This window comes from Callorhinchus milii, unplaced genomic scaffold (genome assembly GCF_018977255.1).
Source record: "Callorhinchus milii isolate IMCB2004 unplaced genomic scaffold, IMCB_Cmil_1.0 Scaffold4, whole genome shotgun sequence".
NCBI lineage: Eukaryota > Metazoa > Chordata > Chondrichthyes > Chimaeriformes > Callorhinchidae > Callorhinchus > Callorhinchus milii.
Window position 1 is genome coordinate 35,712,624 of NW_024704745.1, and position 288,358 is coordinate 36,000,981.

At 39.5% G+C, this 288,358-nt stretch overlaps 2 protein-coding genes and 1 non-coding gene across 3 annotated transcripts; all 3 read right to left on the bottom strand.

Moving 5' to 3' along the window:
• Positions 1 to 991: 991 nt before the first annotated feature.
• Positions 992 to 135,951, bottom strand: gpc5a (glypican 5a). Its single transcript, XM_042334104.1, has 6 exons — positions 135,921 to 135,951; positions 134,291 to 134,985; positions 108,401 to 108,534; positions 105,601 to 105,726; positions 34,568 to 34,688; positions 992 to 1,237 (listed from the first exon to the last, which is right to left on the bottom strand). Exons 1-6 carry the CDS (start codon positions 135,949 to 135,951, stop codon positions 992 to 994), a joined length of 1,353 nt encoding a protein of 450 aa, XP_042190038.1.
• trnav-uac lies at positions 41,922 to 41,993 on the bottom strand. Its single transcript has one exon. It is a non-coding gene; the product is annotated as a tRNA-Val (tRNA).
• Positions 135,952 to 256,444: 120,493 nt separating the features above from the next.
• On the bottom strand, positions 256,445 to 264,321 carry LOC121848875 (glypican-5-like). The gene is made up of 3 exons (XM_042334105.1): positions 264,153 to 264,321; positions 257,815 to 257,976; positions 256,445 to 256,572 (listed from the first exon to the last, which is right to left on the bottom strand). The coding sequence occupies exons 1-3, from the start codon at positions 264,319 to 264,321 to the stop codon at positions 256,445 to 256,447; spliced, it is 459 nt and encodes a 152-aa protein (XP_042190039.1).
• Between the last annotated feature and the right edge of the window lie 24,037 nt (positions 264,322 to 288,358).

The window sequence follows — 288,358 nt, forward strand, 5'->3', positions numbered from 1 at the left end:
GCTTGTTTTCCCAGCGCTTTGGGACATCCTCCCGACCTGAAAGGCGCTATACAAATGTAATCTTGTTGTTGTTTTTGAAGCGCATCATAGTTCCTTCCACATGCCACACCACTACTCAGTTTCATTTACAGAAAGCAGGCTACGTACTGAACATGATACACTGTAGGACTGTTCAACCAGAAATAAAAAGAAGTATATTAACTCAGATTTCGGAATTACTTCCTACACAAAAAAAATCCAAAAGTTGAACATATTCTCATTGGACTTTTACACTATATATATAATAATATGTATATTTAAATCATAGAATGAGAGATATAATAGAGGCAATGTGATGGTTTGTACTTAGTGATGATTGCTGTTAATTTTATCAAGAAGAAGTCTGTCCCATGTTTTCTAACAGTCTTGTATATAATTAACTGATCTTGCAATTGGAATCCTGAAGTTCTGCAATGCATGAATAATCCTTGCAGAATTAAAGCTGTACATGTTTTGTAGTGATACAGGTTTTTATTAACCTGTACCCATTCATAGGAACATACACATTATTCACAAGTAACAAATAAAGGTTTATAATGAAAATTAATTATGTATACGCAACAAAATAAAATCTTAAAAGTGACTGGTGAATACATTCATTAATAAATTAGTAGGTTAATGAAGCGTTATCCACATTTTTGTGGGGTTGTGCATTCAGAGAACATACATATTTGTACACAGTTTGCTACTGCCAGCTATCTCATCCTTAATAGTGATGGTTTATTCTTTAAAAACCTGATAGTATTAGTTAACTCGGTTCATAAATGCATTCAAAACAATTCATGGGGTTAAGATCTAAGGGCATTGTTTTTTTAAACTTTGAGGCTAGCTAGATGAAATGTAAGTACCCTTTTGGTTCTCTGCAGTTGCATGCTCCAAACAGTCAATTAAAAAAGTAATTATACAATGAATGGCTTCTGGCAGCTCATACTGTAATAACACATTAAAGATTTTACTGCCAACATGCTTTCAAAGTGTGAATGAGTGTGTGCGACCAAATGGGTAGTTCGAGCACCATGCAAGACTCACGTTCAGAGGCTTTGGAAGATTTTTTCTCTTCTCCATTTCCCGACCCAAGGCAACCATCCTCATCATCACAGTCTCCGCTGATTTGCACATCACTGTCATCCATTTCCCCGCTACCCTTTTCTGCTGAGTGCCACGTCTCATACTTGGGGATCGACTTGCCCTGTAAAAGCTGCAAAGACCAATCACTGAATGAGTGCTTCATATCTTTACAAAGTATTGTTTCAGATTCAAATACCTTATTACTTTTACCCTGTATTTTTAAATATTGTGCCCTGTCTCTTATGTGAGACAGTAAATCTAAGAATTGTAAGCGATACCAAAGACATTTAAAGGAGGGAGGAAAAGGCAAGGAAGTATTATGAGTCAAAGATTTTACCAATGTAAGCTTAGGCTAGAAATGATCAGCAAAAATTAAGTTAAATAATTGTTACAGGTTTCCATTGAAGAATCCATGATGCGGGGCATCTCCACCATCTACCCAGTGGGCCAGTTCTGTGCCCTTTCAAGATACCAGCTCAAAAAGATATCAGCTCTGTATCACAGGAGCAGGTCACCTACCCATTTGTTCATTTAAAAGCACGTAGCCTAACAAGACCAGAAAAAATAGTTATGGAGAAAATAAGTGTAAAAGAGACAGTGTATGTTCTGATCTCTCTTCCTCCCTGATATAAGTTCTACTATAACTTTTAGTCACACTATTTTCTTCAATTTAAAATTAATTTTAATATGCACTAAATAAAACTTGCATTGATTAAATATTTGGCTGCATCAGCTTTGCAACAGATGCATTGAAGAAGGAACAAAAAGTGGTAATACAGTAGATATAGATACTCATGTCCTAGTTACAGTACAGGAAATGTGAGACAACTCCTGTAGTGGAATGGTCAGTGGAAGCAGAAAGATCAGAGTTACACTTCCTGATTACAATCTATTCTTGGGAATGCCACATATGAACTGGACCTCATTAAGATCACTTAGAGATAATAGAAGGCACATATTACTGGTTTCAGGGATAATGCATAGGATTCTTCACGAGGCTGGTAGAGAACAGCGAAGGGTCATGAGGTTCTGGAATTGATGTTGATCGTGTTGTGGATGCAGGCTCTTTACCTTTATGAATCTGAAACAATGTACTCTACAATCATAATCTTTGCATTTTATTTAGTGTCTATAACATTGCAGTGTCTCAAAGTGCTTTACATTATTTGTTATTATGTATAATCATCCGCATTTACAGACAAACATGGCAGCCAATGACATACAAGCTACCAGGAGGTGACTGGTATATTGATCTGGAGGATTCTTGGTCTGGACATCAGTAGAAACTTCTCTTTTCAAATAATTTCATTAGAAATTTATCATTTACCAGAAAAAAACAGGCAGACAAGATTTGGATTTAATGGTGTATCTTAATGACTGTAATTCCCTGGTTCTGTGTTTTAGAGTATCAACCTAGAGACTATAAACTCAATATCTACAGATTTCTGACCCAACAGACTGATTCCAAATGAATCTACTGATCTAAAAACCATAGAATCAGGAGATTAAGATCCTGTTCATTTAATATTCAGGACTTTTTAACTATGAAAGCTTCTGGGTTAGAAGGTTGTGAGTTTAAGCCCCGCGCCAGGGGCTTTGAGCTCATAAGTCTATGCTGACACTCTAATGCAGTGCTGAGGAGCTCTGCATTTATAGAGGTGTTGTCCTGCAGAGGGAACATGAAACCAAGCTCCTGTTTGCCTGTTTGGTTGAAATGGTAAAGAATCCTTGGCACTCTTTGAAAAAGACAGTTTCTCCTGTGTGCTGCAGTTGACTATTCAACACCAAAACTGCTATATTTTTGGCATAATTTACATAATTTTGTATTTTGCCAAAGTTTGGATTATCTGTCATTTTAGATTCTTCTGCATGAGGTTTATGTCCAAAATTTTGATTGCAAAAATTGCTCTCTTTAATTGAGAAGTTTAATTATGTGTTGCAGCTCAGAAAATGTGTGAACAGAAGCCCAAATCACTTTCGGGCTTTCACATTCCCCTTCAAGCTTATTTTTCTCCCCAATATACATCCTTTACTTTGAGTGATATTACAAACTCAGTCTTTCTTAAAGACAACTTTAACACTTTTGACATTCAGTGGCTCACTTTCTATTTTCTGTTTATATCACTGTTTATATCACTTATCAAACAAAGAATATCAACTAACTGAAACATGAGCAATTTGGTTAATGGTATTCATCCTTAGAAGGAATGATAAATAAGTCATGAATAAACACAGTCTGTTTCAGGTCAACCATATGCTATGCACAGCTCTTGGACCTCACAGGAATCTCCCACTAACAGCTGCTATTTTTCTTACTTTCTGTAAAAATCAGATAATACTTTACAGTACTAATGCAGCCATACGGAAACAAAGAGGTCTGTGGCCCAAAATTCCATCAGTTTTTAGGTTTAAGACTATTATGCAGATTTCAGATTACCCAGAATTTTGGCAAGTAATCTGAATTTTAAAAGCCAGTTCTTTTTAAGAACTATAGAAATCCCAAATTGGTACTAAATTTAATAATTTGCCAAAATTCTGCAGGATTTAAAATCTGAAAAACAGAAGTCACAGGGCTAAAACCAGGTGAATCTAAAATTACAGATCTAAAATGTCAGGTCTCAGATAAACTCAAAAGATTTCACTATTTTGTTTCAATCCAGATAGAAATACTGCAATTGAGTATGGCTGCTCAGATAAATATAATTAAATCTCAAATATAATTCCAATTGGGAGGTTAATATTAATGAAGTTACAGATGAATGAACCAAAAAATATTAAAATGTTATTCAAGTCCAATCCTTCCTCACTATGCAATATTAAACCTCCTGTGTGCACAAGCAATACATTGTCATGTTGTACGTTTGGAAGTTCCATCATACACCAGAGGTACTTTCCTATACACAAAGAAAGCCCAAATATAGAATTACTAACACTGATTTCAAAGAGCAAGCAAATCCTTTAACAAAACTTGAGAATCAATGAAAGAAGATCGCATTGAAGAATTCAAGATCCTAAAGGAAATAGTCAAACATATTTAACATGATCAAAAAAGGGGACACAGACTAAAGCTCAGAAGGGGGAAAATAGACCAAAGAATCATATTCCGTTTTTCTAGACAGAAAATGTATACGTGGTAAACTCCCCAGGGAGCCAGTGGAGGCAGACTGTGTTGGTAAATTTAAGAGGGAATTAGATAACTACTTAGCAAGTATTTCAGTTGAAAGATAATAAAAGCTTGAATTGTGTAATATTCTTATTATTTTTTTTGCAACTGGCTGTATGGAACAAGTGCAGCAACATCAGCGTACCTACTGGACCATCAAGGGAGCTCAATCATTTGGAGATATAGACTTTTATCAATGCCGCTGTGCACTGGCTATGGTTCAATGTAACATGCTATTTATTGTATAAATTCCTAGTCCATTCAACCAATCTCAAGGGTCCCATTGTTCGTGAAAGGCTGGTGCTTCAACTGATGCTTTTCAAAAATTAAAAATTAATTGACATCTGGTTGCAGATTTAGTGGAAGGTAGACTGGACATGAATCCATATGTTCAAGACTCTATTTTAGTTACATTCACCCGAGGAGGGCTTTCCTCAGCTAATGAAAGTAAGGAGGAGAAGTGAGTGAAAACCTTTTAAGTGTGGAGATTCCCAGGGCACAGCAAGCACTTTGTGGCCTCTTCTTTAAAAGCATTTTACATCTTGCACTCATTTAAAGCAGTATAATGAGTCTATCCACAACATAGCAATTTATGTTATGTTATGTTACACACAAACATGTGTGAATTTGTAAATGTATCAGTCCAGCATTACCACAAGACTTGAAGACTTCAGTCTGTATGAAATCTCTCTCTTATAGTAAATATCTAGTTCAAGTACATGATGCTGGCCATGATTTGCATGGCAGTGTTCATCATAAAACCTGAAAGAAATGCAGATAATATGATGCTAGAAAAATAGAAAATGCAAATATAAATGATATTAAATTAGTTGATAGTTGAATATAACTTTCCCAGTTGCAGTAAGTGATGCTATTTAGTCAAGAGTTATACAATTGTAAACAAATTGTAAACTACCTCAAATGTTGTATATTCCACCCAGCTTATCCTATGCTGTGCATTGGCTTTTGACTGATCTATGATCATGTCCTGCCTGTTGGGCACCTCTCACTCTTCAGCTGCACAACCTGTTGTTGACCCAACACAATTTCCTTTTTTGAGTGTGTAAGTGTGCGAGTGTGTGTATGTCTCTCTCTCTCTCATCCCATTCCTTTCTTGTTTATGGAAAGTGACATGAGAAGCAGTTTGCACCAATGCATCTTCTAGTATTATCATACAGGATTGGATGATCCAAATAAAGCTGTAACATTATAACATTATCTCAACTGTTATACAGAAAGTAGATTATCACATTTATGAGATGATGTTATGTATATATGAGATTCCCCTTTTTCAGTACAAAACTATCTGGATCAGTGAAGGTCAAGCACAACACAGACCTGGAAGCACACAAGGAAAGTCGAGTACAACAACAACTTGTGCCATTCATGCAGGCAGTGTCTCAGAGCCTAACTTCTTGAATCACCTGAGAACTGATGAAAACCAACATCAAACATCCATCCTGCTCTTGGTGTGTATACATGTCAGCTATCTCTTTACTTTAACTTAAAACCTTGGTACTGTGAAAAATGTCTTTGAACCGTTTCATAACCCAATCATTTATCTCCACTATGATATCAATCGGCCATAATATAAATCAACTAAATTTGACATTGTGTGCTGGATGGGACTTTTTTTTTAAGTCACTTAATCTGTGCTTAATTTATGACAAATGATATTACTTTTCTGATTTGTGAAATAAATCCTGACTGAAAAACACGTCTTTGAGCTATGTAGTAATGGAGCTACACTCCTGAATCTGTCTCTGTTCATTACAAGGTCTGCATGTGAATGAGCTTTGCTTGTTCCTATTAAATTGCTTCATATTTCAACACTTGTTGCAAAGCTAGATTCAGCTGAAATTATTTGTTCCACTTTTCTGATAGAGCAGTAAATAAAGGTTAAATGCATCAAGCATATTGAATATAATAAAACAGATTTTATTGGGCGTTTCACCCATAAAATACAGTCAATCCACTTTACAATATATTCTATGAAGACCTTTGAGATATCTAAACTACATGATAAGGTGCTATATCAAATGTAAGGATTATTATGGATTAATATATATTCTCCACAAAATACATAATCAATCCACTTTACAGTATATCTTGTAAAGTACTTTGAGGCGCCTTAAGAGAGTGATAAGGCACTACACCAAACGCAATGATTATCATTATTATTATTATTTTAATAATGCGAACTGAAACCCATGGTCAGCCATGGTGCAACTATTATTTATAGCTTTATTTAGCTCTGTGTCTCATCACTAATGTTTGGTATAATAAACAACGATCAAACCTCAAAATTGGTGATATTTAATAACCTGAAGAGTTGACATGTCCTGGCATTTTTAAGTTGATTTACCTTACTTTCATATAGCCTATTAAACATAACCTCCTATTTGCAATAGATCTGAAGGATGAAGGATCAGTTTACAGGAACAATATGTATAATGTTCTTCTGCAGTTTACATAACCTGCTCAAATTAATTTATAAATGAAAGAACATTAATGTAGTGAAGTGTTGTCCAATAGAAATCGCTGACCAGGTGCAGCTGTAATGACACCATTTTAGCCATATGCACTAATTTTAATTTTAGTAGAAAACGCCTTACGTACACTCACATAATTAAAGCAATATACTTCACATGTACTTTTACATGTATATTTACTTAAACATCTATTACCACTTAATGAAAATCTAGCGCAAGACTGGCAGTCTTCGCCAGTCCTGCCCCTGCTCTCCATCCAGAACATAGTTGGATGCTGCTTGCCCTTTGCCATGACATTCCCTGTTGGAGTTGTTTGTTATTGACTGGGCTTGCTTTCTTCTGCTGGCCTGGAATAGTTATCGACAGCTCCCCTCTCCATACAATATACCTGTTTTTCCCATGGTACTGAAATCCAGTATTTTCACCTCATTTTAGCAGATGACCCATAAACAGTAGCCAAGGAGGTAAAGCACACACAATGATTAAAACACTGTGTGTTTGCTGCTTTTGTCTTACCATTTTATCAACAAACATCAAAAAGGTCAATGTACATATGTATATGCCATGCAAATTCTAGTATTGAGATCACATGCCTAACGACAGTGCCTATTATTCATTGTTTTAATTACTAATCAAAAATCAATTTTGGCACATCTGGATTCCCGATTCATCATACGTGGTGAGTGGCTAATGTATTGGACAAGCCTGATATAGTGTCTCCTTTAATATTTGGGAATAGAAACGCTCTATTGGTTAGAAAACACAAAGGGACCTGGTTCCGGGGCCTTATGAAAACTCACTTTAAATTTCAAACCAAGCAGATACAAGTACCAAGCTTTCTAATCCATATTTAATCCAAAATCCAGTATAACTGGCTTCTCATCTCATTGTTGTTTATGGGACATTGCTGGGTCACAGATTAACCGCATTTACATTTCTAATACAATATATTTTCTAAAGCTTTGAGATGGTTGTCCGTGCTTGAAAGGTGCTGTATACATATATTATAAAGTTATTTATTGATGTTATTATAATTTAAGGTTTTAGCACCTATTCCTTTATAATTATTCCTCATGGAGCAATGGGATCCACATGCAAATTGTGCAAACTTGTGAAAACAAAAGCCATCGGAAATCATGCGAGGTTTGTAAACTATGTATTCTGTAATCCTTCTCATGGGCTGCTACTTACATAATTCACCACTCCTGCAATTCCTTCATGTTTTTATACAACCTGCATTGTACATAGGGTTTTCACAATTTACACAATAGGCCCCATTATTTAGACTTTTGATTGAAGAATGATTCTAGACCAGTGCAGGTGGTTGGTAGGACTTTGTTTGAATTACTTGATTGAAGCAGTTGTGCATAAGTAAATATTGACTTAATAGATTTTATTTTGATTCTAATAGGGAACAATTCATAGTGGATAGCTCCTTTACTTGTGCATTTGTAAGATAACATTAAAAAAAACATGTTCCATCCCATTATACAAACGATTAATGTGGTTACATCTTATCTGGTACAAAATAATAAGGTACTATCTTTTAAATTAATCTTCATTAAATAATTTTACTATAATGATGTTAGAGTAATCTGTAGCACTCATAAGGTTTTAGTCCATTACATAGAAAAGCACAATAAGATCAGAATGTATTCAGAGTAAAGAATGTAATTGGAAGGCCATGTGCATTGGAAAGATTATAGAGTACTAATAGCTTGTTAATGATTGTCTTCCTGAGAGTTTGAAATAATGTTGAACTCTGACTTTCCTATCGAGGAAACTATCAATGCTGATGGTGCATGTTAAGGATCAAATGGGATGGCAGAATTATCAATCATTACTCCCGACAGTCTTTTTCCTCATTTGAAGAATAAGAAGTAGTTTTGACATGTAATCAGGAGGCCTTACATGAGCCTGTAAATGGTGAGGTAAATATTTTCTTGACACTGGGAATGTCCTGAGAAAATATTTTTAGGCGGTTACGTTTTATTTCATATTTAAAAACCTTCTTTGCTCTGTTGTAACTTCAGAAGAGTGTTTTCTGCCACACCACTCTGACATTTTACATTTCTCATCTGACGTTCAATCACATCTCAGTTGGGTCAGCCTGATACTCTGTCACATTTCTAACAGAGATTACTGAATCGTGTTAATTGGTGCTAAATTAGTTTGGTTTGTAAGAACTCAACTGACTGGCCAAACCTAATTTGGGCTCAATTTGACCCCAGACACAAAAGGATTATCTACTATACAAGCCATTTCTCAGCCACTCATATTTTTATATGTAACTATTAGCCTGGCTCAGTTGGTAGACTCTTGCCACTGAATCGGAGGTTGTGAGTTCTAGCTTCAAGACAGGGTTTGAATTCACAAAGTCTCGGCTGACACTCCAGTTCAGTCCTGACAGTGCAATGCGTTGTTGGAGATGCAGTCTTTCAAATGAGACGTTAAACTCTTCTGCCAATTTAGGTGGATGTTAAAGATCCCATGGCACTATTTGATAAGAGAAAGAAGTTTCTCCTGGTGACTTGGTCACCAATCCTCCTCCCCTTCCAATTAAAAAAAAAGCTTCTGATGTTAGTGGGACATTGTTGTGGGAAATTGGCTGTCAAGATAGCCTACACAATCACTACACTTCATAGTAAAATCCTGTGATGTGAGACGTCTTGATAACAAGATAAGGCGCTGTATCAAATAGTGAAAAAAATGTGTTAATATTCTTCTCAGCATCACACAGCAAAACTAGTTTGCAGTCAAGATGCCTCCAATGTAAATTTCTTCACATCCACTGCTCCCACTGGAATCAATCCACAATCATCCACACCAAATAGTTCCATAGCAAGCAGATAATTAAACACTTCTTTTTCACAATTTGTCTACTAGAATTACAAAAATATAAATAGAATACATTAGGAAGTACCAATATAGGCTTATTATTCCATTCTTAATGTTCTCTATACCCGCTCTCCACTTCATTGCTCCCATTATCTTGTTAGCCTACTTGTAGGATTCAATTCATATCAAACAGGCTTTCGTGCTAGCTCATCTAGTCCATTCAGAGATCTTGTCACTTCTAGAACTGCGGAATCTTCTTATATAGTATCTGAATAATGTAGTTATAAACGTAGTTCCGCACGAGGCTATCTCCTCCATCCTCACCTAGCTCCACTAGCTCCCATCCCCCTGAGGATTCAGTTCAAGATCATCATACTCCCTTTTAAATCCCTCCAAAGACTTGCTCCATCCTACCTCTGTGACCTTTTTAAACTCTACCAATCCGCCTGCTCCCTCCGCTCAGCAGACACTGGCCTGGTTCATGTCCCCCCCCACTTCCCTGTTCTACCTTCAGCAGTAAGCTTTCATCCTTTCTGCCCCCACTCTCAGGAAATCCATCCCGTAGTCTCTTTGCCTTGCAGCTTCCTTCAAGACCTTCCTCTTTGACCACACCATTGGTCTTCCCTCACCCCCATTGGCCACCATAGTTCAATACGTAGATTTGTCAGAACTCTACTTTAAATCTTTCCTTTTGCAGGACCACATTTGAAAAGATTCATAACTGCTTTATGGTTGGCACATTTACTTTCCAAGCTATTCTAAACAGATCCTTATATTTCCCTGGCATAAAAGGAGCTATATAAATTTGTATTGTATTGTTTACACAACCTTGTATTTACTGAATTTTCTTGATGAATTTAGTGATACCAATTTTTGGCATATACCTCTCTGTTCCTGGTCTGGCCATGGGCACTGGCTGCCCTCTAATACCATAACCTAATGGCCACTATTCATGTGTGAGCTCTGGCTATGAGCATTGGCAGGTCACTCCACTGGAGAGGAATCACAGTTGAACCTAACCTCTCACCACCTGGATGCCACACACATGCACAACCAGGAGAGGTTCCTGTGGAAGGAACAGGAAACCTGGTTGGTTTTCTCCTCCCTCACTCTGGGAAGGCCAAAACCAATTTAACTTCCAGTCCAGCCTCTGCTAAGATCTGCAAACTCAGCACATCCTGGGATTCGGACCAGTGAGCTCTTGGTCTCTTAGATGCAGCTCTAACCATTACACCATCGGGGGCTGCCAAACCTACTGGATATTCATTAATATCGCGTTAGAAGTTGTAAAATGGCATTATCATAAATTCAACAGAGTGAACACTTTTTAAATCGCAAACATTAAAAGCCTATTAAAGTGTGTCAATGTACAAGTCCCTGACAATGTGGGATCAATTTGGGTGATCTGCAAATAAATCAACTACCCTAGACTTTACAATTTAAATGAACTAGGAACAGGGAAGCTGAAGGATTTTATTGAACATCTGCCAGGTCAGATCCCTCCAAATCCAGCCTCTATGTTCTGTTCTTGATGAATAGCTGTACTATGTCATCCCGTAGGTGACAACACTAAAATGTGTCAGAGTCAGGTATGGACTTTTCAAAGATCAGGCACATGTGCAAACACAGGAACAACAGACAATTACTGCATGTTTTCGTGGGAAACCCTTATCTAATTCCCTGTCACAAACAATGCTCTCTAATATCTCCTTCACCGTTAACTTGCAATAATTCGGGATTGGAATTAGCTGAAACAAAATAATTGGTGAGTTTCCTGACTGAAGTAAACAACATGCAACAAATAATTTGTTATATTACAATCTCCATACTTGGGTAATTGGGTGAAGCAAAGACATCCATATTTAATCCAAACCATATCTAAATTAGTTAAAATTGTATTCCCTTCTCCAACTCAACAGCAAAATGAAAACTTTGCTCAACTTCTTCCAGATTTCTACTACATCATCAGGGCAAAAAGATCCAAATTTATCCAATCCCTAATTTCAAACCTATCATCATGGTTTTGCTTTAGTTCTTCTGAACTCAACTGTTGAGGTAATTATATTTATGTTCAATGTAATTTTACAAATTCTTCCAAACACGGCTTGGCTTCTCAGTAACTGTTTAATAGTGAATTTCAGAAAGCATTTCAATACATCTTCATATCCTCATAGTGGCTGCATGATCTTAAATTGTTACGCATGATTCATTTTAAAACGAACTAGAACAGTCCAACAGAACATTAGCACAAGTCAGTGAAGTGTAACTAATATCATATTTATATTACTTTTTTGTGTCAAATTGTTGCTTAAAAAGCGCAATGTAAATTTTGTTTGTGTTTCACGATCTTGCAGTAAATCATGCTGAAGGCTGCTTGCTGAAGCTACTTTGAAGAGGTAAGGGTTAGGGTTAGCAGCAAATTATACACAGATGATACAAATCAATCTTGTCTCACTCTAGAAATCCCCTAAAATTTTACTGAGTGGTCCATTGGATCATGTTGAAGCATTTTCATATAAAACAGCTAGTCAAGAGACTAACTGTGTTTGGCATTGGTTAGTATTAATCTACACATTTGTTTAACTGTGTATCTTTGCAGAGCTGTCCTCAGCCTTCCAGCTGAAATGAAACTAGTATCAACAAGGCTAATTGCATATGTAATACATCTAAATGACATTTCAATATAATTTGAGAGAAGTCTTCATAAGCCTGTTTCCATCACGAATGGTGCCATATTTACATATTGTCCCTCTTTAGGGACACTACCATCAAAGGGAAATTGATGGGACACAATCTAGCATAAAGTGATGTAGTTATTTTCATGATTTGAAAGTTATTATTTTATATATATAAACTGAATATACATCATAAAAACTTAGGATTTTCAGGCACTTACCAGGGCTGCTCGACACTGCATGTTTTGACTGCAATATTCAAGAAGTAAAAATAATCATCCTTGCATTTGATATAGCTCCTTATCACGCTGTTGAGACATCTCAAAGTGCTTCAGGATGTACTATAAAGTAGATTGACTGTATATTTTATGGGTGAAATAATAAGATTTGTCGGCTATTTGCACAGATATTAGTGTTGTGTCAATACTGATCTTGATTTACAAACTAGTATTTTCTGGTGTAATTGTTTTCTCTATAATGCACTATAGCTATATGCCACTGTTTATTCAAGATACCATGTCAATCCTACTGGTATTGGTACCTGATTCAGAATTCTGACTAAACAACTAAAACTTGCACTTATATAGTGCCCTCCACTCAGGGTAGCGTCTCAGAGTGCTTAACAATAGCGGCGCCTGAGCCGGGGTGGGGTCGTAAGCATGATCGAAGAGGAAGGTATTCAGCTGGACTTGAAAAAGGGGAGAGAGGGGGCAAGGCGGAGGGATTGAGCGAGAGTGTTCCACAGTTTGGGGGAGTACTAGCTGAAAGCACGATCTCCAATGGTGGGGCGGAGGGTGTGAGGGACAAGCAGGAGGCCGGTGCCAGTCGAGTAGAGGCGCCGGGGGGGGGGGGGGTGGATTGGGGAGTGATGAGGTTGGGAAGGTAGGGAGGTGCCAGGAAGTGAATGGATTTGAACACGAATGTGAGGATCTTGAAGTCAATCCATTCGGTGATGGGGAGCCAGTGGAGCCTGGCCAGAACTGGTGAGATGTGGGTACGGAGTTTGTATGTAGGTGGCAAAGTTCTGAATTAGCTGGATGTTTTGAATAGTTGAGCTGGGGAGACCGGTGAACATGCGTTTGAGTAATAAAGCGTGAGGTGACAAACGCATGTACGAGGCTGCATTTGGGGTAAGGTATGGTCAGAGACGGGCAATGTGGCAGAGGTGGAAAAAGGCGGTGCTGGTCAGGGACCGGATGTGGGGGAGGAAGGACATCTGGTGTTCGAACTGGACGCCTAGGTTGACACTGGTTCGGTAAGACTGAGGGAGAGCCCAGGGAGGTTGAGGAGTTTAGATCCGCAGAAGTGAAGATGTTAATGGGACCAAAGAAGTATGGCTTCTATCTTGACCACATTCAGCTGCAGGAAGTTTGCACTCATCCAGGCCCTGATATTTTTCTCTTTGACCGAGACTTCGGCTCCCCTCTCGACTCTCTACCCACTCCTCGCTCCCTCCCTTCCCTCCCCTCACCCTGACCATTTCCCGCCTGCTCGGGTCCTGACCCAACTGTACAGCACCTTGGGACGTCCTCCTGATGTGGAAGGCGCTCTATAAATGGAATGTTGTTGTTGTTGTTGATATCTGCCAGACAAGCAACAGAGTGACAAGTAAACAATCTGTAGAGTACATGCTCATGAGAGACTTTGATGAATTTGCTTTTGGAATCATGACAGATCAACATTTTAGGATATACAAAGAAGTAGAACAAGGGGACACAGATTTAGAATTGTGAAGGGGAATTTCAGGACACATACCAGGAAGTTTTTCTTTACGAGGAGGGTAATCAATGACTGGAGCAGATTGCCATGAAAAATGGTAGAGGCCAGGACACTAGGCTCATTTAAAAAGTGCAGTGATGGTGGGAGGGTGTTGTGGAGGGATGAGATTGGATGGATTGAAGTAAGCAAATTCTTTGTTCATGATGCTGACAGCATCAGCATCCAAGGCTGCACTCTCCACCTCTCAAAGCCAGTCAGGAACCTCGGGGTTCTGTTCGACCCTGAGCTGTCCTTTCTCCCCCATATCCGCACCACAACTGGCACCGCCTTCCATCACCTCCGGAATGTCGCCAGACTACGGCACTACCTCACCCCTCACGCTGCTGAAACTCTGGTCCACGCCTTTATCACCTCAAGGCTGGACTATGGGAACTCTCTCCTCGCCGACCTTCCCGGCACCTCCCTCCACAAGCTGCAGGTCATTCAGAACTCTGCAGCTCGTGTACTGTCCCGCACCAGGCTTCGGGACCACATCACTCCCACCCTCGCTCGCCTCCACTGGCTCCCCATCCCCCAGAGGATTGATTTCAAGATCCTCATCCTCACCTACAAGGCCATTCACGGCCTTGCTCCCTCCTACCTCTCCAACCTACTATCCCCCTACCTACCCGCCCGTACCCTCCGTTCCTCTGGCTCCGGTCTGCTCCACATCCACGCCCCAACCGCCCTACTATCGGTGGCCGGGCTTTCAGCCTCTCAGCCCCTAGGCTCTGGAACTCTATCCCCCAGTGCCTTCGCCTTACCTCCTCCCTTTCCTCCTTCAAGGCCGATCTCAAGACCTTTCTCTTTGACCGTGCCTTCAGCTCCCCTCTCGACTCTCTACCCCCTCCTCACTCCCTCCCTTCCCTCCCCTCACCCTGACCATTTCCCCCTTCCTCACTCCCTCCCTTCCCTCCCCTCACCCTGACCATTTCCCCCTGCTCGGGTCCTGACCCAACTGTACAGCGCCTTGGGACGTCCTCCCGACGTGAAAGGCGCTCAATAAATGGAATCTTGTTGCTGTTGTTGTTGTTGTTGTTGCTTTTTCTCATGATCTCATTTCAGTCATCAGAGTCAATCGTCTGTTGATCCCTTTTTTCATCCTTCCACTTGAACACTTTGTGTTCCATGGAAAACTAAAAAAAATCCTGCCTTCTAGGGAATAATATTGAAAGATCATGTCTACTTCTTTATCCAGCCCAATCTTGTGATCTCTACCAGCAAATTCATAGCTGAGGCCTGGGAACAGGCACCAGTCTCTTCTGATGGCTTCTATCAGTGTTCAATATGAGAGACCATGAAATGGGAAAAGAAAATAGATGGAGTTGGATCTTTACATAATAGCTAAAAAAAAGTTTTACAAACTAAAACGTAAAAAAAAATCAAATCAGACAAGAGGCACTACAGAATAAAATAATAGTATTTGTTTGAAAACATAATTGACCCTGGTCTTAAATGAACTGCATTAACACCTCTTTGTTCATGATGCTTTTTCTCATGATCTCATTTCAGTCATCAGAGTCAATCGTCTGTTTATCCCTTTTTTCATCCTTCCACTTGAACACTTTGTGTTCCATGGAAAACTAAAAAAAATCCTGCCTTCTGGGGAATAATATTGAAAGATCATGTCTACTTTTAATGGAATCATTAAAAAAACTCCTGATACAGATTTTATTGAATTGAATCCACTTGATGCATATTTCATTTCCAGAGTGCCTTAAGGACACAAAATTCTATTGATTACAAAAAGGTGATAACAGTTCTATTCTAAATAAAGCTTCATAGATATGCCACAGACATTCATTTAAATATCTGTGCAGGCTCAGACTAGCTAAAGGTTTAAAGAACTTAATCTGACATTTTCTTTCAATCCTATTGCTCGTCAAGCCCCTGAAGTGTGTTAACATTTGAACAGATGCTCCAGGTTGTTGAGTAGACCATGAGATTTTTTTTCACATAGATTGTTGTTGGTACTTGGAATGCCCTATCTGGAACTGCAGCTGAGGCAGAGATCCATATCAGCTTTTAAGATGTAATTAGATAAACAGCTGAAAGCAGAAATATAAAAGGGTATGGGGCAAAAGGGAGGATAATGTGACTAAATAAAGGATAATTGCTCTTTCTGTGAGCCAGCATAAGCACAACAGGCTGGAAGGCCTCCTTCTGTGCTGTAATTGTCTATGGTTCTTTGACTGTCCAAAAGTTCTGAATATATAAAGGGGAAAATGTTTCCTACAATTTGAATTTATTTGCCCAATTAGTTATTATTTTCATTATTCATTTATTTCTTTAGCAGGAGCATCATCACACACCATTTGTTCAGTTATTCAATCCACGACTGTTTGTGGGATATTGCTGTGCACAATTGGCTGCCAGATTTTGCCCACAAAATATACAGTCAACTCACTTTACAGTACATTATGTGGAGCTCTTTGAGACATCTCGAAGACATAAGGTGCAAAATCAAATGCAAGGATTGTTATTTGTATTAAAATTAAAAAACGTCCATCAAAATATCGAAAACGAATACTCTTAAAAGAAAAGTGCAGTGGTTTTAAAGTGACAAATCGTAAATTGTAGTTGGGGTGACAGTTATAAATCAGCGTGTTTCATGACTGTGGTTTACACAGTAAAATTTAAACTCTCGATTAAGAACATTTAAACTCTCGATTAAGCAGCTAGTGACAACTGACAGCAAGCTTTCCATCAATAGCCCACAATGATGGCCATAAAAGGGCAGTTCATGTCTTGTTGCATCATTGCAGCATTACATGTTTGTATTTAATTTCACAATTAATTGGTTATAACTACATGCTCATGTACATGTGACCATATTTCAACAACATTTTCTTTTCTTTACCTGCCTATACCTACCCTTCACCCAAAGGATAGGAAAAAAGGTTTGTGGCTGCTCTATCACCAGCAAAGCTGCATCTAACAACAGTCAGCTGTCACTGTGTCCGCCTGAGATGGAAATCTCCATCGAGCCAACTAAACTATGTTTTTTCCTGTTCTTGAGCCTATGCAGGTGCCAGTTACTTTATTGGTACAAATCAACTAGAGTAAAACCCCATTATAAAACATTTCATGTATTCACTTAAAAAGAAACCAATTACCATGTTAACAGGACTCAAACCAGACAGTGATCCCCATTTGTATGACAATATAACATTACATATTTATCATTTATAATGTCCGTCTTTTCTCTCAGTACTATATTTCGCCCACAAAATATACAGTCAATTCACTTTACACTGTATTCTGTGAAGCACCTTGAGATGTCTAGAAGACGTGATAATGCACTATATCAAATGCAAGGATTATTATTATGCTAATCAATAAAGTCTTCCATTTTATATCAGGACACTTTGGATTGTTTACTAAGTGCAGAACTATCCGATCTTACATGATTGAAGCTTTTAAACCTAATAATGTGTCTCCAGGCCATAAGTGAGCCCACATTCTGTCAGATTACTTGTATTTCTTTGGTACTGCACAAATCTGGATATATAATGAGGTGCACCATTAACTGCTTGTTGAGATATTTAAGTTGTATGAAAATTCCATTCCTACAGGTTACCTGTCATTGGGCCTTTCAATGACAATTGATTTCGTGGCATTGCACTTTACGATTCAGCTATGTGAAAACTCATTGCAGGCATCAAAAACATCGACAAAGCACAACTATATTCACTCATTGCATGCATAGATTTACATAGATTGTACAACTCAAAAATAGACCAACTCGTCCGTGCCAGTGTTTATACACCTGGTGGGTCTCCACCCAATCCATGCTCCCGCACCTTTTTACAGGGTCCCCTTTTTTTTCCTCATGTGTATATCTAGCTTCCTGTTAAATGTTTTTATAGATGCATCCGTATAAATGCATCAATGCAGACCCATGAAATTTACCCCTCCTTCCTCTCTCCCCCCCACCCTCTGGTGCCTTCATTATTTTAAAATAATCTCTTATGAGATGATATATCAACATGAACTGCATTCCTTTAAAAGAATGACAAATGTTCCAGCCCAGAAATAAGCGATTCAGACTAGTAAGTCTGCGCGAGTGTTTTCTCTGTGTACAAAAGAGCCATCTAATCTAATTCCATGTTCCTCCTCGCTTTCCACTCCCTTTACTATTCCTCTTTTTCAAGCATCTAATCCTTTTCAAACAAATGTATACTCTTTTGCAGATACATTTTTGGCTGAGTATCCAATCATTGTGGCACCCGCACATTCTGACTTCCTAAACTAAATCAATTTAATCAGTCAAGCATGACCTGCCCTGTGCAATGAGTGCTGACTCTCCCAGATCAATCCGTGCCTTTCTAAATGTTCACAAATTACATCCTGTATTATGGTCTGTAAAGGTTCATCCACAACTGAGGTTAGACTAATTGGCTTATAATTCTCATCCCTTTCCCTTTTCTGAAAATATTTCCTATCCTACATTCACTTGGCATTATTCTCATTTCCAAAGAGGTTTTGAAGACTGTGGACAGTGGGTTCACAATCTCCCACTCAACGTTTTCTGATATTCTACAGTGAGTACCACTCAGGTCTGGTGACTTCTACACAAACCTTTTTAAAACTGTATTGATAAAACATGAAAGCAACAATGGTATTACCGTTTCACCACCAGATAAAGCCCCTTACGACGTCAACTGCATCTTCAACAGTGTGCATCATGATAATTCGTGGGGCACTGCTGTGCTTAATTAGCTGCCGTGCTTTGCCCACAAAACATAGTCAATTGACTTTACAGTATATTCTGTGAAGTGCTTTGAGACGTCTCGAAGACGTGATAAGGCGCTATATCAAATGCAAGGATTATTATTATTATTTATTCACCAATAGCAAATCAGACTCTGGGATCCTTGGTGTACTCCAATTTAGAATATGGCACCTCTGCTGTGTAGCACAAGTTATTATAAACTTGTTCACAGCTTGTTGCAGGTTGTTGCCTCCACCTGAATTCTATTTGTATTGAGTGTATTATCTGAACAAGTAAATCTAAATTCACACACAAACAAGGAAGAACATGCGACTGATCTAAAATCAAAAGCCATATCCTGAACCTGTTTATACTGAGTATATTCCCAGTAGAGACTTGGCACTGCATCTCTACTGTGAAAATGAATAGTGTTTCATGCTTGCTGTATAGCAGGTGGTGCTGTTAAAGCTGTCTTCTCCGAAAGTACATGTCCTGCTTTATGATTTATGTTTTCACATTAACTGATGCCCAAGCGAGATAATTCCTTTCTGGATATAAATCACAATCAGTTCCACTATTTTCTATGTTTCACACTTAAACTCCTATCATCCAGTTTTATCACAGATTACAAACATTTAGAAATACATTCAAAAACTCAACTCTGCACAAACAGCAAATGCTGGTAAGCAGTCCCAACACAATGTGTAGACAAGCTGGGCATCAGAGATAATGTGACAAATACACAACAGCTGCCAGACTATAACCAAACTTTTTGTCTTTGATGTCTGTTTTTAATGAATGTTCAACATTTTGAGAAAGAAAAGCCTTTTGAAATTTGTAAAATTCTGAAACTTGATATTGCAGGAAACTTTCAGAATCAAATTTCAGAATAAGTCTATCTACTACACCCTTGGGTAAAAATGAGAAGCTTAAAATCCTGCAATTTTTCTCCTTTTCCTGCCTTACTCTCTCTCACTACATCAGATCCCATGTCCCCTGCCACTCCCACACTCAGACACACACACACACACAATTAAAAATTCTGAAAATTCAGACTGGGCAAACAGCAAGCTCTCTGACCTTTTTTTCATGCACTTTGGGATGTCAAACATGAAAGGCACTATATAAATGTAATTTTGTTGTTGTTGTTTTGGCTCCCATGTTAGCCAGCAATTAGAAGCTCCCCAACAGCAGCTTGGGTTGAGTTTCTGCTGGAAGGTAGATGGTTTCTGCTGAGTATCTACCTTGAAGACATGGTTAACACCACTATGTGTGAGAATCACAAGGATAAAACCATACCCTACTGTTCACAGCACCAAGTGCTTATCCTCCATCATGCTGCCATCAAATGGTGCACTGTTGGACATTGAGCAAAAATGTTACTGCCAACAGCCGCTGACAAATGCATTAACAAAAAACATCGGTATTAAAAATAAAATAAAATAATAACCACACTATCTGAAGATGTGCAAAGATAGAAATGAACACATAATGTTAACCTAATTACCATTGTGGGTGTGTTGTCCATTTCCAACCACAGTGAAGCTTTCACCATCTTCTAATCAACACAGAGCAAGATTATTTAATACAGTTTATAATTTCCTTAGCAATGATTCTTTGGAGACTTTTTTTCACTTTGCTAATGTTATCATTTGGCTCATTTTACAAATATGTGCAGTGCAGTAATCTATGCCACTCACTGTCTTGTTTCCGTTCACAGAAATGACTGGGCATGAAAAGGTCAAACAAGTTTTGACTGAACTCCTGATAACTCTGTCATAAACATTGCTATTGAGATCCAGCAACTTTTAACATCAAAGCTGATAGTTTGTTTCCCTGCTGACTAACTCACTCCAGCTCAGTATTGATCAAACATCAATGAATACATGTGGTCTCCACATCCTGAAATAGATATCAGAATAAACTATAGTTCAGGGTAAACATGCACAGGCTAGTATTGGAAATGGAAAAGCTTTGTATGTTTGTCTTGGTCCTCAGACAAAAATGATGTGCTAATCCAGGATTTATAAAATGTTACTATTGAAAGAAAATCTGTTTCAGTCATACCGTACACAATCAATTTGTAATAGAACCTTTTGGGGCCCCTACAGCATCTGAATGACCGTCCCAACTAGTATTTGCTTTAATATACAGTCAAGTTTGCTTAATGTTAAACTCTGTCAGACTGGACACAATTATAACAATATACATTGTATAACAAACAGGCAACTTCCCTTGAAGAGACTGTTCTGCAGGCATTTACAATTTCAGGAAAAAGAAAAAAATGTAAAAAGCCAACATTTTAGTTTAATTTTACTGTAATAAGATTTTTTNAAAAATATATATGTAGTCAGTTATTTTTGACTGTTCCCCCTCCTCCCCAGCTCAGCGCCGTGCTCTGCCACTGTCACGCGCTCTGAGACGATACCCTTCATGAGGAGTGCCACATAAATGAAATTTGTTGTTGTCATTGGATCATCTGCCTTCAATCAACCCACACCAAGCACCTTTTGGGCCATCGTCTATCAATCCAATCCTGCTATCTCATTGGTCTATCCACCTGTCTTTTCGTTCCAGATTTCAGGTGCCAGAGCAATAACAACAAGAAAATTACATTTGTATAGCACCTTTCACATCAGGGGAACTTCTCAAGGTGCTGGACAATCAGTATTTCGGACCTGAGCTGGGGGTCAGGATTGGGGAGTATGGAGGGCAGTGGGGGAAGGAGGGTCACCAAAGGCACGGTCGAAGAGGAGGGTCTTGAGAAGGGTCTTGAAGAAGGTAAGAGAGGGGACAAGGTAGAGGGACCGTGGGATGGAGTTCCAGAGGGTGGGGCAGAGTGGCTGAAGGCCCGCCCACCAATGGTGGGGCTGACAAGGCTGAGGACGTGAAGCAGGCCGGAGCCCACTGAGCGAATGGAGCAGGTTGGTAGAGGGTTAGGAAGACACAGAGGTAATAATAATGATAATAATAATAATAATCCTTGCATTTGATATAGCGCTTTTCACGTCAGGAGGACGTCCCAAAGCGCTTCACAGAACACACTATAAAGTGAATTGACTGTATATTTGTGGGTGAACGCGGCAGCCAATTGCGCACAGCAATGTCCCACAAACAGTCGTAGATTGAAAATGACCAATTTATTATTGTTTTTGGTTTTGGAGGGATTATTATTAGGCTCTGTGTGGAGTAAGGAAACTTGCCCAAGGTTTCGCCCTGCCTGGAATTGAACTCCGGTCTCTCACTTGCAAAGCGAGTGCTCTACCACTGAGCTACAGGACTCCACAGGTAGGGGGGAGCAAGGCCATTGAGGGCTTTGAAGGTGAGGACCAGGATCTTGAACTGTATCCTCTGTGTGAAGTCGGGTGAGGAAGGGGTTGATAGGGTCACAGAGCCTGGTGCGGGAGAAGACACAGGTTGTAGAGTTCTGGATGATCTGCAGCCTATGGAAGAGGAGTTGGGGAGCTGACAAGCAGGGAATTTGCATCGTCAAGCTTGGATGTAACAAAAGCATGTATGAAGGCTTCGGCAGCCTGCGGTGTGAGACAGTGGCGGAGCTGGGTGATGTTGTGAGGTGGGAGGCAGAGTGGGGCATGGCACGGATGTGGGGTAGAAGGAATAGTTGCCAAGCTTCTGGACTGACTCATTGAGGTGGAGTGTCATCCTTGGATGGTGATGCTGTCAGTGCCTAAGGTGTGGAGGCCATAATGGGAGCCAATCAGGAGGCCCTCAGTCTTGTTGACGTTCAACTGAAGAAAGTTGGCTCTCATCCAGGGCTTGATGTCCGACAGACATTCTGTTAGGACAGCAGTGGTCCTGGATTCAAGGGTAGAAGCAGCGACATACAGTTGAGTGTCATCCGCATACATGTGGAAGTTGACCCCATGTCTGCGGATGATGTCACCAAGAGGGAGCATATAGATATTGAAATAGGAGACCAAGGAAAGAGTCCTGAGGAACGCAGCACAAGATGGTGCATTGTCTAGAGGAGAAGCCGTTTGTGGTGATGAAGTGGAGACGGTGTGTGTGGTAGGATCTGAACTATTCAAGGACATAACTATGAAGGTTGAGATGAGAGGTGAGGTGGTGGAGGAGGATAGAGTGGTCGACGGCATCGAAGGCAGCAGAGAGACCAAGAAAGACAATGAGGCAGAGGAAACCCTGGTCGCAGATGGACAAAATGTAATTTGTCACAGCAACACTCCCCAGCACTATACCACTGGGTATAACATTATTCCATCTTTTGTTAATTGGGATTGCAAATATGCATAACAATAGACAAATTATAACATTAAACAGTTATAGCAATACAGTAACGCAAATGTGTACCAAGCATTGCCGGGACTGACCGCCAGTATAGCAATATGCGGATTATAATAATAAGCAATTTAATATATGTGAACTTGACTGTGTGTGTATACAAATACAATTTGCATTTATGTAGCACCTTTCACAGTGCTGGGTGAGCATCCGGTTTGGGGGTGGGAGCTGAGAGAGTGGGAAGGTAAAGATAACTGAAAGTGAGGTCCAAAAGGTACTTTTTGAGACATCTCTTGAAAGAGGGAATAGAAGGAGTTGGAGGGACACAGAATGGAATTTAAGACATATAATTTTTGCCAAAAAGAGTCTTTTTTAAAAAAATTCAATTTGTAAGTACACACACACATAGTTATATTTCTTTAAGTTGATAGAATACAACATAAATATGGAACAAATTACACCACTGGTTGGATATGTCATGATGTTGAACTGTAGACATATTGTTTGATTGTCTCTTGGAGCTGTTGATGAGCAAGCACTCAAGTGATTCACGCTGAAAAACACATCACAAAGGTCAAACTGACCAGGTCCTTAATCGGACTGTCTTGATCCTCAAAATGTTGAACAACAAATGTTTCTCAAAAGACAATAGTTTTAATCTTAAGAAAAAAAAGTTAGCTCCCTCCCCTCAAAATGAATTGGTGCTCCTGGCGCTCGGGGATGCATATGTGGGACTGAAAGTTCCTCATTTTGATTTCAATTCCACAGCTCAATTTTGGTTATAGGAATATACAGAACCAACAAAGATCAATTCAGTCCATCTGGTCAGTCTCAAGTATTCTTTTTGAAAAAAATTATGCATTGTTCTCTCATACGAAATTTAATTCTTTCACAACTAGCTCTAGCTACTTAACAGACGACCCCAGTATAATGGGGTTGCACTGTACATATAACCTCTCCCTTTTGCTGCCTCCATATTTGTTTTGTTTGCTTCATGCTAACAATTCACTCTCCTGAGGTTTCAGAGACCCCTCCCATCCCCAGCTACACTCCCTGAATCCCTCCCTGTTTCATGTCTTGGAGATTAATATTGTTTAATCTTATATTCCCACTGTTCATTTACCTTTCCCAATCTTACCATTCTGCATTTTCCACATCGAATGAAATGCATTAATAATATTTTTCCATCAACTACACCATTCTCAATTAGCAAATGTTTGGAACAAAATACTGTATTCGCAACCTATTGTTGGGGCAGGTCGTTTATCGTGTTGTAGATTTTTTAAGCAGTATGATTATTATGCAGTTAATTTTACAATTCATCATCATAATTTAATGGAGCATTGAGTTACTGTGAATAAATCTTGCAATACACCAGTTTTGAACATGGTAAAATTGTTACCAATATTACCCAAACCTACACATTGATTTTCAGAGTGATATTGTGCAGTGCACACTCACATTATTTTAGCTCATTTGAAATTATTTTATTTATTGCAGCAATTTACCCAAGGTTCAGCTGCTTATCTATAATAAAACATTGTGTTTTCAACTGTAGTCAGGAAATGTTTGCAGTCGTTTAGCTTGAAAGAGTTTTTGATACTTTGATATCGATTTTATTCTATCCAGTTTAAAGTTATTAAGCATTGTATTGGATTTAAAGTATAAAGCCACATTATTCATATATTCATTTATTCACTAGCAGTTCATGCCAACTATTCACATGTTCATTTATCAGCATCAGGCTGAAATGTAGAAGTGGACTCTGGGTTGGAAGATATTGACAAAAAAAAGTTGCAAACATGATTACTGGAACCTAGAGCGTAGGGTTACAGAGACTGGAAAGAGTTAGAGGAAGAGGAAGAGAAAGACTCGGGTAGAGGAAAGGAGAGAGGAGAGGGAGATAGAAAGAGAGAGAGAGAGATAAAGAGAACAAAAGAAAGAAAAAGTCAGAGGGAGGAGAGAGTAAGAAAATGACAGAGAGAAACCCTGGCACTACTAGGATTACTGTATAATGACAGTATAACTCCTGATTAACATTTTTTGGTTAGCACTCTAACCAATTTGTATTTTGCATGATGACCAATTATCCACATTATTTCCTTAGCCAAAGTGGGCCTGTCCCAATTACAGTGGATAATTGGCTGTCTTCTGTACATTTTACACCTGTATGTCCCCAGGTTTCTGTTGTTGAAGTCCTAATATATAACGGCATATTATTTTCAACAACTTTCGTCAAATTTCAGATATTCAATTTATTTATTTTACTTTTTCTATCTATTTGTTTTTCCTACTTTGAAAAAATATTCATGGAACCCGAGTGGGATGATTTATTCAGCCTGACAGTATGAGGGATCTGCATCCAAAGCAGTATAGACACAGTTATTGACTTCAATAAGCTTACTTGTCTTTTCAAATGGATATGTTAATTCAGCTGCCTCATACAATCCAAGCTTGATATCAACTGCTCAGTTCTTCCAACGATGTCATTAGCACTGTTTTGTTTAAGCATTCAAAGAAATAAACTGGTTAAGAATAGACCCCAAATCAAAATGTTGTTATAAATTCCTCTTTCCCAGGAACATTTGTGAACGTAGCAAAAGCAAACAATTTGCACATTTGCAAACAAAACAATGATCAAGTAAATCTACAATAATGTCATTAATGCAGCAATGCAAGAGATAATGCACATAATTAGTGGCCTTCTGCCAAATGTCAACAGGAGCTTAACCTGTTATTAATGATCCAAATTCAAGTGGTAAAAGGAAAGCTTAGGATTCTAATGAGAGGTCCAGCAAAAATCTTGATGCATATATGTGTAACTCTGGAGTGATTAATGTTCCATCTGAACACTACACACCCAGATGTCCAACAGATTTATAGATGGTGTTGTTCTGGAAATGTGCCATATCTAACACATTAATGTTTAAATGTCAGCTTTTCACCTGAAGTATGTGCCAAACAGTTAAGCCTAAACTTCCTGTTTTTCTTCAACACTTTTTTAAAAAATTGTCATTTGTTTTTTTTCTGGATTTCCACAAGGCATATTGAAATATGTGCCATTTAATAAATAGTGCCACTTTCCATGAGCAAGTTTTGAACAATAACCAACTGCAAACTACAGAGAATTGGCTATAGGCAGAAACTTTATACTGATGTAAATCAATCTAACCTGTTCTCGATTAGACCTGCGGCCAAAGCTACACAAACTGTATTTTTGTGAGAGGAGAGGTGGTGAGGGTAGAAGAGAAGGAGGAATATCTTGTTAAAATAGCAATACAATATCTCTAGTGGTAAGTAGATTTACAGTATATACAGAAGTAAATTTACAAAGCAGTCTACTGATCAATGAGGTCCACAGGGAGCCTCGACACGGCTGTTTTCTCCCTTGCAAAATATTTATATACAGTAGATTGCTGTGTATCAATGCACTGACTATCCACATTAGGCTGCAGAAGTCATTGGCCTGTGATGATGGGATTTATTTTTAAAGTTGCAGATGAGACCGTCTGGAGCATAATTTTAATGGAGCAGCACTGAACCGGCACAGCATATTAGAGTTTTCCATTCTAGTCTGACACAAGATTAGAGAGAGAGTGTCTCACACTCATACTGCCGTTGATTCACATATGAAAAATGTATAACCTGCACTAGTGTCAGAGCAGGTAACAATAAAAGCTTGTTAGAGGAAAAAAGAGGACATTTATTTTAATGCAATAATTAGTAAGAATAATTAGTAATTAATATTTGCTCACAGCTGACTTTTATCTTATAGTTCTGCCTACGTTTCAGTAATGCTCTGTCTTGCCAGTCTCTGGGTATCGGGAATTCGTACCGAACCCGAACAGACCCGAAACAGAAACATTTAAAATAAATTTCCGTGGATCCGCGTGCGTGTAGACTCCTGCTGGCCCACTTAGTGCATTGAATGGCCTCGGCACACTCACTGCCCTTCAGGGTCCAGGGATATCGACTTTCCTCAGTTAGAAACCTACAAGCAGAAAATAGCTTATTCGCTATCATTTGCTCGCAGGATTCAAACAATTATAATGCCCGTACCGACAATTTATCGGCACTAAAAAATGTCAGCACAGAAAAAAGCTGGTAAGTGCCGATATCTGCACTTACGCTTAGCTGGAAATTCCGGCTCATCAGACTGGATCTCCCACACCGCATCGCTCCCCCCCCCCCTCCCCCCACCGATTGGTCCAGCTCACTGGGGTATCAGTGTATAACTTCAAGATCATATTTGATTGCTCAGTGTACAACTTCTGTCCCCTAAGTTGATTGTGTGCTGATAATCTACTTAACAATTAGCGTTGATCCCCAGTGCAATTTTATTCTCAATTTGATGTGGAAAATTACATTGAGTCATGGCTGAAAATGCTATCTTGAATAGGTTAACAATTAAAATTGAAATGAAAGTGAAATTCCTGCCTTGAAAAACAGCCTGAAGAACCTTTATTTATGTTTTTTCTGTAAATGTGGCATGCACCCAACAACGAATCTAGACGTAACTCAACATACTTCAGAATGGAGGCTTACAAGCGATCTTTGGAACCTATTGAAATTGTTTGGTCTAAATTGACAGTATAAATAAACCCACCACAGGGATTAAGATTGTTGGTGGTGGGAGGGGAAGGAATACAGATAGAATTTTGATTAATTTGCTACTTTTCAACACTCGTAATTGCACTATTTAACCTGTTTCAGGAACAGGAACTATTGTCCCATTGCTCCGTCTGTTCCTGAAACGACCACAAATTCGCTGTCCTGAAAACTTAATTTTAATATTGTCATCTGATCAGTTTAAACATATATCTTTGAGTAATTGGATATAATAAAATAGCAACAGAATAAATAGAATAAATTAACAGCACAGACTCCTGGTATACATCATTGGTTGTAGGAAATAAGAAACAGCAACTCCTCCAGAAATCAGACTTGCCTGGAGCTGACCCTCAGAAACTTCCCTCTGATCTACTTCTGCATTCCTCATGAATAAGGTTTTCATTATGGTTTTCAAGAGAGAAGTAGACAAGGAGAAGGATAGAGTCTTAAAAGGGAATGAGGATAAGGCAGGGCAGTGGAATTGAATGAACACCTCACTCTGAAAGATGGTGCAAAGTCGATGGACAAATGGCCTCTTTCTATGCTGCAAATGTCTATGTTTCTAAGGCAAAAATACGACATTCTGTTCAATGCCCTTCATAGAAAATATGCACTGTAAAGGACAACAATTCAGCTCAAACCACTTTTTTTGCTTGTGTGCATTACCCCATCCACATCTAACTGTACAGACACAGGACATGTCAGTTGAAGCATGTGGAGATTTTCTTTTAGCAGCAACAACATTTGTTTCTTGTCAGTCTCGCACATTATCTTTGGACCCCCGGGTCTTTGATGCAATACATAGTGGCCGAGTTAATGTGGCATGGACGAGTTTGCCTCATTTAACTACAAGAATTTTACTTTGCACTGCACATTTACACTTAGATATAACACAGAGACAATAATTGCACTGCACCATGTACCTGAAACATTTATCATCACTGAAGCAACATTAGTATAGTGGCATAAATATGAGGTATTACATGGTGATTTTACATTTCATCATTTCTTATGCCATGTCAACTTGCATCATTTTACTTATTCAGAGCTATTCTCCAATGCTATAATCTTCCAGAAAATATTCCACCCGCACACTGCATCAGTTCCCTCATCTGATCATAATATGCCAACATGAAATTAAGTTTTCATATCGAGTTAGGTCATTCTAAAATGTTGATCTCCCAAAAGCACATGATATGAAAGTGGTTTTAAAAATGTATACAGTAGACTTTTTTTTCAATACAGCAGAGTTGACACTTTTGATTATTTTTTGTTGCACAAGAATTCAAATTAATTTCTGTATAGTACATTAAAACCCACACTGCCACCGGCTATAAGTCTTTGTTGCATTGGAATTGAGACTCTTTAACTAAGGACTGATTATTTTGACAAGTTCAGCTGCTTAATATCACACTTGGCTGGCTTTATATGGTTGATTTTCTTCTATGTGAACTGATAGATTTAAATGAATTAAAAACCAATTCAGTTAAGCTTCTATAAATCTGGATAAAAAAAATCATCTCCTAACTTTTGTTTATATTTTCGTGCACAGAAAGAATTGTGTGATAATTTTCTTCCTGTATAATAATCATCCTTGCATTTGATATAGCACTTCATCATGTCTTCGAGACTTCTCAATGCCCTTCACGGAATATACTGTAAAGTGAATTGCCTGCATATTTTGTGGGCGAAATCCAGCAGACAATTGCGCATGGCAGTGTCCCACAAACAGTCATGGACCAAATTATTATTTATTTTTAAGTACTTATTACTTCCGGAAAACGATCCGCCAATTGACTAACAACCGGGTTTCTACTCACTGCTAGGTAAACAAAGACACATGGAGTAAGGAGACTTGCCCAACATTTCGCCCTGCCGGGAATCTTATCCGGGTTTCTCGCTTGCATGGCAACTGCTCTAACCACAGGACTTTGATGTATTTATTTATTATTAAGCAAGCAGCTTCAGAAGTCAAGCTGCCTTCTGCCTCTTACCAAAGTCGATGGCTGGGTTTCTGTATTCACAGAATGTTGGTTTACTTAGGCAAAACACACATGTGCTGAACATTATACTGCTCACATCTATTGTGTGAGTTACAAAACAATTACTATATTTCAATAACATTTACCTTTCAGATTATGTCTCTATTTGTTTGCAAATGGATACGTAACTCAATGAGGTAAGAAAGGGGAGGAAAGGCTGACTTGGCAAATTATTTGTTCTTCCAGTGAAAACTGAACAACTTTCCTTTTTCAAATTTGATTAAGACCTCTCTTTTCTACCACACCCTCCCCACTCCCCCAAACTCAGACTCCCAATCCATTGCATAAAGTGCTTTGAGACATCCTCCCAATGTGAAGGGCACAATATAAATGCAAATTATTGTTGGTGTCTATCCTTACTTTAATGCTGTTTTTTTTTGAGGTGTGCATGAATATTGATTGTTGCAGTTCTTGATATGAATACTGTATGTATAACCTTAAAGAGTGAGGTGTTATTGCCTCCTGTATTCTCATTTCTAAAAGTGAAGAATATCAATAACAATTAATATAAAAAAAAGATATTACCCAAATGCACCAGTTTCTGAAAAAGACACTTCAATCATACATCATAAAAAAAATTGCTAAAAAATTTTACAGAGCAAGTTGTAGAATAAACTAGTATTCTTAAAGGGGAAATTGCTTAACTGAAAAAAGTGCGGAAAAAAGGCTTTGATTCCTCAGACCAGGTACTTTCCATATAACATTATTTTTTCTTAACTCGTTGTTTACATCTTCTAGGGGAAGCTTCTGAAAACATTTCCACAGTCTCCCAAATATAATGGAGTGGAATTTCCAACGTACTCCTCGCCGGACTCCCCAGCTCCACCATTCACAATTGAAAACAATAAATACCCTCAAGCAAAATGCACTATATGACAATTACAACAAATCCCAAGAGATTTAACAACACTGAAATGAGCAAGACCTCTGAAATCAAAGAAAATCTCCAACATGGATATAAATATTGCATGCCATAATTTATTAAAAAATCCATAACAAAATCTTGTTTGCTGACTATCCCTGCCTAGTTGGGTTTAGAACAGTGTTTGTGTCTTGCCTTAAAATATAAACTGAAATCCTCTTTTGGATTGTGTCCAACAGCATTCTGGCAACAGACTTGGCTTGAAAATAACAAAAGATGAACCGTATGAGGGTGATGGATACAATCTGTGACAAAAGATCATCATGCGTGGAAAAAAATCTTCTTGAAACAACAGTGACCTCCCCAATTTAGTCTGTTGACTCATTAAATGGCTCTAAATTCTGTAAGATCCAGGAAATCCAAAACTCAGCCGCCTGCCTCCTCACTTGCATCAAAATGCACGCTCATTTCCCTAGTCCTCTCCAGGCTCCATTGGCTCCCAACAGACTACTTAAAATACCTCACCTACAAATCTCTTCACAGGCTATCATCTGCCTATCTATTTGATCTTCACCAACTTCACTCCTCCATTCACCTTCTCTATCATTAATCAGCAAACTCAGGCATAATAAGCGACAGTACCCTTTCAGCTTTCAGCTACCATGGCCCTAACCTGTGGAGATCCCTCCCTCCATCACTCTGTCTTGCAGGTCATTAAATGTTCAAATGTTAACTTATATTCCACTCCAATGATCCTCATTGAGCCAGAAGCCGTGTGAAGCCTGATCTCATCCCCTTTACTGCAGGAACATAATCCCAATGCTGCCCATCAGTGGAGTCCTGTAGCTCAGTGGTTAAATCACTCGCTTTGCAAGTGAGAGACCGGAGTTCAATTCCAGGCAGGGCGAAACCTTGGGCAAGTTTACTTATTCCACACGCCTAATAATAATCCCTCCAAAACCAAAAACAATAATAAATTGGTCATTTTCAATCTACGACTGTTTGTGGGACATTGCTGTGCGCAATTAGCTGCCGCGTTCGCCCAAAAATATACAATCAATTCACTTTACAGTGTGTTCTGTGAAGTGCTTTGGGACGTCCTCCTGCCGTGAAAAGCGCTATATCAAATGCAAGGATTATTATTATTATTGTTATTATTATCACCAGTTTGGCCTCAGACATGCTATGGTCTCAGCTGACCCAACTCCAAGGTCCAAGGATTCCAAAAGGAATTCTCAAGGAGTAACATGATCTTCCTATTCGCCATGCACCCACTCCTGACCTTGGCCAGCCTGATACTCTCCATTGTGTAACCCAAGCACATAACAAAACTACACTATACTGTTGTATGTGGTAAGCAGACAAGTGAGATTTAAATCAGAAATGTATGTACCACAAACCGAGAATGAATCCTATAAAGTCACCGCATCTTGCACACTGAACATAATAAATGCTTATCATTCATCGATCATAACCTTTCAAATAGGCATCACCAATTTAATAACTGAACAATATGAAAGCTGGTGATCCATAGTGTGACACGATTTTAAATCAGCGCTTGCAGATTAATTGCATTTGTATGTGTAAAGCCAAACTCAAGTCGCGTAAATCAATCTAAAGCCTATTAATTTCATCCTTGTAAGGGTTCTTTAGAGATCAATAAAATTCCGGTCTATTTTTTAAAACATTACCAATAAATAAATCTAGATTATGCTACGATAATGGTTTTCCACGTAGGTTTCCGTGTAACACTATGCCTATTATTTGCACTACTCTTTCATGCTTCTTGATTCAGACCTACTTGAATTTATAACAAAGCACCAACATCAATAAGAGTAAATACTATAGTAATAAAAAACAGTGGATAGATTTTAAAGTGGCTAAATGCAAGGTGATTTATATTGGTACTGGAAATATGAAATGTGTGCCCAGGGTAAACGATTGATATATCAGAAGTATATTGGATTATAACCTGAAGCAAGTAAACTTAAAACTGAGTTGCTGTCGATCCTGTTTGTCTGGTTGAAGTTCTGAAAAATATCCATTATATTCGGTTCTTAATATATGAACAACAGTAAATTCTGTCAACGTCTCAAACCTATTCTGAAAATTGATCTCAAGAAAACAACTATAAAAAATACATTCAATGGTTAAAACAAATGCATATTGAAAACATTGTGAAAAACTGATGGTAAAAATATGGATACATTTAACAAATATCTTTGGACGATTTGTTATCCATATCTGTAATTACTTTACATGAACTGGAATTCTTATATTTACCAAGTGAACACATATGGGACATTGCTGAGCGCAAATTGGCTGCCACAATTGCTGCAAAAACACACTCCAAATTTTTTGTGTATCATTTGAAGTGCTACGAGACGTCCTCCTGATGTAAATAAATTCTACAATTTTATATTACAGATCATCGCATGTCGCCTCACAGAATTTGCACATCTCTTCTGAAATGGTGTTGTCTACTCCTGGAGAACAGTAGCCTGCTCAGATGTCTTAGGGTTTCATTTGTTTGCATCCCCTTTTTTCGGGGGGGGGTGGGGGGGGGGGTGGTGGGATGCAGTGGTGGGAGTCAGATGAGTGTCTGACACATGTAGAAACCCATCACCATGCTTGAGTATCCAAACCAAACTGAGAATTCCATGCACGTGAGCTCAGCTACACATGCAAATTCCAGGGATAGATTGTTGGAATGGAATGTGCACTCTCTCCCTGGAGGAATGCATCCTGGTTACCCAATTCCGGAAAGTATAAGGCACAGGATGGCAAGAGCCAAGGTTTGGGGACCCCAGAATGCATTGGGGGTACTGCTAGAGTCTAAACAGCTAAAGCCACACAGCTTGCCATTGACAGCATCTGTCTGGCAAGCTTTCCTGATACTTGTCCAGCTGGGGCTACCCTACCCGTTCGTGCTTGGCTTGCAGGATTAACAAGAACTGAGCAAGAAGATTCCTAGTGACTGGTCTGCCCTTCCAAGTCCTGCCAATGAGCCAGTCTGTGCTTTCATCAGTAGTGCCCTGGAATACTGCGAACCTGCCTGGCTCAGGAACCAGACTACCGAGACCACCACATAGCTGGCTCAATTTCAATATTCTACTGCCACACATATTCACCTTGAAGCCAGTTCAACTCGAAGGAGACCCGCTGACCTCCCCCACTAAGTAGGATATCACGGGTTGGTCGTTTGACATCCGACAAGTGTGGGTTTAAGAACTCATTTGATGCATGGTAGATACCAGGAACTCCCTACGAGCTTCTTGGTGGGCCATACAGCTCAGCATGAAATGTGCGAGTGCATTGTCACCATCTTCCTGTCCATTATTATTATTATTATTATCCAATCCCCTTTTGAAAGTTGAATCTGTTTCCACACCTCTTTCGGGCATCACCCTTCCAGACTGCAACAACTCTCTGTGTAAAAAAAACTCTTCACCTCCACTCTGGTTGTTTTGACAATTATCTTGAATCTATGTCCCTTGGTTACCAGCCCACATGCCAGTGGAAACCTATCTACGCTATTAAAACCCCTCATAATTTTGAACACCTCTATTCAATCATCCCTCAACCTCCTCTGCTCTAAGGAGAACAATCCCAGCTTCTCCAGTCTCCACAGAACTAAAGTCCCTCATCCCTGTTATCATTCTGGTAAATCTCCTCTGCACCCTCTTCAAGGCCTTGATATCCTTCCAAAAGTGTGGTGCCCAGAATTTAGCAGAACCAGGCTTAGTAGAACTTGCTTGCTTTTGTAATGCCTCTATTTATAAAGCCATGGATCTGATGTGCTTTTTTTTAAAAACAGCTCTATCAAACTATCCTGCCATCTTCAAAGAACTGTGTAGGTGAAAGCCCAGGTCTTATATTTCACATTTTTTTCAATACAATGGAACATAAAATATGATTTAAAATGCATTTTCTCTTTATTTTGCCTGTTCTGCAATTCTTTTGTAGAAATTGAGCAATTGTAAATGCAAATGTGAGCTCTGGAAGACTGCAGTGCAATACATCACATTGAGACAGTCTTTCTTACCTGATTGATGTGCTTCAGTTTATCAATGATCTGATTTATGACTGGGTCAGTTCCTTTCACCTTCACTTCTGGGTTGCTTGACTGAGCTTTGATGCCATTGCCAACTACTCGATGAGTGTAACTGGAATCAATAAAAGAAACCTTCAGTTGAAAACTCAACAAACCATTATTAGAACCATGGCTGTAAAGATGCACAACAGTTTCAGATTTGTTATGCTATTTTGAAATCTGTTATTGAATGTTGCATGTATTTATTGAACTGAATTAGATTTAATGTGACAATTTGTGTAAAACACAGTCATTGCAATAAATGAAGAAAACTCATAGACAACTGATCAATAAATCTCTAAATTGTTAATGTATATCATGCTCAGTTAACCCTTCACCTTTGTTTGGTAGCGGTTTCCAAAAATACTGCAGAAAACTCTGTGGTATTTAGCTTGGCAAGGTTAAAAGGTGAACTAACTATTGCCTACATCTTGAAAAACATAACATGGATCTTTGTTTCATCTCTCTAATGTTTGATAAGGTAATAGCTTTTCTTTTAGAATTTTATTTTAACTCAAAAGTTGAATACTCCCGATGGAGTCAGGAAAAGGTTCAAAGGGTTACTGACATGTCCTTGGAGGTTTATAGGATCTGGATAACTACAGAAGGTGGAGATGAACAGTTAAAACAGGCTCCAAGACGTCTGTCACACACTGATATGTATAACTGAATGATTGGACAGAAAAAGGAGGCTTAAAAAAAGGATGCATCTGTTACTGGCCATCTGTTGTTGTGAGAAAATATAACCTAGCAATGTAAACCCAAATGCTTCAGATCTTTTTTAAGAATATGAGGGGACAATATTGTATTATACAAGTATAATACAGTATTATACTCTACAGTATAATATTGTTAACAACATCCAGCATTGTCCATCGCCATGAGACATCTTCCTGAAATGAAAGGTGCTATATAATAATAATCCCGTCAAAAAAAGTAATAATAATAATTTGGTCACTCAATCCATGACTTTATGGGAAACTGCTGTGTACAATTGGTTCTCCTCAAAATATGCAGTCAATTCTTTACATACTCGACAGTATATTTTGTGAAGCGCTTTGAGATGTCTGAGCAATGTGATAAGGCGCTATATACCAAATGCAAGGTATATTATTATTATAATATAAATGTAAATTGTATCATTTTTGTCAGTTCTCCAGGAAATAACTGGCATTTTCAAAATTCAAATTAACACTACTGACAATAGTAAAATCAATATTAACAGACTTGATTGAATGACTTTTTATGTAAATTCTACTGCTTAAGAAGGTTTAAATATTCATCTTGTTAAAGGTTCAATTATTAAATAAATCCTTGCATTTGATATAGTGTCTCTCATATTAGGAGGACATCTCAAAGCACCTCACAGGATTTCCTGCAAAGTGCAATTAGTCACTGTGTATACTGCAGGTACACAGAAATAATGCTGTATTTTAATTACACATTGGAATGCATTAAACAAACTTCTCCTTTGATATTCAAAGGTGAATACTCCTGTACAAAAACAACAATTAACAATTGAAGGGCAAGTGGATTTACCTTCTGAAACAGAAAAGTATTTTAATTTTGTTTCAGGAATTTCCTAAACATAATTCTGTAATTCAGCAGACAAGGTGTATTGCAAGAGGGTAAGAGAAGGGATGCTGGTGTCTCAGGATAGGCTTAGATTCTCATCTAGCCCTAGCCACCTGACACCTATATTGACCAGAAAACACTGCAAGCTCTGAAAACTATTTTAACTCTTAGTGTACCATGGATGAGTTGCATACAAGGGTACAGAGAGGTATGAGAGAGGGTACTGGGGGGAGCGAGAGGCTCTTGTGGGGTACAGTAAACATTAGCATGGGCTGTTGGGCTGTTTCCACCCTACAATAGTTTATGGAAATCTATATGATGATCACACTCAAAACTCAATTGAATCACCAGACTGAAAACTAAACAAATCTCCATACATTTAAAATGGGTTTGCTCTCCTTGTTTGGCAGGAATATGGCATCTGATGCTCAGCCGATATAGCTTGATGTGAAAAAGCTTTCAGAGATCAGGTTCATTCACTGGTCTTTACAGTTCAACTCAGCCATTGTGGTAATAGGGGTGCTACAATTAGCCTCACTGTTTGTGAAGGAGAGCAGAAGATGAGAAAAATATCATTCAGGCTTTGTGTACTTGACTGCTACCCAGTGTCCTCCACTGGAAAGTATACAATTCAAAATCCAGGCAAAGATATTATCAACTTATTATCAACTATCCATATGTATTTTGTTTCCAACACACTCATAGCTATTGCAGAGACCTGTGCATAACAAATTATCACTTGTGCAACTGTAACTAATGATGCCACCAGGAGATGACAGAATCATAGAAATGTAAAGGACGGAAGAAGGCCATTCAGCCCATTATGTTTGTACTGGGTTGTACTGAGTAGGAAAAATTAGCCAAATACAATTATGCTCGACTGAGAATCTATCAATTAATGGATTATCAGGAACACTGTCAAAATGTGATATCTGCAATTTATGCAGTACCAATTGAAAATACTTGTGGAAACATTCTTAAATTGCTCTCAACTTGCCATCTGGTACCTAGCTAGCTGGAGTGAACCTCGTTTCCTGAAGGCCTCTCTTCAGAATTACAAGATGTTCCCCACATTGCTTCAGTTCTATAAGGGTCTATAATTTTCTATTGATTTTCAAGCAAACATTTCCATTATACGCTATTGAAAAGTCATTAATCATTTTTGTGTATTGTTAATGCAATCCATACAGAGCTTGTTGAATGTAACCATCCTCAGTGCAGCTGCTTCACAGGCAAAGCAACAATTGAAGAAAGAATGGAACTCCAGCTTTTATTTGAGTCTCAAATGATGAATTTTCTTTTAAAGAAATAACACATTTGCCATCTGTGCTTGCTTTTCCCATGTAAATGTAATAATGTACCACAGGGGTGTAATGTTAAGATTGAGGCTAGAACCTGTTTCCATTTCTATCATTGTGTGTGTAAAGGGCTGTCAAAGTCATTTTAACCTTAACAAAAAAAGGACATTATGACATTGGATGGGTGCAGCCAAGGGTAACAAGACTGATAGCTGAAATTAGATACCAGAGTTGTGAGGAAAGGCTTGAGCACCAGGCATAACCTAGTGGAGTCCTGTCGCTCAGTGGTTAGAGCACTCGCTTTGTAAGCGAGAGACCTGAGTTCAATTCCAGGCAGGGCGAAACCTTGGGCAAGTTTCCTTACTCCACACGCCTAATAATAATCCCTTCAAAACCAAAAACAATAATAAATTGGTCATTTTCAATCTACGACTGTTTGTGGGACATTGCTGTGCGCAATTGGCTGCCGCGTTCGCCCACAAATATACAGTCAATTCACTTTACAATGTGTTCTGTGAAGCGCTTTGGGACGTCCTCCCGACGTGAAAAGCGTTATATCAAATGCAAGGATTATTAGTGTGTACACATTATATTTATCTATGAATAGGTAACTGGTTGACTGGAAGAACCCAGGTGGTACAGGGAATGTCATCAGACTGGGAAATTGTTACCAGTGAGTCCCACAAGGGTGTGTTTTGGGACCTCTTTTGTTTAATATTTTTATAAATTATCTGGAACTAGGAATCGCAAGCACATCTGCTAGGTTTGCAGATGACACCAAGCTTATGAAGGTGGTAGATTGCAAAGCTGAACAAGATACATTACAGGAGGATTTGAACACACTTCGGAATTGGGCAGACTGGTGGCAGATGAGATTCAATGTAGAGAAATGTAAAGTACTTCACATGAGGACAAAAAATCCAGGAAGGGACTATTCTTTGAACGGAAGGAAAATAATACATATGGAAAATGAAAAGGACCTGGGGGTTGTGATTGATGCATCAAAAGATCAATAGTAAGCCAAAATAGAGGGGTAATCCTGCCAGGGGTAATAAAACATTGGTGAGACCATATTTGGAGTACGCTGTACAGTTCTGGTCACTGCATTGGAGTCCTGTAGCTCAGTGGTTAGAGCACTCGCTTTGCAAGTGAGAGACCTGAGTTCAATTCCAGGCAGGGCGAAACCTTGGGCAAGTTTCCTTATTCCACACGCCTAATAATAATCCCTCCAAAACCAAACACAATAATAAAATTGGTCATTTTCAATCTACGACTGTTTGTGGGACATTGCTGTGCGCAATTGGCTGCCGGTTTGCCCACAAATATACAGTCAATTCACTTTACAGTGTGCTCTGTGAAGCGCTTTGAAGTGCATTGGCCACTGACTCCAACTCGGAATCACAGTGCTGAGACAAATTAGGGTTCCCAGAGTATGAACACTGAAAATAGTATTTTCTTGTAGCAAGAAGTGATCACAAAGAACCGAATCATCCTTGGGAATGAATTACCAAGGAATGAAATACATTTTCCACTGTATCTTAATGGGGGCACTTCTGCCTTAAAAAATTTGAAATGTACAGTACAAACGGTATTTCAACACTTCATTCAGACATACAGAATTTTACTTTAAACCATAGCAGCTGGCGCAGGCTTCCAAAATAGCCCCTTTAATGCAAGAATTTGGTTATTTTCAGAAAATTACTGCCAGTTGGCCCACTTATATTGTATGTAGAACAGGTAATGATACTTGGGTAGAGTTAAACCATGCAATACGGACACTGATAAGTTCAAGGTCCACCACATTGTGACCGTTCTTGCACTTTTTGAAGATGCACAAATATTACGCCACAAAATCTATGCATTATGTAGCAACTATTTGAAACAGTTACTTTTTTTTAAATGCTTATTTTACTTATTTTATTATATTATTTTATTTTATTTTATTGAAGACAAGTGTTGCCTTGTGCCATAATCACCTCACAGGCACACAGGGAAGTTCAAGCCTCAGTTAAATGAGGCTTGCATGTATTAAATGCCAGTACTAATAGCATCACTCGACCTCCAGAATTGATGTAATTAATTACAGGAGTGAACACATTTTCAGGTACCCTGGTGCATTTCCTAACTTTGTTCATTAGCTGGGGATAAAACTATTTCATGTCATTAGCAACATTAACAGCAGGAAAAGGCACTACATTTTCTCACACTAAGACTTTGGTGGCTCAGAAACTTCAAAGCAAAGACAAATCTGGACAGTCTACAAATAATTATGCTTTCCTTGGCCAGTAAGTATTCCCCATATGATTAACTTTACTTCACTCACTATCTTCACTTGAAATCTTTACAAGGTCTCTCCGCTCTGTACCTGGTGCATCTAGTTTCACACCTGTGCTCACCACTCTTCCAACTCTAGTCTATTCTGCCAGTACCTCACTCCAAAAGCCGCTGAAACCCTAGTCCATGCCTTTGTCACCTCTCGGCTGGACTACTCTTACACCCTCCTCGCCAGTCTCCCATCCACCACCATCCATAAAATCCAAATCATTCGAAACTCTGCCGCCCGCATTCTCACCCACACGAAACTCCGCTCCCTGATCACCCCAGTCCGTGCCAGACTGCACTGGCTGCCTATCCCAGAGAGGATCGATTTCAAGATCCTTATCCTTCTATTCAAGTCCCTGCACTCCTCCGCACCCTCCAACCACTCTGACCTCCTCTCTCCTCAAAACAGTACCCGTTGCCTTCGTTCCTCCAGGTCTGGCCTCCTCCTCATCCCCCAAGTCCTCCGCTCTACTCTTGGTGGCTGTGCCTTCAGCCATTATGCCCCGAGGCTCTGGAACTCCCTTCCTTACTCCCTTCGTCTTGCTCCCTCCCTTCCCATTTTCAGGTCTCTACTGAAGACCTTTCTTTTTGACCGTGCCTTTGGTCACCTTCTTCCCTCTCCCCCTGGCTCGGTCCCGGGATCCGTTACTGTAAAGCGCACTGAGACGCCGTCCGGCGTGGAGGGCGCTATATAAATCCAAGTTGTTGTTGCTTGTTTCTCACCCCCACATTCTCACCTTCAGTCTCCGAAAACCCTTTTATCTCTGTTGATAAGATGCTTAAACGCTCCTTTCGCTTATTGTTTGGTCCATCCTATCGTCCTTGTGAAACACTTTGAAACTGTCCTCCTACATCATAGGTGCTATACAAATGGAAACTGTGTTCACTTCCTGGTAACACAGACACAATCCTCTCTTCGATTGAAGGAATTAGACAGCTATTTGGCAAACTCAGTTGAGGTGTGATATATTGTATACATAAGCAGGATTATTTCCATTTGCTTTAAAATCAACCAGATGTACAATAGTGGTCTTTCTTGGTCCTGTACATTCCCGAATTTACAATAAACAGTCAGGGATCATACCTCAAGAGAGTAAAACAGATTCCTACCATCAGAAACTGTCAGGGAACCTGGATTCACATTTTATTTGGATACTGAAGCAGAAAATGTAGGTTGATTATCCTGAGAACATTGAGCTCTGCATTCAACTTGGATTCTTACTAAGTAGTTAGAAACCTGATGTCCACAACAGACACAAATAGCCATAAATTAAGAATATATATTCCTGGGTTTAAATTCTCTCTATTAAAAAGCAAAAACATTTTGAAAAGAAATTGTGTCAGAATGTCTTTCTGACAATTTACCTAGTTACCTAAGTGTTCCACCCTCTCCAGATGGGAAACAGTTGTATGCATGGGATATTGCAGTTTTAATGTCATTTAGACTGCATCACCACTTAAATAAACCATTTCCAATTGCACAATCATCATTAAACATTCATCTTGCATCAACATCACACTCGAATTTAGCCCCATCCTTCACATTTTAAAAAGTCTCAAACACAAGTGCAACCTATACTCCCTAACTTCCTCTCCCTGCTCATATACACTTGAATGACCAGAATCAATTTTTGGACAGCTTTAGACATACCTAGATCATCGTCATGAAATGTAACTCTGTAAGAGCCCATACCACATGAAAAACAACTTGAATTAGTTATGTGCATCAAAATTACATGAAATGGAAACTAATTTATTAACTGCCGACATTTTTTACATAGCACAGCCAGAATCCTGCTGTAACAAACAATTCCTATATTGGTTGTTTGCAATGCAGATGTTGTATTTGCATAAAAGAAACTGTCCTCCTTTCAAGGTCCAAATAATAATAATAATAATCCTTGCATTTGATATAGCGCTTTTCACGTCGGGAGGACGTCCCAAAGCGCTTCACAGAACACACTGTAAAGTGAATTGACTGTATATTTGTGGGCGAACGCGCACAGCAATATCCCACAAATAGTTGTAGATTGAAAATGACCAATTTATTATTGTTTTGTTTTGGAGGGATTATTATTAGGTGTGTGGAGTAAGGAAACTTGCCCAAGGTTTCGCCCTGCCTGGAATTGAACCCAGGTGTCTCGCTTGTAAAGCGAGTGCTCTAACCACTGAGCTACAGGACTCCACAAATGGAATCTGTGTAACATTTATTATAGTAAACTATCACTTTCTCCTATCCAACAAGGTCAGTTTGTAAAACAATTGAAACTATCATCCTGGCAACTACATGTAGATAAGAGTTAAATATAATTATACTCAAATTAAAAAGCCTAGGTTCACCAAACATTTCCCAAAACACTTCTAAAAGAAACTTTTATATAATGTTTATGTAACTTTTTAAAAATGTATAACAAATGAAACACTATTTATTACATTTCCACATGCTATTCACAGTGCAGTTTCATGATAAAGTGACAATTGAGATCCCTAAAATCCCAACATGAGTCCCAATCAGTGACCATTGCTTCCACATTCATTGTGCATGTACACCAAGGTCAGTTTGCCTCAAAATGCCCCTCAGTGTCTCATGCAAAAACATGGCCAACTGCTGAATCATCAGATTGCTGCAAGTATTACTTCCTATGAATTGTGAACGGCCAGGACGGGACACGATGGTGCATGATGATCTTGAAGGTCACCATTTTGTTTTAGCATAGAGAACCTAGCCAGCATTTTGAAGATGCACTACATAAACATAGATTGTGTTGTATTAAAACTATCCACATAAACCTCCTTAAATAATAACCTTTATACATCTGTAAAGTCTTTAAAATTGATTATTTCAAAACTTAAATTGGCTGCTGTCTGGAAGTAAAGTTCAAATATGTTTTCAATCCAGCATTCACATGGGTATTTTACTAATAGTTCAAAGGTAGGCCTTGTATTGTGTCCATCATTAATGCTTAGTATTCAACTGATGCTCATGAACAAATTGAACTTGGAAGCAAGTAAATAATGAATTTGTCTTTAGTTTCAAATGCTGGTGGTAAAATCAAGACATCATTTATGACAGAATTTGTAACTGGAAAGCTAGATGCTGTTGAAACATTTAACATCTTGAAGATACTGATCAAATGTCCGAGAACTGAGGCAAAAAAATGATTACAGTCAGAAACCTGTTGTTATTTTCATTTCTCCACCAGTATTAAAAATGCATCAAAAGGAATGAAATTGAAGAGATCTCAATTAGGAGACATTTCTCTATCCTTTAGCTGTATTTGAGCATCCTCAGAGACTGAAACTGATCTCACAATACAGTTTTAGATAACTTACCATAGGTATGGTCTATCTCATTTGTTGAACACAGTTCAACCTTCGCATAGTCTACTGCAACAATATAAATTCAATATTAGCTAACTGCAGGTAAGTGAGGTACACTGGTGTACTGTGCGTCCTGTTTTAATAATTATACAGTCTATCATCCAAATATTGAAAAAGGCACTGGGACATTGAGAAAAAAGTTTATTAGGAAAAGAGGAGAATGAAAGGTGCCTCGACACTACACAGTGCACCTTAATATTTACGCAATGACATTAAGCCTCCATGTTGGGGCAGGATGTCACTGGGATGACCCGCTCCAAATCTTCCACTTTACAATAACTAATTCCGATCTCTGTAATAAGGCAACAACTGGAGATGTGACTCGGCACTGGGCTATGCCTTTCAGTAGCCAGCAAAACTCCCCAATTTACATTATTTGTTGTTTTTGAGGACAAAGTACTAATGTAAACTAGCATCAGTCAGGTCTGATGTGTTATAAAACAAACACGATGCATATGTAATAATCCCTGCATTTGATATAACGCTTTCAAGTAAGAATGACATCTCAAAACAACTCACAAGGATTACTGTAAAGTGTAGTAACTGCATTTTGTTGGCAAATGTGGCAACAGATTTGCACACAACAATGTCCTACGAACAGCCATGAAGTGGATGACAAATTTTATCTGGAGTATTATTGGCCAGGATGCTGGCAGAAACTCCTTTCTCTTCTTCAAGTAGTGTAACAGGATCTTTAACATCCACCGAAACACGCAGATGGGACGCAATATGAACACATGTACAATTGCCCCAACTTTTCAGTTATCATTCTCTAACAAATAACCACTACTTTTGTGCACGGAGTATGTAATATAATCCAACAATATAGCTGTGATGCTATAAATGGCTTTATTAACATCTATGATTTTCAACGATGTACTTATCTATTCAAACCCGTACTTGTTTCACAACTATCCTGTTTGGGGGGGAGGTAAGTGGGGTCTATTTGGAGTTGAACTGGCTCCAGGTGACATGTCTTGAGCGGAATGTAGGAACCAAGACAACCCTCTGTGCCAGTCTCGGTAGTCGGGTTCCTGGCCAGGTGGATCCGCAGTCCTCCAGGGTGCTGCTGATGACAGCACAGCCAGCCTGGCTCATTGGCAGGACTTGGAAAGGCAGACCAGTCACTGGAGCAGGGAATCATCCCACTCAACTCCTGTCAACCTGGCAAGTCAAAGTCCTATCAGGTAAAGTGGAGTCCTGTAGCTCAGTAGTTAGAGCACTCGCTTTGCAAGTGAGAGACCGGAGTTCAATTCCACGCAGGGCGAAACCTTGGGCAAGTTTCCTTACTCCACACGCCTAATAATAATCCCTCCAAAACCCAAAACAATAATAAATTGGCCATTGTCAATCTACGACTGTTTGTGGGACATTGCTGTGCGCAATTGGCTGCCGCGTTCGCCCACAAATATACAGTCCATTCACTTTACAGTGTGTTCTGTGAAGCGCTTTGGGATGTCCTCCTGATATGAAAAGCGCTATGTCAAATGCAAGGATTGTTATTATTATTATTATTATGAGGTGGTCCTAGCTGGACAAGCATCGAAAAAGCTTGCCAGACAGTGATACAAACAGCAAGCTATATGGTAATAACTGGATAGACTCCAGCAGCACCCCAACACAGACTCTGAGGTCCCCAAACCTTTGCTCCTGCCAACCTGTGCCTTAGTCTTTCCAAAATTAAGTAAGCAGCATGCATCCCTCCAGAGAGTGCGCATTTCATTCCAACAATCTATCTCTGGAAGTTTCATGTGTAGGTGGGATGCATGGAATTCTTAGTTTGGTTTGGACACTCTTAAGCACGGTGATAGGTTTCTGCACGGGTCAGACACCCAACTGACCCCCCAAATCTCCTTATCTAGTTTTCAAAGAATGATTTGCAAATAGGTCTAGCCTAAAAAAAAGGGAAGCCAGTGATTCATGTTGAAACTTTATAGAATATCCTTGTTAAGAAGCACAACAGCTTTAAAAATTCTTAGCCCTCATATTCTGGATGATTGAGCAGCAGCTGTGATCCATAAACAGTGTGCTGCAGCACAAGCTGTGCTGTTAGACCTCTGCATGCAACTAATTCAACATGTATCATTAATATACAATTTACAGGCAAATTAGAACCAGGAGTCAATTACAGAAAAAAATGAAACAAACACACTTTGCATCTTAATTCAAATGACTACTTGTATACTATAGTCACGGCCTGCTTGCTGGGTCCATAATCTATCAGGTAATCACAGAAAAAACAGATGATAAAAATGATTATATTATGCAGGTTTCACAGAACATTTAACTTAGAAGATTGTAAAGTTGTGTCATTATCATCAATCACTGTTTTAATCTAAATTTGAAGCAATAATTATATGATAGTTTTTATTTGTGTGGTGCATTCAAGACAAATTGATCAATGTAGGAAAAAATTACAGACGAAAATGATTAAGGCGATCAAAATGTTATATTCATATTATGTTGCTAGTTAAACGTTTTACTTCTCAGTTTCAGTTTTTAACAGGCATCACTGTATCCTATAACACCCCAACCAAACAACTAAGATTGGTGCTTCCTACTTGAGCATTTATGTCATTTACATGGTTTTGAACTTAAATGGAAACTATTCACTCAGGACACTAGAGCCTTGTAATTTGGCTCCAATTTCTCGGGAGTACTTTCATTCATCTTATTCTTTTGTGGATCCTACAGGTTTGGGGCACACTGAGGCACACATTAACAAATACTGAATTTGAGATTATTTCTTCATGGCTCATTACCCTTGCAATTCATGAAAGTGGCCAGTCACCTTGAAACCTTTCCAAAGAGAGGGAAGATGATCTACAGGGAGTTTGACATGATGCATGTTTCGGGAAAGGGGATACACCACTCACTGCAGCATTGACAAATAGAGTAAGATTTGAGTACATCACCAGGGAACTGCAAAAGATCTCAAAAAATCAGAACTGTGCAGTCATCCCTGAATATATTTTAAGTTAAAATATATTTGGGAGCTGTGATTCAGATTGTCACCTTTGCTTTTTTTCCCCACTCAAACTCCTGCACATGAGTGACATTATTCAATTTATGGGGTTTGGTAAACTGGGAGCCTATCTGATGCAAGGAAAGCACCTTCCCATTAATTATGTTACAGGAACAACCCTGGAAAAGGAGAGGCAGGACCAGAATTATAGAAAACAGGTGATTTTTTGTTGCAAGTAAATAATATCTTCACAAATATCATTTTTCTTTCATACATATGGTGAGTTTTCATGCCAATTCATTATCTACTAAGATTAGATTACGCATCTGTGGAAAACGCAGAAATCCAAACCTCTCTGCAGCCTTAGCCTTTTACGGCCTTAAACCTTGATATTTAAGATTGTGTAAACTTTAGCAAATTCCAAAACTTATTCTTAAATTGGATGCCAGAAAAACATTTCCAAATTTATTCAGAATTTTTAATTAACAATTTTAGGATCTTAATTTTTTTTAAATGGTCTTACAATCATGAGAAATGTTGGCCTCTAGGTGAGGATGGAGATAGATGAGTACAGATTCATTCATATTGCCCCTCCACTGTTCATACTCATAATGGAAGACTCAATCATTTGTTAAGATTAGAGTTGTAATTGAGTGAAGAAACAGACAACTGCTGGTTGTTATTTCTTCACAATGAGCATGAGTCAGGGTGACTCACCCCTTTTCATTATATAAATGCATCCCTTTTCAATAGGTTTTACAAGAAACAAAATCAGAACCACTGAACCTCATACATATAATGTATGTGTATAGGTGTCAGTCCTGCAATACAATGATGCTGTTCTTTGTGCGCAAAGACTGAGGATGAGCACTGAACGCCAAAGACGGTACATCTCTATGTGTCATTGTTTAGCAACTTCAAAGGACTGAAACTCTGGAGGAGGATGGGATTACTTAGCACTGGTGTATATCTCCAATGGTTGGACGTGGGAGGAGTGTTAATCTTTATAATGTAATTTTTTAAAAAGTGCAATTTTCATGACATAAATAATCTTGAATGATAACAACAAGAGACTGGTTTTTGGATTTTTCTGCCCACCTTGTGCATTCCTACAACATTTTGCAGTAATAGAATCCATATTTTCAGCAACTTTTATGAAATAAATGATGCAGGTAAATGGGGCTCATTAACTGGATGCTGAGAAAATTTCTCTGGTTGTTGGAAATTAATAAAATTAATTTCTTAAAATAACCAGTTTAACAAATAAAAAAAACTAGATTTATACTATATCTGAACAACAAACAATTAAAGCTCCTGTAACAGGATTTATTCAGCAAACAGCTGAGACCGGAAACGTGCCGAATTAGCTGAGCCAGGCAGGATACACTGTGAGAGTTACAACTGGTCCCATTAGCTCCAAGTTGGATTCTGCCATGGTGCTCCCAATTGCTTCTGGATGTCACTGGTGTGTGGGTTTGAAATATTGATGTATGATATGGCTTGATTGCAACACTCCTCCAACCCTGACCTCCACGATCAAATAATGTGCCAACACTGTTAAGCAAAACACTTAAATAATAGCTATGTTTGCACGACAGAATAACAACAATTTGCATTTATATAGTACCCCTCATGCAGGTTAGCATCCCAGAGCGCTTGACAGTGGCGGAGCAGGATGCTGAGCCGGGGGAGAGGACCTTAGGCGCAGTCGAACAGGAAGGTCTTCAGACATGATCTGAAGATGGGCAAGGAAGGGGCAAGGCAGAGGGATAGAGGAAGAGTGCTCCAGAGTTTGGGGATATAGTGGTTGAAAGCGCTAGTGGAACGGGGGACACGAGGGACACACAGGAGGTTGGAGGGAGTCCAACGGAGGCATCGGGTAATGAGTTGGGGAATAAGCAGGTTGGAGAGGTAAGGAGGTGCCAGGGCATGAGAGGATTTGAAGACGAGTGTGAAGATCTTCAAATTGATCCGTTCGTGAAAGAGAACCAGTGAAGTCTGACAAGAACTGGTATGACAGGAGTATGGAGTTTAGTGTGCATGAGTTTGTGGGCAGCGGAGGTTTGGATCAGCTGGATTTTGTGGGTAGTGGACCTGAGGAGACCGTCAAGGAGGCCATTTAAATAGTCAAGGCGGGCAGTGACAAACACATAGACAAATGTTTTGGCTGCATCTGGTGTGAGGTATAGTCGGAGGCGGGCAATGTGGGATAGGAACGACATTTGAAGGTTGAACCTGATGCTTAGGTTGCGCACCGGATCGGTGAGTCTGACGGATAGGCCGGGGAGATCAGAACTCCAGGACAGAAGAGGTTGATGGTAGCTAAGGACTATGGCTTCCATATTGTCAACATTTAGCTTCAAGAAGGTTGCGCCCACTCTGATGTCTGCCAAACAAGAACGTTCCTAGCATCCATGAAACCAAGGTTTAATAGAAGATAAAATAAGGTCAATCCCTTCGGAAGAGGAGAGACATGGTATACATTAACTTGGTAAATTAAATCCTGTAATAATTAGCTCCTTTGAATGTAGCAAATTCATTTATTTTAATATAAGAATATTATAGAACCAAAACTCTTTTGTAACCACAGAGATGGTTCCAACAATTGCCTTTGAGATTGGATCATCACTGCAATTTTCAGTGAGATGGACCAAATCTTTGAAACTCACTAAAGCTCAGAGTAGATTATCACTTGTCACAAGGAAAGCTAGCAAAACAATAGGTCTTCCACTCCCATTGCCATATTTAAACCTGCCAGGCCCACTCCGACTAGACTTCTCAAGCGCACAAAGTCAGTCCTCTTGAAATTTGGTGTTTTGTTTGGGATTTTCTTCTCACCAACTCTTGTGATCTCAAATGTGAATGCATTGTAATCATTGTAGCTTAATGCTTCTCCCACCTTTATTCCATCCCCCAATCACTCCGCCTCGCCCCCTCCTTAGCCTCCTTCAAGTCCCGCCTCCTTTTCGACCATGCCATCGGTCACCCCCCTTCCCTATCTAACCAGTAGACATGTTATTATCCCAATCAATTTCGGGTAAGTTAAAACCACTATGATTGATCCCTTACTCTTGGCCTTCCTTATCTCATCCCACAGTTCCAGATTGAGGCTTTCACCCTGGCTTGGGAGACTATAGCAGATCCCAAGTAACAGCTTACCTCTGTTACCATCTTTTAATTCTACCCAAAGCAATTCTGTGTCTGTTCTTTCCTTTTTTATATCCTCTCTCACTTGTGTCAATAATAGATCTTATATATAGTGCCACACCACCTCCTCTTATCCCAATACGGTCCCTCCTAAACAGTTTATAACCTTCCAGATGTGTATCCCATTGATTGGATTCCCAAGACCTATCCCCAGTGTCTTCGCCTTGCTTCCTCCCTTTCCTCCTTCAAGGCCGGTCTCAAGACCTTTCTCTTTGACCATGCCTTCAGCTCCCCTCTCGACTCTCTACCCCCTCCTCGCTCCCTCCCTTCCCTCCCCTCACCCTGACCATTTCCCCCCTGCTCAGGTCCTGACCCAACTGTACAGCGCCTTGGGACGTCCTCCCGACGTGAAAGGCGCTCTATAAATGGAATCTTGTTGTTGTTGTTGTTGTTGTTGTGGATTCATTCCACCATGTCCCTGTTATGCTAATGATGTCCAATCTATCACCCCTTACAAGACCTTCCAGATCACACATCTTGTTTGTCAGACTTCTTGCATTAATGCAAGTACAGCTCCATTGTTATTTTAGCCTTTCCCATTTACTTTATAAGGATGTTTTGTTTCTTTTTCAACAACCTTTGGAGTTAGACTCATAACACTGGTACGCCTTAAGGTTTTCCCTAATCGGTTTGGGAGCTCTCTTACACCTACTGCAACCACCCCTGTGCCTAGTTTAAACACTGCCTAACTAAATTATCTATCCTGTCTGCCAACACTTCCACCCCCTTTTTGTTTAGGTGGAGCCCATCCGGTCTGTATAGATGCTCCTTATTCAAAAAGGTGCCCCATTGTTTGAGGAAATGAAAGCCTGGCTTCCTATACCAATGCCTTAGCCATGCATTGGTCTGCCTAATTACCCTCTGTCTTTCCTCACTAGTACGTGATACAGGTAGTATTTTGGTAAATACTATACTTGAAGTCTTTCCCTTCAGCTTCCTTCCTATTGCTCTAAATTTAGCATGAAGGACCTCTGGTCGACTTCTATCTATGTTATTTCTTCCCACATGAACAACTGCAATTAGTTCCTCATCTGCTCCCTGTAGAAGTTCATCAACCTGAGGCGTCAGATCCTTCACCCGTGCACCTGGTAGGCAACTTACCATTCTATTTTCTGGGTGTGGTTTGCACAGAATGAGATCTGTGAACCAAATAGTCGAATGCCCCAATATCACAACTTTTCTGCTACTCTTTGTCTTCTTCCCTCCTTTCCTGGCAGGCTGCTGGATTGCCTCGATGCATGGCACTCCCTTGCCTGTCTCAGCCATCACTTGGGTTTCCATATTATCTCTCTGCGATTTGTTTTTCACCCTCAGCTGAGCAATCTGACATGTAAATAGGATTTTAAATACAGAACTGAACCCACATTTTGCAAATGTTCTTTTTTTGGCCTTGGAGAATCTGGTTTACACCCCTCATAGATAAATAATCTTCAGAAAATTAGTATTAAGCAGAAAAATATAAGCTGATGTAGGAGCTACATTTACAAATTAGGAATGCTTGTCTCGGGGTCCAAGATAATGGCAGCACTTGTTTCCTAATTGGAATAAACTGTATCTGCCGAATGGCATCACATAATGGTGTTATTAAAAGCATTCCTAAAAAACATCAGGAATCCTGCAAATTATGTTCATAGATAGGAAAGAAAAGGTAAAATGGTAAGTCAATAGCAAACGCAACAAAACCTCGGTATTGAAAGAGTAATTGAATACGGAGAAATTAGAGCAAGCAAGATACTCCTTTCATAAGAACATAAGAATCTCCTAGGCAAAAGAAGACCAAGGTCCATCCAATTCGCCTTCCACCATCCTTGTAGTCGCTTGACATGTTGTGTCCCAAACTATATATTGCATCTCGAGATATTATTTTCCAACAGAAATCTATCTAATTTGTTCTTAAAACAAACAACACTTTCTGCTTCCACCGTCTCCCAAGAGAGCCTGTTCGATACGTTTACTACTTGTTCACTGAAGTAGTGTTACAGCAGATTGGTTCTGAATTTACCCCTTTTCAATCACAGCCCATGTCCTCTGGTTATATTGTTCAGTACAAGATAAAACATCTTATCATGGTCTACATTATCTAATCCCTTCAGAATCTTAAAGACTATAAGCATGTCGCCCCTCAACCTTCTCTTCTCCAGCATGAACATGTCCAGTCTATCTAATCGCTCCTCATAGTCCTGTCCCTCCATCCCCTCAATCATTTTGGTTGCCCTCCTCTGTTTTTCTTGGTTATAATCAGATAGAAACATTAAAGATTTCTCTATATACACAACTAACTAATGGTATTAAAGTAGTGTGACTCAAACATTTTCAAATTCAGATTTTTTTGTATAATTTCTGGTTTCCCACAATCGGCAACTTGAATTTGGTTTTGTGATTTGTGGGTTTTCTGGCAAGATGTGCAAAATGAATCTTGAATCGTAAAGACCAATAAATAGCCAGCGAACAATCAAATCTTCTTAAATCAGGTGTCACAATTCTTTGAACGCCTGGGCAATAATGAATCAGAACATTATTTTATAGTGGTATAGAGTGTTGGCCTAGTTTAGTTAATAGCACTCTCGACTTTTGAGTCAGAACTTTGTGGTTTTAAGCCTCATGTCGAGATTTTGAACTCACAGTCTACTACAACAACCGCAAAATTACATTTGTATAGCATCTTTCACGTCGGGAGGACGTCCCAAGGCACTGGACAATCAGTGTTTCGGACCCATGCTGGGGGCCGGGATAGGGGAGGGTGCAGGGCAGGGGGGTAAGGAGAGTGACCAAAGGCACAGTCGAAGAGGGGGGTCTTGAGACGAGTCTAAGATGACACACCAGTACAGTGCTAGGGAAGAGCACAGCATTTTTCTTTGGCCGAGACATTAAAAATTAAAAAGGTTGGATCTTCCTTTTCAGGTGAACATTAAGTATCCCATGACATTATTCGAAAAGTGAAGGGAATTTCTCATGGTGTCCTGTCTAACAATTCCCTAGACAAAATTACTTTGTGGATGGATGTTTGAAGGGCATCACTGTGAGCAAATTTGCTGTCACCCACTTTCACCCACAAATTCATGGTCACTTCTCTTGCTAGTAAATCCCGTGAAGCATTTTGAGACATCTTGATGAAGTGCTTTGGTGTAATATCAAATGCAAGGATGATTTATATTATGGGCATTGCCTTAACCAAAATTAGTTGCTGAATGCTTAAAACATAGTATGCGCACCTTTAACATTATTACAACCAATATATTACATTTTTATATATATCTTTCTGTTTTGATCTGTAATCTTCTGGAGTTTTGACACAGAATGATGAATGATTCTAGTGCCATGTAGAACAGATGCATTAAATATTACAGTGTTTTTCAGATAATCAAAAGCTTCCATTGGTTCTATCCACACTTTAAATTTGTTTCCATATCAGTTGTCAGGATCTCAGCTCTGTTATGGAATTAAATATTATTACATCACATTGCATAGGATTTTCCATAGACACTAATTAGCCAGCAGCTCTCACTTCTCTATGGTACAGCAGTCGAATCACAGATATGGTCACATTTCCTCTGTTAATTCAAATAAAAGTTTAAAGAAAATGAAGAAGCTATTCTGTCGATAAAATAAGTTAATTACCGATTGTTTTACAGCTGTAATGTTAGCTATAATTTGTCTCTAGTATGGAGAGCAGCATGTGTTTAAATGCAAAGGGCACTGTAGTGATGTGGATACATTAATAAAAATCCACTGATTAGCCTGATGTGGTGTGGGGGATAAATCTAGAAAATCAATTGTTATGACAATAATATTTTAAGGTGTTCACTTTGAAAATAACAAAGCAACACACTAGACCGATGTGTTCAACATTTGATAATAATATTCTAGTTTTGCAATCCATGAGATAGAAGGCCCCAAGAAAGCACAGACAATTGTTTTCCTCATCATAAACACATGTTCTTAAGATAGCTATGGAATACCCAGACTGAACAAATATGCCAAGCAACAAGTATTCATGCTTTACATGGATATAAATATAATTAACTAAAGTATGTGTAGAAATGAAAATGCAGTCACAAAAGCCAATACCTCGCAATGGACAAACACATTTGTAACGGCAACACCTGTAGTACATAGTATATTTTTTTGCATACCCCTCTCCCTCCCAAATGCCTGTCAAACTGGAACCTAATGATTTGTTATCTAACCAGTGAAGAGAGCTTTCAGAATCTCTACTACCATTAAGCTTGAATATTAGACTTCAATGATTCACCATCCAGTAATCAGTCAAATATTCCAAGTTTAATGTTGAAGACTTCCAGAAAATTTGGCACCAGAACAATTAATGTACACTGACACTGCAGTGATATGTGGGAGTCAACAAAGAGTAGAAAGAACCCAATGCTAAACTTAGACAATTTTAGGCAAACTAATCGGACTTCAGCAGTTTTGAAAAAAAAACTTTGGAAGTTTGGTTGTGCTCTTTTATTATCAGATATGATCAAATGTAATTCATCATTAAATCGCAAGAGGTTACACCAATGATGTAAATTTGAGCTGAAACAAGGTGGAAGGTAGACACGATGTGTATCTGCATGTTGCTAACTCCAGACCGTTTTGGTATGGACAGAGGAAAGCATTAGGCATATTACAATCTACAGAAACTTTGGTGTGCTGATGTATAAAGTGAAATTTATTGGGATCAATTCTTCAGCTTTACAAATATCAAACTTCATTCCCACTGAATCTAATTTCAGAAGCTGTGCAACGTATAGTGCGGTCTCATTACAATGCAGTAAATTAGGATCCATAAAAAGCAGCATTATAAACTGGGCAAGTTATACCTTGTATGTCAGAAGACATAGTTCTGTAAAGTTACATTAATTAAGTCATGCTGCATAGAACACCAGCACACAAAGAGAGACAGTTGTAACACCTTTCCTTCCTCAGCAGCAATGGCAGTATCTTGTGGAGTCTTGCAGCTTAGTGGTTAGAGCACTCGCCTCGCAAGTGAAATGTTGGGCACGTTTCATTACTTCACACGCCTCTGTTCACCTAGCAGTAAGTAGGAACCCGGTTGTTAGTCGATTGGTGGAATCGCTTTTCCAGGGATAATAATCCCTTCAAACAAAATAGTATAAAAAATAATAATTTGGTCACTCAATCCATGACTGTTTGTGGGACATTGCTGTGCCAATTGGCTGCTGCGTTTCGCCCACAAAATATACAGTCAATTCACTTTACAGTATATTCTGTGAAGCACTTAAGAGACATCTCGAAGACATGATAAGGTCTATATCAAATGCAAGGATTATTATCTCCATTTTATTAGTCTCCAGTTTCTCTACTGTAGCGTATTTATAGATGGTCTTCAGATTCTATGCACTCTGCTTACATTCAATGATCATTTACCTAGCTGCTGTGACCGCTTTCCTGCTTTTTACCAGTGGAGAACTATGTGTATTGGTATTGCTAAATGTCGATTTGTTTCATTCCATTAAAACACAAAAGAAGTCAAGGTATTAGTGTTCTTTTCACTAATCATTTTATAGAATATTAGTTCGCACTTCTAAAGTTTTACCACATTCTATCTAAACCCACATTAAAATAAGGCTACAGTGTAGCATGTAACAGACCAATATAGTCAGACTTGCAGAAAATTCGAATAAGACAAGTTCAATGACCTTGCCAGCCAAATGCTTCTGCTCCATTTGGAGTCCGAAAAAATGTTACAGATCCCCTGGATTCACAACTAACTGCTTCAATTGGCAAATAGTGATGGCTGAATAGCTGAACGTAAGGAACGTGGAACTCGCCAATCTGAAACTTCCATCAGAGAAACATTCCCACGGTCAGTGGGACATGCTGCTGTCAGTCAATTTGAAAGTAAATTTTGAAGCCAATATCAATGTGAGCAAATCCTGGTAGGATAAAAGTGTATATTGAATAGCAAGTACACTCCATTTTTATTTGTTTTAAGAATACAACAACAACAATATTACATTTGTATAGCACCTTTCATGTCGGGAGGACATCCCAAGACACTGGACAGTGCACAGTATTTCAAACCCGAGCTGGGGTCAGTGGGGGAGAAAAGAGGGGAGGGGAAAGGGGGGTGACCGAAGAGGAGGGTTTTGAGGTGGGTCTTGAAGGAGGCTAAGAGGGCGAGGCAGAGTGATTGAGGGATGGAATTCCAGAGGTTGGGGGCAAAGTGGCTGAATGCTCTCCCACCAATGGTGGGGCGGGTGGGTCAGGAGACGTGGAGCAGGCCGGAGGCGGCTGAGCGGAGGGAACGGGCGGATTGGTAGGGGGTTAGGAGGTCGCAGAGGTAGGGTGGGGTGAGGCCATGGAGGGCTTTGTAGGTGAGGACCAAGATCTTGAACTGAATCCTCTGAAGGATAGGGAGCCAATGGAGTCGGGCGAGAATGGGGGAGATGGGGTCACGGAGTTTGGTGCGGGAGAGGACATGGGCTGCAGAGTTCTGGATTATCTGCAGCCTGTGGAGGGAGGAGTTGGGAAGGCCGACAGGCAGGGCGTTTGCTTAGTCGAGCCTGGAGGTGATGAAAGCATGAACAAGAGTTTCAGTGGCCTGAGGGGTGAGGTAGTGGTGGAGTCAGGCGATGTTACGGAGATGAGGGAAGGCAGAGCGGGTCATGATTTGGATGTGGGAAAGAATAGTACATATCTAGCAATTTTAATTGTAAATGAGAGAAAATATTGCTTATTTAGAGATGAAGGTGACCCACAACATTCTAAAAAAAACTTAATTTACTTCTTCAGCCTTTCGTAAAAACATATTTTTGCAAGGTACTAATCTATATCAGCACTAGGCTATATGAGCACCAGGCTACATAAATTAGGATAAATAGTATACAATAAAGTCTGGACCAATTCAGCTGGCAAAGAGCCAGATGCTTTTAGCTGCAGATAAATGTAAGGTAATGGATATTAGAACATGAAACATAAGCCTAGTCACAATGATGGGATTTTGATTGGACAAGAAAAGAGCATTTGTGTTTGTTCACTGATCATTCACTGAAGATTTCCAGTCAATGAGATTAAAAAAAACTCGAAAAAAATCATAAGGCAAATGATGCCTGCAAAAGGTCTCTGGACAGAAAGTACATCTCAAGATGCTTTTTTCTCTGATGTGTGATGCCATTTACACTGTCTAGTTTGTCCAATTAAAAGAAATGATCAGAATGTATAATATTATCCACCAGTGAAATTATGGTTCATATTACTGAATATAGTTACATGCTACACTGTAGCCTTATTATACTGTGGTTTAGATAGAATTTGGTAAAACTTTAGCAACTCGACACAGCGAGTCTTTGTGAGAAAGACATGTTGGAAGAATTGCAAATGAAGAATTCAGCTGTTCAATTAAAGCTCAGGCAGGGATTTTTTTTCCCCCAATCTTAATTTTGCGAAAGGTAGGTTTGTCAAGAGCCACATGAGTGAAATTAGTAAATAATAATTAAGAATATTTTACCCATGAAAGACTGAGGACAAATAATTCATAATTATTAAAGGATGGGGTTGTTTAGGCTTTGTGCCAAAAAAAATTAGTAAGCAAATTACTAGAAATTTCAATCAGCATGGAAAAGTGCATTTTAAGTACCTAGAATTCTTCACATTAGATTAGCAGAATAACATTACTGATGGATTAATTTTTATTTTGTCTGTAAGAGAGGGTTAAACAATAGAACACGAGTTGTCAGCGCTTGATTCAGTTGTGTTGACATTCACAATTACTTTTAACAACTATACTCAAATTGAAATATGAAAAGCTGCAGTACTGCTGAATGGATGCTGGCACTTGGTTTACATGGGTCATCATTGCTGTCAGCTAAATGTGAATATTAACACTTTCAAGGTAACTTATTCCAGTCAATATGAATTTTGACAAAAGCAGGAGTGTTAATCACTGGGAAAGGGTAAATAATAATAAACTTTACATTTGAAATTGCACCTTCCACGTTGGGAGGACTTCTCAATGTTCGTCACAAGATATACTCTGAGTCTAAAGTATATTCTGAATCAGGTTGTGGGTTCAAGCCTTACATCTTCAGACTGACTTTTCAATTCAGTGATGGGGGAACTCTGTATTTTCTGGATGCTGCTCTTTGGAGTAAGATAGCTCCCAAATCTATCTGTCAGGTGGATGTTAAATAACCCATGGCACTGTTCATAAAAACTGATTTTCTTCTTGTGTCCTGACCAACAATCCACCAGATAAAATTGAATATTCATTTCTTGGTTTGTAGAACAATGTTGCTTTCAAATTGTTTGCTGAGTTTTGCTTACAAATACAATCACTACAGTTGTTAGAAAAGCTCCATGAAGCTCTTTTCACATGCTAAGGTGCTATATCCACAAAAATATACAGTTAATTAACTTTACAGTTTATTGTGTGAAGCGCTTTGAGACTACTCGAAGACGGGGTAACAATCTATATCAAGCATAAGGATTAATATCATTATTATTATTATTGAGGATTGTTATTTTGTTTCTCCAACATTTCCTTTCCAAAGAACACCCAATTGAATACAGCATGGTGCTGGCATGTTCAATGCTGGCAAGATCTTAGCTGTTTAAATTGTGATAATGAATCATCACTGAAACAATATTATGTGCATGTGATATAAAGACATACTATGCGCATGTGATATTGAGTAATCACAACAACAACAACAACCACAAAATTACATTTATAGAACGCCTTTCATGTTGGGAGGATGTCCCAAGGCACTAGACAGTCAGGGGTCAGGACACGAGCATGGGGGTGGGGTGGTGTAGGGGTGAGGGAAAGCAGAGAGGTGGGAGCGAGACCAAAGGCACGATCGAAGAGGAGGGTCTTCAGACCAGCCTTGAAGGAGGCAAGGGAGTAAGCGAGGTGAAGGGAATGTGGGATGGAGTTCCAGAGTGTGGGGGCAGAGAGGCTGAAAGCCCGGCCACTGATGGTAGGGCGAGTGGGGCAGGAGACATGGAGCAGGCTGGAGCCCACTGAACGGAGGGAGCAGGCAGGTTGGTAGGCAGTCATCAGGTCAGAGAGGTAGGAAGGGGCAAGGCTATGGATGGGCTTAAAGATAAGGACGAGGATCTTGAACTCGATCATCTGAGGGATGGGGAGCCAGTGGAGTCGGGCGAGGGTGGGAGTGATGGGATCACGGAGCCTGGTGTGCGAGAGTACATGAGCTGCAGAGTTTTGGATGATCTGCAGCTTGCGAAGGGAAGAGTTGGGAAGGCCGATGAGGAGGGAGTTCCCGTAATGAAGCCTTGAGGTGACGAACGCATGGGTGAGGGTTTCGGCAGCCTGAGGGGTGAGGCAGTGGCAGAGTCTGGCAATGTTGCGGAGGTGGTGGTAGGCAGTGCCGGTCACGGCGCGGATGTGGGGGAGAAAGGACAGTTCAGGGTCAAACAAGACACCCAGGTTCCTGACTGGCTTAGTGAGGTTGAGTGTGCAGCCATGGAGGCTGATGCTGCCAGCGCCCGAGGTGCGGAGGTGCTGACGCGAGCCAATCAAGAGGGCCTCGGTCTTGCTGAAGTTCAGTTGGAAAGGTCAGGAATCACAAGGGAGCTGGACATCGGCTGGATAAGTCCACTATTTATCGGTTATAGAAATCATAATCAGACTGTACTCAAATCTAACTATTATTTTGACTCTTTTTATTGAGATTTGTGGTCCAATCTAATTTATAAATAAATTTTAAAAATATTGATTTCAAAAAAGGCTTGAGTATTTTGAGTGTGTTTTGTCCCATTGAACATGGCTCCGTGAAAGCCCAGTTGGTGAGTGTGTGAATAGATGCATCATTAAAATGAAGCACATAAAGAATAAAAATCATTGAAAGCCCCGAGCCCACTCCACTCACAACCATGTAAAATCTGCCATGAAACAGACCACTTCATGTCCTGAGATAGAGAAGCAAGGACCTGATGCCCAAACAAAATGAAGCAAAACCTCTTTATTATTCTTCCATCCTCATGACTTCACTGTTCATGGACAGCTTCCTGCTCTCCACAGAAATATTTTCTCTCCCCTCGCCAAACAGCCTTGAAATCATACTATCCCATTGGGTGTTTTACCTCAGTCTGCCCATATTATATCCTCCAATACTGTTCTCAACCAGAGAACAGCCCATATTCCACATATTAATTACTCTGTGCTGGGAAAACAAACTTTCTAATCCCTTGTCCCATTTGAGGCATTTTAAATTTTAATCCAAGACCTCTACTGCTGTTCTGCTTACAGCTATACTTCTAAGATTAAAGACTTGGAAAATTTTTCCCCCCAATCCCCACCCCATGTCTAATGAACACAAAAGTTCTACAAGTCTCTTATCATGGCTTAGAATGTCAAATCTAAGCCATGATTTCGCCCAAAAATATACAGTCAATTCACTGTACAATATATTCTGTGAAGCGCTTTGAGACATCTAGAACACATGAAAAGCGCTGTATCAAATGCAAGGATTATTATTATTATTATTAATTCTCATAGTCCTAATGGGTAATCATCTTCAATCCCTCTCCAATGTCCTTTGGAAAGGAACGTGCCAGCAATGATAGTGCTTTTTCCATTTTGCAGTTAAATGCCTTCAAGGAAACGTTCTTCGAACGTTGCTCTTGGAAACATTCAATGAATATAAGTGCTTCAAAAAAAATTTTCTCCATTCCAGCATTAGACACCTCTTAATTTTGTACACAATATTATTCCAGCACAAATTACCTTACATTGAGCTCAATTATCATCAAACCCATCTGCCACCGATTAGCCCATCTGCTGAGTTTCCAGATTTCCACATACTGTGTACTATTTCGATTCCTCATAATGTCTACCTGTCTTTCATGTCAGCAGCAAAATATATGTTACAAGATGTCATATTAGCCCATACACATCAGGAGCTCAGGTTTGTAATCTGGTCTGTGCTGCAAATTCTGTACACTCTAAGATGCTGTGTTAATGGAGTATAGACCCAGGTGGAATTTTACCAATGCACTTTTCCAGAGGATGGCAGCTTGCACATGTTATTCTCAACAGTTAAATGTTTAGGATATACACCAACATCACTCACTAGAAATGACCCTGGCCAAGATCAGAAGGTGACACATTAATTCGTAAACTGAACTTTTGTTCTGCTGGTACCATTTAATACTTCAATATAAGGTTATGTATGTATACCCCACCTCTTATATTTGCAACTGTAAATTATTTGTAGGAAAATGGTCACAACAGCTCAGCAGCAAAGTGCTGAATCCTATCCAAATTCTAGGTCAAGCCAGCCACCATGCATCTAAGAGCTTCAGTTATTTTATAGTATACTGTGTGGGTTTTTTGCAATATACCTGCTGCTTATTGTAGATGGTACATTATTAAAACAAAGGAGATAGAATGTATGAGCTAAAACACAGCAAAAAACAAAGTGAATGAAATAAATAATAATAATTTGATATAGCACCTTATCACGTCTTCAAGACGTCTCAAAGCGCTTCACAGAATATAGTGTAAAGTGAATTGACTATATTTTGTGGGCGAAATAGAAACAAATAAACAGATAGAAACTATTGCATATGAGGCTTATATTAAAGATATTTTCAGGTTATTTTTTAAGGAGTTTTCTGAGCCAATTTTGCATTTAAAAAATTAGAGATAATTGTGGGGCGGGGGGAAACTGACGTAAAACACATGCAGAGTTTACCTGTGAATATGCAATATATGCAACACTATGATGTGCATGCATTGTGAAAGTTGAAAACAAGCCAAAAAAAATAGTTTCTGGAAGAAAAAGAGGAAAATTTTACCACACGTATTTACGATGTGGGGAGTCGGTAGGGAGAGAAATGTTTGGTAAAAACTGACTTGAAAATGTTCCTCGTTCTCCTTACTGGTGATGTAGCTGCTTGTAGATTGTCTAATAGGAATGTTAAAGGAAGACCAATGTTAAATGTTTCACTTTTATTGATCCACTTATTTCCCTGTACAAAGTCAGCCATTTGAAAATCAAAAGGGTAAACAGGCACTGAATACAAGTTAAAAGCATGTGGTTTCTCATAGGGACCTCCATCCATCTAAGACCCAGTGACAAATATAAATAATGAGGCTCTCCTAATTGTGGTCGGCAAACACAACAGGTTGACAATTAGATACGTTCTGTGTACACTTCCCTGCTGAATTATAGCCATCCATCTTTGCTGTCAGGTAAAGGGCAGAGCTGTGGAAAGTGAATGTTCCTGGATGGGTCAACTGTGTCACCATGACGATAGATGTCATTGGGTGAAGTTCATGATGAATGGTGCAGAAATGACGCATGCAGGCCTGGCTGTTTTCCGCTCTTCTCCTTAAACAATAACCTTTATGAGGATAGTGCTTTTACATTAATATTTTCACCAGGATACAATTTAAGCATGGAATGAAACATTTGGTAGTCTTAGCAAACAGTGAGTGCAGACCTGCATTTTGTTCTTTTAATTATACTTTGAAAGTGAAGCAATTGATGCTGTATATTTTTGCTTTTTCTTGAGATTTTTGGTAACACTGCATTGCACAATCACTGGGATCCAATTTGCATATCTTGTATATCTTGTGACTGGCATGGTCACTGTTTGTATGGGTAATAAATAATAATAATTGCTACATTTGGTACAACACTTTCCATGTCCAGATGATGTCTCAAAATACTTCACAGGATGCACTGTAAAGTGTAGAAACTGTAGTAATTTGTAGATGAATGCAACAACCAAAATATCACTGTTCTAATCCTTTAAAATTGTACAAAAGTTTGGAAAATTCTTAAATTTACACTCAATTTGGAAGCTTTCAGGATACACAATCAAGGACTGGACCACAACATAACATTTTCTTTTTAAACATAAAAGAGTCTGTTTTCACACAAATAATACAATAATTCCAGTTTTATTTCATTATTGAATAAACCAAAATAAAAGAATAAGATATTTTCTTTAAACACAATTACCATCTCCCTCATCTCCTTCCCCAGCCCCCACCCAATTCCCTGAGGTATGTATTGAGCTTTAAGAGCTTTAGACAAAGTCTTTGGCCTTTGCTTTGTAACAAATCTCAATGGAGCAGCAGTGGAAGGACACAAATCACCCACAGATCTCAGGGGTTAGGGAAAGGAAGGTTGGCCTTGGCTGCTCTTCCAAATAGCTTTCTATTTGTCTATTTGGGAATTCCAGAGATAGATTGCTGGAATGGAATGTGCATTTTCTCCCTCGAGGGACCCATCCTGCTTGCATAACTCCAGAAAGTTTGAATTTTATTCATTAGCTGATCGATTATGCCTGTCTTGGCTAAATGTAACAGAGACAACCAGTATAAAAACTTAGATTGTTAACATAAACATTACATTCCACATTGAACTTTGTCTGCAATCCGTATTGTCTACAATCCTCATCCCCCCATTGGCCCATTCCCCCCAATCCTTGATGGCTCCACTGACTCTCTGGCTCCCAACAGACCAACTTCAATGTCCTCTCCCTTACTCTTTATGCCCTTGCGTCTCCGCATCTCTGATCTTCTCCTTGCCCAGACTTCTGCTCTACCCCTTTGCTCAGTATATTCAGGCCTGCTATACATCCCCACTGCTTCCGCCCTATTATCGTTGGCTGAACCTTCAGAAACTACTCTCCCAAACTTTTGGAACTCTTTCCTTCTCTCACTTCATCTTTAAATTTTGTCTAAAAATCTGCCTCTCCAAACGTGTCCATGGCAACAGTCATGAGGTCCAGAAGTAAGACCTTCTCTTTGTGAACCCTGATCTAGGAAGTTCTTGCAAACCTGAATTCCACAAAATGTCTTCCTGAATCTGTGTTTCAGTTAGTTGTGTTTACTGTTTTGCCCAGTACTGAGCCCAGTACTGAACAGACATCCAACAAAGATCGCCAAACTGCTTGCAGTGTTTGATTATGCAAATCAATTTGCATATATTCAATTTTGTAGATTAAGCAAAATTGAGGGTTACCTCATATGCATTTACATAGTAATTATTTATTGCTTGGCTTTAACAATTCAATCAATAATTCATCTGACAATAACAGCCAAACAGCTCCACATAGTGGTTACAACTGGTAATGTGACCACACATTGACTCTTACCCTTACCCCACCCATAATCTTTACCAAAAACGAACATAAAACATCACTGAGACAAAATATAATGGTGAAGGTAATATAAACAAGCATCAATACAGTTTCTGTATATACTGTACAGCAAAATAAGCATTCATTAGTGGGGATGTGGATATCCTTCAACATGTTAATGTTAAACGATGATAAAGATTATCAATGAAAAGTATTTACTAGGTGCTTTATTAAATTACAGCATAGTAGATCCTACCAATGAGCTGGATCAACAGAAAAGAGTGGAAATACTTGCCCAAAATTGTGGGGAAATTAGAAAATCCCCAGGAAATTGCAGGGGAATGTGACACATTTTGCAGACAAATGCAGGGGACTATATGGATTGGACCTATTGACCAGTGTCCCTGTGGGGCTACAGGAGCTCACTACCTCTGTGGTCTGGCACCGCACACAAACACAGAGCCCCAGAGAGAGACACACATACAGACCTAGAGAGAGACACACATACAGACACAGAGAGAGAGACACATGTACAGACCCAGAGAGAGACACATGTACAGACCCAGAGAGAGACACACACACACACACAGAGATACACACGCTCATAGACAGAGAGAGACACATATTCTCAGGGGGAGACACACACACTCATAATAATAATAATAATCCTTGCATTTGATATAGCGCTTTTCACGTCGGGAGGACGTCCCAAAGCGCTTCACAGAACACACTGTAAAGTGAATTGACTGTATATTTGTGGGCAAACGCGGCAGTCAATTGGGCACAGCAGTGTCCCACAAACAGTCATAGATTGAAAATGACCAATTTATTATTGTTTTTGGTTTTTGGAGGTAGACACAAAGACACATTGACACATACAAAGGAGAGAGACACAGACACACATTCACGTAGAAGAGAGACATACAGACACATACATACAGAGGAAAGAGGTACACTCACATAAAAATTCAAAAACACACACGCTCATACGGAGATAAAGACATGCAGACACAATCACACAAACACTCACAAACAAATACGGAGGAGAGACACACTCGCACAGACACTCAATAACACACAGATAGACAACAACAACAACAACAAGATTACATTTGTATAGCGCCTTTCACGTCGGGAGGACGTCCCAAGGCGCTGGATAGTGTACAGCATTTCAAACCCGAACTGGGGTCGGGGGGGGAGAAGGGAGGGGAGGGGAAGGGGATGACCAATGGCATGGTCGAAGAGGAGGGTTTTCAGGCGGGACTTGAAGGAGGCTAAGGAGGGGGCGAGGTGAAGTGACTGGGGAATGGAATTCCAGAGGTTGGGGGCCGAGAGGCTGAAGGTTCGCCCGCAAATGGTGGGGCAGGTGGGTTGGGGGATGTGGAGCAGGCCGGAGCCGGCTGAGTGGAGGGAGCGGGCGGGTTGGTAGGGGGTTAGGAGGTCGCAGAGGTAGGGTGGGGTGAGGCCATGGAGGGCTTTGTAGGTGAGGACCAGGATCTTGAACTGGATCCTCTGAAGGATAGGGAGCCAATGGAGTCGGGCGAGAATGGAGGAGATGGGGTCACAGATTTTGGTGCGGGAGAGGACACAGGCTGCAGAGTTCTGGATTATCTGCAGCCTGTGGAGGGAGGAGTTGGGAAGGTGGACAAGCAGGGCATTTGTCATAGTTGAGCCTGGAGGTGATGAAGGCATGAATAAGAGTTTCAGCAGCCTGAGGGTTAGTGAAGTAGTGGTGGAGTCGGGCTATGTTACGGAGGTGAGGGAAGGCAGAGCGGGTCATGGCTTGGATGTGGGGAAGAAAAGACAGTTGAGGGTCGAACAAAACACCTCTGTTCCTGACTGGCTTGGTGAGTTGAAGTGTGTAACCATGGAGGTTGATGCTGCCAGAGCCTGAGGTGCAGAGGCGCTGGCGCGAGCCAATCAGGTGAGCCTCAGCCTTGTTCACATTCAACTGTAGCAAATTTGCCCTCATCCAGGACTGGTGTTCGACAGACAGTCTGCAGGACAGCAGTGGTCCTGGAGTTGAGGGTGGAGGCAGAAAGATAGAGTTGGGTGTCATCTGCATACATATGGAAGTTGACCCCATGTCTGCGGATGATGTCACCAAGGGGGAGCATGTAGATATTAAAGAGGAGAGGGCCAAGGACAGAGCCCTGGGGGACCCCAGATGTGATAGTGCGGGGGCTGGAGGAGAAACCGTTAGAGGCAACAAAGTGGAGACGGTGAGAGAGACAGGATTCGATCCCAGCAAGGGCAGGTCCGTGAAGATTAAGTAAGGAGGAGAGGCGGTGTATGAGGATGGAGTGGTTGACAGTGTCGAAGACGGCAGAGAGGTTGAGGAGGACAAGGAGGCAGAGGGAGCCCTGATCACAGATGTTCAGAATGTCATTAGTGACTTTGACCAGGGCTGTTTCCATGCTGTGGGCAGCGTGGAAGCCGGATTGGAGGGGTTTAAAGAAGGAATGGTGAGAAAGAAAGGAGAGGAGGTGGGACGCGAAGACTCATTCCAGGACCTTGGAGAGGAATGGGAGGTTAGAGATGGGGTGATAACTGGAGAGGAGGGATGGGTCCAGGGAAGGATTTTTCAGAAAGGGGATGATGACGGCTGTTTTTAGGGGGGTGGGAACTGAACCGGTGGACAAGGAGCGTTGATGACATCGGACAGGACAGGGGCCTGACGGTGGAGCTGGAAGATGAGGTGAGAGGTGGGGATGGGATCGAGGGAGCAAGGTGGTGGGTTTGAGTTAGAGAGAGAGAGATACGCACACAAACTCATACAGATACACTCACACAGAGACACTCACAAACACATAAAAAGAGAAAGACACACAGACAATTTCAACAGCGGGACCTTCGAGTGGAGCGAGGCCCATTTTCCACTTGGGCCAGACTGACCATGCGCATCCGGTGCCCACAATTACATTGGATAAATGGCGCAAGAGGCCTTGGCCAGAAACTTCCGTTTTTAGGAGGTTTATAGCAGAGGGCACTGTTTATAGCAGAATCGGCAGAATAATTATGGCCACACTTTTCTATTGGCCTGGCCAATGAGCAAGACTGGCTGGGCTATCATTAGCAATGTCCTGGAATACTGTGGAACCACCTAGTTCAGAAACTGGACTACTGAGAGGTACATAGGGGTTGACTCAATTCCAACATCACCTACGTCAATCCGCTGAGATGGTCTCAGTATTCCGGTTCCTGAATCAGATGACGACCATCACAGCAATGCTGATGACAGACCAGCCAGCCTGACTCACCAGCAGGACACAGAGGGCAAGTTTTCTTCCCACTCAGCTCTTGTTAACCCTTTACTCCAAAGCTCTAAAGATTAGGGTGGTCCTGGATGGGCAAGCAGAGGGGAGCTTGCCAGACAGTGCTCCCAATGACAAGCCATCTGGTTAAGCTCCAGCAATACCCCAACCCATTCTCTGGGGTCCCCACCACTTGTCTTTTGCTAACGTTTGCCTACACTCTCCAGAATTAATCAAGCAAGGTGCTACCCTCCTGGGAGAAAATGTGTGTCTAGATATGAAAATTCCCATGTATAGGTGAGGTGGCACGCCGATGTGGAACTCTCAGTCTGATCCAGATACTGTTAAATATTGTGATGCGTTAGACACTTGGCTAACCAAATAAACATTTCAGTGATGAAAGCAACTGCTGAATCTTTCAGCACTTTGACCATAAGAAGTCTGCACTGGTGCTGTGATTCACCCACCATACAATGTGAACTAGATCAGCAATGCTGAAAAATTACAGAAATGTTACAGTCTGGAAAGAAGGTGTTTAAGAGACGATCGCATTGAAGTGCACAAGATATTTATGGTATAGATACAATGAATACAGATAATTACTTCAAAGCAAGCCACAAAAGTGGGACCAGAGGGCATACATAGATATTGTTAAAATAAACTTAAATCAGTTATCAGAAAAATGCAACTAAAAGAGTTAGGAATGTTTTTGAATAATCCACTGAACTAACAGGTGTGCCCACAAGGGGGGAGACAGAAGAGTAAATCTGGTGTCATGATGCAATGAAAGCATGAAACGATTGCATGACAGGTTATATATACATTAATTTAGTTCTACAGACACTGGTGGGCAAGGTGGTGGGAGGGAGGGGAGTGGGGGGAGAGGGCGGAAGGAGCTCAAAAGAGGGAGAGCTCTTCCAAGATCTGGGGAATATGGGCACCAATGTAATTTGGATGGTATAGGCAACAAAAAGATTAGGTTATTCAAGCAACAAAGAGATGATATCCTAGGACTTTGGGGGAGCTAGAGGAGTGAGCTATGAGCAGGAATTAGAATGAGAGAAGCTCGGACTCTTCAGTCATGAAGATGCCTCAGGAGGGACCTCATAGAGGTGTATACAATTTTAAATGGGATTCAAAAGTAAGCCCAAAATAATATGTTAAGATGTACCAAGCAGCAGAACAAAAGGTTGCAAGTTTAGAGTTGAAAGGGCAATTTCAGGGAAGATACCAGGGAGTTTTTCTTTATTCTGAGGGTAATTTGAGATGAAAGGCACTATATGAATGTAAATTGCATTGTAATTAATGACTGGAACAGGTTGATGGCAAGGGTGGTTCAGGCCAGGACACTGGAGTCATTTAAAGCAGCTTGATGCTGTGATGGGGAGATCAAATGGACTCTTCATTCAAAACAAATTTGTGATCTTGTGAGTACTGAAGAATATGTCTGAGCTGTTGTGTGCATTTATTCCTGGATGTAGTTTATTCCTACTTGTTTATTCCTGGATTAGAACTCATCTTATTTTCTGGTCTCAACACTGGATGATGAAACTCACAGCTACAGACAATGTCCTACTGAGGACACCTTTCTGACACTGTTGGATGTCAGAGGTGACCTATTGAAAAGGTCCCTGTGCTGCTGCTGTATGATTTCATCTCCTGCCACCAAAAGCATCATTATACAAGAGCAAAAATAAAAGTTGTTTCCTGTACTCTTCCCTCAGTCCCAAATATAGTTTCCTAACACTTGTGGTGGAGGGAGTAAGAAATCAGAATTGTGGTGGGCATCTTAAAGAGTGAAACTGCTCCCTATTACGACTTGCTCATTAATTCATTTTTCTAGTTGCTTCAACATTCACTGCTTACAACTAACTATTTTAACACACACAATTTCACAACCATTAATGACATTTAACAAAAAACTAAGATTCAGTGTTCCTGTTTTTAACTGTTTAACATAAAAACACAACATACTACAAATGGCAAATACTAACTTAGCATTTCTAGTTCACAGGATTCTTAAGATTCCTCTTTCTTTGATTTCAATAAAGAGAATAACAAATGCTTAGACTTACTCTTTGTTAAACAGTATTTCTAAATACCGCATACACCATGAACCTGGAGTTCAGGTTCAAATGACCTATTGACCTAATATAAGGCCATTGAGTTAACCATCCACTTAAATACAGTAGCTGCTTCTTCCTCAATATTATTGCACATATAATTTCCAGTGTAGGCACTCTTATCGGTTAAGGCAATAGACTTTACAGAAACTCCAGGAGGAGAGTTCTCTTTCTTTCTCTTTTATGCTTAATAGCAATGAATCTGGTAAGCATATGCCTAACAATGGAGATGTGGAATGCTCCAGGACTAATATTTCAGGGATAAAGTGGGAGATTATTTGCTTAGTTCCAATAAAGATTAGTCAACTGCAACCACCCACGAGAGAGCCATTTAAGGATCTTATACTGGATACATTTCCCACAACAATCATTGGAATAGCTCTAACTCAAATTTGTGTTGCAGCCCACAGAGGAATTGGCAGTCTTTGCTAAAAAAAACATAGATTCAAAAGAATGGGGAACAACCAAGAAAACAGTATGTTTATTTAATTCACATACAGATTATTATTTAAAACTGTCAAATTGAGTATATCTTGATAAAGGCAGGAAGGGAGGCAATGCATTAAAAAGGAAAATTTAATCCACTTAATTAAAGCCATTAAAAAATTCCAGAAGTTATCAGGTCCTTTTCATTATGTGACCACAATCATTTTACATATTCAGCTTGAATACGATGCAGCCTTTCACTGGCTGCCAAACTTGTACCCAACTTTCAATTCTGTGGCAAAGGATGTTTGGTAAAACACCTATGGAAAGTGCTCCAGTGGTGTCATCACACACCAGCACAAGCGCACACAATGTAAATATCATTTTTTGCAGGAAATCCCTTGATTTTGGCAAGATTTCGGCTCCAATAAGACCTAGTGCAAGCCTTATCATTCTATTTGCACTGTAGCCACTTTTGTCAGAGCCAGGCGGGGGTGGGGAGGTGTGGGGGTGTTGCCAAAGAATTTTTTAGGCACAATTACCAAGGGCTTCTTTGCACTGTACAATATTGACACTCTCCAAGACACTCTCATAAGTGTGTAGCAGTATCTTTCCTCCTCCCTTTTCAGCAAACATATTATATTGCTGGGTTTATTGTTCAGTGTGTGTGGAAGCTATTTGTTGCTCTCGTAACTAGCCAAATCCCAAAGTATAATGTTCCTACAAACGTACTTATGACTTACTTTTGTTATGACTTGAGATCATTTAAAACAGCTGTATGCACAGAAATGACCAGATGCACAAGGGTGATAAGTAAACATTGGGAGCAATTAGGAATAGGGCAATTTAAGTTTTTGCATCTGCAAGTGCATTGGTCAGTCAAATAGATAAACATCACGGAAAGCTGCTCACTACTTTGATTTTTAATATTTTAAAGCTGACAAAAACGTACAATGTTGTGAAAAAATTACAAACAAGAACTTATATTTTTATATACTTTTGTCACATCAAAACTTCTCAAAAGCATTTCACAGATAATTACTTTCAAGTGAATTGTAGGCAAACGTGGCAGCTATTTTGTTCACAGCAAGGCTCCATAAACAGCCTTGAGGTGATTGACCAATTAATCTGGAGGACTGTTGCCCAGGACACAGAAAGAATTTCCCTTTCCTTTTCAAATAGTATCATGGGATCTTTAACTTTCACTTGAACAGACAGAAGGGGCCTCGATTTCGCACCTCATCCAAAAACAGCCTCTCCAACAATGCAGCATTCTCTGACCACTGCAGGTCAGTTAAGATTATAACTGCACCAATATTTATGAAGCAAGTTACCATGGGAGATGTAGAGTGTGCAGATTCATTCTCAGCTTGTTGTTGATTACTGCCAGAGCTGAAGCTATCAGTATTGTAATATCTGATCCACCATGTAGAAAACTTTCTTTAAAGAAAAATCAGCTATTTATTTCTGCCTTCCTCTTCCAACTCTCCCCCAACAGTTTATTAAGTAGCCTCTGATCGAACACGAGGATTGATTCTACTGGGATTTGTGTAACAGCTTCTGCACCTCTTTAAATGCATGTTTTGATCTAGGGTGGACCGTTCTCTCTGACGTAGAAAAGCAGACCAGCTGCAATCATTGCCCATTTCTTCATTAGCTGAGGGATAGCATTTGAAATCTCTAACTTATATGTGTACCAAGTAACCTAAAGGCTTAAACAGCTATATTATAGGAAGTTATGGAGTCAGGATTGCAAAACCCCAGCCTCAAATAAAATCTTTTCGGTGAGGCCTCTAAAATTAAATTTTTTCCCTTATTTTAAATTTACACTTGATCCTGATTTTTCTTTTGGGTTCAATTGTGATTTAGTTGAAGTGACCAACATTTAAGATTTGTTTGCAGAATATGATGCAAACAAAGTTCAGGTGAAATATTCCAAAAATTCTGTAGCAGTAAATGTAATAATTTTCACACCAAATGTTGCAGTCATCTAATTTTAATCTTTCTTTCCATTTGACGTGATATTTGTTTCCTGTAACTTCCTTAATTTAAACATCTTGAGTAAAGGATATAAATACTGTAGTAAAATTCACAATATATTCTGTGAAGCGCTTTGAGACGTCTCAAAGATCTGACAAGGTGCTGTATCAAATGCAAGGATTATTATTATTATTATTCCAGCCCTCCACTAAAAAGTGCACTGTTCTTATTGAAATGCATATGGGTTAAAAGCATGTCGGTTAAAGCGGTTTTGCTGAAGATCCTAAGCAATGTTACACAATTACTCAAGACATGCTGAAAGGTGCCACGCCAACAGAAAGCATGATTGTTCTTTGAATACAATGCAATACAAAATTACATTTCTAAAGCGCCTTTCATGTTGGGAGGATATCCCTAGGCACTGAACAGTTATGGATTAGGAACCGAGCAGGTGGGGGGGGGTGGGGTGTTGGGATCAGGGAGGGTGGAGGGCTGGGAGGGTGTTGGTAGGAGGGTGGCCGAAGGCAAGGTCAAAAAGGAGGGTCTTGAGGCGTGCCTCGAAGGAGGCAAGGGAGGGAGTAAGGTTAAGGGAATGTGGGGTGTATCGAAGCTCTCTGAGATGCCGTTCGGCGTGGAGGGCACTATATAAATCCAAGTTGTTGTTGTTGTTGATGGAGTTCCAAAGGGTGGGGACAGAGAGGCTGAACGGATGTGGTAGGGGCCGGAGTGTAAGGGAGAGATGGGGAGAGGTGGCGGTTGGGAGGGCAGAGGTGGTTGAACGGATCCCCTTGATTTTGGCCCTGTCCTTGAATGGTTTAGGTTGTACCTCTCCCACCGTCTTCATTTGGTTTCCACAAATGGCTTTTCCTCCAGCCCCCGCACTGTCTCATGCAGTGTCCCTCAGGGCTCTGTCCTCGGTTCCCTCCTCTTCACCCTCTATATGCTCCCCCTTGGTGACATCATCCGCAGACATGGGGTTAACTTCCACATGTATGCGGATGACACCCAACTCTACCTTTCCTCCTCTACCCTCAACTCCACGACCACCGATGTCCTGACAGCTGCCTGTCCGACATCGAGTCCTGGACGAGAGACAACTTTCTTCAGCTCAACGTGCGTAAAACTGAGGCCCTGATTGGCTCACGTCAGCGCCTCTGCACCTCAGGCGCTGACACCATCACCATCCAAAGCTGCACTCTCCACCTCTCAAAGCCGGTCAGGAACCTCGGGGTTCTGTTCGACCCTGAGCTGTCCTTTCTTCCTCGTATCCGCTCCACAACTGGCACTGCCTTCCATCACCTCCAAAACATCACCAGACTACGGCACTACCTCACCCCTCACGCTGCTGAAACTCTGGTCCACGCCTTTATCACCTCAAGGCTGGACTATAGGAACTCTCTCCTCGCCGGCCTTCCCGGCACCTCCCTCCACAAGCTGCAGGTCATTCAGAACTCTGCAGCTCGTGTACTGTCCTGCACCAGGCTTCGGGACCACATCACTCCCACCCTCGCTCACCTCCTCTGGCTCCCCATCCCCCAGAGGATCGAATTCAAGATCCTCATCCTCACCTACAAGGCCATTCACGTCCTTGCTACCTGCCCGTACCCTCCGTTCCTCTGGCTCCGGTCTGCTCCACATCCCCCGCCCCAACTGCCCTACCATCGGTGGTCGGGCCTTCAGCCTCTCAGCCCCGAGGCTCTGGAACTCCATCCCCCAGTGCCTTCGCCTTGCCTCCTCCCTTTCCTCCTTCAAGGCCGGTCTCAAGACCTTTCTCTTTGACCGAGCCTTCAGCTCCCCTCTCGACTCTCTACCCCCTCCTCGCTCCCTCCCTTCCCTCCCCTCACCCTGGCCATTTCCCCCCTGCTCGGGTCCTGACCCAACTGTACAGCGCCTTGGGACGTCCTCCCGACGTGAAAGGCGTTCAATAAATGGAATCTTGTTGTTGTTGTCTCGAGGAAATCCAGCATCTCCTCACAGTTGGAGTTAATGAATAGTTCATTGTAATTTAAAAAAAGATAGACAGCACTGCGAGATGTATTGCACAAGATTAGAAATACCTTAAGGCCTTGGTTCCTTTTAACGCACTTACTTTGTCAATAGTGATTTGGGATAAGGTTTAATTTTTTGAAGGAGTTACAGTCGTAACAATAGTAATGTGCAGATAATCCTGATCTCATGAGCTGCTTAATATACAAACTCAATTGAAAATCTGCCCAATAAGCACTACCATGCCCTTTCCCATTTTACCTAGGATGCTCCATGGGATCCAATCAATATGCCAACGTTTTTTCTATCAATAAAGGTTCAAAATTGAAGAGTGCATTGTGTAAGTGAAACAGATCAGGAGTCCTATGTGGACTAATACATTGTTTTCAGAATATACTCAGACACTCTTCCTCAGTGTAACAAGTTGATTTTCTGCCAATATTTGATGTTGAGTTTTGTGGAATGGAATGATTAATTGAATCAAGTATTTCTGAAATCATAATTCATGCAATAACTTTTTAAAAATCAAAACAGTCATTTATACATTTTTGTTTCTGATACTGAAATTTGACCTTAGTCCTCAAAAGGTTACATATGGATAATATTAAATATCGATGATGAACCAAAGGCCTAAATAAGTGTGCAGATTGTGATGAGACTTTATACTTTGGGGACAGCAACACACAGTCTTGAACACTTCCATGCTGTGATATCACTGATCTCATGACCCTTTGTGCATGTGTACAGAAAGCCGACTGGCACATGCATCCAGAAAACCACCTTAAATATACAACCTCATCTTCTTGCACTAATACGTTTGCTTGGTTATTGTCACAATATGCAACCAAACCTACTACTGTGATGAAATAAATTTGTGCATTGATGTGATGGACATCCAAACTTGTGCATTGCCACAATGGACATGTAGGAAGCTAGACACGGATCCACAAAGAAACCTACTCATAAGCAAACAAGCACAATAACAAAGCACATTATAACAAGACTGTACTGCTCTGTACAATTGTTCTTTATTGAATCTCACCTGGCCAAGCTACAATAATGTTATCCACTCAGGTAGGTATTTAGTCTAAATCCTTTTAATTGTGATACTTTTAAGTATCACACAGAAATAGTCCATGCTTCCTTTTTAAAATGACTAATTTACGATCCAGAAAGTAACTAGTAGCTGACCTTTTGAAACTACCTTTTTGAATACTCACAACAAAAGCATAATTAACAGAGTAATTTCTCAACACAGGGAGATCTTCACATGCAAGTAGATTTTATGGTTCTTTAAACATAGAGCATAAAGATCAAGGCTCTGTTTCAGTTTCACAGGTAAATTAAGCAATTGGTCTGTAAGGTGTTTGCAAGAATCAATCCAGGAGTTCCAGTAATGGACAACGAGGTGTGACAATGAGCAAGAACTATTCTTTCAACTCTGAAATCTGAGCGATTCTACATAATTAAACTACTAACATGACAGCACAAATTGGTGTGTCCTTGGAATTAGTGTAAAGGAGATGCATTAAAATAATGCTCTGCTCAACAGCAATTCAAACCAATGACCCATTCTTAGCTGATTACCTCCTAACCCCCACCATCCTTCCCGTTCCCTCCTCTCAGCGGGTTCCGGCCTGCTTCAATCCCCCACCTCGCTTGCCCCGTCATTGGCGGGCAGGCCTTCTGCCATTCTGCCCCCACCCTCTAGAACTCCATTCTGCAGTCCCTTCACGTCGCCCCCTCCCTTGTCTCCTTCAATACCCATCTCAAGACCCTCCTCTTTGACTGTGCTTTCGATCACCCTGCTTCCCCCCTTGCCATGTAATTTTGTTGTTTTTCTTGTTGCTGAATACCTGAAGACAGCACCACTTTGGGGCTGTTTCCAAATCTGATTATAATGTTCTCTCCATCCCCCCACCACCCACCCCACACACACACAGCCTTATCCCAATATTGTAGTAGAACAGTGGTTTCTAGCTAAAAAATCACCAATATCACCTATATAGGGAAATATTGCACAGAAAGGACGCAATGTTGCTTTGCATTCTAAAGAATTCCTTTCAAACCAAATTCATTTATGGAAATGGTGTATATTTCATGATTTAACTAAATGCAAGTTCCTACTGGAAAAAGTATCAGAAGTTTTTAACAGTTGAGATTAAGTAGGAACTGAGTAGAAATTATTTTATTCCTAACACTATGAGAAAGCAAGAAAAGTGCTGGCTATGGCATATTCATTGATGAAATGTTAGCAAACTACTTCTACCAGCAATTTCACTAAGTTGCTTAAACGGTGCATGAAATTAACTTAGTATATAGTTCCTCATATTGCAAATAATTTTAGCTATCTGGGTCCTCAATCAGCAAGATACTTAAGAATATCACTGCAATAGAAAGGAGGATCTTGGGAGGAGGGAAACACATTATTTAAAACAAACAGATAAAGAAAACTTTTGGTCTAAATATTAAGTATTGGTTTCAAGTGATTTCAGTAACAATATAATAATAATCTTTACATTTGATATAGGGCCTTATCATGCTGTCAAGCTCAGCAGTCAACTTCTGCATTGCAATGACCTACAACCAGCCACACATTGAATGACTAATTTCATTCTGGAGGTGGAGTGGGGGCTAAGCAAATTGGATAGGCGGGGAGGTGCAAGGGCATGAATGGATTTGAAAATGAATGAAAATTCTGTAAATTGAAAATTACAATTTTGAAAATTGAAAATCAATGAATATGCCATGGAGTTTGGTAACATTTCATGATTTCATCAATGAATACACCATGAACTTGATCCATTCTGTAAATGGGAGCTAGTGGAGCATGGCAGCGACTGGTATGATGGGGATACAGAGATTTGTGCAGATAGTAGTGAGTATCTGGGCGGCGGAGTGTTGAATCCATTAAATTTTGTGTATAGTGGAGCTGGGGAGACTAGTGAGGAGGGCATTGAAATAGGCCAGTTGGGAAATGACGAAGGCATGGACAAGGGTTTCGGAGGCAGGCAATGTGACAGAGGTGGAAAAAAGCGTTCCTGGTCAGGGAACCGATGTAGAAAGGAACGGTAGAAAGGAAAGCTGGGGATCGAACCTGACGCCTAAGTTGCACACAGGTTTGGAGAGTCTGCGGGAGAATCTGGGGAGGTTGAGGAGTTCAGATCTGCAGGAGAGAAGATGTTGACGGGAGCCAAAAAGTATGGTTCCCGTCTTGCCGATATTCAGCTGCAGGAAATTTGCGCTCATCCAGGCCTTAATGTCGGTCAAACAAGCTGACAGGAGTTGCACACTGGGAGTCGCAGCCGGAGGAGGAGAAATAGATTTGGGTGTCATCTGCGTATAAGTGGAAGTTGACCCCATGTCTGCAGATGATATTGCATGTAGATAAAGAAAGGAAGATAATGGCAGATATTTCAATCTCAATACCCAACTTTCTCTACCCTGCTTAATATTCTGAGTTCCCAAATATGTCTGCCTGTCAGTCTATCTCACTTTTATGTATTCTAAACATTCCGATGAACTGCTTCGTCATGCTTCTGGGCCAGTACATAGCACATTTTTTCAGCCCTATGTGTGAAAGAATTTGTTTTTATCTCGTTTCTGACTTTCCTAGGTCTAATTTTAAGATCATGTTTCTTTGGTCAGTTCATTTAACAATTAATAAGCATGATGGTTCTATAATGATTTCCAATTTCAATCCAACAGATTTCATCTTGATCACATCGATGTGTGGTAAAACTGCAGTGGTAAAAGTGACTGATCAAGACTGTCTTGTGCAGACTGATCATGTGTCCCAGTAAAACAATACAGCAACGTTAAGGTGCACCTGCAATAAGATATTTTTGAAGGTAAGGGCAGGAATTTACGTTTTTGGCAAAGAGCATTACATTTTGATGGGTTTTCTTTTAAATTAGATATCTTTATCTTCTTCACTTATAGACCTAAGACCACTTCTTACATTGTGGCACTCAAAAGTGAATTAGCAAGAGACTAACTGCTTGGAAGCGTAGCTATTAATTCAGAGAACTGAACAGAAATTATCCCTAACCAAGGTACTGACAGTTAAATTTTTTATTTGTATTACCATTAATTAAATATTCATCACAAGCCTCAAATCAATAAAGAGAAGTTATGTAAGCTAACACTGAAAATCTAGTATTTAGGAGAAATAAAATCATTCTGAAAAAGACAGAAGATGAGTACAATTTATATTCCACATGTCTGCTGGCTTTTATCTCTTGTGAGTTATGGTCGGCAACAAAACAGTATTGATTACCTCCATCAATGCAGCATTTCCCCAGTATTTCACTGGAGATTACTTCCTTTCTAAGGTGCTGGAAGGAGTTGTCCCCTCCTAGCTTTATTCTATCTTGTCCCATCACTCCAATTTAATTGCCCCAGCTCAGCAAAACCAGCCTGTTTCACATCTCCGATTCCCCCCAACCTTCAGTGAGAGAGTTTTCAGACATGCTGTCCCATTCTGTGAAACTCAATTCCAGAGTCCTACTGTCTTGCCCTCGCCCTCTCATCATTCAGCACCTATCTCTTCAACCATACTTTCGGCTACCTTACCCCTCCCCTCTTCAGCTACCAACCCCCCACCCCCTTCCAAATTACTGCTGAGCAATCAGAAACTGGTTGCACCCAGAGACTATAAATAGGAGATACCTGCGAGACCCTCATTCGAGCAGAGAGCCCAGAGTGAGCTACGTCCAGAGTGAGGCGAGGCCAGAGTGTGAGGGAATTTGGTGAGAGTGGGAATTAGGTGCAGAGGGGGAAGTAGGTGCAGGTTATATATCTAAGGGGAAGTAAGAGGAGATAGATAATGGCCTGGCAGGTGATGTGCGAGGAATGTGGTATGTGGGAGTTGATGGAGGGCAACCTGAGTCCAGGTGACTTCATCTGCAGCAAATGTCTGCAACTGAGCAAGCTCCAACTCAGAATAGTTGAGCTGGAGTCTCAGGTGCAGACATTGCGCTCCATCAGGGACAGTGAGAGGTTCCTGGACAGCATGGTGGAGGAGACCCTTACTCCCCTAGGACTCAGTTATAGCAGCCCATCACTGTATAGGAGCCATGAGAGAGGGGTACTGGAGCTATCGGGAGGTCAGAGTTCAAGAAAAGGACCACTCCCAGAGGAGCCCAACACACAGCCACCCTTCATTCATGCTAAAAGTGATTGGGTGACAGTGCGACGGGGCAAGAAGAGGGCTTGTTCAAGGCAGAGCACCCCCAACAGAGTACCAGTCTCTAATCGGTCCTCAACATTTGCTATCGAGAGCGTGGAAGCCTCTCGTGAGGACAGCATTCTGTCCAACAGGACAAGGGCATGGTTCGCAAGGGCAATACATTTGTGATAGGGGATTCAACAGTAAGAGGCACTGACAGGATCTTCTGTAATCAGAATCGTGAGGCTAGGATGGTTTGCTGCCTTCCTGGTTCAAGGGTAGTGGACTTGCACAGGGACAAGATTTTTCGGGGGGAAGGAGAATGTCCAGAAGTCGTGGTCCATGTGGGGACCCACGATATTGGTAAGAAGAGGGCTGAGATGCTCCAGGGCGAGTATCAAAAGCTGGGGAGCAAACTCAAGTCCAGAACATCCAAGGTGGTGATCTCTGGGTTACTCCCGGTACCTCGGGTAACAAGGCACCATAATGAAAGGATCAGGCGCATGAACGATTGGCTGGAGAAATGGTCCAGAAAAGAAGGTTTCCGTTTTCTGGACAATTGGGACCACTACTGGGGGAGGTGGGATCTTTACCTTGAGGATGGGTGGCACTTAAGCAAGGCAGGGGTGAGCTTCCTTGCCAAGAGATTATCAAATGCTGTAGGGGCGGATTTAAACCAGTGTCGAGGGGGGATGGGTATCCAAGGATAAACAATGGATTAGAGATTAGAGGAAAAAGACAAGTGGGAAGTGTAGAGCAGGTACAAGCGGACAATTTTCTCAAATGCATGTACCTAAATGCACGTAATTTAGGGAATAAAGTTGATGAGCTGCAGGTTCAACTGGCCGTAGGGGGTTATGATGTGGTGGCAGTAACCGAGACATGGCTCAAGCCAGGACAAGAATGGGAGTTAAATATTCCAGGATATAATGTGTTCAGGAAGGACAGAGAAGGAAGAAAAGGAGGAGGGGTGGCAATATTAGTTAAAGATACAATTATAGCTGTAGAAAGGAACGAGGCTCTGGAGGGCCCAACAACAGAATCCATCTGGTTAGAGATAAGAAATAAGAAAGGAGTGATTACACTGATAGGGATTTACTATAGACCACCAGACAGTGGGAAGGAGATAGAGGAGCAGATCTGCAACCAGATCGTGGATAGATGTAAGGCGAACAGAGTTGTGATAATGGGGGATTTCAATTATCCCAATATAGACTGGCAAAATAGCAGCGCTAAGGGCAAGGCAGGAGAAAGATTCATAGACTGTGTACAGGAAAATTTTCTTGAGTAGTATGTCTCCAGTCCTACGAGGAAGGAAGCATTGCTAGATCTAGTCTTGGGGAATGAAATAGGTCAGGTTGAACAGGTTTCAGTAGGGGAGCATCTAGGTGACAGTGACCATAATATTATTAGATTGAGATTACTCATGAACAGGGACAAAGTACAGTCAAGGGTAAAAATGCTTGACTGGAAAAGGGCTCATTTTGATGGGCTAAAAAGGGATCTAGAGTTGGTGGACTGGCAAGTAAGACTAGCAGGTAAAACAACTCATGAGCAATGGGAGATCTTCAAAGATATGATAGCTCAAGGTCGAAATAGATATATTCCCACAAAAGCTAAATGTGCGACAACCAAGCCAGCCTGGATGACCAGGGATATTCTGTCTAGGATGAAAAAGAAGAAGACAGCGTATGACAATTGGAAGACGCAAGATACTGAGGATAGCAAAGCGCATTAACTTCGGTAATAGGAAAACTACTGGAGACCATAATCCGGGACAGAATAAATCTCTATTTAGAGGAACATGAGATAATTAGAGACAGCTAACATGGATCTGTTAAAGGCAAATCTTGCTTAACAAATCTAGTAGAATTTTTTGAAGAGGTGACTGTGAGGGTTGATGAGGGAAATGCGGTGGACGTTATTTACATGGATTTCAAAAAGGCTTTTGACACAGTACCGCATAAGAGATTAATACAAAAATTAGAGGCCCACAGTATGAAGGGGACAGTGGCAGTTTGGATTAAGAACTGGCTGAGTGACAGAAAGCAGAGGGTGGTGGTTAATGGGTGTTTCTCGCAATGGAAAGAGGTGTGCAGCGGTGTCCCCCAGGGATCGGTATTGGGACCACTGCTCTTTCTAATATATATTAATGATCTGGACTTGGGCAGAGAGCACTATTTCCAAGTTCGCAGATGATACAAAGTTAGGTAGGGTAGTAAATAGTGAGGAGGACCGTAACCAATTGCAAGCAGACATACACAGAATGGTGGAATGGGCTGACATGTGGCAGATGGATTTCAATGTGGATAAGTGTGAGGTGATACACTTAGGTAGGAAAAATGATAGGAGGCAATATAGATTTGGTAGCTCAATCTTAAGGGGGTGAATGTACAGAGAGAACTGGGTGTTCAAGTAAGCGAATCATTAAAGGTAGCGGGGCAGGTAGATAAGGCAGTAAAAAAGGCATTTGGTGTACTGAGCTTTATTAGTAGGGGCATAGAGTATAAGATTAGGGAAGTTATGGTTAATCTATATAAAACAGTAGTTAGGCCTCAGCTGGAGTACTGTATTCAGTTCTGGGCACCTTACTTCAGGGAGGACATTAAGGCACTGGAAAGGGTGCAGAGGAGATTCACCAGAATGATACCAGGAATGGGGAACCTTAGCTATGAAGACAGGCTGGAGAAGTTAGGACTTTTCCCATTAGAGCAGAGAAGGTTACGCAGGGACCTGATAGAGGTCTTCAAGATCATTAAAGGTTTCGATAGGCTAGATAGGGAAAAGCTGTTTCCGCTGGTAGGTGTGTCTGTGATCCGTGGTCACGGTTTTAAGATATCTACCAAAAGAAGCAGAGTGGAGGTTAGAAGAAATTTTTTCACTCAGCGAGTTGTTCGAATTTGGAATGATCTGCCTGAAAGGGCAGTGAAGTCCGATTTGATAACAGCTTTTAAGAGAGAACTGGATAGGTATCTGGGGAAGATGGGTTTGCAGGGTTATGGGGAGAAAGCTGGTGATTGGGGTTAGTGAAAGTGACTTGCTCTGTCAAAGAGCCGGCACAGACTTGATGGGCCGAATGGCCTCCTTCTGTGCCATAACATTCTATGAATCTATGAAAAATCTATGAACCTCAGGTGCCCATTCAATTGTGTGAAGCACTTTTGAGACTTCCTCCTGACATGAAATGTGCTGTATAAATGTAAATTCCTGTTTTTGGAGCCTGGTCTGTCCCTTTTAAGTCCTAATGTTGAGGTTGAATCCCTAACCTTTGAATGCAAGTGAGAGACCTGGGTTTGATTCCCGGCAGGGCAAAACCTTGGGCAAGTTTCCTTACTCCACATGCCTGATAATAATCCCTCAATAAAAAAAATAATAATCTGGTCACTTCAGTCCATGACTGTTTGTGGGACACTGCTGTGTGCAATTGGCTGCCACGTTTCGCCCACAAAATATACAGTCAATTCACTTTACAGTATATTCTGTGAAGTGCTTTGAGACGTCTAGAAAACGTGTAAAGCACTATATCAAATGCAAGGATTATTATTATTAAACATAATTGGGATCAATAAAGCTGTCAAAGCATTAAAATACTGCACTTCAATTGGAAATAAACTGCAACTTAAAATTCACCGTTAATAATACACTAGTCTCCTCAAGTGTACATATGATCAGAATAAATTCCAAGTGGAAGTAATATTTTTCACCGACATTTTAGGCAACAAAATTGCTAACTTTTTTTGGAGAGGAGAGGGAACAAATGTTAAAATCTACTGTTTTCATAATTAATTTAACAGATGGAAATGTCAATATATGAATATATCAACTTCTTGCTGATGACAGATAATTTTGATTGTGCTTGGATAGCCACAAGGAGAAAATTAAGTTGTTAATGGTTTTTTACAACCTTTTATTATTGCTATTAAATAGCTGCCAGCAATGTTAAGTCTCGATAAACATTGGGTACTCAAATAACTACTTTACTGCATACAATGCATATACGACAGGCAAAGCAATGACAAATGAGTGTACATTAAATGAACATGAATTGTCCTTTGCTGCTCCAAAATATGCATTAATTGTAACTGATATCAACTTTATAGTGAGCCAGGCTGGAGCCAGCCGAGCGGAGGCAGTGGGTGATGGGGTGGGTGGGTAAGCAAATCAGATAGGTAGGAAGGTACGAGGGTACAAAGGAATTTGAAAACGAGTGAGAGGATCTTGAAATCAATCCGTTCAATAATTGGGAGCCAGTGGAACCTGGCAGGGACTAGTGTGATGGGGGTACGGAGTTTTGTGCAGGTGAGAATCCAGGCAGCGGAGTTCTGAATGAATTAATTTTTGTATAGTGGAGCTGAAGAGATCAGCGAGGAGGGTATTGGAATATTCCAGCCGGTAAGTGATGAAGGCATGGACGAGGGTTATGGCTGCTTTTGTTGTGAGGTACGGACAAAGGCGGGCAATATGACGAAGGTGGAAAAAAGTGGTGCTGTCAGGGAACAGATATGTGGTTGGAAGGAAAGCTAGGAATCGAACCTGATGCAGAGTTGCGCGCGAGTTCAGTGAGTCTGAGGGAGAGCCCAGGGAGGTTGAGGAGTTCAGACCCGCAGAAGAGAAGACAATGGGGGAGCCAGGGCTTACCTGGGAACTCTAGTAATAAGCATTAGTAATTAATAGGACACAGTAGAAATGATGAAGTAAGAGGATGCTGCACCTGAAGCACTATATTACTATTAAAAAAGCTATGCTTTAGGTTCATATATAGCTGCGCATTAGCAGGGTTTCCTCAAGAGTGTTATAACAACAACAGTAATGTCATGCTAACATTGTTACAATCCATTTTTAATAGATAGTACAATTAAATAAAAAGCTTAGATAATACATTTATTAGAGAACATTCCTTGTCAGACGAGACAAAAAATTGATAGCCCTCATGGATGATGTGGTCTGGTAGATCTGCTGTCATTGTATTAATAACTCAATCACAATATGTCTATCAATAAGAGCAGCTTAACATGATGTAACCAGAATTGAAATCAGATCCACAGTGAACAGAAATAATTTGGATGAATTTGCTGAATATCGAAATTTGGACAATGCTCTAAGCTGCCCTTTAAAACATTTTTTAAAAAATTGGTCACTCCTGTTTGTGGGACACTGCTGTGCGCAATTGGCCGTCGAGTTTCACCCACAAAATGTACAGTCAATTCACTTTACAGTATATTCTGTGAAGCATTTTGAAACGTCTCGAAGATGTGATAAGGCGCTATATAAAATGCAAGGAGTATTATTATATTATTAATATAAGGATGTGGTATGCTGGACATCTTACATTCACATGTTACACATGTGCATAATATATGTAAACATTTTCCACTTGTGTGAAGCTAACATGCAAGTTTCTCCAATATAAAGAAGGCAATGAAGAAATGGTATCTGTGGGTACAACCCTAGCATCAAAGGGATATCTGTACGACACTAAATACAATAAAACTAAATAAAATAACACTTAACAATTCTGTAAAATGTTATTTATCTCCATTGGAAATTCGCTCAGCTGGTGTAAGCAGTTCCCTCCTCAGATGTACAGCAGTTAGTGCAGGTTACTACAGGCTCTGGATTAAAAATATTACTAAATGTAAGTGACTTGTTAACCACAGCACAATTCCACAGGGAGAGTGCAATTTAGTGCAAAAATATAAGCAGTTCAGATTGATAAATCGTAAATTACAACAAGATTACATTTGTATAGCGCCTAAATAATAAACTATTGAGAACCATTGATGAAAAAATACTCAACTCAATATAATGAAACTGAATCCCTACAACATAGGATTTCCAGTTTGTTGGAAATTGTGTATATTTAGTTACACAGGGAGCAATTCTTTTTTTAAAAAATCCATAGATGCAAACTTCTAAGTGCTAAAATATGACAATAGTTTTTTATAATGAAGAAAAGCTGCTATTTTCAGCACGTATACATACATTTGGAAAATAGTTTGATAGGGTACAAGATTATCACAAGATTTCAATGCAGTGATATAATGTAAATTACCACCCACCACCAATAAGCTTCATGGTGAATCATGCACTGTGATTAAATATCTTTGTGGTGCAAGCTGTTGGTCTCACTTTCAAGAAAAAGTGCATCCAAACCATAGTGATGGGTTTCCACATGTCAGACATATGAATGACAAAAAAACTTGATTACAGCATCTTGCAACACAGAAGTATTTATTCACTGCACTCTGAACTGTTCGATGTAGAAATCTTAAAAACGGGTAGCATATCACAGACATTTTTGTACTGGTCTGATACACCAGTGCTCAAACCTCTGAAAAATGAAATTCTACATTTGATAAACTGTGCATTAACAGATGTTGCATCATATAAGGATTAAAGCGCTATGTGAACCATTTAGCATTGTTGTCATGGTTATGCTATCATCCTAATCCGAACACACTGCTACACATAATTTATTCTTCATATCCTGTCATTATGCAGAGCGTGATCCTATTCTCATCTGAAATTCATGCACTTTCAGCAATTTGTGTAAGCAATATCTTCATAAGAGAGATGGAGTCCTCCAATCCTCATTTATCTTTCTTCACAGTCAGGTGCAATATCAAATGCAATTATTTTATTAGAACTGTATTTTATATAACACATTATCATACTTTCAAAACATCTCAAAGCACTTCACAAAGTGTCATAGTTGTAGGCAAACACAGCAACCAATTTGCACAAAGCAATGTCCCACAAACAGCTGCGATGGGAATGCCCAATTTTATCTGGAGGATTGTTGGCCAAGACCCCATTTCAAACTTTGCCATTTTGATGGTATGGCAGACTGAATTGCACAGCATATGCCAAATGTGGTGTCACCAGTGATTAAAATTAGGACAAATAAGTTTCTTCAAAAAGCCAAATATCTAAATACATGATTCCAAGGCCTTTTAATTTGTTTACAATTGCTTGTCATTGACTGGATATTTTGAATTAATTGTTTGCAATTTCCAAATAAATATAGTGATTTAAAGTAGGCTGACCATAATAATATAATAATTCTTGCATTTGATATAGCGTCTTTGAGATGTCTCAAAGCGCTTCACAGAATACACTGTAATCGAATGTATATTTTGTGGGCGAAAATTTGGATGGTTTCAAGTCACAAAAAGAAATTAATGGAAGTGGACATGTTTATCGGTTTCCATTGGACCACTAGAATTCTTGGTTGGTGAAACTATGCAATCCTCGGCAAGCCTCAGAGAACCTCCACACGCCATGGCGAACCCGTGCAAACCTCAGCTACCTCTGAAAACCTTGAAAAGCCTCTCAAACATAAAATCCCAAATTCAAAAATCATCTTTGCTTCATATTCTGGAACAAACTACCTGAAGACATGTTTATTTATGTGTATATATTACTCAACATGAAAGGCACTATATAAATGTAAATCGTATTGTACTGTGCACCGAGCCTCTAACATTCAGCACTACTTTCCTCTGCCAAGCCAATTTTTAACTCAGAATAAGTTTGTCACAGGTCACACAGGTCTTTCTCATATTCAAACATCTCAACCATGAAACCTGCATGAAATGAAATGAATTTTGAAAATCCAGATAAATTACACTCACAGGGTAGCTCTCACCTACCAAGATAGCTTCCTCATAAAGTAATTCCTGCAAAATAATGAATAATAATCCTTAGATTTGATAATGCATTAAGCATTAACTACACATAATGATTACTGCAGAAGATTGGATCACTCTTCCAAATGGAGAAGATGTTTGGGAGTGAAGAGCAGTTTTTTTTTGGTGGGGGGGTTTCGTTAAAAGTTATGGTAAAGGATGGTGTAAAAGTCATACCTATGATTTTCACTCTGGCTGGCAAAGCCTCAATCATATTGGAAGGCAAGTTGAACCTTCTGCTTGGCATGTAATTGGACAAAAATGCAATTTACATAAAAGTACAATTGAATACAATTGAAATTTTCATAGCCATAATACGTAGGTGTGTGTGTGTATTTGCCCATGCGTATTAGATACAATGGAGTTTATAAATCAAAGAAATCACAGGTAGTACATTTAATAAATACACCTCCAGATTCAAGAGTTCTTCTGAACAAAGAGAAAATGGATCTTTAGTCCAATGCTATTTTCACTCTAGCTGCAAAACTGTTGACAATATTTGGCCAATTCCATACTAACATTTTACACTTCAAACACTTCTCTCACACACAAACTATACTTTAACCAGCAAATGTAGTTTCAGCATATCCATTTTGAAATTAAAAAACAACTTCTCTACATTTAGCAAAGTGTGCATATCTGAAATGGTAAAGTTACAATGTTCTGAATTAATGTTTGAAATTGATCTTGTTTTACATGAATTCTGTTTTCTCTGAAGGCTACACTCTTCATCTTGGTCTGTGCAGAAATGGATTCAATGAGACATAACATTCCTTGATTGATGAATAAAATATCTCATCTGAGAAGATTTTCGGGAGCTACAAGATAAAATGCAGCAGCCCTTTGTGAGTAAAATAAGATGTGAAAAAAGCTAATAATGTAATAATCTTCAACACCTTAACTATTCAGCCAGAGAAAAACAAACAAAAAGCAACAAAATGAAACACTGTACTGATAGTAAACTATTTTAGCGTGTTGGTAATTCAAAAATAACATTTTTATACAGTGCTCCAAGACCCTACCTGTGTGAAGGGCACTGTATAAATACAAGTTATTTATGTTATTCTACAAATCCTACATGTACATAATATAAAACCAACTGGATTTGGCGTTACAGATTTTGAAATAGCTTTGAAAGTTGTTCAGCTTTTTTTGTAATTTTAATGTGGCCAATTATTTTTCTCATTATCTCTCATTGGCATACTGTCCCTGCTCCTGGTCTCCAACTTCCTTATGCTTGATGCTGTTATTGGGGACATCAATTTCCCTCCAACATCTCACCTAAGTGACCACAGTTTATGTGTGAGACTTCAGGCCAAGTCAGACCTCTCCTCACCCAGCTGCCAGATACATGTACAATCAGTAGAGGGGCCAGGGCCGGGATGTCTTGCTGGTTTCCTCCTCCCAAGCCCCCAAACCTGGCAATTCCAGGGATAATGTAGCCTCCAACATTCAGCCTTGACTGAGACTGGCAAATATAACAGGATTTAAACTAGCGAGTTCCTAGTCCGTAAATTGCAGCATTCACCAACTTGAACAAAGTTAGTTGAGATTCGTATTTCAGGTTTAAGACTATATAACTTGAATTCTTGTTCTTTAGGCGAGTGGATATATGCATTTTGTGAGGATATTTCTAAATTAATAGATAAGTTAAGCAGAAATATAGTTCTCACACAGCACTCGCGCTTCAACAAGCTATTCACTTCATGGCTATTGGATATTGCCTTGTGCAAACGGTCTGCCATGTTCACCTACAATATACACAGTCACTACACTTTGCAGTAAATCCTGTGAAGCAATTTGAGATGTTTTGACACAATGAGATGCGATATCAATTGCAAGGTATATTTATTCAAATTTAAATTTTACAGTTTAAACAACAACCACTTGGTGGCAGAATAGACACTAGCTTCTGAGTTTGAGGTTTAAACTGGTAGGGAGAAAAGCTGAAAAGGGAGAAGTCTTTTCACAGGCAGAAGCCTAAAATAACTCTGTGCTACTGTATAATACCCCACAGCCATTCTGCTACGCACAGGTATTGGTGAGAATAGTAACATGCTAATGATTACATGAATTGATGAATCTTGGTGACATGTTAGGACATTTACTATCATTCAGACTCTTTTCAATTTTACCTTTTTGGGATTTAATATACAAATACTTCCAATGTGAGTTAAAGTGTTCCATGAATTAATGTGCACATTTCTGTTTGTTCACTTTTTATGTTTATATTCAGTTTTTATGAAAAAAACTAACAAAGTTATGTTCAAGTCAGATATTATATGACTAACACATAACAATTACAGTACACAAGTAATTTACTGGCTGGTGATATTAAAGCAAGGTTTCTGTAGTATGTTTAACCCATGCATACTAAAGCTGAGGGTAGCCCATTATTTCCATATACAGTACTACACAGTACTGTACCTCATGTGCAGAAAACATGTGCTGGCACACTGGCAATGAATGGTACAACCAAACAGGTTTCAAAACAGAGCTGTTTTATTAGAATATAAACTCTAACCAAGGTTGGTTCATATGAGCAGGTGGTCCAACTGTTTAGCTGCTGAGGGCCGGATGCTCTGTTTGAGAACAGGCTGATGCTTTCCTTCTCTCTGCTCTCTCTCACTTGCTGTTTCTCTCTGTTCTACTCTCTTTCATGCTCTCTCTCTATGACGAAATTATATCACAATCACAATATGGCACACACATATATATTATATTTTATATATATATATATAATTGTACAGACATAAAGGTTAGATATCTTTTGTGGTCTGTCATTGCATGAGCAGTCCTTAGGAAGGAACGGTTCTTATCAGCTATCCCTGCGGTCTCCATTAGTAGCTGGGGAAGAGGGGAAACAGCAGACAGATTTGTTTAAGTGTATTTTGACTGACTATTAAAGCAGCTTAGAAATTGTTCAAACTGATTAGTTTAGCTATTTAACAAGTAATTTTTCACATTGTTTAGCTTTATTCTTTAATCTAAGTGGAGAATATTTGAATAAGTTTCCTAGAATCCTTCATTGTTCCTGTATACAAGACCAATTACAGCTATCATTTGCAGCATCTCAGTGCAACTAGGTCATTTTTCACATGAGGGGAGCTAATGTATTATATTGCATAATCGACGTGGCAGTGGCGTAGCTCTCATCTCCCGGTCCCCTCTCGGCCTTTCCCTTTACTCCTCCGGAACCTTCCCCTCCTTTGAACCTTACCCTCTATCACCCCTTCAGGCTTTCCCTCAAAATCCTCCTTGTTTACCGTCCCCCCAAGCCTTCCCCCACCTTCGTCTCCCTTCACATCCACTCCCCCACCCACAACCGTGGCCACCCCCTTGATCTGGTGATCACCCGGGGCCTCACCGTCTCGGATATAACAATCATCAACAAAGCCATTTCGGACCAACACTTCATCTCCCTCAACACCCATTCCCCTTTCTCAACCCTCTACCATCACATACTGTCTGTGGAAAAAAATGTCCTCCCTCTCCCTCTCCACTGCCCTGGAGTCATCTGAACTCCTACACCTCTGGCCCTCACTGACTGATCTCCCCTCCTCCCTCTCTTTTCTCCACAACTTCCTCTTCTCCATTCTGGACTCACTTATCCCCCTCACCTCCCGTAAATCCCCCTGGTACACCAGCCACCTCCGTTCCCTCAAAGCACAAGTGCAAGCTGCTGAACGCACCTGGACCAAATCCAAACTAACGGTCCATCAGCAGATTTGGCTTCACCACACCAAGACCTACTGCTGCGCTCTTGCCTCCGCCAAATCCTCCTTCTACTCCAAGGTTATCTTGGAGACAAAGGACGACCACAGGCTTCTCTTTTCCACCACAAACTGTCTCCAACATCCACCTTCCCATACCTCGCCCATCCTCTCCTCAAACTCCATCTGTGAAGAGATGCTGGACTTCCTCGAATCCAAAATCGAGGGGATACGTTCAGCCACCTCTGACCCGTCCACCACTACTCTCACCACTCTCGCCAGCCACCCCGGACACAGACCCGGGGAGCCAACCTCTCCTCCCTTATCCCCATCTCCCCCACCCCTGCTTCACAACCTGGACCACCCTCCCCTCCCACACACCCTTCTGTCAACCGCTCCCTCCACATCGGACTGCAAAACGTCCGCTCCCTCTGCAACAAGGCCCTGGTCATCAACGATCTCATCCTTGATGAGAACGTTGACATCATGGCCTTAACAGAAACCTGGCTCACCCCAGGCGACACCTTCCCCCTCACGGAGGCCACGCCACCCGGCTACACCTCCCACCACATCCCCCGCCCCAACCGCCGTGGCGGTGGTGTAGCCCTTATCTCAAGGACACCACTTGCCCTAACCCCTTACTCCACTGGCTCTTTCCCCTCCTTTGAGCACCTCACCCTCTCCCACCCCTCATTCCTCTCCCTTAAAATCCTCCTCCTCTACCAGTCCCCTAAAACCTCTCCCACCTTCATCTCTGATATTTCAACACTCCTCACATCTCTTTGCCTCTGCTCTGATCGCCTCATCATCCTAGGCGACTTTAACCTGCACTTCACCCCCTCCTGCTCCATCTCCTCAGACTTCTCTTCCCTGCTCTCCTCACTCAACCTCTCCTTACACATAAACTCCCCCACTCACAGTCACGGCCACCCACTCGATTTGGTGATCACCCGGGGCCTCAGTGTCTCGGATGTCACTATTACCGACAAGGCCATCTCTGACCACTACTTTATCTCCTTCACCACCTCCACCCCCCTCCCCACCTCCACCAGACCCACCACCATCTTCTACCGCCCTTGGAAGAAGTTACCCCCACAATCCCTAACCGATGCCTTGGAGTCCTCTGAACTCCTCTCTCTCTGGCCTTCAACCCTCACCGACCCCTCTTCTCCTCTCTCCCTCCTCCACAATACCCTCTCCTCCACACTCGATACTCTTGCCCCCATCACTTCCCGCACTGTCTCCTACTCCCGCTCCTCCCCCTGGTACACCACCCACCTCCACTCACTGGAGAGCCAGGTGCGGGCTACTGAACACACCTGTGTCAAATCTGGCCCCCCGCACTGTCTCATGTGGTGTCCCTCAGGGCTCTGTCCTTGGTCCCCTCCTCTTCACCCTCTATATGCTCCCCCTTGGTGACATCATCTGCAGACATGGAGTTAACTTCCACATGTATGCGGATGACACCCAACTCTACCTTTCCTCCTCTACTCTCAACTCCACGACCACCGATGTCCTGACAGCTGCCTGTCTGACATCGAGTCTTGGACGAGAGACAACTTTCTTCAGCTCAACGTGCGAAAAACCGAGGCCCTCCTGATTGGCTCACGTCAGCGCCTCCGCACCTCAGGCGCCGACACCATCAGCATCCAAGGCTGCACTCTCCACCTCTCAAAGCCAGTCAGGAACCTCGGCGTTTTGTTCGACCCTGAGCTGTCCTTTCTCCCTCACATCCGCAACACAACTGGCACCGCCTTCCATCACCTCCGGAACATCGCCAGACTACGGCACTACCTCACCCCTCACGCTGCTGAAACCCTGGTCCACGCCTTTGTCACCTCAAGGCTGGACTATGGGAACTCTCTTCTCGCCGGCCTTCCCGCCACCTCCCTCCACAAGCTGCAGGTCATTCAGAACTCTGCAGCTCGTATACTGTCCCGCACCAGGCTTCGGGACCACATCACTCCCACCCTCGCTCGCCTCCACTGGCTCCCCATCCCCCAGAGGATTGATTTCAAGATCCTCATCCTCACCTATAAGGCCATCCACTGCCTTGCCCCCTCCTACCTCTCTGACCTACTATCCCCCTACCTACCTGCCCGTACCCTCCGTTCCTCCGGCTCCGGTCTGCTCCACATCCCCCGCCCCAATCGCCCTACCATCGGTGGTCAGGCCTTCAGCCTCTCAGCCCCGAGGCTCTGGAACTCCATCCCCCAGTGCCTTCGCCGCCTCCTCCCTCTCCTCCTTCAAGGCCGGTCTCAAAACCTTTCTCTTTGACCGAGCCTTCAGCTCCCCTCTCGACTCTCTTCCCCCTCCTCGCTCCCTCCCTTCCCTCCCCTCACCCTGACCATTTCCCCCCTCCTCGCTCTCTCCCTTCCCTCCCCTCACGCTGACCATTTCCCCCCTGCTCGGGTCCTGACCCAACTGTGCAGCGCCTTGGGACATCCTCCTGACGTGAAAGGCACTTTATAAATGGAATCTTGTTGTTGTTGTTGTACTCCCACATCACCTCTCCCTCATGACCCAAACCCCATCCATCCCCCCCTATACTCCTTTGACCCTATCTCTCCCTCTTCCCTCACCGCCATCGTTCGCAAACTCAAACCCACCACCTGCTCCCTCGAACCTATTCCCACCTCTCCCCTCGTCTTCCAGCTCCACCTTCTGGCCCTTCTTCTGTCCGACGTCATCAACCTTTCCTTGGCCATCGGTTCAGTTCCCACCTTCCTTAAAACAGCCGTTTTCATCCCCATCTTGAAAAAACCTTCCCTGGACCCATCCCTCCTCTCCAGCTACTGCCCCATCTCTAACCTCCCATTCCTCTCCAAGGTCTTGGAACAAGTCGTCGCGTCCCAGCTCCGCTCCTTTCTTTCTCTCCATTCCCTCTTTAAACCCCTCCAATCCGGCTTCCACGCTGCCCACAGCAAGGAAACAGCCCTGGTCAAAGTCACTAATGACATTCTGAACATCTGTGATCAGGGCTCCCTCTGCCTCCTTGTCCTCCTCAACCTCTCTGCCGTCTTCGACACTGTCGACCACTCCATCCTCATTCACCGCCTCTCCTCTTTACTTAATCTTCGCGGACCTACCCTTGCCGGGATCGAATTCCATCTCTCTCACCGTCTCCACTTTGTTGCCTCTAACGGTTTCTCCTCCAGCCCCCGCACTGTCACGTCTGGCATACCCCAGGGCTCTGTCCTTGGCCCTCTCCTCTTTAATATCTACATGCTCCCCCTTGGTCAGTCCCCTTCCCCTCCCCTTTCCCCCCCTGACCCCAGCTCGGATCTGAAATGCCGTACACTGTCTAGCGCCTTGGGATGTCCTCCTAATGTGAAAGGCGCTATACAAATGTAATCTTGTTGTTGTTGTTGTAGTCATTCTCATCCTTATTATTAACTCAAAATGCACAATATTGCCGAGCACTTAGGTTCAATGTAGTTTGAATGATTGAATTCCGGAATGGAGAGAACAAGATTGATGTCCTTGCAGCTAATCTCTAAACATTTTAAAACAAAATTGCAATATAAAGAACACCAGAAATTAAGAATGAATCAAAATTAAACCAACAACATGATGCTGCTACATTTTATTCACAGTAAGTTAAGTTGCCACAGAAACCTTTATCAAAAAAAGAGTGAAAGTTATCAAAATCAGCAAGTGAGAAAGTAGCAGAATTAAGTTCTAATTTTGGTCCTTGCTTTTATAGGGGTTTTCTTCTCGATTTATTGCTTTGTTCACACCTGACAAAAGTAACCAAATGTAAAATTTAAGAAAAGCACAGCATGGTGAATGTGCTAAACGTTTTAATCTATTGAATCAATGACAGATGACAATTTGCACGATTATGTGTTGTTTCTTGCATTATGTGTACATGGACTGCGACATGTTACAGACAACGGTGCACTGGCATTATTCCAAGTTCCATCAATGAGTTCAGTTCCACCTTCGAGTTCCGCCACAAGAGGACAAGGACAGAATTTCAATGGCCTTTCACACTGCAGCTGCTGATGCCATCAATGACAACATTAAAAGGAGTACAGAGGAAATGAACACCAGATTTCACGTAAGCAGTAACAATTTGTTCACAGCTTGTTGACATAAAATGTCCATGTTTAACACTGTGCATTCTAATTTTCTTGGTGATCATAGACACAACTTTGAACAAAGTTCGTGGGGGAAAAAATTCAAAAGAGCAGAAGTTGCTTGACAGCTCAAACATTTCAGTGTAATTAGTTGAAAGGAAATGTTTTCATTAAATGGCAAACAGGAATTGATTAGCGTAACGTAAATTCTCAATTTTAGAACTTTGAACATGACTATTTGACGTTAAAACTAATCTTGGTAAACAGATTCCTTATTATTTTAAATAAGAACAACAGCTTATATGTGTGAAACCATCAAAATACAATTGAATTTGCAAAGGTTAGAATTACTATGTAACTATGTTTGTCAGATAAAGGAACTATGTAGAAAACACAATCTGATTGACTTTAAAGTGCTTGCACTCTTAATGCTGTTAATATTGACAAATGTTCTTTACAGTGCCCTCTGAGGAATATTCTTTGCTATGATCATTTGTCTGCATTTGAAAGAACTGCGGTGTATGATTTTAATAGGAATTCGGCTGCATTTTGAAATATAGAATTTAAAGGAAGAAGTTATAATAATAGCAGTTTGATGTGGTTTTAGGCTTTAACATTTATTTAATTTTACTTACAAACCCAGATATGTTGGCACAAGTGAAACAAATGGGTTATAGACATATATTATTAACTGTTTCTCCAAATACATTTAACAATGTTGAATCCTAAATAATCACTGAATTTGATACAGCGTCAAAGCGTATAAAGGTAATTGCTGTCAACAGTTGTGACTGTTTATGCAGGCAGATGTGGCAGCCAATTTGCAAGCAATGAGTCACACAAACAGCCATGAAGTGAATGACAATTTATCAGGAGTAAGTAGATTTAATTAGTTTCCACAGAAAATGACAAATATATGGAATGCACTCTTCAAAAGGACATTGGAAGAGGTTTAAAACAACAAATCAAGAGGTAACTAGATAGCTGTTTGGTAAATAAATAAATAATTTGAGGGGTGTGAGAGGCAGAGTAACGTGAAATTATTTATTTTATTACTTTACCTTTGCAAACACAAAGTATTTCCCAGTCTTGTAAGAGAATGGAGCTCATGTGGAGCATAAACTAGTATGGACTAGTTGGGACAAATGGTCTGTTTCCGTGCTGTAAAGCTCTACGTAATTCTACACATGTTCCTATGTTTGATAATGGGTTTGAATTGGATCATACAGGTCTATCACCCAGTTGAAGGGGCGGTATTTGAAATAAGGTCAATGAAGAGTGAGAAAGGATGATTCCTGGGCCACAAAGTTAGGAGGAGAGACCAACAGAACTGAAATAATCTAGGTCTATGAAAGAGAAAGGATAATTGTGTGGGAATCTAAAGATTTGGAGATATAAAAAAATTGCAGGAAACTGCAAACTAAAACAGTCCATATGCTTGAATGAAGTGCACTTACGTTGCCTAGTTTTCTAAGATTTAGATCGTACCACTCTGCTTTCACAGTTTCATTTGTACCATAATAATCTGGATCTGCTAGAAGTCAATAATAAACACACATGCTTCAGTTCAGCATTGTTTAAAATATCAGCAATACATTTTCAATAGTTGCCATTTTTACACAATAACTTCCCAGACAAATGCTTTTTGGAACAGCTACATGGCTTAAAATAGTTTAACCTGGTTAAGCAACCACAAGAATCAGTGTTCTCTCTCATCCATTAATGTGCCTATGATTTATAAATCATCAGCAATAAACACCCAATTGTGTATAAATTGCATTTTTTACATTTTGTTTATATTAGTGGTTTAGATTGTGGGCCAGCAATGTATGTCAGTTAGTGCACTTGCTGTGGTTCTGCGAACCTTGATTTTGAGCCTCCTGTTTTATAGTGCTTGAGGGACATAAGTTCAAAGGCTTTGCAGAGAACAGAAACTTCAACAATTTTATAGCAACGAACCAGACGATTAATCATCCATTTATCCAACCTCAGAATGTGCCTCCTGATATCAAAGCATCAAATTTTAAACTCATAAAAATGTCACAGTGGTTCTCTTTCACTACTTTGAAGTCAGAATTCACTCACAACAATTTATTTTATGCCTGTGTAGCAAATACGTAGCCTATCTGGAAAATATTTACCTAGATCAATTCGCAATTCACTTCAGTCAATCTACACTTCAGCTTCTAAACTGTGCATTACTACTTTATTTCATTCCAAAATCACAACAATATCAGAAGTAAGCCTTTAAAATAAAGAGTTAGGTTGAAAAAACTTGAAATACAGAATGTAAGCACCAGAAATAGCGCCCAAACACAAACCATGTATTCCTCAAGGAATTCACAGTGGGTAACCAGCCCTTGAGATCTCAGCTCTGAGGAGATATTTAATCAGTCAAAGTCCCATGAGTTAACACTACATAATTTGCTTTTTCTGAAAAAAAATTCAGTTCACATCATTAGAGAGATTTGTAAACCCCAATGTTTAATTCAATTTAAAAAGAATTGAAAACCCAAGGAACCACCAGCATTCCTTGGTTTGCTAATCTCTATGAAGATGATAGGGCTGGAATGTGGGGAACGTACATGGGGAGATAAATTGCTCTGGTCTAGTGGGACTCTGGGCATTTCTCCTCATCTGAAATGGAAGTAAACAAAATGCGAACAAAAGCACAATTTACATTTTTATGGTCTTTAAAGAAGATTGTGTGCAGTATCGCTAGCTTACAAATCAAAATTTTATGTAGAATATTTCATCTCAGGAGGACACCTTAAAGTGCTTAACAGAGCCAACTGGGAGCCTGAACTGGGGTTGGAGGGAAATTGAGGAAGGAGGGGGAAAGGAGTGAACCAAGACACAGTTGAAAAGAAAGGTCTTAAGGCTGTCTTTAAAGGTGGGGAGGTAGGGGCAAAAACAAATCAAAATGCAAGTTGGCCAGGTGCAGATTAGATCTACATAAAGAACTAAAGAATGTCAAATTATCCTCTTCACTTATTTAAAAAACACAAGGAACAGAGTAACTTGATCAACAGATCATAATTTTCTGCTACTCATACAGAGGGCCGGTCAGTACAAGTTACACAATCTTAATCAAGTTACAAGATATTTGTTCCTGGTGTTTAGACACAATCTGCACTCTTTTTAAAAAATGAATCTGCATGTTGCAAATATTTTACAATTATCAGCAATATAACACTAACTTGTTTTTATATGGAGCCCTTGTGTAAAATAAAAATTCCAAAGCACTTCACAAAATATAATTCATGAGAAATGAAAGTGAATGTTTTACAGTCAACCAAGACTAACTATCAATGCCAGCAACAGCACATAAATAATGAAATGAGCTGCCAATTAATTTAAATTCAGGGGTAAATTTGGGTGATGTATAACATTGGTAACTATCTTTAGGAGGTTCTATCTGACTAGAATTCAATACATAAAAGAATGTGTATATACATTCAGTGTACAAAGATGCCTCCATGTAAATTTCTTGCAATGCAACATGCTCAAATTGAGCCAATTGACCTTTCATCGTGCTGTTTCCTCGATCTGCCCCTTTTATTAGTCCAGACGATCAATTCTAGATAGAAAGTGCCCAAACTCTTTTTGGAGTAGCAGATGCCCTGTGTCTCTAAGAAACCTGGAGACAAGCCTCCAGCAGAACATAAAGATGACTTACCTGTGGTTTACATGGCTAGTACAAACAATAAATGCAATCCTAGCTTTAATTTTTGTGTTTTTGATGAGCAAACGGATGAGAGGAGACTAAGGTAACATACGCAGAAAAGTCTTCTGTCAATAAAGGTCAAAGAAGGACGAGGCTGATGCTACAATCTCTCTCAAATACCTGCTACCCTGATAGGCAGATAGATCAATTTCTAAAGGTCCAATTTATGGGACGCCATATCTGACTTGTCCAGATGGAGAGCTCTCAAAAGGCAATATCATACTAGCACTCTAGAAGTTTACAAGTGTTCCCATCAGGACAGAAAAGTGATGGAGAGGACTGTTGAGGGTTCAGAGAAAGCACTTTGGCAAAAGAGCAAAAAAGCGCAACTGCTGAAAAGGTAGTAAGATGACATTTAACTCTTTGTTTCAATAAAAAAATTTGCAGCTTCAACAGTGAACTTGATGACATGCAAAGATACAGCTGTCTAACATCACCTCTAATATGCCAAAACAATCGGAAATTTTACTAGAGCAATAGAATGGCAGGTTTCAATGAACCAAACTGATGGTCAGAGAAGAGCAACGTATGAAGCCTCTAATAATAGTTAGACCAACAATAGTTATTTCACTGGTACAATTGGAAGGATCACAGGTCTTGAAAGCAGCATTTAGATGAGGGAAAATAATATGGTTTAGGCAAATGTGTCAGTCAATTTTGCACACAGGAACATCTCACAAACAGACTTTAACTCAATGACCATTTTTTGCAGTGAAATGTTCCTTAGAATGTACAACTTCCTGGAGGCGTGATCCCTCACCTCTGACAATGTTGCTCTATCGTCAGTAAGTAGAAACTAACTGAGAACATCTTATTTTTTCCCTCTTAAACTCCTTCTCTCACCGTTCCATCCAGTTAGATTGCTCTGCATAAAACATAATGGAGGTGGAAACATTGCTGTGTGTTTGATTGCAGTCTCTGACACTTCATGATGGTATCTATTCCAAGTTTCAGAATATTTAATTGCGCAGTAAAACCAGTGAATGGATGGTAGATTGTATTCCTTGCATATATCAGCTGTCAACTTTAGGATCTAATTAAACATGAGCAGAATCTAGCAAAATTAAATATGTATAATTTCTTAATTGAAAATGTATAATTTGTAGACCAAGCAGACATATATCCTTTAACTGAGTCAAAAATGTGTTAAACACATTGCTGATGCTTAATAATTCAGACAGTCTGATTAACCTTAATTAATATTCCAGTTACAGTATTGTGTTGCTCTGATTCATCTCCTCCTTTGCATACATAATATATTTAGATTGGCTGGCTGACATAATAATTGAGTTCCACATATATCAGTTCTTCATTACTTCCAGGAGTAAAAATGCAAATTGCATATTTATGTGAATTTTCTTTCCATCTGCTGATCAACATGAAAGAGAAAAATATGGATAAAGATCTATTTCACAAATTGGTGATTCTTTACTGTGTTAAAGACACAAGTAGTACTCTAATAGCTCGGTAGCTTAGCGATTACAGCACTCGCCTCGCAAGTGAGAGGACCTGGATTTGTTTTCTGGCAGGGTGAAACGTTGGGCAAAAGGTTTCCTTACTCCACACGCCTCTGTTTGATGAGCAGTAAGTAATAACTCGGTTGGTAGTTGATTGGCGGATGGCTTTTCTGGGGGTAATAATCACTTCCAAAAAATAAATAAATAATAAATTGGTCATTTCAATCCACAACTGTTTGTGGGACATTGCTGTGCGCAAATGGTTGCTGTATTTCACCCACAATATATACAGTCAATTCATTTTACAGTATATTCTGTGAAGTGCTTTGAGACATCTCGAAGACGTGATAAGGGGCTATATCAAATGCAAGAATATTATTATTATTATCTTGGATTTTTATAACCTTACAAAAACCTTCCTTCCAATCTGTTCCACTACTTTGACAAATGCAAACTATCAAATTATCCAACATCTTCAATGTCCTAAACTATAATCTCTGGTATGTTTGTAGCATGGCTTTTAATTACCTTATCCACTTCACTCTTGAAAAGGTAGGTGCCAACAAGACTTTTCAAAGCTTTTCAAAAGATCTAGAACTGCACAATTCTAAGGAAGTTAGCTTCATATGATCATCCACTGTGTAGTTTCTTCTCAAATTGCTCTCTATGGGGATAGTTCATGCTTCAAATCTTTTCCCATCATTTTAGGGATTTGAGGACACTCGTTTTCTCTCCCATTTTATCCACTCTTCTATCAAAGCTCCCACTCATATAATGGTATGCCAGTCTTCCATGAAGTAGAGAGCCTACAGTGATGACAATCTTATACTTGCAGTGTGAACAAATTGTGGTGTTGTCAAAAGGTTATGGGTATAAACTAACTCATCACATGGTATAAATATGTTAAGGCAGTGCAGTCATCTCTAGGATGTTATTCTGTTGGCCGGGGGGGTGGGAATATCACATATTTAGTTCTACAAATTGATACAAATACCATAGCAATCACTCAGTTAATATCAGTTGCCACCCAGTGCAATGTACACTGCACCAAATGCTTACTCAGCCACAAGAATATTTACCCTAAAGTGCACTATCTTTCTCTACGCAGAAAATAGTATTTATATATGTTTGGGAGGATCATAATGAAAAAAAGCTTTATCAGAACTACACTGAAATAATTACATAGATAACTTCAATATGGATAAGAATGTAAATTTTGGTTAGAAAAATCATTGTGGATGAGCTTCGGACAGACCAACAACAATAAAAACTACATTTGTAAAGCACCTTTCACGTCGGGAGGACGTCCCAAAAGGCACTGGACAGACAGAGTTTCGGACCCAAGCTGGGGGTTGGAATCGGTGGGGGGGGTGGAGTGCGGGGGAGAAGCAGGGAGATCGAAAACACGGTCGAAGAGGAGGGTCTTGAGATGAAGATAGAAGTGAACTAACATACTTAGTTGATAAGATCACTGAAACGCTCTGGGCTTATGATGTATCTTAATCAACATGTTAATCTCAATAACATTTCAAAAAAACTTGCTTCAATAATATCGAAGAAAAATTAAAACCACAAACAAAAGGGTATTAAAGTTGAAAAGAATTACGATTTATTGTTTCAATTTTAAAATGAATACCGATGCTGACACTTCTTTGAAGCTGAAAAGAATTGTAAAGTGTCCAACAAAACACTCAACCATACAAGAAAGACCCTTTAATCCTGTGTTTTCCATTGTGGGAGTTATTCATTAATCCATAGACACGATATGAGCAGCCCTAGGAGAATGCTGACTCCAAGAAAATCTATTCAATATGTGCCAGATACTGTAATGGTAAATCCTGGAAATAAAAGTATTACAACTCTTGTATGAATGTTATCCCTGCAGTATGTCATTGTGTCTCTATTGATATTCTGTACTAGATCCACCATCCAGCTCATTCAAAACTCCACCATTCTTAGCAGCACTAAACTCCACACTCCCATCAGTTCAGTCTTCTCCAGGCTCCACTGACTCCATATCCTAAAAGATCCTCACCTGTAAATCCCTTCACACTCTGCTACCACACCATCTATGTGATCTGCTACCCCACTCTTTTGATTGCCCCCTCCACTTGGCAAACTTAGGTCTGCAGTGCATCCCCGCCTCTTCCACACCATCTTGAGAGCGTTCAGCAACCATAATAATAATGATCCTTGCATTTGATATAGCGCCTAGTCACGTCATTGAGACGTCTCAAAGAGCATCACAGGATATACTGTGAAGTGGATTGATTGTGTATTTTGTAGGTGAAATGCAGCAGTCAATTGCGCACAACAATGTTGCACAAACAGCCATGGAGTGAGTGACCAATTTTATTTTAGGGGGATTGTTGGCCAGGACACCGGGAGAAACTCCCTTCTCTTTTCGAATAGTGAAATGAGATCTTTAATATCCACCTGAACAGGCCAATGGGACTTTGGTTTAATGGCACTTCCAACAATGCCACACAACTCCAGCACTGCATTGGAGTGTGATTCCATGTCCCGATGTGGGCTTGAACCAGAGGCTAGAGTGCTACAACTATGCCAGGCTGACACACCATGCTCATCGTCCAGAACTCCCCACTCTACTCACCGCCTCCTCTCTATCAGTCTTTATATCCAATTGAGAAACCTCTTCAACCAAACCTAAGTAAGCTCTGCTCCCGAAACCCCCCACTCCTCTATTGCTTAGGAAAATTGTACCGTATTCACCAGGAAGAAAGGAGGATTCATAGAAAAATAGAAACATAGAAACAGGAATAGAGTATTCAGGCCCTCGAGCCTGTTCCACCATTTTATAAGATCATGGTTGATCTGTACCTCAAGTCCAGTTACCTGCACTTGCTCCGTATTCCTTAATACCCTGACCTAACAAATATATAAACTGTAAATCCCTTCACACCCTGCGACCACACCATCTCTATGATGGTGATTTACAAGCACAGTTACTTGCATCAAACAGTTGTATTATTATAAATGGATGAGCAAGAGATATTTTTGAGTGGTAACCAAATCTATTTGTATCATCGGCAATGACTTTATATTGCAACCATGGTTTTAGTATGCAGGTTGCAGCACAATTTACTTCAACATCAGAAACCATTAATCAATTCATTGCAGCACAGAATAAAAGGTGGATTAATAGGTGAAATTTACTTTTTAAAAACTAAACGATCAACTGCAACTTTAAATAAAAGCAGTCAAAGAGAGTTAAACAAGTCATGTTGATATTGTTTGGGGAACTGGCTTGAAGGAGTCAGTTCCAAGTCAACAATGTAAGGCAGCACTGTCGAAACTATAGAGCCACAAATCACTTGTGGCTCATGAAGGGTCAGGTGTGGAAAATTCACAGTCACCTCAGCTTCAGCAGAAAGCATGTGTCTCAGACAATTTCCACTCCTAATTTGCTTTGCTTACAGTGACGTGAGCATAGCGATTTGGAAAGGGGGCTCAAAGAAAATCCAATTTCACTGATTTACTTACTCTAAAAATAGAGTGAAAATCGGTTGAAAGTGACTAAAGAATCCTAACCATATGCCACACTAACTAGTCAACAGAGTGCAGTAAGAAAGAAATGGAGCCACACTTCAATCCCAGTATTGTGCACTTAAAATACACACCAGATCATTATCCCTGAATTATAATAATAATAATACTTGCATTTGATATAGCACTTTTCATGTCTTCTAGACGTCTCAAAGCACTTCACAGAATATACTGTAAAGTGAATTGACTGTATATTTGTGGGCGAACGCGGCAGCCAATTGTACACAGCAGTGTCCCACAAAAAGTCGTAGATTGAAAATGACTAATTTATTATTGTTTTTTTTGGTTTTGGAGGGATTATTATCAGGCGTGTGGAGTAAGGAAACTTGCCCAAGGTTTCGCCCGCCTGGAATTGAACTCAGGTCTCTCGCTTTCAAAGCGAGTGCTCTAACCACTGAGCTACAGGATTCCACATTAACAGCAAAATAATTTGGCACGATCACGGTTTCACTAAAGAATAAGTGGTCATTATTAATATTAGGGTATTATGCTGTGAACTTTCATTTTTATCACAAATCCCAAAGGATTACCATAGGAAAATTGTTTTGTGTTCACAGTGGAGCAGAGCTGGGAGATCTTCCCTTTTGCTTTTTAATTTTCTACTAAATCTTTGACAGTTTTTATTTCACCACATGCTTTTTAAACTATCCTCAGTGGGGGTGGGGTGGGGGGGCTGGCACTGTCAAGCTGAGGGATTTATTTTGCAGGCAAACATAGCAGCTACTTTACACACAGCAATTTTTGGGGTCAGCCACACATGTGGAAATCCACCACCACGCTTAAGATCATTCAAACCTCGCTGAAGAGCATGCAAACCTAACAGAGTTCCATTAATCTCACCTGTACATTGAAATTCCTGAGATGTTATTGTTTATTGGATTAGAATGTGCACTCTCTCTCTGGAGGGTCAAATGACACTTACCAAAATCCAGAAAGTATTAAGCACTAGCTGGCGAGAATCATTGCTTGGGAACCTTAAGAGTATGCATTGAGGTACTACTGGAAACTAAGCACTAAACCCACATGGCTTCCCATTGATATCGCTGTCTGGCAAGCTTTCCCATTGCTTGTCTGGCTGGGACCATCCTACCAGTTAGGACTTTGGCTTGCAGGGTTAATGGAAGCTGAATGGGAAGAGTCCTTGCACCCAATGACTGGTCTGCCATTTCAAGTCCTGCCAATGAGTCTGTTGTGTCATCAGCAATGCCCTGGAGTACTGCAGACTCACCTGGCTCAGGAACTGGATTACCAAAATCACCATTCGTTGCCAAATATGTCACCTTGGAGTCAGTTCAGCTTGTGTCAGCAGTTCATCTCGTGTCAGTCGAGTAAAGGCGCTGGGTGGTAGATTGGGGAGTGAGGATGTCGGAGAGGTAGGGAGGCGCCAGAGGGTGAAGGGATACTATATCTGGGATGCACACTGACAAGACAATAGAAAGGTCTGAAAAACTTCCCTAATAATATTCTGCGCTACTTGTTTCCCCTCCTATTATCCTTCATGCAAGACCAACTGCAATAGACAAGTGCAAATATTCAGTTCACAAATGCTTGTCAAATCATATTTTCCAGCTGTGCACATCTGCTGTCCGTCCCTGCCCACTATTAAACTCTCACAGATAAGACAAAAACAAAAGTCAAAAATAGTGAAAAGAAAAAAAAGTGTTTTACTTAAAGAAACATCAATACTATTAGGCAGTAACAAATCCCAATATTGAGATAATGAGTCCTACAACACAGTATTTCTTAACGTCAATGCACAGGAACTCAAGTTCTGAAGTTGGGTTCGTGGGAAGGAACAGGAATCGCCATTTGTTTTGAGGCACTCATTTGTGATATCAAGTTAAGGAATCCTGCTAAGAAATATTGCAATGTGACCCTGGTGTTGGTAAACTGGTGGAGTGTCACTCTCCTGGTCTATGGTACCATCTTAATTCTTCAATGTATTATCACTTTGTGACAGGGGGCAGAAAGTGAATTATCCTGCACAAAATAACAATTACCACAGATGGAGATGACTTAATATGATTATTACAGCTGCAACATCATCATCAGAATATGGCTAAAAATAGTTCAGATAAAAATCATATTAGTTTAGATGAAAAGTTCCTTCTTTTCAAATCTTGCCATTTAATCTTGACATTTTGTTGAGATTCATGCATCGGAAAGAAAATAAAAGCCCAACTCGAAGCAAGCAAGCTCAAAGCACAAGCAAGCCAAGAACAAATGCTTTAGACTTAATCTCACCGAATATTTACAGTACTTTTGTAGACAACCTGCGTAGCAGGATTTGTACAAAAAGGAAACATAAAATCACCAATTATTAAAAGTAATCAAATTAAAAAAAAATAAAACCATGATTAAATAATAGTTTAATTCTGATCTGATATATTTTGTAAAGTATTTGATTATATTGTTGAAAAACGCTGCTAGGAATTAAAAAATAAATTTGAAATGTAATTAGTAAATGAACAGCAGTGACAGTTTAATGGTTTTAAATACTAACAAGCTGCTCATTTTTGAAAATAAAAACATGATCCAGAAATAGTCTTAATTAAAACACAGGTGTAAATATGCAAGTTTGACTTCAGTAATATTATGCCTGGCATCGCTTTATAAATCTGCAGAATCCAGCAAATTTCATGAAACTGCACAATTGATACTCCAGTACCCGACCATTATCACATCTGTTTGCCAATTAAGCACTGACTTTCAGAAACACAATGAAATCTAATTACAGGTTCAGTGCCAGCTTTTACTCAAAACAGTATATTTGATACTTCTGGGATGTGCATTTTGTATTTTTTGTGCTGTCATCAGCATTGATTGTTAAAAAAAATAAACCATTTAACAATCATAAATTAATGAACAAATTTGAAGTTTGAAACAGACAGAAACAGAGAAGTAGGACAAGAATACCGACTTATTAGATTTCAAAATCTTTGGCCTCTTACACAAATTGAATTGCCCCTCCCCTCTCACCTTTTCACAACGTCTTCTCCATTCCAGCACACCAATCCATCGGCAGCTGCCAAGTCACTGGCACATAACTGATCAGCCAATCCGCCATACAAAGTCCGATATAACCGAAGACTGTTGATAAATTCTCTGAAATACACACCAAAGCAATAATATCTTTTAGGAAAAAATGTACAAGGAATGTAGTGAGAAGATTATTTTCAGCAAGTGCACATAGAGCAAATCTCTGAAATGGAAATATAAAAGTTATTAGCTGAAGGGCTCAAGTAGCTGAATTTACCATTGCTTGCAATGTTTTTACAAGGTGCTGATATGCATTTGCAATATAATAAAAAAAAGTAATGCCTTGCAAGAGGCCCTCACACATCTGGAACAACTCATTTGAATGTGGTCCATTTGACTGGACCAGGCAAATAAGCTTAGAGTTTCCTGGAATTTGTGCTATTTTGGGCAACAAACTAACCTTTCCCACCAACAAAAAGCTGGATCTGCTGGAACAATAACATAAGGCTAGTGTTTCAGTCTCAGGGGAGACTGGGGGTCAGCTTGTTATATCTGTAACTCCATATGGAGTTAGCCTGAGTGAAATGCAGACTTGTCTCTCTCCTTCAATATGCAATGAATGTATGAGCCCATCTGTGTCGGGGCCTTTTCTTTAAAAACTAACAATTAGCACAGTGCTTGCTGGTTCAAGTCTATGATCTCGAGGCTTGAATTGTAAAAACACAGCTTGCAGAAAATCTCAGATCATATAAAATGAACTGCTAAAATCTGTCAAACCGACATTCAGTTTGGCTCACAGACACCTGGGATGCAAGGGAAATGTTAACAGGTGCTGCTTATAATATATATTTTAAAAAAAGCAAATTGAAATTCTTCAAGAGAGCTTTTAATGAACAGCATCATCATATGCAGCAGTTCTCCTGTGTTGTCTCCAGTCGGGCCTTAATGACAAAAAACTACCCTGGAAATTAAAGAGGATAAAAGCAGCAAAATTGTTGATGCTTCAGAGCCTTGGACAGACAGACAGACCTACATTGGGAATGCAATAGGCAGTAACTGGCAGCTAAGCTTTTGCTTCAACCCTCAGGGAGACCCGTCAATCAAACTCTTGCAAGCCTTGATCTGGCAAATTTCATCAATTGCCAGCCAGACAGATCTTTCCATGGGGCACCAATTGAGGTGTTCTGTGTGAGGGGGATTTACTTCACAAACCCACTTCCTACTGGTTGATAGCGAAGTGACACAGATAGAGGTCACAGAGAAGTCCTCAGCACAGACAGTCTCAACCCTCCGAGTTTAACTAAGTTGGGAACGAGTGGAAAGAATAGTTGCCCTTGTCTCTGCTTTAATCCATCCCTATTGATGAGGAGGCAAGCATCGTAACTGGGATTACTGGTAACTTGCTCAGGTTGGCCTAGAGTTTCTAACTTTTTTCACATCCTTTCATGGCTTCTTGCTTCTTTATGGGATGACCCATCCTGTTATGAGATTGAGAAGTTCAAAGATAAATCTGAGGTCAGTGTGGGTCTGGTCTGGGCATGGGCGCAAACCTTACTGCAGACTAACTGACAGCGTGTTTTTACATATGTAGTGTGGTGGGTTTTGTCTGTGTAAACATCATAACATGATGTGGAGTCCTGTAACTCAGGGATTAGAGCACTCGCCTTGCAAGCGAGACACCTGGGTTCAGTTCCAGGCAGGACGAAACCTTGGGCAAGTTTCCTTACTCCACACGTCTAATAATAATCCCTCCAAAACAAAACAATAATAAATTGGTCATTTTCAATCCACGACTGTTTGTGGGACATTGCTGTACGCAATTGGCTGCCGCGTTTCGCCCAGAAATATACAGTCAATTCACTTTACAGCATATTCTGTGAAGCGCTTTGAGAAGTTGAGAACACGTGAAAAGCGCTACATCAAATGCAAGGATTATTATTATTATGTTATTTTTATTTCACATAATGGAATACAGTGTTTTATTTACGTAATAGAAACCATTCTAGTTTTTGTACCACTTTCTAAAATCTAACTTCCCAGCACCTCAGGTTTATTCAGCAAGTAACTGAGCCACATAAGATACACCTAAAATACACTTATTTCAGCTACAAAAGTTACTACACTTTAAAGTACATCATGTAAAGTGCTTCAAAATGTTCTCTGCGTGAAAGGTGCTAAACCAAATGTGAGGATTATTATACAGACTGGACATGTTCGATTCCCCCGATTTGAATGTAGCTGAACAACTTCTACTTGAGATGGATGCATTCGTCACCTCCCGCCTCAATTATTCAAATGCCCTCTTCGCCGATCTCCCCAGTTTCACAATCCACAAAATCCAGCTGAATTCAAAAATCTGCCACTCGCATACTCACCCATACTAATCTCCGTACCCCCTATCACACCAGTTCTAGCCAGGCTTCACTGGCTCCCTATCGCCAAATGGATACATTTCAAGATTCTCACACTCGTTTTCAAATCCCTTCACGCTTTGGCACCTCCTACCTCTCCGACCTGCTTGCTCCCAACCCACTATTCACTGCCTCCGCTCGACTGGCTACATAAATGCAAGTTGTTTTTATTGTTGTTGAGTGCTCAGCGAGAGAACACGACTGGTTCTGCCCCCTCTCCCCCATTGACCAGCAGGCTGCCGATGATCACTGTCAAAGCTCACATATGAATAATTGCACTCTCCAGGCCCCAAATATATTTTTTAATAAATGTAACAAATTATTTAAGCTATTACTACACACACATCCTACAGAATACAATAAATATAAATGAAAGTACTGGATCTTACTTTCTTCTGCTGGACAACGTCTCCTCATTCTCTTTCTGTATGATTTTCAGCCCATGCTTCTCACTGTACACATCCGGCTGGTAACCTGAAGACTCTGCAGGTTTTCTAATAGGATGTCCACACGCTTTATTTACCTGCAAACAAGGAAAGGCACCCATTTAGGATAACAATTTACAAAAATGGCTCAGATGAAAAGGTACCTTTGGTCCTTTCATAAGTTTTAAAATGACCACCTCCATCTGCTGCCTTTTCCACTAAAACCTGAATCTTTCTTAAATGCTTTGAGTCCTGGCCTTAACCACCCCTCCTGTTAACCAGCTGTTAATTATGTTCTGTGTTAATAAATACTTCTCAGTCTTTCCTAAACTTGTCCTTGATCACTCTTATCATTGACTTGTGGTTGGTCCTGTTACCTTAAGATATCTGAAAATATTTTTACTTTATTTTCTCTACCCTATTTAGCATTTTATATACCTCAAAATACTCTGAGATATCTCTTTTCAAGGCTGAAGAGCTTGAGTTTATCTAGCTGATCCTCATAGTTCATTCCTCTAACACTGTGGATCAGCCTTGATATACTCTCCTTCACTGCCCTGGGCAAGTCAGTCCTGGTCCTGAGCAGACAACAACCACTAATATACACATTACTCGACGTGCAAACTGACCAGAACACTGCAGTAAAATTCACATCAGTCGTACAGTCGGGACCAAAACACTGAATATGACTTACATGAAGTCCAAGTTGCAGGCAAATTGCACAAATCATATAAAATCAGATTTAATCAATAATCTGCACTGCACATGCATAATTGATAGCAGTCGGTAAGTGTGCATGTGTTGGTTCACTACTGAAGCTGGTAAGTGTGCAAGCATGCAATGAATCACAGGAAATGTTGTTCTGATCCGTCGCTACATAAGCACTTACCTGCAAGCATTGGAATTGCATTGAATCGAAGCAAATTAAGTTCTTAAATTCAACAGATCAAGATTATGTTTCCCGTGATTCAATGCACTTGGCCGGTAAGTGCACATGCGTCGACTGGTCTGTACATTATTTCCCACAATTCAATACAGTCAGTAATTGCAGGAATAATGGAGGATAGAGGAGTAGTGTTATGAGTGATTAACCAGCATAGTACAAAGAAATCTAAGTGGTTTTGATAGGAAACTGAATGGGACTCAGGTGAATGTACAATTTAGGAGATTATATGATTTATAAAGATAAGACTTATACAACAACAACAAGATTCCATTTAGAGAGCGCCTTTCACGTCGGGAGGACGTCCCAAGGCGCTGAGGTTTGCTGTATGTGTGTGCTTGAGTCACAGTTGGGGATCTGAACTCAACTGGTTTAGAAATGTAGCCCAGTATCCTGTTTGCCATGTTGCATGGGTATACAGTGTGATGATATCTAACAGTACACAAGACCGTATCAGCCAGCTTGGCTTGAAATATTAGTGCGTGATCCCAAAATGCAAACTATGCATAGAAAATAATTAAATATTGGGTCTTGAAGTCGTTGGGATATTGTAAATCAAAACTAAAAGCTGTTTCAACTTAAGATGGTTCTTACCAGTAGATTCTTTCAAGCAATTTAAGATGGGTTTATTGGAATTTATGCTAAGTAACTCCAACCAGATGGCACAGACATTGCTCCAGGCTCATTTAATACAAAAAAAACAACTAATCAGGGTTGGTTCAGACCATATGTTTACAATGTTTAGAAATGGTCTGCTTTTTATAATTCTTCTGAAACTCCTGAGGGAAATAAAGGAAAGAGGGATTGGAGACCACTGCACAGTGTCATAGTACATCAGGAAAAATTGATTATTTGAAACAACGTTTGTCCTCCTCCCAAACTGGACCTGGACCACAGTTTCTCTGCCATACAAGTCAGGTTGAGAGATCATCAGAGTTCTTTGTTTTGCTGCTGTAAATGTGCAGGCTTCTCATGAAATGGTTTGGGAACATTATAACTGAAAGGTGAGTGACAATACAGTAATGATTTCCGCAACTAGTTCACAAACAGGAATGCTTCAGGTTTGCATCTAAGTATCTTAATTGTGTTCTATTATGTCCATCAATCAGCCTTCCACACAGACCTGAATAATGCTTTAGTTTGGTCTCTTTCCCTGAAAAGATTATCCTTGAATAGTAAATAATACAGTTCTATTCCATTTAAAAATCTAGCAACTTCTATCCAAAGTCACTCTCGGGGAAATGAGTCGGCCCTCAACATTGCGATGGGAGATCTCAACTCCTCAGATGTGTAAAATGAGAGGAACAAAAATGTCTTCAATTGCGCTACACTCATTGGAGAAGCATTAGTTATGCGCATTAGGTGGCCAGAAAGCATTCAGTATACACAGGAGGAAAAGTAATAGTGAGTCTGAATTGGAATTAAAATATATAAATAATCCTTGCTTTTGATAGTGAGAGAAGTCTGAAAGCACCTCATAGGAATCAACGTAAAATGTACTGATTATATAGTCTGTAGTCAAAAATGGCAGCCAATTTAGCACAACAATGTCCCACAACAACAATGATGTGAATCACCAACTTTAGCTAAGGGACTGTTGGCCAGGACAGCAGGACATTTTCATTTCTCTTTTATAGGGCCAAGAGATCTTTAGCATCCACTTGAACAGGCAGACATGTAAATTAGTTTGATGACTTATCTAAAGGATGTCAGCTCAAACAATAAGAACTCCCCCAGCACTAAAATTAAGTCCTCAGCCTAGACTGAGTTCAAAGTTCCAACGTGGTCCTAATCCAAACTTGAATCCTGAAACCACATAAGTGCTCTGGAACACTACCCTGTGTGAAGGGTGCTATATAAATGCAAGTTGTTGTTGAAACTTCCGACTCAAGAGGCAAGAATGCAACTAATTGAGCCAGACTGACACACAAGAAGCAAGATCAGAAGACACTTCACACAAAAGGTTGTGAAATGTGGAAAACACTTACCGCAGACACAAAACATCTGTCCTGACCAACAGTCCTCTAAATAAAATTGGTTGCCACGTTCATCTAAACATACTGTCAATATACTTTATTGAAACTTTGCGAAGCAATAAAACATTTTGAGTATGATAGGCACAATATCAAATGCAAGGATTACAGCATCTTACATTTATATAGCATTTTTTACATAGGATAGCATCTTGAAGCACTGTCCAAAGATTATTAATATTACTAGAATAAACACTAGTCTTGAGATTCCCACAGCACAATTAGTTGTTCCTTATGGTAACAGCGACCTAAATAGTTTCTTTTCAGACATGTTCTGCTAGAATTGCTGCTCACCCCAGAAAAAGCAACAGGCTTGAAATTCCGTCTCATCTTGCCCCATAAGACCAAGGTTTGATAACGGAATGTCAGAATCAAACCAGCTCTCTGTGGTGGTCTCGGTAGTCCAGTTCCTGATCCAGGCAGGTCCACAGTATTCCAGAGCACTGCTGATAACAGCACAGTCAGCCTGGCTCATCGGCAGGACTTGGAAGGGCAGACCAGTCACTGGGGGCAGAGAATCCTCCCACTCAGCTCTTGTTCACCTGCAAACCGAAACCCAAAGAGGCAGGATGGTCCTAGCTGAACAAACAGTTCAGTTTTGATTTCCGCATGTATCAGACACCCGGCTAATCCCAAAAAAATCCTATCCTTCCAGATCACCCACCCTACTAACTTCCCAGCACTGCATCAAACATGTTTTTTAAAATTGAGTCCAGTGGCCTGGCAACCTGTTCCAGTCAATTATCCTCTGGGTAAGAAAAGCTTCTTGGTATTTGTCCTAAATTGCCCTTTGCATTCCTAAACCTATGACCGCTTTTTCTACAGTCTTCATGCATCCTAAAAATATTGTTCTCAGTTTACTTTTTCAATCCCATTTAAAATGTTATACACCTCTATAGGATCCCCACTGAGTTGCCTTCTGTAAAGACTAAAGAGTCTGTTTATTGGCAATGATCGTCTCAAAAAAATTATCAAGAGATCTTCTTAATAAATAATAGGGCAGCAACTGAAAAGCCAGAACATTACATAATAAAATAAAGGTGGATGATTTATAATGCAAGCCTTTCAAAGTTAATAAGTGACCAAAGTCAGTGTAAAACATGATCGTTTGAAAAACCTTAAAAAAACATACAAAATAAATTTTATAAAAACCAAATCCACATTTTAACGCAATTTGTAATATATTTTATTTGCTTTTGATACTTGAACTTTCTTTTATTTACTGTTAAAAGGAAGTTTAGTTCCCTCTCAGGCTTGCAGTCAGGTTTGTGAACTGCATTGCGATGTCCTCCTATTGTAAAAGTTGCTATAAAAATTTAAATTGTCAGTAGACTTGAATCAAGAAAATAGTTCCAATCATAGTTGTGCAAAGCTCATACCTAACTCATTTTTACTCTTCTCTCATAACATAACATAACATAACATAACATAACATAACATAACATAACATAACATAACATAACATAACATAACATGTTGGAGCAGGAGTAGGTCATTCAGCCCTTCGAGCCTGCCCTGCCATTCAATCATGGCTGATCTTCTAATCTAACTCCAGCTAATAACATAACCCTGCCTTATCCCTATATCCCTTAATCCCTTTTGCAATAAGAAATCTATCTATCTCAGTCTTGAATATGTTCAAGTACTGAGCGTCAACAGCCCTTTGGGGTGACGAGTTCCATACATTCACCACCCTTTGAGTGAAGAAGTTCTTCCTCAACTCAGTGCGAAAGGCCTGGCCTCTGATTTTAAGGTTGTGACCCCTGGTTTTAGTTTCTCCAACCAGGGAAACAATCTCCCACTATCTACTCTATCATGCCCTTTGATGATCTTATAGGTTTCTATAAGATCCCCTCTAATTCTTCTATATTCTAGAGAATATAGGCACAAATTGGTCAGCCTATCCTCGTAACTCATCCCCTTCATCCCTGGCACTAACCTAGTAAATCTACGCTGCACCCCCTCCAAGGCAAGTACATCCTTCCTTAAATAAGGAGACCAAAACTGCACACAGTATTCCAGGTGTGGTCTCACCAGGGCCCTATACAGTTGCAGCAAGACTTCCCTACTCTTATACTCTAATCCTTTCATAATGAATGCTAACATACCGTTCGCCTTCCTAATTGTTTGCTGCACCTGCAGACTAACTTTCTGTGATTGGTGTACAAGGACACCCGAGTCCCTCTGGACGCTAACACATTCCAATCTCTCCCCTTCTAAAAAATAACCCGCTCTACTGTTTTTGCTATCTAGGTGGATGACTTTGCACTTCCCTACATTATACTTCATCTGCCACCTACCTGCCCAATCACCTAACCTATCTATGTTGCGCTGCATTTTTTTAATCTCATCCTCTGTGTTGACACTTCCTCATAGTTTTGTGTCATCCATGAATTTAGGTATATTAACTTCGATGTCTTCATCTAGATCATTGATGTAGATGGTAAATAGCTGAGGCCCAAGGACTGATCCTCGTGGCACTCCACTAGTCACATCCCGCCAATCTGAAAAGGACCCGTTTATCCCTACTCTTTGTTTCCTACCCATTAACCATTCCCCAATCCACGTTAATATGCTCCCCCCAATTCCATGGGCCCTTATCTTTTGGACTAACCTTTTGTGTGGCACTTTATCGAATGCCTTCTGGAAGTCCAAATGGACCACATCCACTGATTCACCCTTATCGAGTTTACTCGAAATATCCTCAAGAAATTCTATGAGATTTGTCAAACATGACTTCCCTTTTGTAAAGCCATGTTGACTTGGCCTAATTATATTGTGCTCCCCTAAATACCGCACTACCACATCCTTAATCAACAATTCTAACATTTTTCCTATCACTGATGTGAGACTAACTGGCCTATAGTTCCCCATCTTTTCCTTTCCACCTTTTTTAAATAGTGGTGTGACATTTGCGATCTTCCAATCCAAAGCTGAATGTTCGATACACAGAATACTCAGAAGAATACTCAGCCCACACTATTAGTTGTAGATCCAAACATGAATGAGAGTTCTCATGCACTGAAGAATATTTGGTCGTTACCATTTCCTGGACCACCCTTAGATCTAATGACCTTTCAAAATGATTTAAGCAATTCAGTGCAGTCAGTTAAATAGTATGCACAGTTACAGTTTAGCCACCAGCTGTTTATATGAAGCAACTGGATCAAAGAATAGAGATCGTGTAAGATGCCCACTTAGAATTGGCCTCTGACAAGGTTTCTTTTTTACCTGCTCTTTCAAGTATTTCAGTGCTGCATACATGGATCTCCACTCTAACCCACTAATGAGTTGCTGCAGTTGTTGTACACAGCATACACTGACCACAGATGGATAGATAATTCACATAGCTCCCCACCCGGTCTTTGAGGTATGTGTAAATAAAACCAGCTGGGCAAATTTGTATGCCAAGGCAATTCCAATGAGCTCAGTGTGGTTATAACCAGGATTTTGAGGTCCGATAGAACACATTACAGACAAAGGTCCATTGTTGAGACTTTGTTCAGTGTTGCATTCATGACTTTGGAAATTGTGGCAGCTGAAATACACAAAGTAGTCAGAAATACCAGAAACACCGAAACAGTAAAATTGGGATTTCTACCCTCTAATCAAAACATTTATTTTACTTGATATTTAATAATAAAAAACTGATTTTGATCATGTGAGACCTTTCTAGAAAAAAGATTTTACTGTCACAGTGTTTATGGCAAGTACTCCGCATTGCAATGATGTTACTGATTACATGTATAGTGTAGTTGTGATACACATGGAGTCCTCTAGCTTATTGGTTAGAGCACTCGGCTCGCAAGCGAGAGACCTGGGTTTGATTCCCAGCAGGATGAAATGTTTGGCAAGTTTCCTTACTCCATGCGCCTCTGTTTACCGAGCAGTAAGTAGGAACCCCACTGTTAGTTGATTGGTAGATCACTTTTCTGGGGACAAAAATTTCTTAAAATAAAATTAGTCATTCCTTTTTGTGGCACACTGCTGTGCACTTGGCTGCCGCGTTTCGCCCACAAAATATACTGTCAATTCACTTTACAGTATACTCTGTGAAGTGCTTTGAGACGTCTCGAAGACGTGATAAGGTGTTATATCAACTGCAAGAATTATTATTATTATCCATCTGGAACTCTGAAAATATGTTTCCAATTACCAGTTACTGCAGGTTCTCTGTACTATAAACACTAGAATATGTGATACGTAACAAGCTGTAAATTATCAATAAATATCCATAATAATAATCATAATCCTTTTATTTGATATCCACCAGAATATCAAAACACATCAGGAGGAGGTATCAAAGGGTTTCACAGGATATACTCTAAAGTCTAGCGACTGTATTTTCCAGTTGAATGTGGCAACAAATTTGTACATAGGAATGTCCCAAAAAACAGCAATCTGCCTCTTTTGAATATTCTGCAACAAGAAGAGGGAATTGAAGCAATGCTGCATCTCTTGAGTACAGGAATGCTAAGGAATGACATGGAGGGAACAGACTTCGAAAAGTAAAAAACAATTTTCTGTATTGAGTTATGAAGCATTCATGAAATCATTTACTTGTGTTTATTATTTATTAGGCATCATCAAATTGCAATTTTTATATCAAGTCATTTGAATAATGATGCCTATTGTACAGTATTCATATCCACATTACACACCTGCAATATTTAAGACTATTTAATTTCTAAAAAAGAAACTGGTAAAATTACTTAAATGAATGAAAAATTAAGAAATAGTAGTTCTCATGGTTGAAATGACTGCTTTTCACCAACTCCTCTGGAATCACATTCTTTGATAATCCCACATATATTCTGTTGCAAATGTATTGTCAATTTAAAATTACTTTTATTCTAGCGATCAATGTTAACTTTTCATCGACAAAATAAATTTAAGTGAAAGAAATATGACTTTTAAGCGAGGCATAAGAGTCCAGGATATATATTGCGGAAAACTCTAAAATGGTTAACTTCTCAAGACTTTTCTATCTGACAGCATGATGACTTAAGTGGTTGTGACAAGTTAAGCCAGGGTTAAGTTATGAGGAGTTCACTGTATATCTGCTGAAACATGATTGTCAGCTCTATTGCACAGATATATGCTGTCTTGACATCAGAAATAGGTGAGAAATTAAGTTGTCAGCCAAGCCAGTTTAAATAGAATAGCTCATTGAACCAAAGCATTAGAATCAATTGTCTCCACTCTGCATTTGTCAGAATGGATTAGTTCATAGTGCAAACAGATTTGTTTTCTTTAAAAATTATGTTAAATGCCTTAAAGAACAGTTATTCCAAAAAAGTGTAAGACATATGTATTACTAAGATATACATCACAGTTTTACTGCCATTGCATTACTTGTAAAAAACTTAAGTCTTATTTTTGGAAGTTTTCCAAAATGACACTGGGTTCAAATGCAAGATATTCACAACAAGAATTGTAAATATTGAATGCTGGCAGAAATTGGATGTGTGTCAGGCTGATCCATGGGACCACCACTCCAAAATATCCACTCCAGCGCATGCTGGAGATGATCCATTAGAGAGATGCTCCTGTCAGTCATTGCGACACTCATTATTTACAACTCCTGCTGCAAATACAGTGAAACTCGCAGAAGTCTTATCTGTACCCATCGTGTATTCGCCTATGTTATATATGCACTGAGTCCCATTCAATTTCCTGTCAAATTCCCTTAAATTTATCTGGACCAGTCGTATTAACCACCGCATAACTCAGAATGCCACTTCTGCACTTCCTCAACCACCTGCCTCAAATGGAACACCCCACACGGGCACCCCAACGCTCTCCATGCCATCCCTCGCGGGAGCAAAACATCAATGTCATCACACACTGAGAGAGGACAGAGCGTCATCTGATCTTGTGGTGAGAAAGGGGGAAGGGATTGCCCGATCATGTAGAGAGCGAAGAGGACCCATTAATGCACACGTACTTACTGGCCTTGAACAGCATGCACAGTGTTCCATGTGAAACAATTGTAGGAATCTATTTCCCGAACTATCACCATATGCACACTTACCAACTGCAATACGCAGTACAGAATAGTGAACAAGTACAGAAAGTGAGGTTTTGACCAGTTATTATGGCATCAGGCAATGCATATATCCCAACTAAATACAAATTAGATTTATATTCTATTAAAACAGTTCTATTTTGAAACGTGTTTGGTTGTGCTATTTACTGTACAGTACTTGGTTTGTGCACATGAGGTACAGTACTGTGCAGTAGTGTATATGGAAGGAATGGGCTTCAATATGCATGGGTTAAAGATGGTACAGAAACCTTGCCAGTACAGTAGTTGTGTATTTGTTATGTGTTAGTCATATAAAATCTGACTTATACATAACTTTGCAGCAGTCATATATGATACAGCTTATGCAAGTTTGCCGTTACTATACTTTGCACAACTCATATTAAATGTCATGGTCCCAACTGATACGGCATATATGCACTTTACCAAATAGTGCTTGCCCCCCATATGGGATTAATGTATTGAAAAAAGCTGCAGATTACATGTGAAGAATGTCCAGTTTACATCCCAAACTCAGGGAACTGTACACTAATACAGCCTAAATTCTTCAGTTAGCTGATCAACAAGAAAATTATTCAAAAATATTTAAATGCTATGGAAACTGCAGTGAAATGTTACCATCTGGGGCATAAATGCAATGCTAATAGAATTCAACCAATGGCAGGCATAACTGTCATAATAATCAGCATGTCTACTTCAGTTATTACAAGCTATTAGATATGAATCCAGCATCTGATGAACTCACTCAAATGACTCCCTCCATCTCGATTTTGACTGAGTATATTGGTTATATAGTTTGCCTTCATTCACATTTTTGTGTGAATTCTTTCAGTGTTGTTTTGTGTTCATCGCGCTTATCTCAGAATTAATTACACATCTCATATATTGGGGATCAGTGAATCTATGAATCTACAAGTGTTAGAATCTTTGTACTATACCCAACAGCCACAAAAAACACATAATAATAATAATAATAATAATCCTTGCATTTGATATAGCGCTTTTCACGTCGGGAGGACGTCCCAAAGCGCTTCACAGAATAGACTGTAAAGTGAATTGACTGTATATTTGTGGGCAAACGCGGCAGCCAATTGCGCACAGCAATGTCCCACAAACAGTCGTAGATTGAAAATGACCAATTTATTATTGTTTTGTTTTGGAGGGATTATTATTAGGCGTGTGGAGTAAGGAAACTTGCCCAAGGTTTCGCCCTGACTGGAATTGAACTCAGGTCTCTCACTTGCAAAGCGAGTGCTCTAACCACTGAGCTACAGGACTCCACATCAAATGAACTCTAAATTAAATATAAATGTTAACTATGCAGTGGCAGCAAATAGCAGCTGAAATGGTGACAAATTCTATAAAATTCTTATCCAGATATTGCTGAAGAACAAATTGGTCAAATTCAGAAAGTGATTGTTCAAAAGGTCTTAGGCCCAAAATTTGATGTCGTCTCAGCCTTTAAGTTTTAAAATTTAAGAATTGTGGAAAATTCAATTCAATCTTTATTTTGTAGGCTGGTTCTTCTTGAGAACGGTGGAAGACCGAACACCAAAAGGAAACTGAAGTTAAAAATCTTTCAAACAAAATGCCAGAAGTCACTCTCTACTCATACACGGAATCCTCTCAAGATAATATTCAGCTACTAGTTATGCTGACTATTCATGCATAAGATATTAGAGCAACATAACATGGGTGTCAGTGCTATTACACAGATGCTCTGCCATCAGGACTCGGTGAGAAATTAATTGGCAATGAAATCAGTTTAAACAGAATTATTTGTTCAACCAAAGCAACTTTAACCAATATTTGTTGTTTAATCTAATCAGTCTTGGATTTAACTCATGCTGTACATTTTTATTCACTTACTGTTAATACTTATAATCCAAGACATACACTGTAGCCAGGAATTTAATGATACAAGCAACTGGAACTATTCTAAAGCCCAAATACTTCACAACAACAACAAATTACACTTGTATAGCGCCCTTCACGTTGGAAAGACATCCCAGGGCGCTGGACAATCAGGGAATTTGGACCGAAGCTGGGAATTGGGGTCAAAAGGGCTGGAGGGCAGACGGGACTTGAAGGAGGCAAGAGAGGGGGTAAGGCAAAGGGATTGCGGGATAGAGTTCCAAAGTCTGGGGGCAGAGATGCTGAATGCCCGACCGCCAATGGTGGGGTGGGAAGTGCGGAGTACCTGAAGCAGTCCAGTGTCCACTGAGTGGAGGGAGTGGACAGGCTGATATGGGGTTATGAGGTCAGAGAGGTAGGCAGGAGCAAGACCATGGAGGGCCTTGAAGGTAAGACAAGGGTTTTGTACTCGATTCTCGGAGGAATGGGGAGCCAGTGAAGCCGAGCAAGAATGGGAGTGATAGATTCCCAGAGTCTGATGAAGAATTCTGAATAATCTGTATCTTATAGAGGGAAGAGATTGGAAAGTCCAGTGAGGTGAAGAGTGCAGCCATGAATAGCGATAGTGTCTGTGGCTGAGGTGAGGAGGCGCTGCCAGGACACAAGCAGGAGGCCCTCTGTCTTGCCAATGTTGAGCTGGAGGAAGTTGGCTCTTGTCCGGTACTTGATGTCAGACAGAAGATTAGCCAGTACATCAACAGTCCTGGAGTTGAGGGTGGAGGCGTCGAGATAGAGTTGGGCATTATCTGCATACGTGTGGAAATTTACCCCATGCCTGCGGATGACATCACCGAGCTGGTGCATGTATAGATCGAAGAGGAGGGGACCGAGGACAGAGCCCTGAGGGACACCACACATGATAGTGCAGGGGCTAGAGGAGAAGCCGTTGGTGACCGCAATATACAGGGCAGGCAAGAACAGAACCATTCAAGTGTAGGTGAGGGGAGGTGGTGAAGAATAGAGGTGTCAATAGTATCGAAAGCAGCCAAGAGGTCGAGAAGCCGAGAAGACAGAGAGAGCCCTGGTCGCAGGTGGACAGAATGTCATTTGCCATTTTGACCAGTGCTGTTTCTGTGCTGTGACCGGCACGAAACCCAGATTCAAGGGGTTCATGGAGGGAATGCTGGGAGAGGAAAGAACGATGCTGGGAAGTGACGACTCGTTCCATGACATTTGATACAAAAGGAAGGTTTGAATTGGAGAGGAAAGATGGGTCAAGGGAAGGCTTTTTGAGGGTAGGGGTGATGACAGCTGTCTTTAGGGGGATGGGTACACTACCAGTGGACAGGGAGAGGTTAACAAGATCTGTTAGTAGGGGGGCAAGGAGGTGTAGCTGGAAGGTGAGGAGAGGGGTAGGGATGGGGTCAAAGGAGCAGGTGGTGGGTTTCATACAGGAAATAATGGAGGTGAGCGAAGAGAGGGAGACTGGGTCAAATGTGTGGAGGGAAGGATGGGGGGGGGGGTGGTGGTGCTGGAAGGAGAGTGGGAGGTGGGGGTGAGGTTCAGGACTTCCTTTTCTTTGTCCACTTTTTAGACCACTCTTTCCTGAGAGATCTCCAGCTGCAGCTAAACATCCTATCCTGCTGGAAAACAGAACTGTAAAAAATTGTAAAACATTTAAAACAAATTCTGAACACAGGCTAAAATAAATGAAAAGTAATTGAACCAAAAAGTAATTAAAGTTTTTCCAACCTGTGTAATCCTCATCCAAAACAACAAGGTAAATTCCTGGCTTGTTATCAAATACAAAACCTCAAGCTCTGCGCCCAGAATCAAATCATTGAAACTTCTAAAACTCACCGTACCAGAACTTCGCAATCTATTAAATTTCATCGCACATATTACAGAGTGGCTAGATGTTTCCACATTCAGTTTCTGGATTCACAAACAAACAAGATGTCAAAGTTTTAAAATTACAACTCGTATACAGTCCAAATCCCAGTTAGGATCTATCAATGCAAGTGTAATCTTTAGTTTTCCCTAAGTAAGGCATCTTCAATTAAGATAAACCAGAATCTGACCTTTTACTCCACACCTACCATTCTGTTATTTATTGCGGTTCCAATGTTTCAATGAAGCCTTATAATTTCTCTTAACACAAGGTCAGTAAATCATGGTTGTTTTAAAAAGATATTTTTACGATATTATCTATTGCACATTGTGTTGAGACAACTGAATGACTACAATTGACTGGAAATATAAATTACCCATCTTAATAAATAAAGGATGATTTCAAGTCCGATATAACTATTTTAAAATACAAATAATTTATATATTTTATCATTTTTGTTTGTTATGGTCTAACAAAATATTAACCTAATAGTGCAACAAGAAAAACAACAACAGGATTACATTTATATAGCGCCTTTCACCTCGGGAGGACATTCCAAGGTGCTGGACAGTGTACAGCATTTCAGACCCGAGCTGGGGTCAGGTGGGGAGAAGGGAGGGGAGGGGAAGGGGGGTGGTCGATGGCATGGTCGAAGAGGAGGGTCTTGAAGCGGGATATCAAATGCAAGGATTATTATTATTATTAATTAATATGAGTGTTTTCACACTCAAATTGCTTTTTCACAGTTGTAATGCATATCATCACTTGTATTATTCAAAGTATATAAAATATATGCCACAAGTAGCTAGAGGCAAGGACCATTTAAAAGGTAATTGGCTAAATATTTTTGAGGAATATAAAAGGCAATTGTATCAAAGCAAAGAACTGGAATTAGAATTGTTGGCTGCAGTTGAGTTAGATAGGCTCCATGGCTTCCTTTGTATTGTAATGTCTACAAATCCATATGCAGTCATGTTATGTGTTCCTGATAATGAATTCTGCAAATTTAATTTTCATCTTTAAATTTGCACATTGTTACAAAAAAGGGAACTTCACTCAAAAATGAAAGTGCAACATGTTTTTCACACAATACATTGTATTTTATAAGGATGTTAATTATCCTGTGAATATTTCACTGAGCAAAAAAAATCATCACAGCTTGAGTCAACAGAATTAGAAACCGATATCAATCCTTGCTATTCTGGAATGCAGTGGTCCATATAAGCGTTTGCTATATTCCCTACAGCCTTTTTTAAACATTTACAGTACACCACACTCTGCTTGGTGTTTTCAAAATTATTAGTAAAATGTGCTAATTAATGTCAATGTAGATTGAGCACTCCGAGAAACTATCCTGCATGAAATTCAAATTGATGTTATAGTAGATGTTCCAGATGTTTCACTCATCCAGAAAATCTAACTCCCAATCTAGTTTTGTTTGCAAATTTAACGACCTCTCACTGGGTCTGTGAATCCAGGTTATTAATATACACAAAGAACAGGAGGGGTCCCAGAACAGACCTTTAAAAATAGTCTGCTTAATACCGCTCCCCAGCCCCCATTTTGACCCAGAACTCCTAACCGTGACCCCGGTTTCTTTTGCCAATTTTAAATCTATGTCCATGTCTTACCATTGTTTGAGAAGGAGTCTCTCATATGGAACTTTGTGATACGTCTTTTGAAAGGCCGAGTTCTCTGTCAAATAACTTCCCACAGTTAATTTGTAACTTCACTGCTGAAAGTCAATGAGGTTGGTCAAAATTTGAACCCATGAGCTCATGTGGGCTATCATTTATTAGATTTTTATAATCTCCCCAAACCATTATTTTTATAATCCTGTAAAATGTCATCTAGCCACTTGTGCAATTGCTTTTCACGTAAGAACTGTTCCTCATCTCTTCTTAACAGATTCAGTGTTCTGAAATGACCTTACCAAATCTGCAGTAGTATTTCATTTTTGAACACTTATTACTATAACTGAACTTGCCAACAACTAGTCAGGATTAATATTAGCTTGAAAAAAAGATTATAATCAGACCAAGCTGCTTGGTATCCTCCAACACAGCACTGTTTGCAATGAATTCAACACATGTATTCACTGGATACTCACTGAATCAAAACAAGGCTGCCACAACTGCTTGCCAACCTTTTCTTACAAGCTCTAAATTGAAACATATTCAGCAAGAAGTAGAATTTTACACACTCGTGAGACATTCTCATACTATAATGCTGTAAAAGCAATCTCTCCTGCAATAGATTTAGTTTTGCTAGAAATCCACAAAATTTAATTTATCAGACTAGAAAATGCCAGAGCTGGGAACTGGGGTTTAATATTTCATGTACTCACTGCCTGAGATTTCATGCAAAATTCATTTTACCAGAAAACATCAGCTACTCAGGGTGCATGCAAAATATTAATTAGACATCAATTTTTATTTGACCAAAATTATCGTGCAATGTCTTTGCCTGATGCAAACCAAGCATTTCTTAAAAATCTATTACAAATTAATTCTCCTTTGAATAAACTCTAATCTTCTTTATTAATCCAGATGTGTGCTATACATTGCTATGCATCAAGAGCTAAGAATTTTGCCTACAACTTTTTCTGAAGCATGTTTGTTTCACTATCAGGGGTTGGGTTGTCAGCACTTGGAATGCAACAGGTTTTCATTCTGGCACCCAGTGTCACCATTGAGTACTCACATAGAATGGTTAAACACGAGTGAACATTGTGCCTTAATCTCAATATCAGAAGTGATTTCCCACTCCAACGTCAGGAGTTTAAAGTATGGGATTGGTAAAGGAATGTGTAAATTGAATTCTAGTACTAACCAGATGGGTAACACATCAACTCAACTGCAAAGCAATCTTCTTCTGACAAGGTTGTATGCTAACCTTCTGTTATCAGTTTAGTGGTTTTTCCATTCTTCCATTTCATATTCAGCCGATAATGTCAAATCATCTTGAGGCGCTTCAGTTAATTACTGTCAAGTACAGTGACTGTATTTTTGTCAGGCATCATTTTGAGCAGAACAGCCATGAAATAAATACCCAATTTATCTGGAGCATCATTAGCCAGGACACAGGGAGAAACAACATTCTCATTTCAAACAGCGTCAGTGTATCATAATCGAACAGTCCAAGCTCTGTTCAACATTTCGTCTAAAAGACCTCAGTCTATCATCTCATCTGAAAAAACACTACAGTGCCAACCAAAACTATGAGCTCATGTCCCGACATGGAGCTTGAAACCACAAGCAGCTTTTAAATCAGAAGTTAAGTCACTTGCATTTTATAATTTCATCAGTGCATTATTCATAATATTTATTTTACAAGCCTCCAATTTTATATTCATTTGGGTGTCCTTGACTCTTGTTCTTCACTTTCCTGGCAAGAATGATGCCTTTATGTACAAATAACTCAATTATTTTACATCTCAAAAGTTGAATTAATCATTGAAGAGTAAAGTCAAGCTGAGAGGAGCTCCTGCTTTTCTTTTTTGCTTTCATGGAATTCTGTTGGAAATGTTAGAGATGGAATGATAATAGCGCTCGGGATTGGATTTCTCACTATACTGACAGGATAGGAGTTTGCTATTTCAAAGGGAGGATTTATAATTTATTTCTAACAATCGCGGTAGAACTTTTGAGGAATTTAACTAGATTTTCCTTCTCTAAGCCCACAGGGATTCCATAAGCATGCTAGTTATCTCCCTATATTGTTTCTTGCATCTAACATTTTCTTCCATTTGTATTGACCAGTGTTGCACGTTTGCTCTCAAGTATTGCAACATGGCCAATTTATTTGATTTGATAAAACATATCCATTGTATTTCAAACTGGGCCAGTGATTAACCAATGTACATATTTTGAGATTCACAAGAATAAGGCTCTGCAATTTAGTGATTTAGTGATTCAAGGGTATGTTACTAAATTGTACTGAATGATCATTAAAAGTGGTCACAGGCTGAAAACTGAAATTTATCACCATAATAATAATGATAATAATCCTTGCATTTGATAGAATACCTTAGTGATGTCCTCCTGATGTGAAAGGTGCTATACAAATGTAATTTGTTGTTGTTATATCGTTGAGACATCTCAAAGTACTTCACAGGATATACAGTAAAGTGGTTTCATTGTGTGCTTTGTGCAGGAAACGCAGCAGCCAGTTTGCTCACAGCAGTTTCCCACCAACTGGAGAGAATGAAAAAAAAATTATTCGGGGATTGTTGACCAGGACACCAGAGAAACTCCCTTCTCTCCCTTCGAGTAGCACCATGGGATCTTTAATGTCCACCTGAACAGTCAGATACGACCTTGGTTTAACGTCTCATCCAAAGGATGACACCTCCGACACTGCAACACTCCTCCAGCACGGCACTGAAGTGCCAGTTTAGGCAATGTGATTCCAAATCCCGTCTGAACCCACAACCTTCTGACTCAGAGTTAAGAGCGCTACTGCTGCACCAGGTTGACACACGGCCATAATAAATGTGCTAGCTTTAGAACTATCAAATGTGCCCTAAAACCACAATGCAGTGTGAACTCATTTAAAAATTACAAATAGAAACATTAACTGACATAACATCAACATAAAATAACAACTTTACACACAGATGCAAAGCTGTACTCTTTGTTGCTGTAAACAAATTATGAAATTTATGTATTATGCATATCGTGCCTGGCTTACTTGAAGATTACAAAGATCTGACATTTCATCAGTTAAGACTTGCTCATGAAGAAAGAGCCTTATTCAGTGATAGCCACGGACAGATTATAAATATTCTGTTTCAGATTCTCTCCTGATAGCTGTTGAATTAGGCAGCATAGGGGCCTGGAAACATTATCTACATCATCAGATAACAGAAAATAAAAACAAAAGGTGTGAAAGACCTTCTCTACCAAGTAATGCAAACATGCAAATAAGTTCCACAAACTATAGATTTGTCCACGAGATAGCATCATGCAGAAGTCAAACTTGTAGGCATACTGCAACCATTCTATTCATCCTTTACATGCAAACAGACAAAATATTGATGTGGGAAGCAAGAAAGGCAATGGGCAGCCTTGTATTCCTTGGAGACCCAGCCCCATACCTATTGGAATAGCCCACAATGTGCAGCCAAATACTAAGCTGTGGGTGGTTACACCCCATCCAGTTCCCCCAACAATTGCAGAAGGATGATCTCTGTATGCAGGTGTGTGTGTGTGCAAAGCATCATATTCACACATTCTATTGTCAATTAGTATGTATAGATGCAATATTACAAATAGCAACTTAAGTCCAACACTGAAATGCAATTATATAATCTATTGATATTCTGGTCATAAACTTTGCAATATATGGACGTTAAAACTGAGTTTGATTCCTAAATGTGGAATGTACTTCTTTATTAATATATAAGAGTATAACAAGTCCAGGAGGTGAGATTGTTGGATGCCAGTCTGACTTACTTGGCAACACTCTAACCTCTGGATCAGAAGATTTCGGGATTTAAGCTCCACACTATGATTGCAACTGAAGCTAGTCTCCCGCTCCTTTCCAAGGTCTTCGAACGAGTTGTTGCTTCCCAACTTCGCTATTTCCTCTCCCGCCATTCCCTTCACGAACCCCTCCAATCGGGTTTCTGTGCCATCCACAGCACAGGAACAGCTCTGGTCAAAGTGATAAATGACATTTTGTTCATCTGTCCATCTCGTCCAGGGCTCCCTTTGTCTCCTTGTCCTCCTTGATCTCTCGGCTGCCTTCAATACCATTGACCACTCTGTCCTCCTCCACCGTCTCTCCTCTCAACTCAACCTTCATGGTTCTGTCCTTGAATGGTTCCGATCCTACCTCTCACACCGTCTCCACTTCATCACCAAAAGTGGTTTCTCCTCTAGCCCCCACACCGTCTCGTGCGGAGTTCCTCAGGGTTCTGTCCTTGGTTCCCTCCTTTTCAATATCTACATGCTCCCTCTTGGTGACATCATCCGCCAACATGGGGCCAACTTCCATATGTATGTGGATGGCAGCCAGCTATATCTCTCTGCTTCCACCCTCTGGAACTCCATCCCGTAGTCCCTCCACTTCACCCCTTCCCTTGCCTCCTTCAAGACTCGTCTCAAGACCCTCCTCTTCGACTGTGCCTTTGATCACCCTCCTTCCCCCCCTACCCTCCACTTTTCCTGATCCCAACCCTCAGCTCGGATCCGAAACACTGATTGCCCAGCACCTTGGGATGTCCTCCCGATGTGAAGGCACTATACAAATGCAATTTTGTTGTTGTTGTTATTGTAGTCTGACACTCCACTTCAGTACCGAGGGAATTCTGCATTAGTGGACTTGCTGTCCTTGCAAAGATTGATTCGCCAAAGCATTATATAAAACGGTTATAATAACACTCCACATATCTAGGAAAATTATGTTTTCCGAACGTGCAAATCTGTTTTGAATCATGTGTTCAGACCTATAATTTAAAGATTACTAAACGTTTGCTGTGGGACAGTAGAAATCTAAGGGTGGAATATTTCCCAAATTGAAACATTAAAAATGTAAGAGAAGTTTAGCAGATTATTGTTATTTCCCATTTGCATAGACCATCTTGCACTTAAAATAATAACTTACATTTGATATAGCACGTCAGGATATCTCAAAGTACTTCACATGTTGTACTGTAAAATATAATGATTGGATTTTTGTAGGCAAATGCGGCAGCCAATTTTGCACCCAGCAATGGCTCACATGAAGTTAATGTCTATTTTATCTGGAGGCCAGGATATTGGGAGAAACTCCCCTCTCTTTGCAAATTTTGCCATGCATCTTTAACATCCCTCTGAACAGGCAGATGGGACTCTGGTTTGACAGCTCATGTGAAGGACAGCATCTCCAACCATGTAGTACATCCCCCGCACTGCATTGGAGTGTTAGACTATGAGTTCCAAGTCCCAATGTGAGGCTTGAATCCACAAACATTTGACTCAGAGGCGTGATTTCTGTCAACTGAGCCAAGTCTGACAATAAAAGTATAATTTTACTACACCAGGCTCTCCACTAAAATGTTCCTAAAAAATCCAAATTTACAACTGGAAGTATGAGCTTGAGGCATCTTAGTACTAGCAGCAATGCACATATGTTGCTCCCCCCACAATTGACTTATTTGTAATTCCTTTAAAACTCCAGTAAATAAAGCTTAATATTTCCTCTATGTTGGCATAATGTCACAGCAGCCATTCCTTGCCCACTGTACCTCTTGATCATTAACTCAATGATTTAAACATTGTGACTGGTCACATTGAAGATATGTTGATGGCATTACAACTTCCAAAACAACCAAAGTGCAGAATGCTAGCTTTCAAAGTGACCTAGTGATTGAGTCCTGAAGCTCAGTGGTGAGAGCACTCGCTTTGCAAGCGAGAGACCTGAGTTCAATTCCAGGCAGGGCAAAACCTTGGGCAAGTTTCCTTACTCCACATGCCAAATAATAATCCTTCCAAAACAAAAAACAAAAATAAATTGTTCATTTTCAATCCACGACTGTTTTGTGGGACATTGCTCTGCGCAATTGGCTGCCGCGTTCGCCCACAAATATACAGTCAATTCACTTTACAGTATATTCCGTGAAGCGCTTTGGGACGTCCTCCCGACGTGAAAAGCGCTATATCAAATGCAAGGATTATTATTATTATTGCAGGATTAACAGGAGCAGAGTGGGAAGAATCCCTGCTCCCAGTGACTGGTCTGCACTTCTAAGTCCTACTGATGAACAAGGCTGGCTGAGCTGTCATCGGCAATGCCCTGGATTTACAGACTTGCACCATCATAGAGGATTGACTCAATTATGACATTCCATTCTCAGGCACATGGACTTTGGAGCCAGTTAAGATCCATGGAGACTCTGTTTACCTACAAAGATGATAGTTTAAGATACATATTAAACGCAACTGAAGAATATTTAAATTAAATTTTTCAAAATAACTGGCGATATGGATGAGGAGTCACTAAAACAGATAACATTTGTGCCACAACTGCATGCCCATTCTTTTAATGTTACTGCTGATTTTGCTACTTTGCCACCTGGACACATTTCAATTGGCCCAGAACCAGTTATACCAAAATACAAGGATGTTTTTCTGCCTTAGAATTAAGGCTCTTAGCACTGTTATTTGTCATGAAATACCTTCAGCTAGCCGTGTTGATGTTGACCGATAGGAACTGCACCCAAATAATGCCCTTTCGACATAATCACAGGTCAGCACCTTAGCAAACGGAATAAGGCTCACGACTCTTGACAAACATACCAGGTCAGCACCAATTCCGCTGTGCAACATAATGTGTAAAACTGTAACAGAATGACGTAGCAAGCATGAAATGGGCTTTTCATGTAGAAGGCAGCAGAATCGATCTGCACCTGCCTCGCTACATGCCAGGAAACAGGCCTGGGAGGCAATAACAGGACAGCAGAGTGCAGTACCTACCAGCAGAAAGACTTGGCAGGATGTCTGAGAAAGTTTACATTACATGAAGTTGACATTTAAAAAAAGTATTCTAAAAAAATTTAGGAGGAACTACTTCATGCACAGCGTAATGAGAATGTGGACCTCGCTGCCTAAAGTGGTGGTTGAATCAAATAGTGTAGATGCATTGAAAGAGAGCTAGAATAACCCATGAGAGAGAAGAGAATAGAAATGCACTCTTTCAGTTTACGTTCTATTATTTACCGGGGCTTGTGTGATGTGGGTTTCACTAGCACTGTACTGTTCATGCACAGCACCATTTCTACTTTTAAAATTGGCTCTGTGTAGTGCAGATCATTGTCAAAATTAGATTGCGAATGTTGACCCCTAAATTGCTTGCAGATGCATTTGGTTCAAGCACACATCACTTGTAACATGAATAACTTCTTTAATTCAGAAAAAAATTAATACGCAAAATTATGACAAATTTCTCAGAGAACCGCCACCGTTGGGCTTTTCACCGTAACTGCCACTGCCTTGATTCTGTAACATGAAATGCAAGATGTTGACTTACTGGTGCCCATCTGTTTCAGCAAGACAACTTCAGAGGCAGTATTATACTAATTATACTGCCTGGGTTCCCCCAGTATTTGAAATTGATTAAGGCTATTGGAAAGAATCTTAAGTCTTTATTAACAAGCCAACTATAATTATAACTAGCATCCAACAATTTGCATGAATTGTTCTGGCTGTAAACTATTGCATGTAAGCAGTTCCATATGTAAGGCACACATTAATCAGAAACTGTCTTCCTGCTTAATGCTACCATTCATTTCAATGCATCAGATTTACATTTCCAATATGCCAGACTTTCTTCCAAGTAGTAAATGCATCCACAAAATTAAGTAACAGCCAAGTACGCATTTAATGCTGGTAATAAGTAGTCAACTACTGTACTGAAATGATTGATGTATCTCCTTTTGTCTGCTGCACTATATTTCACATAATTAGGCTAAAAGCCAGGTTTTCAAGTGTAAAATTCTAAAGGAGAACTGCAACCATCTATTATTAATGATGATAAGCCTTGATTTGATAAAGCACCTATCAACCTTAAAATGTCCCAAAGAGCTTCACAAGTAAATGCTGTAAAATGTAGTGACTGTTTATTTGTAGACAAAAGTGGCAAAACGAATTTGTCTTTCATCCATTTGATGAACAATTACTCACAGTTAAGGCTGATCCCACAGTCGTTTAACTCAAGTCTATACTGGCACTCCAATACAATGTTGGAGGAGATGCCCTTTTTTAGATGAGACGTTAAACTGAGGACCAGTCTACCTGTTCAGGAAGACGTTAAAGATCTCAAGGCACTATTTGATAAGAGAAGAGAGTTTCACCTGGTCTCCTGGCCACCAATCCCCCAGATAAAATTGTTTTTTTACTTCATGACTGTTTATGGACATTGCTGTGCGCAAATTGGCTACAAATACACAATAACTACACTTCATGATAAAATCACGTGAAGCGCTTTAAGGCAACACCAACAACTTGCATATATATAGCACCCTCCATGCCAGGCAGCACTCAGAGCTGTGATGATGGAGCCTGATGCTGAACCAGGGGAAGGGGAAGGTGACCACAGGCACGGTTGAAGAGGAAGGTCTTCAGGCGCAACCTGAAAATGGGCAAAGAAGGGACAAGGTGAAGGGATTGATGGATGGAGGGAGTTCCATAGCTTCAGGGCATAGTGGCTGAAGGAACGGCCGCCAATGATGGAGGGGAGGATTTGAGGGACAAAGAAGAGGCTGGAGCCAGTAGAGTGGAGGCAGCAGGTAGTGCTGTGAGGAGAGAGGTTGGAGAGATAGGGGGGTGCCAAGACGTGGAGGGATTTAAACACTAGAGATGTCCTTTGACATGATAAGACAACAACAGCAACAACAACTTGCATTTATATAGCACACTTCACAGGAGTTAGTCCATGGAGTGCTTATATCAAAGGTGTTATAACACAAGCAAGTATTATCAATTTAACTAAACTGTATCAACACAAATATTTTGACTGAGGTAAGTTTATATTAATGTTTTGATCACTGCACAAGACAATGTAATAGTTTCCAATAATAGTGTTTTACTGAAAGTGGAGATATTGGGCATGTGAATATTTAAGTGCTGAGCAAGAATGGCAATTTATTCATGCGCAGGGCAGATCAGTCACAGAGGTTGGGGATTCTTCCCGCTTGGCTCCAGTTAACCCTCTAAACTAAAAATGTAATGGGTTGAGTGGTCCTGACTGGGCAAGCAGTGGGCAGACCTCCAGAGAGTGTTTTCAATGTTAAGCTACATTAACCTCGCCAGTACCATAACACACACTCTGGGGCCAGAAACCAGGTACTGCACTTTCAACGAGCTTGGAATCCACAGTGGATCCACGATCTGAAGGAACCTATGCTCTACCAAGGAAGTTCTAATGGGGTTGTCCTGTACATTTCTAGATGAGATGAACAGAGAAGATCCCTCCAGAGTAAGCACTCAGTCCCCCAAAAATATAATTTCTCATACTTATATGGAACTCTTAGTAGTTTGGTTTAGATACTCTTTAAGTGTGCATGGCGATGGGCTTACATGCGTGTCACCCAAATAAAAACACACTTTAGAATAAACTGCAAGAACTCTGGTTCCCAACTGTTGTGCTGAGCTAAAGTGTGATGAACAAGTCTGACCTCCTTATCTGATAATAATGTTAAAATCTTCATACAGCCATGCAACAAGCTCATCTGCCATCAATGCAAAATAAATTGATAAAACCTGCAATAGCTGAGAACAGAAACACAAAACTTGGTTATTTTTTCTGTTCAGTGAATCACAAATGTCTTGAAGAACATACCATAGTTTACACATTTGCTGAATGCTGAAATTAATCTGCTACCATACTGAACAAACAATATTCAAGCCTTTTCTTCATCTACTTGGCTACCAATAAAACAAAAGGCATAATAGAAGGTTCGAGAAAAATAGGCATTCTATGTGCAGTCTTCTGAAAAGCCTCAATATAAAGATATCACTGTCCCTTTCTGCTGAAAGAAAAAGAACAACTTTGAAGATAAATCCAAAATGGATTGCTGTTAGATGACAGTTTCAAATTGAATTATATTAATGAGAACCTTGAAACAGAAATATTGGAGTTGAATAAGGTGACTTCAGGAATAATAACCTCGCAAAAATCTGGTAATTGCCATCATTTTAAAAGGAGATTGTGAAATGAATTTTCTCACATGTCTATTTCTCCAGCTCAATTTTGCTTAAAAAATGATTATGTGGGTTATCCACATTGAATTTCACCAAGTTCCATTAACTTCCACACCTTAAGCAACCAGTTAACAGAGAAGTATATGCTACTGAACTGCCCTCACATATAAATCAGCCATGATCTTATCGAATGGCGGGGCAGGCTCGAGGGGCCGAACTGCTCCTAATTCTTAAGTTCTTATGTTCTTGTAAAATATGCTTTGATCTTGTAGGAATTCTGGTTGGAACCTTTCCTCCTAACATTGTGGCTGAGGTAATATATCCAGAATCCATTCTCCCCATTCGTGATCTTCTCTACAAAACTAGGATGCTATAATCTTTATCTTGCTGAGTCTAATTAGACACATCAAATTATAGTAATTATATTCATTGGAAAAAAGTTTTCCATATATCTTAAAAATAACAAGCATGGTCGTTTGAAGGTCAAACTGATGCAGTATTATTAACATAACATTAAACTGAGACAGTCGAAAATTAATCAATAAAAGTAAATAAAACTAACAATATACTTTGCTTGATAGCTCCTAAATCTGCACATATTAACTTTAGAAAAGAACATCTGCTTTATTGGGATGGCAGGAATGTTAACTCATTGGTGACTTTTACTCAAATTTTAGCAGTAAAAATATTAAGAGATGTAGGGAAAAAACTAGAATGTGAAATGGGGATAATAATGCAGGTAGTAGGCAACTGAGATGATGAGCTAGGTGATCTCCTTCTGTGTGAAAAAGTCTACTGTTATGAATGATTTGAGACAATTCAATTTGATTTATGATGTACATTAGGTTACTGCTAAAACAGATATCTTTAGAACTCTGAAACGTTTAATCTTATCTTTTATTTTGTCTGCTTAACAGGCTAAAACATAGGAGGAAGAAGTGGTGTAAATATTAGCAATGTTATTTTACTGTGAAAATGTCTAAGCTTCAAACAATAATCTATGTGTTGAATTACATGGATTGATCCTCTTTGTTCAAGCACTCCAGGATGCTACCCTGTTTGAGGGGCGCTATATAATGCAAGTTGTTGTCGTTATTCTCCTAACGTTAGTGTTCACAGGCAGATGGAAAATTGGACAGCAGAGCAACAAATGTGTCCATCAACTATTCCACAGAATGCTTAGACTGTATCACAAAGAAATGTTTAACAATAATAAATATTAAAGTGACATATGCAAACATAGTTTAACACAGTTTGGAGAGGGGGCGTTTCTCTAATCTCTAAGGTCCCTCAAAACATAATTCTAAATTATTCTAACTTAGTGTTAATACGAGATTTATTATGAATCGCCACACATTAGCATCTTTAGCACATTAAACTGGAAACAAATTGTAAGAACTTACCATTGCTGACAACTTCGGCCCGTTGATTTGTGCATTCATAATAGCATCATTCACCAGTGAATGGAGATTGAACAAAACTTGCTCTATGTCATAAGCTCCATGTATTCCATTTGACAATTCCTCCAATGACCGAATGTACTCCCGCCAGTGTAGATCAATTTCTGCCATGTTAGCCAGGCACCCTCTCATCACATTCAGGCAATACCCCATACATGGTTTCCTGTTAGTCAGACCTTGGCAGTGGGAACAATACTGCATCTTCAATAACCCCCTGCTGCATTCTTTGGTATATTGCAAATGATCAGTCGTGTTAATAACTTCAATTCCTAAATTTAAAGCCTGCAAGAAAACATGACTGGCCATCAGTGATTTGGACATTTGACTTATTATTGACTTGGGAAGGTGACCAAAGGGATTTAAGTCCTTTCTTGCCATCCGCACACATTCAGCAAAGTCCAAGGCGATGTCAGTGAGAGCAGGATTGATTAGATGATTGTAGACCAAAGGAAAGAGACTGTCAAAAAATCTATTAACAAACTCATCAACATTTATCTCTGAGCCAAATACAAAAAGTGCAACATCGGTGAAGAATTCTCGAATTGGTGCAGCTGTCTGAAAGGCCATGTTCCGGTATGTCGTTCTGAACAGAGTATTTGTGTTGTTCTCCGCATGACGAATGACATTTTGAAATGTTTCTGTAATTAAATGAGAGGCAAGTAAATCATTCTGTTGCTCATACTTTCAAAATGGTACTAATTTTTAAGATGATAATTTCTCCTGCTTTTTAATCGAAGACACAATGTTTTATTTGCTTAGCGAACAGTAGAGGAGAATTACATAAAATGACATTGAATTACACAGCATATACAGCACAGAAACAGACCATTTGGCCCAACTGGTCTACGCTGGCGTTTGTGCTCCACTTGAGCTTCCTCCTTCCCTTTCTCAATTAAGCCTATCAGTATTCCCTTCTACTCCATTCTCCCTCATGTACTTACCTAGCTTCCCCTTAAATGCATCTATGCTATTCGCCTCAACTACTCCTCGTGGTAGCAAGTTCCACATTCCCACAACTCTCTGGGTAAAGAAGTTTCTTCTGACTTCCCTATTTAATTTATTGGTGACTATTTTATATTTATGGCCCCTGGTTTTGACAAGTGGAAACATCTTCTCTATGTCTACCCTATCCAAATCTTTCATAATTTTAAAGACCTCTAATGGGTCACCCCTCACCCTTCTCTCTTGAAGAGATAAGAGTCCAAGCATGTTCAGCCTTTCCTGATAGGTATATAACCTTGCAGTTCCAGTATCATCCTTGTGAAAATTGCAGAACAAAACTCTCCAAAAACAAGCTGAATTTCTCTTAGCTTTGCTTTATTTTAATTAGAATTCAAAGTACTTAAAAACAAAATACATTACACTTTCCTGATGCAAGACTGGGTACTCCTGGAAATATAACTGATAAATAATGATAAAATCCACTTTTTTTTAGTCCAGTATAACTGAGAAGTAGAATCAATTTGGGGGGTTTTAAAGCAAAATTAAACTAACTTGATCTTATTTTTTAATGAAAAATTGCATAAGGCTACCAGAGCTTTGTACACCTACAGCATATTGCTCCATCTACAACCATCATCTTTGTCTCCTTTCTGCAGCTTCATTTAGCGATGCTGTGGGTTGAAAAGGGGTGTCATGTTAACCCTCCTTCCACACACAAACTGTTGGTGAAAACATCAAGGTATAAAAAAAAGTTTCACCACCAGAAAAAGATGTCTACACATCCAAGAGCTAGCAGACGTGATGGTCTGATTCTGCTCTGTAGAAAACCTTTGATTCACTACAGCTGGAACTCTGAAAACAGAGGTGCAAAATTGACTGTGTCCAACACAATTCTTAGATTTTTTTAATTTATTAAAAGTATCAACTGTTTTGTTGCAGTTATTTGCACCCCAATATGAAAATTTCCCAGTGACAAAGGACCTGAGAAATCGACTCCTTGACGATTGTTTAACTTAATAATAATAATCCTTGCATTTGATATAGCGCTTTTCACGTCGGGAGGACATCCCAAAGCGCTTCACAGAATATACTGTAAAGTGAATTGACTGTATATTTGAGGGCGAACGCGGCAGCCAATTGCGCACAGCAATGTCCCACAAACAGTCGTAGATTGAAAATGACCAATTTATTATTGTTTTTAGTTTTGGAGGGATTATTATTAGGCGTGTGGAGTAAGGAAACTTGCCCAAGGTTTCGCCCTGACCTGCCTGGAAATGAACTCAGGTCTCTCGCTTGCAAAGCGAGTGCTCTAACCACTGAGCTACAGGACTCCACAAAACTTGCTCGAGAACCCCTCTATCAAGTATAAGAGAGTGATCTCTAGCTGTGAGATTCCATCCACAGTGTATGGAAGGTCTTGGTCTCCATTTGGCACTTTGCCACAGGAATAGTGATGAGTCCGGAACTCAAAAAGGAGGTAAACCATCAGAGGGGTGGACAAAGAATGTTTTAAATATCACTAGCATTTATTTCCATTTGTTTCTTTGACATCAGGCTTTAATACTGGTCAGGAAAAGAGTTTTATTCTATGGTATAGACTTAATGATGCACAGCAATGGTGTTTTATGCAAGCTGGAAAAGGGATGATCCAAAGAATGCATGGGCCTCTCAGTGCTGAGCAAGGTCTGATATTCTTGCGTAGGTTCACCCAATTGTACAAAAATGTGTCTGAGCATTGCCTCACTCTATTCCATGTAACTCATCATCATTGAAAATCTGAAAAGGCAACTATTCTATCTTTGGGTGAATAATAAACCTTGCATTTGATGTTGTGCTATATCGCATCTAAATGCTTTAATAAGATATAATTGTAAAGTGTAATGAGTGAATTTGTAGGCTAACATGGCAGCCAATTTGCACACAGCAAAGTCTCACAAACATCCAGGCAATTTTGTCTGGAGTCTAAAATTGGTGGCCAAGATATGGAGAAAAAGTCCCATCACTTTCGAATGGTGCCATGATTACTTTCATATCCACCTGAACAGGTAGACAGGACCTTGGTGTTAACTCATCTGAAGGATGGCACCTCCAATAATGCAGCAACCTCCCCTCACTCAAAGGCCTCAACTCAGGACTTGATCCCACAACCTTCTAACCCAGAAGTGAGAGTGCTGCCATCTGAGCCAGGCTTACGCACAAAGAATATGTACTGGATTCATGATAATAAGATTCTTGGAACTAAGTGAAGCCCAAAGTGTAAGCTGCTTACAAGTTGAACTTTTATAAAGAAAATTTAGAAAGCACTCACTATATGTGTATAATGAAACAATTCACGTCATCAATACACTTTGAAATAAAACTGCATTAAAATAGAGTAATTCTTTCCGAATGAAAGCTGGGTACCTGAAGACATTGCTCAACAATAAAAAGCGTACATTATTGAAGCCATCATGCCACACATTAAATTGTAAATAGTGCTCACCCTATCATTCATTATTACTTTAAATTGTAGTTGAACAGCTTTAACCTAATCTGAAGTAAATAGCTGAGTTTTCACAAACAGTAGCTCTAACCCTTTCCCTCAACATCAAAAACGTTTAGCCAGTAGTCAGGTACTTAGTGCAGTCAGCTTCATGCATTGTGCTTTGTGGTGTGACCCTGTCATAACCTCCCTATGGCTAGATCCACATCAGAACAGGCTACTTGCAAATGTGGGGGCCCAAGCAAGGGCAGAATAACGTGTGAAGATTGTGATGGGAGACCAGGCTGAAGTTTATAATCACTTTCTTTAAATGTTAACAAGTACATTTTCTTACAGCGTTTTCATGAGAATCACCAAAGTTTTTTAACAAGCCTATCTTGTTAAGGCAACTCTACTAGCTACAAGGAAACTTCTAATAGTGCCAGGATTAATATTTGTGATAACAGCTTCTAGTGTTCAGTTTCCCTGCATTTCAGATATTTTTTTGTGAATGTAAATAAATGGTCATCAAGTTGTCAAAACCTCTCAAAGCACTTCACTGGTAATTTCTATTAAGTACAATGTCTGGGACTTCGGGGACAAAAGGTTGCAACTATTTTAAGCATATTAAAGTCCCACAGATCAACCATTAACCATAAAGTTAATGATCATTTTATTTTGGTGATTGTTAGCCAGGATAAATCTCATATTTTCAAGTAGTGCTTTGGGACCCACCAGGAAACAGGCCAACGGGACATTGGTTAATCATCTCATTCAAAAAAAAACACCATTTTACAAAGCAGACCTCCCACCAGCACGGTACTGAGTATTAATCTGGACAATAAGTACAAATTCCAACATGAGGCTTAAACACACAACCTTTAGAGGCAAAGGAGCCATCATCAAGGCCAAGTTACTAACACTAGAGGATACGGGCCGGGGCGGGCGATGGGTCAGACTGGGAGAAGCAGATATGTTGCACAGAACTTGAATTCTCCCTTGTGAGAAAATACTTCCAGGTGATAACACAAATGGGAATTCGTCACTGTCAGTTATGATGCCCACAGAGTAAAATCTACCTTGTATGAACACCAGGAATGTATGTGTGTGGGGGGCAGTACTCACATCCTAGCATCATGAATAAAATCAGGAGATAAATAAACTGTGTGCCGTTGCTATGCCGTACACTACATTCCTGAAGGCTGTTTTTGTCTTAATCTACCTCCACCACCCCCCAAAATTGTCAGGAAACAATTAGGATATAGTCACTAACTTGCCACATTATATAAAGCAGTGTTATGTTATAATTGTATTTCTGCATTTTTTAACTAAAAAACACAGGAAACATTTGTTATGTGGACTCTTCAAGCTGCAGTGACCCACCAGTTGCTAAAGGATTAATATGCAAATTTCGCACAGCAGATGGTTGAAAAGCCACAAGCAAATATGTAATCGGTTGCATTTATACCATGCATTTTGATGTCAGATATCAAAAATTAATATCACGCTTATCAGTATCATAGCCAAGGTTTGCATCATATGAAAATATAATGCAGCATACAGTATTAAAATATTTTAAAGTTCTCGTCACTTTCTTTGCCAGCCATCTCAGTTAATATTGGGGTCTCTGAAAATGAAGGGGATTTTTTGTTCTTATTCTTGTCTTTCCCTTATTTTACTGTCACAGACGCAGAGGAGATGGGCAACCAAGGGATGGGCAACAAGCTGTTTTGACCTTTGATTCCGAGCAGTACATGCTTCACTTTATCAATTTGTCAACCAATACAGTCCTCATCCTCTGTATCCGGGCATAGTGAAGTATTGTACTGAAACAAATTGCACCCAATTAACAATACTCTTTCATTGAGACAAATCTAATTGTCACAGCTGTAATTGTTCAATACTTTCACACAAGTCTGCTGATATTTGTCAAGTGTTTTCATTCAGGAATACTAAATGACCTTGCTATCAAAATCACTTCTCATCGTTACTGTGAGATTTCAGCTGAATGTTCAAAAAGAGGGTTGGTCAGCTCAGATGTGATAACAACAAGATTACATTTGTATAGCGCCTTTCACGTCGGGAGGATGTCCCAAGGCGCTGGACAGTGTACAGCATTTCAGACCTGAGCTGGGGACAAGGGGGGGAGAGGAGGGGAAGGAGGCTGGCCGATGGCATGGTCAAAGAGAAGGGTTTTGAGGCAGGACTTGAAGGAGGCTAAGGAGAGGGTGAGGCGGACTGATTGGGGAATGGATTTCCAGAGGTTGGGGGCAGAGTGGCTGAAGGCTCTCCTGCCAATGGTGGGGCGGGTGGGTCGGGGGACGTGGAGCAGGCCAGAGCCGGCTGAGCAGAGGGAGCGGGCGGGCTGGTAGGAGGTTAGGAGGTCACAGAGGTAGGGTGAGGTGAGGCCATGGAGGACTTTATAGGTGAGGACCAGGATCTTGAACTGGATCCTCTGAAGGATAGGGAGCCAATGGAATCGGGCGAGAGTGGGGGAGATGGGGTCACGGAGTTTGGTGCAGGAGAGGACACGGGCTGCAGAGTTCTGGATTATCTGCAGCCTGTGGAGGGAGGAGTTGGGAAGGCCAACAAGCAGGGCATTTGCATAGTCGAGCCTGATGAAGGCATGACCGTAAGCATGGTCAAAAATGGTCTTCAGGTGGGACCTGAAAAAGGCAAGAGAGGGGGCAAGGTGGAGGGATTGAGGGAGAGTGTTCCAGAGTTTTGCAGCACAGTGGCTGAATACGAGGCCTCCAATGGTGGGGCGGAGGATGCGAAGGACAAGCAGGAGGCCGGTGCCAGTCAAGTGGAGGCGCCAAGTGGTGGATTGGGGAGTGAGGAGGTTGGAGAGATAGGGAAGTGCCAGGGAGTGAAGGGATTTGAACACAAGTGTGAGAATCTTGAAGTTGATCCGTTTGGTGATGGGAAGCCCATGGAGAATATCAATCAATAAGCATCATATTCTCAAAGCATTAATGTACTGTCACTCATCTAAACTACATAAAATGTTGGAACTTAAATTACAAACTTTGGTCACTAGATGTGCATTACATTGCAGTCCGCAGTACAACCTATCAGTGCTCTCACTGTCTGCCACTGAATACATTCCAGATCGAATGATGTACAGTAAAACTCACACAAATTATAGCATATGGGACCATACTATTTAATATCATTTACACAAAATCCGAGTTGCATGCAAACCGTATGAGTCGTACAAAATCCGATTTAATCAATAATGTACACTGTGCATGCATCATTCGATGCAGTCGGTAAGTGCGCATGCGATGAAGGGTCAAGATTACTTTTCATGTGATTCAATGCGTCTTGACCCGCCACCACATGTGCACTCACCAACAAGTATCGAAATTGCGTTGAATCGCAGGAAATGAAGTTCTTCTGTGCATTCGTTGATGGATCAAGAATTTGAGATTCAATTCAGCCAGCTGGTAAGTGCACATGCGTGGATGGGTCAAGACATTTCTCAGAATTCAATGCAGCCATTAAATGTGAGAGTTGTAATGGAGAATAAGGAGATGTGGTAAGAGTTAGGAGGTGATTAATACGAGGAGTAGAAATCTAAGTGATTTTGATAGGAAACTGAATTGGACTTAGATGAATGTACGACTTAGGCGATTATACAATTGATAAAAAAAGATATTTTTCTGTACTTTTAATAAGGAGCTTGAAAGAACAGATGAAGCCCTCTCTTTCTCTCCCCATTCCCCTGAATTGCCTAACGTGCAATTCAAATGAATCATAATATAGTACAATAAATAAAAAGCACTATGTTTTGTTGAGGGTAATTATAGGCCATCTAAAAATTCCTCTGAAGTGATACTTCAAGAACTAATCAAGTCATAATCTCTTGATGGCTGGAATATTCAGCACATATGAATGCCTTGAAATGCCATTATTTCTCCCTATTCAAAGATTAGGAAATGGAGCAATTAATCACATTTTACTGCGAGAAACATGGGTATTGTTTTTCTGACACATAACTTTAAGTCTAATTTATTAAGATCCAGAATTTCTGTTTGGTAAGTTTCCTGGTTAGTTGAAGTTCCATTACTCTATGATCAATTTTTAATTTTGACCATTAAAAACATTCACAGCTTCTCGGTAGTAAAGGTACATATCCGATGTAGCATTAAGCCTTAAGCCCTGCAGACAGCTGTAGATAGTTAAGGAGAGGCATAATAAGGCAGGGTTTTCACTTCTGATCAACGTCAGTCAGTGAAACCTCCTGTAAAGGATGCTTGTGTGTAAATATCAAGTGTGAGCAGGATTCTGCTGGTCCTCACTGTCTCGGCTCATGAAGAATAATCATGTGAATATAGCACCACACCATGAAAAATGTCAAGGAGCCATTCCGGGCTTTGGTATTTACTTCTTGAATTCACAGGTTATTCTGCTCCCCTTGGCAAAGAGAACTAATGGGTTGTTGATATGCACTGGCTGGCTGCCATGCTCCACAAGTTTAGTGATTTTACTGCAGAATTTTTAAGAATATTTAAGAGTGTAAATAAAATAATCAATAAATCTTGCATTTGATATCATGCCTTTCATGTCAGGAGGATGTCTCAAAGTGCTTCATGGGAGTTCCATTAAAGTGTAGTTACTGTGGTTTGTAGGCAAACAATATACATTTAAGAAAGGAAATAGGAAGAAGGCAGAACAGTCAATCGTGACCAGGAAGAAATGTGCACAGAGAGAAATACAATTTACTGGAAGCTGTGGCAAATGGGCAGATAAAAAAACATAAGGAATTTAGCTACTGAAGAAACTCAGCTCTGTTGGAAAATGAAAGACAGAAGGACACAAAGTCATTGATTAGCAGGACAATTTCGGAAAATGAACACAGAAGTTTTTTTTNGTTGCATCAGATTAGATTTGCATTGCAAAATAAAAACAGATTGGCCATAAACACTGTCGCTGAATCAACATTGAAGTTTCAACTCCAATTAGATTCTTCAAGATTCATAAAAGTCTACAGGAAATCATAGCAGAATTTACAGCAGAGAATCAACAGTTGATGAAAGAACACAAAGAAAATAGAAAGGCGATATTTGTTTGTGATATAATACTTTAGTTGACCTGGCCTTCAACTGAAGTCCCAAGATGCTTAATATTGAGGTTATTTTCATTTAATTATGATTATTACTGTCCATAACTCTGTTGAAAACTATCATTATTGTTGCATAATTGTTTCATGCTCATGCCTTTCAGCTTTCACCATAACATTATTTTTCTATGGGGATTGGCATTGTAACGTTGCTAAACAAAGAAAGAATTGAAAATGCAACAATGAATCATGTTCTGTGCTTTTACAGTAACAACTGCATTCCTCAGCTTTTCTTTGTTGGAGATTGACTTTGCATTTTAATTACTTCAGTGCTGGAGGGATTGTGCAAAGCTGCTTTTGCCAACAGTTCCAACAGAAAGATGTTGTTTTCCCAAGTACCACCCAGTGGTCAGAAACATTATATTACGATATGCAGAACCCAAATGACTCCTTTGCACAGTCTGTTTGCAGTAGATATCATTTCAACTGGATTTCTTGACATCTACGGATGCAGATTAAACAGATACAATCCTTGACACATCCAAAAATATAACTATCATAAAAATAAGTTCAGTTAGATTCCTACTCCTGCAAACTAGACTACGTCAATGTTTCAGTGAAAGATCCATCAGTGCTATTATTATTTTTCAAACAATCAGGGATTTTTCATCTAATCAAAGACTTTCACAGAGATAAACACCCACATTTGTCATCCCACTAAATTTTAACAGAAGAAAATGTAGCATTCATAATCTGTAGATGACTGTGATGGTGAACTTTGAATAATTTCAGTAGTTTGCTGTCAGGACTGCTCAGTTGTTTGGGATTAGGTCTTTCGCCATCACAACCGTGAGAGATCTTGATGCAGCCCTAAGGAATGCAATAGTATTTTAGGATACACTCCCAAGCATAATAAACACTGAGAATATATCTACATTTGAAGACTGCACTTCAAACCGAGGCATGTTCCTCGAGTCTTTAGCTTTCTCTCCAGCTATGGTCTGTACTATCAGCATTTTAATTTGTTTATTTCCCAGAATATAAATATATGGTGGACACAATTTCCCACAACAAAACAAAAGTTCAATCCTGATGAGAATTAATGAGACATCACAACTCCACTGAGCTTTTAAACAAGACCACTTCCTGAAGTAACCTGTTCCAAATATTCCACTTATATGCTAAGTCACTAAATAAAATTTGGAGTTTTATCAGGGGTTTTGTTTAAAAGACATCTCTCGTTTCTTTATTCCCTGAAGGAAATTTGACTCTTGTTTGTTTGCCTTTTTCTGGAGTTATAGTTCCAAGTGTGCTGGATGTCCTCCAGGATATCACCCAAGTTGCCATTATTTCTGAGTGAATCTAGATGGTGAGTGTTAGCCAGGTTATCTGATTACAGTTATACATGGTCCTGTCGTCACCCAACACTGATACATATGCAACAGAACAACAACAACTTGCATTCATATAGGATCTTTCAGGTAGAGTAACATATTGTTCCTAACAGTAGAGTAACATATTGAAGCGCTGCAATAAGAGCAGGAAATGTGACTGATATCCACTCCCTAACTCACGGGTGCTAACAACAATTATAGTCACCAAATTAAGCACACTGGCTGGAATTCTGCTCTGTATGCCCAGCGCCTTTTCCCACTAGACTATCAGGAGAGAAGTTTCAATGCTTTTTTAAAAAAAATAGTTGACTACCTAGCAGTAAGTAGGAACCATGTTGATTTGTGCATCACTTTCCTGGATAATAATTCCTTCCCCCAAATTAATTTGGTCACTCAATCCACAACTGTTTGAGAGACACTGCTGTGAGCAATTGTCTGCTGCGTTTCGCCCACAAAATAAACAGTCACAACATTTTACAGTTTATTCTGTGAAGCGCTTTAGAGACCTCTCAACAACATGATAAGGTGCTAGATCAAATGCAAAGTTTATTATTATTACTACATTAGTTATAAATATTTGAGCAGCAGATAGTCACTGACTGGATGATAAGACTGAGTCCCATTTTGTTTTTCTCCAATATCAAATACCATCTCTTCCCTTCATGGCTGTGATGAGAATATTCAGGAAGTCAACCACAAATTTTTTTGAAAGATTAGCGAATAATTGTGCAAATGATAATGAAGGGCTGCTCTCTTTGTGGGACCCTGTGATGGATTTTCTGAGGCCAGTGAATGCAAATCAGCACTAGACTTACAAAACTGGAGACAAATACAGAAGAATAGAATTATTACTGATAAATATTGACCATAATTCACTTCTGTATCATTTAAGAAAGCTGGTATTGTGCTCAATAACCATAGCAAGATGCGGTATGTGGAAAAAGTGGACAGACCCACCATACATTCTCAGGATGCAAAGTTGTTTTTGATTTCTGTAAGGAGAGCCTGCCTGTAAAAAAGGGGAGTATGTTGAATGTGGATAATCTAAACAATGATACATTAGTCCTACTGAGATACCACAGGAACAGCTCAACACAGAGGAGTCTGCTGACAACCAAATAAACATCCTGTGAGATACAATCTGCCTGGAAACTCTATAATTAAAGATGGGGAAAGCTGTATGTAGCTCAGACTTGGTCCCATTTGGGATAAGGTTCAAAGAGAGATCCAGCGCAGAAAACTTGTGAGAAAACCACAACCCCTTTTTGCTAAGAAAGGGATGGAAATAAAGAAAGTTCTGGCTAAAGAGAAAGTAAAGGTAGTGGGAAGACATATACTGTACATCCCTAACCAGATGTGTTGTCAGATGATCGTGATACATTGTGAGAGATGCTTTGATTGAATAAGGTTAGGAGAGGACAATGGGAATTACAGGTTAGAAACACAACTGCTGAACGAGAAACCTGGGACACAAATGTGAAATTAAATTCTACAATTAAATAAAACAAAGGATTCTGCAATAAAAAGAACCAACCAGACCTCGGTTTTACATTTCATCTGAAAAACAGCACCTCCCCTAGTACTGAATTGGAGGAACAGCCTAGATTGTAAACCCAAACCCATAACTTTCCAACCCAGAGATGAAAGTGTTACCAGTTTAACTAAGCTGCCACACAACACATTTTATGACACTCATCTTGTAAATGTGCAATAATTAACAATCTGCAATATTTATTGCAATTAGAACTTCCATCACTGACCACTTCAAATTTCAGCAATGGTTCCATTGTTGGACCAGTAAACAGTTCTTCGGTTGCTAACTAGATCAATCAAGGGAGTACATTAGATCATGCAGAGATAAAATTAGATCATGCAGAGAAAGCACTGCTTATTTTTCCAAAAACAAAAATGTACATAGTTCTACTACTTCCTTCCACTTTGGTCATCTTATCTTCTTGTATCGCATCCGTGGGTCATGCATCTTCTGCTGCTAGGAGACAGACAGGCACATTTCCAGTCAATGCTGCTCTGCAGCCATCAGATAGAAAGTATCACGTGTGTAAATAAGCCTTTAGGTCATCTGTTCTTGCAAAAGTATAGTCGAGATCAACTGTGGAGATGTTAATCAAACTATTTTCCCATCATGCTACATATTGGTGCTCCAAAAGCTGCACCAACACAATGATGATAAAGCATCCTTAAGGCTAAGTCCATAAGTTGCTTTTCTCTCTGAGTAACGAGGGAGGAATTGGGAAAGTAAGTTGGTTATCCTCATAGCTGAGGTGGCTTCATGAAAATATGCTTGGCAATGGAATATTGGACTTGAGTTAACCCTCTGTGACAGTCTTGGTTGTTCAGTTCCTGAGCCAGGCAGATCCAACTTAAACCAAAGCACTCTTTTTGATAGACCATTTGATCAGCAGAACTTAGAAGGGCAGAATGGTCACTGAGGACAGAGGTTCTTCTCACTCAGCACATGGTAACTGAGCAAGATCAAACCCTAGTAGGTAGGGTGGGTCTAGCTGTCAAGTAGCTGGAAGCTTGTCAGATAAAATCCTTCAGTCTGTTACAAGATCAAATTTGTTTATTTTGCTGGCATGTTTAGATTGGCAGTTTGGCTCAGTTAGTAGCTCAATAACTGGTTCAAAAGGTTATAGGTTCAAACCCCACATTGAGACTTGAGCTCACAGTTCAAGTTGACATTAGTGCAGTAGTGGGGCATTGTTACCTTTAGCTGATGGGTGAAACTAGAGTCCCCTCTGTCTGTTAAGGCTATATTAAAGATTGCATAGAGCCAGTGAAAGGGAGTTTCTTTCACTGTCCTGGCCAACAATCTTCCAGATCCTTTTCCTCACACATCATGGCATTTCTGAGAACTCCCGTGTGCAAATTGGCTGCTTTTTCTTTTTAGAAATACTCAATTACTATACTTTACAACAATTACCTGTGAAGTGCTTTGAGTCATTTCAATAATAGTACATAATTGCAAGCATGATTATTATTATTATTAGTCACCAAAACATTACTCGTAATTTCTGCAGAGAGTAAAAGTTCAGCAAGGTTTAGCTTTGGGTTTATATAGAAAAAAATAGCTGAAACATGCACAGATAGTAAGTAATATATTATCTTTGGCTTCAGTGCCATAACATATTTTGTTTAGATTATTTTGATTTTTATGCATGATAGCTCTCTTCTAATATTGTTTTCCATTTATACTGTATATCTTTTTTCCCTTTTGTTTATGCTTCACCCAATTAAGTTTTTCCCTGGCTCTTCTTTCCCTTTTCATTTACCTGGTTCAACAGGGCAAGAGAACTTTGGGTTGTAAAGGGCAAATTTAAGGACAGACACCAGTAAGTATTTCTTTACACAGGATAATTAATGGCAGGAATGAGGTACCAGGAAGGGTGGTTGGGATTAGGTTCTGGATTGGTTTAAGACACAGCTTGATGCTGTAATGAGAAGACAGTAGAAGGAGGTTTGGTGTAAGGATGAGATCAAATGTGCTTCATAAAGACCTTATTTGTTTCAATTTCTCATGATCTTTCTCCTTTCTGAGATTCCTGTTTTATGCATTATAGATTTTTTTTTAAAAAATGATTGTGGTTAAACTGAAATGGTCACGTTGACTGCTAATGCAACTACTATTATGAACCGCTCAGGCTAAATGGATTCTGCATTTCACATCACGTAGACCAGTTACCAAAGCACAATTGTTTTAATTTAAAAAAACAGTTCAGAGGAGAAATATAGGGAATAAGAAAGTGGTTTCTGTACTGTTCTGCACAGCGTATGTTGTTGGTATCGATATCTGACAACCACAGGATTCTGGGAGAATCTTAGATATTCAAGGATGATTGGCAACCATGCACATGATGCAATAAACAAGCTTGCATGCCACTTTTAACATGTTTGCTGGTTGGTTACTGATTCTATGATCATGTTTCAGCCGATATCAGTGTTTCAGTCACAACCAGAGTAAACATTCAGTGGACAGAATTTGTGGAAATTGAAGTATAGATTTCCAACAACATATCGATTGCTCTTCTAAGCTTTTGTGAAGTCACATTTGTTTCCAAATAGAGACATAACACGTTTCAATGAGAGTACATAAATGCAAACATGAGCAGAAAGACGTCTGCAGGTTTTAAGCACTGTCTGGGATATTGTTTTGTTTATGTAGCCTTCAAAGTTCCAGAAATGGTGACCTTAGTGGTGACATTACCAAAAGCTAAACATCTAGTATTACAAAAAGATTAAAGTTTACATTTTTGCCAAAGAAAAATAATTTAAAAATAGTAAATTCTCTAATCTTACTAACACTTGATGAGCATACACATAGATTTCAAAATATAAAACAACTAAAAGCTTTCCCTACATAACATTCAGTTAATGTCAAATTAATCAGGTTCTGTAAAATGCTTTAAAACATTTTGTTCAGGTGCAATATTGCTGTACAAATGCATTGTTTCATGCATGTGATGATCATAAGGAAATAGAATAGCTATTTGAATTATTTTGTTTTTATTAATAATGTCCACAGTCAGACTATTAAGAACATAAGAACATAAGAAATAGGAGGGGTAGGCTGTTCGGACCCTCAAGCCTGCCCCGCCATTTAATAAGATCATCGCTGATCTTCTAACCTAATTCCACTGACCCGCCCTATCCCCATATCTCCTAATCCCTTTAGTTTTTAAAAATCTATCGATCTCAGTCTTGAATATGTTCAATCACTGAGCATCCACAGACTTCTGGAGTAGAGAATTTGTTAATTCACTACCCTCTGAGTGGAGAAATGTTTTCTCAATTCAGTTCTATTTTGCATCCTCTCCAAAAAGGGATATTTATCTTCACGTTTAGTGCTGGTCCCACTTCATGTTTGGGTTTGGTTGGTAAAGGATGCGTTTTGGGAAGTAATTTACATATTTTGAAATAGTAATACTGTAAACAGAAGCCATAGAGTATGACCTTTTTATTAGTTAGAGATATAAAATGCATGGTTTATACAAGACAATTCATGGAAATTGCACACTCTATTTTTTATCCTCTTGAAAAACATTGACAGTGAGTAACAATGAAAATCCACTTTTTTTCAAAAAGGAAAGCAATAATCTTTGTAATTAAATACATGTGCTTCCCAGAGTTTGTTGCAATTGTTTGTTTGGTTCAATCGTATCCATACTAATAAAGATGGCTCCACAGCAATCTGGTTTAATTTGTATTAATGATAACAGAAACCAGACTCAAGATTACAGACACAGACACAAGATACAGATGTCACCAATAATTACATACAGATCAGAAAAATCAAACTAGAGACACCATTTATTTGTCCATCTGTGGAGCAGCGGTCTGTTCAAAGGACAAATCCCCAGTCTCCAAACGTAACCCACTATGTCACATCTGCAGTAAGCAGTTTGCTATCCCACTCTACTGTTTTATGGGAAATAAAAGGAAAACCAGGACATTACTTGTCTGTATCAGCCCTCAAACAAACCGGCTCTACAAAAACTTTATGCTAGAAGACATTGTATTTTTCCCAGTTAGTAATCTTGGTGTTGAGGGAGAAACCAACACACCCTAAACAAGCATATCTAGCAAACCACATAAAATCCACTCTTTTTGACTAATCACTCACTGCACTGACTGATGTGTTCATTTTATGGAGTTTTCTTTTAAACCATTTAAGAGAGCTGGGCTTTCAGATGGATTATTTGTAACAATGTGGATCTATTAAAGGTGTTTTAAAGTTTGCATTTCTATTTACTTTTAGTTTAAAGCTGAAAAGCTCTCCGGCTACTTAGCCAGGGTAGTTATTTTCAATGAAGACAGATTGAGGAGAATGGGGATTCCTGCATTCCTGCCGGCTGACCCCGTTTCCTACCCAGAGTGCATATGTTCCCTGGACAGAAACCATGAGTTAACAATTGGCACGCATGATGGCACCTAATTGACAGACAGAGCAAAGGTAGCTGGAAAAGGCTGGGGTGAGAGTATGCTACCAGAACCATTTCTAAAATTGCTTACATTGTGTTCATAAATATAAGAGGAAAAAAGCCCTGCAAGAGTTTAATGTCTTTATATTGTTTAGGAATACAGTAACAGTCTGAGTTACAGGCTAACTGTGTAAATTTTATAAAATCCGATTTAATCAATAATCTACACTGCGCATGCGTGATTCAATGTAATCGGTAAAAGCCCATGAGGTGTTTTGTCACTGCAACAGGTAAGTATGCATGTGGTACTTTAGTACTTCGATTATGTTTCCGCAATTTAATGCAACCGGACGATAAGGGTGCATGGGTCGACGGTCAGGACTTTCTTTCCCACGATTCAATGCAGTCGGTGAGTGTGGAAGTAATGGGGAGCAGGGGAGCGGCATTACGAGTTAGGAGATTATTACAGCCAGTGCAAAGAAATCTAAGTGGTTTTGATAGGAAACTGAATGGGACTTGGGTGCGATTATATCATTTATAAAGATAAGACTTATGCAAGTTTTACTGCACTACTCGTAGAGGCCTTTATTTAATTTAGGAAAAGTTAATTGAAAGACTTTTTTAAAAATATCCTCAGGAGTATCCTAATTATAAACCTAGAGAGTGTTTTATCTCTCTAGGTTTATAACCAGGACAAATAATTAAACAACATAAAGATATTTGCTTTAACTTAATTTCAATCAAAAAAGATAATTCCACAGTATACGTTTTAAATTAATTTCATAAAAGGCCAAACATTCAGAAAACATGATACAGGAAAAAAATAATACACCACATCAAGTTTCCAATTTTATACATTTTTACACATTTTTCTCCCCCTCCACTTTCCCCGTTCAAAGGTGTTTGATTTTTCCTTCAACCAAGGAGCTTTCCATTTCTCACGCCAAGTGGTTATTATTCATGTGTGAACCTTGGCAATGAATGATCGAAGAATATTCAAATAAAGGAGGACATCCCATTCGAGCCCAATCCTCTTCTCAGCCAGCATGATGATATTACATTAGTCTCTGAATCATGTTCAGCAAGAAAAGCATCCTGGTTGATAAGCCCATCCCTAAACCAATTGTAACACCCCAACTGAGAACAACTGTTTTTGTACAAATCAGCATTGAAATGTACAGTACAACCTTCTTGTCGGCCTTCCCAACTCCTCCCTCCACAGGCTGCAGATAATCCAGAACTCTGTGACCCCATCTCCTCCACTCTCGCCCGACTCCATTGGCTCCCTATCCTTCAGGGGATCCAGTTCAAGATCCTGGTCCTCATCTACAAAGCCCTCAATAGTCTCGCCCCACCCTATCTCTGTGACCTCCTAACCCCCTACCAACCTGCCCATTTCCTCCGATCAGCCGGCTCCAGCTTGCTCCACGCCCCCTGCCCCACCTGCCCCACCATTGGAGGGAGAGCCTTCAGCCACTCGCCCCCTCCTTAGCCTCCTTCAAGTCCCGCCTCGAAACCCTCCTCTTCGACCATGCCATTGGTCACCCCCCTTCCCCTCCCCTCCCTTCTCCCCCGTCCCCAGCTCGGGTCTGAAATGCTGTACACTATCCAGCGCCTTGGGACGTCCTCCTGACATGAAAGGCGTTATACAAATGTAATCTTGTTGTTGTTGTTCTGGTATAAATTAATTGGCTTTGTGCTTCACCAGAGAAATATCTTTGCCCACAAGGTAATCACGGAAATATTCTAATTTTTAACATCTTGATTGTTATTTATGAAATGTATTTTGTGTCATTTGTGGTCATTTCTAAGTTTGTAGTTGTATAAATATATAGTGATTAATCAAAAGTGATAGATGAAACTATTCATATGTTCAGTAAGAAACTGGATAATTGGTTAAACCAGTTGATAGGATGGAGTCCTGTAGCTCAGTAGTTAGAGCACTCATTTTGCAAGCAAGAAATCTGGGTTCAATTCCCAGCAGGATGAAACCTTGGGCAAGTTTCCTTATTCCACATGCCTGATAATAATCCCTCAAGAAAATAAAACAGTAATAAATTGGTCACTTCAAACCACGACTGTTTGTGGGACACTGCTGTGCGCAATTGGCTGCTGCATTTCGCCCTCAAATATAGTCAATTCACTTTACAGTCTTTTCTGTGAAGTGCTTTGAGATGTCTAGAAAACGTGAAAAGCGCTATATCAAATGCAAGGATTATTATTATAAAGTAAGAACAGAAAGTAAGGAAAAGAAATGTTGACTTCTGTTGTAATACATTCCCTGGCTTGACAATGAGTAGAACAATGTGACCCCGGAGTTTTTCTGCTGGTTCTGTGTAAATCTTATATCAAATGGACTACTGCATATATTACGTACCAGATTAAAGGTCCACTAAGCCAGTGTCCAAATGTTGATTCATTCTTAATCTTGGAAAACAGACATTAAACTTTTAAACATAGTTAAACTTGAAATTCAATGGTTAAAATGTGTGTATCAAACAGGCAGCAATTTTAGTCTAGCTGGTGTGAAGCTCAAATTAGTATGTTATTGCAGTGCCAACAGATTACACTGCAAAGATTGTACCATCCACTGCAGACAAATCAAAAAAACAGAATTTAATTATTCATGATATGTTGTGTGACTAGGTTAATTTCACACAGGCTTTGGTCAAAGAATGAGGAAAATAATGTGTAGGTTATCTTTATTTAACAATTCTAAATGTTCATTCTACTGGAATGTAGTGAAGACCACACTTTATTTCATTTGTAAAGTGAATTTTGTTTCTGCCACAAATATTTTGTGAACCATGCCAAACAAATTAAATTAGTTCAAGAGATTCATATGTGCATTTTTAGATGGTTTCAATATTATTTAATTGCAGTTACGCTTTAAAAAAGGAATGTACAAAGAACAAAATGTTGCCAAAATTATGGTTAATATGCACATACTTTAATCAATTTTGTAAAACATTGATGGCACTTCTCAAATAGGTAAAATATTGATTAATAAAATAATTTGTCCTGGGTCATTTCCTGATGAACTGAAGTTCAATAGAACAGTACCTAGAGGGCACCAGTCAGTTTACAATAGGAAATAATTACATATGATTGCGGACAAAGACTCAAAGATATAGAAATTCCACATAATGTTTTAATATTGAAATTATCTTGTTTCGTAACTTTATACTCTTTCTTGCTCTCTGCACCAAAGCCCTTTTGTTATTGTCTTCTCTTGTGGCCTTCTGTTGTCTTTATTTCAAGGTTTATCTCAAGTATAAAATACCAAATTATTCCAAGAACTTGGACAAACACAAGTTCAAGAATTATTAAGCAAGTGTTAAGGGTCGTGGAATCCAGTGGAGCACTTGTTTTTGGCTAGGGCTGCCATTTTAGAATCAGGCTTTCAAATTGCAAGAGTATGTACACATTATGATTTCAGTGCAGCATCAAAATAAATTATTTCAGATAATTCAGTTCTCATAAAAGTTGCTGAAAAGAATCCTGTTGCATGTAAACTGATAAACATTCAGGCAGATACCACTGAATTAGGTCTAAAATTGAAGCTTCCAACTCCTTTGAATGGAACAACAATATGTGTTGGGGGTCTAAATACTTTCCACCTTTATTTTCTGGACAAAGTAAGCTTTGTGCCAAAAATTAAATGTGTTACAAGCATTCGTGAGCTGTGGCAATGCAATCAGACTATGCAATGCGATTAGGCCAACCTGAAAATTACGCAGCTCAAACCAAAACCATTCAAGAAACATTCACACAAAGTGGAGTCTAGACTTTGTTTTGTATCCAGCCTTGCCTTATTAATGAAGCAGTAAGAGTTGACCTGAAGCAGTGGCCCATATAGCTGTGTAAGAATGCCAGTGCAATGATGTCACCTCACCACATTGGCATACCTTGATAAGGGGTACTCCAGGGGGCAGCTACTCATTTGCGTGGGAGATTCAGTGCACAGTTCAACTACTTCCAGTCATGGGATTCAATGACTTCAGTTGCATTTAGTCTTATTTTGATTTCATTAATTTCCAACAGGCTCTTTATTTTGAAACTCAGGAACCATTCTATGTTCCGAAGTAAAACTGAATATACCTGAGGAATAAGGGATTTTTCTTCTGTAAGCAAACTAAGTTATCACAAACATTTAACTCATCGATAAATTAAGATGTCAACTCTCATGGCAACGTTACCTGCTCCAAGGCTGTTCAAGTGCACTGGGATGCTACTCTCCATGTGGGGCACTATTTAAATGCAAGTTGTTGTTTTCACAAAATGTGAATATTCAGCCTTACATGACTGTATCAACCCACCCTCGCCCGGCCCTACTGGCTCTCTGTCCCCATTGGGAGCAGACCTTCAGCCACTCTGCCCCCACCCTTTGGAACTCTAACCCATAGTCCTTTCGCCTTGCTTCAAGGCATGTCTCAAGACCCTCCTCTTCGACTGCATCTTCAGCCACCCTCCTACCTTACCCTCCTCCACCCCTCCTGATCCCAACGTCCTGCTCGGGTGCAAACCCCTGATTGTTCAGTGCCTTGGGACGTCCTCCCAACGTGAAAGGCGCTATACAAATGTAATTTGTTGTTGTACAGAATGAAGGTCAGTTAGCTTATCTCCAAATCACTAACAAAACTATTCAGATATATTTATTGGAAGGAGCTCTTATAACTTCCTTCATTGTTGTATGCCAGAGGAGGAAGGAAAGTTCTTGTTCTTGTTCTCTCTCTCAGCATCCTTCATTCAAGGGCCTTCACTTCTTTGACTTTTTTAAATTGATAAGTGAAGGGACAAAGCGTGCGAACACCAACTCAAGGTTGAAGACAATAGGAAAGAAAATGAGGTAAGTCAAGACAAGTTGTTAGTCTGAGATTTAAAAGCCTATAGGGTAAGGCAAGTAAAGCATTTCACGAGATTCAGGGAAAAATGGATTGTGACAGTGGGATCAAAATTACACTCCAGCCTGCAATGTAAACAGATATGGGACATTGCTGTGCCCATTTGGCTGCCGCGTTCGCCCACAAATATACAGTCAATTCACTTTACAGTATATTCTGTGAAGCGCTTTGGGACGTCCTCCTGACGTGAAAAGCGCTATATCAAATGCAAGGATTATTATTATTATTATTTTTCCAGGCAATCCCCTGCACGAGAAGCAGCCTCAGGGGACTTCGGCTCCAAGCTGATCTTGGATCTAAAGTCAAGGCTTACAGGCTAAGAGTTGACACTGTAGAATGCAGTGCATGATACTAGGGTTGGGCAACCATGCAGCACTGACACTTTTTGGATGCCAATGTGACGACTTGATTACGGCATCTTGAGGATGCCTGGAAAAGCAAACATGAGCAAGTCAACATATTTAAAACTTGGGGGAACCATGAGAGGAAAGGCCAAAATAGTACTGAAGGTGGGGGTCAAAAATGCAGTATTCCTAATGGGAATTTAAATATTTGTAAGCGTTGAATTCTGCTGGTAACTGGATGTGCTCTTGTGGATCCCTAGGAATTCCACTCCTCACCCAGAAAGAGTCTGTGTTGAAGCAGATGTTCTGTCAGGGTAGTGTGACACAAGTCCAGTTCTTGGCAGGGTTCAAATCATGTGTCAAATAATTGTTTCCTGCACAATGTCACAAATATTTATTCAGACCCATTCTCACATAATGTTGTCAAATAAGTTGATGAAACTTTTTTTTAAAAATACAGTAGTTGCATAACTTCTGTGTACAATGTAAATCTTACTCGGTATCTTAATGAAATACTGTAACAAATTCATCAAGCAGGAGAATGGTCAGCTTGAGTAGCTGTCAGACAATGCTTCTCTCAGATGTTTTCATTATGCTAACTAAATCAATTAAATCAATGCAAGGACAATATTTGTCAGCATAACAGCTGACAGTGGAAAAATGACATTCTCAGCTTTACTTTAATGAATATAATTTCTTGGGATTGATTATAAGAATCAAAGCCATTGCCGCTGTCTACATTGTACATTTTGCAAATGTGCAAGTAAAACCCAAGGCAAGTATTCAAAAAAGATGCCAGTAAATTCATTCCAATAATTCCAAAAACAGCGGCATCACTGAGTATCTCAATGAATTACGAAATTAACTGAAGAAATAAGTTTCATTTGGAAGTACTGTACCGCACACAAATCTCAGTTTATAGTCTTTACAAGCTGCACTGTTTGATCATTTCTTCAAAGTATTGAAATTTAGCAATGTTTTTGTCTACATTTACTGTGTGTTCACTACACCATAAATCGTTAGCCATCTTGGCCCTTATCCAACTAAAATATTAACATTTAAACATGTAAACATTAATTTCAGTCACTTGCTACCCTCAAATGCTTCCCAGTTGTGTACATCACAGATAATCAAGAGGATACCCAAGTTACCATCAGGACCTTACCAAAGCAGATTTAAAAATGAGTCATCAGGATTGGTGTGAGCTTCTGGGTAATGCCTTCCAGCTGTTAGCGCTTCTTCAGTGTACGACTTGACCTGTATTTAGTACCTTTCTTCAGGTCAATGGCAAGAATTGGGAGTTTACCAATATGGAGGGAATTGTGTGTTTAAAGGCATGCCTTGTCATTCCGCAATACAGCTGATTTGTGCTTTGTCTTCTAGAAAATAGCACCAACTGATGTTTTCAGCTTTGCATTTTATTAAGTACCCAACAACTATCTGGTCAAGTTAAAACCTAGAGATAACTATTATCCATTCCCCAGGACAGAGTACAATGGAACACCAATTATTTGTATAGCAATTATCGCACACGTGTCCACATATTATAACAATAATATGGGCTCTGCTGCAGATGTGGACACGGGGTTATAGAACCACTTGAAGAAATCCAGTATGTGCATGAGATTACAATACCTGCACAGCATGAGTAAATTGCACACCTAATAACTTTGCAAGCATGAACACAACTGGAGTTTGTTTGTCGATTGCACAAAGTCTTAAATTTGAAGAGTACAGTTAGAGATAAGGAAGTAGTAAAAGGCAGCAAAAGAGGTGAAGGAAGTCAGAGATACAGTGAGCAACAGAGGAAATCATGGAGAGACGGAGAGATACTGTTTGAAGCACAGGGAGAATGCTTGAGGCTCAGGTAGCGCGAGAAAAGTCAAAGGAAGTATGGCAGAGACAGAGTGATGGTGAGCAGTGTCATTCTATAGTAAGCAAAATAATATAAAAGGTTTTGCCTTGCCCGAGCCCTTTTGCTTGCGAGGTGAGTGCTCTAACCAATATGCTACAGGACTCCACAGTGACCCTATAACTCCCAACGTAAGAATTTATTGTATGGCACTAAGGCCTTGCATTTTGTGTAATAATCAATTATCTGCACTATTTTCATATCCAGAATAGGTCGATGCCGATTTGTTTGAACAAGCAGCTCCTGACTGTACAGCCAAAGTTTAATACTTCAGCTACTTTATTTTCACCGTACAAAAAAATAAATGTTTTACAATCCCCCCATAATAAATATTAAACTATAGGTTCCTTAAAACAACTTTAACAAGCCCATTGTTCCCATTCTGTCACATGAGCTAGTTTTGTTACAGGAATAGAAGAACAAATAAATTAAGACTGAGAACTTTGGCCCACAACATTTCTAGCTCCCCTGAAAGTTAGCTCCCTGCTATGATGGTCATAGCAGACCATCATTTTCAAAAAGTCTGAGATCCTTGTATCATTATTACTCCATTCCCAAATGTGCCCCTATTCCATTATAAATCTGCTTCCTGATTAAATCTTGGAAATAAATAAATGGAATGCTTCTGCAACAAAAGCGACCTTTGACAGATGAATATTGTTGCAATGCTTCTATTTCATTCCAGCTCCAGGGGAAAAGTATTAGCCCTGTTAAAGGACCCATAACACCAAGCAGCAGTTGCCATGTCCCATGGGCACAAGGAGATTGGTGAGGTTAGCCAAGAAATTCTCAATAATTCAAGTGAGATTGTAGATGTAGATCGGAATCAGGACTGATTAGGATTTCCTCTTGTGCCAAGAGTAACCAACAAACTGGCAGGAGACACAAAAACAGATTCTGTATCAACAATTCATGCACAATTTTAAGTTTCCGAGATTTTTTTTCTTCTGAGTAAAATCTGTATTGAATCAGTTATGGAGCAGAAGGAAAAATGTGCCCTCAGGGGGGGATGGTAGAACCCAGATAAGAGAGCAGTCAAAAAACTGGAAGATTTTGGATGCATAAGTAATTAAATGTTTTGTTAACAAACAGCAAGAATCAATAAATTGCTCATACATTTTTTTATAGCCTTGTATTTGTACTGTATGTAAGAACTGGTAGTTGCAACATATAAAGGATCTTGTTATTATTGTCGTTGGTTTAGTGCTGCTCTGCTTGTAATATGAATGGACCATGGAGCCATGCTATACAAGAGGCACTCTACACCCTGCTTCCAGAGTTGACCAGACCAGCCAGATTTCTGTGCTAAAAATTGGTGGCCTTCCAGGTTGTCAAGTTGCTGTTAACTTTATTTTCTCATCTGGTCTAATGTGTCACTGACATCACTTCTTTTGTAAAGTGATGCCAGAGGCATTTTCTGCCCGTAGTGCGTGTGCACACAATGGACAGGAAGTGACATCAGCGGTGACCTGCCCACTTGGAAGACAGTCCATTTTAGACAGGGTTTGATTTTATGAACCAGGTCCACCACATTATAATGGGGTCATCTTGTATAGAGTTCACTTCTCTGGTGTCTGGTAAATTGAATATTTTTGGGAAGTGAGCGAAAGGGCAATCTAATATTTTGAGATTCAGCCAGGGTAGCATTTGGGCATTCTAGTTGACCCCTGTGTCCTTGGGTCAGGGAGAGAAAAACTGACTTATGTTTATCATTATCGATCACAATCCAGTGACTTTTGCTGGAATTATGATGAAAGTCAAATAAGGACATGATTGAGTTGAGCTCTGAGGCTACAATGCAATGACTGCTTGCTGATCCTCGCTGCCAAGGATCACACTGCTACAATGCCAATGTTCCAAAAGTTGTTGGTCATTCGTGTAACCATGCCCTCGCATTAATCAGTAATTTCACAAGAGACTAAATTAAATCACAACTTGTTTGGTGGTGATAATAATAATAATCTTTGTATCTGGTATAATGCCTTTTCTCAAAGCATTTCACAGAATTTACTGTAAAGTGGTGTGACTATCAATGATACTGAAGGGTGTTCATTATTGAGTACATAATTTAATTAAACTTTGAAACCAAAGTTTGTGTTGGTAGAACTCTGAAACAGACAACTTGAGTTGGCTCATAAAGTTTAAGCTTATCACCAGATATAATTAAGTATTGTAGAGTATGGGAAATAAATTATAGAAACTACCTTTTTCAGCATGGGAAATTCTGTTTGCCTTCTTTTTTAACTCCACACAGGCCTTGTCAGCTCATCAGCCTTCAATTTTTTTCAGCCTTCTATGGTTGAGAGGGTTAGTCATGAGCAATAGAATATACAGTCAGTCTGCTCCTATTGCTTTTGCTCTTCACCACCTACTCGCTGTGAATCGACATGCAGCCTTCATTCAACTGTCCTCACAGCAGTGCAATGCACATCAGAAATGCTGCAGAGTGGAACATCAAAAAGGCATCCAGAATGCTGCACTCTTAATAAACATATTTAAACAACAGGTATATATATACAAGAGTAAATTACAGAGAATTTCAGTGTCAAAAACACCTTAGCAATTCTTGAGGTTTCACATGAAAAAATAATAAACCTTTCAATCAGTCAACAGCAATAGAACGAAAAGAAATGCAAGCTAAGTTTCTCGCAATCTTGTCCAACAGCAACCTACACACAAAAGACCCGCACACCAAAAGGCAAAGTAAAAAAGTCAACATTACATATACAATAAGCAACAGTCAAGTTCACTCAGTAAATTCAAGTCTATGATTAACTTTTAGGTGACAAATGACAAACCACTCATAAAAATGTATGGAATAACAAAAAATATATTCAGTCCAGCAAGCTCATTCCATCCATAAACATGTTCTCTATCACAAATTCTAATGAACCAAGTTACATTCCTAAAGAGATTATCTGCAAAGTTTCCCTCTTTCTCAAAAGATAACAAAAGTGAACAACCAGGATACGTGTCTAAGATGACATCCTACTTATTCTTAACCAATTGCCTTCCTTGGCATAATTCCCAGGTCTTGGGAACTCAGTAGCCATTACCTTCCACAAAGCATTTGATTATCTCTATCTGCACTCATCTCTCTAACCCCCCAAACCCATTCCTAAAGAGAGATTCACACAGGTCATTTTGTTGCAGGTTTACATTGCTCGAAGCAATTTGAAATCACTTGCAGCACTAAAGCGATTAGGAGAGGGAAATCTGATTCGGTCTACATTTCTTGAAAATCGATACGTAGAATTCATTCAGCACCCTGTGCTAACTTTCTGACTCTATAATAATACTTCTATTCCACTTAACCTTGAAAGCTCACGTTTACGTGATCTGTGGCTCTCAATTTACTGCACTCTCTGAAAAATATCTTTCAATTCCTCTTTTTACATGGCACGCTCCTATTCTTCTCAGACATCTTTTGATATTGCTTTTAGTTAACATTAGCCAATATCTGTGGGTTTCCCAATACAGCTCACTTCTCTTTTCTTACATCTTAAAAAATATTTTATCACCTAATTTCACTAATCTGGTCTTATTTTTGTTTGATTTCTCTTTCAATACTACTACTAATAACCCTCGCATTTTGATATAGCATCTTATCGCATCACGACATTTCAAAATGTTTCACACTATTTTACTGTGAAGAGTAATGACTGTATTTGTAAGCAACCCCCTACAAATACACTTTACACACGATAACTTACAAGTAACCAACTCTAACCTCCCCTTGATTCTTATAGTCCTGTGGAGTCCTGTAGCTCAGTGGTTAGAGCACTCGCTTTGCAAGTGAGAGACCTGAGTTCAATTCCAGGCAGGGCGAAACCTTGGGCAAGTTTCCTTACTCCACACAGAGCTTAATAATAATCTCTCCAAAACCCAAAACAATAATAAACTGGTCATTTTCAATCCATATGACTGTTTGTGGGACATTGCTGTGCGCAATTGGCTGCCTCGTTCGCCCACAAATATACAGTCAATTCACTTTACAGTGTGTTCTGTGAAGCGCTTTGGGACGTCCTCCCGACGTGAAAAGCGCTATATCAAAAATGCAAGGATAGTCACATATTGCACATGACTACTGGATTCAGCTGGGACATTGCATTGAGGGCAATGGTAATGGATGCTAGGTAGAAATGAAATGATTCAGGATAGTATTAGAGGAGACCAGGGAGTTGGTTGCTCCACAAACGAAGGTTGACTGGAAAAATTGGAGGGGTAAGAAACCCATTAAGATATTGGTTAACTGTCTATTTTGATTTACACTACTTTAAATGTAGGTTAGTGAAATCCTAATTACAGATAGCATATTTTCAAACTGGTGCTGAATTTTTTAAAAATGCACAAAATGAATTGTTTTAATAATCTCCAAACACTGCACCACACAGAAAGAGCCTCATCATCAATTTTCTTTTTTAAAAATAAATTCAATCAGGAGAGGCTATAATTTATTTTGATATTCAATAATTTGTTCTTGTCTGTTGTTGACACCAAAATTGCTTTAAAACATGCTATAAATATTAACCAGAGAAGCTGCTTCCAGGGGTTTGCTCAGCCTGACTGTGCGAGACACTCACACTAGTGGCAGAAGTAGAATCTGTAACAGCAAACTCCGGCTTCTTCAGTTGTCTGATCCTCTGAAGTGCAACTCCGCCAATAAACCTCACACTGCAATTAGCAGCACTCAGCACTTGGAAACAAACGTTGACCAGAAAACATGTTAAATTTAACATTAATTCTTTGCAATTGCATCGTTTTAAACAAGGAATTTCAATGGTGGCTTTCCCTTTAAGATGACCTTTATCTGAAATCAGCCTGAACTTAGGTTGCAGGACAGTCTATGAATACAGTACATAGCTTACAACAAATCCTGACATGTCAATGATGCGATATATATTTTGCACAATTTTAGGATCAAATTGTCTTAATTCCTTCTATGTTTTGCTGTTACTAACCTTGGTGCATAGCAGTTACCTTTATCTCTTGTAAATAAACAAGTCAGTCCACAGTGATTTTGAACACTGATTACCTTTCAGGTACTTGGCATATATGCTTTATTGATAGTAACATGTAAACAAACCCTTGCCAACAATGAGAAGGACTATAAACACAGCATTTTCCGTGCCCTGACCTGACTTACCTAGACATTAAGCAAGAAAGTAATGCATTTTATGTTAGTGTTTTTCATGATAACATCCATTTTTTTCATGCCAGTGCTGTTGTAGAAGGATTATGGCTAATTTGCAATAATTCCTTTCTTACTAGTCAAGACAAAACACACCTTCAAGCCACTGTCACATTTTTTAAAATACATTGAAATACTTCAAGGTCAATTAGAATAATAAAATCCACACTCTATTGGAAGTAAATCTTGCCCAAGGGTAGCAGTAATAAATCCTTTGTAATAAAAGCTTGTTTTTTTTGCTAATTAGTTATTGATTCTCATTTGATAAACTTGTAGGAATAACCCCACCATGTGTTCAATGAATTCTGTGATATGCTAATATGCTATACTTATACCATACAACAGATCACAACATATATAGGTTAAATCCCCGATAAAATCATAGAATGTACAGCACAGAAGGCAACTATTTGGCCTACTATGTCTGTCCTGTGTATTTGTATCTGTCCTTTTCCCATACCCTTGTAACTGTATTCCTTTTTAGTTCTCTTTTGAAGTCTAATATGGATTCTACCTCAACCACAATCATGGCTGGGCATTCCATATCCTTACCACTCTCGGTGGAGAAAACATTCTAACAAGGGGGAAGGGGTTGGTGATGGTGTTCATGGAAAAAGAGGTAGATTTTGGGGTGATATTTAAATATAGAGAGGGGCAAAGTGAAGGGGTAGAGGCAGGGAACTACAGAATATTGAATGCAAAAGTTGAGCCACCAATAGTGGGGGATGCACAGTAGGCCCAAGTTACCTGAGTGGAAGAAGCAAGCAGACAAGTGGGATAGGAGAAGATCAGAGAGATAATTGTGTGTGAAAAGAATTAGAGGTAAATGTAAGGACCTTGAATTCGATACTTTTGAAGACAGGGAGCCAATGGAGCCTGGTGAAGACCGGGGTAAGGGGGTGCAGAGTTTGGTGTGAGTGGGGATGTAGCCAATGTAACTTTACTGTTGTTGTACAAAAGTTTTGGATTAGCTAGATCTTATCGGTGGTGGAACTAAGGAGACCAGCAAGGAATGTAAAAGGTGGAGATCACAAATGTGTGAATGAGGACTTTGGTGGCATTTACATTAGAATATATTAGAATACATTAGAATATATAGCACAGAAACAGGCCATTCAGCCCAACTGGTCTATGGCAGTGTTTATGCTCCACATGATCCTCCTCCTGCCCTTCCTCAACTAAGCTTTCAAGCATAACTTTCTATTCTCCCTCATATACCTATCTAGCTTTCCCTTAAATATATCTATGCTATTTGCCTCAACAACTCCTTGTGTAGCATATTCCATATTCCCACTACTCTCTGCGTGAAGAAATTTCTTTTAACTTCCCTATTTGATCTATTTGTGACTATCTTATATTGATGGCCCCTGGTTTTGGTCTCCCCACAAGTGGAAACATCTTCCCTATGTCTACCTCATCGTCATTTTAAAGACATCTATCAGGTCACCCCTTGCCCACCTCTTTTGTTCAAGAGAAAAGTCCAAGCATGTTCAGCCTTTTCTGATAGGTATAACCTGATAGGTATAATTTGATGTGAGAAGTGGTGGGGGGGTGAAAGAGTCAGAAGACAAGACTTAATCCAATCAATGTGCTTTTCATGTTGACAGCAGGTGTCCTTGTAGCTGGGACACTTTCTGCTGTTGATGCACAGTGATATCCACATTGAAGCATTAATACACACACTGGAAATTGAGAGCTGTGCCTGTATGTTGGGTTATTTTATTCCAAGCCATTTTTCCATTTTCAACTGCCTTTAATGAGGTACTGGAACAGTAAAGGCTTCTCCAAAGTTCCAACATGCACAATGATGTTTATATTAATTAATGCACACTGGCTCCTTATATGCTTCAAAACTTATTTTTGAACACCAGCCATTCAGCTTCTGGGAGTGTTTGCAGAGACCAACCAAGGTAGCACAAACAACCAACAGCAGAATTAGTTCAGCCTCCAAGCAGACAGCCTCTTATTCATTGGGAGTCAGCCTTTGATAACATGAGTGCCATTCATTCAATGCTGACTCAAAGTCTAACTGTAGCATTGGAAGGAGACCTACAGCAATGTTTCAATGCGGTCATCAGAAGTGTCCTAGCCACAAGCATCCACAGTGATGTGACAGCTCCTGTCTGCTTGAAAAACAAAATTCAAAATATAATAACCTCCACGAACTGCACAGTATATATTATTGAAAGGTAATTTCAAGACTCCAATTTCATCTTGATTTCAAATGAGTTATAACTACTCAACCTTGATCCTCACGGGTTTCTGCATCACCTAAATCCTTTACTGAGATCACTGCTGACTGGAACAAGTGGTGCACTTGTTATATCTTGGAGGTGGGCAGGCACCAGAAATTGAGGACACTTTCGTACAGATAGTGCATTGAATCCCCTGCCCCTGCCTTCACAGACAAGTATCATCGCTACAGTAACCACCAGTGTCTCAAATCTCCAATAGCAATAATAACTTGACCGTCTCTTCCATTGAGTCTAGAACTCTTCCTACCAAAGAGGGCCACTGTTCTGTAAGTGAATTCTGAACATCCAATTGCAAAGTACGACAACAATAACAACTTGCATTTATATAGCACCCTTCACACTGGGTAGCTTCTTGGCGTGTTTAACAGAAATGGAGCTTGTTGCCGAGCTGAGGAGATATGGTTGGTGACCATAGACTCAGTCAAAGAGGAAGGTATTTAGATGTGATCTGAACTGTGATTGCCATGAATTGTACACATCTTGAATTAACTTGTAACTGCACATAGAGCAATATACATCCAGCAAACAGTACACAGCGTGCAGGCATAGATGGCTCCCGATTTCACATCAACTGCTGGTTATTGCAAAGGTTACTGGCTTTCTGCATGCAAAATGGTCAGTGACGTTAGGTGAGATCTACCATCCTAGGAGTGCCACTCTATAACCCAGTCTGTTATAATGTAGAGCCTAAATGTGTGGACCAAAACCACCACGTTCTAACAGTACTCAGTATAATAAAGCTGCAGTAATAGTAGAACAATCTGAAGAACAAGCTGCACCAAGTCATTTTTTGTGTCTTTCCAATCCTGTCAGTTGCAAAATAACAACAGCCACAGGTATGGTAGCCAATCACCTAGAACTCAATATTTCATTTAGCCTTAGGACTAAAAGCATTCAGTCTTAATATTTAAGATCAGGCAGAATTCAGCATTAATTTGGAGGCTGTTTCTCTGCAGAGTTTTTTGAAAACGAACTGGTCTCCAAATTAAAATTGAATTAAAGAATTTGCCACAATGTTGTACAATCTTAACTGTTAAGTCAAAATGACTTATGGCTAAGACTGGGTGATGGACTTTCAGAATGCACCTGTTCTGACTGGAGAGCAATGTTTGTCACAGGGAGAAACTAAATACTCTACTGTACAGGGAGGAAACATTTTTTAAAAAGTTAAAAATGCTTTCATCCAGAAATATTTACATTGTTTTCCTCAAATTATCAGGGATTGCGAGTTCATATAGATTGATCTTTGCAGGTGTCTATCATTTTGTTTGGCTGCTCTTCATTGCTGCTAATAGCCACATTTGCAGAATGCTGTACAATGTATGTTGTTACCTATTGTGTGACCTCCCTTAAAAAGAAGTGAATTCACCACTCTTGTAATATCCGAGTTAATCATCGTGTGCTATAATTTCAGCTGTCAGAAAACAAAAGCTAGAAAAGTTACCATGACTACTAATATAGGATCACTGTACATCTCTACCTTACAAAGAATGATTGTGCATGAGTGCCCTTTCAATGTATTCACCAGATTAACAGCGACAATTCACTGTTAAAGTCGATTGTGGAGCACAAATGTGCATACTAGTGAGTTGCTAAATACAACATTTGTAGTGCTAAGCGTACTTTGCAAACAAAGTGGCCAGAGGAAAGTGCCAGTTAAGAATCAAAAACTCCTCCAAAGAAACCCTACTGGAAACTGCTTTGATGTGGATGAAAATCCTCATAACAACAAATCGCACTTATATAGCGGGTAGTTTCTGGAGGGTTGAACAGTAGCGGAGTCTGACCCCGAATCATGGTGGGAGAGGATGTGACCATAAGCACAATCAAAAAGGAAGGTCGTTATGCAGGATTTGCAAATGGGTAAGGAGGGGGCAAGGCGGAGGAATTGAGGGAGAGAGTTCCAGTGTTTTGGGGGGTAGTTTGGAGGGCACCCAGGACATGCAGAAGGCCTGAGCAAGTCGAGCTGAGGCAATGGTTTGTGGATTGGGGGTAACCTCACCCTTGTATTCAAGTCCTTGCACTCCTCTGCACCTCTCTACCTCTCTGACCTCCTCTTTTACTCAAAACAGTACTCGTTGCCTTCGTTCTTCTGGGTCTGGCCTCCTCCGCGTCCCCCGAGTCCTCCGCTCCACCCTCGGCGGCCGTGCCTTCAGCCACTATGCCCCAAGGCTCTGGAACTGCCTTTCTCACTCCCTTAGTCTCGTTCCCTCCCTTCCCATTTTCAGGTCTCTGCTGAAGACCTTTCTTTTCGACCGCGCCTTTGGTCACCTTCCTCCCCCTCCCCCTGGCTCGGCCCCGGGATCCATTACTGTAAAGCGCTCTGAGATGCCGTTCAGTGTGGAGGGCGCTATATAAATCCAAGTTGTTGTTAAGTAGGTTGGAGAGGTAGGGAGGTGGCAGGGCATGAAGGGATTTGAAAACAAGTGTGAGGATCTCGACATTGATCCGTACGGCCATCGGGAATCAGTGTAGCCTGGCTAGGAATGGTGTGATGGGGGTACAGAGTTTAATATGGGTGACACTGCGCGCGGTGGAGTTTTGGATCAGCTGCGTCATGTGCATAGTGGAGATGGGAGACAGGCAAAGAGGGCATTTGAGAAGTCGAGTCGGGAGGTGACAAACGCATAGACGAGGGTTACGGCTTCTTTGGTTGTGAGAGGCAGGCAATGTGACGGAGGTGGAAAAAAGCGGTCAGGGAACAGATGTGAGCTAGCAAGGAAAGCTGGGCAAACCTGATGCCTAAGTTGCACATAGTGAGTCTGAGGGAAAGCCCAGGGAGGTTGAAAAGTTCAGACCCGCAAAAGAGAAGACGTAGATGGGAGCCAAAGAGTATGACTACCGTCTTGTCAACATTCAGCTGCAGGAAATACATCAAAATCCATGCTCTGCAATTCCTGAAAGAAACCAACAATAACTGGATGAATGACCATCAAATTAAATCGTGAACGTAAATACCAATTGCTGATCTTCCATCTATTTTACCTTTTATGCAGATTACTCGTCTTTCTCCTGGCTTATAATTAAATATGGTTCTTTTACAATGTGTACTCAACAAGTAAAATGGATTAGCTCTTCCAGTGTAGTCACTGAATAAATTTTAATCAAATCATGCTGTGAGGTTTAGATCTTTCACCGTTAATGCTGCCATGTATACCACCGTTCAGTTTCTTCCCAGTGTCTTGCCTGAATAGCTTTCCCATTGTACAAGATGTAGCATATTCTGCCATATTGTATTGTCACCAATGCTCCAATTATTTACGAATCAACCTCTATCAACTGATGAACTCTGAGTTTGAAGTTGTACATAAATTCAAATAATCTATCATATAGAGTATTTAGGATAATACCTATGGCATAAAGAGATGTCTTGCATTTATATTAGCACCTTTCAAGTTAAAAAAAAGCCTTAAAGTGCTTACAAAAGAAGATGAATTAGGAATTAACTGAATGTTATCAAGACAGTTAATTTGCACCAGGTACGTTCGACAATCAACAAGATAAGTAACACATTAATTTGAATTTGGGGTGAATTTGAAAGAGAATGGAATATAAACCAGGATAACTGGGCAAAAAACACCATGATTCTTTGAAATAGCAGCAGATGTACATAGAACTGCTTGGCAGTCAGGACAAAATGGAAAGAAACCTACAATGTTGCCTCCATCTTTAATATAGCTGCAAATTGCACAGTTACATGGGGATACGCTTATAGACTTTTTTTTACTTATTGTATAATTCCACTACTCATCAGTCATTGCAAAGTTGACTTCATTGATCTGGGTGCACCACTGGGGTACATAAGCAGCTGACAACATGCAGGTAAACTGAAAAGGGCTGGAATTGGTTCAAGTCATAAGCAAAAGTTTGATTGTTTTGTATTCACATTATTTGCATCAGAATTAAATGCAACACTGAGAGAACTCTGTGGTGATGTAAATGCTACAAAAGAAAATCGATTTGGTCTGGTGAAATTGAAATGTCTACTGTAAATGTTTGTCCAGGGTTTTAATATCCGCACTGTTCCCACATGCTTTTGTTCATTTTATTTTAGCTGAAGTACTTGGCCAGGAATGCCTGCAATTGCCTGGGTGTTGAAACAGACATTTTCCTGATCAGGATTTTTGGGATTACATTTCATGGAAAATTAAGTGCTCGAATAATGGAACCTCTTCCGCAGTGCTCAATAAGTCTTCCACCAGTAGATAAGAGGGGGTGCGGCGAGGGGCGTGGAGAGAGAGTAAGAGAGAGATTAAGCTAACTTAAAATCACGAGTGTTAGATTTACACACTGCTGTATGTCATTTCTGCCATATATCATGACATGGATTCATCATGAAGTGCCATTTAATGACATTACAAAGAAAATAATTTCCAGCTCAGCAGAGTTGGTTATCCTTGCTCCATTACTTGGCTAGTGTACAAGTGGCATAATTCCAAGTTGGCTTAACTACACTGTATAGCTCACAATGCTGCAAATTAGCACATTGTAATGGGAGCTCATTGAGGTTTGCATGAGAATGTCATGCGTCTGTTTTACAAATGTGCTTCATAAGAAATTGTAAAGACATTTCATCTGTGTTCCAATTTGTCAATGATTGTCTCCAACCTCTCAAGCTTTAACCAAATTATCCCATAAAAAGATACAGTTCTGCAAAGTTAAATTTTATGAGCACATTATATTTTTATAATAGCCACCATCAATATGTGGTCAAATCATCTTAACAGTTTTTCTGAAAAGGTCAGCTTGTATAAATGCTTTTGAAATTTTACAGAATTTATAACCTCAAATCGTTTTTCAGTTGCAAAACATAATTCACACTTTCAATGGACATATTTGAGGCTTCACTTGCTCTTGAAGCAACCTTAGTATTTACGAAGCACGTTCCGGGTAAAACGGCCTTGTGCATTGTGCTGAAGCTGCCAATACTATGGTACTATGGAGTCCTGTAGCTCAGTGGTTAGAGCACTCGCTTTGCAAGTGAGAGACCTGAGTTCAATTCCAGGCAGGGCGAAACCTTGGGCAAGTTTCCTTACTCCACACGCCTAATAATAATCCCTCCAAAAAACAAAAAACAATAATAAAATTGGTCATTTTCAATCTACGACTGTTTGTGGGACATTGCTGTGCGCAATTGGCTGCCGCGTTCGCCCACAAATATACAGTCAATTCACTTTACAGTCTATTCTGTGAAGCGCCTCCCGACGTCCTCCCGACGTGAAAAGCGCTATATCAAATGCAAGGATTATTATTATTATTAGGATTATTACTCTGTCACAGTAAGAAGCTTTACAGGATTTTCAAATTGTTGCCAACCTTTAAAACTGCAGGCAATGCTATTTCCTTTATATAGTATATATATGTGTATATATATACCGTAGCTATATATATATATGAAATATATTTCAAATGTACCTCTGAGAACCGGTCACAAAACTGCCAGAAAAATATTAAAAGCATCAAAATGAAGTTCAGGTGTAAAAAAAAGAAACGCCATGAGAAAATATCAAGTTAAGTAGATGATCTTTGCACCCAGAAAAATACAATACAATTTTACATTTATTTAGCACCTTTCATATCGGGAGGACATTCCAAAGCGCCTTGCTCACAGTCCTTGCTCAGCTCAAATCCCTTATCAACCTGCCCGCTCCCTCGGCTCAGCAGGCTCCAGCCTTCTCCATGTCCCCCACCTGGCCTGCCCCACCATCGGCGCGAGCCTTCAGCCTCTCTGCCCTCACCCTCTGGAACTCCATCCCACATTCCCTTTGCCTTGCTCTCTCCTTGCCTCCTTCAAGGCATGCCTCAAGACCCTCCTCTTCGACCGTGCCTTCGGCCCCCCTCCTAGCCTCTCTGCCCTCCACCCTCCCTGATCCCAATGCCCCCCACACCCACCCCCATTCGGGTCCTAATCCCTGACTGTTCAGCACATTGGGACGTCCTCCTGACGTGAAAGGCGCTTTACAAATGTAATTTTGTGTTGTATGTGTGTGCCACTGACTTTCCAAAAAATACAGACAATTAATTTGTACAATTTTCAAGGTCCATTTTATAGTCAAATAAAAGAAATGGGAAGAAACAAACAAAGAAGCAAAGAAAGCATCAAATTGTTAAATAAACTGGAACATTTAAACTTTCAGACAATAACACGTTTGGTGCAGATTAGCTGCTGCAATTCTTGAAAGGTTAAATACATACTTATAATATAATTTTGCATTTGATATAGCGCCTTATCACTTCTTCGACACATCTCAAAGCGCTTCACAGAATATACTGTGAAGTGTATTGACTGTGTATCTTGTGGATGAAACGTCCACAAAAATCCTTATAACTGTAAGCACCATAAAAATCTTTTTTTTTCTAAACCTATTTTCACTGATAGATAGCAGTTTGTTTTTGGTGAATGTAAATTTAGTAAAAAAGATTTTCATACTTATTTTAAAACTCAAATTTGTTGATTTTTCCTGGAGCCTGAAATTGTGTGCATACATCTGAAACTCATTTGGCTACAATGCCAGTCCTTGCAATGTTTGCAAAGGCCAGAGCCAGCAGTGCAGAATAGCCAGCTTCAGGATGCAAGCCTCACATTGTTGTTCGGTAAAAAAGACCCTGAAAAATGTGCAGCGTTTTATCTTGTGAATGAAAAACGATTTTAATGGTCATTCAGTAATGCTATGCATTAAGATACTTCAGTGACTGAGTCGTCTTTAGTGTATAGAATCCAATGAATCAGACAAAAAAAATCGTGCAATAACTTGAGTCCTGCAATAAGTCCTGTACGTTTTGTAATGTAATCCAGCATTGGTATGTTCTCTTGATCCCATTTATCAACTGCAGGAATTCCAGAAATCCATCTTTGCAAATTGTGGGATTTAAAGGAGAACAACAGAGTTGTACCTAAATATGCTGCAATACTGAGTGATTTAAGGATATCTACACAATCTGGAATTTTCCAAATCAGGATTTATGGGCACTTCAGTCCAGGATATAGTTACAAAGCACACACACTATGCAGCACACATTTTCATTTATGTACTTGGTGTGTGTCAGGAAACTATAGGATTTCAGCTTCATAACATAATAACATAACATAACATGTAGGAGCAGGAGTAGGCCATTCGGCCCTTCGAGCCTGCCCCGCCATTCAATCATGGCTGATCTTCTAATCTAACTCCAGCTAATAACCTAATCCTGCCTTATCCCCATATCTCTTAATCCCTTTTGCAATAAGAAATCTATCTATCTTCAAATCAATCTTCATTTCCAAAGTTCCGTTGGAATCTATACATTTTGTGTACAGTACTTTGTTTCCTTTTTTAAAAAAAATCTCATTCAAATTCTAATTATGTTATCGTTCCACATATGATGAGCTCCTGATTTGAGTTTAGATGGTCTAAAAATATAAAACTTATGGGGGTGGGGGTGGTGGGGGGGGGGGGGGGGGGTGGTGAAATCAGGGTCCAAAGTTAAACTTCAATCCGTCTACTAGAGCACAAATGGTAGAGGCTCTACAGCTATTTGATCGCTTGGTACAGGGACTCGCTTGGCACAGAAACATTTATTAATTTTATTCTTATTATTTGCATGATACATTCCAGCAAATGCAAGCACACAATAAACTACCCATGCAATTTCAAGAATCACAGTAAAGCAGAACAAATCAGTTGCTTTCTTAAATACTTGTGACCTCTACTACTCAACAGTATTTGATGAATCCACATTGGATTTTAAATTGCATTACAATACAATACAAAATTACATGTGTATGGTGCCTTTCACAGAATATAACAGCAGGATATACTGTAAAGTGCAGAGACTGAGGTTTGAATCCACACCACTCCGATTCAAAGGCGATCAACTGATCCAAGCTGACACAGCCAAGAAACAGCTATGTGCTGATTGCTAGCTGTAATGAAATTCCCCATTACAAGTTCTACTGTAACTCATGATGATACAGTAGAGAATATGAGAGCCAAAAGTACAATGTATAACATATACAAAATATAAAACCCTTCCATCAAAACATCACAACATGCCAAACATTTCTGCCAAACCATGGCACAAAGTGGGAATGTATTTGTCTGAGCTAGATATAAACAAGAAAGCATCAACAATAATTTATTACTCACAAATTCTATTAATTATTAAAATTGACAACTACCAAGAGTGTATTTGATCTAATACTAGATAAATCTAAATTAAGGTGTCAGCCTGGTTCATTGTTTAGCACTCCTACTTTCAAGTGAGAAAGTTGGAGGTTGAAGCCCCATGTCAGGATTTTGAACACATAGTCTAGGTTGACACTTGAGTGCAGTGTTGGGAGGTGCGCTGCATTGATGGAGGTGCCATCGTTGAATGAGATATTAAACTGGGGTTGCCTGTGCCATACTACTACTTGAAAAGAGAAGGAAATTCTTCCAGGTGCCTAGCCAATGAACCCTCTGAAAAAATTGATCATTCACTTGCTGGGTGCAAATTGGCTACCGCATTTGCCTACAATTTGTGCAGTAACTACGTATTACAGTAAATTCCTATGAGGCACTTAAGAGACATCCTCCCAACATGAATGGTGCTATATCCAATGTAAGGATTATTATCTTATTGTTATAAATCACAACTTTCTAGTCTAGAAATACCCCATGACTTAACAAATGACCTCAATTTGGCAGGAAGGAGTTTAAAACATTTGGTGCATATCAATTTAAGCTAGTTCAAACCCCAAATTCCCTCAGTCAAATGGAATGTCTGAAAAAGGCCACATAAACAACTAAAAGACTGTTGAAAGAAGTAAAAAGTGATGGAAAAGATCCACATCTGAATTTCCTCAAACAGCACAACATTGATGACATAGGCTCACCAGCTCAACTATTAATAGGCAGACAGACAAAAAAATTATTGTGAGAAGTCATAAAACACTGAAACCAGGACTTGTGTAATGATGTCAAGCACAAAATGTCTGGGAAAATCATTAAAAAAAGAACAGATTACCACCGATCACAAACCCCAAGTTGTGAAAAAATGAAAGTTAAGATTTCATTATTTGAGCCTTGCGAGTGTAAAGGCCAGAGAGGTTTCTGGAATTATAGCACACAGATATTCCATATCCAGTGAGGTTTACTGAATACTGCATTCAACAAATGGCTAGCTGCAGAACCAATGATCAAATGAGAGTGGAGGACCTCGAAAGCTTGTAGTTAGGTAAAGTAACAACATCTTTAAACAACTACATGACAACTGAGCAAGGGAGAGCTGAGTGGGAAGATTCACCGTGAACCTGTTTAAGAGAAAAACAAAACCAATGAATTTCTCCCCACTAAATATGTCTCAGCCAAGTGTGAGGGAAGCTTTCTGTAACAATGCAAGTCTCCAGCAAGGCAAACACAATATACTCCCTTGTGTTTCCATGTATATATCTGCTTTTGCAAACCAAGGAGAAGATAAGGGCATAAAGCTTGGGGGAAGTTTACATTCCACCAACAAGGTCAGAAGATACTCTCCAGTTAACAGCTGGTGAGCTCCAAGAGGTTTTGGGGGGTGGAGTGGGGGGGAATCTCTGCTTGTGACTGGAGGCAACTTATGGGACCAGTCTTAGAAATGCCATCAATATATTTTATTGTGTAAATACCATAGTAACACAGTCATATGGAATGTAGCGCACAAACCAACAGTTCACGACAGAATGTAACATGCATGGCACCTTACCTATTAACTGTAGTCAAACACCTATGAAGTCTTTGTACTCTAGCAGAGAGAATTTCAATGGAAAATCATTTCAGTCTATTAAAAATACAAAAAAGTCTCCAGATAATAAAATGCTTATGGAATAAACAGGACATTGAGATGTTGAACATAACATAAAAGCCCCCAAGTTAAATAAATCATCTCATGCCCATTCTTGGTGTTAGTTACCACCTTTAAATGCGAGTACAGTTCTATACGCGGAGTTCTATAGCTGAGTGGTTAGAGCACTCGCCTCGCAAGTGAGATACCTGGGTCAGATTCCTGTTCAGGGCAAATCCTTGAGCGAGTTTCCTTACTCCACATGCCTGATAATAATCCCTCAAGAAAAATTGGTCATTTCAATCTACGACTGGTTGTGGGACACTGCTGTGCGCAATTCGCTGTCGCGTTTTGCCCACAAATAGAGTCAATTCACTTTACAATATACTTTGTGAAGTGCTTTGAGATGTCTAGCAGATGTGAAAAGTGCTTTATCAAATCCAAGGATTATTATTATTTATTATATACACAGCATCTAAGTGATGAATATGTCCTATTTTCCAACAACCTTGTAAGGCTCGCTGCCATTTCTTTTCTACAACTGGTTATTTCTCTCTAGGCAAGGTACTGCATTTCTAAAAGACAGTGTGTCAATGTCATTTCTAATTAGGGTTATTATAAAGGTGGGCACTAAGTAACTATTAACCTGCCTGAATAAACCAGCATTTGCTATTATATAAACACGTGATAGGCCATTATTGTGGTACATACCAATTCAATCAAGATTAAATGCGCTTTTCTGACAATTTTGCTTCTCCATGCCACTGAAAAACAGCTGTTTCAGATGTCATACATCAAGGAAAATATTACAGATAGTTGAAGGCACACAAACCAAATATTAACCATAAATCAGATGGTTTATTCTTTTTACTAAACTTGTCAGACTGATAAATGACATGCTGTACTGTTCTTCCTGCTGTCTCACCAGCCTCGTTTTCCTTAATTTACTTAAATGAATTTTATGAATAATCTGAATAAGAATCTGCCTGAAATTTCAACACAGAGAAAGGAGCAGGAGCAACTATAGAAAAATGTTGAGCTCTTTCAGCATATAAAAGCAATGGATACAGCAATCTGCACAGCGAGTCTCTAACCACATTGGGAGGTGCAGAGTTAAAGAAAAGAAACCCTCTGCCTAACCAGGTTGAAAAGTATCAGATGCTGAGTAACCAGGAGACACTCTCTTGTTATCCTTCCAGCAACCAGTTTAACTGCGGCACTGACAAGAACCGGCACAATATGCTGTACCACCTTCTCTACCCTCTTGGCAGGATGTTGCCATGTGTATTTTGGCTGCCAGATTTGCCTACAAATACACATCATGACACTTCATAGAAAGATTGTGAAGCACCTTTATAGACATCAGAACAAATGCAAGTATTATTACTTGAACAGGTTGTCATATTCGTAGTGCCAAAATAATAATAATATATCTTGAAATTTGGGCTTTGAAAATGAGGAGTGAGGGGGCAAATCAGAGTACTCCTCAATAAGAGTTCCCGAAAGTGGAGCAAATTGCCTGAAAGCTCACCCACTAACAGTGGGGCGGAAAGCGGGGGGGCATGGAACATGGAATGGGAGATTTGTGAGGCACATGGAGCACATGTGCACTGTGTGAAGGGAGCAGGCCAGGTCATTTGGTTTGCAGGAGGTCCAGCGGTACACGAGTGAGAGAATACTAGCGATTAGGCAGGCAGATTCTGTGCAGATTTAAAGTTATGGAAACATTATCACTTATTCAATCACATTAAATGAAATGCACTGGAGAAAATCTCCAAACCTTGTTACATTCCCCAGTAAATATCTTTTGGATCTTGCTATTTGTCTCCAGAGTTTCAGCTATGTGAGTCGTACGTTTTCTGCATTTATATCATGTTTAGGATTTGTAACATGAACCAACATGTATTTTGTTGATTCTGCTCTTGTGATCTCTTATCAAAGTACCAATGTCACTTTGCGTTACTCGAGACTATAGTGCAGTTTAAGATAAAGGCATTAAGTCAGTGAGGAAAATCTAGAATTACAAAGGATTTAAAATTCTAGCGTTAACATTTTGACTCACTGATCATTGATCTACAACCAAAAGGAATTGGTAAAGAACAATTGATTAGCATGACAATTTAATCCTCATTCTAAACAATGTTGGTTCTCAATGAGAAAGTGATACCCCAAAATAAACAACCACAGTTCTTTTCTGGTGCCTATTATGTTTTGTGAACTTTTGCTAAGTACCTGCCAGGATCATCAGCCCAGAGAAAAAGTGCTCCAACTACTGAGTTACAGAACATAATCAGAACATATAATAATAATAATAATAATCCTTGCATTTGATATAGCGCTTTTCACGTCGGGAGGACGTCCCAAAGCGCTTCACAGAACACACTGTAAAGTGAATCGACTGTATATTTTTGGGCGAACGCGGCAGCCAATTGCGCACAGCAATGTCCCACAAACAGTCGTGGATTGAAAATGACCAATTTATTATTGGTTTTGGTTTTGGTGGGATTATTATTAGGCTCTGTGTGGAGTAAGGAAACTTGCCCAAGGTTTTGCCCTCTGCCTGGAATTGAACTCAGGTCTCTCGCTTGCAAAGCGAGTGCTCTAACCACTGAGCTACAGGACTCCACAAAGAATGACCACATATCCCTAAAGAATCACCAAAAATTAAAAGCAACAAAAACAATGTGTTTAGGAGAAATAAGTTATAAGGTTAAGATGTAGTGGTGATTGTTTGCAATTGAGGCACGTCATTTGGAGAGCTGTTACTTATACAGACTGCATAGGTTAAATGGGAACTGTTTCACAAAATCTCTACAAGCAGGTATTCTGAAGTTCTTATCTGTGTGATAACAGAAAACCAATAAAAACACTCTCAGAATATATGCAAGTGCTTAATGCTCTGTTCCTCATTTGAACCTTCACTAAAAATAAAGGTTGTCACCCAGGATAGTGCGAGAGTGGGGGTTGGAGAGCTCTCCATTGTCAAAGGTGCTGTTCTGTTGTCAACACATGATATTACATGATATTAATAATCATAATCCTGGTTGACATCTCAAATGTTTCACAGGATTTTACTGTGAAATTCTGTAACTCTGTATTTGTAGGCAAACCCAGCAGCCAATTTGTGCACATGAATGGCCCACAATGAATTGAATGGCCAATTTATCTGGGGGACCAAATTTTCTTGAACAAAAATCTTTTTTCTATATAGATATACACACATACAAGTGAAAACACAATGCAAATATAACTGTACATTTAAGAACTTAACTGGCAATATCAACTGGAAAATATGGGGGAGGGAGGAATTGGCTGTGAGCAGGAAAAGTTTGGTCATTTTGACTATTGATGACTTTCAGTGTTTGGAATCAGAAAAGTATTGATATTGATCATAGCTTTAACCGGCAAAGCAAAGTTTCTCAATCTTCCATAAAACATGAGTGGAGTTACAGGAAGTCTGGTACACAGAGGGCAAAGTGGAAAACAGCCTACACACATATGGACAACATCCAATGACAAAATGCACAGTGAATGCACTTTACAAGGAATCTTGTGAAGCGTTTTGTGACATTCTCCCAACGTGAATGGCGCTAGATCAAATGCAAGTGGCAGTAAATGTAAAGCTATTTTCAATGTGTTTAATGTGGCAATGGCTAATAAAGAATATTAAGATATATAAGTGTTGAAGTGCTGATTGTATAGTGGAAGAAAGATTTCCTGTTTAAGGTGATGTTTGTGATGGCAAAGACAGAGAGCACTGGAAACCTTAACCATGCAGCCAAGATACACTGACTGTAACAGATATACATGTAAAAAGTTAGTAAAACAACCTTCATTCTGAAGGATAACAGTCTCTTTGTACTGGACTGTTGATTTCCTTGCAGCTGATTAGCTTAGATGTGAGCACAGGTATGTAGCTTTTAGAGTTAATGGATTATATCCTGTCAAAACCAAAGAAGCTATTCTATATGATTGTTCAAACATAAACTAAGATTGTCGGTTACTTTTTTCCTTCCAAAGAGTCCCTATCACAGAATGGTATGACTTTAACATTCTCACACTTGTCTTCAAATCCCTTTAGGCCCTGGTACCTCCCTAACTTTCCAACCTGCTTATCCTCCACTCCACCATCCGCCACCTCCGGCCTCCTGTTTGTCCCTTGCCCCTCTGCTCTACCATCGGTGGTTATGCTTTCAGCCACTGCGCCCTGAAACTTTGGAACTCTCTAAATCAATCCTCTGTGTTGCTCCCCACTTCCGCATTTTCAAATCACGCCTGAAAACCTTCCTCTTTGACCATGCTTAGGTCAACCCCCATACCCCCACCCACTGGTTTGGTGTCAAACTCTGCCACTATTAAACACTCCAAGATGCTGCCCCTTGCGAAAGGTGCTATATAAATATAAGTTCTTGTAATTATTTTTTTAGAAAAGAAGACAACACAGCTTCAATGTGGAAGATCATGCTAGCTCTTCACATTATCCCTCAATCAGAAATGGTGACAGATAATATACAACAACAACAATATAGTGAATGTATTATATCTGCCTTTGCACCAGGTGTCGCCAGGGAAATATAGTCAGACGGCAAGGCAGCTCCCAGGTTAACATGGATCAAATATTGTGATGCTGACAGAAAAGGAATAGAGAGACCTGGGAGTTCACACACATAAATCTTTGAATATGGCAGGACAAGTTGACAAAGCATATGGGATCCTTGAATTTATAAATAGAGGCATAGAGTACAAAAGCAAGAGAGTTATGCTAAATCTTTATAAATCACTGGTGGTGGAAGCAAATGCGACAGCAGCTTTCAAAAGAGAATTGGATAGGTATCTGAAAAGGAAATATTTGCAGGGGTATGGGGAAAGAGCAGGGGAGTGGGATTAGTTGAATAACCCTTTGGTTGAATGGACTCCTTCTGCTCTGTAAGATTCTCTGATTCTAAAAGAAACAGTAGATTGGTCACTGTGTGTTTTTCCTCATTAGTGTGTAACAATGGGCTTCCAAATGTAATACTTGTGAAAATGTAAAACTCAAAGGTATGTGCTTTTAGCTATTTCTGTTTTACAAATGAAACTGAAGGATTTGAAATGAAATTCACTAATATTTTGAAGGGAGAGGGAGGGGAATCAAGACTCAAGAGTAAAAATACAGTTGAGTCTAGATATGTAAAATGCATTTGTTATAACAAAGATCAGGGTTAGATTAAACAGCAGACTGGGATCATGCTAAGTCTAGAAAATAAATATACAAGTTCTGAGAAGGTGGTTGTTCAGACATCAGGGTCACTGATATGCCCTCCCACTAAGGCTATATCCTTCTGTTCAGAATGTTGAAAACACTTCAAATCCCCACCAACTAAAATTAGTATTTTCTACTCTTCTCAAAATCAGAGCTTTGCTGCTGGCATCTCAACAATCGCAAGAGCAAAAACAGCATGTATTTACGAAGTGCCAATTCACATAAAAGAACTTCTCAAAAGGCTTCCTCGCTTTTTGAGAGCAGGAAGTTGATTGTTACAGCTTGCTGGAAACTGGACCATGGGTACTGTCAAGCTGTTACTAAGCACTTGATATCCTAATGTGTGTTAACAGGAGTTTGAAATGCAGAGATCTCCAAAGCCATTTCTTAATTGGAGAATCTGAATGGAGGTTTCTTCTGATGATGCCCTTTATCCTGACTCTCGGGAACTTTGCTCCAAAAGTAGATCATGTTGGAGGGAACTCTTACAGGTTGGCATGAAACACTCCAGCAAGGAATCCTGTTTGAAAGCATCATATATTTAGACCCTAAAACCTTTTAGCTGTCAGAACCCAATGTCACTACTCTGCATATTGCGTCTGTGATGGACACAAGTTGTTCAGATGCGAACTGGTTAAGTTATGGAGTGAGATTTTGTAGTCAGTGATAGGGATCCTGTATTGGCCTTCCGGTTTCTTCACATCAAATTTGTTTCACAGAAATATGTAAATCAGATTTATTATACAAAATAAATGCTGGGAAAAGCAAGATCATCTTTACTTTGTTTTTTTATCTGATCTAATACTTGCATTGTTTGCATTTTCTCAGAGGAACAGCATTTCTTAAATAAATACATGTATATTAATGAAGTCCGCACTTGGTCCCTACCCTTCTCCTTACCTCGCAGCTCCACCTCCTTGGCCTTTACTCTCAGACCCGGCAACCTCTCCCTGCCAACTGTTACCATTCCCACACCCCTAAAAACAGCTGTCATCACCCCTATCCTAAACAAAACTTCCCTGGACCCATCCCCGCTCACTTACTACCACCCCATCTCCAACCTCCCTTTCCAAGATCCTTGAAAGAGTTGTTGCTTCCCAACTTCACTCCTTCCTCTCCTGCCACTCCCTTTAACGAACCCCTCCAATCAGGTTTCTGTGCTGCCCACAGCACAGAAACAGCCCTGGTCAAGGTGACAATGACATTCTGTCCATTTGTAACCAGGGCTCCTTTTGTTGTCTCTTCCTCCTCGACCTCTCTGCTGCCTTTGACACTGTAGATCACTCTATCCTCCTCCACCACCTCTCCTCTCATCTCAACCTTCAAAGTTTTGTCCTTGAATGCAGCAACAACAAAATTACATTTATAGAGTGCCTTTCAAGTCGGGAGGACGTCCCAAGCCGCTGGACAATCAGGGATCAGGGGCATAGTTCACATTGTATCTCTTATACCAGCTCCACTTTGTCTCCACAAATGGCTTCTCCACTAAGCCCCGCACCATCTTGTGCGGTGTTCCTCAGGGCACTGTCCTCAGTCCTCACCTCTTCAACCTGTAGATGCTCCCTCTTGGTGACATCAGCCACAGACATGGGGTAACCTTCCACATGTACGCAGATGACACCCAACTCTATCTCTCTAACTCCACCCTCGAATCCAGGACCACTGCTGTTCTGACAGACTCCCTGTCAGACATGAATTCCTGGATGAGAGCCAATTTTCTACAGTTGAACGTCAGCAAGACTGAGGCCCTCCGGATTGGCTTGTGCCAGCGCCTCTGCATTTCAGACACTGGCAGCATCAGCATCCACGGATGCACACTCCACCTCACCAAGCCAGTCAGGAACCCAGGCATCTTGTTTGACCCTCAACTGTCCTTTCTCCTCCACATCCATGCCACGATCTGCTCTGCCTTCCACCACAACATTGACCGACTCTGCCACTGCCTCACCCTCAGGCCGCCAGAACCCTCATACATGCCTTCATTACATCCAGGCTCGACTATGCCAATAATCTGCTTGTTGGCCTTGCCAACTCCTCCCTCCACAAGCTGCAGATCATCCAGAACTCTGCAACTTGTGTTCTCTCCTGCACCAGGCTCTGTGACCCCACCACACCCACCCTCACCCGGCTCCACTAGCTCCCCATCCCTCAGAGGATCGAGTTAAAAATTCTCGTCCTCACCTTGAAGATACTCCATGGCCTTGCCCCTCATACCTCTCCAACCTGCTAACCCCTTATCAAACTGTCCGCACTCTCTGCTAAGCAGGTTCCGGCCTGCTCCACGGCCCCCACCTGACCCGCCCCACTATCGGCGGTGAGGCCTTCAGCTTCTCTGCCCCCACCCTCTGGAACTACATCCCACATTCATTTTGCCTTGCTCCCTCCCTTTCCTTCTTCAAGGCATGCCTCAAGACCCTCTTCTTCAACTGTGCCTTCGGCCACCCTCCTACCTCTACCTTCCCCCCTCCCTGATCCCAACGTCCCCACCCAGGTCCCAATCCCTGACAGACATTAATACATGATCATCACATTTCACAGGTAACTTGTGAAGACATTCTTGACATTATATAGCACCTTGGGACTTCCTCCCGACATGAAAGGTGCTTTACAAATATCATATGCAAGAATTATTATTATTACAAATGTAATTTTGTATTGTATTGCTATTAAACTTATTGCATGGATGCACAATAATTGAATATATTTAACAGTGATAGCTTGATAGCATTGTACTTATATTTCAGGGAAATCTCTACATGTTAAGATACAGAATGTTTGTTCGTCTATATGAGGAAGAAGGGAACAGAGGGGTTGGAGAGAAGAAGCATGAAAGGGTGGAGACTCAAGTGGAGTAAAAACATTGGCACAGTCGAGTTGGGCCCAAATGGACAGTTTCTGTCTGTAATGTATGAAATTCTATGATTGGGAATGCAAAATTTTCCCAATTTCAGGCAACTTGGAGCAATTCTATGATTGCCAGAAAATTTACTGAATTGAAGTTTTTTTTCCCCTCACTGATTAGTAAACTTACCAGCCTTAGGTAGGCTGAGATTAGCATACGTAAATCCCAAATTGAGGACCAATGGAGCAAAAGATATGCAGTCTATGCACGGTTGGTAAACTAATTGATGATTATAGTATCTTTCTCCACCCACACGTTCAGCAATCTAGCACTCTTCATATTATGTTTCTTCCACTCTGGTCTAAGAATGTGCGATATTCATAATGTCAGTACATTTGCTGAACAGTGAGGCATTTCTATTTTTCTCAACGAATCAACTTTAAACTTGAGTCCTGTGTGCTTGCTCAGGTGGATGCTAGAGAGACCCTATTGCACTATTCGGGAAGAGAAGGGAGGTTCCCTCAGAATGCTGATCAACAATCTTCCGAATAAATTTCGCTCTTTGTTGTTTGTGGGATATTGTTGTGCACAAACTGCCGGCTGTGTTTACCTATAAATACAAGAGCATTACATTTCACAGATAATTTGTGAATACATTCTTGATATTATATGCACGATAATAAATTTGAGGATTACTATTACATATTTAGACCTTCATAAGGCCTCTCTGAGTGACATTGTTAATTGAAATGCCAAATTATAGGCAGGCCTGGCCTTCAGACAAAACCCAAACGAAACTAGAATGAGACTACATAAATTCATTTCACAGCCAGCAGAGCGAATGTTTCTGCAGATGGATTTGAACCCTGATCCCTGAAATCAAAAGGGAGTGTGTTAAACCCATTGAGCGAGTCTAAAAGTCAGGTACCCTGGATGCAGTCTGAATTTTAAAGGCATGGCATGTAAATGCAAATAGTTATAATAACTGCCCCATAAAATATAGGACAGTTAACATACTTACAGCACCTTACCTTATGCAAGAGAAATTAAAACAATCTGACATCTGGACATACAACACTTTTCTTATTATTGATGAGAAAACAAGTTATTTCCTCTATTCTAAGGAGTTTGGGTAGAAATCAGATAAAAACCTAACCAACTCACTACCATACATCTCCTTCCTACTGGAATACCAGAATTAATGTTGTGCACTTCAAACCTTTGACTTCCAAGAATGTGCATTTAATTCATTACAGTACGACTAAAAGTTTTCTTGTTGAATTATTAAGTAGCCCTGGGGTTAGCCCAACACTTTGGAATTTATCGTTTAAGATCTATATTGACAAAGACACGGGGCACCTTGATTTAACAACTCATTTGAAAGATCATGCTGGCAACAGAATAATGTCTCTCAACACTGCACAGGGCACTGGCAGTTGGTGGGAGCTAAAATCTCCGAAACACTATTTGCAGATTTATGACATTGCAGCGGTATATAGCGCCTTATCACGTGTTTGAGACGTCTCAAAGCACTTCACAGAATATAGTGCAAAGTGAATTGACTGTATATTTTGTGGGTGAAATGATACTGATTAAATAGTATTACAGTAAAGCTATTCTCTGAGGTTAGCTCTATGTCTGCTTGCTGAATCTGAACACTCACAATTGAAGGACTATTAAGTAATTAATGATTTGGGAATAAAATTCTTACGATCTAAAGTATGGCTTTTTAAAATACCAATCTTCCCATTTTCCAAAATGCATCAATTGTCGGTCTAGATTTGGATGGGTTTTTACACGCTAGCATAATCCGTTTAAACCTTTTTATCAGATTGCCAAAGTGCACAGAGGTGCAGTATGAACAGAATCTGCAAAGCACATTATAATGGCAGGATAATACTTCCACAGAAGAAGCCGATATTAAAGGAGCAATCTGTTTCACTTGTTTACTTTCCAGTGTGGATTGATTGTATTGTTATCTCTGCATGGGGTTACTTTGTTTTTGTTAGGAACTGATTCAGTCGACTCAGTTCCAACTGCCCCACTTTTTCTCAGACGTGTTGGGAATTAGAGTTGCAGCAGCAGTTTTGTTGTATGTTGCCAGTTTAAAATGTTCACTTCCACTCAGCTCCCAATCTGAACGAAAGAGAGGTGCCGGGGAGAAGCTGTGTCATTTCCTGGCAGCAGGAGGGAGGGAAAATTGGAAAAGTCATGCCTGCAGGATCTCCAGGCATCGATTACAAGGCTCAAAGACCTGAGCAATGCCTCTGGGATCCAAGCACCATGAGGCCAGCTAGGAACAGAGAATGAAGAATCAAACAGGATTTTCACCAGACTACCATCATAACACTAACTGGCTAAAAAAATCATGGGCTGACTGTGAAAAGGCGTCAAACTGCAACCAAGAGAATGTACACTCTCCTCGAAGAACCCTAAGTGTCGGTCTGGTATCAATTAATTTGAAAATTAAACTTTTGATATTATAGATTTTTAATAGCAGTGATTCCAAAAGAAATGCTTAAAGATTCCTGTTCTCTCCAATCCATTGTCATTCAAAATAAAGCAAATGGCCAGAATACCAGAATTCAATAAAACTAGTAAATTAAACAGCAATACTCTACTTTCTATGAAAGTACAACAATAAACGCAATGTAAAGGCACCAAGCAAACCAATCAAATTGGTAATACAAATCGAAAGTAATAGGCTTGATAAGAAATATAAAAATAGAAGGTTCTTTACGTAAACTAAGTAAGCCAGTTTCAAAGTGAAGTCCACAGATTTTGATTTGAGTACTGGGCCTGCTTTGAAATGACACATCGAATGATTGCTACACTTCACAGGATCACAGCTGAACCCCCACTATGTCTGGACTACATCAAACTGTTTATATGCACTTTGGGCATGGCAGGCCACTTCACTGGAGAAAAAACGCATTGTGTTTATAGCTGGAAAACATGCTGTAAAAAAACATCAATGTTGATGCATCCATTCCATGTCGCTTAATGTATGTTCATTATATTCCAGAAATAAGGAATGAGGAAGGGGAAGCAGACATCTTGTTGTGCAAGTTGTCAACATTAGTCATTGAAATCAGTCACAAGTTCTATTTTTTTTACTGTGACTGCTAAATATTTAAAGAGTTAGAAAACAGCAAACCTCCAATATTATTCATTAGATATGTTGCTTCTGCTAAAAAAAATCTCTTTTCCCACATCACTCAGCACGTCTACTCCGCTTGATCTGCAGCAAAACAATTTACACACAATTCCATAGAATTGCAAATCAGGTTATTTCTTCTGATACACTATGGTTATGTCCCACAGGAAAGTCCCATAGTTGATGCATCAAATCATATTTGCACACAGGCGAGCAATCCTTTAGGGTGCATTTGCGGTAAACTGTGCTTTTCTCCTTAGGAAAAAAGTAGATCATTTAGCCTATCAAACTTGTTCTGCTGTTTTATTTGTTCATAGCAACTCTTTATCGTTTTCATCCCAGTCTCTTGCCTTTGTACTTGGGTACCTGCTGTAAAAGTGCAAGTACCTCTGTTATACGAATATGACAACAATTTTTTACATTTTTTTTCTTGCACAATGATCTCTCTTTTGAAACTATCCATACAAACTGATGAGCTACAATTTACAACAAGTAGTTGTTTCTGCTAAACAGCTAGCCAGAAAGTAAAAGCAAGGAGACAGCATCAAGGACAGCCTGTTTCTCAAAGAACAGATAATACACCTGGCTGCTTGCATAAGATAACATAAAAAAGGAGAAACTGATATCAATAAATGTTCTTGAGCACAGTATGTTGAATCACAGTCTGATACGACACTAATCTAAACAGACCAGAAGGTCACAGGTTTGAAGCATAATCAGTGCTAAGTTCACTGAACTCAATTGTTAACAGTTCCGCATGTTTGGACAATGGTTTTATGACTATGAATCCTGCTATAAATAATTATTTTACTTTGCATGAATCTAGCCTAAAACTTCTATTAGTAGATAATATACAAATGGTCTCAGAAGCACTGTATTTAACTTCAAAATAAATATTTCTTAATTGCAACCTACACCTACAATTTCAATTTTAAAACACATCTGTTTTTTCTTTGTGAAAAAACAGGACATATGCAAAGAATTGATAGCAAAAAGGATGCTTTAATATCAGATTGACCTGTTGGCAATGCATCTTCTGATATATCTTGCTGCCTATCTGCACTGAACCGTAATCAAATAGTTGACTCAGTAGGATTACTGGAAACAATTTCCTTTGAAAGACCTCAGAATCCATGGGATAATTCTGTTTCAAACTATTAGAGTCCCTTGAGGTAATCCAGAAAGCTCTTTTCCCGGAAGCTGCATGGCCTGAATGCTATGTGACACCAATTACCAAATTAAATGATTCCCTGTCTCGACTGAGATGCTGCTATAAAGGACTGTAAAATCGAGCAATGTTCCTAAAATCTGCTTGAAGGAGACTAATACTAACTAAATGACGCACATTCTTTGAAAACAAGTCATCTCTTAAAACGTTATGGTGTGTATTTATATATATATATACATATGTATATATTTCCAGACACACACACAATTACAAGTCTATTAAATGTAAGTTTTACAAATTTGTAATTTGATCAGATTTTCTGAACACTGGTGGTGATTGCTTGTAATACTTTTGATTTAAGATTTGTAGTACAAAGGCCATATGTTGGCAAGAATTCTGGTTTCATTTAAACAGTTGAAATGTTGAGCACAGCGAAGGGAACAGACTAAAATTTTTTTATCTCGGTTGTTTTTATACAAAGAATTAGAAAAAATGTACCACTGGAAATTATTTTGTGGCTAAACAGCCCGCTAAAATCTACAATTTGGCTGCAATCCAGAAATGTGTGTTTGCAAAACATAGGCGATTGACATGGTTTTTAAAGATTATACAACTGCAGCAAAGTTCTACAGCGATCTGCACAATATTGTGATAGGAATTCACCTGGTATCTCACTGGTAAATTTATTAACGTTTGTGGTGAAACTTATGTTGGCAAACTGACCTTTCCCGAAGACGCTACCAAATACTGGACTGTAGTTCCACTGACGTCAACAATTTACATATCAAATTTCACATCGGTAGGATGGCTAAAAATGCCTCACATATCTAACTGGGGGAGAGAAGCTGAGGAAGGGATGAAAGCTGGGGAGGGGAAAGATGGCCAAAAGCATGGATAGGTCTTAAGGTGCGTTTTGAAGACAGGAGGGGTGTGGATAAGTTAGAGGAGCTCCAGGGTGGAGTAACCACAGGGGAGGGACAGAGTAGCTGAAGGCTCACCCACAGATACTGAGGCAGAAAACCAACCATCCTCCAGTATCTCACTCTGTGCTCATTTGTGCTGGCTCCTTTAACAGCAATCCTTTCATTCCCATTTACCTACCCTTTTCCCAACCCCTGAGATTTTTTTTCAAATTTATTTATTCCCTGAATATTAACAGGTTCAACATATTTTGGTTGGAAGAAATCACACAGCAGTTTGAAACATTGCTAATCTCAAATGGGTCTAATTAGCAATAAATTGTTGTAAAAGGCAACTAACTTGAACAGGTTAATCCCACCTGGTAATAAGTCCAATGGACTGCCAATGGAGTCCTGTCGCTCAGTGGTGAGAGCACTCGCTTTGCAAGCGAAAGACCTGAGTTCAATTCCAGGCAGGGCGAAACCTTGGGCAAGTTTCCTTACTCCACACACCTAATAATAATCCCTCCAAAAAAAAAAACAATAATAAATTGGTCATTTTCAATCTACGACTGTTTGTGGGACATTGCTGTGTGCAATTGGCTACCGCGTTCGCCCACAAATATACAGTCAATTCACTTTACAGTGTGTTTTGTGAAGCGCTTTGGGACGTCCTCCTGACATGAAAAGCGCTATATCAAATACAAGGATTATTATTATTACTATTAAATTGATATAATTTATATTTCTTCCATTTATTATTTATTTATAGAAGATGGTCAGGTGTAAATGACGTCCTTGCGGGTGTTCTTGGGTCAGTGTGTGTTTGAATAGTGTAGCCACATAAGTCCATAATGAATTTTACCAAGGCTTCAAACTGTGACAAAACACAAAATGGCCTTCAAGTATCATTATTTTCACCCAGTAGGATTAAAACCCAGTGCAAGAACTAAAATTCAAAGAAATACATATATATGAGGACACTGCTGTTTCTGGGTTGTTGAAATGTTGAGGACCTGTTTGACTCTTGAAAAACATATAACTGTGTTTGTTCATTGACATTATTATTTTGGAAATCATTGCAGCTTCATTCAAACAAACAGTTCCTGCTGTAGACTATTGTATATATGAAGTCAAGGACAACTGCAGGCTCCTCTTTTCCACCAAAAAACAGCTTCTCTGTTCATCTTCCCATGCCTCACCCATCCTCTCCTCCAATTCCAAATGTAAGGAGACAAATGTAAGGATTTGCTTGAATCTAAAATCACTGCTTCCTCTGCCCTTTCTTCTGAAATGCTCTCCCAACCCATCTCTCCCTCCACACTTTTCATTCTGTCTCCCCCTCTTCTCTCACCTCCATCATTTCCCCAATGTTTCCTTGACATCATCCCAAGCCCTTTCCTGTCCCAGCACTTCCCCAATAAACCACTGGGGATTTGTTGCACTTCCATGAGGAAAGAGGGGAAAAATCAAGCCACCCATCAAGTTAATATTTAAAAACACAAAGGATTACATTCAATGACTCAACTAGCAGTACGTTACTGTATTTGGTAATAGAACTGACTAAACATTTGTCTAACCAAAAAAACTGTTTCAGCGCTTCAAGATGCTACCCCACGTGAAGGGCACTATATAACTGCAAGTTGTTGTTCAGGTTGGGAAATATCTATGTAAAAATCCATGCTCTACAAATATCAACAAAATGGCACTTCCTCTCTAGAGAGGAAATATAGAACATTGTATTCTCCTGAAATACATTAAATTCTGAAACATTTGAAGCAAAAAAAAACGAATACCGTTGTAGTATCTATTGTGTAATACATTTTAAAGCGAGGAATCGAAGTAAACATGACATTATGGTTTAGGAAACAAGCTTCTGCTCCAGGCAGGTACTTCTGGCTAAAGAAAAGAATTAAGCTTTCAGGCACAGTTAATAACCCTAGATACCATCACCTCCTACTTAGATTGCTGTTTGACGGATTGGTAAGCCATGGTATGTGAATACGTAACAATATAAATGGAAAGAGAAAGTTTACAAAGAGGAATATTACAGAGGGTTCATCATTACTGAAGGGAGAAAAATGTTCATCATAAGCTATCTTTCTCAAGAGTAAAATCATCAAATGGAAATTCTGAGTTAAGGTGTGCATATCCATCCAGGTATCCCTGTAAGAAATGCTAATGCACTAGGAACACACTGCTCTGGTAAGTCAGACATTCTCCTTGTACAGTATGATCTAGTGAATAATTGTCAGAATCAGAGAAAATGTAGAAATACACACAAAAAACATTGCGTATCAGGGTGACCCATTGAAGTCAGTTCTGGAAGGTTATCAAGAGATCGATTGCTGCATAACTATGTTTGTCAATGATCATATAAACTGCTTCGAGAGGGAAGGTGCACTCATGAAAGTGTCAATAGGAAAGGTTTTCAAAATTCTGGTAACACTATGTATCCCCAAAATTCTTGTGTTCGTAGCCTTAAAAACACTGACTTAAACTTAAGATTGCGTGGAATTTTGTAAAATTAAATTCAAGCTGGGATGTGACTCTTATCAGAAGCAAAGCGCTTATGAGTGCTCCAAATAGCACTGAACCTGAATCCTATATAAAAATAAAGCAATAATAATTCTTAGTGATAATCACATGATAATCCCCAATGCTGTATTATTTTTCCTAGTTTGGACGACAATCTATTCATTTATACGTGGAGAGTGAGGGATCACACTGTATGTTTTCTGTCCCTCGGAGATTCAGGTAAGTATTGATTTTGTTTTAATGCTAATTTTCTGAACTGGATCATTAAGACAAAACTCACACTATCCACAGTCCAGAAAATGTTGCTTCACAATTGACATTGAGCCTCCTCTTGGAAGAAAATTGGAGATTAATTTAGAAAACTCATTATACTGGTCATTCTTTCCCAGGAAGTTAAAACTCCTTAATTCCTAAAAGAACAAGCTTTTAAAGCTCAACTGTAGCATCACCCAATGACCGCTCCCTGTTATATCATAAATTACGTGCTACTCTTCATTCTTAGTATCGTAGGTTTGGGATCTTCATCAACAACCTCAGTAAAATAAAATAGCTTGCCTATCCTGCTAACCACAAGCCTTATTTATTTCTTCAGGTAATTCAAACTCACCAAATATGCAGAAAGTGTCTATATTGCCAGTAAATACAGCAGAAAATGAAATGTTTACCAACACAACAGTCTCTTTGCTCCAGTTACATTCAGTAAGTCAGTCAGTTATAGATGTGAGAATGCATTTGATAAGTGTCACTTAATAAAAGTCGAGTGCTGGATTTTAATGATTTTCTAAATCACATGAGAAGGATGTATCAATGATTATGAAGACTTTTGGGCTGTGATTTATGTCTCATGGGTAGGCTGATCTGATAATAACTTATGAGCTGGGCTAATAGAAAGGTGGGGAAATATTTGCCAGAAATTGTGGGGCAATTTGTAAATGGCTTGGGAAATTGCAAGGAAATCAGAAATATTGTGGCCATGAGATAAAAAGCACACATCACAGTCTGGTTTGGCCGTAGTACTTTGTAATGGTATGTGTATGTACCATAAGGACCAATGATTTATTCATTCATCGTGTGGTATATATATCACCAGGAGAAGTGGGACACAATATCTATCTTATGCATGATTTTGACTATAACTCATTCATGTCTTTGCTGCACATGAGGTGGGCCAATTGAAAAGTGAAGCCGCAATGTTTCCATGGAATCTGCTATAACCTCCTCCTTATCTATATTAACAAAAACAAAGTATCTGCCTGCCTGCGTGTCAGTGGATCTGACAATCACACAATAATCAACTGATATAGAGACATGATTTATATCTCATCGGAAAGATCTTACATCATGGGCATATTTTGTTTGGGGGTTATCTCCTATCATTGATGAGCTATATTAAAAAAATGCTTTAATTAAGCCCCAAAATATGAGTTATGCATCGTATTCTACAACTACATAGTGACAAAGGAAAGCACACACCGTTCAGAGAGATACATAAATGTATGGCACTTTTTCTGGTTGTCATGGGAGATCTCCCATGTGGGACAGACAGAGAGAGCCACTGAGATAGTGAGAGAGACTGAGAGAGCCGGAGAGATAGACTGGGAGAGAGACTGTGAAAGAGAATATATTATAAAGTGTAGTGACTGTTTTGTTGGAGAGAGAGAGAAAGACTGAGAGGGAGACTGGGAGAGAGACTTAGAGAGAGAGGGAGACTGAGAGAGACACTGAGAGAAAGAGACAGAGAGAGAGAGATACTAAGAGAGACTGAGAGAGACTAAGAGAGAGACAGAGAGAGAGAGACAGAGAGAGAAAGAGAGACTGAGAGAAAAAATATATTACAGGAGTCCTCCCACTGATTCCTCCCACAGGAGTCCTTCCATCTGAGTATAATGTCTAAACGAAATGTCTGTCTGTCAATCTACATTCCATATTGTATCCTTTAGTTGCAAGCGAATGATATATATAGAGCAGGTCTCAGCTTACATTCCAGCACAGTGCTGGGATACACTGGATTGTTAAGGGGTATTTATTAGCTGAAACATTAAATTTAGGTCCTGTCTGTCTAAGTGCACATCAAAAATTCCATGACACTATTTGAAAATATAACAGATTTTCTCCCAGCATCCTGGCCAAAAATCCTCTAGATAAAATTAGTCATTTTCACATGATGGTATGTGGGATATTGCTATGTTCAAAATGAATGTTGTGTTTGCTTACATTTTACAGCAATTCGTTATAAGCATTTTAAGACTTTCAATGTTGTAAGTATACCAAATGATTAAACTGCTGTGCTCTCTTAGTAACCCTCACTAACTGCTACTTGTGAAAGCAAAACTGCCCAGCTAAACCTACCAGAAACTTATATGATCACTGTATGAACAATGAGATCTAAGGCACAGCAATTTAAACAGGCTTTCTTAGTAAGGACTCTGTGGAGTTAGAAACTGGAAGTGCACCATGTAGTTTTGCAGGAATTCCATTCTGACACATTCTTATAGAAATGATGGGAAATTCATCTTGTATCAGATAAATGCTGCACATTGTATCACAAATCCAATTATTTCACTTCTATGGTGTTAATGTACTTTACAACTGTCTCACATTACAACAGAAACATTGATTATTAAAATCAGAACGGAGTTTTGAAAGTATACTGAAATCTAAACTCTAACATAAAAAATATTCAACATGAATGTCTGCAAGTTTCAGATATTCTTATGCAATGCAAAGCTATGGTTACCCTATATTTGGTTTCCTCAAGTATACTGTAGAGGGTTGTAAAAATATATGTTTTGCAGTAATAGAGCATGTTTTAGTGCTCACATCACTCCTCTTCATACCTCACTCTGAGGATCTGCTTTGCAATTGGTAGGTACCAGGGTGTGGAGGTCAACAGTTCAAATCACAAATCAGATGTAATTGAAATAGATGACAGATACAAAAAGTTCACAAACAGCATCTTCCAATCTGATGGCGTAAGGAACACATTTTTTNCTCCAGACAGTCTTCGTTATCTAATTATAGGTCAAAACCAGGGCATGGTAGTTTTGTAGTTTTAAATCCACCAATGGCCAAAGATTATCAAGAAACATTTAATTCATGTTTTATAGCTAATATCAATGAGAATCCATGAAAAACACTGGTCAGTAACCTAAATGAATATTTATTGAAAACCTCAATTTAACAAGCATGAACTTAAATCTGTTTAAGAATTAAGTCATATTTCACAGATCAATCGAACATATGGAAATGAAAAATAGAAACCAAAGATCATAGTTTTCAAAAGATGCTACTGCACATTTCAAGGTATTTTTTTCCCACTTGACCACTTCTGGGCTCTCTGCATTGAACACATAATTTTGAACACATAATTGCCTGGCTTTGCCTCTCTTTGCCAATGCTACCCGTCATCAGCCAGATAATGTGCAGGAGTGGTATACAAGGACTTTCTAATTTTCCCTCCTTGCCTTTGGAAAAGATTGCTGTCACTATTCTGCCCCTTCCTGCAAAGGCATAGGTGCAAATGAAACTGATTGACGGGAGTGTCACGGATGTAATTGTACTGTCACTTATCATTGGACATCCAGTGCACTGCACCAATCAATGGTTTAAATAAATATGAGTGTTGAAATATTTACAGTGTTAAAAGGTATATTTGGGGAAGATAAGAGAAGCTTCCTGCATTTCACATTGGCTTTCAGACGTGATATTGCAGGTTGAATATAAATCACTATCAACAACAAACAACAACTTGCTTGTTATATAACGCCCTTCAATCCAGACAGTGTGGTGAGATATGGTCGAAATTAGCCTCTCCCCAGCAATTAGAAAAGCAGCTTCATTTGGAACAAATCTCTTCTTTACCAACGAGGGAATCTGAAGACAGAACATCCTCAATTCATATTTGTTCACTGAAGTAATATGAGAGATTTTCCATGTTCAAATCTCAAAACATATTAGGTCATTGGAATCTTTAATCAACAAATAAGAAATGACTGTGTTCCAATCAGTTACCCGTTGAAAGCTGAATGCAATGCCACAGTATGTGTCAACACTCTGACCAAGCAATTTTTTGAAAAAATCTAAAATGCAGCATTCGAGTGTTTTATTTAGTGACTCTGTGGTTGAATAAAAATAGAGATACAGCAAAACAGTTGTGCTCAATGTTTGAATGGCTTGATTAGATTTGAATCTAAGTTTGCCTACAAAATATACATCCTCTAAACTTTACTGTAAATTCTGTGAAACACTTGAGACATTCTCCCAAAGTGAAAGGTATTTTATCAATTGCAAGAATTATATTTTTAGTTATTCCTTAGTATCATATCTGCAACATATTCTGTGTCGGTGCAGCACTGAATGCTATTAGCAGAAGAGAATTATATTTCATTGTGTCATTATTGTAAGTTTTGAAACGAGAACAAGAATGAAAACATTCTCAATAATGCAGCTCCCCAATGCAGCTGATAATTTGAGATAATTAGGAAGCTTGATGCAGTAAACATATTTTACTGCCGGAATCTGTTTAGTTTAATTCTAATAAATCTAAAACAATGACATTTTGTAGCAAAACATTTCTTTTCCTGGCAATCAATAATGTTGAAACAACAACAACTTGTATTTTTATAGTGCCCCTCAAGCAAGGTAGCATCCAAGAGCGCTTAAAGGGCTGAACCTTACTCAGGCAATTTGGTTGGAAACCTGTACATGAACGCAGATTGTATAACAAGATGATAGTAATTTATATGGTTACACCAGTCACATTCAGAATCAACAACCCATGCAGTATCTAAACAGAAGGTGTATCAAAAACTTCAACACATTAGTAAACCAGTTGGAGGTCGAATCCTGAGCTGTGTGTGTGTGCGCGCACTGTGCTGGATATGCTCCAGAAGGTGAGATCATGGTCAGAAGCCGGCCGAGCTTTACAAACTGTGAACCAGACAGGGATGGATTGTGTTAGTTCATATATATAGGGCTCCAGAAGAAACTACAAAATGCTACATGTAAAATCTGCTCATAAAACTTTTAATAGAGGAAAAAGTGGACATTTGAACAGGCATACTTAACAGGCACACCATCAAATGGAGCAGACTATGAGGGGCCATCCGTGCGTTTTGCAACAATTAATCTCTATGTAAACTTTTATAGACATAAATATGATCAGTTTTTGTTAACAGTACTTTTTGGAAGGAGGGCAAGTAACTTAATGCTTTGTTTACTAGTGCAACAAAACTGAACTTTATAGGTGTCTCTTTCCTGATTTTTTTTAACTTTGCTGTCAGCTTTGAACTCTCATGCTTCAGTATTAAAGTATGCAGCTCACTTTCACCTACACTTGAGTGAAAAGTCCTGCTTTGAAGAAACATGAGCGCAGTCAAGACATTGTGATATGGAAACATGCACTAGGAATCTTTATTCTAGTTCATTTGGTCTTACTGCTATGCTATTTTGTCCTGCGCCGTGTTTTCGTTTTTTAAAACCAGAAGCCAAAGCCATTTGTTCCATAGTTATAAATCCCCACAAGCAAAGCAGCAACTGGTGCATTTAAAATTCTCCAGATGCACACTTTGAGGGCCTTTGGACTTCCTTCCAATGTGAAAGGCACTTTATAAACACAATGAGTTTGCTTGATTTGTTTATCACCGTTTTGTGTGTCAAAGCCCAGCTGCTGATAATGTGGATCATTAAAATTTATGAAATGCAAATATAATGTACAGCTAGGTGGCTTAATTAATCTTGAAGGAATTATATTGAATAAAGGAATTTTTTGTCTGGTTTCTTCTTGTAGTCCGAGCAGATTGACCACTTTTTCAGCTCTGGTTGTCTGTCAAAGCTCCACATCTGAATTTTTGCTTCAAAATGTGTGGCCTTTGAAGTATAAATGAAAAGAACCAGTTAGTGAAGACCACCATTGGATCTTCATAGTTGTTCAACAGAATCTCTGCAGCTAGGCTGGCCATCATGTATTAATCCTGATTGGGTAAACTTTACTGCTTGTAATATTAACCATAATCTCATCTTGCTCTCTGCCATTCCCTTTGCTCACACTCCCCCTTTACAAAGACTTCACTTGTTTTAGTAGAACCACCCACATTAAATAGTTGATAACCATCAATTTCTCTGTAAACTAAAGCCACCGAGAATCATTTTAGTTACATTCAATGCCCATGAACAGCACTATATATGTTATGTATGATTTGCATTTATTTTAACATCAGTCAAGTAGTTGTATTTCCTTTTAAAATGACTGGTTATCAAAACCAGTGTTACCCAAGAAACCGTTACAAATTATTCATTTTTAATGTTCTTTTTGAAGACCTCATAAAACAATGGTACAGATTTCCTGCACTGTCAACATTTTCTTTACAAAGTGAAATATACAAGAATCTTTTGCAACTACTTATTAATGTTTGCCAGCAAAATATTCATTATTATTAAAAATCCGTGCATTTGAGATAGAGCCTTATCACATCATCCAGCCATCTCAAAAGCGCTTCACAAGATGTACTGTAATAAAGTCGTGTGACCGTGTACATTTGTGCATAGCAATGTACAGCAATATGGACTGAGTGACCAAAGTCCTAAAATTCTACAATTGACCTATTGCTGGTTTTAACATGAACAACTTGGCTCAGTTGTTGCTAGGGGTGGGGGGAAGTGGGGGCGAGAGTGAAAAAAGAATGAAGAAAGCTCCATCCATGCCATCTAAAAATGGAAATTTCCGTGTTTTGAACTCCCCCTTCCCCCTGCCCCTAGGGATGCATCCTGCTTACCTAATTCTAAGAAGTATTCAGGGCAGGTTGGCAAGAGCCAATGCTTGGGGACCCCAGAGTGTGTGTCAGAATTGCTGAACTTCAACCAGCTAATGGGATGCAACTATGATGCAGTGGAAGTGAAAATTACTTTTACTTTGGGTTACCCCTCTATGAAATCAATACATCATTATTTTATCAGGTTAGATATTCTGCAGATTACTATACTTAGTAATAGTACCAAGAGACCTGGGCTCGATTCCCAGGCAGGGCGAAACATTGGGCAAGTTTTCTTACTCCACATGCCTCTGTTTACCGAACAGTAAGTAGGAACCCGGTTGTTAGCGCCTTGTGACGTCTTCCCGACGTGAAAGACACTTTACAAATGTAATTTTGTTGCTCTTGTTAATTGATTGGTGTATAACTTTTCCGAGGGTAATAATTCCTTCAAAAAAAATAATAAAGTGGTCACTCAATTCATGACTGTTTATGGGACACTGCTGTGTGCAATTGGCTGCCATGTTTGGCTCACAAAATACACAGTCAATTCACTTTACAGTATATTCTGTGAAGCTCTTTGAGACGTCTCAAAGACTTGATAAGGCGCTATATCAAATGCAAGTACTATTATTATTGGTTATTTATTTTGCTCATCAAACTTTTCTACTTTCAGCATCCAATAACAGCCGTCTGTAGTGCTATGTCAAATATAGCAATAAGCCAGAAGTAGAAGTAAGTTCCCTTTAATCTGTCACCAATAAAACACCATACCCTCTAAATTTAATGAAATGTCTCAATTTCCCACATGAGCCACTCTGAGCAACAGTTGCAGGATTGCTAACGTAATGCTACTTTGTGCCAAATTATGTTCACTTTTGTATTTTGGACTTGAACCCAGTAGAATCCAGACTGCGACTGTTCAAAATAACGTCTGTGTGCAGCTGGCAATAGAGCACACTTTCATTCCAATAATACAGGCAGGATTCCAACTTAAATCTTACACATGAAAGGATGGGTGCTTCAGCACCCAGGTTCTCATTAATGAGGGTCACCCTGTATTAACATTGCATCTTTTTTTCCACTGACTTGAACCTCTTACTAAATATAATTATACAGTGCTGTTTAGCTGGAGGACATTCAGAATGTATTCAATGAAGCTAAGATTGGCCTCAATTCAAATAATCACAAATGAACAAGTGAAGGGTCCAATTTTGCCTCTTTGGGTTTGCAGTTTGATTGGTGTGTATCCATAAAACGTCTAATTACTCCATTCGATGAATCACTTCTATTTGGATTGAATTTAAGATTGGCAACGTTCAGAAAAATAAATAGGATTCAGGATCAGGCATGCGATTACCTACACTAACCCATCAGTATCAGGAAGCATCAAGCAGAAAGAGTTTTGCATTTAAATATGAAGAAAATATATTGAAATAAATATAGCTAAAAAAGTGAAACCTATTGATTTTTTAACAATCTGCTTAGTATGTCTGCACATTCTGTGGTAATGCGTTGATTAGTTTCTTTAAAAAAAAGTATTTACCTGAGAACATCTTTGCAACATCTCAAAGCGCTTCACAGAATAGCCTGAAAAGTGAATTGACTGTATATTTTGTGGGCAAAACGTACAGACAATTGCGCACAGCAGTGTGCCACAAACAGTCGTGGATTAAATGACCAATTTATTATTATTATTATTATTGTGTGCTTTTATATACCAATAGGCAGACTGCCACCTTGCAATTGAGACAATCCCAATTTGTCTGTCACTGGACATAATGAATCAATTGATTCTAGCATACAGCAGTCAGGTTTATATTTCCTGTCTGAGATTTGCCAGAGAAATGACATGCCTGGCAAGAGTGCAGTGTTCTACCGACAACTGCTGCCTCTCAGCAACAGTATACAGATTTTATCATCAACATTTTTTATCAATTAGGCCATGAATAACTTCCTCTTAGGTTTTTGTTGAGGTATTGAGGCGTCATCACATCTTTTTCTGGATACATGTATTCCTCAATGCAAGAAAGATAATCGCTATGCTGATTTAGACAATATGATCTCACTAAAGAACACCAGACTTATATATGTTGAACTGATCCATTATAAACTTCTTGAATATATTTCTGAAATACAAAGAGCATTTTGAACCTAACTTGCTTTGTATCATTAAATTTAATGTATACTGGACAGTATTGATATTCTGGCAATATTGTCACACGTGCATTGGAGCAGATTTTAAGAGTTTTGGTTTAATACCGCTCGTCAGTTACATTTCCAGAGGATGATACTTCTCAATTTTATTATATTTCGCATACCGTATCAACCTGTGAGTGCCACAGCTATCAAGACGGTCAGTTTGCTCCCACCTCTCTGCATTCCCTCACCCCTATCCCACCTCTCCCCCATGCTTGGGTCCTGACCCCTGACTGTTCAGCGCCTTGGGAAGTCCTCCCGACTTGAAAGGCACTCTATAAATGTAATTTTGTTGTTGTTGTTGTATAACAATGAAGCTGTTGATGGGAATAATGGTTCCAACAGATCTGTTAGTATTTTCTACATCAAGCTTTTTCCACAGCATACTTTCTACTTCAAAATATAACCATTAGTTATTTGCACAAATTCACATTTTTTCCATTGAACTTCATCGCCTTCCTCAGTCATTTGTAGAAGTCTTTACTTTGAACTTCTGTATGCTTTCATCATTTTTAAAAAAGGGAATGCTAATATGTCAAAGTAGGTGATCACAACCATTTAAACAATGGGTAGAATTCAGTTCTGATTTTCTTAGCTGCTTCTGCCTGCCAGTGAAGTGCAGAAAGGAATGTAGCCCTCGGAAACTGTAATGGAACATTACAGTACTAAGTCAGGCGATATGCCCTTCAGGGTGAGAGTGAATTCCTTTCCAGACACACTGTTATTCCTTTCCGGGGGTAACATGTGGATCAGTCTGGTTTGAATTCTCTCCTAAGTAACAATATTGAATTTCTGCGTATATTACAACCAGACTGACCCCAAAAAAACCTCAAATGGTAAAACTCAAATAGTAGAGTTCAACTCAACTATATATTCATCATAAAAAGTAAACTATGTTTAGAAGCATATTCCAGACTGTAACATACTCTTGTTCTTCAGACAACTTGTTAAACCATTCAACAACAACAAATTATAGTTGCGTAGAGTCTTTCATGTTGGGAGAATATCCCAATTCAGGCATTAATCACAGAATTTAATAATATATTAATAATCCTTGCAATTGATATAGTGCCTCATCACGTCTTCGAGACGTCTCAAAACTCTTCAGAGTATACTGTAAAGTGAATTGACTGTATATTTTGTGGGCATAATGCAGCAGCCAATTGGACACAGCAGTGTCCCACAAACAGTCATAGATTAAGTGACCAAATATACTTATTTATATTTATTTATGACTTTATAAAAAAATCATATTTCGTAGCAGCCTTTTCATACAACAAGATTTCATTTATGGAGCGCTTTTCACGTCAGGAGGACGTCCCAAGGCGCTGGACAGTTGGGTCAGGACCCGAGCTGGGGGTAAATGGTCCGGGTGAGGGCAGGGTAGGGAGGAAGCGAGGAGGAGGTAGAGAGTCGAGAGGGGAGCTGAAGGCACGGTCAAAGAGAAAGGTCTTGAGACCAGCCTTGAAGGAGGAAAAGGAGGAGGCAAGGCGAAGGCACTGGGGGATGGAGTTCCAGAGCCTCGGGGCTGAGAGGCTGAAGGCCCGACCACCGATGGTAGGGCGGTTGGGGCGGGGGATGTGGAGCAGACCGGAGCCAGAGGACGGAGGGTACGGGCAGGTAAGTAGGGGGATAGTAGGTCAGAGAGGTAGGAGGGTGCAAGGCTGTAAATGGCCTTGTAGGTGAGGATGAGGATCTTGAATTCGATCCTCTGGGGGATGGGGAGCCAGTGGAGGTGAGCGAGGGTGGGAGTGATGTGGTCCCGAAGCCTGGTGCGGGACAGTACACGAGCTGCAGAGTTCTGAATGACCTGCAGCTTGTGGAGGGAGGTGGCGGGAAGGCCGGCGAGGAGAGTGTTCCCATAGTCCAGCCTTGAGGTGATAAAGGCGTGGACCAGAGTTTCAGCAGTGTGAGGGGTGAGGTAGTGCCATAGTCTGGCAATGTTTCGGAGGTGATGGAAGGCGGTGCCAGTTGTGGCGCGGACATGAGGATAGTGCATCCTTTTGTGTTTTTATTGCTTGCCTATTACTGTACCATAAAGGTTTTTATACTAAATTACTGTTCTCTGTGGCATTATTTCAAGAACAAATTAGATAGATTTTTGCTGGAAAATAATATCTCGGGATACAATATAGCTTGGGACATGACATGTCAAGCGACTGCCAGTATAGTGAAAGGTGAACAGGTGGACCTCGCCTTGCAAACTTTTATATCTTTATGTGGATCCTGTGTGTGAATTTAATTGTCTCATCTGTGTTCCACTGTGAGAAAGAACCAGTAAAAGTGTATGTGTCACTGGGATCTTGGAATCAAGCTCATTTTATTCAACTTGCCCTGCCATGAATATTGTTACTTGAACCTGTGTAAACAAAGACTGATGGAGAAAATATAAATGTTGCCTTGCCTTAGGTTCCACTTGATAAAGAATGGAACATCAACATCAGTTAGGCAGAGACATAATGAGCCACACAATAGTAATGTTAATCCTGCAAACAAATAATTTGGTGTAGATTTCCAATAATGGATCTGGTTAGCCATCCACTCTATGCATACATTTTGACATCTTAGTGATTTCTTATTGAAAAAAAACTCATACAACAGTGAAATGTTTGATATTATTCACGTCTTCCTTTTATGTGCTTTTTTTTAAGTATCAGCTGTACCTGTTGCAGCTACGCTGGCAACCAAAGGGTCCAATATGGAATGTAGATTGACACACAGATAGACATTTCATCTTTATAGTCATCTGGGAGGACTCCTGTGGGAGAACTCATTTTGGCCGTGCTGTTCTTTTCAGTGGGCAACTCACTTTGGCACACTGTTGCAGTCCTTTCAGCATTGAAGTGCAGCCACATTGTTCTTTGATCTTCAGTTTCATTTAATGGGCCTTCTCCCTTTTGTTTCGCATTTTTACATACCCTTGAAAGGTTTGATTATCACTAAGCATCTTTATGATGATAAATATAAATATATAATCACTGGGACGTCTTCCTGAAGTGAAAGGCGCTTTAAAAATGTAATTTTGTTGTTGTTGTCATGGCTCAGCTTCGTCTGTGTTCTTTATTTTGTTCCTGCCACCACTTGGCTCGAGCGTGCTCTGTGACGCAGGATACCACAGTGCCACGGTCAGCCGACATGGCCACCAGTTGTAACTGTGGCGAAAACGCAAAACCGAAATACTTTTTAGGTCATGACTGATGAAAAATAGGAGATACTGGAAAACATATATGCCCAGGACACTCCCAGATGCAAAACCTTTCTGAAGAAGTATAAATCATGTCTCTACGTCAATCGGTTATTGAGATCCTTCTTGAACCGCACACAGACCATCATTTTATTAATATAGAAGATTAATGAATAAAGGTACAGCTATTTCAAGCACTGATGTATATAACTGCTCACAAGTTAGAGAACCAAATTCAATCCAGTTATGAAACTGGCAATCAAGGTCACACTGAGGACCACCTTTTGAAAATATTCAGTAGATGGGGTTGACTTCAGTTAATATGATTTTACAGCACAAATTCCTCATACTACTGTACTACAAGAATTACACAATAGGAAGGAAGTGCTCTCATGGTCTGATTCAAGTCTCCTACTTACATCTACTTGTGAGAATCCATTAAGATGAAAGAAGATAGCATGGCCCAGAATGTTGCTGGCAGGGAATTAAGAGTACCGTGTTTGAAGGTAAGAGGTGTTAAATATTGGTTTGAATTGTGAGACACATGAGAAATTCTGTCCACGTGGAACTGAAAAACAAGATTTTCATTCCCCCCACTGAAACACATGGAGCTGATCAAGATTTTGTTATTCAGTCACTGAACTGAATGAAGAGTGATTATATGTATGTGTGCATCTGCGTGTACAATCTGAAGGAATTTGTCACAGGTAGAGTGGGATTATCAACAGAAGAGTGTATAGGGTTGAATGATGAGTGGAAGAGGTCATTGACAAGGCGAAACACAAACGAGAGAAAGGGAACAGATCCTCAGGATCCCATGAGTTGTTAGAGTCAGATATTAATAATCCTTGCATTTGATATAGCGCCTTATCACATCTTCGAGATGTCCCAAAGCGCTTCACAGAATATACTGTAAAGTGAATTGACTGTATATTTTGCGGGCGAAACGTGGCAGCCAATTGTGCACAGCAGTGTCCCACCAACAGTTGTGGATTGAGTAACCAATTTATTATTATTTTTTGAAGGAATTATTATCCCCGGAAAAGTGATTCATCGCCAATCGACTAACAACCGGGTTCCTAATTACTGCGAGGTAAACAGAGGCGTGTTGAGTAAGGAAACTTGCCGAATGTTTTGCCCTGCCCAGGAATCAAACCCAGGTCTCTTAAGCAATTCAATTGTAGCACAAAAACAATTTGACACAAAACTAGACAGCCTTTCTTATGCAAATAACTAATAATAAAATTATTTGCATAACAAAAAACCAAACCAATGTAATAGCACTCCTGTCATTATGTGACTGACTATGTTGGTTTAATGATCCCTTTTTGAAACAATATGCATAAACATTGTTTCATAAGATGGTAGAGTAAAATAATATACTGCAGTGGTCTTTGTTGCAATGTAGCCGTGAAAATAATTACGTAGAGTATATATTTTAAACTTGCTCTTTACTAACCACAACATACTGTATTTAATTTACATTCCAAATTTATGTAATCTAGTGGAAGAAGATGTTAAAGTTATTGGAAGCCCTGCCAAGAGTACAAACTCAGTGGGACTCGGCAAAGTGGAAAATTCTCAATCGACAAGAGTTGGGGATTGGTGATGGGTTGGGCAGCAGAGACGTTAGGTTATTTTTATGTCAACTAGACAAGAACTGACAGAGTTCTATGAAGTGCAAATGACTCCTATGGTGTATATTTTAGCCGAGCTGCAATTCAGCTTTGAGGTGGAATCGGTCTTACATTGCAGGATCAATCAGTTGCAAGTGCCCTTGACTTGCAAGTAGCATGAATGGAAGGGTAATTATTTTAATTTTTCTCATACTGTAGAATTGAATGAATATTAGTATTAGAGTTGCACGCAAATAAGCTCTGGTTTAAATAACTTAATTTGTTTACAAATTTAAGATAATAGAAAAAATGAGAATGGTAGAATAACTGGAGTAGGTTTACAATGCCTTTCCTGACATTGCATTGCAGTGTGCTATAAGCAGAAATCCAAGTCGATGACTCAGAAAGTCTCAACATGTCAACTGTGCAGTAGCTATGAAATAATAAAAGAACTGGTAGGGAAGATTTATGTGGTTAAAATTATACGAACTACACTGGATTATTTTATTTCTCTTTTAGAAAACCTGTTTTCCCCCATCCTAAATAGTTTATTTTTCTCTCTGGCCTCTGGCTAAGTATTGTGAGTGCAGTTCAGTATACTTCTGTCTTTTCCTACCTTTGGTATGGTACTTAACTTCTACTGCTTGCTATTTGAAAATAATTCTAACATTTATACTTTCAACTGAAATTACTATCTAAAAAGAAAGGAAGGCAGTTAGTTTATTCTGGCTGTTCAATCTCAACAGTATGGCAACACCAGCAAGAACTATCATTTAGCATTGCCTGTGGGAAGGAAATAACTGAATTCAGCTCATGCGAAATCTGCTTATGAAGGTTGCAACCCTATCCAGTGCACCTGAACAACTGACTGAGTAAAACAAACTCTTCAGATTTCTTCCTTTAATTTACTAAAATTTAACTCAATCTTAAACTGATTAGCTGATGTGTGCTACAAGCTTCAGATACTTGATAACCTTGGAGACAGAATTATAACATCAAGGGTAAACCTTATCATCATGCAGTTGAATTCTGATAACTGTATAATTAGTTTGCCAAGAAATGTTATGCTGGAGTAAGGGATTTCTGTAATGCGATAAGAAATGAATGCTTTGCATCATGTCTACCTCTACCCAGTTAATCAATCATACTGTAACTTAACTAATACTGTATTCGTGATGAATCACTGCAATTTTGCAAGCATTTCACTGTCAAAATTGCAGTTCAAAGAGGTTGGCTCAGTGAAGTGGAATAATGTAGTGTTTCAGGAGCAGAACAATTCACAACGTTAAACCAAGCTCCCATTTGCCTGATCAGATGGATGGTGATCATTCACTTTATGGTTGTTTGTAAGACATTGCTCTGCGTAAATTGGCTGCCACGTTGGGCTCCAAAATATAGTCATTACACTTTACAGAATATCCTGTGAAGTGCTTTAAGACATCTTCACAATGTGAAAGGTGCTCTATCAAATAAAAAGATTATTATTATCTACAGTAGGTGTCTTGCTTTCCTAAAGTGCTTCCAACTTATCACAAATATTAAGTCTTCCAATGGCCGCTGTGATCAGATGAATCCTGTAGATCTAGGAAAATAATAGTAGTCAGTGCATTTGAACATGCAAAGTTGCTTTGGGAATGAGATTCAACTTTGGAAACTTGAAGAGGATGTTGGATTTGTACTTATTTCCAATGCTAAATGTAGGCTGAAGCATGTAGCAGCTATGAAGCAAGTTAATAAAAACAAGATTTCATTAGCCATGACAACTGAAAATACTTGTATATTGGTCTGGAAAGAAATATAGTGCACTCTATTTAATTGTGTACCAGATAATTGCAATGGATAATTACTCCATTTAATTGAATAGCAATTTCAAGGTACTGAAAATTCACTATTTGTCTGCACAGTATTTGTCTGCACCGATAATTGCATGATTCGCTTAATTCCACGAAAGATTGCAAAACCATTTCATTCGCACCTGTATAATTAGTCCGGACAATGGCATTAGTTGAGGAGTTGACTGTGTGAGCTGTATGTATGATATTTTTCAAGCATATTATGAGAGGAGAGGCAGCACGGAGAGCGACGGGAAGACAGCTGGAGCAGGAGGTATAAAAAGGGATAGCACAGAAAGCAGCAGCAGAGGCAACGCGGAGAGCAAGGGAAGGTGGCGCCATTAATGACTTGCATGTTATTCCATACTCTGTATAATTGCAAGGCATCTGTCTGGTCCTGACTCCATACAATTATACATAGTGCATTGTAGCCAAATGAAACTTTAAATGGCTGCGGTAACAAGAAAAAAACACTTCCTGCAATTCTTTCACTTACATCAGAAGACTCCATCATTTTGAATCCAGCACAGCACAGTGAATGTAACAACTTACATACCAGCATTAAACACACACTGTGTTGAACTTTAGCTATTGTGTCACTACTGCCTTGATGAGAAATGCACAGTGGTGGATTCATACAGCAACTCCTTGCATTTATGTAGTGCGCTTCAGCCTATTTATTAAGTGCTGTTGATTAATGAAAGTGCAAGGATGTTCTAGCCTATAGAGTCAAGCCTCTTTAAAATGTTCCTACTGAAATGCCTGATCATTACAATAGCATGTAGAATTACTATTTGTGTATTTTACTAGTATTTACTAAGAGCATTTCATTAAATCTCTGATAATATCCCCATAGTTGACTTATGGTATTTACCCCCAAATTACGGTCATTACATTTAAAGGATATCTTATGAACCTCCTTGGGACGTCCTCCCGATGTGAAAAGCACTCTATCAAATTTAAGGATTATGATTATGTTTTATAATGCATCTAACTGGCATGTAGAAAACAGATTTTACTTGTGCAGAGTGAACAGAGTTTGCGTATTTTTTGTAATCATTCATTTCATTAATATGTAACATCCATCAGATCCTGATGTGGCTATGGGGTCATTTATCTGCCAACATCCAATGTCAAGGCTCACAGGTAAATAATACATCTTCTTGGGCAAAGTAACAGATGGTAAATCACATAAATAACTTGTCAAAAAAGGCATCCAAATAAATTAACAGATGTTTCGAAAAAAACAAGCTGCCATAATAACAACAACTTACATTTATATACTGCCCTTTATGTGGGGTAGCACCTTGGAGCACTCAACAATGTCATAGTTTGATGCTGAACTGGGGAGAAAGGAGACTTGATGGAATGCATGGTTGAAGAGAAAAGTCTTTAGGTGAAATCTGATGACAGGCAAAGAAGGGGCAAGGAAGGGAGATTGAGGCAAGAAGTTCCAGAGGGTTGTTACATAGTGGCTGAAAGCAACAACAACCACTTGCATTTGTAGAGCACCCCTCATGCCAGATAGCATCCCAGAGCACTCAACAGTGGCGGAGCACAATGCCCAGTTGGCATGGTCGGAGTGTGACCTGATGCTGGGGAACGAAGGGGCAAGGCACAGAGTTAGAGGAGGAATGTTCCAGAATTTTGGGTGTAGTGGCTGACAGCACAGCCACTGATGGTGGAATGGAAGGCCCAAGGGACATGCAGAAGGCTGCAGCCAGTCGAGCGGAAGCTGCAGACAGTGGATTGGGGGGGTAAGCAGGTCGGAGAAGTAGGGAGACGCCAGGGCAGGAAGGGATTTGAAGAGTGTGAGGATCTTAAAATCAATCCATTCAGCGATAGGGAGCTAGTAGAGCCTGCCTAGAATTGGTGTGATAGGAGTGTGGAGTTTAGTACAGGTGAGTATGTGGGCAGTGGAGTTTTGGATCAGCTGGATATTATGGATGGTGGAGCTGGAAAGACCAGCGAGCAGGGCATTTAAATAGTCATGGCGGTAGGTGACGAATGCAGAGATAAACGATAGCACCAATAATGATTGTGGAGCTCATGGGGTTGAAGGACGTACATAAAACCTGTGCCAGCTGAGTGAAGGAAACAGGTAGAAAAGTGGGGGTGTGAGCAGGTCACAGAGATAGGGAGATGCCATGGTATGAAATTATTTGTTTGAGGATCTTGAAATTGATCCGTTCTGCAACAGGAAACCAAAGGCCTATTGTCATTCGATGTTCCACAATTAAGCCTACTCCTTTCAACAACTACATTACTGGGATAGGATTTGATTCACAGCAAGATGTTACCTTTTTAGTTCTAATGATATTGTAACTAACACAACAGTATGAGAATTTTCCTATTAGTTTCATTTAGAAACTGAGTTGAAGGGCACTGCAAAGCCACAGGCTGAAAATATAAGCTGAGGGGAAAAAAAGATACATAAAGAATAATTGAATGATACCAAGCTTGATTTTTAAAGGTTTGCAGATTGTACAAACAATGAAAGTTTGAAGGAGGGAAACAGTTTCAGGCTTCTGTTTGTGGAAAAGAACAAGTTCAAATATGTGCAACAGCCAGTGCTTGCTTTCAATTCAGTGAAGACACAGGGGGAGGAAGACTGAGCAAGGACAATGTACCTGGACTGGAGATTGTGGAATAACAAGGGAGAGTAATGTTCAGAAGAACAATAACCATAGTAGAAAACAACAGCAGCAACAACAACAAAATTACATTTGTTCAGTGCCTTTCATGTCGGGAGGACGTCCCAATAAAATAAAAATAAAATAGATCTTTGAATAAAACAGAAAAAGTTATAAAAGATTGAAACTCAAAGAGAATTGGATTATCTTTGAAATGTATTTTGGATTATCTCACATCCTTTTCAAGAAGTGAGGTCCACTAGAAAAGCCTCTCCATAGACTTGAGCATTACTCAAGTCTTGGTTTGTCTTGGGATTCATTTGGACTGAGCTGACCAAAGCCAAGATTTGGCAGACATAGTTAAGTTGTGGGAGACATGAAAAAAATTAGTCTTTGAATGACCACAAAAAAAATCTCCATTGGTTTGTTGAAGAGCATGATTTGAGATTTAGATTTATTGATTCAGCCATTGCTCTGCTCTGTGAAAAGAATGAAGATTGTGTGAATTTAGGGCATGCATTTGAACAAAGTTGATAAATGCAGAGTTGGGATTAACAAATGAGTGCATAAGCTTGGTTGAAGAGTGGAGGTCATTGATGTGGAAGGAACAAACTGGGAGACAGAGTACAGCAGAGAAAACCTGGAAAGAGTTAAAGAAAATAATAGAGGGTGAACTATCAATTGCAGCACAGATAGACCGATTTGAGAGGAAACCGGACAACCATACTCGATACAAAGTTGCCTTAAATATCACTTTAGCACAAGATCTTAAGATATTTCTTTAGAGGTGTATAGTACCATAATTGACATGCAAAGCAATTTGTGGCTTCAACCAACATCACCCAATCAATTGTTGCCAGTAGTGTGTAAAAATAAACATTTATAACCTTTAAAATAACCAGCCAGTTCTAAGATATCTTGAATTTGCAACCTGCTATCCACTGTTGTAATAGGTTGCGTGTAAATTAAATTGTCATCATTGGAACAGTTATTTTCAAAGCAATTTTGTTACCTCAAAATAGACAGCTGCAAATTTCGATTGACTGTTTCGCTAATACTGTATACCTACGGCAATGTCAACTTTCATTTCAAACATTTGTTTTCATATTTAAAAATTCAAACGTGATATTGAGATTATGTGATTCAATGACAATTTATCCATAATTCCTATGCACACAAACACGAAAATAATAAACCATTTGTATAATAAATTAGTTCAACTGTAAAGATATTGCAGATAATTCTATACCAATTATCCACATCATTTTACGAGTGCAAGGAGACTAAACTTGCTTAACCTACAGTTAAATTAGTCATTCACATCTATCTATTTGTTAAACATTGTAGGACACTTGTAGAATAAGAGCAAACTGTCTTAAGTGTTTGTCTACAAACACAATCACCTCACCTCTCAGAAAATTTACTGACGCTCTTTGAGATTTTTTGACACTATAAACTACAATATAATGTACAAAGATTATTATTATTAATACAAGAGATTTTTTCTGCAGCAAATGAGTTCCAGATGCCCCATTTAACACTGCAGAACTGGGATAAATTGTACAGTTAATAATAAACAGCAGCAAGACACTTCATAAATCATCAATGTTAAATACGTACTATGTTCAGTAAGCATTTAGCCAAATAATCTGATACACATTAGTAAAAATACTAGCAATTTTACTAGTTTGTTTCTTGGCTGCCTCTGAAAATATATATTGGGCAGAATTCACCATGGAATTGAATATTTTAAAAATAAATCCAAAGAAGCATTCATCATTCTTCTCTCCCTGACACAGAGTACTTCCGTACAAGTACGTCAAAATAAAGTGAAGACAATTAATATAAAGGGCAATAGCAATAAGTTTGCATATGAACCATGGAAATACTCTGTGCTGAATATAGTGAAAATCATAAAAAATATTGGAGCGTACCTGTCAAATAAAAAAAAACAAGGTTCAGTGTAATTTGTTTTGGTCAGCTGATTATCTGACCCATGCGGAAACTCAGCACCATGAGTTTCAACATGTGTCAGATACGCAGCTGACCAGAGTATGAGTACCCAAACTAGGCAGGGTTCCACATATATGCCACCTGCACATGGAAACTTCTCTTCTGGAAATGGAATGTGCACTCTCCCCCTGCTTACCTAATTCCAGAAATTATTGGGCATGGCTCAGCAAGAGCCAAGGCTTGGAGACTCCAGTGCGTGTTTGGGGGTATTGATGGAGTTTAATCAGATAAAACTGCAAAGCCTGCCATTGAGGTTGAGGTTCTATAACATCTATATTATATCTTTGTGTATATAAAAAAATCTATCACTGGAGTACTGTGGAGTCCTGTAGCTCAGTGGTTAGAGCACTCGCCTTGCAAGCATTCAATTCCAGGCAGGGCGAAACCTTGGGCGAGTTTCCTTACTCCACACACCTAATAATAATCCCTCCAAAAAACAAAACAATAATAAATTGGTCATTTTCAATCCACGACTGTTTGTGGGACACTGCTGTGCACAATTGGCTGCCGGGTTTCGCCCACAAATATACAGTCAATTCACTTTGCAGCATATTCTGTGAAGCGCTTTGAGACGTCTAGAAGACGTGAAAAGCGCTACATCAAATGCAAGGATTATTATTATTATTAAGAACACTGTTTGGCAGTCAATTCACTTCAGTTTATTTTGTGAAGGGCTTTGAGATGTCTAGAAGATGTGACAAGACGCTGTATCAAATGCAAGGATTATTATTATAAATACTCTGCAGTACACTGTAAACCCATCTGGCTCAGGACATATAGTAAAACAAAACTTCTTTGTAATTGTTTGGAGGAATAAAAATATTTTTGACCATCAAAGTTAGCCAGTTTTATACACAAAAGATGTTAAGCATTTAGGGCAAGGGATCTGTGCAAAATCTCCTCGTACAAAAGCTCAATTCTTACTATCCAACGTAAAGGCATAGCCATATGAGCGAAATCTATTTCCTTTTTTTAAAAAAATCTTATAATTAATTATCATATTAGTCTTTTTTTGAAATACTCTTTTTTTAATAAAGAAAATCTCTTTGTGAATGCGGGGAGTATCATTGAAGAAAACTGCCTTGGAGGAGTTACAAACCCAATAGAGTAAGGCAGCTGTACTAACACACTGAGATCAAGCAAAACCTACCCTACATTCAAGAGAATATATCAACCGATCAAAATGCAGCTGCAGGTCAAAACCTCCTTATACCTAACCTGCTGTCAGTGGGCACAACAATGTTCTATTTTCTCCAAACGGGTAGAAGTTAAGCGCTTACTCACTCTTCAAGCTAAAGTAAAATGTGAAAAGCCAACTTTGTAACAATGTTGTCATAAAATTTGAGCAATAATAACATAGTAATTGACATTAATAGACTTCAGTTTCACACACTGTTCTTTTGTTACATTTTGTGCTTTTGAAATATAAATCAGCCATGCTGATGTTTTTATCCTGCGCAGTTTTAAAATATTTATAACCACGAAAAGAAACACATCATTCGTAACATTGTAATGTTGTAACCCAGCTACAGTATATAAATTAGCAGAAGCTGTTGTAACAAATAATAATAATAATAATCCTTGCATTTGATATAGCGCTGTTCACGTCGGGAGGACGTCCCAAAGCGCTTCACAGAACACACTGTAAAGTGAATTGACTGTATATTTGTGGGCGAACGCGGCAGCCAATTGTGCACAGCAATGTCCTACAAACAGTCGTAGATTGCTTATGCTTATGTTCCTGGCTCTGTTGTAAGATAGAACAATGCATGCACAATCCTGCGTCAAGGCCCGACAAGAGAATATTAGTGGTACTGAAAAATCCCTATGGTGAAAAGTAATATTTTGATTCGATCTCTTTCACTTATTTTACATACATTCTTATTGTTTTAATTGTTTGTTATTGCTTACTTATTCCAAAAGGAAATATTAAAACTACAATTGTTAAAAAGAAAAGAGCAGACTGTGTGGCATATGTTGTCATTAGGAAACTGAAGTGCTAAGGAGTGAGAGAAATTGCAATGGGTTTGTATTTCAGGTTGAATTCAAATAGCTGACAGTAAAGAACAGCAGGGGTAAAAAAAACAGAAATCATATGAGCAAGTGCACCGAGAGACAATATTGTCAATATCAGATTCTAAGTAATATCCAACAGACTGACAGTTTCCACATTCACTTACTCAGTTTCAAGACTGAAATAAAATACAGGCCTCATCTAATTCCTCTCTTTCTCCCCTTTTTATTTGAGCCAAATAAAAAGCTACAAAACTTCTAAATTGAAATCAGTTATTTTCACTTCGGCAATTGCAAACATCCAAAATAAATGAGGGCAAGAACTTGCAATCTTATTGGATCTTACAGTGAAAAATCTCAAAACACTTCCAAGTAATCACTTTCAACTGTAGAGATTTTGTTTTTGTTATTATAAACACAAGAGCTACTTTGCGCACAGCAAATTCGCACAAGCAGCCATGATGTAAATAATCAACTATATTTGGAGGACTGGTGGCCAGGACTGGTAGAAATTTGCTTCTCCTTTCAATTCACTGAATGTTTAAAATTCATCTCAAGAACAACCAGATGAGACTTTCTTTTATCATCAGAGTAGAACAGAAAATATGAAAAGACGAGAGTAAAAAGGTTAAATAAGTAATCCAATCTCTTCCAACAGTCAAAGAACATGATGTAATCCTTTTAGAATTCTCCAAAGCTCTGTTGGCGAGAACATCCACCTGGGTCTAGATTTTATCTATTTATGTAGCATTTCAAACCACCTAGAAGTTAGCAAATTGTTGAACTCAGTCTTAATTTTGAAATTGATTTTCTGTTGTTCTTAAAAGACACTTGCAGGAAACCAACTGCAAAGTTAAGGGAATTCCTTACCTGCAACAGTGAGTCACTCATTCTTGTAACTGCCTCCCAAACTATCTTTCAGATCTTCGAATAGCTATCTTATATTTCTACTTCCTAATGGAAACAAGTGAAAAAAGTGTATTAAAATACACCTTATCGAATCCTTTCATAACCTTAAATATCTCTATCAGGGCCCTTCTCGATCATCTCATCTCCAGAGAAAAAAAACCCTGATCTGTCCAACCATTCTTGTTAGCTGTATCCACTGATCCCTGGCAACATTCAAGTAAATCCTACTGATTTATGGAATAAACATAAACCAAAGTGATGCCACATTATATAAAATCAGCATGTTAATAAAATATTTTAATTGAGTCAAAAAATAAAAAGAACACTTTTCCACAACGGAGACTTTAAAGACTGTGCCAGAAAGACGCAGGATGGTGACAAAAAAGAAGCAGGTTAGGGTCTCGGCATCAGCGGCCGTGGTATCTGGTACCTCATTTACATAAGAACATTTGAGAGTATTTCCATCCCTTCATCAGCAGCGCGAAATTCTCAATCTTTCTCATTAGACATTTAGCTTGGAGTAAAAATCAAGAGGGGTGTAACCCAATATTAGCACTGTTATTAGGTTTAGTAGCTCGTTTCAAATTCAAAACAGTTTATTTATGGGGACAACTGATTTGCTATGTCAGGCTGATATATGAATATATGCTTAAGTCATTTGTTCTCTTTACCAAATTCACTTTAACATTGTATACAACAACAACAACAACAACAAGATTCCATTTAAAGAGCGCCTTTCACGTCAGGAGGACGTCCCAAGGCGCTGCACAGTTGGGTCATGACCCGAGCAGGGGGGAAATGGTCAGGGTGAGGGGAGGGAAGGGAGGGAGCGAGGAGGGGGGAAATGGTCAGGGTGAGGGGAGGGAAGGGAGGGAGCGAGGAGGAGGAAGAGAGTCGAGAGGGGAGCTGAAGGCACGGTCAAAGAGAAAGGTTTTGAGACCGGCCTTGAAGGAGGAAAGGGAGGAAGCAAGGCGAAGGCACTGGGGGATGGAGTTCCAGAGCCTGGGGGCTGAGAGGCTGAAGGTCCGACCACCGATAGTAGGGCGGTTGGGGCGGGGGATGTGGAGCAGACCGGAGCCGGAGGAACGGAGGGTACGGGCAGGTAGGTAGGGGGATAGTAGGTTGGAGAGGTAGGAGGGAGCAAGGCCGTGAATGGCCTTGTAGGTGAGGATGAGGATCTTGAAATCAATCCTCTGGGGGATGGGGAGCCAGTGGAGGTGAGCGAGGGTGGGAGTGATGTGGTCCCGAAGCCTGGTGCGGGACAGTACACGAGCTGCAGAGTTCTGAATGACCTGCAGCTTGTGGAGGGAGGTGGTGGGAAGGCCGGCGAGGAGGGAGTTCCCATAGTCCAGCCTTGAGGTGACAAAGGCGTGAACCAGGGTTTCAGCGGCGTGAGGGGTGAGGTAGTGCCGTAGTCTGGCGATGTTCCGGAGGTGATGGAAGGCAGTGCCAGTTGTGGTGCGGATGTGAGGGAGAAAGGACAGCTCAGGGTCGAACAAAACGCCGAGGTTCCTGACTGGCTTTGAGAGGTGGAGAGTGCAGCCTTGGATGCTGATGCTGTCAGCGCCTGAGGTGCGGAGGCGCTGACGTGAGCCAATCAGGAGGGCCTCGGTTTTTCGTACGTTGAGCTGAAGAAAGTTGTCTCTCGTCCAGGACTCGATGTCGGACAGGCAGCTGTCAGGACATCGGTGGTCGTGGAGTTGAGAGTAGAGGAGGAAAGGTAGAGTTGGGAGAGTACATTTGGGAGAGTAGAGTTTGGGAGAGTAGAGTTGGGAGATACATTTCTGAACCACATTCAGAAATGTTTCATTCAAATGTTGATAAAATGCCATGTACTCCATATGCTCCCTATATAAAAAAAGCATTTGGTGTCCAATGTTAAGCATCCCAAAGCTTTTTTGTGTGTGGATAATAGTGTGTGTATGTATGTGTATGTGTGCGGGGGTTGGGGGGGGGGGGGGGGGGGGGGGGGGGGGGAAGTGGGGAGGGAGAGTATTTGATGGAAAACATCAGTTTTCAAAAAAAGCTTTGTTCCAGCTTTCAGGGGTTTTAATTCAGATTCTCCTTACCCTGGCCCTGGATTGAATCCAAGTTTTGATTCTAATTTTAAATTAGCCCTGGCCACCAGCAAGTCAATTGAACATGAAACCACAACAATACAACCATTCAAGTCTTCTCTGTCTCACTGCAAGTAGCTTCAGATCTTACATGAACATTGGGCTCACTTTTACACGGTAAAGTTTAGAAGTAACTGGATAATTTTGTACAAAACTATCAAAAACTGTAATGAAAGTGAAAGAGGAGTTCATATTTATAGTGCAGCGTGTAGATTAAACCTCAAATGCATTACAGATTACAACACAGGAAATGAAAGAGCATATAAGACATAGTTGGCAGGAAAGGTTAGCTTTTCTAAAACAAGTATAAAAATACTTTTTTCTTGGACTAACAACCATGAAGACAAATATCTGCCATCTGATATTCGATGTGAATGACAAACTTAACATCTTCTGGCTGCATAGGTTTAAGTGACAGAGGGTGAGTATCAGAGTAAGTGGTTGCAGGACAATACTGAGACAGCAGAACAAGACACGGGTTCAGAGGAGCAAAGAGCAATTTCAGGAGACACCAGAAAATACCTATTTGTCTTTAGCCAGAAAGTTATTCATGACCGGAACAGGTTAACATTGACTTTTAGCGAAGTACACAATAATGTGGAGAGATTCTTCTATTGCTTTCTGAATCTCTTTTTTTAAACAGTGATAGTACAAGTGACATGTCAACCTTTAAAATATCCTTGGGTAAGATATAATTTGACTCCATCTCAGTTGTAAGCAGGTTTGGTCTGAGTACCTCATAGATTTCATATTGTTGTAACAATGAGAAAATCAAGTTTTTTTTTAATGGTATACAGTCAAACCTTTTAAAACAACCACCTCTATTCAGCAACCAGGAAGTCTAATGGGAGTCTAGATGCAGGTCCATGGAATTCTTTTTTAAATTGCTGGCCATTCAATGAATCCTTACTCAGATGGTTCCCTTACAGATTTTAGTCCAGTCTTGAGTGGCTGCTGAAAACAGGTGTGATTTGAATCCGAGAAAACCAAACAGAAAAGCTATCATTACTGTATGGGTAGAAGCTGGAGAATTTGATTGTAATTGTTAATTTGTCATAAACTGAAAAGGAGTCAAGCCAAAAAAAAGCAATAAATCCTACTGTCTCAATAGGAAATATGTTGACAACCAAAGGCCTTGAAAAAATCAAACAGAAAGAGAGGTTTTATTGGCAAATGAAGTCTGAAACAATTGTATCATGAATGAAAGAACTAAATAAGCAAAGTAACGAAATGTATTTACACCTAAAAAAAACATTTTCAGAGCATGACTGGAGCACAGAAATAAAGCCATTTTGCCTGCTGGTGCTCGCTCCCTCACATGAACTACATAACTTAATCCCATTCCTCTGTTCTTTTCCTGTATCTTCCAATATTATTTTGCTCACATATTTGACCAATTCACATTTAGGCTGCATCACTTTTTTGTCTTTTTCCTACAATATGCAGAACTTTGCATTTTTCAACATTAAATTCTCCTTTGTCTTCCAAAATTCCATTTCACAGCCATTGCCCCACCCTACTAACTAATCCATATTCTGTAGACGTCTGCATTCCTCCTCATACGTTTACTGTTAGGTTTTCCTTAAGTTAGAAAAAAATGATCATGCATGAACATAACTTGAATTGCAAAGGCTTCATTCAGGGTTTGGTTTACTGAAAGGCATTTTGTAATCTAGCTATTCTTTCCACCTTGATATTTAATATTCAAAACAGGTTTAAATAAACATGCCTTTGTGTGCATGATCATAATCATGCCTTTGAGTGCATGATCATAATTTATAAAGTATACCAAAGACAGTATTTCTTTGCAATCAACTGTTGATCATTTTTCAATAATCTGGCATTCTTTCTGTGACAATCGTCAGTCCCTCATTGTAGACGGTATTTTAAATTGACAGTGTATAACTTCCGAGATGGCAACATTCCTTCCAGAATCAAAAGAGAGAAGACAAAAAATTAGGACTATCCCATGAACACGCAAACTTACTTTAACAGATGTCAAAGTGATATCAAACCTGTAATTACATGTGATGATTGTAGCCTCCTGATTAAGCTTCTGCTTTGCAATCACTTCCAAGTATCTATTATTCTGCACATATCCTTGCCATCATTTTACAATAAAGTCTCTTTGCAATGAACACTCCTTTGTCTTTCTGCATAGTTGATTTAATTGTCTGATGTTTCATGAGATCAAAGAAACTTTAAAGAAAATTTTCTTTAACAGAAGTTGACCCCATGTCTGTGGATGATGTAACCAAGGGGGAGCATATAGATATTGAAGAGGAGAGCACCAAGGACAGAGCCCTGAGGAACACCGCACAAGATGGTGCGGGGGCTAGAGGAGAAACCGTTTGTGTTGATGAAGTGGAGGCAGTGTGAAAGGTATGATCTGAACCAGTCAAGGACAGAGCCGTGAAGGCTGAGGTGGTTGAGGATAGGGTGGTCAACAGTGTTGAAGGCAGGAGAGAGATCAAAGAGGACGAGGAGGCAGAAGAAGCTCAGCTCTGATAAAAGTGACAAATGACATTCTGTCCATCTGTGACCAGGACTCCCTCTGCCTCAACCCTTGACTCCAGGACCACTGCTGTCTTGACAGAATGTCTGTCAGACATCAAGTCCTGGATGAGAGCTAATTTTTTTCAGTTGAACGTCAAAAAGCCCGAGGCTCTCCTGATTGGCTCCCATCAGCACCTCCTCACCTCAGGCACTGACAGCATGGTTGCACATTCCACCTTGCTAAGCCAGTCCACAACCTTGGCATCTTGGCATCTTGTTTGACCCTCAACTCTCCTTTCTACCCCACATCTGCGCCATGACCCCCTCTGCCTTCCCCCACCTCCGCAACATTGCCCAGCTCCGACAATGTCTCACACCGCAAGCCGCCAAAACCCTCAGACATGCTTTCATTACATCAAGACTATGCAAACTCACTGCTTGTCTGCCTCCCCAACTCCTCCTTCCATAGGCTGCAGATCATTCAGAACTCTGCAGCCCATGTCATCTCCCGCACCAGGCTCCATTACACTATCAGCCCCATCCTTGCCCAACTGCACTGGCTTCCCATTACACAGAGGATACAGTTCAAGATCCTGGTCCTCACCTTCAAAGCCCTCCGTGGTTTTGCTCCCCCCCTACCTTTGTGACATCCTAACCCCTACCACCCTGCTCGCTCCCTCCGCTCAGCAGGCTCCGGCCTGCTTCATGTCCCCACCTCGCTCACCCCACTATTGGCGGGCGGGCTTTCTCCCACTCTGCCTACAACTTCTGGAACTCCATCCCACAGTTCCTCCACCTCACCCCCTCTCTTGCCACCTTCAAGACCCATCTCAAGACCCTCCTCTTCGACCGTGCTTTCAATCTCCCTGGTTCCTCCCCTGCCCTCCACCCTCCCGACCACAGCTCGCGTCCAAAACTCTGTCTGTCCAGCTCCTTGGAACATCTTTCCAACATGAAAGGCACTATACAAATGTAGTTTTGTTGTTGTTGTTTCACCTTTGGTGGCACAGTTGTAATCAATTCCAATTTTTAGTGCAAACCAGTTGCAAATCTATTTCTTTCCAACTCTGATGTAATGATTAGAGAACAAATGGTGGAAAACAGCCGCCAGCAACAGCCTCAGAAGCTGATGGAGCTTCAATGTCCACCTGTAAGGCCGTTTAACATCTCATCTAAAGGACAACACCTCTGCAATGCAGCACTTTTTCAGAAGTTTTTCAAAAATAATCCTTGCATTTGATATAGTGCTATTCACGTCGGGAGGCAGTCCCAAAGCGCTTCACAGAACACACTGCAAAGTGAATTGACTGTATATTTGTGGGCGAACGCGGCAGCCAATTGCGCACAGCAATGTCCCACAAACAGTCGTAGATTGTAAATGACCAATTTATTATTGTTTTTGGTTTTGGAGGGATTATTATTAGGCGTGTGGAGTAAGGAAACTTGCCCAAGGTTTCGCCCTGCCTGGAATTGAACTCAGGTCTCTCACTTGCAAAGCGAGTGCTCTAACCACTGAGCTACAGGACTCCGGACAGGACAATGGGGAAAGAGGGAGCTTGCTGTGAGGAAAGTGCATTGGCACATCATTTGTTGTCTGTCCTTGGTCCCCCACACAGACGTAGAGAGAGGCTCCAATCGTCTGTCCTACCAGTGAACCATGAAACTGCCCTCAATTCTCCTCTCTCTTACTATTTTTGTTTCTCTCTCCCCCTCTCATGCTCTTTCTCTCTCTCTCTGAATCACTCTCTCTATCCTCCCTCCCTCTCTCTCTTCCTCTCAATTACTCTCTCTACCCCTCGCTTTCGCTCCCAATTACTCTCACTTCCCCTCTCTCTCAAACATTCTCTTGCACTCCCTTCCCTCCCCACCATCCCCCCGACCACACCACCAACTCCCATGTCGAAGAAACAAAAAAGGTAAGTAGCAGTTGAAACACAGAAAGAAAGGGTTATTCTCACAGATGGGCAAATAAGTAGGAGAGTTGACCTTCGCAGGATAATCAGGATGGTGGACATATGAGGCAAAAACAGAAGACAGAGTGAAATGATGGGCAAGTTTTCTTACTCCACACACCTCTGTATACCAAGCAGTAAGTAGGAACCTGGTTGCTAATCGAGTGGCGGATCGTTTTTCCCTTCAAAAAAATAATAATAATTTGGTCACTCAATCCACGACTATTTGTGGGACACAGCTCTGCGCAATTGGCTGCGCAATTTAATCAGTATCATTTCACTCACAAAATTTAGTCAATTCACTTTACAATATATTCTGTGAAGCACTTTGAGACATCTCAAAGATGTAATAAAGCATTATATCAAATGCAAGGATTATTATTATTAAAAGGAATTTCAGAGGTGACTCACATGATTTTTTTATGCAATAACTTAATATCTTTCAATCTTGTGGACCTTACAACTTTAATGTGAAATGAGTAGAATAATTGGAGACAGGAGAACAGGAGTGTGAGAGCAGGAAAAAAATATTTGCATGGATACCAGGGTACAGATGAAAACACCACAATTTGGAATTATCCGTCAAACGTTTTTTCACTTTAAAATAATTGGAATATTTAAGCATGTATAGTATAAAATCCATCTACTTCCTTAACTGTTTATTTAAGCGCTTCTAGGCATTACCCACATGAAGTACGCTATATAAATGCAAATTGTGGTTGTTTATTTACAGCCATAAGAACTTTTTTTTCGCAAAATGGCATGTGTATATTGTTATTTATAACATTATTGCAATATATAGCAGATTTAACAGCTTGCCTTACATTTAATCAGCTCCAGAACTCACAATGATTCTATTGTAAAGGCTCAGCAGTAGGTGAAAAGCTGAAAAAGCACTTAAAATAAGAATGAGCAATTTATGCAAAATGGTATCACAAGTGAAAAAGGTGATTTTTTTTACTTTCACAGCTCCTTTATGCATACTTCATAATCCTTTATGCATACTTCATAATTTATTTAATTAACCATTTGCACAATGGATATTTTTCATCTGGGATAACTGCAAAGGAATGCTGATTTTGAATATCAGTATCTAAGTGGAAAACAGTAAAAGATGGTGGATTAAACATTTCCTGGAGTTGATTTTACAGCACTGCAGCATGGTCTCAAAAATACACTTCACAAGCCATGGAGTTGCTTTGAATTAAATCTGGCAGCAAAACATTTTCCATTTCAACAAACTGCTGCTAAGCAGAGGTAGATGTTAAAATAGAACTCAGTGCTGAAACACACCCAACATGTATCTGTAAGGCATGAGAGATTTCAAATACCATTTTCTGTGCTGTTTCTAGTTTTAAAATTAGTCAACTACAGTCAAAAACTACTTTGTCAAAGACTACTTTTTAAAAAAATTATTTAAACTTTTATTAGACATTACATTCTAAATAAGTGAATACATAATAACTTCAACAACAACTTGTATGTATGTAGCGCCCTTCACGTGGTGCAGCATCCCACAGTGCTTCACAGAAGCGGAGTCTGACAACGAGCTAAAGGAAGACTTTGAATTCCAGTTTTATTTCAGCAGGGAGAAGGGGGTACCTGGTACATGAATCCCTGAAGGGAACCTCTGCCCTAAACAACCAACAAACATACAAGTTGTCTTTGCATTATATGATGCCAGAAATGGTATATTTATTATCATTAATATTTGTCTATTCTTAAATTAACTTAAGGTTAGTATTGTAATGATGGGCAAAATCCATGATGTTCTGAACCAAGTACAAATATGGATTCCAGAATTACATGAGTCAAAAGCACATAAATCACATTTAGATAAATCACATAAGCAAATTTGGAATTTGCTTCCTCCCTCTGGATTATCATTTTGAAGGTCTGTAATATAAACTCCAGTCTGGCTCCAGTGCAAAGCAATGATTATTATTATTGGATACATGTTTACCAATTAAGTAACACTGAATTATACAATGAAGCCTTGGTAAACATATCAGACCCAAGCACTATTTCAAACATGTATTTCTATTCTCTGCCATGATACACACGTTCTGATCCAGGAACAGTACTGGAACTTTGTTCCAATGGTCATAGGAGGAAATGAGTTTGTTTTTTATTTGGGGGAAATCAGAAGTTTATAATCCTTAAAGTGAAGGATGTTACTATGGAAAATATATTTGTGCCTGCAGTGCAATTAGACACATTCTTTGGAATGACCTGGTGTGCATTTCATTCCACAGCTTTTTACAAACTGCATGTTACAAAACACCCGTTAGCAAATTGTGACGCGTATTCAAAAAACAGGGGCTGGAAACACACAGATGAGGAAGAAAGAATACATTGGGATGATCTTAAACTGAATGATGTTCTGTATCATTTATGCACTGTATTGGAAGATACTGAGCTCCGTGACGATCGGAATACTAAGAGCTTGAGAAATAATAAAAGAACATCAAAGCTTAGAAAATTCCACAAGCGTTTTGTGCAGTTACTGCTGATATAAAAGATGTCACCAAAGTGTTTCCCATCACATCCTCAATAAAACATAGATGCTGACTCGAATTTGGTCTGACTAAGATGGAAATAAGTGTATTGAACATTCAGAGGATTTTCTGATTGGTTCAGACACCAGATTCATGTTGAAAGTTTACTGTGCCTTGATGGAAAATGGGGGGGGGGGGGCATAATTAAAAAATCCTTGCATTTGATATTGTGCCTTATCACATCATTGAGACATCACAAAGCGCTTCACAGTGTATACTTAAAATGGATTGACTGTGTATTTGTGCATGAAATGCAGCAGCAAGTTGCACACAGCAATGTCCCACAAATAGCTATGGAGTGAATGAGTAATTTTATTTGGGGGATTGTTGGCCACGACACTGGGAGAAACTCCATTCTCTTTTCGAATCGTGCCATGAGATCTGTAACATCCACTTGGACAGGCAGATGGGACTTTGGTTTAACATCTCATCTGAAGCATGGCAGCTCCTACGAGGCAACACTACCCCCAGCACTGCGTTGAAATGTCAGTTTAGATTATGTGATTCCAAGTCCCAACATGGGGCTTGAACCCCCAACCTTCTGACTCAGAGATGGGAATGCTATCATTGTGCCAGGCTGACAGGCTGGATTGGTAATATTCTTCGAGTCTTTAAAAAGAAATAATGCAAATGATGCATATCGATCTATTATTATATTTTCCATCATTGTGTATGGCATAACTCCAGTGGGGGAGCGAGCATCAGCATAGACACAATGGAGGAAATGGCCAAATTCTGTGTGAACATTCAATGAAACCTATCCTACAAATTATAAAGTGTGTTATACAATATACTTAGCCATTCCTATTGTTTATCTACCTCAGCATTCTTGGCCATCAAGCCCCACCCCTCTCATGTTTATGCAGTAAAACAATCATCATTCATGTTTTGTGAAAGAGAAAAGCTTTCAAGCTATAAAAGATAAATAAAAACACAATCAATTAAACTATAAATCTGCAGCAAATGCTGCAATATATATGCAATGTGGTAGCATTGTATTTTATATGATGATGCTGAACATAATTTGTAAATGATCATTTGTAAAAACAAAATCGTGAAATCTGGTTCGATTGTTCAGACAGCATCAGTAGCCACATCAGTGGTCCCTCAAGTTTTCCAAATGATTAACACACATCAGAAACCATCGATTAATGTCATTCAGAAAAAAAATTGAACTTCTTTTTAAACTACATATTTCCTTGAGAAGTGACAGAATTGGGTTACTCTTTCTTTGAAGTTTGGCATTTCAATTTATTCAAGTTATTCTGTGATGAGCACAGTGTAACAAAAAAAATAATTTCTGGAACCAGACAAGTTTGTGCAGTTCTGAACATGAACTTGTTTCCTTTACAAAAAGATTGCTTTTTTCAAACAATTTGCAAAAATGTATCAGCACCTTTGTGCATGCCAACTTCGTCTAATCTTGGGGACTCATCGCTTTTAATCTGATTCAGAGAATTGAAGAAAAACTTGGAAAAATATCAAATACTTTTTTTTAAGAATTGCAGCAATAATTCTAGAGATGCACAAAGATTACATGAAGTGGGAGTGTAAATATTTTTGATGGAATAGTTTCCAAAGAGAAGTTGATTACAAACAACGATCGGATTTTGAAGAAAATGCAGGATAAAAAAATATTGGTTTTCAGTTTGGTTTAGTTGGCAACACTTTTGCCTCAGGGTCAAAAGGTTGTGGGTTCAATCCCTATTTTAGTACCTTAAACTCATACTCTCAGCTGTCACTCTAGTACTGTTCTGGGGAACCATGGTCCCTCGGATGAGACACCAAACCAAGATCCCACCTGCATGTTCAGGGATAATTTTTAATTTTATTTCCAATAAAAACAGGGAAGAATGTTGGTTTCTTAAAAATATGTAAAAATCCCTCGTATGACCTGTGTAAGGGAACATCATCTTTGATGTGGTTTATTTTTGCTACAGTGATGTCCTGGACATTTTGTCCAAACCAAATTATTATTATTAAGGAGTATGACGAAATCACATTGGGATTAAGAGATCTGCCAAGCCTAATAAATTGGTCAAACAGGCTTCCTTTGGCTGAAAGGGCTTCAGTTTCTGTTCCTATTTACATGTGCAACTTCATCATAGATTATTTGGATTTGTAACTCACAAGTCTACTCTAGATTCTGAATGGGCTCCAGTTTCTCTTTTCATTTAGCTGAGAGCTAAGCTCCCTTGCTTTGCTCCTGTTAGCACCTTCTTGCTTCCAAGGGCTGATAGCATCACTATACATGGATGTACACTCCACCTTTCTGAGCCAGTGCAGAATCTTCGTGTCTCATTCAACTCTCAATTGTCCTTTAAACCCCATATTTGTGCTCTGGCCAGTTCAGCTTTCCCCCATCTCTGCAATACCACTCGCCTACATCAATACCTCTCTCCTCAGGTTGCTGAGACCCTTATCGATGCTTTCATCATGTCCAGGATACACTATGCAAACTCTCTGCTCGGACTTCCCAACTCTTCCCTCCACAAGCTGGTGATCATCCAGAACTCTGCAGCTCGTGTCCTCTGTGCATGAGGCTCTACAAGCCCGCAGTCCACCCCACAATTGGCTTTCAGTTCATTTGCCCCATCTCTGGAGTTCCATCCCAGAATCCCTTTTCTCGTCTCCTTCAAGGTCCATCTGAAGACCTTCCTCTTTGACTGACCCTTTTTGGGATGTCTTACGGATATGAAAGGCACTATATGCAATTTGTTGTTGTAGTTGGACATTAAAGATACCTTGACACGATTCCAAAAGAAAAGGGAATTTCAGCCAGTGTCCTGGACAACAATCGCCCAAAAACAAATTGATCATTCACTTGATAGCTGGTTGTGAAATATTGCTTATGCAAATTGGTTGTTGCATTAGGATAAGACCAAGAATGGAGCCCTGAGGTAGTCAGCAAGTGATAGTGTGAGGGCAAGAGTTGGAACCACTGGAGAAGACAAAGTGTGGGCAATGGGTCTAGTCGGATTGGAACCAGGAGAGTGGAAGTCCACAGTGATGAGAGGAGAGGAAACCGAGTAGGATGGAAGGGTCAACAGTGTCAAAACCAGCAGCGAGGTTGAGGAAGACAAGAAGGCACAAGGATCTCTGGTCATAGAGAGAGTGTCTGCCATTGATCTCAGTGCTGTGGATGGGGTGCAAAAATTGCATACCAACACCACCTTCCTGGATGGAATCTGGATCAGTTTTAGTACCTCCGCTAATACTTTTAAAGGATGCCTACATCATCAATATGGAATGCAACTTACAAAAAAAAACGATTCTGTGAATACACAATTCAATCCACCAGTCACCAAAAGTTTAGGTCATTTCAAGACAAACAAGATCAAAGCTAGATTGACAGTGCAAGCAACCAACTTTGCTTGCACTGTGTGACCCAGCTAATTAAAGACTGTTGGGCATTACAGAATTATTTTTGATGCCTTGTCAGAATCTATGGCCAAGTACAGATTAGAATGCAGTCAAGAAAGAGTGTTGTTTCCTTCGTTTTTTTTGTGAAACAGAAATGTACAGCAAAATAATGCATGAGTACATGAGTGCAAGGATACATGGTCCTGTGAAGGGCTGCTCAGACTGAGAATCCCCTGCACATCTGGGGCTGCCTGAGGCAATGCTCTTGCAGAACAAGAGGAGAATTCAGAAGACGATAGCTGACGTTTCACTTCTCCTCCAGAGAAGGAGCTGTTTCAGTTATGTGGGCTGACACCTAATAAGCAGGACAACAAACTGTCTGCTCTCTGGGCTATGGAGTGAAGTGGGTTGAAAAAAAATTGGGAGTGGATAAGAATACACCTGTAACAACATAATGATAATGCACAATATTGCTTTTTTTAAAATATAAAGTTTTATGTCAGTGAGATGTCTCAAAGCGCTTCACAGAATACCGTAAAGTGGGTTAAACTCGGCAGCTAATTGTGCACAGCAATGTCCCACAAACAGTCGTAGATTGAAAATGACCAATTTATTATTGTTTTGTTTTTTTGGAGGTATTATTATTGGGATTATGATGTTAGTTTGGCTCATTTGTGTAACTTAAGCTTTAGTAGTATACGGTATAATTTTGCTTACAATTAATTACTTTGGCTCAGTCACTGTTCAAAACACCTTATTCCAAATTTCTGATAAAAGCTCGGTCCAGGGCATTGCAAACCTGAATGACAAAACTATCAACTTTTCACAAAGGCATTTGATGTTTTAAATCCATTAACAGTACACATTTCCTGCTGTTTTGTGGTGAGTGCCAGGGTTACGTAATGTAGTTTTCTACAGCAGCAATACGTTCACATAAACTGCATGTATCATCGCAAACAGGTTTGTCCTGCTCGGTTAATATGAGGTGTAATAACAATATATAACAATTCTTGCATTTGATATAAATTAATATAAGATTAACAGTGGAAAAAGAACCAGTGCCATTCAAAGATTTTGCAGTTTCATGCTATTTTCTAAAAACAATATCCTTTCACTCTTCCATATTTGCCTCCTTCCCCATTCCCAAGATCACAATAGAGAATTGGATGGAGAATACTCTTCTGCTCACTTGATTGCATCTTCCAGAACACCCACTGAACAAATTCCCAAAACAGCATTAAGTGTCCTGGCCTCAACCATCCTTCCCAGGAACCTCTTCCAGTTGAGAATCACCCTTTGGGTAAAGAAATACTTCCTGACATTTTCCTTTGTAACGATAAACATGTGTCTTCCCATTCCACTGTGTCGTACATCATTTCCACACTAAATATAATGCTGACTAAAATGTTCAGAGAGAAGAGTAGTTGATGCTAGGCTTCCACTCCTGTCGTTCTGCATCAGGACACTTGGAAATAGGACAGAATAACTCTTCATTTTTATTTTTCTGTCACACTCACACACTCTCTCCCTCTCTGCCCTCACACACACTCCCCTCTCTCACATATACTCTTCCTCTCTTACACACACTCACTCTCTCAATTACTCTCACACACACTCTCTCCACTCTCACCCCCACCCCACCCTTTCTCTCTCTCTCTCCCTATCATCTGAAGTTGGAAATGGTTCATGGGCCAGATTGAAACCATCTCCCTCGCCACCAGTTGGTCCACCTTGTTTTAAATAAACACACAAGTAAAGATTTCTGTCCCTTGTGCATCTGTTTGACATTAATTTCTGATTTAGTTGACTAATTAGCAAACACTGATGTCATGGCAATGACTGGATCACCTGCTAAATTGTTCTAAGAAATCAGAAAATGTGTGAGATCTTAAAAAAAAACACAAAATAGAGCAGTCAAATATACATTTTACATATTCCCATCCCTTCGCAATTTTGGATGAATAATTTTACAAATTCTCTAAATCTATTCATGGATCCAAACGGAACTTAATTTTCTCAATTTAATTCAGGATTATCCACGGTATCACATTAAATTGTCTTAAATGTGAAAAGAAACAACAAAAAATAAATCCAATACACAGAACTCTATAAGTAAACAAGATTTTAACCCAGATATTTATAAGAGGATTCATCCCCACATGGAACAACGAATCAGGGAATTTAAGCATACTCATGGAAAGAGAACCAATGATCTGTGGCCTGAAAAGACAACTGCAATATTGCAATTTATGATATCAATATTATGAGAAAAATATGGATTGAGCCGAGGTTTCCAATATTCCATATTACACAACTATACAATTGCAGTAACCAGATCATCAAGTCTCTATTCAGCAGCTATATCTAGACACTCTTCCATAAATAGCAAAAGATGGAGGCCAATCGAGCTCAAACCGGTGAAGTCACTAATCTAACCCCAATTCCCTGCTCGTTTCTCGTTTCGTAAATCTCTGCAGTTCCAGCCAAAAAGACTACCCCCTTAACTATTGAACAATCCTGAACGTGTGCTGATATTTGCTGATTTACTGATCAGTGGAATGATATTTAATGATATATATCTGATTTCAAAACATGTTAAAATTCTGGATCTCAAAAATAACCTCTCCCAATCTCCTTTGTTCTAGTGAAGGTGGACTAATTTTCAAATCTATCCTACAACTGTTGTTCAATTGCTCAACCACAATATCATCCAGGTCACAACAATTTAATGTCTCAAAACGCTTAACACAGCTGATTGAAAATCCAAGCTGAGGGTGTGGGAGAGAGACGGGGCAAAAGGTGACTGAAAGCGCAGTTGAAAAGATAGGTCTTAAATGATTACCTGTTGCTTTACCTTTTCAATAGTTCTGATTTTCTTCTATAATGGAACACTCAGAACTACAGCCTACCCAATGACTTATTTAAAATTATTATTGTCTTGATTTTGTATTCAGTATTCCAGCATATGAAGCCCAGAATCCCACTCATCTTTTTTAATGCCCTTTTCTATTTGCATTCCAATATTTAAAGATCTACGTATTTTTATTATTATTAACACACGATCTATGTACCTTCACAATATCATTAAGGGCATTATGATTTAGAGTGGGCTATTTTTTCATCTCAAAATATACTGCAGCACAAAAGCCTGATATCTACACTAATTGGGACTGGATCTTTGGTGTAAATAAAAAACATGTAGATAATAATTCTCTATTATTAATATATTAAGTATGGTCTACGCTTTATCATTCCATGCCAATTCTCTCGTAGATCAACTCCTTTTTAAGTATTCACAAATTCCTTTCTGTAATATGTTCTCCAAAAGATTAGCCACAACTTTCAATGCAGATTGGTTTGCTCATTGTAATCTGGCAACGTTGCTTCATCAAATATTGTCAGATCTCAATCAAATACACATTCAAACTGTTCAAAACTTTGGTACTCCAGCTGAAGCTACCACAGTTCAAGATTAGAGTAAGATGTCCAATGGACATTTCCATTAGATGAATTACATTTACATATGTGAAACACCAAATGCTAACATGTATTTACCTTTATGATAAATAAGGTTTCATTATAAAATGATTTAGCTTTAGATTAGATTAAGGTCAAGCTGCATGTCTTTATGTCTTTATATTCCTGTGAATTCATTTTGCTGCTTAACTAACAATGTTGATTTCAAAGATGATATGATTAATGCAGTGGAATTCAGTAACAGAGAACGGACTGGCATTTATTTTTTTGTTTGAAGCAGTTCCAAACTTTCTTTCATAAATTAAGACCAGCCTTTTTTCCTTTTAACCTGGAAGCCAAAAACTGATGTGCTGGCAGGTTGCTTTACATATAATTTAAACAATTATATGAGAAATGCCAGTGTGAACCATTCTTCAAACAACTACTATGTTAAGTGTTCAAATTAAGTATGATAACATATAACAGCATAATTTCAGTTAAATCAAGTTCAATTTACCAAGAATAGAAAACTTACTATTTTAGGATGCGCACGAAGAAACAAGAAATATAATTTCCATTATTGCTAATGATTCCAGAATAGATTAAGCCATATGTTAAGTGGGCAAACTGCAAGGCACACTAACTTTCTAAATGCTTCCCGCAAGATCTATTGAATAAACTTTTCATTCAGAAAAGCAAATATGTAGCACATTATAGTTCAAATTCATTCTGGTATCAAGCAATATATTATTGGTAATGCACCTGCAAATCATCACTTTCCTTATCTCATCCTTTCCATCATGAGAAAGATCAGCATAGTACTACAGCTTACTACAGAGAGCATGAAATAAAACAAAAACAGAAACGAAGACAGCCTCTCTGCAGGATGTCTCAAGGTCTGTTTCCAACAACACTAAAGGATCCCTATAGATTATCATTGGTCTGAAAGCAGGACTAAGAGAGCTCTCTACTCAGAGGTGCCGTCACAAGTGTTGTCTTTCAGTAAAGCTGCAAGTCTGCCTATTCACAGTTTTAAAATTCCCATGACAATATTCAAAAAGATATTCTGCCAGTGTGTTGGCCAGACTATTACATCACTTACCTCATGGCCATTTCAAAAATAGCCAATGTACTTGAAAGTAATTACTTGGAATATACTTTGGATGCTTCAATATGATAAGTACTATAAAAGTGTGATATTTCTTGCTAAAGACACAGGACTTGAGATGAGCAGAAAGTACTGACAATAATGGACCTGTGTGTGATTACTTCAAACACTATCACTGTTCCCAGTACCATAAATATAAAGTTATCACTGTATCTTCACCCCCAAATGTTTATAACATCCAATTAACTATTTCTGATTATTTTTACTGCTCTAGGATCATAGTTGTCAGCTGAAGCCCGACCATTTAAGTGTAGATTTGTCTGGTTTGTTCCCGTGGAATCCAGTACCTGAGCAACTTTGCCAGAGCTCTAGACGGGGGTCACATGCCTTTCGTCTCAGAATTGGTGCCTGGAGTACAAGGAAATCAAACTGAAAGAAACTTTTCACGATCATGTGAAGTAAAAGGATTCAACAACAACAACTTGGATTTATATCGCGCCCTCCACGCTGGATGGCATCTCAGAGAGTTTCACAGTAACGAATCCCGGGGCCGAGCCAGGGGGAGGGAGAGGGAGGTGACCAAAGACGCAATCGAAAAGAAAGGTCTTCAGAAGGGACCTGAAAGTATGAAGAGAGGGGACGAGGCGAAGAGTGAGGAAGGGAATTCCAGAGCCTCGGGGCATAGTGGCTGAAGGCACGGCCGCCGGGGTGGAGCGGAGGTCTCGGGGGACAAGGAGGAGGCCAGACCCGGAGGAACAAAGGCAACGGGTACTGTTTTGAAGAGAGAGGAGGTCAGAGAGGTAGAGAGGTCAGAGAGGTAGGGGGTGCAGAGGAGTTGAGGGATTTGAATACAAGGGTAAGGATCTTGAAATTGATCCTCTCTGGGATAGGCAGCCAGTGCAGTCTGGCAAGAACTGGGGTAATCAGGGAACATAGTTTGGTGTGGGTGAGAATGCGGGCGGCAGAGTTTTGGATGATTTGGATTTTATGGATGGTGGTGGATGGGAGACTCGTGAGGAGGGCGTTAGAGTAGTCCAGCCGAGAGGTGACAAAGGCATGGACTAGGGTTTCAGCGGCTTTCGGAAAGAGGTATTTGTGGAGACAGGCAATACGTCGGAGGTGGATGAAAGTGGTGCTGGTGAGGGACCGGATGTGGGGGAGGAAGGACAATTGGGGGTCGAACCTGACGCCAAGGTTGCAAACAGGTTCGGAGAGTTTTAGTGGGAGGTCGGGTAGGTGGAGGAAGTGAGAGCAGTGGGATTTGAGATGTTGACGAGAGCCAAAGAATATGGCTTCCATTTTGTCGACGTTCAGTTGAAGGAAAGCCGTTTGTGCAGATTCGATGAATACCTGTATGTTACCTGACAATTTCAGACTTAACTGCTTAATTTCTTCCTTTAAATAGATGTATATCATGCTAAATCTGAAAAGATTGATTAATTCAGAATGCATATTACATGAATAAAATCAGATTTTTTTTTTACGAGCTGTCAAATTGTCAATCTGATTCAGTTGGAAGCAATCTCAGCTCTGAATCTTAAAATGTGCAAATAAAGGGTGGAAGAGAAATTACTTCATTGTAAAGAACTATTCCATTTTTCTCATCAGTCTTCTAAAAATCCTATTGCAAACTCCATGAATTTATCAACAGTCAAAGAATCAAACTTATTTCAGTTTGACAAATTGAGAAAGGTGCTGAACTACTCATGTGACAGTGGGGTCCTTTTGTAAACTCTCAAACCGAGTGTCACTTATTCACTTTCTTGAAGCTGGCTTTGGAGGAGTTTCAGAAAAGGCAAGGGTATAAGTCATCCTCTCTGCTACATACAATGCATGCTGGTGGGGAGGTTCACTGTTTTGTCTTTAAGCTTCATTGTCTTGTCTTATGCATAACATGCTTGAGAAATAAAAGGGCAAATATATATAGTTACTGAACATTGGACAATAAGATGAAGAGTCTTAAGAGGTATTGAAATGTATTGAAGCTCATCTTACTTACTGTAATTACTGAATAAGCTTCCACCAACAGCTTATACAGAGCTTGATGGATGGCTGTGAGCGCACAAGTAGAATGTAGCAGATTCAAAGGGCTACAGCAACATCACATAGACCACAAATACCAAAGCTCATTGCTCATCAGAACCTCAAGATCACATTTCACATTTGAAAACAATTGGACAATTTTGTAATATATATCATTCAGACCATTAAATGCACATATCAGATTTTGGTGAAGAAAGCCCTTCAGACAATTTGATCTCATCCTTCCAGAATACCAGTTCTTCCCATTACAACATCAAGCAATTTCAAAAAGGAGTTCAATATCCTGACCTCAACCACCTTCTTGTAATCCATTTCAGTTCTGCATTATTATTTTTGCTCCTCACATGTGTACAAATTGGATTTGTTTAAAAAGTTAGGTGCAATTTTTAACAGCAATTTTTTGACAGTAGGGTCACCTCTGCAATAATGGTCCACTCCACCACTGTTTATCTTTTAACCCTCTTCTTTCCGGGCTGCTGAAAACTACACTCACAGTTGCATCACTTCCAGACTCAACTATTCCAACATACCCATCTTGCTGGACTCCCCAGCTCCTCCAACATAAGATGCAGACCATTCAGAATTCTGCAGCCTTCAGCTTCTTAATCCCAGTTTGGGTTGCCAGCTAGTTGTGTGGAGATATCCTCTTGACTGAATAATATTGATAGAATAATATAATAATAACAACCACAAGGGGATTAATGGCCTTCTGCTACATTTTAATTTTGATGATTCTACGCTATCTAACAATAACCACACTAAATAAGGGATTCAGCATTTTAACAGTGCCAAAAGACATTCTGTAAAGTTGACAAACAGCTTGAGCGACACTGAAAATGCACACAGCAATTAGAATGACTGAGCTAGATATCAGAATTTGATTACAGCTATGAACATTCACATTGTTCTCTCAAGGTTAGTGCAAAAAATATTCAAACACTTCAAAATGTTTGCTCCTTAAGTCAAGATGAAGATTGATTGTAACAGGCAAAGAAAAAGTTCATCTGTATCTGTAAAGGAAGGTTACAGTATTTAATGTTGCATTTCCCAGGTGTCAACGATCTGAAAATACCGTAGGGCTAAAAGAGACACTTATCTTCAATGATGTATTCAATTCACTAAGTAATGCATTTACAAAAGCAAGATTTCATCTTGCAGCTTTATTATGAATACACAATATAATAATAATAACCCTTGCATTTGATATAGCGCCTTATCACATCTTCGAGATGTCTCAAAGCGCTTCACAGAATATACTGTAAAGTGAATTGACTATATTTTGTGGCGAAATGCAACAGCCAATTGTGCACAGCAGTGTCCCACAAACAATCATGAATTGAAGTGACCAATTTATTTATTTGTTTATTTTGAAGGAATCATTACCTCCGGAAATGTGATCTGCCAATTGACTAACAACCGGATTCCTACTTATTGTTAGCTAAACAGAGGCATGTGCAGTAAGGAAACTTCCCCAATATTTCGCCCTGCTGGGAATCAAACCCAGTGTCTCGCTTGCAAGGCGAGTGCTCTAAGCTCTGAGCCACTGGACTCCAATATGTATAGTAAGGAAAACTAATGCTAAATTATAGGGTAAGATACGTTAAACTGTAGTGCACAACAATGAATTATTGCCATTGTTGAAACATATTTTATATTGTTGTTTGTTTCTGCCCCAAAGTGGAAACACAATAGAGAGAAGTCAAAGTGCCTCTGAATTGCATTGTATTAAATTTGCTACATTTCCATGCCATCTCTGAAAGAAATGTCTCATCAATTAGCCCAATTGGCTGTAGCTCAGTGTCCTGTAGCTCAGTGGTTAGAGCACTCACTTTGCAAGTGAGAGACCCGAGTTCAATTCCAGGCAGGGCGAAACCTTGGGCAAGTTTCCTTACTCCACACGCCTAATAATAATCCCTCCAAAACCAAAAACAATAATAAAAATTGGTCATTTTCAATCTACGACTGTTTGTGGGACATTGCTGTGCGCAATTGGCTGCCGCGTTCGCCCACAAATATACAGTCAATTTACTTTACAGTGTGTTCTGTGAAACGCTTTGGGACGTCCTCCCGACGTGAAAAGTGCTATATCAAATGCAAGGATTATTATTATTATTATTAATGCTGCAGTCAACTTCGCAGAATAGGAGGATGGGGGAACTTATGCATGTATAATAAGCACATGTACAATATATCAAACTCAACAGGATTTGACTCAAAAGAGTAGACAGCTTCAAACAATAGGTTAGTGAAGTTCAACTCAGTCCAGATTCCCTGCCCCCCTGACTCTCTGTGTCTCTCACACACACAGCTTGTAAAACCTGGCTGGAAGCTTTGGTCACTCAAGTCAGCTTTCACCACTATATCAAAAGTAAAATTCCTCCTGGGTCTAGATTTGATCTTATTTATATAACATTTCAGAGTGTCAAGAATTTGGCAAATTGTTGAATTCAGGTCAAGAGACACTTTACAACTTAGCATTTCTGAGGGTGCACAGTTTGACAAATTCTTAAATAGAGCCATAACCTTTATTTGCTCCATCCATTGTATCCAATTCCGTGATTAACGGTCCTCACACTAAAGAAAGCCCCATGCTCCCACCTTGTTGTAATTTAATAATATAATGGACAGTCAGACAGCACCATACTGTGTCTTGCAGATTGTTCCTGAACTCATCTTAGAATATTGTATTTCATCATTCTTGGAATAAATAATAAAACACTTGCTGCAAGGCAGAATTAATTTGAATAAATAATTCCTCCTTTAATTTGTTTCAGATGTTTTAATAAAAGTTGTTATTCTGTGCCTCACCATAAGAATATTCCAATTAGTGTGTTTTATTACATTAACAGTCTTCTGTATCATGGCACATGAACAAGATAGGAATATTAATGCATACAAATATGAAAGGATATCCTTTTAAGTCCATAATAGTCTTGCATTTGTTAGAGCCTTTCACATCAAAAGGACATCTCAAAGAGCTTCATAATTCAAGCAACTTGTGAATGTATATTTTTGTAGGTGAATTTTGCAGCCAATTTGCCCACAACAATGTCAACAACACATTGCACTTATATGGCACCCTATATGCAGGATAGCGTCTCAGAGCGCTTAAAAAGTGGTCGTCACACAAATAGTTCACATATGTCCCACAAATAGCTATGAATTGAATGGCCTATTTTATTTGGGTATTCGTCAGCCAGGACACTGGGAGAAACTTCCTTCATTTCATTGTTGAAATTTCAGCAATGTTTTAGGTTAAAACATGCTAAGATTTAGATACTGACTGCCCTTTCAAACTATTCGTAACTACAAGAGAGCTGTGATCATCAATATACTTGATAACCATCTGTACAAATGAAGGATATATCCTGGTTAGATAGACTTTGTCCAGATAATTTTTGAATGATGTTCCTGGCATATGCCAGTCCAGCTCCATGTATAACTACTCATTGCTTCTTATTATGTACTTGAGTTCCCTCTCTTCCGTTTTCAGTGTCTATCAATCATGTTTAATTATCTCCAATGTGATGTGTGTCAAATTCAGATTCATAGAAGGTACAAATCAGAAACAGGCCATTCTGCCCATCCAGTCCAGCTCAAATGCTTTACTGAAGTCTATTTAATGTCCACTTAGTTCCCATCGTCTGCAGTTCCATTAATTCTCAAAGAAATTTCTCACTCCCATAATACAAATGATGAGTCTTTACATTTCTATAGTTGCTTTGTTTTCCCTTGGGGAAAGAGCAGGTAAACAGGATTGCTCTTAAAACAACAACAAAATTACATTTATAGAGCGCCTTTCATGTCGGGAGGACGTCCCAAGGTGCTGAACAGTTAGATGTTGGGGCCCAAGCATAAGGGAGGGGTGGTGTAGGGGTGAGGGAAGGCAGAGAGGTGGGAGGGAGACCAAAGGCACGGCTGAAGAGAAGGGACTTGAGACCTGCCTTGAAGGATGCAAGGGAGGAAGCAAGGTGAAGAAACCGTGGGATGGAGTTCCAGCGTGTAGGGTCAGAAAGCCCGGCCACCAATGGTAGGGCGGGTCGGGCGGGAGACATGGAGCAGGCTGGAGCCTGATGAGCGGAGGGAGCGCAGGTTGGTAGGGAGTCAGGTAGGAGGTAGGAGAGGGCAAGGCCATGGATGGCCTAAAGGGGAGGAAGAGGATCTTGAACTCGAACAGTTCAAGATCCTCATCCAAAATCAACAGTTAAAGATCCATCACAGACACAATGGGCTGAATGGCTTTTTTCTGAGCTGTAAATTTCTATGGTTCTGTGAGTTCTGGAACACCCTTAAAACACACTTCAAATTCACTGACCTGAAAGTCCATGTGTTATCTTTTTAGCCCCTTTCGTGTGTTGGCATTAGGTTCTCTAATTATAAGGCATCTCTTCCAAAAAACGGCTTTCACATATCACTTTGCACTGATGTCATACCAGTTACAATATCTTCTATTTTTGTTGGCATTTTTCCCTTTGAAAATAGTATGCTAAAGGAGGCAAAAGTCTAAAACATTTTTTTACTCATTAGCAGAGCTGTATTTCACTCAGAACCGACTTGTACCCTGGTTAATGAGTGGTAATGAATTTAGCACCATACTGCCCCCCACAAGTTATCTATCCTCTGCCTTTTTCACAACTCCATTTTACATTTGTGCTCATCAAGGTGAGGGATGTCAGCGCTGGAAAACAGGTGACATTTGCATTTCAGGCACCCACACAAAGACTAGGAAAAGGAGCATCAAGATAGGTATCATCTTTGAATTCAATCAGAAAAGCTGGAGGCACATTACTCTATGGCAAGCTGTGTGGTTTCAGCTGGTCAAACGGCAGTAGTACCCTCAACGCACACTCTAGGGTCCCCAAGCCTTGGGTCTTGCCAACCTGCTCCTAATATTTTCCAGAATTAGGTAAGAAGGATGCATCCCTCCAGGGAGAGAGTGCGCATTCCATTCCAACAATCTAACTCTGGAATTTTCACGTGTAGTTGGGGAATTTTCACGTGTTGATGCATGAAATTCTCAGTTTGGATTGGATGCTCATGTAAAGACCATCTCAAAGCACTTGACGAATACAGTGATTGACAACTAAGCAAGGCAAAGTGGTTGTTCAAGTGAGTTCCAGTGGAAAGAGACACATTTAGCCCTCAATAGTGGAGCCAAGGAAATATTAATCCAGTTGTAAGAGTGAAGCATAATCAGAATTTAGGATTGGTGAAAACTGCCAATTTAGGGGGAAGGCAGGGGGAAACAGAGGTTGTAAATGGGTCTGAAGACTACAACAAAGGTTTTAAACTTAAGCAGAGTTTCCTCGAAGTTGAACTGGCTCCATGGTAACATATTTGTCAACAGAATATCAGAATTGAGACAACCCTCTGTGGCAGTTTTGGTAGTCCAGTTCCCCAGGGCACTGCTGATAACAGTCTAGAGGGGCAGACGAGTTGAGGACAGGGATTCATCCCATTCAGCTCTTGTTAACCCTACAAGCCAAAGCCCTATGTGGTTCCTAGCTGGACAAGCAGCAGGAACCTTGCCAGACTGTGCTTTCAATAGCCAACTGTGCAGTTTTAGCTTATTTAACTCCAACAATACCCCAACACACACTGGAGTCCCCAAGCCGAATTTCTGTGTGTAGGTAGGACGCATGGTACTCTGTTTGGCTTGAATAATCTTGAGCATGGCACTAGGTTTCAGTATGTGCATGGAATTTTTTTAAAATGTTAGTTTTAATAACTCAGAATTTTTTTTAAAAAAAGAAAGGGATTGAACAGATTCACAGCAAAACAGAACTAACATCTGTTGCAGTGTAAACATACTGTAGCAGCCAGCACGGAATTGAAGCTATCCGAAAGCTCCCTTAAGACATAATGAATTGTGGAAAATAGATTCATCTGTCTGAGGTTGAACATACCACCACTACCACTGTCCCGCACCAGGCTTCGGGACCACATCACTCCCACCCTCGCTCGCCTCCACTGGCTCCCCATCCCCCAGAGGATTGATTTCAAGATCCTCATCCTCACCTACAAGGCCATTCACGGCCTTGCTCCCTCCTACCTCTCCGACCTACTTTCCCCCTACCTACCTGCCCGTACCCTCCGTTCCTCTGGCTCCGGTCTGCTCCACATCCCCCGCCCCAACCGGCCTACCATTGGTGGTCGGGCCTTCAGCCTCTCAGCCCCTAGGCTCTGGAACTCTATCCCCCAGTGCCTTCGCCTTGCTTCCTCCCTTTCCTCCTTCAAGGCCGGTCTCAAGACCTTTCTCTTTGACCGAGCCTTCAGCTCCCCTCTCGACTCTCTACCCCCTCCTCGCTCCCTCCCTTCCCTCCCCTCACCCTGACCATTTCCCCCCTGCTCGTGTCCTGACCCAACTGTACAGCGCCTTGGGACGTCCTCCCGACGTGAAAAGCGCTCTATAAATGGAATCTTGTTGTTGTTGTTGATTTAGAGTGGAGTGCTCCAATCTAGGATGCAAGAAATCAACATGTGATAATAGTCCTTGCTTTTGATATAGCACCTGATCAAATCTTCACAACTGCCTGTATATTTTGTGGGCGAAACACAGCAGAAATTGCGCACAGCAGTGTCCCACAAACAGTCGTGGATTGAGTGACCAAATTATTTTTTAAAATCTTTTGAAGGGAATATTACCCCCGGAAAATCGATCCACCAATCGACTAACAACCGGTTTCCTATTTTTTGCTAGGTAAACAGAGGCATGTGGAATAAGAAACCTGTGCAACGTTTCATTCTGCTGGGACATCTTTCCACGTAACTGCAACCTCTCATTTTCCACATCATTCTTGTGAATGTCCACTGTCAGTCAACCCAAGACTCTGACATACTTTCTATAATGGGTGCATAAAATTAGGCATAATACTCCAGTTGTTACTCAACTAATATTTTGTACAAATTAAACATTTTTGTATTAATTGTTCTGGTATAAAGGCTAAAATTAAACTTTTTGGGGGCCATGTCAACTTGCACTGTCATCTTTAACAATAGAATTAGGTAAGCAATATTTGTTGACTGATCTGATTGTCTTCTCTGGAAGGGCAGGGAATAAATACATTTTCATTTTTAGTGTACTGCTTTTATTTAAGTGTACAAATTGCCACATAGTAGATGCTGAGTCTCCTACAAATGGAGCAGAATTACATATTTAGTTTAATTACAGATTCCTTTGGCAGAAACACAGAAAACTATTCTCGAATGCCCTTCTTGTCCATTATAATGAGTCATTTCTTCCCATTTGCTTGCTTTTCAGCAAGCAGGGAAACCAGAAATTGACCACTTTAAGGAATCAGGCATTTTAGATTGAATAAACTGTGCTCAAAACTTTTACCCAAAACAACATACAAATTGTAAAGTATAAGCAGCCATTGGAAGAATTTATGCCACTGCTCATAAAATGTTTAGACCATGTGTGGATTTTTTTTTAAAAAAAGGACACCATAAGACAGAGAAATATTATTATGGTGCAATTGGCTACATCCAACCGCATTATAAATGAGGCACAAAAAAGCCCACTTCCAAGTCATCAGGTCGATGTCACTTCATGCACAGTACACACATGTGCAGGAAGCATATTTTTATAGGCCAAGAAGAATTGTGGATTTTTTTCAGTACTACTTTATGCTGTATAATCTCCATTGCCTTGCAAAAGCAAACACTACTCTGTTATTCTTTCCGAGGCACCCAAATAAAACAGCAACTGTAGGCCTGAAGAACCATTCTCTAGATTACTGGTGACCAATGTTTATAGTCAGCCAAAAAAAATCTTGATTGAATATTTCTTGATATAAATCAAGAAAATTATAAATTGCCATAAATCATAACTTATTGCTACAAATCAAATCAAGAGAAAATGAACACACACTAACAATTGAACAGGAACTTACCTCTGCTCGACATGTTAGTATTTTTTTTTAAAAATGAATCCATCAATGGGGAGTCATAAGGCAGAAGCACTTAAGAGTAAAGCTGACAAAAAGAAAATTATCCCCAAGGGAACTATAAGTATTACATTTACAAATATGTTCTTGTTGATGAGGTGAGAATTTTTCTTCACATATCTAGTGTTGCCACTTTCTTTCACCCTGTTTCGAGGGCTTTTTTTTTTGTACACAATGAACGATCAGGATAAGTCTAGTCAATCTTGCATACAGTATTCAGAAAGGGCCATTTGGAATTTCAGCACAAGAGACAAATAACATTTTATTTTTCATTAAAGAATACCGAGAATACAGAGGACACATTCCATAGGACAAAACACATTTTCAAGACACTAAATGAGAAATGTAATTCTGCTGTTGTAATAATTTAACACGCAATTGTGAAACACAAACAACGCTCATAAATAAGATAATTATATTAGGCACTGGTTGGTGCATTAGGTCAGAACAATGCCCTTTTAGTTCTGAGACATTGGTACAAATAATCCAGATTTATGATGAATGACCATCTCTTATAGCTGCAAATAATGAAAGATGTTCATAAAACTTAAACCAGTTCTTGTGTGCAATGGTCCCAAAGGGAAAAGCTGCCTGAAATTGGCAATAATTCATAGAAGCTGCAAAATGTCAAAGTGTTACACAAATGCAGTGAGATCTAAGCCTGCTAAGGATGCTCATGCACCTTAGGCATGTTAGGGAAGATGGAATTTATTTGTTCTGACCAATGCTAAATTGTGACACAGGATGCCTGAAATTTGGTACTTTTTCCATTCCATAGCAAAAAAGGCAGCCTTCCACCTCCATATATTTTTTGGTGATGCGAGATATCTGAGGTCCAAGAGTCCAGTCTTATGAAGGATTCTCTTGTGGGTTTTAGTGAATGGTTATGGTACTGAGTCATGTGGACTGGAAAGATTTTATCTTAAATCCTTCCTGTTTTCAGTTCAGGCATTTCTGATTGCTATCCAGTGGCCACTACTTGAGCATGTGTGTAAAGTTTAGGTTAAAAACGGGTTCAGATTCAGGAGGGATGCATGTTTGAATAACATGCCAACATACACTTTCCAGGCTTAAATACTGGTATTATTCACTTGACAAGACAGCCAACACCCATACCAAAACATGAGTCACTGGTTTAAAGAAAGGAAGAAATAGGATAAAAAGATTTTTTAAACTATTTTTTCAAATCTTGAAAAAGATTATTCAGTACCTGAATATTTTAGTGTTACTTTCACCTCCAAAGCTAGTTGAATTTTCGTGTAAGAACGAAGTAGTGTAGCATTTAATAGTAATAATCCTTAGATTTCGTATAACATTTTTCATTACGAGAGAACATCCCAAACCATTTCATATGCTAAACTTGTCAGTGAGTCAGAGTCTAAAGGTCAAATTAAAATAGTAAGTAAATGAACAAAGGGGGAAGTTAGGAGAATTATTTTTCACACAGAATAATTAGAATATGGAATGGTTCTATTGTAAAGCGTAGTAATGTGTGTTTTGTAGATCTTTTAAAAAGAACATCTATCTAAGTTTTAGAAAATATCCTCCCATCTACTATACAGCGAAAACATTTATTTCCACAATAGCCATCTTTACAGTATCTCTGAAGAAAATTCACTATTTGAAGCATGTGCTTTCTACTTTTCAATCACTTGGAGTTTCCTTAAATTCATTTCATAATTGCTGGAGATAGGATAAATCAAAAAAGATGGGTTCAGATGAAAAAGATCCTTCAAACTTCAATGCAAAATCTAAATTGAAAAATGATTTACAAGTCCAATCTTGAATTTAGGAAAACAATACAATAATAAGCCTTGTATCTAATGTAGGACCATATCACGTTTTTGAAACATTTCAAAGTGCTTCAGAGTGGGGGGAGTTCTCTGTGAAGTGTAGTGAATGTATTTGTAGACCAATGCCGCAACCAATGGAAATGACACAGCAAGGTCGCACAAACAGACATGAAGTGAATGTCCAATTTTACCTGATTATTGGCCAGGAAACCAGGAGAAACTCCATCCTAGACTATGAGCTCAAAGTCCCAGCATGGGACTTGAATTCACAACCTCCTGATTCAGAGTCAAAGGTGCTACCAATTAAGCCGTGTCAACACCCAAACATAATACATTTTTTAAAAAAATAACTAGAAACAATAGTTACTTCATTTAAGATATTTTCTGTTACTAACTTGGCAAATCATTCACAGTTGCAATGTTCATGGCCCCATGTTTAGCACGTTAGATTACTTCACAAGATTGCAATCAAAAAAGAGCCTGGTGTGGACGTGTTTGGTGACTCCTAAAATTGCCCTTCACAAACCTGAACTGGTGACCTCTTTTCTTGCTGCCATGGTGTATTTTTTTTAAAATATTGTCCCGGATTATTTTTCTCTATTCCATTAAATGATTTATACACCTCAGAGACATCTCTTTACAAGGGTGAAGGACCAAGCTTATCTTGTTTCTTGATAATTAATTCCTTTAACACTAGTTGCTTTCTTGCTGTTTCAAGATCAGGGATTTTAGTTGGCTATTCAATAAACACAAGAAACCCCAACTTTCCCCAGGCTAGGCTTGGCTTGCAAATCTGGAAAAAACGATTGCTCCCTTTCACCCTTCCCCATATTCTCGATAAACATCAGGTCTTTTACAAGCAAGTCAACATTTATGTAAACATGGCAAGTAATACCTGCACTGCACACTGCACTGAAAAGATCATTAAAATTGGTACACTGCTCCACAAGACATGCATTTAATTGAAACCAAGTGAACCTTGGACTCCAAGTAGATACTGAATAGCTCATTAAAAACCAACATAGGAGAAAACCTTACGTCAAAGTAAAAACAAATTGAAGCAACATGCCTACCATTACATATTAAATTGTAATCTACATCCTAATTTGTTTTGTAATTTCGATTAGTGTCTTACATGGAGTTATTATCTACTTCAATAGTTTCAAGGACCATTTTTCTTTCTCATTCTTATTATAATTCAAGTAACTGTCAATGTGACAAACCTGACAGGCAGTCTTGAAATCCAATTTTGATCTCTCCCATGAGGCCCATGCTGTCCCAGCTTCTATCCACATTGCTCATAAAATGAACTAAAGCAGCAATGTAATTTGAAAGATGTTATTTGTTTTTCAACAAGAAAGGTAAGGACCTGACTTTTCTTTTTGATTTTTGTTCTTTACTGATCTGGCACGCTTGTCGGAAACAACGCACTTTGCTGCAATTATCATCTTCTAAACAACATAACAGTTTTGAATAGAGCACTCCAATTTCAATTGTACCTGCACAGTGCTAATTTCCAACATCGTTTTTTCAGACAAGTACTCATGTCCTTGCAGCTTCTTTGTTCATCGCTAAATTGTGTATATACATTCATCACAATTCTCAGAATGGTAAGATTTACTTATTTAGGAGAAAATATTGCACAACCATACCAAAGTTTTTAATATATACATTGTGGCATTTGTACCAGAGTGCATGCACCCACACAAGCCCCCTGCTTTATTCACGTCTAATTTAATTCTTTACACAATCTTTGAAAATAAACAGTAAAATACAGCAAAAGAAGAGGTCAGCTTGCCCTGGCTTTCCTTGCACAAGATTTCAAAAGCAATATTGTTTGGAAAAATCCAGTTGGTACCTTAAGAATTATGTACAGTAGTTCAGGATAGATATCTTTATAAATCACACTGCATAATCCACACGTGATATTGTAGTAATCTTGTTGCACAACTGCAGCAAATACCACATTTTGGATTCATCCAATGCTGACCATTAAAAACAAACAAGTACTTTAACATCATTTTTCAAGCACTACAATATTGCAATAACTAAAGCTTCACTGAGGTTGCGAAAGATTTTGGAATAAAATAGTTACTTCATGAAGTTTTAAGGAAAAGGCTGTTTGTAAATTAGATTAAGCCTCACGAGTGGCTCAGTCAGTTGAGAACAATTGCTAAAGGCTCACTTTCACCCTTTCAAGGTCGATAAAACGAGTGCCAAATCCAAAAATACCCTACTTGAGTAAGGTAAGCAGGATCTCCCTGGAGCTGAGGTAACTATGTAAAGACACCCGAGGCAGGTCCATAGTAAGCTAAAGTATACTTAGATGTGAAGCCATGTTTTTAATCCTGAAGCCACCAATCCTAATCAACAGGATGGTCCGAGATGGACAAGGTTCACATAAATGCTACTCTAAAGGTTTATCAAAATTTAAGTGATAATAGACAGACTGTGCATGTTGTTGGTAGATTCCAGCTATTTTTTGAAATTCCAGCACTTTTGATGTAAATATAGTTCACAATTTCCTGCATCTTCAGTCAATTCACTGTGGATAAAACATATCTAAAATAAAATGCCATGATTGAACCAGGCAAAAATATAACTGTAACTTACCCTCTCTTGGACCTGCTGTAAATATGTATTTTCATATACAGCAAATGAATCAACAGAACCACAGGTTTTAGTGTAAACATTACTCAATCCGCTGGAGGCAGGATCTAACAACAACAACTTGCACTTATATAGTGCCCTCCACGCAGGGTAGCAGATCCAAATATGTTGTAAATCATGGGTACAAAGCAAAAGTACTTTATGCCGAGCACTGATTTTAGAGTCACTGACAGATACCTAATAATACAGTATTTATTAAATGTACACTTGTTGGAAATTTATGATCTTTTCTTTACCTTGCTGGTGCTATATTTTCATTAGATGGTGTTAAACCGGAATGCTTATTAATCTTATAATGTAGAATTGGAAGGAACACTTTATTTATAATCTCTAAGTACATACAGTGATTCAGATTAGAAAGTGCAACATATTGAATTATAACATGAAGAAGCCACCAGTTCAAGGACTACATTACCAAATATCTGACAAACCAGTACAAAGCAAGTACCCTTTATTAAAAAAGGAAGCTTAAGTTCTATGTATTGAAGTGACCTTGAGGAAAATTTGTACTTGTGACTTGCAATACTGGTACAAGTACTGTTATTGGAAACTACACTTACATTGTGAATGTCCGCTTCTTGCAGACATGCAGGATATTTAATTACAGTTATTAGAAGTTCAATCCTCACAATCCTGCAGGAATGAACACATGAAACATCAAAGTGGTTTATGCCTTTCCACCTAATGAATGTTAACCTTGTGTAAACTAAACATTGTTTCCCAGCCCTTCAGGCTATGGTTACTCAGGGATAGAAAGAATTTAAAAAGCGAAGGTGTACCCGTGCTTCAAACATAGAGCTGCTTAGAACATATGGCAAAATAATGTCCTAACTAAATTACACATGTCCCAAACCATTTGCAGACAGTTCTCAAAGTCACATTCTAGATGTCAGATTTAAGAAAACCACACAACATAAAACTTACTTTTCCTCAAAAGTCACATTTCAATTATGAAAGATTAAGTGTCAGAACTGCAAGAAATGCAGACCATGCCACAGGACAGTGTAGCATCTTATTGCTATGATATGATTTTGCTTCAGAAAGGTTAGGCATTCACACTGCTCAAACATTCTCTTTTGTAATTAAAAACAATCATAAAGTCCACTTTGTGAGCTTTTTCAAGGAATACTCTTTTCATTATCCATATTGTTTATAATGGATTTTAAGAATTCTCTATTACATAAAACATTGATGCCCCTTTGCTATCCCAAATCCAGAGTGGAATTGTGAACATTATGCTTGGCCTATAAGTGCATTAATTTACTAAAAGACCAAAATGTTCATCGTTATATTTATAATCACTCATATTTTGATCAATAAAATCTAGAACAGACTAGAAGGCATGGTATCTGACAATTTCCATCCAATGGTATTTGGCCACAAGACAGGAAAATACATTCCCTCAATATTTTTCTACTGACAAGAATGAGCCTGAAAGATTGGTGCTTTTAAATTGACAGCATTGCTGACTGTGTGGACCTTGTTAAAGAACATAGCAGTGCTTAGGTATGAAATGTGAAACAGTTCACATAATAATAATCACCATACATTTTGAAAAACACATTAAATAGTGCCAACTCCTGCTTTAAATAAAAATGCAACAAGAACCCACACTTACGTAGAACCTTTCATGTTAAAGAAATGTCTCCCAGTGGTGTACATAACAGAATTAATGAGAAATTAAATGAATATTATTTAGCCTTAACAAAAGGCTTATTTGTACTAGTTAATGTACTACAAACTGTTGTTTATAGTACATTAACATAATAACATTAATTTGATGCATAGTCAATTTATCATAATTTTGAATGAAAAAGTAATAAGAGCCAGGAAAAAATGGCATAATGTTCCCCTTTTCTTTGAAATAGCATCAAGGGATCCTTTAATGTCCACCTGAGCAACAAGACAATCGGAACCCAAATTGAATCACTAAATTGAAAAATTGATTTTGATCTGGAAACAAATAAAAAATATATAATAGTGTTAGATAAACAAATGTCAATCTGCACCAGCAAATTCCTAACAATGAGTTGATTTTAAATTAAATTGAATTTTTGAGAGAAATATTTGCAAGGATATATTCTAGTTAGCTACAGATCATTCTATTGCATTGTAATTGCCTTTGCAATCATCCAAGATTAAAGTCACTGTTCAATGTATTTTCAATGTTAACTTAGGTTTTCTAGATGGCACAGGTGAGACTGCATATGGCAATACATTTAACAGAATTGCGTGCCATAAATGTATTGCGACTTAACTCACAAATCTTTTACACAAAACCTGCAACATAATTTTGGCTCAAGAATATCTGATTAACAAGTTACTCCCCACTAGGCACTTTTAATATGAAAAGTGCCACCAAAAATATTAACATAAATTAAAATTGTAATTTTAAGATTTTAGAAATACTGCAGCTTATGGTAGCGCTTTGATAATTTTACAAAAAATGTCATGGTTTCCTTCATTTTCCATGATGCAATCATACAAAAGTTAAAGCAATGAAAAAGGTCCTCCTGCTTGCACGAGGTTCAGTTTCAGGCTCCATTCCTTTAGCATATCTCTGCATTCTCCAGTGATTCCCTTTGAAATGATCTAAGCCAGAATGCACAGTACAGTTTATTCCAGAAGCCAACAACTTAAAACATGAAGAAACTATTCATTAAGTTAACTTTAGCTCATAGCTTCTTCAGCTTGTAATTATGCTTGTGGGTCACTCCCATCATGGCTTTGCTTTTGTCCTTCCAGTAAAAACCAATCAAGTTTCTTTTATGCTCTTCCTTTAAGAGAAAAATGCAAATACATAAAATGTCCTAACCTTAAACATGTACACTTTTTATCATTACTTTTTTTTAATGATTTTATATACAATTTTACGTTTGTTGAGATAGTTTGCTGCTTTTTCAGGAGTAATTTCAAAACAAACTTTCATGCTGGAATACTTTGTAACAACAGCAAAAACCACCAAGACGCTGGCAGATTTAAGATCAAATTAGATTTGTAATTATTGCCATTTTGGTTCACATGCTACTTTTTCAGTCAGTTACCATCTGAAAAGACAAACTGACAAATGAAAATAAAGCAAATAAATGCTCAGAGTGCACTAAATTGATCTGAGAGGGTATTGCTGCATGTTATACAAAAGTAGATGAAGTTGCAGGTGATTACAGGGACATTTTATGCTTGTGTAAATACAATACACAGAATTCGTCAATCCAATTGCTATCATCATCTTTTCTTTTATTGTTGATATCCTTCAAGCTATAAGAATCTACAATTCTAGGTTAGAATAAAACTGTTTGGTGCTTTCCGTGAGCCAAATGAAATTCAGCATTCAAAGCATAAAACCAATTTTAAAAATGCTGTCAGTCACTATTCCACAAGCAGTGATGGGTTATCCCTTAAAACAAACAATCAATTCAACATGATCGCATCTGTCAACCAGCAGTCACAGGCAAATTCTACATTTGATAAGATGCAAGAGCAGCTGTTGAAGCTCCCAGCAAAGGGTACGGAGTACAAGAGATGTTCTTACCAACCATTTCAGTGTGATACCTTCCTTTAAGTTGTCGCAATTTCTCAGCAACCATGAGCTGAAACGCTCATTAACTATCTACCTATTTCTCATAGCTAAGTCCTTGTATAAATATTGTGATTTCGGTCTAGCGGTAGTACTGTTTCAGAGTTATTTCTGTAACCAATATCCACTGAGCAGTTTGGTGCAAGACAACAATTCAAACTTGTGTCCAGAATGTAACACTGTACTTGCTGATGCTTGGAGTTGATTGTGGTGACTGGGTTCTTCAGCTTTGAAAAGAGAGAGCAGTAGAGGTACGTCAGATACTAAATGGGACAGTGAAAAAGTCAGGTAGGCCAAGTCAGCAGGACAAAAGGGACACGGGTTCAGGAATGTGAGGGCAATTTTAGGGCAAACACCAGAAACTATTTATTTGCATAAATATTTGCATACCTGGAGTGGTTATGAGGGAGGGAGGGAGTGCAAAACCCTGGATTCTTTCAGCATTGATGGGAAATTCTATTTGGAAGAAGGTTGGATGGGTACTGTGGAAGGATCAGATCTTCTTATACAGTATTGGACATTTTAATGAATTCACTGCTAAGTATTGTTTTGAAATTGACTCGGAATAGGAACACGAGTAGAGGCCATTCAGCACCTCGAGCTTGTTCCACTATTCTATTAGATCATGGATGATCTGTCCCTCAACTCCAATTACCCACCTTATCCCTTGATACCCTTACCTAACAAAAATCTATCCACCTCAGTCTTGAAAATTTGAATGGAATACAATTCGTGAGGGCAAGATAACACAAAAGTATGAAATGAGAGAACGTTATTTGGCCCATCAAATCATCTCCTTCCAGAGAAATGACCTTTATCTTATTAATTAATCTTATTGAAAAAAGTTCATCATAACTACTCCCCCAACATCATATGTTTACCAGCCAATCTATACCATTTCACTCTGAACTGTTGAAAATCAGAGATATCATCACTATGCTCTGCCCGGGTCCCCTCCAATAAATATTTGGATCATTTCAAATACTTATCCAGTCTTTTTTGGGAGGAGTTGATCAGTGCCACATTATTCTCCTCACATAGCTATATTCAAAAGAAATCTTGCTTGCTTAAGTCTTCTTCATTTCAAAATTATATCATTCAGATCAGCTATCATTTTAAAAAAAGTCTGCTTAAAACAATATTATTTTTGCCTCTTAGCATTTTAAATTCAAACTTCTGTCCAGAATTATTTATGTCTCTTAGTAGTTTAATTAAAATCTGGATTATGTCCCATTGTGCTTCAATATCTTCTTTCTCCAATATAAATATGTTGAGTTCTTCAATCTTTTTCTTATGACTTAGAGCCTTAAGACCCTTAAGAGGAGTTGCCTTTTCTTGAATGTTCTCTGAGGTTTCATATCTTTTTGATTGTGTCCAAAACCTCACACAATTTTCCAAATATGGTCTCAGAGTGAATTACACAAGATTAAAATATTTTGTTTCAACAACAACAAATTGCATTTATATAGTGCCCATCATGAGGGGTAGCGTCTTGGAGCACTTTCAACTTATTGATGAAGAATATATCCTAGAATTTCATCAGCATTAGTAACAATTTCACATTGACTGAAAACATTCAACAAATGATCTTGATTCTACAAAATCTAATCACTTCACTCTGCATAAAATTCTCAGCGTCAATAGTCCCAGAATTTGTTATAAGATCAGAAAGGAAACAGTACTCGCAAATGATCTTGATTCTACAGTATAATAACTTCACTCTGGATAAAATTCTCAGCACCAATAGTCCCAGCATTTTGTTACGATCAAAAGAGAGACACTATTCCAAACTTGGGCCCCAAATGTTGGTATGAACATTTAAATATATTGAAAAATCCAGTCCCCATAGGGACAAAAGCAAATTTAATTTAAATTGTTTCGAGGAGGGAATAATTTTAGCTAAATGTTTAGAAACTCTACACAGTCTAATTAGAAACTGCAGTGAAATTTCATATTCCTTTAGGGACTGTGTTCAGATTAAGAGTAAGGAATCCCTTAAAGAGTCTTAAGACTAAAACTGTTGTACCAATGTATTGATTGATTGATTCAAGCGTAGTGTTTCGCAAGCAAGCATGCAAACAACTACAGTCCAGCTCTTAATATCATTTTCTTCAAATCTTTATCTAATTTCTTTTTAAATCAACTGGCATTTTTATACAATCTTATCACATCAAAAGATCTCAAAGCACTTCATATGTAAATTGTGTAGCAATTTGTTTTTGTAGGCAACCACTGCAGAAATTACTATTTGCAACCTACGTGGTGAATGACCAATTAATTTTGTTAGCTGGGCCAGGAGAAAATTCTTACTTTTTCAAATGTCTTTTTGAAGGTCACGGCATCTATAACATTCACCTGAAGAACAGGCAGATATTAAGATGGTTTCATCCAAAGGATAGTAAATTCAACAGTGCAGCACTCTCACTGTATCCACTGGAGGGGTCAACCTGTACTCAAATCACAAGATGGAGCTTGAACCAAGAATATTCTGACTCAGACACAAGTGCTACTGACAAGGCCAAACAGGATCTAATTTTCTTAGATTAATTGTTTTAATACAACAATAGAGGATCTTGAGTCATGCCTTGAAGGAGGCAAGGGAGACAGCAAGACAAAGGAATTGTAGGATGAAGTGCCAAAGGGTGAGGGCAGAGAGGTTGAAAGCCTGGCCGCCGATGGTAGGGTTGGTCGGGCGGGAGACATGGTGCAGGCTGGAGCCTGCTGAGCGGAGGGAGTGGACAGGTTGTTCGGGGGTCAGCAGGTCAGAGATGTAGGAAGGCTAGGCTGTGGAGAGCCTTACAAGTGAGGGCAAGGATTTTGAATTCTATCATCTGAGGGATGGGGAGTCAATGGAGCCGGGCGAGGGTGGGGGTGATGGGGTCACGGAGCCTGGTAGGGGAAGAGGACACGAGTTTCAGAGTTCTGGATGATCTGCAGTTTGTGGAGGGAAGAGTTGAGGAGACTGACAAGGAGGAAGTTTCCGTAGTCGAACCTTGAGAGTTTCGGCGGGGTGAGGCAGTGGCAGAATGCGACAATGTTGCAGAGGTGGGGGAAGGCAAAGCATGGCACAGATATGGGGGAGAAGACAGTTGAGGGTTGAACAAGACGCCCAGGTTCCTGACTGGCTTGGTGAGGTGGAGTGTGCATCCATGGATGCTGATGCTGACAGTGCCTGAGGTGCGGAGCCGCTGGAGCGAGCCAATCAGGAGGGCCTCAGTCTTGCTGACATTCAGCTGTAGAAAGTTGGCTCTCATCTAGGACTTCGTGTCTAACAGGCAGTCTGTCAGGAAGTCAGTTGTCCTGGAATCGAGGATGGAGGCAGAGAGATAGAGTTGCGTATCATCCATATATGTACGTGTGGAAGTTGATCCCATGTCTGTGGATGATATCACCAAGTGGGAGCATGCAGAGGCTGAAGAGGAGGGGACTGAGGAACAGAGCCCTGAGGAGTACTACACAAGACCGTGTGGGGGTTGGAAGAGAAACCGTTGGCGGAGACAAATTGGAGACGGTGTGAGGGATAAGACCTGAACCATTCAAGGGCAGAACCTTGAAGGTTGAGATAAGAGAAGAGGCAGTGGGGATGGATGGGGTGGTCCACGACACTGAAGGGAGCAGAGAGGTCGAGGAGGACGAGGAAGCCCTGGTCACAGATGAACAGGCTGTGATTTGTCACCTTGACCAAAGTATAATGCCATTTCACATTAAAAATGAACAAATGCTGACATTTCAATCCCTAAATTCTGTACTGGCTGAATAAAGGTCAGAAATTTTTCCTGCCTTTTTGAAGATGACGAGATGATTTGAATCTTAATATGGTGAATTGTATACCAGAATTCATTATTAATACAACAAATCCAGTTTTCAAATCACACAAATTTAAATTCTATGGACTTGCCCTCAACAGCTAAATATTGGATATAATTGGAATTGGATAAATATTAAGAAAATAACTTAAAAGGGCCAGATGTGTGACCTCAACCACAACAACTTGCATTTTATATAGCACCCCTCACGCAGGGTAGTGTCCCAGAGTGGTTGACAGTGGTGGAGCACGACGCCCAGCCAGGGAAAGGGGGAGGTACAAATGGAAGGGGCAAGGCAGATGGATAGAGGAAGAGCGTTCCAGAGTTTTGGGGGTTAGTGGTTGAAAGTAGATTGGAGTGCACGGGGGACATGCAGAAGGCCAGAGTCAGTCGAGCAGAGGTAGCGGGTTGTGGAGTAAACAGGTCATAGAAGTAAGGTAAAACAAAAAACCTCAAAAAGGATGCATCTCTTATCAGTCGATTTTCTGATGAATATGCTAAATACCAAGGAAAGATTTTAAACACGGTGTTAAGTGCTTCCATGCTGCAACCATTTAACATTTTAGCTCAGAATGTTAAAACAAAGTGAACTGGGAAATGACATACTGCCTCAAAATATCTGGAAACATTTTAAAAAGCAGTCAACAACCAGTCAAACGCAATGAGAAGAACATGAAGACAAACTGCTGTCTTTGTAAATACTGAACATTATCACATGGCATAAATAAAAATAGCTCTGCACTTATATTGTCTTATATTATTAATGAGGAAAGAGAATGGTCTACAGTTATTAGATTCAAGAAAGAATGACAGACAACAAGATAATGGAAATTAAACATCAGTATGAATAATGTTTGGAATGCCATGATATGCACATTTCGTGTGTTTTCCTCCAACACTTACCTTTTCTGTGCCATGAACTTGTTAGTGCATGGGGTAACACTGGTGGATAACGGTACAACAAACTACAGGTATGCAATGGTAACAGAACACAACAACTTGCATTTATACAGCGCCCTCCACCCCGGGCGGAATCTCAGAGCACTTAATAATGGTGGAGCCCAAGGCCGAGCCAGGGGGAAGGGGAAGGTGACTGTTGGTGCGGTTGAAGAGGAACGTCTTCAAGCGTGACCTGAAGATGGGGAAGGAGGGTCGAGGCGAAGGGGTTGAGGGAGGGAGTTTCAAAGTTTCGGGGAGTAATGGCTGAAGCCACGGCCGCTGATGGTTGAGCGGATGATTCGGGGGATGCGGAGGAAGCCGGACACAGTAGAGTGGAGGCATCGGGTACTGCTGTGGGGAGAAATGAGGTTAAAGAGAAAGGGAGGTGCCAAGGAATGGAGGGATTTAAACACTAGAGTGGGGATCTTGAAGTCGATCCACTCTGTGACAGGGAGCCAGTGGAGTTTGGCAAGGACTGGAGTGATCGGGGTACGGAGTTTGGTGCGGGTGAGAATGTGGGCGGCGGAGTTTTGGATGAGCTGGATTTTGTGAAAAGTGGAGGAGGGGAGACCTATGAGGCGGGTGTTAGATGTCCAGCCGAGAGGTGACAAAGGCATGGACAAGGGTTTCAGCAGCTTTTGGGGTGAGGTATTGTCGGAGATGGGCAATCTGGCAGAGTTGGAAGAAGTGCTGATCAGGGACCAGATATGGGGGAGGAAGGATAACTGGGGATTGAACCTGATACCTAAGTTGAGCACAGGTTCAGAGAGTTTTCAGGACAGGTTGGGTAGGTTGAGGAGGTCGGATCCATGGGACAGAAGACGTCAGCAGGAGCCAAAGAGTATGGCTTCCATCTTGTTGACATTTAACTGCAGGAAATTTGCACTCATCCAGCTCCTGTTGTCCGACAGACAAGTTGACAGAACATCAAGGGACTGGGGGTCGCAACTGGAGGTGGAAAAGTAGATTTGAGTGTCATCCACATACATGTGGAACCCTGTGTCTCATCTAAAACTCTGCAGCTCGTGTACTCTCGCACACCAGGCTCCATGACCCCCTCACTCTCACCCTCGCCCGACTCCACTGGCTCCCCATCCCTCAGAGGATTGAATTCAAGATCCTCGTCCTCACTTTCAAGGCTATCCATGGCCTTGCCCCCTCCTACCTCTCTGACCTGCTGAATCCCTACCAACTTGCCCGCTCCCTCTGTTCTGCGGGCTCCGGTCTGCTCCATGTCTGCCACCCTACCATCGGTGGCCAGGCTTTCAGCCTCTCTGCCCCCACACTCTGAAACTCCATCCCAGTCCCTTCGCCTCGCTTCCTCCCTTGCCTCCTTCAAGGCCGGTCTCAAGACCCTTCTCTTCAACCGTCAAACCATTCAACTCTTCGATCATACCTTTGGTCGCCCTCCCACCTCTCTGCCTTCCCTCACCCCTATACCACCACTCCTCCATACTCGGCCCCGACACCTGACTGTTCAGCACTTTGGGACATCTTCCCGACGTGAAAGGTGTTCTATAAAGGTAATTTTGTTGCTGCAGATGACATCAGTGAGAGGGAGCATATAGATGAGGAAGAGAAGGGAGCCAAGGATGGATCCTTGGGGTATCCCGCAGGTGACTGGGTGGAAGCGCGAAGGAAAGTCATTTGCAGAACTGTAGTGCTGGTGGTTTGTAAGGTAGGACTCGAACCAAGCGAGTGCGGTCCCACTGAGGTGGATGATGGAGTTCAGGCAGTGGAGGATGATGGCGTGATCGACTGTGCTAACACCCACTATCTATCTGCAAATGACCCTGATGCACTTGTACCTGGTCCTCTTGTTGCTGTGAAGACCAGTGCTTTCAGACGGTGTGCTGTCTGTCACTTGTGCAGAATCATGTGATGGTACAGGACTACTACTGACACTCCATGCTACTGGTTATGGTCATCTCCTCAAGATGTCCACTGGTCTGTGCTTGCGTAAAACTGTAGACCTGAGTGACATTTTGAAATCCCTCCATCATGGTTGCCTGTAACTGTTCTCCAAGAAGGTCATAGTCAAAGTTGACTCAACATTTATTGGCAAAGTTACAGCAATTCTTTGCTGACATCTTTTCTGCATTTCTCTATCAATGCTACAATTCCCACTATGCCTCCTGACATGAAAGGCTTTAAAAACGTAAATTTGTACTGTATGTAAGTGTCAACATTACATGTCACAAGTGTTGTGCCTTCTTAGGATGTTTTAAACATAGAAGCAGTGGTGATCAAGACAGTGATTCAGCCCACATAAAATCCTTCTTCACAGTTTGTTCATAACGTTTGTTATAATTTTCATTCCCCTGTTATTTTTACTGCAATTCCATTGGTTGGCAGATTATTGCTAATATTGCTGATATTATTGCTAATATCAGTACAGATTGTTAAATGCATATTATTTACAATGTCAGCTTTTCACTAACGTGCATACATTATCTGCTGTCCTATGTACCAATATTTATGCGTTATGGCTTCTCTTCAAATTATGCAGTTGTTCGAGAACTCCTGCCAGATTCTCTCCAGTTGCTGGGGTAACATTGAAGCTGGCACATAAAATGCCTTGTTTTCCTCTTGGGTATCTAACCCCCTCCACTGAAAATGCTATTGCATTACTTTCAAAAGCAATTTCAGAACCTCCAAGAAAACAATCCTTTTTTTAAGCATTCCTGGTCTTAAGACACTTTCCCAATGAGTTTACACTCCAAACTATAGTCACAGACTTGTTACTAATTTCATGCCATTTAATTGATAGTTACTTTAAAGTTGTTTGCTACAAATTACTGCCCATGCATCGTCACACCACATTTTCCTTAACACTAAAATCATCACCATCTCACCACTGGCTTTTAAGAATGCCAGAGATGCTTGTAATTTTGCAGCCATTTCTTCAAAAATATGATTAGTCTGGCCTTTAACAGAAAGAATGTCAGGCAAGTAATTCTTAACAAAATACAGCAACGGGAAGCGATTCTTGATAAATAAGTTGGACAGTCATCAACGTTTCACTTTGAAACAGGACCATCAAATAAGGAGAGTTACCATGCTTACTGAAAACCCAACACAACAGTTCAAAGTTAGTGAAGAAGTTTACCATTGGTAATTAAGCCCTGACAAGCAGTAACACCTTGAGTGAAATGCTCACTGCCAAATTTTATTGTAGCATAAGCATGGAGATATTCTTCGATAGGAGGAGTCTCACCATCTTTGGAAAGCAGAAAGATCTGCTTATTTGCTTTCTAAACAAAGTCATGTGGGAATACATGCTGCCTTGAATTGATAACATTACGGGTGAGTGATTTACATTTTGTTGATAGCACATATAAGTCATGTACCAATATTTTCACAACATAAATCAATGGCACATTTAAACACAATTGTATCACTGCATTGTGGTTTTGCAAACAGATGAGAAAATATTCTCCCTACCCATTCAAAGCATCTTTGGAGTCAAAGATCAAAAGCAAAACAATCAAAGACTTCAAAAAATGTCAGATTTATAATAGTGACAGGATCTCCCTGTCAACATTGGCTGTGTCACTGCTCAACAAAACCTATTTTTGCTGTTAATAAATTATTGCTGTTGTTTGGGATATTGCAGAAAAAAACGTCTGTTGATCCTGGACTCTATGGCTTTGGTCATTAGTCTAATACTCTCCTGTATAATTCTTTACAACCCCGAACCAGTACCCTCTTTTTCCAAACTTGGTGTATCTTTAAAATTATTGTTCAGTGCTTACTTCTTCCCAATTACATCGAACATCATTCCTACCCTTTAACATGAACCTTTTTAAGGCTGAAGAGCAGCCCTAGCTTATTTAATTATTGTTCACAACTCGTCCCTTTACACTGGAAACAATCATCAAAGCTGTCTTCTGCAATATCTCTAATCCTTGGGCATGCTCCTTGTATCACAATGATCAGAACTGGATGTTTACCACATGCAGTCTAATAACAGCACTGCACACAGAAAAGTAGATGTGATGAGTACAGCCTTTCAGTGCCAGAATCCATTCCTTCCAGGCATGAAGAGAAATAACTGGGTTGTACGTTGACTGAAGTTTTAGGAGTGGAACAACAAGAGTTGCACAACCTCAACATTGGTCAAAAAGGTTTGGACATGAATCCAGAAGTGAAGTTTCATACATGTTCTCAGGAACTTGATATGCTCATCTTTAAATGCTAAATGTTTACATTAATTGTTTGCTGAACTAGGTATTGCTGGAATGATGGAAAACACGTTGCTGTAACAATTCTCCAAGACTTGCCATGCTTCCAGCAATCATCAAAATGAATTGAGACTTCTGCTCTTTAGACATTTCTTTTTCTCTCTGTGCACTCTTTGGTTTTTGACCAACAGTAGAAAATTCCCCCCTCCCCAACATTCATTGTTAAATTAAAGTAGGTAAGGAAAATGGATAACTGCATAAGGTCCCCAATAGCTTACCTTGAAATGCAGCTGCATTACGTGATATCAAAAATTTCAGAGATGAGCTCAATGTTTGAAGCAAATTTTGAATTTCTTGGCGAGCTGCTGTCTGGTATCGATCCTCCATCTTCTTTGTGCAACATGTTGGGTTCTTTGATGTACAAACCTGAAGATCAGATCCTGAAGGAAGGTGAAAATGATTAATCCATTTGTTCTCACAGTGAATTCATATGCAGCAATGGAATAAAATTTCAATTTACATTTGAAGATTTAAATATAAAAATGCCTCAAACATATTTCTGTGCCAGCAGGTTCATTTTTCTCTCTACTATGAAAATACTCCTACTTTTGAGAAATTTCTTGAATAATTAAGATAGCAGGATATTAAAGCCCTTTACTCTTTTTATTTAAAAAATTACAAAACTTCAGCAAAATCACGAGTATCTAATTAATATTCTTGTATCAAAATAGTAAATTTGGTCTATGCTTGTAGCTTCTCTGTTACAAGTTCTCATTAAGATCACCACTGCATGTGAACACTGAACTACATTTTCTTCTAATATAAGAAATGCATAAATATTTATGCCTTTTGTAGCAACACAAGGTATTTCCACAAGCAGAACTAGAGAAACTAACTTCTCTTTCCAAATCATGCCATGTGATCAACATCCTCTTTAACATGCAAACAGGACCTTGATTTAACAACTTATTCAAATGGCCACACCTCTGACAATGAAGCACTCCCCCAGCATTGCACTGGAGTCTCGACTGTGAGCCCAAAGTTCCAAAGACCCAATACTTCACAATAATCAGGATGCACTCAAAAACATTGGGATGGTTTTCATCGGAGTATAAAAATTCAGAGGGAATCTAATAGGGGTATTCAGAAGTCAAAAAGATATTGAGAAGATAAATAATGCTAGATTATTCCTGCTGGTTTGTAAAGTTGTTAACAAGGGAACATAAAAATCAGGATTGTCACTAGTTAACTAAAAGGTTGGAATATTTTTTGCTTGCAAAGGGAAATTATACTATGGAATGTTTGCGATATTGAATTTAAGATGATCAAATTTCAAGGAGAATTGGATAAGTATTTGAAGAGGAACAGTTTAAGAACAGTATTTGGAAAGAGCATGGAAGAAGGATTAGCATAAGTAGCTTCATTGGAGGAGCTAGCATCAACATAAATGTGATCCAACAAATGATCTCATTTTCTGCTGTAATTTCTATGATCGTAATTATCTGGGTCTCATAAATCACAAGCATTAAAACTAGATCCTAATGACTAGTTTTAAAACTGAACTAAAACTAGATCCTAATGATTGTTTCCTCCAGACTACAGAATCAGTTGTTGCTTGATCATTTACGTAATCCTGCTCATGGGCAATTTCCAATTTTCAGCCAGAGAGGTACAGCAAGAACTTAAAACAAAGTACTTATTAAAACAGTGATTGTATTCCTTTTTTCCATTTATATTATATTACAGTATAAGTATTTACCTTATAGTTCATTAATTTGTGATTGTTAATATATACTTAGGTTTTTATTTAAATATTTCTCTCCTACCAACAGCAACATAACTTTCATTTATATAGCACCCTTCACTTAGAATAATGTTGAATGCTTTTACAATGAAAGTGTTTTATGCCGAGCAGGAGTAGTGGTGGTGGTTGTGTGTAAGGAAGGGGAAGGTGTCTGTACAAGTAGTTATTAAAACAGTATTTAAAGGCAGAGAGAGTGGTGAGACAGAAGAGTAGAGGAAGCGAGTTCCAAGTCAGGAGAGTCATATTTGAAGGCTTCACCACTTTTGGTGGCACAGAGGGATGGATGACACCAAGCAAGACCAAGATAGCCAAGCAGAGGGAGAAAGCAGAGGAATGGAGTGGATCAGAGAGATAGGGAAGTGCTGGGGCAATAAGGGATTTATTAGGTGAGCCCAAGAACCTTGAAATCGATCCGATGAGAGATAGAGAACCAGAAGAGCCTGTCGAGGACTGGGGCGATTGGTCTGCAGTTTGGTACAGGTGAGTATCAGACAGATTTTTGATTAATTGGAGCTTATAGATAGTGTAATTAAGAGAGATCAGCTAGCAGTAAGTTTGAAAAGCTGAGGTGAATGGGTAACAAAGGTACAAATAAGGATTTCAGGGGCATTTAATGAGAGATAGGAATGGAAAATATAGTTGAGGTGAATAAATACCCAGTTGCCTGCTCCACTAAAGTTCTTAATGAAGTTGTCCTATTTAGTGTTACAGACGAACATTACCGGAACAATCGTAGATCAACAATTTATAGAAACTGCTAATAACTAATAAAAATAAAAAGCAAACAGAAAGTTTTAAAAGAGTCATGGGCAACATCAGAGGAATTTTATAACATTTCTTAGATTCTCACTACGGTTATCATTTTCTCCTGTGCGTACCTGCCTCCACAAATGATTTTATCATGCTGCGGTCAAATTGGTGAAATACATCAAGCTATTTTATACATTTAACCTGCAAAGGCTAGAGGTGAGACTATAGCACTGACGAGGTGTTGTAAATGAGATCGCCAGTGTATCTGGAAAACAGAAACATCTACCTACCATCTGCACAGAAGAGATACCAGGGTTAACAACAAAGTGTGACTATTCGCAATAACATCTGTGCTGATACCTGTACTGTTGCAGTTAGCATACAAACCAAACTTAATCAAAGAAGTTTATTTTATTATTTTGTGGTTAAATTACAATTAATTACATTTCACAATGTTGAAAATATTTACAAATTGTGAATTGTGAAATATTAGATATGTTTTGGTGAAGAGTACATTTGCTCACTACCTCATATCTATGCATTTTGTAAAGAAAACTCAAATAACCAAAACACTTCCCTACATGGATATAAATCTGGTAAGATTTAATCGTGTCATTGCAACATCAGAAACATACAACTAAAATATGTCAGCCAATAATTTAAGACATCAGTTAAAGTGAAGTCAATTACATTTAAGTTCAAATAGAGAAGAGCTTCAAAGGAATCATGCTTAATCATATATTTGTAATGTCTATGGTCTAAGATCCTGGACCAAAATATTAATGTTATAGATCAACATGAAATTTTATTTTAGTTTCGTTTTATTTTATTTTTATTTTTATTTTATTTTAGTTTAGCTTATGTTTGAATTCTGAGATCTAACACAGTTAGCAGGCAAACGCTCTAAAATTGAAATACACAACATACTCTTTAAAGAAAGTTAATTTCAGCATAATGGTATTTGGGTGTGATTCCACTTAGAGGAGCTTTAGTAAAAAAAATCAGAGGGAGAAAGGGAAGGAGATGAGACAGAAAGAAGAAATGAAGTAATATCAACATCAGTGTGATCACTCGAGAGCAATATGTTCTTCAATAAATTAGCACAGCTGTTGAATTTAATACACATCAAATTAAAACAAATATATCACTTCAAGAGATGTATGCTTTAACATGAATAAAGATGAATCATCCAACATAACTGAAGAGACCATCGTAAAACTAAAGAATAACTAGGAAAAGTTACATTTTTGCAGGCTGTGTTCGAGCTTTTCTTATTTATTTGCACAGTTGTAAAGCTATTTGAATACGAGTAAATAATCAAGCTATTTTTCTCTAGAGCACAGTTTAGTGACACAAATATGGAATAAGGGAGAGTGAAGGAATTACAAACCTGACATATTGATGGCTATTTATGGAACACTGTGTGCAAATTGGCTGCCATGTTTGCCTACAAATACAGTCACTACATTTCACAGTAAAAAGTTGTGATGCTCTCAACATAAGCGCTGTTCCAAATGCAAGGATTATTATATAATTGAGGGATTCAGGTGACATTTTAAATTCGAGACTGGTGCTTCAGCAAATTACAAATGCTAGATTCCAACCTTGAATATCATTCTCTGATACTCATTTTTGGATCTGATGACTTCATAAGCCAAGAAAGTAAAGTTTTTTTTGTCATATGGAACCTTTTAAATGAATTGTTGTCTTGTGATTCAAAAACAACCATCCATTATTGTACCTCTAACATGAAATTGTCTTTCAATAGCAGCAACAACAACCTGTCCCAGCTGTCGTCAAGACAGAATGTCATTGGTGACTTTGACTAAGGTGGTGTCAGTGCTGTGAGTGGATTAAAAGTGTGACTGGATGGTTGAAATGGTTGGAGGTGAACATGAAATTAATAATAATAATAATCCTTGCATTGATATAGTACTTTTCAAGTCTTCTAGATGTCCCAAAGCGCTTCACAGAATATACTGTAAAGTGAACTGACTGTATATTTGTGGGCGAACGCGGCAGCCAATTGCGCACAGCAACAGTCATGGATTGAAAATGACCAATTTATTATTTTTTTTGGAGGGATTATTATTCGGCATGTGGAGTAAGAAAACTTGCCCAAGGTTTCGCCCTGCCTGGAATTGAACTCAGGTCTCTCACTTGCAAAGCGAGTGCTCTAACCACTGAGCTACAGGACTCCATTAATTAAGTGGCAATGTCCCAAATAATACTTTCAGGAAAGGTACCAATTGTTTGGTCTGTTTTGGGTCTGTTTCATACTAACAACCAAACAGTGCACAAAAGAAGCTTTTGTTTAAAAGTAGTTGTCTACAAATTACAAACTATTAACATTTAAAATAGTCAAAAAGGGAAATGTTAACACCAAAATTTGCAATGTTCCAAGTTTATTTGTCTACTAACATATTGTACCAAAGCATACTCAATAGATAACGTCTCTCACAACAGCAGTCCAGGAGTCATTGTTTTCCACATCCCTAACTGCTCTCATCCACCACGAAACTTGTTGTTTACATCCATAAAATGGCAATTTTGGATTCACCCATGTTTTGAATATGAAACTAAATTATTTATTGGTGTTGTTGCTGAAAATACTGTTGTCTGGAACAATTCAGTCATCTGTTACTGCCAAGATTGTGTCTTTCTAAATTTCCTTTGTAATTTTGAGTCATTTTCATGCTGACCAATGAATGCTACTTCACTTGTTTATGAAGGATGCCCACAATTTGCTCTGTTGTTTCCAAGTGTGGTGGAAAAAACTTACCCTGCAAGGATGACTGAAAGTTCTTCTTTCAGTGAATGGTCAAGTACTAATTCACTTTCAGTTACATAAGAAAATTCCAAATTATAAAATTAACTTAGTGTTGCTGAATAAATATTACAAAACTTTAGCTACCAATTTTTTTTTACAATTTGTCTGTTTGACTAAGTAAAGTTTTTGGATTGAGCATAAAACTGAAAAAAAAGGCCATTCAGCTCTCTGAGTTCACTTCCTCCAAATCACACATAACCAATTTGTATGCCACCCAACCCCTCCAATTCTTTGGGGAAAGTTCCACTTAGGTATTCCAAATGCAACCACACTAACAATCCATAAAAAGTTAGAATAACTTCTATCGACTTAGTCAAATGCCCACAAATTGCAACAGGATGATTTTGTTGACTGGCTTCACAGTGACAAGAATCCTTCAGTGAACATCTTCGCTGCCTCTGCTGTTGATACCCCTTTATTGGGCACACATGTTTGCAGTTACTTGTTGCAATGTGTGTTACTTTACATGCATTCACATTAAATCCATCAGCTGCTCCTTGGCCCATTAGCTTAATTGGTGAAAATCTCCAAATTTGCTATTCATCCTCATTATATGATTTGTCTTTTTTTTCTTTCACGACTGCTTTCAGTTTAAATGCAATTAATATGAGTTCAAGCTGCAAACTATTTAATAGCAATAATAAACTCTAAACTCACATATATTAAGTGTTTTGGGTTTTAACTACCCCGTGCAATAGTTTGGTTAGAAGCCAATCCCCTGTATTTGCCAAGTCACCAATACACACTCCACCTCCTCAATTCATTTTTGCACAAACTTCTCGCCACTGCAAACCAGTTTCTGAGAATTTTTTTAAAGGCGCTTTGGTTTACAAATATGTGGTCGTTACACAGATGTTCTCTCTCGATATACATACATGTAGATGGATTTTCATTGCATGGATCGTGTCTGTAAAAGATGGCAAATCAATACAGGTGGTCTATTGTGGCTGAAATGTATTTCATGTCAAAATATGTGAACCTGACACGAATAATAATAATCCTGGCATTTTGCTATAGCGCCTCATCACATCATTGAGACTTCTCAAAGAGCTTCACAGAATACATTAACCCCTGCATTTCAATGTGTGCATATATTTGCAAACGGATGTATTCACAGTAAGTAGAGAGAACACACACACGCACACACACACACAGCACTCGGGGATAATTGTGCCCCATTGCCTGCGACGTGCGGCTTTGGGCGATGTGAGGCTGAGTGAGGCGGTGCTCACCTGCTCTGGGGGTCTGCGGCAGCCACTTGGAGGGTCCGATCTGCCGCAGCTGGAAAACTTTCTTCACCTCTTGGCAGTCGAGCTCCGCCTGGACATGAAGCCCCATCCACAGCAGCCACAGCAGCGCCGAGCAACCGCAGCACAGCCTCGGCAGCTTCACCTCCATCATCGCGGGGGGGAGGGAGGGAGGGAGGAGGGGGGCAGCGGCCGAGCACAGCACAGCACAGCACAGCAGAGCAGAGGGACTCCGGGGGGAGCAGAGGGGACACCGAGTGGGGGAGAGAGGGACACAAAGTAAAGTCCACCCTAGAACTTGGCCGAACTTCTGGCCCCCGGAACGCTCGACTCCACCGCCCGTCTCCCCGACAGCGTCGCAGCGAAAGCCAAACCCGAGACGGATTCAAGTGTCATAGCCGGAAAAGTTCTCCCCTGAAAAGCCCCTTCTCTCTCCCTCTCTCTCTCTCTCTCTCTCCCTCTGTGGCTGTTTCTTTTATGTAAATAGATATAGATGTGTGTGTGTGTGTTAATGGAGTCGCAAAGCGTTTGCAACGTTATATATATATATATATGTATGTACTAAACTGAAAGTCAAAGGGGGAGGAGAAAGAAAAGGTGAACTCTTTGCTGTGGGCGCAGTGGCGGCTCAGCAGTCAGTCAGTGAGTGAGTCAGTGAGTGAGGAGTGAGTGAGGAGTGAGGAGTTGCAGTGCAGTACAGGCAGTTGTGCAGATCCTGTGCTCCCTCCTGTCTGACCAAACAGCCTCTGCTCTCTCTCCCTCTCTCCCTCCCCTCCCTCTCTCCCCCTCTCTCCCTCCCCTCCCTCCAGCCACATCACATCACATCACATCAGAGCCACCCACTGGCAGCAGTCAGAGCAACCAGAGAAGGGGAAGACTTCACCTGACTCCACTCTTTACTTTCTTACTGGTTCGCAAAGGTCCACCATCGGGGTCCAGTCCGAAAATCGGTCTCAATCTTCATTTTTAAAATGTATTGGTTTTGTCGTTCTTGGACCGACGATATTTTTCTTTTTTAAAAAAAAAACACAAAGGATCGATTCAATCCACCGCTGTTTTTGTGGGACACTGCGTTGCGCAATTATCTGCCGGGTTTCGCCTACAAAATATACAGTCAATTTACTTTACGGTATATTCTGTGAAGCTTGAGACGCCTCGATGGTATGGTAAGCTGCTGTATCAAATGCAAGGATTATTATTATTAACTTTTTTTTAAATTTAAGACTGAATTCAAGAGATTGGCCACTTCTGCGAGCTCTGAAATGTTAAGAAAATGGTGTATGTCTAGACCCGGGTGGAACTTTCCTACTCCCAAGAAACCCCAAATTTCACCTCATCTTAGCCCGTGAGACTATTTTGTCTAAAACGTTCAGAATATTCTGAATTCTTAAATGTAGCTGTGATTTGAAAAAAGGATTCTTTTTAAGAACTGCACAATAACACTTTCCAAAGTAAAACTGATTTTAAAGAATTCTACATAATTTGCTGCAGTTTTGGGTGGGGTACTGGAAGGCAACCAGTGCCTATGGGATAACATAGCAATATAGGGAGGCTGGGGACCAAGTGCAGAAGCATACAGTAATTAGGAGAAAATTGGAAAATTATTTGAATTAAATTATATAAAGATTTTATTTTACCAAAGTTAAAACATATGCCACTCTTTGTGAACGCCTACAGTTATGTTGCTGTAATAGTTGTTTTCTTTCAATTGCCGTTACAGTTGAGGAAACTACTCCAAGTTATAAAATATAACAGTTGCCAATCTAAGAGAAGTGTTAGAAACTGGTAGATTCAGTAAAAAATATTTCCAAAAATAAGGCAAAGCTAGTAAACGGGGAATGTTTCGTAAGGTAGTTAGAAATCAGAAAAGTAGAATGGATTTCATGAGGGAAATGTTGTCCTTCTAAAATATTAATTCAGACTCCAGTTTTACTGTACGATTACTATCAGCTCAAAGTGGTCTTTACATCCAATCAACACTAGAGTTTTGGGCCAGGTATCTGGCACTGATTTAAATTTGGTTCTACTCCAGGAAGTCGTTTCGGAATCAAATTGATGCAAACGATTACAGTATAATTTAAATTTTATTGAAGTCTACGTAAATAGAACTTCAAAATTTAAAAATAATTATGTTTCAATGTTCCTGGACAGTGTAAAGTACTCAAATCATTTGAGGGTCAGCAGCACTCCCTTCTTAACTCTTGAAAATGTACTGGTGTTTTGTGCAAGTCAGGAAGGCTTTGCACATGCACTGTATTTCACATGCATAGAGCTCTGTTATTTGAACTTAGTACTGGCAAAAAGCAGTTTGTATTGGTTAGTATAAGACAGAATGTTGCTTCACATTGCTCTACTACTTGAATCAGTGTCACATTATCTCTATGGTTTAAATGGTAATTAAAGCAAATTATATTGCTCTTGTATCATAATTGGATTTAGACTTGTTTCTCTCTGCATGTTTATGTAATCACAATTTCCTGTTTATACAAAGTAGAAACCCATGGAAAAACAAAGATTGAAACTTTCAATAATTCATACTGTATGTTCTCAGTGATACATGCAAAATAGTTTTAAAGTATAAGAAGAATCCTTGCTCACAGTTTATTATCTGTAACTTTTGTTTTAGCTCATGTTGTTTTTCTTGCTCCTTACTTGTCCTTGTTGATGTTCCTATTTTAAAATTGTATTGTTTCTTTGTTTTAAATGATTTTGTTTGTTTCACACCCAATTCTTTTTCAAACCCTACATCCAGTAATTGACCAAGATTGCCTTCTTCTATCTCTGGACCATTCTACCCTTTAGAACTTTAACTTGCAGGGTTCACAGGAGCTGAGCGGGAAGAATCCCTGCTTACAATATTCCTCCAAGTCTTGCCACTAGCGAGTCCAGCTGGCAGTGCCTTGGAGTACTGTCGACTCACCAGGCTTGAGGGACAGATTACCAACACTGCCAAAGAGTTGCCTTTATTATGACATTCCATTGCCAAACACAGCCACAAGGATACTGTGCTTACTCCTTCCCCCCAAGGGCAATCGCCAGTTTGTCTTTTGACATCCGACAAGTGCAGATTTGAATATCTCTCCTTGAATATCTCCTTCCCCTTGTCTTTCTGCTCCTATCTTCAAATTCCTCCCCTTGTCCTTGATGTTTGTAATCCTCATTGTCTTTGTGCAGGGCTTTGAGATAAAGGGACTATATAAGCATAAATTGTTGCTTCTATGTTTCCCTTACTCCTGTTTTTTTTTACCCTTTCACTAGTTCTCTTGTACAGTATTTCTATTTTTGTCTGTTCTTTCCCTTGTTCTACATTTCGCTGGTACCTTTGTTTTATGATTCTCTCTTATTCCAAAAGATTATAATAGAGGGGAATAGGAAAGATGGGGGCGAGTATGAAGTATAAACTATTTGTGCCAAATGACTCATTTCAATAACATATAGTCCTGGAACGGAGTCCTGTAGCCCAGTGGTTAGAGCACTCGCCTCACAAGCGAGAGACCTGGGTTCGATTCCCGGCAGGGCGAAACCTTAGGAAAGTTTCCTTACTCCACACACCTGATAATAATCCTTCAAAAAAAAATAATGAGTCACTTCAATCCACGACTGTGTGTGGGACACTGCTGTGAGCAATTGGCTGCCGCGTTTTGCCCATAAATATACAGTCAATTCACTTTACAGTCTATTCTGTGAAGCACTTTGAGACGTCTAGACAAAGCACTATATGAAATGCAAGGATTATTATTATTCTATAAATTGCATTTCTCTTTGCTAAGTTTCTTTTTCCTCCTCCAATGTTTTTCTTCTTCTTTGTTTTTCTCACTTCCTTTCTTATATTTTCCTTTTTTCTGACTCCCTGACTTTGGCCAGCTCAGTTCCCAATACAACAACAACAAGATTTCATTTATAGAACGCCTTTCACGTCAGGAGGACGTCCCAAGGCGCTGGACAGTTGGGTCGGGACCTGAGCAGGGGGGAAATGGTCAGGGTGAGGGAAGGGAAGGGAGGGAGCGAGGAGGGGATAGAGAGTCGAGAGGGGAGCTGAAGGCACGGTCGAAGAGAAAGCTCTTGAGACCGGCCTTGAAGGAGGAAAGGAAATTATCTACTTCTCTCTTAAAAGTTGTTATCGAATCGGCTTCCACCATCCTTTCAGGCAATGCATTCCAGATCCGAACAACTCGCTGTGTGAAAAAATTTCTCCTCACCTCCCCTCTGTTTCTTTTAACAGCTATTTTAAATCGGTGTCCTCGGGTTACCGACCCACCCTCCAGTGGAATTTCGGGCCAGGTATCCGCTGCAAAATCAACTTGCATATTGTCTCCGAGAATTTCAGAGAATCTTAACGTTCATTTTGAGTCATTGCCCTGGACATTATAAAAGCAGCATATCAGTCAATCTCACCAATGTTTTGGCAATTTACCATTTTAGTAATATTTTAGCTGCTTTGCATTACTGAAGGTCTTGGGTCTTAATCATTTTTTACACAAAGATTATTGGACTTGTTCCGTATATTAATGAGGTCAAACCATGTACCGACTTGTGTCAGTGTTAAAAAGGGAAATAAAAGTATTGCAGCAACTTGAAAAGCCTTTAGTAACATACACATGTTCTTATCTTCACATAAATAAAAGAAAAGTAGTATATTAAAGTTACAGTGCTCCAAATTTTTCTGTAATCATGTATTACTGATTTACATGTAGGAGCATTAAACAAATGATGAGCTGCTAAAACATTATCTCCATGCTGCCATCCATTATGCAGATAATGTAATGTTTTGTAATGGAGGTCAATTTCAGGAATGTGTGTTCTATTTCATGCCACTCACTGACCTCTGCGTTTTATTACTATGTCTCCTGTCAATCACAAAACCATATCTCAAGTGACATGGCAGAGGCCAATATAGAGACCACACAACTTACAAATTGTGGAGTCCTGCAGCTCAGTGGTTAGAGCACTCGCTTTGCAAGCGAGAGACCTGAGTTCAATTCCAGGCAGGGCGAAACCTTGGGCAAGTTTCCTTACTCCACACGCCTAATAATAATCCCTCCAAAACAAAAAACAATAATAAATTGGTCATTTTCAATCTACGACTGTTTGTGGGACATTGCTGTGCGCAATTGGCTGCCGCGTTCGCCCACAAAAATACAGTCAATTCACTTTACAGTGTGTTCTGTGAAGCGCTTTGGGATGTCCTCCCGACGTGAAAAGCGCTATATCAAATGCAAGGATTATTATTATTATTATTAAGTTCCTGAAACCAACGTCTGCTGGTTTCCGTGACCCCATCTCCCCCACTCTCGCCTGACTCCACTGGCTCCCTATCCTTCAGAGGATCCAGTTGAAGATCCTGGTCCTCACATACAAAGCCCTCCATGGCCTCACCTCACCCTACCTCTGTGAACCCCAAACCCCCTACCAACCCGCCCGCTCCCTCCGCTCAGCCGGCTCCGGCCTACACTACGTCCCACGACACACCTGCTTCAGCATTGGCGGGAGAGCCTTCAGCCACTCTGCCCCCAACCTCTGCAATTCCATCCCCCAGTCACTCTGCCTTGCCCCCTCCTTAGCCTCCTTCAAGTCCCGCCTCAAAACCCTCCTCTTTGATCATACCATTGGCCACCTCCCTTCCCCTCCCCTCCCTTACCCCCCCAACCCCAGCTCGGGTCTGAAATGCTGTACTCTCTCCAGCGCCTTGGGACGTCCTCCCGACATGAAAGGCGCTATACAAATATAATCTTGCTGTTGCTGCAAAATCAATGGATGGACCTAGGAAGATATTTCTGTTAAGGGTAGATTGCTTTATTCTCTGTGCACATTAGATATATCTATCCATTGATAAATGTAGAATCTTTGTTTTTAAAGCTTCCATTATTTTCCAAAGGCTTTTACATTTGACTTTTCATGTAAATAAAAGAGTTTATTTGGGAAAATATAAATATATTCTTTCTTTATTTTTTCAGACTATTGAATATCAAATGTATTAATAAATGGCAATGCCATATTCATGCCACTGGAAATAGACATATGAATAGCTCTTCAATATTAAATGGTATCCAGGCAATGTGAGTAGAAATAGAGCTTTATGTAATAGATGATAACAATAACAATAACACATATTAATAATAATACAAAAATAATAACACATAATAAATAATAACACATGGTACATGCATCAACCTGCTTTTCTGTGGAATGGTAAGTGCAAGATTTTATCTGAGATTTCCAATTTGAATTCAACATTTGAGGTATTATTGATGGTTATACTAAACTTTCATTGGAAAGGTAAATCACACTGTGTGGTTCCTAATGTTCTATTGCAGATGAGCATGACGAGAGTCTCAGCAGACAAATATCTGCCCTCCCTTCTCACTCAAAGAAAGCTATACTGTCCAAGGATATATCTAGGAAGAGACAATATCCCCCAATTACACACACTAAATAAAGCAAGATATAAATAATCATTGTTGCCAACAAAAATGGCACCTAGAAGAACTTCACCTCAGCTTTGACTCAATTTCAAATTAAATCATAATAAACGAATAAATTAAATGCAACTATTTCCAAGGCAGCAAAATGAGAGGGTGTGACAACTCATATCATATTATATGCAGCATTCTTTCATTGAAAAATTGGCTGGTACTTGAAAGCTCTTTATTTGTTTATTGTATTTGGATCATTTTACCTTACATCACCTTGGGCGAATTATATACATTTTGAGTCGTACTTGAGGCAGTGTTTAAATGAAATTGTAGGATCACAGAGGGCTGTTCAGAGGTGTGCAGCGGGATTTTTGCATTCTGAGTTGGGAGGTGAGCAGCAGGATTGTTACTGCAGTTTAAAATGTGCAATCTGCAATCTGAGACATTATCCTACGTGAAGGTCCTTATATGAATGCAAGTAGCTGATGTCGTTTTCTCAGGACTTTATGGCCGTCGTATTGCTGTTTATTACATCCACGCATTTATTACATCTATTCTCGACTACACCAACTTCCTGCTTGTCGGACGTCCCAACTCTTTCCTTCACAAACTACAAATTATCCAGAACTTTGCAGCTCATGTCCTCTCCCATACCAGACTCTTTGACTTATCACCTCCACCCTCGCCTGGCTCCACTGGCTCCCCATCCCCAGAGGATAGAGTTCAAAATCCTTATTCTCCCCTTCAAGGCCCTCCACGGCCTTGCTCCTTCCTATCTCTGTGTTCTGCTAAATCCATATCAACCTGTCCACTCCCCCCACTCAGCAGGCTCCATCCAGCCTGCTCCACATCCCCTGCCCGGCCAACCTCTCTATCGGCGGTCGGGCTTTCAGCCTCTCTGCTCCCATCCTTTGGAACGCTGTCCCACAGTCCCTTCACCTTTCTCCCTCCCTTGCATCCTTCAAGGCACGTCTCAAACCCTCCTCTTCACCTGCTCATTTGGCCAACCTCCTACCCCTACTCTCCCTGTCCTCCACACTGTCCTCCGCCCAAAATTCCTGACTGTCCAGCACTTTGAAACGTCCTCCTTATGTAAAAGGCGCTATAGAAATTTAATTTGTTGCAAGGACAGTTCGGTGGCATCCTCCCAAGCCACAGTATCTCTGTCAAACTCCTGTTGAGTTGTGAGAGCTGGGTATAACAATTTCGTAGTACCCATATAACTTCAGTTAAACAAACGTATCAATACTTGCAAGAGTGCATGTAACTCAACACGTCAGAGCCTTTTAGCACTATTTGAAACATTCCCCCACTTCCTGAGTTAAGAGGTTGTTTGTTTTTTAATACTACAGCAGAGGCATGAGGAATTCTCACCAGATTCCCCCTTAAAGAAGACAATTGTTTTCACTCAGCGCTTCTTCAGTCTGTATTGCCTCAGATCAGGAACTAAAGGATGTGAGTGTTAAAACCTATCTCTGTAATTCTTTGTGCATCTGTATATTTTCTGACCTTGGTGAAGAATAATGTGCACAGAGGAGAATTTGTATACTCCCTCTCCAAGGTTGGAAAATTTACTGTCAATCAAAGAATATTATTTCAACTAATTTTATGTTCAGAAGAATATATTGCAACCATAGGGACATTATATTAAATTTATATAAAAGTTAGGTTAGACTACATTTGGAGCACTGTGTACAGCTCTGATCACTTTGCCCCAGGAAGGATATTGTAGCATTGCAGAGTGCAGCTTAAATTTACAAGAATGTTACCAGGGATGAATAGATACTGTGATCAAGACAGATTGGACAGGTTGAATCTTTTCTTTCTGGAGATTAGATGATTGAGAGGGCACCGGATAGAGCGCTAGAGGTTCAATAAAGTGGATATTGATAGGTTGCTTTCACCTGTTGGTGAGTCCGAAACGAGGCGCATAAATATAAGATAGAAATTACAGTAGTATCATTAACAGGGGGTTTAGAAGGAAATACTTTCTGCAGAGGGTGGTGAAAATGTGGAAACCATTGCCAGAAGCTGTCTTTCAAGCAAAAAGCAAGAGGAACTTGATGAGGGAGAAGGGAATAGAAGGGTATACCAGAGGGCATTAGCAGGGATGGAGGCTCATATAGAAATACTGGCAAAGACAAGTTGGGCTGAAAGTTGTATCATTCTATGTAATTGTACACAATTCACAAGTACTGCTCCCCACATGTAGATTGTTTCTTCAGCAGGAGAGAATCTAAATGAGGATGTTATGAGATTGTTTTATTCCATGTGTGGATCAGACAAACATTGGATAATTGCTACGGTAGAACACTGCAAAAGTTGACTGGGGTTCTTTTCAAATGGTTTGAGTAGGAGCCTTTTACTGCTGCAAGCCTTGACAATTAAGACATTATTTAGGCTGATACATGTCAATTTATCAGCATTATCAATAAACATTGATTTTCAGAACAGCTAGTCTCTGTCCAAATTTATTTTAGTCTATTAAACTTTACTGTCTTTCATATGAAACAATAAAGTCCATCTGCTTGTTCAGATGTAGATTTATATTCCCATGACCCTATTCAAAATTAGAAGGGCATTTTACTGGTGTCTTGGCTAAGAGTTTTCTACATTAATTGATCATTCACTGCATGACTGTTTATGGGACCTTGCCTGGGCAAATTGCTGTTATGTTTGCCTGCATTAAAAAACGCTACAGTGATCACAACCGAAGGGCTTTGAAATGGCTGACCTGATGCTACAAATACTACAGATTTGCAGATTTGACCCCTGAATCAGTTTTCAGGTGGATGTTAAAGATCCCATGACAGTATCTGAAAAGAGAAATGTGCCGCTTCTCATGTCTTAAGAACATAAGAAATACTAGACGAAAAAAGACCAAGGTCCATCTAGTTTGCCTTCCACCTTCCTGGCGATCGCATGCACATGTGTCCCAAATTACCTATGTACTATATCCCATAATGTTATTCCCGAAAAGAAAACTATCTAATCTATCTTTGAAAGAATCAACACTTCCTGCTTCAACCGTCTCCCTTAGGAGCCTGTTCCATAGGTTCACTATTCACTCACTGAAATAATGTTTGTGTAGATTCGTTCTGAATTTACCCCCTTCAATCGCAGACCGTGCCCTCTGGATTTATTATTCTGGACAAATTGAAACTGAAGTACTTTACATTTCTCCACATTGAATTTCATCTGCTACCGATCTGACCAATTCCCAAGTATGTTCAAATTCCCCTGAAACCTATCTTGTTCAGCTTCACAATCTACCACTTTCATTAGCTTGGTGTCATCGGCAAACTTATCAAGCTCCCTTGTCTTGGCCAAAAATTCTTTACCATAATTGATAATTCACATCATGTCTGTTTGTAGGACCTCGTTGTTGCAAATCACTGCTCCAAGACAAAATAAAATCACTCCACTTGATAATGACAAGTATCTTGAAATCAATCCGTTGGGGGACGAGGAGACAGAGGTGCTGAGTGAGGATGGGAGTGATAGGCTCATGGAGCTCGTGCAGGAGAGGACATGAGCTACAAAGTTTTTTATGGTAAAACTTCTTAATTATTTTAATTTTATATTTAATTTGTTTTTGTACTGTGGTATTTTAGTACATTGGAACTATAGGATTGCTAGAGGTTTGCCCAAGGTGTACAAAGGGTGAAATAGAGTTTGGATGCTCCAAACATGTAATCATGCAATACTTTGTGAAATTAAATATATTGTCATTTTAACTTTAAGTGGGTAATTTTAATTCCTATTTATTCATTCATGCTCTTTTTATTGTTTCATTAATAATAAGAAAATGTTTTGAGACATTTGTTATTGTGCTTGTATGCCCCATTAAAACCATAGTCTGTCCGCCTTCCAGGTGCATTACATTTATAATAATAATAATCATCCTTGCGTCTTCTAGACATCTCAAAGTGCTTCACAGAATATACGGTAAAGTGAATTGACTGTATATTTGTGGACGAAACGTGGCAGCCAATTGCGTACGGCTGTGTCCCACGAATAGTCATGGATTGAAGTGACAATTTTTTTTTGAGGGATTATTATCAGGTGTGTGGAGTAAGCAAACTTGCCCAAGCTTTTGCCCTGCTGGGAAACCATTTACTCTCAATACCAAGAAACATCAATGGAATTTATAATTGTTTCAATGTGTCAATTGTGTTTTCTAAATAATATTTTTTATGAATGATTTTCTCAATATTTGTTTCTCCTCCAATGTTGTCCTATTTTCTTTTTAATCCAGGGTATTTGCATAATTTCAGGTATTTTATATTGTTTTAAATTAGCCAGCGTAACAAAATATTACACAGAATCAATACATAATAATATATTAATAATATCCACTAATTAAGTAAAAGTAAAATTAAGAGTGCAACACATAATAATCATCCTATTCATCACTTGCAATCATTTCTTACATCACTGTAAGATGAGAGACATTGCACAATGTGATTGCGGATATCAGTCGCAAACTATGCATCACATTGTAAACTTCAATCATTGGCCAGTGGCATCTTAGACTTTCATCAAGTCACCCAATGGATCACTAATCTGGATTTGGTTATTTGAACACTGCTAATCACCTCTCTTGCTATAGGAATGTAGTCGGAGTGATATCAGGCTTCCAGTTAATTTTGTTCATTGAAGTTGGCAGAATGCCCAGAAGTTTGTAATATTACCAACTAATATTAGTCCTTATAATATTTACTGTTTGTATTTGTACACATCAAACAGTGGAAAATAACTACTATTTTCTTTAATGCTGCATTGCTGTGGATTCAAGTCACACATTGGCGATTTGAGCTCACAGTCTAGGCTGAAACCCCAGTGTTGTACTGGGTAGCATTACATTGCCAGAGGTGTGGTCATTTCGGTGAGACGTTAAACTGAACATGTCAAATGGTTGTTAAAGATCTCATGGCTCTGTTTGAAATGAGTTTTTCCTGTTGTCCTGACAAGCAATCTGTCTGACAAAACTGGTTTCATGGTTTCAAAAATTTCATGGCTATTAGTGGTTCATTGTTGTGTGCAAATTGGCTGCTATATTTGCATATAAATATAGTAGCTAAAATTTACAAAATAATGTGAAAATCTTTGAGATGTTCCCAACCTTATAAGTGTTATATAAATTCCACAAAAAACAATTAACTTGCAGTTCTGCCTTTGACAAAGATTCAAAGTGCTTGCTGCTTGCTATCCAGCGATACCCAGAAAGTCTGCTAGAAATTAATAATAATAACAATCCTTTCATTTGATATACAATACAAATTACATTTGTATAATGCATTATCACATACGAGACATCTCAAAGTGCTTCACACGATATACAGTAAAGTGCGGTAACTGTTTTTTTTGTTGGCAAAACACAGCAGCTAATTGCGCACAGCAGTGTCCCTCAAACAGCCATATTTACGTATACTTAAGGAGATTGGATGAGAACAGGATGAGGCTCAGTCGTCTCCCCCCATCATTGAGAAATCTGCAAGCGCTCACAATTAAGACTCACTCATCAAAATGACCATTAGGGTCACCAAAAGACCTGATGACACACAAAGAATTATATCCCCTAAAAATTGATAATGCTGTTTGTTTGCTGTGTGTAAATTAGCGGCTGTATTTTTCTACAAATACACAGCCACTAGAGTTGACTTCAGTTCCATGTGAAGTTTTTGAAATGTTTAGGTGGCATTGAAATGTGAAACTGTCAGTCTAGTTTGAATACTCTTAAGCAAGGTATCAGACACCCGGCTGACCCCCCAAAAAATCAGAAAAGGACAGGAGAAACGGACAACAACAGTTTGCATTTATGTTGCGCCCTTTGTATTGGAGAGTGGCCAAACATGGAAGAAAGCTTATAAAAATATATATTTCTCATATAAATTGTGTCTGTTAAATAAAATCAGTTTTATGTAAAAATGCAATACTTTTTTTCTCCAAGCAATTATCTTATGCATAATGCATATTGCTGTATTCTTTAATTATTCTATCACTATGAATACTGTTCATTCAGCAGCAAGCCACTAAAAGACTGAATGAATTGTATTGAAAGTATTTAACTGTCTTGGTACTTATTCCTGAAGCAATTTGCTCACATTGCCAATCCCGCTTTTATATCTCAATTTATCAATTTTTTCCAAATTTATGCAAGATTTCCTAATTTTTCCAGAATTACTTTAACTGCACTTTAAAATAAATTTTACCACAATATTTTAATTTCCACAACATTTGCAACAGCTTTTGTATAACTGTGTAATAAACATTACAAAACACACACTCATGATTTCCCCTTCTATGTGTGGAGTTATAGTTTCTTATATACATCAGTATACAATTTTCAGTTATAGCCTCAAGTATATTGCACACTATTATTGATCAATTTAAATATTTTCCTCAGTTTACTGCGTGTTTTGGCCACAGTGATGATTGTTAAAGTGATGTATTGGAAAACGCAACATTTTCTTCATGGTGTGTTGGTGCTAAGGCCAATTCTAAAAAAGTACAAAGTCCTTTTTGCAATAAACAAAGGTTGGCACCTTGTGGATGAGACTCTATACGTCCCAGTTGTCAGCTGTTAATTTTTACTTAATGTCACAGGTCCAAATTCTGCCAAATAAATTTGATGCACAAATCAGCCTGACACATTAAGTAGCAATCTCACCAACGGGTCAGAAGGTTGTGGGCGAGAGCTGTATTGTTGGAGATGCCATCGTTTGGATGAGAAGTTAAACTGAGTTCTTGTTCTTCTATTAAAGTGCATATTAAAGAATTCATGACACAATTCAAAAAGAGAGGGCGTTTCTCTGCATGTCCTGGCCAACAATCCTCCAGAAAAAAAATTGATGATGCGGTTTGCTGTGTGCAAATTGGCTGCTGTATTTTTCTACAGATACATAGCCACTATAGTTGATCCCAGTTCCATGTGAAGTTTTTGAAATATTTAAAGGCTCTATCTACAAATGCAAAGTTTCTATTTATTATATAAGATGAAGGAAGCCATTTCTTTGTTATAATAGTCCCACAAGGAAGCGATGAGGGCAATTTCTAAAAAAGGTTTCAGGAACAATTTGTCAGAGTTCGGTTGATAGATGCAAAAAAATCATAAAATCAAGATCTGAAGTTCATGTGGCACTTTGTTGAACTGACTTTCAAACATTTGACTGTTAATGCCATTTATAATCGGAGAATATTTGGAACGTGCTCCTTCAAAATGTTTCTTTCATTTCTTTCCTGGACCTGGGTTTTCCAAAGAACTCAATGCCAACATCAAATGGATATTTTGATACTTAAGGCTGTGTTTGATTGTACTCAAAACCATTTTTAACATCAGTTTCAAAGAACATTTTGATTCTTCTAAACCATCTGGACACTTTTAATAAAGTTATTGCAAAGTCTGCTGTTCTGTTTGTGTTAATCTACAGCTATGCTCTTGTGTTAAATAATTTTGCTAAGAAGTACAACAATGAAATATTTCAATAAAATTCAATTTTATGTAAATCCATTTCTTGATAAATTGCCCTGTATCTCTAAAGCAATGCTTAACAAAAGAGACAAAGCTATTGAACGGATACAGTGGATTATATTAATTATTAAAGTTTATGTGGCTAGGGTGGGGCAAGGCTTTCTGATGAAGAAGTTTGTCTCATCGAGAGGGTGCAGTTCTGGATCACACGAGAATCACTGTGCTCCAGATTAACTACTAACTTAAAAAAACTTACAGAAAAGTCTTTACCAAGTATAACAACCTGTGGCAGAGCGAAAGAGAGAGAGAGAAGGGGTGGTGGTAACCCATTTTCTCTCAAACTTTCATATATTGTGTCACTCTAGTTCTTGTTTTATACTAACACAATTAAAATTAATGTGTGCCAGAGTGCTGGAAGGAATTGCTGCACTTGTCAATGCACTGATCCTACCAATAATCCAATTTTCAGGGGTGCAAACTGAATTCAAATTTAGGTTGAGGAGTTCTGGGACATGTTGCTTAAGGCACTAAAACAAATCACTCTAGTTCCAGAAACTCTTCAAAATGGTTGGACCAGACCTCCACTATCAACAGCAGTCATCAATCAAGACCTTGTTCAGAGCTGGGAAAAGATTAATAACATTCTCCAGTGCTAATGTCAAGAAGGGTGAATGCACCAATAGAATAATTAGTGAGCTGCTCAGATGCCTGTAATGACTGGGACTGTGAAACATGTTACTAAAATTCTTGTTTCAGGGATTATTCTACAAATGAAATGTCTTTGTAGCATAATGTTTGCTAAGTACTGATAAAACTGCTGTTCATGTAGCTTTTGCTGCAGACCTGGAGGTTCAGTAAAATAGAATTTAAAGTTTGACAAGAAGAAGTAAATTAGTTATTTCTAGCCATCTGACCTGCTGAAATTAATATGTTTCCTTTGTTGCAGCTTCTGTTATTGAGTAAGCAAACGAGTCACTGACCTAAAAATTCAAATAACAAAACATCCACCTAGCTAAATGCTTCTGTCACCCAGGAATTGTGACACATGGATTTAGATTTCGCACCATGGTGATCTATAATAATAAATCTTTACAACTGACATAGCGCCTTTCACATTGAAGGATGTCTCAAAGTTCTTCACAGGATATACTGAAACATTTAGTGACTGTGTAATTTGTAAGCATAGTAGTTGCAACTGAGTTGCCACAACATTATCCCACAAACAGCAATGAAGTGAGTACATGGAGGACATTGATCTGTGCGTGACCGGGCAGAGCAAGATCAGAGCAGGGTCTATTTGGATGATAAACAACTAATATTGAGCAAAATTTCTCTCTCTAATTTCATCACTTTTTTCTTCAAAGAAAATAACTTTATAAAATTGATTACTGAAAACTCGTTATTTGCCCAGTGTATTGCATTTTTTGTAATACCTGTTTATTGTTATAATTAGCCATAAATAAAGCATTGTATTTATTTTATAACAATTTTTCTGGCTTGCGCTGGAGTATCTGCATTATGAGAGACTTATAACAACTTAAATTACAATTTTCAAGATACAGAATCAAGCCGACAAGTTAGGTCAATTGCTCCATCTGCTGCCCGTTGTGTGTGGAGCAGCTTCAGTTTCCTTCATTGGATGATTTCATGAAGCTTCAAGTTTAAAAAAACCCTGTTTGATATGATAAATAAAAAGTGTACATTTCATATGTATGGTATGTGCTAAATTATACAAGCCATTTGGGATGGTTATCAACTCAGATTATTTTTATCTCAAAGGAATGTTATTCCCAAAGGTTTAGCAATTATTGCAGCAGTAGTTTAGTTTTCCAGCGTTAAAATTTGACTTGCAATAATATGGCTACAAGGGAGCATTGGAGAGCAAATTGGAAATCCAGGAAAATAAGCGGTTTTATGAAAAATCTGTGTGCTTTAATGAATATATGGAAGGAATTGAAAGAGCAGAAAAAATGAAGTGTTAAAGAATAGATGATAGAGTTTGCATCATAAGAGATCATAAAGAATTAAAGAACTTGTATATTAATAATACCTTAGGTCCAAAGTTCCACTTAGTCTTAATATGTAAGACCATTTTCTCTTAAATTTTAAGATATCGTAGAATTGTGGAAAATTCTTAAATTCAACCTTAATTTGAAAGCTAGATCCATGACTCTTAACAGTACCCGCTTACTAAATAAGATTGAATTTAAGAACATTCCACAATTCTGCACAATCTTAAGTTTTAAGAAAAAACGATATCAAGTCGAAGACTATGTGAAATTTCAGGCCACTTATCATGTCAAAAAGTTATGTCAAGTGTCAGTTCAACTTGAGAATTATCTTTGGAGATAATTACCTCACCTTTGTCAAACGCAGTAAAGAGGACCATTTAGTTTTTGAAGGCTGCTAGTGGGAGTGATCCCTGCCTTCAGCACAACAGTTAGGCCTAAACTCTCCTGTGACATGCCCTTATTGGAGTGAGACCATCTTAACACTGACTTTCCTCTTGTTGAAAATGTTGCTATTAAATGAATTAAAGACCTTTGTATTGAAACATGCACAAGACTGTTATGCAGACGTAAATGTAAAGGGTTGATCAATTGGAGTTACCTAATTTAACTTTGCTGCAGTTCTAAGGTGTCATCAATTATAAGGGGTACTCTGATTTGGAGGTACATTTTAATGAAAAAATGAGTGATTTGGATTTGAGTAAATTCTGTATTTAAACACTAACGTTACAACAATAACTTGTTAGTAAGTGGTCTTCATATGGAGTAGCACCTCGGAGGGCTTAATTCTAAAAGAACAAATTGTGAAATTTCATTGGAGTTCTGATGGGCCAATATGAATTAATTATAATGTGAACATTGCAGGAAAGTAGAGATTTTCATTAGAAGAATCTCAGAATATAAAGAAAAACCCAAAATGCAAAGAGCGGTCATCCTCAGTAAGGATTAGGGTGATTCTCTTAGCCAGTCAGTCTAGTCAAAAGCAGAAAGGAAAACTTGACCAAATGGTTACTGAAATCTTAATCATTGATTTTATAAGTTTGGTGATTATTTTAAAAGAGGCATTGTTGTGAAAACAATATTTGCTGAACATAGTTGTTTTGAGAGGGAAGGAGGAACCAAAGAGTTTGTAGATAATTTTTCGTTTCTTTAGTTCCTTGTCATGTAAGTTTCCACACAGGGTTCATAAGTTCGAGTGAGCAACGAGGAAGTTTGATTTGATTGGTGCCTTCGGGTAGGAAGTGTCACCAGAGCTGAGCAGGATCACTTCAGTTTTGTTAATATTGAGTTGGAGAAAGTTAAAGTTCATCCAAACTTGATGTCTGTCAAGCAATCTGTCACAGTAATGCCGTGAATGTGTTTTACATCAAATGTTGTTTGTGGGACATTTCTGGTGCAAATTATGAAAAAGGAAAGTGCTGTAGTGGAAAGATGGTAGGAATGATATTCTGGAAAGATGGGTGAAAGAGATATTTGTCATCCAAAGCTCTTGTTATCTTTGGATTAACTGTCATATTTATTGACGTAATACAAGTAATTTTGCTTCAAAGTAACTTATTTTGTAAATTGTTTGGAGATGTTTTTCTGGGATAAGGAACTATATCGAATAAAACTACTTCTGCATTCTAGGTTTCAAAACAATCAAAGATATAAGGTTTACCAAATACTTTTTGATAAAGATCATATCTAGTTAGGCAAACAGGAAAATGGAAACTCAAATCAACATGGATTAATGGAAATTTCTATCATTGCATCAGTATCTCCACTGAAATTGAGAACTACTGTATTGTCAATGTGGGAAAGCTGGAGTAAGATCAACCCACAGATATGTAACATTCTACACTTATGGTAAAGCCATGAAATAATTTTAAAAATGTACACATTCCTCAGGAATTAGATTTAAGCAACAAATTGGAACATTTACTGCATCCTTCTTTAGAAACATTTCACAACAGTCCTTGCCAGTCTCTACTGGCTCCCAATTACTAAACAGATCGATTTCAAGATCCTCTCACTTGTTTTCAAATCCCTTCATGCCTTTGCACCTCCCTACCTATCTGATTTGCTTACCCCCCACCACCACTCCACCATCCGCTGCCTCTGCTCAGCTGGCTCCAGCCTCCTGTTTGTCCTTCGTCTCCTCTGCTCCACTGTCGGTGGCTGTGCCTTCAGCCACGATGCCTGAAATTCTGGAACTCCCTTCCTCAATCCCTCAGCCTTGTCCCCTTTTTCCCCACCTTCAATTCCCACCTAAAGATCTTCCTTTTTGATCATGCTTACGGTAACCTCCACCCTCCCTCTCCCCCTGCTCGTTGTCAGACTCTGCCACTGTCAAGCGCTCTAGGATGCTACCCAGTGTGAAGGGCGCTATATAAATGCAAGTTGTTGTTGTTTTCCAGAGGTAGAATCACAAAATAAAATTTGAAAGCTATGATTAGAAAGAATGCTATTTTGTCTTGATCCAAACACAACTGTATTGTCCTTTAGTTCACAATCTTGTTATTCCAATGTTTGAATTTAACACTGAAGGTCTTAGGTGTGTTGAAGACTGAATATTGTTGGTGAAAAAATTGAACACTAGAAAGTTTAAGGAGATGAAGAGTTATGTAGCGCAGAGGCACTATATATTGTGCGATCACATATTCTATCCTACTTTTGCAAACTCCCTTTAATGATGGTGGTGCCCTCTGATACCCTCCTCTCTTCTCACTCTAGTCTACAACAACAACAAAAACAAACTTCATTCATATAGCGTCTTTCACTTTGGGAAAATGTCCCAAGATGCTGGAATACTTGTTCTCAACCCTTATATCCTACCATTGGTGACTAAGCCTTCACCCACCATATCCCCATTCTCTGGAGCTCTTTTCCAAAATCTGTTTGTTTTGCGCTTTCTTCACTTGCCTTCAAAACTGTCAAAAATCTCTTTACCACATGCTTTGATCACCACCCTTAAACTTCTTCACCTTTACTCTCTGCTCTGTGATCCTGATCCTCATTGTGAAATACTTTTGAGACATCCACCCTGTTTGAAAGGCACCATAAAGTTGAAAGTTGTTTTTTAATGGCAGAATTGGGAGAGGACACCAACTGCCTCTCTTTAATGAACGTACTTCTCACACAGGTACAATGTGACAATGACTCCCAGTTTGGAAAAACATGACACTGGTCTGCTTGCTCCATGTGCTCCACCCTGCCTACTCCATTGGCAGTCAGGCCTTCAGCCTTTCTGCCCCCACCCTCTGGAACATCATCCCTGTGTGCCTTTGCCTCGCCCACTCTCTTGCCTCCTTCAAGGTCTGTCTCAAGACCTTCCTCTTTGTTATTCTCCAACTCCCACCCTTTTGCCCTCCACCCCTCATGATTGCAACCCCCAGCTCAGTTGCAAACCACTGACTGTCCAGTGCTTTGGGACATCCTCCAGACATGAAAGGTGCTATACAAATGCAATTTGTTGTTGGAGATTTACCGAGCAAGTCTCATCTAGTATTTATTGTGTTTATTTTAGCATCAGGTATAATAATTCATACATTGTTTAATAAATGTTATTGCACAGTGACAAGACATGTCTGACTCAAATGTGACCCAGGGTAGGTGTGGAGGGCAGTGTACGCAAGCAGAATTATTCTGCCAGTTTAAGATAATAACAACTGTAATATCAATGAACCACTGGTAAGCTGTGAGAGACAGAAACTTGCTGCCAGAGGGATAGAACCATTAAACGTGAGCTCCCCCTGATGGTCCAATTGTTAAAGACAATTCTGTGTGGAATTAAATCATCAAGTTGGCCAAGGTTGGTTCAAATGTTAGGTGAAATCAGCTGTAAACAAATGTAGTCATTTTTTTTAGACTCAGTGTTTGAAAAAATGCCCAAATCAGCAAATCAGCATTAATTACATTTTGTCAATAAAATAATCAAGAAGGGACTCAATAAAACCTTAGTGATGAACATAGCAGGGTGAAATCTTGGGCAAGTTTCCTTACTCCACATGCCTGATAATAATCCCTCAAGAAAATAAAACAATAATAAATTGGTCACTTCAATCCACGACTGTTTGTGGGACACTGCTGTGCACAATTGGCTGCCACATTTCGCCCACAAATATGCATTCAATTCATTCTGTGAAGCGCTTTGAGCCGTCAAGAAGATGTGAAAAACGCTATATCAAATGCAAGGATTATTATTATAGCTTGATTCTTTATCTCTGTATTTTTCCTGATTTGTGGTGCTTCACTGGGATGTTTTAGTTCCTTATCCCTTAACCTTTTTGTACTGGTTGTATCTCTTTTGATATATCTACCTTGGATCTGGCACTGATTTCAAACAGTAGTTCATATCTACTTCACATGATAAGAAGTAAAGTCCTCTGTTCTTAATGTGAATTAAGGGTCTGAAGTAAAATGAACTAAAGCTGACTAAAAGTAATTACTATTGGACAATCTCATTCAGAAGGATCATAAGAACACCGGGTATGATAAGAACGCAGCGTAAACGATCCCGGAAGAGTCAGATTAATACATTCAGACGAGCTTACACATGTTACACTTGACCATTGCTTGATAATAAATAATAATCCTTGCATTTGATATGGCGCTTTTCATGTCTTCTAGACATCCCAAAGCGCTTCACAGAATATACTGTAAAGTGAATTGACTGTATATTTGTGGGCAAACGTGGCAGCCAATTGCGCACAGGTCTCTCACTTGCAAAGCGAGTGCTCTAACCACTGAGCTACAGGATGTTGGATATGGAGTAAATGAGTACACATATTGAATGGGCATTTTGCACAGATTGGTAATTGTCAAGAGGAAAGCTGTAGTACAGAACTTTAGTTGTCCTTTTTCAATATCTAGGCTGCTTCTGGTATTAGCTTCTAGTCTTAGAAGATAGATAAATGGAAATAAATAAATGGAAATAAATGGAAATTTGGAAATTTGGAAAATTAATTGATTTTAAAAGTGCCCTCTGTGTTCTGTGGCCATTCACCACATTTAATTTGTTGGTATCCAACAAAACTGAAATCTTTGTGAGGGGAATGGGTTTGTGTGAATCTGTTATCTGATTTGGTGGATCTGGATCACAAAGTATTGCAGTACTTTTCAGGAAGCAGTGTTTTAATTAATCCTATCTACAGAGCACCAGTGACATATTGAGTGAATAGATATTTCAAGTCGACAGAATATCATGTATTGCTAATTAAAGACCTGACCAATGATGTTACCTGCTTTGAAGTGTTGTTTAATTAGGCCTGGGATAAAAGACTTTGAAGGTATATTTCAAGACCATTCTCTGGTTGATGAATAACTTGCATTTGGCGAGTCTGTCTCTGGTTGTAGGTGCCGAGAAACATGTCAAAATGTTTCGATGTCTTTTCATCACCAAGTTTTGGAGTGTTTGCAAGATTTCATTCAAAGACGCTTTTTATATTATCTAATTATTAACATTTGTGTATGTGTGGTAGTAAACACGCTGTCTGTTAATTGATTTGATATAATTGGCTAAAGTCTATGTGAAGAGCATAATGCTTTTTAATTCCAAATTGAGTCTTTCACATCTGGAGGTTGTCCTAAGGAACATGACAGTCTTGGGTTTGGTTTTGGGAAGCTTGGCAGCCAAGGGGGTTGGGGGTGGCAACATAAGATGACCAAAGGTCCTTGCGATGGAGGCGAGAGAAGGGATTGGGATGGAATTCCAGGGAGTTGGAACTCTTGAAGATACTGACTTCTCATTAATTCAACTCAAATCTATTGCAGATTACTTTACACAAAGGAAGTGTTACCATGTAGGTGTCAGCCTTAATTGGTTGGTAGCATTTTTGTCTCTTCGTCAGAAAAGTGTAGGGTCAAGGTCCACGGTGGGACTTTGAACTCATATATGCTGTGGTGCGAGGTGTGCATCATCCTTTTGATTAGTCAATGAACCAATGAACCGTGTCTGAATGTCTAAGTGAATGTTAAAGTACCCACAGCACGATTAGAAAAAAGAATTTCTACCAATGTCATAGTCTACAATCAACAGACAAAATTAGTCATGCACTTACTGGGTGAGCCAATGTTGTGTGCAAATTGACTTCAGTGCTAATGTACAAAATACACAGTGACTACACTTTAAGATAAATCCTGTGAAGCACTTTGAGATGTCCTCACATTACAACAAATGCAAGGTTAATTATGGTTATGCATAGATTTATGCACAACTTAGGCATCAGGTTCGACCCCCCAGCTTTCCTTTCTACCGCACATCCGTTCCCTGACCAGGAACACTTTTTTCCACCTCTGCCACATTGCCTGCCTCAGTCTGTACCTCACAACCGAAGCAGCTGAAACCCTCGTCCACACCTCCGTCACTTCCCTGCTGGATTATTCCAATGTCCTCCTCGCTGGTCTCCCCAGCTTCACCATACACAAAATTCAATTAACTCAAAACTTTGCCGCACGGATACTCACCCACACAAAACTCTGTACCTTCGTCACATCAGTGCTTGCCAGGCTCCACTGGCTCCCAATCACTAAACGCATCAATTTCAACATCCTTTTACTTGTTTTCAAATCACTTCATGCCCTTGTACCTCTCTACCTACCTGAGCTGCTTACCCCTTACCCTACCACCCGCTGCTTCCGCTCGGCTGGTTCCTGCCTCTTATTTGTCTCTTTTGCCCTCCATTGACCATGCCTTCAGCCACTACACTCCAAAGCTCTGGAACTGTCTTCCTCAATCCCTCCCTCCGCCTTGCTGCCTCCCTCCCCGCTTTCAAATCCTGCCTAAAGACCTTCCTTTTTGATTGTGCTTACGGTCACTTCCCTCGTCCTCTGGCTCATTGTCAGACTCCACCACTGTTAAGCACTCCGGGATGCTTCCCTGAATGATGGGCGCTATATAAATGCAAATTGTTGTTGTAGATTTATTTCTACAATAGCTGGTAAATTATAAAGGCATGAAATAACATATAACATATAACATCAAATGTATGTGTAACTTCTACAGGTTTTTTAAAAATAAATAAGTGTGGCAAAGAAACAACACCCTCAAAATGAATTGGTTTGTTATCTATTTTGTGGGTCGTGAAAGTTGTGAGTCAGAAGAGTGTATTATAGAATTCTGGCTATTCTACTGGGAACATTTTGTATTGAATTGGTAATTATTTTCACCAGATTAAACAGTAAGACAACCAAGCCATGTCATCGGGCCTGCAGTCTGAGGTGCCCCAGATGTTGATACCGTCAGGGGCAGACTGGCTATTTGGGAAATTGGGATATTTCATGAGTGACCCCGGGATTGGTTCCAGAGTGCCCCAGTGAAAATGATCAATTTACCGAATGCTGCCACCAGCACCAGCTGCGCCATTACCAGGGGCCCAGGAATCGATGTGCAGCTGAACATCAACTTTATAGATACTTACGTGCAAGCACAAATGGGGCGGGTGGGGGGGGGGGGGTGGGTCTGCTCTTCCACTCTCTCTCACCTTATTTGGATATAATACTGTGGAACTATTAAAAACTAGAAGCTATTATGGTGGTTGCTTCACAGTGTCTTCTGTCTCATAGAATGACTGCGATCATGTAAGTTCCAATGGAAGAACTGGCAGATCTCATGGAAACCTTCCACTCAGCTGTCATAGAAACTTTGTAAAAAATAAAGTGATGCCTTGCAGTTGATTTCAGCCAGCTGGTTGGCTGTCCTGCACATTTATAAATTACTGTACACAGAAACAAAGATTTGTTCTTTGGGATATGTAGGGCGATATAATGGCACTCACACTAAGTAAACAAATTATTTAGAGATTTTTTAGTTGATTATTCGTGGTTGGGACACTTTCATTCAATCCCAAGGCACTATCTATGGCAATAATAAATCCCTTGATGTTCTAATATCCAGGACCCTTCTAAGCTCCTGGAGTTTATAATATTGTTATTCAGAGCATTAGGCACACACGTTCTGAGTGTGCCAATGCTTGTGCCACATCCTTGATCTACACAGAACCTGTGTGCTTAATGCTTCCCATTAGCAAAGGATTGTGATTCTGGTTCTGTTGTATCAGCTGAGGAAGGAATTACTTCACCAGTTAACTGTTCAATTTGTGAAATGTGGATACTCGATACCCAATGAGACTGGTTGATGCCTAAGAATCAAGACAAGGATTTTGCTTGAATTATCTGAATGAAGGGCCCAGACTTTATTTGATGTGCTTTTGTGAATGTTATGGTTAAGATAGACTAGAATCACTCACTGTTCTTCAAAGAGACCATGTTAATTTATCCTCAGTAAGTATATACTTCCATCTGGAGATGAACCTT

Bases quoted from the DNA above. Each gene is read 5' to 3' on its own strand.
- gpc5a (XM_042334104.1), bottom strand. From the start codon at position 135,951: ATGAAGCTGCAGAAAGGAGACAAAGATGATG. The intron at 108,535-134,290 runs GTAAGTTCTTAC...CCTTGTTTGCAG, and splicing joins GGCCGAAGTTGTCAGCAATG to GTAAATAAAGCGTGTGGACA. The intron at 34,689-105,600 runs GTGAGAGGGGAG...TATTGATTCCAG, and splicing joins GGAGAAGACGTTGTGAAAAG to TTACACTCATCGAGTAGTTG.
- LOC121848875 (XM_042334105.1), bottom strand. From the start codon at position 264,321: ATGATGGAGGTGAAGCTGCCGAGGCTGTGCTGCGGTTGCTCGGCGCTG. The intron at 257,977-264,152 runs GTGAGCACCGCC...ACCTTCCTTCAG, and splicing joins GCCGCAGACCCCCAGAGCAG to GATCTGATCTTCAGGTTTGT. The intron at 256,573-257,814 runs GTAAGCTATTGG...TGCTTTCCAAAG, and splicing joins TAATGCAGCTGCATTTCAAG to ATGGTGAGACTCCTCCTATC.